Here is a 282,256-nt window from a genome sequence, read left to right on the forward strand (position 1 = left end):
TTTAAGTTTCTGTCTGAAGAAACTATCTTGGAAATGTAACAGTAAGTCAATATCATTATAGTCCCCCAATGGAAAGCTAAGCTTGTCATTTCATCTAAGGTGAAATCAATAGACTTGTCAGTTTCCAGGTACAGAAATCTAGCAGAAACCTACATTACCCAGTATCCACTAGGTTTCCGCAACAGAACCAAGACATTTTTGCTATGAATGTTTCAGCGAACTGAAAGTAAATTGAAACTTATTATGGCAGTTTCAGTTGTAGAAACATGACGGAAACCTAGATTTGTTAGTTTCAGTTTGGTAAACTATACGGAAACTTTCATTGACTGTTTCCGGATACTGAAGCCTAGCGGAAACCTACATTACCCAGTATCCATTAGGTTTCCGCAAGGACGGAAACTAAGTTATTTTTGCTGTGGTAGTATTTGAGAGTACCAGACAGCACAGAATGTAGCCCTCTCTTCAATAATTTGAACATTGCTTCTACATCACAAGCGTTCGGTATGTCTTGGTCCTGGATACGGGGGTGGCAAGAAACAGCTTGAATACGTGATTTTGTTTAAATTGTGTTCGTATCTACAGACTACAATAGTATCTACCTAAATATCAATTTATTACCCTTTCGGGTGGTATTTGAAAGAACGGACATCATTTTTGCCACTGATACGTCAAATTTGGAAATGCCCTTCACATGTCTACAATAACTTGTCATGCGTCAGACATGTGTTACGAAAGAGTATAACCTCCTAACAGCATGCTGTCCTAATATACGGTTCGCATTGTAGACCAAGTGGTTATGTTGAAACAATAACGCGAATACTAAAGACACCTTTGCCTTAAGCTGTTGGAGACCTCAACGCTTTCATCTGGTTCAGTGCATGTTGAATCTGTGGGACGTCAATGGACCTCACTCTGTACGCGTGATACGGGCGTGTCATCGGGTCGCGATGGTCAACAGCTCATCTTTCAACACTGCGTGTCCCCCAAGTGAACCAGTTACATACGCCGTGCCATGTGGCAGAGTTGTAGGTTCAACATGTGCAGAAATAGCACATGGTCTGGTTGACATAGGGGAAAATAACGACAGCAAGAGATAGTGGTTTTGTTTGTACAACATATTTCTGGCACCAACACTACAGCACTGGAGATTTTTACTGTTTCACATGATTTGACTTTTGTTCTGATACAGATGTCTGTCTGAGTGGCCTTAGTCGCATTTATATCTCATGTTGACTTCCGCGAAGAATCACTGGATTCAGTTCACTTGTGAAAAACGTGCCTTCAGAGAGGAAGAGGGTATAGTGATGTCATTTGTGATGTCAGAGATTCTTTGTTAACAGTGATGAAGAAGTAGCTGGGCAGGCAATTACAACCTCCACACACAATGAATATGCGTAAATGAGTTTACAAGCACATTATACAACTGTCAACGGGAATGCCCGAATGCCTGGACCGCCACCGTGTGATGTACAGCGGACAATTGATAACCTTTTCGGCATGATGTTTTTGTAAACATACGAACCCTTCGATGTAAACAGTTTGATTAACTTCCACGGAAACCTGTATACGCTATGATACCACATTAACCCGTGAAGATCCGGGTTAGAATTGTCGTAAGAGGCAACTAACGAGATCGGGTGGTCAGGCTTGCTGACTTGGTTGACACATGTCATCGTATTCCAATTGCTTAGATCGATGCTCATGGTGTTAATCACTGGATTGTCTGGTCCAGACTCTATCATTGGCAGACCGCCGCCATATACTGCTGAGCGCGGCGTTAAACAACAACTATATATAATACCGCGGTGAGGTATACGTCCTTAAATCATACAGGGACATCCGAATCAAATGTGACACACAGATTATTTGTAAGGATTACACACAATGAACAATTATGTTTCAGTATTAATGTATACTTTATTCAACCTTTAGTTCATGGTGAGGGAACTTAATTCACATCGGTTTGTGTAATCTATTGGCATTAAAGCCCAACATTCTTTATCCTCCTACTAAAATTCATCATCGTCAAACAACACGATGAAGTCAACAATATTGTGTAGAAAACAGCACGGTGTAGTCAACAACACCCAAAGCATCAATGAACCCCGACACACGGTAATGGCTCCGAGATATTCGTTCTACACATGCAGTGTTTCTGCGCTGACAACACGAGCTCGACTGTCCGTCATGAACAAAAGAAATAGACTTTCGTCCGACCAGCGGACCTTTCTTCATGACCACAAATTCCAATGACGTCGAGCTTGACACCAAACTAGCTGTGCTGTGGGGATAACAACGGATGTCTGAAAGGTCGCCTGGCTCCATACACGCTCCAATTCGGTCCGTTCTGTTGTACCAGCCACGATGTGGAACCCACTGTATTTTTAACACGCCACTTGAAATAAACGAATGACGTCTTGTGATACTGAGAAGGGGTTAAATCCACCCTGGGAGTTGTCACCAACCAGCACCTTTTGCAATACCACTCAATGGCATGCCACATACCAATAACTTGCCATCTTTTAGCAGTTGTCATTTGAGGAGGCTAATCAACAACGAAGTCAATGGATTTCCTGAGTGAGTGAGTGAGTTTAGTTTAGTTTTACGCTGCACTCAGCAATATTCCAGCTATATGGCGGCAGTCTGTAAATAATCTAGTCTGGACCAGACAATCCAGTAATCAACAGCATGAGCATCGATCTGCGCAATTGGGAACCTATGACATGTGTCAACCAAGTCAGCGAGCCTGACCACCGATCCCGTTAGTGGCCTCTAACGACAAGCATAGTCGCGGATTTTCCTGAGTTAAATAGCTATGAGAACAGTTTACTGCAATGTATTGCATGTGATGCACGCCTTTGATCGTAGCACGTGCATATCTAAAATGTATGTATTCACAAACATGCTTGGACATTGTCATCCCTGATTTACGTGTGTATTCATGTTTGTGTGAAATACCGCTTCAACGTACTTGAAACATAACAATGATGTAACTTGGTATTGTGTCTATTCATATTACTAGCTGTTTTGTTTCAAATCTCACTCTAACATCCGCCATTGTGGTTGTTGTTGCAGTCTGCAAATAATCGAATCTGGACAAGACAATTCAGTGATCAAAGCATGAGCATCGATCTACGCAATTAGGATATGACTACATGTGTCAATCAAGTCAGCGAGCCTGACCACCCGATACTGCAATTCGCCTCTTACGACAAGCATTGCTTGCTGGAGACAAATTCTATAAACCGGATCTTCACAGTGTGTATGTTCTCGTAAACTTAGCCGGAAAGTAGCAATCAGTTGTAAGTACATTTCTCTCAAATCTACCTACATGATTCGGTTAAAACAAATACCTAATAGTACAGCTTAAAGAAGTTTGATGCAACAATCGAACGAAAGTGCCATTTTCTCAGAAATCGTATTTCACTATATCGAGTTATTTCAGTCGGAGCTTTTAATAAATATATACTACAAACAAAACGTATGGGAACACCCTAAAATTTGATAGTCATATATATAAACTTAAACGTACCGAGGTCATTTATACTCTAAGGTAAATGCAACTTTTTGTGTGCTTAAAACGACATGTGGAACATGCACTGAAGCAACTGATTCAATATTAGTTGAGTTTGAGTGAAATGAAACATTGTCAAAAACATCGAAAAGCAAGGGTGCTGAAACACACCAACGCCATGTTTGATTCAAACGCCCAAACACAACAGCCTAGTGCATGTGGAATACAGACTTACCATGCAGCTTGTGACAACTGGGCATTGGCAGTTGTGAATCCGTTCCGAGGGGCTACTTTTTGTTTGTAGTATATTTCATAAAATTTGAAAATTGTGTAATGATTGCTTGCTACAGTTAGAAAACTTTGCTTATGGAACAGCTTGATCAATAACCCTTGAGGCCTCACGCGTCCTGCGGCACAAAATGAAATGAAAACAAATTGCAAACATCGTAATTACATCCCAAGAAGTTATAAATATAATACCGCATAAGCCATTTGTAGAAAAATTAATTGCGTTAGTTTAAAAGCAATTTATAATTTCAATGGTAAAAAGGTGAAAATATATAGACAAAGAGTTCCCCAACACCGTGGCGGCAGCAGTCTTTATTGTTGTGTTTGTTTACTTGAGTCCAGAAGATGGCGTCAAAGTCAGTACTTTGTATGGTCACCATTGGCAACAATTACTGCTCGGCACCGTCTCGGCACAGACTGGATAAGTCGACGAAGTCGCTCTTGTGGATTTCTTCCCCACTGTATGTAAAGTAGCGTTGTCAGTTCCAATTCAATGCTTTGTTGTATGAAAGGCCATGGACCCATAGACAGTCGACTTACATATATTTCAATCTGAAGCAGAACAACAATACAATGTGGTTAGCAAAATGAAGTTTTGCCTGATATTAAAGCATGGTATATAAACAGAGCTATTTTAAATTGGGTAGCAGGATTATTGCATGATAACAGCTCCTTAAAATTATATATAGATATGAAGCTACATAGAGGTAAATACTTAGATCAGAGTTGAGCATAGATTGGGCAGACGTACATGAAATGGTACTCGTTTTCAACCCCATTATGACATATTTCGCAACCTCGGACTGATTTCCCGATGCTGAGGTGTCTTCCTTTGTTCAACTTCCAGTTCGCTGAGACCAAGTCGGAATCGTATAAGAGAATTTCGAAGAGAATTTCGAAGACACTTAGAAGACACTGGCATGGGAATCAGTTTAATCCAGTAGCGTAAGCATCTAGTATAAGATTCGATGTACAACAGCGTCAACACTCACCATACACCGTGTTATTAGGAGTTGAGAGTCCAACATTTAAGAGTTTCTTACAAGCGAATAAGTGTACTTTTTCTATGTAATGAAAACTGTGACATCACCATATTTCGGAGCCGTAGTGTGAAATAGGTTGCATTTGGACGTCGAATATGACTTTGTCATGCTGGAACAACTCCCACTTTTATACGGCCCCTTTTACGCTGAGCCAAGACCCCGACCGCGTCATATCAAAAGACGTTAAAATATGGTACTTGTTGGTCCCTGCCTGGCGTTCGGCATTAATGGGTACAACAAGGACTGGTCGGCTCGGAGTCAGTATAATGTGTCTGAGTGGGGTATCCATGCTTCACTGCGGCATGGTATCTCAGTGGGCTAGCACTATAAAACCAGCTTAAGTCTGGGCTAGTACAAGCAGCCGCACATACATACACACACACATGCATGCACGTCGTCATATGAGCGAAACATTCTCAAGCACGACGTTAAATCCAATTTCACCTCACCTCACCTGCCTTCTTTGTGAGTTCTAAAAATGACCAGGACGCTCAACGGTCGCCAAACTTCAAGAAAAACATGTTTCTGTGTAACTGCTCCGGCGATCATTCTGCCTTCCTTGTACGACCAAAATGCACGTTTCTGGCATTTCCGCAGCGATTCTCGAGCGTCCTGTGCGTACGCGTCCTTTGAGCGACACTTCTGCCTTCCTTCTGCCTTCCCTGTACAACCATACGCAACCAACGGCAACCAACAGCGACCATTCATCGATGCTTCTGTCTTCTCGCCGACCCTTGAGCATTCTTTCAGCAATCTTTGGCGCTCCTTGTGCGTTCTTTTAGCAATCTGTGGCGAATGTTCAGCATCCTGTATTTCCTTGGTATATAGAATAGATACGTGGTTATGTCATTCTATCATCAGTTTTATTCAAGCCGGCGAAGCGAAACCATCTCTTTGCGACACAATTAGGCACGAACAATGAACTTTTTTGCAAGGTCAACAAGCACTGTTTTTAACCAAATAGTCATTGCCATCCTAAAATGAAGGATATAACTACCTTAGAATGGAGAAAGCTCTTTACGACGAACTTCTCGAAAGAGTTGGCCCAAGAATTGCCAAATAGAACACAAATTGGCGAGCAAGTCTAGAGCCTGGTCTGAAGCTCGCTGTCACCCCCCAGGTTTCTTGCTACTGGGGACAAGTGCCTAAGCCTCCAGTACCAGTATCGTGTGTTATAGGTAGCCTGAAATGGCAATGCAGTAAGCCCAACGGTGGCAGAAAGGATGCAGAAGGACGGCAGAGAGGAGGCAGAAGGAAGGCAGAATGAACTCATGGGGAAGGCAGAGCCATTGCCATGGTCGCTCAAGGGTGCCGTTATAGCCGGATGAAGGCACAGTGACTGCTCAACGCACGCTATTAGTTGCTCAAAGAACGCACAAGGAAGGCAGAGGCATCGCCTCGGTTGATGGAACTATTGGTCTCCTAACGCCCACTGTTGGCCGACCGTTGTGCGTTCATTCTGAGACCACGGCGATGCTTCTGCCTCCCTTTTGCCTTGTTCGAATATCTGTTGTGCAACCAAACTCCTCGGCGACCGGTCTGCGTTTGTTTTGAAAATGTCCAATATAGTTGGCGCCACCATGGCGTTCTGTGCCGTCCGTGGTGATGTCTGTGCCTTCTTTGTACCACCTCTGTACGACCTACGCAACCGTTCTGCCTTCTTCGAGCGTTCAGAGGCTTTCTTAATATTTTTAGAACGCACAAAGAAGGCAGAACGGTCGCCGTCCTGTGTAAAAGGGGTATAATCGGAAACATGTGACGTACAAGGACTTCGTAGATATACCAATTTGTAGTCAAATTCCCCTGAACTACCACTAAATCAGATCTTTGTGTGCTTGATATCTCACCCCACACCATGCATGACACTGCCTCCTCCCCCGACGTAAACACGCTGTCATCCATCTCGCCGGTGAAGAAGAAATCGTGATTCATCACTGTACCAGACCCGCCACCAGTTTCTAAGGTTCCAGTTCCAGACCCAAGCGATTGCGCCGATGGAAGTTTCTCAAATCAGGGGCGAGAACTGGTTTTCTTGGTCGAATTCCCACTTTACGCAATCGATTCCGGACAGTTTGGATGAAAACGGCTGTGGCAAGACGATGACGCAACTGAGCAACCCGGATGTAGCGGTCGTGGGCTTGGATGGTAACTCTTGGACGGCCGCTTCTCGGGCGATCTTGGGTGGAATTGGTCCTCAGGAAACGATATCCAAGGCAAGATATGGTGCTCTGGTGAACGTTGAAATGTGGGGCAACTGCAGACTGCGACTCCCCAGCTTCAAGGCGGCCTATGGCGATGTTTCGATTGGCGGCATGATGATTTCCTCTTTTCCAGGCAACGAATGACAAAATTAAACGCAACGTTTGCCTTTTTATGGTGATCGATATCGAATGCTTTTCCACTTACCTGCACGTGCATTTTGTTTTTCATGTTTTCTTGGCGACGTTTTGGCGAATATTTCTTCAAAACAAGGGGGAAAGTTAAAATTGCTGCGTTTTGGCGCTGAAGCTGTTTACAATCACACAACGATGACGTTTTGGAAAGAAATAGTATATTTGTATTGTTTTTGCCGCAGCTACAAGAGTCCAATATTGTCAAAATCACCTCCGCTTTTCTTTTCTTTTTTGAAGAGTGTATCGGGAAGTTACCTTGTTCGAGGAAAATATTTCCATTAATATTTACACATAGTAGCAATATCCTATGATACATCTAAAGCTGTACAAAGAAACTTGTTCGATGGCAAATGTCTTTCTGACAACATAACAACAATGAACAATCAATCAACACATTATCGACTAATCCTTGGAACATGGTATCTTGTTTTTACACAGGCGACTGTGGGTGTATTCCCGTCTGCTTGATGAGGTTAACGTGCGCTTTAGTAAACCTACTCATATAAACCCTTTTGGCAAATCCACTGCACGACATAACAGTGATAAATCCTTTAATGGAAGGTTTGAACATTGAATAATTACGCCATTCTTGAGAATTGCCGTATGCGAACCACTGATATCTACATATCACGTGTGCATTCTGAAGAAACTAACAAGCCATACCTTAAGTGAGGTGAACTGAAATTGGGTTTAACGTCGTGCTTGAGAATATTTCGCTCATATGACGACGTGCATGCGTGTGTATGTGTATGTGCGGCTGCTTGTACTAGCCCAGACTTAAGCTGGTTTCATAGTGCTAGCCCACTGAGATACCATGCCGCAGTGAAGCATGGATACCCCACTCAGACACATTATACTGACTCCGAGCCGACCAGTCCTTGTTGTACCCATTAATGCCGAGCGCCAGACAGGGAGCAACAGGTACCATATTTTAACGTCTTTTGATATGACGCGGTCGGGGATTTAACCCGCGACCTTCCGCTCTCCGGGCGGACGCTCTAACCACTACACCACGGAGGCGGTCGGCATACCTTAACATGAGGTAATTGTACATCATTGACATACAAGCGTGATATGTATCAGTTTTCTCGTGAGAGCGTGATATCGGCCATACAAGTGTGAGGTGTATCGATTTTCTCGTGAGAGCGTCATATGGGCCATACAAGCGTGAGATGTGTTAGTTTTCTCGCGACAAAGTGATATGGGCCTTATACACGTGAGATATATTCGTTTTCTCTTGAGAGCGTGATATGGGCAATACAAGCGTGAGATGTACAGTCTTCTCGTGAGAGCGTGATATGAGCCATACAAACGAGAGATGTATCCATTTTCTCGTGAGAGCGTGATATGGACAATACAAACGTGAGATGTATCAGTCTTCTCGTGAGAGCGTGATATGGGCAATACAAGCTTGAGATGTATCAGTCTTCTTGTGAGAGCGTGATATGGGCAATACAAGTGTGAGATGTACCAGTCTTCTCGTGAGAGCGTGATATGGGCCGTACAAGTGAGAGATGCATCAGTTTTCTCCTGAGACAGTGATATGAGCCATACAAGTGTGAGATGTATCAGTTTTCTTGTAAGAGCATGATATGGGCAATACAAGTGTCAGATGAATCAGTTTTCTCGTGAGAGCGTGATATGGACAATACAAGCGTGAGATGTATCAGTCTTCTCGTGAGAGCGTAACATGCGCCATACAAGTGTGAGATGTATCAGTTTTCTTGTGAGAGCGTGATATGGGCAATACAAGCCTGAGATGTATCAGTTTTCGTGTGAGAGCATGATATGGGCAATACAAGCATAAGATGTATCACTTTTCTCGTGAGAGCGTCATATGGACAATACAAGCGTGAGATGTATCAGTCTTCTCGCGAGAGCGTCATATCGCCCAAACAAGTGTGAGATGTATCAGTTTTCTCGTGAGAGCGTCATGTATGGGCAATACAAGCCAGAGATGTATCAGTTTTCTTGTGAGAGCGTGATATGGGCCATAAAAGCGTGAGATGTATCAGTTTTCTCGTGAGAGCGTGATATGGACCATACAAGTGTGAGATGTATCAGTTTTATCACGACAGAGTGATATGGGCCTTACAAACGTGAGATGTATCAGTTTTCTCATGAGAGAGTGATATCGGCAATTCAAGTGTGAGATGTATGTTTTCTCGTGAGAGCGTGAAATGAGCCATACAAGTGTGAAATATATCAGTTTTCGTGTGAGAGCGGGATAAGGGCCATACAAGTGTGAGATGTATCGGTCTTCTCGTGAGAGCGTCATATGGGCCATGCAAGTGTCAGGTGTATTAGTTTTCACGTGAGAGCGGGATAAGGGCCATACAAGTGTGAGATGTATCAGTCTTCTCTCGAGAGCGTGATATGAGCAATACCAGTGGGAGATATATGAGTTTTCTCGTGAGTGCGTGAAGTGGGCAATACTAGTGTGAGATGTATCAGTTTTCTCGTGAGAGCGTGACATCAGGAATACAAGTGTAAGATGTATCGGTTTTCTCGTGAGAGCATGATATGGGCAATACAAGTGTGAGATGTATGAGTTTCCCCGTGAGAGCGAGATATGAGCAACACAAGTGTGAGATTATCAGTTTTCAGTTGGAGCGTGATATGGGCCATACAAGTGTGAGATGTCTGAGGTTCCTCGTGAGAGCGTGAAATGAGCCATACAAGTGTGAAATATATCAGTTTTCGTCTGAGAGCGTGATATGGGCAATACAAGCGTGGGATGTATCAGTCTTCTCGTGAGAGCTCGATATGAGCAATACTAGTGTGAGATGTATGAGTTTCCTCGTGAGCCCGTGATGTGGGCAATACTAGTGTGAGATGTATCAGTTTTCTCGTGAGAGCGTGACATCGGCAATACAAGTGTGAGATGTATCAGTTTTCTCGTGAGGGCATGATATGGGCAATACAACTGTGAGATGTATGAATTTTCCCGTGAGCGCGTGACATGGACCATACAAGTGTGAGATGTATCAGTCTTCTCGTGAGAGCGTGTCATAGGCAAAACAAGCGTGAGAAGTATCAGTTTTCTCGTGAGAGCATGATATGAACAATACAAGCGTGAGATGTATCAGTTTTCAGTGGGAGCGTGATATGAGCCATACAAGTGTGAGATGTATCAGTTTTCTTGTAAGAGCATGATATGGGCAATACAAGTGTCAGATGTATCAGTTTTCTCGTGAGAGCGTGATATGGACAATACAAGCGTGAGATGTATCAGTCTTCTCGTGAGAGCGTAACATGCGCCATACAAGTGTGAGATGTATCAGTTTTCTTGTGAGAGCGTGATATGGGCAATACAAGCCTGAGATGTATCAGTTTTCGTGTGAGAGCATGATATGGGCAATACAAGCATAAGATGTATCACTTTTCTCGTGAGAGCGTCATATGGACAATACAAGCGTGAGATGTATCAGTCTTCTCGCGAGAGCGTCATATCGCCCAAACAAGTGTGAGATGTATCAGTTTTCTCGTGAGAGCGTCATGTATGGGCAATACAAGCCAGAGATGTATCAGTTTTCTTGTGAGAGCGTGATATGGGCCATAAAAGCGTGAGATGTATCAGTTTTCAGCGGGAGCGTGATATGGGCAATACAAGTGTGAGATGTATGTGTTTCCTCGTGAGAGCTTGATATGAGCAATACTAGTGTGAGATGTATGAGTTTCCTCGTGAGCGCGTGATGTGGGCAATACTAGTGTGAGATGTATCAGTTTTCTCGAGAGAGCGTGACATGAGCAATACAAGTGTGAGATGTATCAGTCTTCTCTCGAGAGCGTGATATGGGCAATACAAACGTGAGATGTACAGTCTTCTCGTGAGAGCGTGATATGGACAATACAAACGTGAGATGTATCAGTCTTCTCGTGAGAGCGTGATATGGGCAATACAAGTGAGAGATGCATCAGTTTTCTCCTGAGACAGTGATATGAGCAATACAAGTGTGAGATGTATCAGTTTTCTCGTGAGAGCGTGATATGGACCATACAAGCCTGAGATCTATCAGTTTTCTCGTGAGAGTGTTACATGAGCATTACAAGTGTGAGATTTATCAGTTTTCTCGTGAGAGCGTGATATGAGCAATACAAGTGTGAGATGTATCAGTTTTCTCGTGAGAGCATGATATGGGCCATACAAGTGTGAGATGTATGAGTCTTCTCGTGAGAGCGTGATATGAGCAATACAAGTGTGAGATGTATCAGTTTTCTCGTGAGAGCTTGATATGAGCAATACAAGTGTGAGATGTATGAGTCTTCCCGTGAGAGCGTGATATGGGCAATACTAGTGTGAGATGTATCAGTTTTCTCGTGAGAGCTTGATATGAGCAATACAAGTGTGAGATGTATCAGTTTTCTCGTGAGAGCTTGATATGAGCAATACTAGTGTGAGATGTATCAGTTTTCTCGTGAGAGCATGATATGAGCAATACAAGTGTGAGATGTATCAGTTTTCTCGTGAGAGCTTGATATGAGCAATACAAGCCAGAGATGTATCAGTTTTCTCGTGAGAGCATGATCTGAGCAATACAAGTGTGAGATGTATCAGTTTTCTCGTGAGAGCTTGATATGAGCAATACTAGTGTGAGATGTATGAGTTTCCACGTGAGCGCGTGATGTGGGCAATACTAGTGTGAGATGTATCAGTTTTCTCGAGAGAGCGTGATATGAGCAATACAAGTGTGAGATGTATCAGTTTTCTCGAGAGAGCGTGATATGAGCAATACAAGTGTGAGATGTATCAGTTTTCTTGTGAGAGCGTGATATGGGCAGTACAAGCCTGAGATGTATCAGTTTTCGTGTGAGAGCATGATATAGGCAATACAAACATAAGATGTATCAGTTTTCTCGTGAGAGCGTCATATGGACAATACAAGCGCGAGATGTATCAGTCTTCTCGCGAGAGCGTCATATCGCCCAGAAAAGTGTGAGATGTATCAGTTTTCTCGTGAGAGCGTGATATGGACCATACAAGCCTGAGATCTATCAGTTTTCTCGTGAGAGCGTTACATGAGCATTACAAGTGTGAGATTTATCAGTCTTCTCGTGAGAGCGTGATATGAGCAATACAAGTGTGAGATGTATGAGTTTCCTCGTGAGTTCGTGATATGAGCAATACTAGTGTGAGATGTATGAGTCTTCTCGTGAGAGCGTGATATGAGCAATACTAGTGTGAGATGTATGAGTTTCCTCGTGAGCGCGTGATGTGGGCAATACTAGAGTGAGATGTATCAGTTTTCTCGTGAGCGCGTGATGTGGGCAATACTAGTGTGAGATGTATGAGTTTTCTAGTGAGAGCGTGATATGAGCAATACTAGTGTGAGAGGTATGAGTTTCCTCGTGAGCGCGTGATGTGGGCAATACTAGAGTGAGATGTATCAGTTTTCTCGTGAGATCATGATATGGGCATTACAAGTTTGAAATGTATAAGTTTGCTCGTGAGAGCATGATATGGGCAATACAGGTGTGAGATGTATGAATTTCCTCGAGAGCGCGTTACATAGACCATACAAGCGTGAGATGTATCAGTCTTCTCGTGAGAGCGTGACATAGGCAAAACAAGCTTCAGAAGTATCAGTTTTCTCGTGAGAGCATGATATCAGCAATACAAGCGTGAGATCTATCAGTTTTCAGTGGGAGCGTGATATGGGCAATACAAGTGTGAGATGTATCAGTCTTATCGTGAGTGCTTGATATGAGCAATACAAATGTGAGATGTATGAGTTTTCAGTGGGAGCGTGATATGGGCCAAACAAGTGTGAGATGTATCAGTCTTATCGTGAGTGCTTGATATGAGCAATACAAATGTGAGATGTATCAGTTTTCCCGTGAGAACATGATATGGGCAATACCAGCGTGACATGTATGAGTTTCCTCGTGAGCGCGTGACATGAGCAATACAAACGTGAGATGTATCAGTTTTCTCGTGAGATCGTGACATATGCAAAACAAGCGTGAGAAGTATCAGTCTTCTCGTGAGAGCATGATATCAGCAATACAAGCGTGAGATCTATCAGTTTTCAGTGGGAGCGTGATATGGGCAATACAAGTGTGAAATGCATGAGTTTCCTCGTGAGAGCGTGATATGGGTAATACAAGTGTGAGATGTATCAGTCTTCTCGTGAGAGCTTGATCTGAGCAATACAAGTGAGAGATGTATCAGTTTCCTCGTGAGAGCGTGACATGAGCAATACAAGTGTGAGATGTATCAGTTTTCTCGTGAGAGCATGATATGGGCAATACTAGTGTGAGATGTATCAGTTTCCTCGTGAGCGCGTGACATGGGCAATACAAGCGTGAGATGTATCAGTTTTCTCGTGAGAGCGTGACATGAGCAATGCAAGTGTGAGATGTATCAGTTTTCTCGTGAGAGCATGACGTATGGACCATACAATCTTGAGATGTATCAGTTTTCTCACGACAGAGTGATATGGGCCTTACAAATGTGAGATGTATCACTTTTCTCATGAGAGGGTGATATGGGCAATTCAAGTGTGAGATGTATGAGTCATCTCGTGAGAGCGTGATATGGGCAATACTAGTGTGAGATGTATCAGTTTTCTCGTGAGAGCTTGATATGAGCAATACAAGTGTGAGATGTATCAGTTTTCTCGTGAGAGCTTGATATGAGCAATACTAGTGTGAGATGTATCAGTTTTCTCGTGAGAGCATGATATGAGCAGTACAAGTGTGAGATGTATGAGTTTCCTCGTGAAAGCGTGATATGGGCAATACAAGTGTGAGATGTATCAGTCTTCTCGTGAGAGCTTGATATGAGCAATACAAGTGAGAGATGTATCAGTTTCCTCGTGAGAGCGTGACATGAGCAATACAAGTGTGAGATGTATCAGTTTTCTCGTGAGAGCATGATATGGGCAATACTAGTGTGAGATGTATCAGTTTCCTCGTGAGCGCGTGACATGGGCAATACAAGCGTGAGATGTATCAGTTTTCTCGTGAGAGCGTGACATGAGCAATACAAGTGTCAGGTGTATCAGTTTTCTCGTGAGAGCGTGATATGGACCATACAAGCTTGAGATGTATCACTTTTCTCATGAGAGCGTGATATGAGCAATACAAGTGTGAGATGTATCAGTTTTCTCGTGAGAGCGTGATATGAGCAGTACAAGTGTGAGATGAATCAGTCTTCTCGTTAGGGCGTTACATGAGCAATACAAGAGTGAGATGTATCAGTCTTCTCGTGAGAGCGTGATATAAGCATCACAAGCGTGAGATGTATCAGTTTTCTCGTGAGAGCATGATATGGGCAATACAAGTGTGAGATGTATGAGTTTCCTCTTGAGACCGTGACATGAGCAATACAAGCGTGAGATGTATAAGTTTTCTCGTGAGAGCATGATATTGGCAATACAAGTGTGAGATGTATGAGTTTCCTCTTGAGAGCGTGACATGAGCAATGCAAGTTTGAGATGTATCAGTTTTCGTGTGAGAGGGTGATCAGGGCTATACAAGTGTGAGATGTATCGGTCTTCTCGTGAGAGCGTCATATGGGCAATAAAACAGTCAGGTGTATTAGTTTTCACGTGAGAGCGTGACATGAGCAATGCAAGTTTGAGATGTATCAGTTTTCTCGTTAGAGCGTGATATGGACCATACAAGCTTGCGATGTATCAGTTTTCTCACGACAGAGTGATATGGGCCTTACAAACGTGAGATGTATCAGTTTTCTAGTGAGAGCGTGACATGAGCAATACTAGTGTGAGATGTATCAGTTTTCTCGTGAGAGCATGATATGGGCAATACAAGTGTGAGATGTATGAGTTTCCTCGTGAGAGCGTGATATCAGCAATACAAGTGTGAGATGTATCAGTTTTCTCGTGAGAGCGTGATATGAGCAATACTAGTGTGAGATGTATCAGTTTTCTCGTGAGAGCATGACGTATCGGCCATACAAGTGTGAGATATATCAGTCTTCTCGTGAGAGCGTGATATGGGCAATACAAGTGTGAGTTGAATCAGTTTTCTCGTGAGAGCGTGACATGGGCAATACAACTATGAGATGTATCAGTCTTCTCGTGAGAGCGTGATATGAGCAATACAAGTGTGAGATGTATCAGTTTTCTAGTGAGAGCATTATATGGGCAATACTAGTGTGAGATGTATCAGTTTCCTCGTGAGCGCGTGACATGGGCAATACAAGCGTGAGGAGTATCAGTTTTCTCGTGAGAGCATGATATGGGCAATACAAGTGTGAGATGTATGAGTTTCCTCGTGAGAGCGTGATATCAGCAATACAAGTGTGAGATGTATCAGTTTTCTCGTGAGAGCGTGATATGAGCAATACTAGTGTGAGATGTATCAGTTTTCTCGTGAGAGCATGACGTATCGGCCATACAAGTGTGAGATATATCAGTCTTCTCGTTAGAGCGTGATATGGGCAATACAAGTGTGAGTTGAATCAGTTTTCTCGTGAGAGCGTGACATGGGCAATACAACCATGAGATGTATCAGTCTTCTCGTGAGAGCGTGATATGAGCCATACAAGTGTGAGATGTATCAGTTTTCTAGTGAGAGCATTATATGGGCAATACTAGTGTGAGATGTATCAGTTTCCTCGTGAGCGCGTGACATGGGCAATACAAGCGTGAGGAGTATCAGTCTTCTCATGAGAGCGTGATATGGGCAATACAAGTGTGAGATGTATCAGTTTTTTCGTGAGAGCATGATATGGGCAATACAAGTGTGAGATGTATGAGTTTCCTCGTGAGAGCGTGATATCAGCAATACAAGTGTGAGATGTATCAGTTTTCTCGTGAGAGCGTGATATGAGCAATACTAGTGGTGAGATGTATCAGTTTTCTCGTGAGAGCATGACGTATCGGCCATACAAGTGTGAGATATATCAGTCTTCTCGTTAGAGCGTGATATGGGCAATACAAGTGTGAGATGTATCAGTTTTCTTGTGAGAGCGTGATATGGACAATACAAGTGTGAGATGTATCAGTCTTCTCGTTAGAGCGTGATGTGGGCAAAACAAGCCTGAGTTGAATCAGTTTTCTCGTGAGAGCGTGACATGGGCAATACAACTATGAGATGTATCAGTCTTCTCGTGAGAGCGTGATATGAGCCATACAAGTGTGAGATGTATCAGTTTTCTCGTGAGAGCGTGACATATGCAAAACAAGCGTGAGAAGTATCAGTCTTCTCGTGAGAGCTTGACATCAGCAATACAAGCGTGAGATGAATCAGTTTTCAGTGGGAGCGTGATATGGGCAATACAAGTGTGAGATGTAGAGTTTCCTCGTGAGATCGTGATATGGGCAATACAAGTGTGAGATGTATCAGTCTTCTCGTGAGAGCGTGATATGAGCAATACAAGTGAGAGATGTATCAGTTTCCTCGTGAGAGCGTGACATGAGCAATACAAGTGTGAGATGTATCAGTTTTCTCGTGAGAGCGTGACATGAGCAATGCAAGTGTGAGATGCATCAGTTTTCTCGTGAGAGCGTGATATGGACCATACAAGCTTGAGATGTATCAGTTTTCTCACGACAGAGTGATATGGGCCTTACAAATGTGAGATGTATCACTTTTCTCATGAGAGCGTGATATGGGCAATTCAAGTGTGAGATGTATGTTTTCTCGTGAGAGCGTGAAATGAGCCATACAAGTGTGAGATATATCAGCTTTCGTGTGAGAGCGGGATAAGGGCCATACAAGTGTGAGATGTATCGGTCTTCTCGTGAGAGCGTGATATGGGCAATACAAGTGTCAGGTGTATCAGTTTTCTCGTGAGAGCGTGATATGGACCATACAAGCTTGAGATGTATCACTTTTCTCATGAGAGAGTGATATCGGCAATTCAAGTGTGAGATGTATCAGTTTTCTCGTGAGAGCGTGAAATGAGCCATACAAGTGTGAGATATATCAGTTTTCGTGTGAGAGCGTGATAAGGGCCATACAAGTGTGAGATGTATCGGTCTTCTCGTGAGAGCGTCATATGGGCAATAAAAGAGTCAGGTGTATTAGTTTTCACGTGAGAGCGTGATATGGGCAATACAAGCTTGAGAAGTATCAGTCTTCTCGTGAGAGCGTGATATGGGCAATACAAGTGTGAGATGTATCAGTTTTCCCGTGAGAGCATGATATGGGCCATACAAGTGTGAGATGTATGACTTTCCTCGTGAGAGCGTGATATGAGCAATACAAGTGTGAGATGTATCAGTTTTCTCGTGAGAGCGTGATATGGACAATACAAGCTTGCGATGTATCAGTTTTCTCACTACAGAGTGATATGGGCCTTACAAACGTGAGATGTATCAGTTTTCTAGTGAGAGCGTGACATGAGCAATACAAGTGTGAGATGTATCAGTTTTCTCGTGAGAGCATGATATGGGCAATACTAGTGTGAGATGTATCAGTTTTCTCGTGAGAGCATGATATGGGCAATACTAGTGTGAGATGTATGAGTTTCCTCGTGAGCGCGTGACATGGGCAATACAAGCGTGAGGAGTATCAGTCTTCTCATGAGAGCATGATATGGGCAATACAAGTGTGAGATGTATGAGTTTCCTCGTGAGAGCGTGATATCAGCAATACAAGTGTGAGATGTATCAGTTTTCTCGTGAGAGCGTGATATGAGCAATACTAGTGTGAGATGTATCAGTTTTCTCGTGAGAGCATGATATGGGCAATACTAGTGTGAGATGTATCAGTTTTCTAGTGAGAGCATGATATGGGCAATACTAGTGTGAGATGTATGAGTTTCCTCGTGAGCGCGTGACATGGGCAATACAAGCGTGAGGAGTATCAGTCTTCTCATGAGAGCATGATATGGGCAATACAAGTGTGAGATGTATGAGTTTCCTCGTGAGAGCGTGATATCAGCAATACAAGTGTGAGATGTATCAGTTTTCTCGTGAGAGCGTGATATGAGCAATACTAGTGTGAGATGTATCAGTTTTCTCGTGAGAGCATGACGTATCGGCCATACAAGTGTGAGATATATCAGTCTTCTCGTTAGAGCGTGATATGGGCAATACAAGTGTGAGATGTATCAGTTTTCGTGTGAGAGCGTGATAAGGGCCATACAAGTGTGAGATGTATCGGTCTTCTCGTGAGAGCGTCATATGGGCAATAAAAGAGTCAGGTGTATTAGTTTTCACGTGAGAGCGTGATATGGGCAATACAAGCTTGAGAAGTATCAGTCTTCTCGTGAGAGCGTGATATGGGCAATACAAGTGTGAGATGTATCAGTTTTCCCGTGAGAGCATGATATGGGCCATACAAGTGTGAGATGTATGACTTTCCTCGTGAGAGCGTGATATGAGCAATACAAGTGTGAGATGTATCAGTTTTCTCGTGAGAGCGTGATATGGACAATACAAGCTTGCGATGTATCAGTTTTCTCACGACAGAGTGATATGGGCCTTACAAACGTGAGATGTATCAGTTTTCTAGTGAGAGCGTGACATGAGCAATACAAGTGTGAGATGTATCAGTTTTCTCGTGAGAGCATGATATGGGCAATACTAGTGTGAGATGTATCAGTTTTCTCGTGAGAGCATGATATGGGCAATACTAGTGTGAGATGTATGAGTTTCCTCGTGAGCGTGACATGGGCAATACAAGCGTGAGGAGTATCAGTCTTCTCATGAGAGCATGATATGGGCAATACAAGTGTGAGATGTATGAGTTTCCTCGTGAGAGCGTGATATCAGCAATACAAGTGTGAGATGTATCAGTTTTCTCGTGAGAGCGTGATATGAGCAATACTAGTGTGAGATGTATCAGTTTTCTCGTGAGAGCATGATATGGGCAATACTAGTGTGAGATGTATCAGTTTTCTAGTGAGAGCATGATATGGGCAATACTAGTGTGAGATGTATGAGTTTCCTCGTGAGCGCGTGACATGGGCAATACAAGCGTGAGGAGTATCAGTCTTCTCATGAGAGCATGATATGGGCAATACAAGTGTGAGATGTATGAGTTTCCTCGTGAGAGCGTGATATCAGCAATACAAGTGTGAGATGTATCAGTTTTCTCGTGAGAGCGTGATATGAGCAATACTAGTGTGAGATGTATCAGTTTTCTCGTGAGAGCATGACGTATCGGCCATACAAGTGTGAGATATATCAGTCTTCTCGTTAGAGCGTGATATGGGCAATACAAGTGTGAGATGTATCAGTTTTCTTGTGAGAGCGTGATATGGACAATACAAGTGTGAGATGTATCAGTCTTTTCGTTAGAGCGTGATGTGGGCAATACAAGCCTGAGTTGAATCAGTTTTCTCGTGAGAGCGTGACATGGGCAATACAACTATGAGATGTATCAGTCTTCTCGCGAGAGCGTGATATGAGCCATACAAGTGTGAGATGTATCAGTTTTCTCGTGAGAGCGTGACATATGCAAAACAAGCGTGAGAAGTATCAGTCTTCTCGTGAGAGCTTGATATCAGCAATACAAGCGTGAGATGAATCAGTTTTCAGTGGGAGCGTGATATGGGCAATACAAGTGTGAGATGTATGAGTTTCCTCGTGAGATCGTGATATGGGCAATACAAGTGTGAGATGTATCAGTCTTCTCGTGAGAGCGTGATATGGGCAATACAAGTGAGAGATGTATCAGTTTCCTCGTGAGAGCGTGACATGAGCAATACAAGTGTGAGATGTATCAGTTTTCTCGTGAGAGCATGATATGGGCAATACTAGTGTGAGATGTATCAGTTTCCTCGTGTGCGCGTGACATGGGCAATACAAGCGTTAGATGTATCATTTTTCTCGTGAGAGCGTGACATGAGCAATGCAAGTGTGAGATGTATCAGTTTTCTCGTGAGAGCGTGATATGGACCATACAAGCTTGAGATGTATCAGTTTTCTCACGACAGAGTGATATGGGCCTTACAAATGTGAGATGTATCACTTTTCTCATGAGAGAGTGATATGGGCAATTCAAGTGTGAGATGTATGTTTTCTCGTGAGAGCGTGAAATGAGCCATACAAGTGTGAGATATATCAGCTTTCGTGTGAGAGCGGGATAAGGGCCATACAAGTGTGAGATGTATCGGTCTTCTCGTGAGAGCGTGATATGGGCAATACAAGTGTCAGGTGTATCAGTTTTCTCGTGAGAGCGTGATATGGACCATACAAGCTTGAGATGTATCACTTTTCTCATGAGAGAGTGATATCGGCAATTCAAGTGTGAGATGTATCAGTTTTCTCGTGAGAGCGTGAAATGAGCCATACAAGTGTGAGATATATCAGCTTTCGTGTGAGAGCGGGATAAGGGCCATACAAGTGTGAGATGTATCGGTCTTCTCGTGAGAGCGTGATATGGGCAATACAAGTGTCAGGTGTATCAGTTTTCTCGTGAGAGCGTGATATGGACCATACAAGCTTGAGATGTATCACTTTTCTCATGAGAGATTGATATCGGCAATTCAAGTGTGAGATGTATGTTTTCTCGTGAGAGCGTGAAATGAGCCATACAAGTGTGAGATATATCAGTTTTCGTGTGAGAGCGTGATAAGGGCCATACAAGTGTGAGATGTATCGGTCTTCTCGTGAGAGCGTCATATGGGCAATAAAAGAGTCAGGTGTATTAGTTTTCACGTGAGAGCGTGATATGGGCAATACAAGCTTGAGAAGTATCAGTCTTCTCGTGAGAGCGTGATATGGGCAATACAAGTGTGAGATGTATCAGTTTTCCCGTGAGAGCATGATATGGGCCATACAAGTGTGAGATGTATGACTTTCCTCGTGAGAGCGTGATATGAGCAATACAAGTGTGAGATGTATCAGTTTTCTCGTGAGAGAGTGATATGAGCAATACAAGTGTGAGATGTATCAGTTTTGTCGTGAGAGCGTTACATGAGCAATACTAGTGTGAGATGTATCAGTCTTCTCGTGAGAGCGTGATATGAGCAACACAAGCGTGAGATGTATCAGTTTTCTCGTGAGAGCATGATATGGGCAATACAAGAGTGAGATGTATGAGTTTCCTCTTGAGAGCGTGACATGAGCAATACAAGCGTGAGATGTATAAGTTTTTCTCGTGAGAGCATGATATTGGCAATACAAGTGTGAGATGTATGAGTTTCCTCTTGAGAGCGTGACATGAACAATACAAGTTTGAGATGTATCAGTTTTCTCGTGAGAGCGTGATATGGACCATACAAGCTTGCGATGTATCAGTTTTCTCACGACAGAGTGATATGGGCCTTACAAACGTGAGATGTATCAGTTTTCTAGTGAGAGCGTGACATGAGCAATACAAGTGTGAGATGTATCAGTTTTCTCGTGAGAGCATGATATGGGCAATACCAGTGTGAGATGTATCAGTTTTCTAGTGAGAGCATGATATGGGCAATACTAGTGTGAGATGTATCAGTTTTCTAGTGAGAGCATGATATCGGCAATACTAGTGTGAGATGTATGAGTTTCCTCGTGTGCGCGTGACATGGGCAATACAAGCGTGAGAAGTATCAGTCTTCTCATGAGAGGCGTGATATGGGCAATACAAGTGTGAGATGTATCAGTTTTTCGTGAGAGCATGATATGGGCAATACAAGTGTGAGATGTATGAGTTTCCTCGTGAGAGCGTGATATCAGCAATACAAGTGTGAGATGTATCAGTTTTCTCGTGAGAGCGTGATATGAGCAATACTAGTGTGAGATGTATCAGTTTTCTCGTGAGAGCATGACGTATGGGCCATACAAGTGTGAGATATATCAGTCTTCTCGTGAGAGCGTGATATGGGCAATACAAGTGTGAGATGTATCAGTTTTCTTGTGAGAGCGTGATATGGACAATACAAGTGTGAGATGTATCAGTCTTCTCGTTAGAGCGTGATGTGGGCAATACAAGCCTGAGTTGAATCAGTTTTCTCGTGAGAGCGTGACATGGGCAATACAACTATGAGATGTATCAGTTTTCTCGTGAGAGCGTGACATATGCAAAACAAGCGTGAGAAGTATCAGCCTTCTCGTGAGAGCTTGATATCAGCAATACAAGCGTGAGATGTATCAGTTTTCAGTGGAGCGTGATATGGGCAATACAAGTGTGAGATGTATCAGTCTTCTCGTGAGAGCTTGATATGAGCAATACAAGTGAGAGATGTATCAGTTTCCTCGTGAGAGCGTGACATGAGCAATACAAGTGTGAGATGTATCAGTCTTCTCGTGAGAGCATGATATGGGCAATACTAGTGTGAGATGTATGAGTTTCCTCGTGAGCGCGTGACATGGGCAATACAAGCGTGAGATGTATCATTTTTCTCGTGAGAGCGTGACATGAGCAATGCAAGTGTGAGATGTATCAGTTTTCTCGTGAGAGCGTGATATGGACAATACAAGTGTGAGATGTATCAGTCTTCTCGTTAGAGCGTGATGTGGGCAATACAGGCCTGAGTTGAATCAGTTTTCTCGTGAGAGCGTGACATGTGCAATACAACTATGAGATGTATCAGTCTTCTCGTGAGAGCGTGATATGAGCAATTCAAGTGTGAGATGTATCAGTTTTCTCGTGAGAGCTTGACATATGCAAAACAAGCGTGAGAAGTATCAGTCTTCTCGTGAGAGCTTCATATCAGCAATACAAGCGTGAGATGTATCAGTTTTCAGTGGGAGCGTGATATGGGCAATACAAGTGAAAGATGTATCAGTCTTCTCGTGAGAGCTTGATATGAGCAATACTAGTGTGAGATGTATCAGTTTTCTCGTGAGAGCATGACGTATCGGCCATACAAGTGTGAGATATATCAGTCTTCTCGTTAGAGCGTGATATGGGCTATACAAGTGTGAGATGTATCAGTTTTCTTGTGAGAGCGTGATATGGACAATACAAGTGTGAGATGTATCAGTCTTCTCGTTAGAGCGTGATGTGGGCAATACAAGCCTGAGTTGAATCAGTTTTCTCGTGAGAGCGTGACATGGGCAATACAACTATGAGATGTATCAGTCTTCTCGTGAGAGCGTGAAATGAGCCATACAAGTGTGAGATGTATCAGTTTTCTCGTGAGAGCGTGACATGTGCAAAACAAGCGTGAGAAGTATCAGTCTTCTCGTGAGAGCTTGATATCAGCAATACAAGCGTGAGATGAATCAGTTTTCAGTGGCAGCGTGATATCGGCAATACAAGTGTGAGATGTATCAGTTTTCTCGTGAGAGCGTGAAATGAGCCATACAAGTGTGAGATATATCAGCTTTCGTGTGAGAGCGGGATAAGGGCCATACAAGTGTGAGATGTATCGGTCTTCTCGTGAGAGCGTGATATGGGCAATACAAGTGTCAGGTGTATCAGTTTTCTCGTGAGAGCGTGATATGGACCATACAAGCTTGAGATGTATCACTTTTCTCATGAGAGATTGATATCGGCAATTCAAGTGTGAGATGTATGTTTTCTCGTGAGAGCGTGAAATGAGCCATACAAGTGTGAGATATATCAGTTTTCGTGTGAGAGCGTGATAAGGGCCATACAAGTGTGAGATGTATCGGTCTTCTCGTGAGAGCGTCATATGGGCAATAAAAGAGTCAGGTGTATTAGTTTTCACGTGAGAGCGTGATATGGGCAATACAAGCTTGAGAAGTATCAGTCTTCTCGTGAGAGCGTGATATGGGCAATACAAGTGTGAGATGTATCAGTTTTCCCGTGAGAGCATGATATGGGCCATACAAGTGTGAGATGTATGACTTTCCTCGTGAGAGCGTGATATGAGCAATACAAGTGTGAGATGTATCAGTTTTCTCGTGAGAGAGTGATATGAGCAATACAAGTGTGAGATGTATCAGTTTTGTCGTGAGAGCGTTACATGAGCAATACTAGTGTGAGATGTATCAGTCTTCTCGTGAGAGCGTGATATGAGCAACACAAGCGTGAGATGTATCAGTTTTCTCGTGAGAGCATGATATGGGCAATACAAGAGTGAGATGTATGAGTTTCCTCTTGAGAGCGTGACATGAGCAATACAAGCGTGAGATGTATAAGTTTTCTCGTGAGAGCATGATATTGGCAATACAAGTGTGAGATGTATGAGTTTCCTCTTGAGAGCGTGACATGAACAATACAAGCTTGCGATGTATCAGTTTTCTCACGACAGAGTGATATGGGCCTTACAAACGTGAGATGTATCAGTTTTCTAGTGAGAGCGTGACATGAGCAATACAAGTGTGAGATGTATCAGTTTTCTCGTGAGAGCATGATATGGGCAATACCAGTGTGAGATGTATCAGTTTTCTAGTGAGAGCATGATATGGGCAATACTAGTGTGAGATGTATCAGTTTTCTAGTGAGAGCATGATATCGGCAATACTAGTGTGAGATGTATGAGTTTCCTCGTGAGCGCGTGACATGGGCAATACAAGCGTGAGAAGTATCAGTCTTCTCATGAGAGCGTGATATGGGCAATACAAGTGTGAGATGTATCAGTTTTTTCGTGAGAGCATGATATGGGCAATACAAGTGTGAGATGTATGAGTTTCCTCGTGAGAGCGTGATATCAGCAATACAAGTGTGAGATGTATCAGTTTTCTCGTGAGAGCGTGATGTGAGCAATACTAGTGTGAGATGTATCAGTTTTCTCGTGAGAGCATGACGTATGGGCCATACAAGTGTGAGATATATCAGTCTTCTCGTGAGAGCGTGATATGGGCAATACAAGTGTGAGATGTATCAGTTTTCTTGTGAGAGCGTGATATGGACAATACAAGTGTGAGATGTATCAGTCTTCTCGTTAGAGCGTGATGTGGGCAATACAAGCCTGAGTTGAATCAGTTTTCTCGTGAGAGCGTGACATGGGCAATACAACTATGAGATGTATCAGTTTTCTCGTGAGAGCGTGACATATGCAAAACAAGCGTGAGAAGTATCAGCCTTCTCGTGAGAGCTTGATATCAGCAATACAAGCGTGAGATGTATCAGTTTTCAGTGGGAGCGTGATATGGGCAATACAAGTGTGAGATGTATCAGTCTTCTCGTGAGAGCTTGATATGAGCAATACAAGTGAGAGATGTATCAGTTTCCTCGTGAGAGCGTGACATGAGCAATACAAGTGTGAGATGTATCAGTCTTCTCGTGAGAGCATGATATGGGCAATACTAGTGTGAGATGTATGAGTTTCCTCGTGAGCGCGTGACATGGGCAATACAAGCGTGAGATGTATCATTTTTCTCGTGAGAGCGTGACATGAGCAATGCAAGTGTGAGATGTATCAGTTTTCTCGTGAGAGCGTGATATGGACAATACAAGTGTGAGATGTATCAGTCTTCTCGTTAGAGCGTGATGTGGGCAATACAGGCCTGAGTTGAATCAGTTTTCTCGTGAGAGCGTGACATGTGCAATACAACTATGAGATGTATCAGTCTTCTCGTGAGAGCGTGATATGAGCAATTCAAGTGTGAGATGTATCAGTTTTCTCGTGAGAGCTTGACATATGCAAAACAAGCGTGAGAAGTATCAGTCTTCTCGTGAGAGCTTCATATCAGCAATACAAGCGTGAGATGTATCAGTTTTCAGTGGGAGCGTGATATGGGCAATACAAGTGAAAGATGTATCAGTCTTCTCGTGAGAGCTTGATATGAGCAATACTAGTGTGAGATGTATCAGTTTTCTCGTGAGAGCATGACGTATCGGCCATACAAGTGTGAGATATATCAGTCTTCTCGTTAGAGCGTGATATGGGCTATACAAGTGTGAGATGTATCAGTTTTCTTGTGAGAGCGTGATATGGACAATACAAGTGTGAGATGTATCAGTCTTCTCGTTAGAGCGTGATGTGGGCAATACAAGCCTGAGTTGAATCAGTTTTCTCGTGAGAGCGTGACATGGGCAATACAACTATGAGATGTATCAGTCTTCTCGTGAGAGCGTGAAATGAGCCATACAAGTGTGAGATGTATCAGTTTTCTCGTGAGAGCGTGACATGTGCAAAACAAGCGTGAGAAGTATCAGTCTTCTCGTGAGAGCTTGATATCAGCAATACAAGCGTGAGATGAATCAGTTTTCAGTGGCAGCGTGATATGGGCAATACAAGTGTGAGATGTAGGAGTTTCCTCGTGAGATCGTGATATGGGCAATACAAGTGTGAGATGTATCAGTTTTCTCGTGAGAGCGTGATATGAGCAATACAAGTGAGAGATGTATCAGTTTCCTCGTGAGAGCGTGACATGAGCAATACAAGCGTGAGATGTATCATTTTTCTCGTGAGAGCATGATATGGGCAATACTAGTGTGAGATGTATCAGTTTCCTCGTGAGAGCGTGATATGGACCATACAAGCTTGAGATGTATCAGTTTTCTCACGACAGAGTGATATGGGCCTTACAAATGTGAGATGTATCACTTTTCTCATGAGAGAGTGATATGGGCAATTCAAGTGTGAGATGTATCAGTTTTCTCGTGAGAGCGTGAAATGAGCCATACAAGTGTGAGATATATCAGCTTTCGTGTGAGAGCGGGATAAGGGCCATACAAGTGTGAGATGTATCGGTCTTCTCGGGAGAGCGTGATATTGGCAATACAAGTGTCAGGTGTATCAGTTTTCTCGTGAGAGCGTGATATGGACCATACAAGCTTGAGATGTATCACTTTTCTCATGAGAGAGTGATATCGGCAATTCAAGTGTGAGATGTATGTTTTCTCGTGAGAGCGTGAAATGAGCCATACAAGTGTGAGATATATCAGTTTTCGTGTGAGAGCGTGATAAGGGCCATACAAGTGTGAGATGTATCGGTCTTCTCGTGAGAGCGTCATATGGGCAATAAAAGAGTCAGGTGTATTAGTTTTCACGTGAGAGCGTGATATGGGCAATACAAGCTTGAGAAGTATCAGTCTTCTCGTGAGAGCGTGATATGGCCAATACAAGTGTGAGATGTTTCAGTTTTCCCGTGAGAGCATGATATGGGCCATACAAGTGTGAGATGTATGACTTTCCTCGTGAGAGCGTTACATGAGCAATACAAGTGTGAGATGTATCAGTCTTCTCGTGAGAGCGTGATATGAGCAACACAAGCGTGAGATGTATCAGTTTTCTCGTGAGAGCATGATATGGGCAATACAAGTGTGAGATGTATGAGTTTCCTCTTGAGAGCTTGACAAGAGCAATGCAAGTTTGAGATGCATCAGTTTTCTCGTGAGAGCGTGATATGGACCTTACAAACGTGAGATGTATCAGTTTTCTAGTGAGAGCGTGACATGAGCAATACAAGTGTGAGATGTATCAGTTTTCTCGTGAGAGCATGATATGGGCAATACTAGTGTGAGATGTATCAGTTTTTTCGTGAGAGCATGATATGGGCAATACAAGTGTGAGATGTATGAGTTTCCTCGTGAGAGCGTGATATCAGCAATACAAGTGTGAGATGTATCAGTTTTCTCGTGAGAGCGTGATATGAGCAATACTAGTGTGAGATGTATCAGTTTTCTCGTGAGAGCATGACGTATGGGCCATACAAGTGTGAGATATATCAGTCTTCTCGTGAGAGCGTGATATGGGCAATACAAGTGTGTGTTATATCAGTTTTCTTGTGAGAGCGTGATATGGACAATACAAGTGTGAGATGTATCAGTCTTCTCGTTAGAGCGTAATGTGGGCAATACAAGCCTGAGTTGAATCAGTTTTCTCGTGAGAGCGTGACATGGGCAATACAACTATGAGATGTATCAGTCTTCTCGTGAGAGCGTGATATGAGCAATTCAAGTGTGAGATGTAACAGTTTTCTCGTGAGAGCGTGACATATGCAAAACAAGCGTGAGAAGTATCAGCCTTCTCGTGAGAGCTTGATATCAGCAATACAAGCGTGAGATGTATCAGTTTTCAGTGGGAGCGTGATATGGGCAATACAAGTGTGAGATGTATCAGTCTTCTCGTGAGAGCTTGATATGAGCAATACAAGTGAGAGATGTATCAGTTTCCTCGTGAGAGCGTGACATGAGCAATACAAGTGTGAGATGTATCAGTTTTCTCGTGAGAGCGTGATATGGGCAATACTAGTGTGAGATGTATCAGTTTCCTCGTGAGCGCGTGACATGGGCAATACAAGCGTGAGATGTATCATTTTTCTCGTGAGAGCGTGACATGAGCAATGCAAGTGTGAGATGTATCAGTTTTCTTGTGAGAGCGTGATATGGACAATACAAGTGTGAGATGTATCAGTCTTCTCGTTAGAGCGTGATGTGGGCAATACAAGCCTGAGTTGAATCAGTTTTCTCGTGAGAGCGTGACATGGGCAATACAACTATGAGATGTATCAGTTTTCTCGTGAGAGCGTGACATATGCAAAACAAGCGTGAGAAGTATCATTTTTCTCGTGAGAGCTTGATATCAGCAATACAAGCGTGAGATGTATCAGTTTTCAGTGGGAGCGTGATATGGGCAATACAAGTGTGAGATGTATCAGTCTTCTCGTGAGAGCTTGATATGAGCAATACAAGTGAGAGATGTATCAGTTTCCTCGTGAGAGCGTGACATGAGCAATACAAGTGTGAGATGTATCAGTTTTCTCGTGAGAGCATGATATGGGCAATACTAGTGTGAGATGTATCAGTTTCCTCGTGAGCGCGTGACATGGGCAATACAAGCGTGAGATGTATCATTTTTCTCGTGAGAGCGTGACATGAGCAATGCAAGTGTGAGATGTATCAGTTTTCTCGTGAGAGCGTCATATGGACAATACAAGTGTGAGATGTATCAGTCTTCTCGTTAGAGCGTGATGTGGGCAATACAAGCCTGAGTTGAATCAGTTTTCTCGTGAGAGCGTGACATGTGCAATACAACTATTAGATGTATCAGTCTTCTCGTGAGAGCGTGATATGAGCAATTCAAGTGTGAGATGTATCAGTTTTCTCGTGAGAGCGTGACATATGCAAAACAAGCGTGAGAAGTATCAGTCTTCTCGTGAGAGCTTCATATCAGCAATACAAGCGTGAGATGTATCAGTTTTCAGTGGGAGCGTGATATGGGCAATACAAGTGAAAGATGTATCAGTCTTCTCGTGAGAGCTTGATATGAGCAATACTAGTGTGAGATGTATCGGTTTTCTCGTGAGAGCATGACGTATCGGCCATACAAGTGTGAGATATATCAGTCTTCTCGTTAGAGCGTGATATGGGCTATACAAGTGTGAGATGTATCAGTTTTCTTGTGAGAGCGTGATATGGACAATACAAGTGTGAGATGTATCAGTCTTCTCGTTAGAGCGTGATGTGGGCAATACAAGCCTGAGTTGAATCAGTTTTCTCGTGAGAGCGTGACATGGGCAATACAACTATGAGATGTATCAGTCTTCTCGCGAGAGCGTGACATGAGCAATACAAGTGTGAGATGTATCAGTTTTCTCGTGAGAGCATGATATGGGCAATACTAGTGTGAGATGTATCAGTTTCCTCATGAGCGCGTGACATGGGCAATACAAGCGTGAGATGTATCATTTTTCTCGTGAGAGCGTGACATGAGCAATGCAAGTGTGAGATGTATCAGTTTTCTTGTGAGAGCGTGATATGGACCATACAAGCTTGAGATGTATCAGTTTTCTCACGACAGAGTGATATGGGCCTTACAAATGTGAGATGTATCAGTTTTCTCATGAGAGCGTGACAAGAGCAATGCAAGTTTGAGATGTATCAGTTTTCTCACGACAGAGTGATATGGGCAATACAAGTGTGAGATGTATGAGTTTCCTCTTGAGAGCGTGACAAGAGCAATGCAAGTTTGAGATGTATCAGTTTTCTCGTGAGAGCGTGATATGGACCTTACAAACGTGAGATGTATCAGTTTTCTAGTGAGAGCGTGACATGAGCAATACAAGCGTGAGATGTATCAGTTTTCTCGTGAGAGCATGATATGGACAATACTAGTGTGAGATGTATCATTTTTTTCGTGAGAGCATGATATGGGCAATACAAGTGTGAGATGTATGAGTTTCCTCGTGAGAGCGTGATATCAGCAATACAAATGTGAGATGTATCACTTTTCTCATGAGAGAGTGATATGGGCAATTCAAGTGTGAGATGTATGTTTTCTCGTGAGAGCGTGAAATGAGCCATACAAGTGTGAGATATATCAGCTTTCGTGTGAGAGCGGGATAAGGGCCATACAAGTGTGAGATGTATCGGTCTTCTCGGGAGAGCGTGATATTGGCAATACAAGTGTCAGGTGTATCAGTTTTCTCGTGAGAGCGTGATATGGACCATACAAGCTTGAGATGTATCACTTTTCTCATGAGAGAGTGATATCGGCAATTCAAGTGTGAGATGTATGTTTTCTCGTGAGAGCGTGAAATGAGCCATACAAGTGTGAGATATATCAGTTTTCGTGTGAGAGCGTGATAAGGGCCATACAAGTGTGAGATGTATCGGTCTTCTCGTGAGAGCGTCATATGGACAATGAAAGAGTCAGGTGTATTAGTTTTCACGTGAGAGCGTCATATGGGCAATACAAGCTTGAGAAGTATCAGTCTTCTCGTGAGAGCGTGATATGGGCAATACAAGTGTGAGATGTATCAGTTTTCCCGTGAGAGCATGATATGGGCCATACAAGTGTGAGATGTATGACTTTCCTCGTGAGAGCGTGATATGAGCAATACAAGTGTGAGATGTATCAGTTTTCTAGTGAGAGCGTGATATGAGCAATACAAGTGTGAGATGTATCAGTTTTGTCGTGAGAGCGTTACATGAGCAATACAAGTGTGAGATGTATCAGTCTTCTCGTGAGAGCGTGATATGAGCAACACAAGCGTGAGATGTATCAGTTTTCTCGTGAGAGCATGATATGGGCAATACAAGTGTGAGATGTATGAGTTTCCTCTTGAGAGCGTGACAAGAGCAATGCAAGTTTGAGATGTATCAGTTTTCTCGTGAGAGCATGATATGGACCGTACAAACGTGAGATGTATCAGTTTTCTAGTGAGAGCGTGACATGAGCAATACAAGCGTGAGATGTATCAGTTTTCTCGTGAGAGCATGATATGGGCAATACTAGTGTGAGATGTATCAGTTTTTTCGTGAGAGCATGATATGGGCAATACAAGTGTGAGATGTATGAGTTTCCTCGTGAGAGCGTGATATCAGCAATACAAGTGTGAGATGTATCAGTTTTCTCGTGAGAGCGTGATATCAGCAATACAAGTGTGAGATGTATCAGTTTTCTCGTGAGAGCATGATATGGGCAATACTAGAGTGAGATGTATCAGTTTCCTCGTGAGCGCGTGACATGGGCAATACAAGCGTGAGATGTATCATTTTTCTCGTGAGAGCGTGACATGAGCAATGCAAGTGTGAGATGTATCAGTTTTCTCGTGAGAGCGTGATATGGACAATACAAGTGTGACATGTATCAGTCTTCTCGTTAGAGCGTGATGTGGGCAATACAAGCCTGAGTTGAATCAGTTTTCTCGTGAGAGCGTGACATGTGCAATACAACTATGAGATGTATCAGTCTTCTCGTGAGAGCGTGATATGAGCAATTCAAGTGTGAGATGTATCAGTTTTCTCGTGAGAGCGTGACATATGCAAAACAAGCGTGAGAAGTATCAGTCTTCTCGTGAGAGCTTCATATCAGCAATACAAGCGTGAGATGTATCAGTTTTCAGTGGGAGCGTGATATGGGCAATACAAGTGAAAGATGTATCAGTCTTCTCGTGAGAGCGTGATATGAGCAATACTAGTGTGAGATGTATCAGTTTTCTCGTGAGAGCATGACGTATCGGCCATACAAGTGTGAGATATATCAGTCTTCTCGTTAGAGCGTGATATGGGCTATACAAGTGTGAGATGTATCAGTCTTCTCGTTAGAGCGTGATGTGGGCAATACAAGCCTGAGTTGAATCAGTTTTCTCGTGAGAGCGTGACATGGGCAATACAACTATGAGATGTATCAGTTTTCTCGTGAGAGCGTGATATGGACCATACAAGCTTGAGATGTATCAGTTTTCTCACGACAGAGTGATATGGGCCTTACAAATGTGAGATGTATCACTTTTCTCATGAGAGAGTGATATGGGCAATTCAAGTGTGAGATGTATGTTTTCTCGTGAGAGCGTGAAATGAGCCATACAAGTGTGAGATATATCAGCTTTCGTGTGAGAGCGGGATAAGGGCCATACAAGTGTGAGATGTATCGGTCTTCTCGTGAGAGCGTGATATTGGCAATACAAGTGTCAGGTGTATCAGTTTTCTCGTGAGAGCGTGATATGGACCATACAAGCTTGAGATGTATCACTTTTCTCATGAGAGAGTGATATCGGCAATTCAAGTGTGAGATGTATGTTTTCTCGTGAGAGCGTGAAATGAGCCATACAAGTGTGAGATATATCAGTTTTCGTGTGAGAGCGTGATAAGGGCCATACAAGTGTGAGATGTATCGGTCTTCTCGTGAGAGCGTCATATGGGCAATAAAAGAGTCAGGTGTATTAGTTTTCACGTGAGAGCGTCATATGGGCAATACAAGCTTGAGAAGTATCAGTCTTCTCGTGAGAGCGTGATATGGGCAATACAAGTGTGAGATGTTTCAGTTTTCCCGTGAGAGCATGATATGGGCCATACAAGTGTGAGATGTATGACTTTCCTCGTGAGAGCGTGATATGAGCAATACAAGTGTGAGATGTATCAGTTTTCTCGTGAGAGCTTGATATGAGCAATACAAGTGTGAGATGTATCAGTTTTGTCGTGAGAGCGTTACATGAGCAATACAAGTGTGAGATGTATCAGTCTTCTCGTGAGAGCGTGATATGAGCAACACAAGCGTGAGATGTATCAGTTTTCTCGTGAGAGCATGATATGGGCAATACAAGTGTGAGATGTATGAGTTTCCTCTTGAGAGCGTGACATGAGCAATACAAGCGTGAGATGTATAAGTTTTCTCGTGAGAGCATGATATTGGCAATACAAGTGTGAGATGTATGAGTTTCCTCTTGAGAGCGTGACAAGAGCAATGCAAGTTTGAGATGTATCAGTTTTCTCGTGAGAGCGTGATATGGACCTTACAAACGTGAGATGTATCAGTTTTCTAGTGAGAGCGTGACATGAGCAATACAAGTGTGAGATGTATCAGTTTTCTCGTGAGAGCATGATATGGGCAATACTAGTGTGAGATGTATCAGTTTTCTAGTGAGAGCATGATATGGGCAATACTAGTGTGAGATGTATGAGTTTCCTCGTGAGCGCGTGATATGGGCAATACAAGCGTGAGAAGTATCAGTCTTCTCATCAGAGCGTGATATGGGCAATACAAGTGTGAGATGTATCAGTTTTCTCGTGAGAGCGTGATATGAGCAATACTAGTGTGAGATGTATCAGTTTTCTCGTGAGAGCATGACGTATGGGCCATACAAGTGTGAGATATATCAGTCTTCTCGTGAGAGCGTGATATGGGCAATACAAGTGTGTGATGTATCAGTTTTCTTGTGAGAGCGTGATATGGACAATACAAGTGTGAGATGTATCAGTCTTCTCGTTAGAGCGTGATGTGGGCAATACAAGCCTGAGTTGAATCAGTTTTCTCGTGAGAGCGTGACATGGGCAATACAAGTATGAGATGTATCAGTCTTCTCGTGAGAGCGTGATATGAGCAATTCAAGTGTGAGATGTAACAGTTTTCTCGTGAGAGCGTGACATATGCAAAACAAGCGTGAGAAGTATCAGCCTTCTCGTGAGAGCTTGATATCAGCAATACAAGCGTGAGATGTATCAGTTTTCAGTGGGAGCGTGATATGGGCAATACAAGTGTGAGATGTATCAGTCTTCTCGTGAGAGCTTGGTATGAGCAATACAAGTGAGAGATGTATCAGTTTCCTCGTGAGAGCGTGACATGAGCAATACAAGTGTGAGATGTATCAGTCTTCTCGTGAGAGCTTGGTATGAGCAATACAAGTGTGAGATGTATCATTTTTCTCGTGAGAGCGTGACATGAGCAATGCAAGTGTGAGATGTATCAGTTTTCTCGTGAGAGCGTGATATGGACAATACAAATGTGAGATGTATCAGTCTTCTCGTTAGAGCGTGATGTGGGCAATACAAGCCTGAGTTGAATCAATTTTCTCGTGAGAGCGTGACATGGGCAATACAACTATGAGATGTATCAGTCTTCTCGTGAGAGCGTGATATGAGCAATTCAAGTGAGAGATGTATCAGTTTCCTCGTGAGAGCGTGACATGAGCAATACAAGTGTGAGAAGTATCAGTCTTCTCGTTAGAGCTTGATATCAGCAATACAAGCGTGAGATGTATCAGTTTTCAGTGGGAGCGTGATATGGGCAATACAAGTGTGAGATGTATCAGTCTTCTCGTGAGAGCATGATATGAGCAATACAAGTGAGAGATGTATCAGTTTCCTCGTGAAAGCGTGACATGAGCAATACAAGTGTGAGATGTATCAGTTTTCTCGTGAGAGCATGATATAGGCAATACTAGTGTGAGATGTGTCAGTTTCCTCGTGAGCGCGTGACATGGGCAATACAAGCGTTAGATGTATCATTTTTCTCGTGAGAGCGTGACATGAGCAATGCAAGTGTGAGATGTATCAGTTTTCTCGTGAGAGCGTGATATGGACCATACAAGCTTGAGATGTATCAGTTTTCTCACGACAGAGTGATATGGGCCTTACAAATGTGAGATGTATCACTTTTCTCATGAGAGAGTGATATGGGCAATTCAAGTGTGAGATGTATGTTTTCTCGTGAGAGCGTGAAATGAGCCATACAAGTGTGAGATATATCAGCTTTCGTGTGAGAGCGGGATAAGGGCCATACAAGTGTGAGATGTATCGGTCTTCTCGCGAGAGCGTGATATGGGCAATACAAGTGTCAGGTGTATCAGTTTTCTCGTGAGAGCGTGATATGGACCATACAAGCTTGAGATGTATCACTTTTCTCATGAGAGAGTGATATCGGCAATTCAAGTGTGAGATGTATATTTTCTCGTGAGAGCGTGAAATGAGCCATACAAGTGTGAGATATATCAGTTTTCGTGTGAGAGCGTGATAAGGGCCATAGAAGTGTGAGATGTATCGGTCTTCTTGTGAGAGCGTCACATGGGCAATAAAAGAGTCAGGTGTATTAGTTTTCACGTGAGAGCGTGATATGGGCAAAACAAGCTTGAGAAGTATCAGTCTTCTCGTGAGAGCGTGATATGGGCAATACAAGCGTGAGATGTATCAGTTTTCCCGTGAGAGCATGATATGGGCCATACAAGTGTGAGATGTATGACTTTCCTCGTGAGAGCGTGATATGAGCAATACAAGTGTGAGATGTATCAGTTTTCTCGTGAGAGCGTGATATGAGCAATACTAGTGTGAGATGTATCAGTTTTCTCGTGAGAGCATGACGTATGGGCTATACAAGTGTGAGATATATCAGTCTTCTCGTGAGAGCGTGATATGGGCAATACAAGTGTGAGATGTATCAGTTTTCTTGTGAGAGCGTGATATGGACAATACAAGTGTGAGATGTATCATTCTTCTCGTTAGAGCATGATATGAGCAATACTAGTGTGAGATGTATAAGTTTTCTCGTGAGAGCGTTACATGAGCAATACAAGTGTGAGATGTATCAGTCTTCTCGTGAGAGCGTGATATGAGCAATACAAGCGTGAGATGTATCAGTTTTCTCGTGAGAGCATGATATGGGCAATACAAGTGTGAGATGTATGAGTTTCCTCTTGAGAGCGTGACATGAGCAATACAAGCGTGAGATGTATAAGTTTTCTCGTGAGAGCATGATATTGGCAATACAAGTGTGAGATGTATGAGTTTCCTCTTGAGAGCGTGACATGAGCAATGCAAGTGTGAGATGTATCAGTTTTCTCGTGAGAGCATGATATGGGCAATAGAAGTGTGAGATGTATCAGTCTTCTAGTGAGAGCATGATATGGGCAATACTAGTGTGAGATGTATGAGTGTCCTCGTGAGCGCGTGACATGGGCAATACAAGCGTGAGAAGTATCAGTCTTCTCATCAGAGCGTGACATGGGCAATACAATTGTGAGATGTATCAGTTTTTTCGTGAGAGTATGGTATGGGCAATACAAGTGTGAGATGTATGAGTTTCCTCGTGAGAGCGTGATATCAGCAATACAAGTGTGAGATGTATCAGTTTTCTCGTTAGAGCGTGATATGAGCAATACTAGTGTGAGATGTATCAGTTTTCTCGTGAGAGCATGACGTATGGGCCATACAAGTGTGAGATATATCAGTCTTCTCGTGAGAGCGTGATATGGGCAATACAAGTGTGAGATGTATCAGTTTTCTTGTGAGAGCGTGATATGGACAATACAACTATGAGATGTATCAGTCTTCTCGTGAGAGCGTGATATGAGCAATACAAGTGTGAGATGTATCAGTTTTCTCGTGAGAGCATGATATGGGCAATACAAGTGTGAGATGTATCAGTTTTCTCGTGAGAGCATGATATGGGCAATACAAGTGTGAGATGCATGAATTTCCTCGTGAGCGCGTGACATGGACCATACAAGCGTGAGATGTATCACTTTTCTCGTGAGAGCGTGACATTAGCAATGCAAGTTTGAGATGTATCAGTTTTCTCGTGAGAGCGTGATATGGACCATACAAGCTTGAGATGTATCAGTTTTCTCACGACAGAGTGATATGGGCCTTACAAATGTGAGATGTATCACTTTTCTCATGAGAGAGTGATATGGGCAATTCAAGTGTGAGATGTATGTTTTCTCGTGAGAGCGTGAAATGAGCCATACAAGTGTGAGATATATCAGCTTTCGTGTGAGAGCGGGATAAGGGCCATACAAGTGTGAGATGTATCGGTCTTCTCGTGAGAGCGTGATATGGGCAATACAAGTGTCAGGTGTATCAGTTTTCTCGTGAGAGCGTGATATGGACCATACAAGCCTGATATGTATCAGTCTTCTCATCAGAGCGTGGTATGAGCAATACAAGTGTGAGATGTATCAGTTTTCTCGTGAGAGCATGATATGGGCAATACAAGTGTGAGATGTATGAGTTTCCTCTTGAGAGCGTGATATGAGCAATACAAGTGTGAGATGTATCAGTTTTCTCGTGAGAGCGAGATATGAGCAATACTAGTGTGAGATGTATCAGTTTTCTCGTGAGAGCGTTACATGAGCAATACAAGTGTGAGATGTATAAGTCTTCTCGTGAAGCGTGATATGAGCAATACAAGTGTGAGATGTATAAGTTTTCTCGCGAGAGCATGAAATGGGCAATACAAGTGTGAGATGTATGAGTTTCCTCTTGAGAGCGTGATATGAGCAATACAAGCGTGAGATGTATCAGTTTTCTCGTGAGAGCATGATAAGAGCAATACAAGTGTGAGATGCACAAGTTTCCTCGTGTGCGCTTGACATGGACCATACAAGCGTGAGATGTATCACTTTTCTCGAGAGAGCGTGACATGAGCAATGCAAGTTTGAGATGTATCAGTTTTCTCGTGAGAGCGTGATATGCACCATACAAGCTTGAGATGTATCAGTTTTCTCACGACAGAGTGATATGGGCCTTACAAATGTGAGATGTATCACTTTTCTCATGAGAGAGTGATATGGGCAATTCAAGTGTGAGATGTATGTTTTCTCGTGAGAGCGTGATATGAGCTATACAAGTGTGAGATATATCAGTTTTCGTGTGAGAGCGGGATAAGGGCCATACAAGTGTGAGATGTATCGGTCTTCTCGTTAGAGCGTGATATGGACAATACAAGTGTCAGGTGTATTAGTTTTCACGTGAGAGCGTGATATGGGCAATACAAGTGTGAGATGTATCAGTCTTCTCGTGAGAGCGTGATATGAGCAATACCAGCCTGAGATGTATCAGTTTTCTCGTGAGAGCATGGTATGGGCAATACAAGTGTGAGATGTATCAGTTTCCTCTTGAGAGCACGATATGAGCAATACAAGTGTGAGATGTATCAGTTTTCTCGTGAGAGCATGATATGGGCCATACAAGTGTGAGATGTATGAGTTTCCTCGTGAGAGCGTGATATGAGCAATACAAGCGTGATATGTATAAGTTTTCTCGTGAGAGCGTGATATGAGCAATACTAGTGTGAGATGTATCAGTTTTCTCGTGAGAGCGTTACATGAGCAATACAAGTGTGAGATGTATAAGTCTTCTCGTGAGAGCGTGATATGAGCAATACAAGCGTGAGATGTATCAGTTTTCTCGTGAGAGGATGATATGGGCAATACAAGTCAGAGATGTATGAGTTTCCTCTTGAGAGCGTGACATGAGGAATACAAGTGTGAGATGTATCAGTTTTCTCGTGAGAGCGTGATATGAGCAATACAAGTGTGAGATGTAAAAGTTTTCTCGTGAGAGCATGATATGGGCAATACAAGTGTGAGATGTATGAGTTTCCTCGTGAGAGCGTGATATGGGCAATACAAGCGTGATATGTATCAGTTTTCTCGTGAGAGCGTGATATGAGCAATACTAGTGTGAGATGTATCAGTTTTCTCGTGAGAGCGTTACATGAGCAATACAAGTGTGAGATGTATAAGTCTTCTCGTGAGAGCATGATATGAGCAATACAAGCGTGAGATGTATCAGTTTTCTCGTGAGAGGATGATATGGGCAATACAAGTCAGAGATGTATGAGTTTCCTCTTGAGAGCGTGACATGAGGAATACAAGTGTGAGATGTATCAGTTTTCTCGTGAGAGCGTGATATGAGCAATACAAGTGTGAGATGTATCAGTTTTCAGTGCGAGCGTGATATGGGCCATAGTAGTATAGGGAATGGGGGTTTTGGACCAAGTCCAACAAAAGCCTCTGCAAAGCCTTATTTGGGAAATAAGGCTTTTGTTCAGGCCCTTAGATCTCGCCCCATTACCCCTACTATAAAAAAGTTTGAGACGCCAGCGGTATACGAACTCCACATGTATACCTCACAGCCGCGCCACTCAACTACCGGGGATATGGATGATGTATGTCGGTTTAATGGGTCTATCCTGGGATTGCATCATCGCTCCATGTGCCGCTATGACACTATTGTGCCGCTATGTCGCGTTGACCTCGATGAAACAGTTTAATGTGAATCGCCTATAATCTCTTTGGTGTTTGTAATAAAGGCTTGCTGGGCTTTTTTCACCCCTTGTTCTATGTACTTTTTTTTCTCGTCTTCGCTGATAGCAGACTTACGAGACTTGGATCGAATCCCTTGTTTCATTTTGTTATATTTTTCGAGTTCAGAGAGGATTGAACGAAACTCCTCCTCCGAGATCTTGTTGTCAGTGAGTGCCGCGGATATACGCTCACTTACCGTGTTCAGCTTTGCTTCGGCCAGAACCCTGATCTCGTCGTGTTTCAATGCCTTACGATGCAGTCTACGTGATGTAAACTTAAGCACCAACCCTAACACCCCTGTCACCCCAGCTGTTATTTCAATGCCTAGCACTACGGGGGTAGCCACGATGGAAGCTAACAACCCAACACCTGCCGCCCCCAGCCCCATGCTGGTTGTCATAAGGGCAGTATCAACCCCGTCCACGATATTGAAAGCTCTATGGTACTTCTTACATAGTGCTTTACGCGTGTCGCGGTCTTGTTCTAGTTGGCATTTTACATCACATAACTGTCTCAAACGGAACCCGTCTACAGTTTCCAGGGTCTTCGCTACTTCCTCTACGACTGGGTATAGACCCATCCTATAATATATATTACAAAAGATATTTTAATTGGGTTTCATTTAACTTTCGATTAATGTACTTAAAGCCGATAATACTTAGATTAATTTGCACGTAAAAAAGCGGGGTCTTAGCTCTACTTCCATTAAGGAGGCGAACCCCATCAAGGCTTGCTAAAGGTTCGTTTCCCGATACCTTAGTAATACGGCAACGTTTGTTATTACACCTGGCTTCCCAACCTATTATCATATCGTCTATAATGTGAATAAAATTATTAGTCAAACTTATATCTCCGAGAAAGACGTCTATGATGAATGTGAAGTCTCCCAAGACAGTTCTAAGATTCTCTTGGTAACTGAGTAATTTGATCTCTGTCTTCACCTTCCCATTGGAAGTTAACATGTTGCCTGCGCGGCTGTCTGGTATTGGTAAGATATGTACACTAGATTCCGGAACGAACGATCCTATAATCATGCCGTTGTTCTTAATCTCGGAGATAGCATCATTTTGTTTCAAGGAGATGTAAGGTGAGGTGAGGGTTAAGTTGACTAACCATTCAGGCTCTTTAAAATCTGATAACGGCACCCGCCTATACACGTTGTTTTTGAAGTGCAGGATGTATAAGGTGTCTTCCTCACCAGGCTGGTCGAATCCCTCCGTGTCCCCTAGGTCGTTAAGCGTGGCATTGGGTCGATGACTGGTCATTGCTATAATACTATTACAATATAGTTTCCAACTGGTTTTCTGATAATAGTTCAGGGGTGCACTTCACCCCCATGAAGTGTATGTTGTCGGGTAGGAAGATCTTGGTTAGTGATATCGTGTTTTCCACGATCACGGTGACACCCTGCAGACTGGTTTTGGAGTCGACACCCACCCACACGTAAATTGTGCAAACGTGATACTGGTGTCGTTTCTCCCACCCGAGTTTGATCCCCTTCACGATCTCGACATCACCCCCGCGATGGTTCCCCTAGGTAGACTTTGATGATCAGTGTTGAGTTCACCGGTAGACTCTCCAGGATGGTGACCACGCCTTCGAATTCAGACACCAACTGCAATACCACGTTTTGCATTCCCAGTTTACTCGATAGCATGTGGGCTGCCATACTGGCGACTGGGCTGATGACTACGCTACGTCTCTGAGCCGGGACATAAGCCACTAGCAGGGTTCCGTTGTTCACGACTTTGTTTAGGTAGTTGTCTTTGTTATCCGTGAACACGTAGGGGGAGCCGAGCCTAATATTGAGAAACCAGTCGGTTTTATCGGGTTACAACACCCACTTGTCATCTTCAGTGAAGACGAGCGTATATGGCTTGTTTCGGGAGACGGTAGTGCTCTCAACATCGTCTAAGTCGAACAGTTCGCCCCCCGAACGATGGGTATATTATCCATTTATCAACACCGGTGTTGACTAGGGTGTACTTAGTGTTGACGACCGCTCTTGAGGTATCTACTATATCACCTAGGGCTCCACCGGAGGGGACTTCGACGTGTTTGTAAATGTTGTTTTTCAGTTGCAAGGCGTACAATTTACCATCTACTCCGGGAGCGTCAAAACCGCGTGTGTCCCCAAGGTCGGAGATCCCCACATTGATGCATTTTTTCACCCCGGGCCCTTGTGCGCTGGTCATTTTATGTGAAGCGTTAAGCTGAGGTATCCTATATTGACGGGATTATGATTTATATCTAACACCGATATTATCAGCTCAGGTATGTTGCCCTGAGCCAACCTCTTATACTGCCGCGGTGAAAACGACTCGGTTCTACCGTCGTTGTATTTCTCCGTTTTAACCGGCACTGCTCTCAGTATCGTGGAAGGGTGACCCCCTTGAATGTTGTACGTTGTGCTCACCTGGCCGAGATGAATGTACAGCTCTCGGTACGGTACTAGGTCGGGTAACTTCATGCCTGTGACGGTAGTTGTTGGTTTTATCTCGTCAGGCGACATACCGAGTGTCCTCGCCAATGGCAGGCCGAGCCTCAAGGAGTTTCTTCCGTTGTTGATTAACACCACTGTACCGTTTGAGTCGTTCATCTTGAGTTCGGCTCCCAGGGGCTTGAAGACCTCGTCGCTAAGTGAGCACACGCTGTAGTAGCCGTCAGTTATCTGGCTGCGAGCTCCACTAACGAACAGCTTATTGTTGCTGGCCTTGATGTTAGTCCATTGCGGTAGGTAGGTGATATCGCAGAGTGCGACTTTTAGTTGACCCGGCGTGTTATCGATCGCATGCGTCAGCTGAACGGCCTCACCGCTCGTTATTCCTGGAAGTGTTATGTACATGTTAGAGTATATATGCTCATTATATAATAGTTTTAAAATGTACTCCCAAGGAGTGTCTTACTCCCCTGGAGTGTTTTACCCTAAACTGGACGTAGATTTCTCACCCATGAAGATCGTAGTCGCTGATGGGGTGCATTTCGACTCCCAGCTTTTTAGAGGCAGTCCACGCTTGGTTCAACAACCCGATGCAGTTCTGGCAGAATCAACTCAACTTCGCCGTGTGGTGCGCCTCAACGGGGTGTGGTGTGACATTGACCGACACAGAGTCAGTCTGTATTCACGTTCCACGTGTACTACCAGGTCAGGCGTATCCTTAAAGAGATCAGCGCTCCGCTCCCACAGGAAAAGGCGTGGAACGCAGTAAACAACCAGTACGATAGACGGGCCTACGAACGTATTTGCAACGAATTCGAACTAAACACGAAGACGGATTGGCGTTTGCCTGGGCCGAACCATGGATTGGGTATTCCATATGATGGGGGGGCGACCCGTGAAAGAAGTCAGTGATGATTTACTGAAACGAGATGTACTACGCCAGGACTTTGCTTTGTCGAGTAATGAATGGCGAGATGACCGTATGAACTTTAAAGGTGGTGTTGCTTTCACCGTCCAGAAAGTGGAGCAGTCAACCGCAGACTGTTGGAAAAAGTTCATGCTGGACACGTCGAAAGGGTTTATTCGTGCTGGCACCGAACGCTTGAACTACTCGATTGAGCGACGTGTGTAGCTGTTGGGTGCGCAGAGCGCCAAATGCGTTCCAACATCCGGTAAAGGGGACTGCTACGGCGCTCAGAAACAGTTCGTTGTTAACGTTGAGGATGCTATCAATTCTCCAGTTGATCTCCCGAGTGCCATCAAACGCTACCAAGACGTGTTGGAATATGCCAGGTCGAAAGTCGACTACGTCTTCGACGTGGGGCTGTACATGGTTCCGAGTGATATGCAACTGAGAGTAAAAAAAGTTGTGGGCTACAACAACGAAATAGTCATAGCAACGGCGGACCAAAAGTTGGGAGTCAATTTTGATGTCAACGTCCCCCACGTCCCACCACCCATGACCCGTGAAACGGGTATAGTGGCGCCACCCCCGGAGCCTAGGGTTCAACCAACACCCCCTGTGGGATCACCCCCACAGCCTGCACAGCAGCACATCGACCGTAAAACAGCCCTGGTGGTTGGTGGGGTAGCTTTGGGGCTTATTTGGTTAAAAATTCCTTAGCGCTCACGTACACCAAACCCGCATGCGGCGACGATGGCTGCCCACAGGTTTTGACTGAGCCGCGTAGCAGTTTTAGCCAGAAGCTCAGCAGCCACGAGACGATGCTACCCAGGATGCCGGGCAGGGCTTCGGCGGCCTTACCAGCGAGTTTAGCCAGGGCCTCCCCGATTTTTTTTATCCAGGCTTTGACGCCCCCGCCACCAGTGGGGGTACGCCCACTTGGTGTGCCACTGCCGCCAGCAGTGCCCCCTGTCAATGACACGACCAGGGTTGATATGATGAAGCCCAATGCAGTCAGAATGCTAGCGATGGTGATCCCTTGCTCCCGGAACAGGATCCGAATCCTGTCAGCTAACGTGGTGTCTTGATAGAGGACTGGATCAACGGTTTCCCGCGCACAGCTGACCTGGGATCGAAACTGGTCTCGGAAGGAGGATGCCGTTTCCAGCCAGGTCTTCCTTTCCTCTTCCAAATTACGTATTCGTTCCTCGATGGTGGCTTTCAGAGACTCGTCCTCCGTTTCACCGAGTTTGACCTTTTCATGGGCGATGTGGTCGTCTATCGCGTCCAGTTTGGCTGTGTTGTTCACGAGATGTCCACAAATGGTTTGCATGGCCTTGTCCAGCCCCCGCAGTTCCCGAAAGGTAAATTCGAACCCGGGTAAGGGTTTGTTATGGTAGGTGGGCAACAGCTTTTCAATGTTATCTGTCATGTCTTGATCCGATGTGGCGCCCCTGACGTCTTGCAGATCTTGAACGGCCTCCTGGGGAAGGGCTTTACGCCGCGCGCCACCGTAATCTATGAAACCTAGTTCATCGCGGATAAAGCCACCCCAATGGCGACTGCCGAGTGTTGATAAGGCAAGCGGTTCTCTCGTGCGCTTATTCATGAGATCGATCTCTGGGCGACCCCTCAGTCGCAGCGTGCCCTTGCTATCGACAAAAAACTTGGAATAGTCTCGCCCCCACGGCTCGACGTAATTTTTATCCCCTTTTAAGCCATCGGAAAACCCGTTGACGGCCTGCTTCACGAGTTCGTTGCCTTGCGAGAATGAGGCTTCATCCCCCCTCGAATGCCTGGGCACTATCATCCCACATATCATCAATAGGTATGTATTCAGCCATTATTTAGTATTAAAACTTATATATTTCATTTATATAACAATGTATGGTAGAAAACTAGATCCTTTCAGAAGATCAAGAGAGCCTCTAGGCGTCAGAGCCGTGCGCCAGTCGGTGACCATCACCAACAATCCCAGCAAGGTAGACCAAAACCAAACGCTGCTGGTTAGATTCCCAAACCTTGGCGAGAATGACCTCATTGTACCAGGCACGGTTCGACTGGCGTTCAACCTCATGTTGACCTCCACCAACGACAAACGCGAGCTAGTGCGGAACGTAGGTCGAGCCATCATCAAGAAAACCACCATCAAGATCAGCGGTAACGAGGTGCTGAGCATCGACGACAGCGACGTGTTTCATTGCTACGGGGACCTCTGGAAGCGAGGGAAACTGGCGTCAATGGCGTGTACCAAGGTATCAGCAAATCGACTCGGTTGCGCATAGGGTATGGCTTCACGCAAGACCAGTTAGACAAGATCACAGACGGCGAAAAGGCCATCGCCCAAGCGTACGGGAACAGGTTCTGCGTGCCGCTCGACTTCGAGTTGCTCACGGAACATGCACCGTTTTACCAGGCCGCGCTTGGGGATAGGTTTGAATACGAGCTAACGTTTAACGACTACAGCAAAGTAGTGCTTACGCCGAACGGTGATGAGGCCAGTTATGCCATAGACAACATCTCTCTGGAGTTCGACATGGTCACTAGCCCGGAGCTGGCCAGGCAGGTTCGAAGCCAGTACTCGGGGAAGGTGGCCATCCTGTACGATCACATACTGAGGAATAGATCAGTCGTGCGAGATAAGAGCGACACTGTGTGGAATATCAACCTGAATGTGCCGGCGCGATCGATGAAAGGCATCCTGGTCGTCCCCGTGGAGGATTACGAGCGTTCGGAGGGACAGCGAAGTTTTCAACCCGAGATTGAAAGGTGGAAGTGACCATAGAGGGCGTGCCCAACCAGCTGTTCAGTCATGGTATGAGGGCATACCAGCAGTGGGATGAGATAAATAAGCTACCGGCCATCAAACAACACCCATACATAACCAAAGACTTGGGGCTATCCTCCGTGAAGATCGGCGTACCTGACCACCAAGTACGCGCTGTGGTTGGACATGCGATCCACGGATGACGATAAACTACTGCGGTAGCGGTCGCCGCGATCGACAACGGCAGCGAGGGATAACAATCCAGATTACCAAGAAGGCTCAACCCGCGGGCAAGTTGAAATTATATCTGTACGTGATTATGGACGCGCAACTTAATATAGACAATGGGAGATTCGTGCAAGCCATCTACTGATGGCGACAAGCCATCTAGTAGGCAGTTGCCTACTGATTTGCCCCGCGACCCACACTGCGCCATAGTGTGCGGGCAGACTGGTTGTGGGAAGACCGTTTTCGTGCTGGATATGTTGGAGGGTTACTACAAGGATGTGTTCGACAACATCGTTATCATGTGCCCTACTCTGAGCATGAATAAAACGTACACGGAAAGACCTTGGGTGATGATGGACCCGGACGTACACAGAGTCGACCCGGGAACACGTCTGCAGGACTGGTTGAAAGCTCTTCACGGGAAATTTAAAGGGGAGTCGACGCTGTTCATACTGGACGACTGCAGCGCTAATCGCGAGATAACAAAAAAGAGAGATATGCTATCGTACCTGGCCTTCTCTGGCCGGCACGCAAATCACAGCGTCTGGGTGCTAACGCAGAAGTTCAACTCGGTGTTGAAAGACCTCAGGGAGCAGACGCGATGGGTGGCCTTATTCCACTGCAAGGACAGGGATTCATTCGAGGAGTGTTTGAGAGAGAACGATGTGATGAGCAAACATGATAGGGAACGTGTGAAGAAACAGCTCGCTGAAACTAAACATGCTAAGCTCGTGCTCAAGACCGACCAACCAGTGGCCTATAGGGTGTTTTAGCTAAGCAAAGCTTAGCAAAGCTTAGCAAAGCTTAGCAAATGCTTAGCAAAGCTTAGCTCTTAGCGTTTAGCACTTATCAGTTATAGTTATAGTTATGGTTGTTTTTGAAGTGTTCGTCGTGTGCAACTTAACCTTCATTTCTCTGTGTTTCGTCTATACCGTATATTATATAGTTAAAACTAAAACTTGCTTGTTACATTATGAGATGGAGTGTGATGAACTACTCGAACAACTGTTGGTGCCACAATCACCACAGGTGAGTGACGACAAGCGAGAGGGACTGGTGGCGTTGGCTGTTGGTGGCAAAGCCAAACATTACTTTGGGGAATACACTCCCGATAAAATTCACAAAATGTCAGCCGAAGAAATCGATAAGCTGCACAAGCGAGAGGGACTGGTGGCGTTGGCTGTTGGTGGCAAAGCCAAACATTACTTTGGGGAATACACTCCCGATAAAATTCACAAAATGTCAGCCGAAGAAATCGATAAGCTGCACGCTAGATACGAGTCTAGACTCGGGGCAGAAATGACAAAGACTATAGGATCGGCTATGACCCAGATATACACTGGTATTGCGTCATACTTCCTTCCCATCCCCCCGGAGCGCCGACTTTACCTGTGGGAGGACCTTGAGAAAGACCCTTTTATCGAACACGCCTTGAGCTCTATCAGCTGCGAGCTGTACCACAAATATGGTATGTTGTTAGCCCCGGTGACGGCGGCGATTATCACGGCAAAGCATTGTCAATTTGAGAGGAAAAATAATAATAATAGTATAGATGGATGCTGCACAGGAGGAGACACCACACCTGGGGGAAACCCCCAGGGGGGAGACCCCACCTCATTCAGAGGAGACCCCACAACTGGAGGTGAACCCTCCCGAGGTGAACCCACCCACAGTCACCAGGCAGAAGAATCCTAAGAGAGTAGCTGCCGGTAAACATAAAATTATCACGGTGACTCACCCGTCTCGACTCTTGTTAGTTGTAGGTGTAACTGCTGCCGTGGCTATCTCATGGTTATATACACGACACAGGGAGGGAAACCCTCCCCCGGAGAAACCCCCACAATTAGAGGTCAACCCACATATCATGTTATAATTTAATATTTTACATCATATACATAATGTCTGAGGGGAAAACGTTCATCAACGACGCATACCACGCCACCGTGGTCGCCAGTCTAGCCGTAGGATACGCTCGGTTGACCAAAATGGTGCTTAAACAACCGACTATCAAGCTAGATTTCAACCTGCAGGATATGGGTATGCTCATAATGAACCTTGGTATGGCGATGGTCACCAAGGACATCCTAGTAAAACAAGGGATACTACCGGAAAATATTATGAAGTAAATATAGGATGGCTACGATTGCCATGATGGTCGGTGGGGCATTAGTAAATGCCCTAGCATTTTCCAGGAGTAATTTCCTCTTCTCGAAACTACGAGAGTCACACGCGGCTGAAATACAGGCAGAAAGGAAGCGACATAACCTCGCTATTGAAAAATTACAGACGGCACAGACCGAGTACGCTAAAAAACGTCTCCAGAGGATCGATTACATTAACGAACAACTCAGGCGTGAGAGCCATGCCGTTAAAACATTCCACGATGTCGACGACGCAGCGAGAGAATACTACCTACTAACAGGTGAACAGCTGAAACCCCTACAGAAGCCCACAATCGCTCAGTACTACACACCATCCCCGGGGCAAATGGACCGGGAACTGGTCTTCATCGCGCTGGGTATAGCAGCGACTGCGTTGGTTGCAAAACAATTAGACTAAATACTCGTATAAGTATACCAAAAGATGAGGCCTGCTCCATACCGATGCGAATACATACTTATGGGGAAGAAAGAAGCCTGTGGTAGGAGATGCAGGACTAAGGGGTACTGTTGTTTCCACATGGGAAGCCCTAACTACTCGTGTTCTGTGTGTGGTATAGGGGTTAAAGGGCACTACTGCCTATGTAAAGCTCACGGGGCGAACGTAGTCAGACATCACCTCATCTACGAGAATAAAAAGGCCTACATAAAAGAACGTAGGCGACTCCTCAAGATAAACCCCCAATTAGAGACTGTAAACACCTAGGTATAACTATGTTTGTGGAAATTGACCCCAGGGAAAGTATACCCGTCATCGAATCTCTGGTTAAAAACATACTCAAAGATGAACTGAACTTATGGGGACGTTTTACATTTCAGGTCATATTGGAAGTGGTATGGATTAAGGAGGGTGTTAAGTATACTCACTCCTTCACATGTGGGCGGGACATCACGACTCAATACCAGGTAAATTGTTTTACAAGTATACAGGAATACATGTACAACTTCAAGGAATACTATATCCAACAGTGTAAGTACTGGATTGAAACGGCCCATCTAGTGATTTTATGAGCGCTTCACTATTTTTTACCTTTATGGCAGCCCAATTAGAGATTGATATTCTTAGGTGTGTGCAACTATGACTTCTGTTCGTGAGCTTAAGCAGATCACGAGACAGAGAGGTGTCATTGGTTATTCTCGAATGAGGAAGCCAGCCTTGTTGAGATTACTTAACATACAAACCCCTCCTACAGTAAAACAATTAAAAGCTCAAGCAAAACAGCTTGGGCTCACGGGTTATTCAAACCTGGGGAGAGCCGGGTTAATCGCATTGTTATCACATGCCCCCGTAGCGCAACCTCCCACTGTAAAACAATTAAAAGCCGATGTACGCAATTTGGGTTTAGGGGGATATTCCCGTATGAGGAAACCACAGCTTGTAGAACTATTACGGCAGAATAGAGCTATTGACCTACAGTTCATACCCACTGAGCGCGCTGTAGGTAACTATTTGAGAGGCTGGCGTATGCATGTTGATAGGAACATAGACATCACAGATATCAAGCCTCTGATAGCTGATAAAATAAACCAGGAACTAAACAATCTGGGAAGTATAAAATTTCAGATCACAGTGAAAATGTCACTCGATAATAACGTGGGGGGAGGGGTCACTGAGTACGTTCAGCCTTACTTCCGTGGTAAACAAGAAATCGTGACCCATATAGAGCCCATAGACGCATCAATCGATACTAGTTTTCAGCAGATACGAGAATACCTAGAACGCTACACACACTTGGGGTCTGGGTGGGCTGTAGATAAAATCGATAATGTCTATCTAGACATAGCTAACTACGTGCCGTTCAGAGGCGGGTCATACCTAGACTTGCCTCCCTACTATAGGAAAAAACATGCCATGGTCAACGTCAAGAATAGAGGAGACGATTGCCTGAGGGTAGCTATCAGGTCAGCCTTGTTTCCAGCTGGCACTCATTCGGACAGGCTTTCTAGCTATCCCCAAGACGATGGGCTCAACTGGGATGGTATAGATGAACCCACCCCCATATCCCAGATAACTAAAATAGAAAAACAGAATAATCTAGCTATAAATGTCTTTGGGCATGAAGGTAACACAACAATAGTGCACAGAGTCAGCCCAGCGTTGGGGGAACCCCAACTGGGGGGACAGGGGGGGAACCCCCTCGCGTTATTAATATATTCATGATCCAGCGAGGTGACAAGTACCACTACACATGGATAAAACACTTTAGCAGGCTGTTGTATGACCAATCGGCACACAGAGAAAAGAGCCACTTCTGCGAACGGTGCCTACATGGCTTCACACGAGCTGATTTATTAGAATCCCACCGGGAGGATTGCCAAGGTGTGGGGCAGACGGCCATACGAGTTGACATGCCTAAGGAAGGTGACAATATCCTAAAATTCGGCAACCACAAGAACCAAATGTCTGTGCCTTATATCATATACGCCGACTTTGAAGCCTTGGTCAAACCTGTTGAGGCTGCTGGGGGTATCCCCACAGGTGAGAGCTTCACACAGAAAACACAAGAGCATGAAGCCTGTGGGTTTGGATACGTGGTCGTCCGATGTGATGGGAAAACGAAAGCTCCGGTGGTGTATAGGGGCCCCAACGCGGCTGAAAGGTTTCTAAAGTGTTTGCAGGAGGAAGAAAAAAATTATTAGGAATGCACTGTATACAGTCGCTCCCATGCGTATGACCAAAGCCGACCGGCTAGCTCACGCCTGTAGCACTAATTGTCACGTGTGTGACTCACCACTGAACGGCGATTCGGTGAGAGATCACTGCCACGTAACCGGTAAGTATAGAGGCGCCGCTCACAGCGCGTGCAACCTCAAGCTTGGAATCAACCCCAAGATAATAAACATCTCCGTGGTCTTTCACAACTTGAGAGGGTACGACTCTCAATTAATCATGCAGGCCATCGCGAAAATCGATGGCAATATAACGTGCATCCCCAACAACATGGAGAGATACATCTCCTTCAGCTTAAACGGCCTTAGGTTCATCGACTCGGTTCAGTTCCTACTGTTGTCACTCGACAGTCTGGTCAAGGCCAACGATACCTTCCCTATCACCGATCGATACACCGACGCCGAGACTAGACCCCTGCTGATGAGGAAGGGTGTGTACCCCTATGAGTACATGGATGGTTGGGTCAAGTTCGCCGAGACCAGACTACCCCCCATCAGAGAATTTTACAGCAATCTTACAGACTCGGCAATATCCCAAGACGATTACTCACACGCTATTAACGTATGGAATAAACTGGGTTGTAAGAATCTGGGTGACTATCACGACCTGTACTTGAGGACAGATGTACTGCTGTTAGCCGACGTGTTTGAGACGTTTAGGCGGACGTGTTTCAAGCAGTATAAACTCGACCCCGCATGGTATTACACCAGCCCAGGTCTGTCGTGGGATGCCTTGCTGAAAAAGACCAAAGTTAAGTTGGAATTGCTCACAGATTACGACATGCACCTATTCATTGAGAAAGGCTTGCGAGGTGGGATTTCCATGGCAACCAAACGATACGCGAAAGCAAATAATCAATACGTGAAGGGCTACGACCCGAGCAAGCCAACCAATCACATTCTCTACCTCGATGCCATGAGCCAGTATCTACCCACAGGGGGATTCGAATGGGAATCGCACGAGGTCGATGTTATGAGCATCGCACCAGATTCGAACAAAGGTTATATCCTCGAGGTTGACTTAGAATACCCCAAGGCATTACACACATCACACAACAGCTACCCCCTGGCCCCCGAACGTATGAGGGTTAACCCAGACTGGATGTCTGAGTACCAACATAACTTGTTAGGTGGGCGGGTGGCAGACGTTGAAAAACTCGTGCCCAACTTAATGAATAAGACCAAGTACATCGTTCACTATCGCAACCTACAGCTGTACCTGTCGTTGGGTATGAGGCTGACCAAAATACACAGGGTGCTCGTGTTCAACCAGAGCCCCTGGATGGAGCCTTACATCAAAATGAACACAGACCTCCGAAAGCTGGCCACCAGTGACTTTGAGAAAAATCTCTACAAGCTCATGAACAACTCGGTGTTTGGTAAGACTATGGAGAACCTTAGGAAACGCGTGACCGTGAAGCTGGTTCGGTCGAATGAGGAAGACAAGCTCAGGAGACTGATAGCCAGCCCGGCATTCAACCATAGCAAAATATTCACCGATGACCTGGTTGCCCTACACATGAAGAAAAGCCACATCAAATTCAACCGGCCTGTTTATGTGGGGATGAGCATCCTCGATTTATCCAAACACCTGATGTACGACTTTTACTACAACGAGCTGAAGAAACAGTACGGCGACAGATGTGAAGTGCTGTACACTGACACGGATTCCCTGTTGATGGAGATTCGAACCGAGGACGTGTACGAGGACATGAAGAAACGCCTCGATTTGTATGACACCAGCGACTACCCCAAGGACCATGCCATACACAGCACGGTAAATAAAAAGGTCCTAGGTAAGATGAAGGACGAGTGTGCTGGCACGCCCATAGCCGAGTACATAGGTTTGAGGCCTAAGATGTACTCCATCCTGAAGGCCGACAATGGTGAGATCCGTAGGCGAAGGGTGTTAAGAAGTACGTGGTGAAACAACACATCAAAAACGCCAGATTCAAGGAAGCCCTGTTCAAGACCCGTACCTTCAGGCATAAAATGAACACGCTTAGAAGTGATGGGCATAGGATATACGGACTGACGATAAACAAGACGTCCCTGTCGCCGATGGACACTAAACGTTGGATAGCTATTGATGGGATAAACACGTACGCGTACGGGCATGAGAAAATTGAACCAAGAACATAGATATATATATGACATGTCACGGAACCAGAGAAAGTTTGAGGCTATTTACTACAGCCCACGTGGGTACTGGAAAGGAGCTAGCGCCGTACATAAGCTGGCTAAAATGGCGCGAGTACCCCCGGAGGAGGCCAAAGCGTGGCTTGAAAAACAAGCCCTGTGGCAGATCTATTTACCGGCACCACGCTACGTGCCTAGAAGGAAATTCGGTATTAACATACCCAATAGCGTTCACCAGGCTGACCTCCTATTCCTACCCCACGACAAGAGGTACAAGTATGCCTTAACCGTAGTGGACGTAGCCAGTCGCTACAAGGAAGCCGAACCCTTGACTGCGAAAGATTCAGCCCAGGTAGCCAGAGGATTCGAACGCATATACAAGCGCAGTCCGCTGACGTGGCCAACAGAGCTGCAAGTTGACCCCGGGCGGGAGTTCATGGGTGTCATGTCACACCTGTTAGACAAACACGATACAAAGGTCAGGCGTGGCACGGCCGGAGCCCATCGCAGCCAAGCCATAGTTGAGAGATTCAATAGGACTTTGGCTGAGCGCTTATTCGGGCATCAGTATGCGAGGGAGATGGCCAACCCGGGCAAGCGATCGACTGAATGGGTCACGAGGTTACCTAAGGTGGTGTCGGCAATCAACCATGAAGCCACCCGTCTCACCGGCAAGAAACCGGCAGACGCTATCAAACTAAAATCAATAGTGGCAGAGTCGGCTGCTCCATTGTGTGGGAAAGAGAAACAGATACCAGATAGGGCCCTAGTGAGGTATCTATACCAGCCGGGGGAACACGAGGGTGATAGCCGTAAGCGAGCCACCGATCCTATATGGTCAGTCAAAACTTACAACATAGATAAAGTGGACCTGAAAGCCGACGAGCCGAACTTGTACTACTTGAGAGATGGGCCAGGGAGAGGGTTTGTTAGACAGGAATTATTAGTCATACCGTATGGCACAATGTTACCCCCAAAGCAAAATACCAAGTAATCCCAATATAGTATCCTGTCAACACGACATGTCACATGATCAGGAAAGTGCTAGTTCGCTATCCCAGGATAGACCCGTTCGTATCCCGCTGGCGTTTCAAAGTAGGGGGAATGGGGCGAGATCTAAGGGCCTGAACAAAAGACTTATTTGGGAAATAAGGCTTTGCAGAGGCTTTTCTTGGACTTGGTCCAAAACCCCCATTCCCTATACTACTGCCATAGAAGTGTGAGATGTATGAGTTTCCTCGTTAGAGCATGATATGGGCAATACAAGCGTGAGATGTATCAGTCCTCTCGTGAGTGCGTGATATGAGCAATTCTAGTGGGAGATATATGAGTTTTCTCGTGAGTGCGTGAAGTGGGCAATACTAGTGTGAGATGTATCAGTTTTCTCGTGAGAGCGTGATATGAGGAATCCAAGTGTAAGATGTATCAGTTTTCTCGTGAGAGCGTGATATGAGCAATACAAGTGTGAGATGTATCAGTTTTGTCGTGAGAGCGTGATATGAGCAATACTAGTGTGAGATGTATCAGTTTTCTCGTGAGAGCGTGATATGAGCAATACAAGCGTGAGATGTATCAGTTTTCTCGTGAGAGCATGATATGGGAAATACAAGCGTTAGAAGCATCAGTCTTCTCATGAGAGCGTGATATGGGCAATACAAGTTTGAGATGTATGAGTTTTCTCGTGAGAGCGTGATATGGTCAATACAAGTGTGAGATGTATGAGTTTCCTCGTGAGAGCGTGATATGAGCAATACAAGTGTGAGATGTATCAGTTTTCTCGTGAGAGCGTGATATGAGCAATACTAGTGTGAGATGTATCAGTTTTCTCGTGAGAGCGTTACATGAGCAATACAAGTGTGAGATGTATCAGTCTTCTCGTGAGAGCGTGATATGGGCAATACAAGCGTGAGATGTATCAGTTTTCTCGTGAGAGCATGATATGGGTAATACAAGTGTGAGATGTATGAGTTTCCTCTTGAGAGCGTGATATGAGCAATACAAGCGTGTGATGTATCAGTTATCTCGTGAGAGCATGATATGAGCAATACAAGTGTGAGATGTATCAGTTTTCTCGTGAGAGCATGATATGGGTAATACAAGTGTGAGATGTATGAGTTTCCTCTTGAGAGCGTGATATGAGCAATACAAGCGTGTGATGTATCAGTTATCTCGTGAGAGCATGATATGAGCAATACAAGTGTGAGATGTATCAGTTTTCTCGTGAGAGCGTGATATGAGCAATACTAGTGTGAGATGTATCAGTTTTCTCGTGAGAGCGTTACATGAGCAATACAAGTGTGAGATGTATCAGTCTTCTCGTGAGAGCGTGATATGAGCAATTCAAGCGTGAGATGTATCAGTTTTCTCGTGAGAGTATGCTATGGGCAATACAAGTGTGAGATGTATGAGTTTCCTCGTGAGAGCGTGATATGAGCAATACAAGCGTGTGATGTATCGGTTTTCTCGTGAGAGCATGATATGGGCAATACAAGTGTGAGATGTATCAGTTTTCAGTGGGAGCGTGATATGGGCCATACAAGTGTGAGATGTATGAGTTTCCCGCGAGTGCGTGATATGAGCAATACAAGTTTGAGATGTATCAGTTTTCTCGTGAGAGCATGATATGAGCAATAAAAGCGTGAGATGTATCAGTTTTCAGTGCGAGCGTGATAATGGCCATACAAGTGTGAGATGTATGAGTTTCCTCGTGAGAGCGTGATATGAGCAATACAAGCGTGTGATGTATCGGTTTTCTCGTGAGAGCATGATATGGGCAATACAAGTGTGAGATGTATCAGTTTTCAGTGGGAGCGTGATATGGGCCATACAAGTGTGAGATGTATGAATTTCCCGCGAGTGCGTGATATGAGCAATACAAGTTTGAGATGTATCAGTTTTCTCGTGAGAGCATGATATGAGCAATAAAAGCGTGAGATGTATCAGTTTTCAGTGCGAGCGTGATAATGGCCATACAAGTGTGAGATGTATGAGTTTCCTCGTGAGAGCTTGATATGAGCAATACTAGTGTGAGATGTATGAGTTTTCTCGTGAGCGCGTGAAGTGGGCAATACTAGTGTGAGATGTATCAGTTTTCTCGTGAGAGCGTGACATGAGGAATACAAGTTTGAGATGTATCAGTTTTCTCGTGAGAGCATGATATGGGCAATACAAGTGTGAGATGTATGAGTTTCCTCGTGAGCGCGTGACATGAGCAATACAAGTGTGAGATGTATCAGTTTTCTCTTGAGAGCGTGACATGAGCAATACAAGTGTGAGATGTACCAGTCTTCTCGTGAGAGCGTGATATGGGCAATACAAGTGTGGGATGCATCAGTTTTCTTGTAAGAGCATGATATGGGCAATACTAGTGTGAGATGTATGAGTTTTTTCGTGAGAGCGTGACATGGGCAATACAAGTGGGAGATGTATCAGTTTTCTCGTGAGAGCGTGACATGAGCAATGCAAGTGTGAGATGTATGAGTTTTCTCGTGAGACCATGATATGGGCAATACAAGTGTGAGATGTATCAGTTTTTCGCGACAGCGAGATATGGGCCCTTGATGCAGATTTTCAGGGCATTGTTTTCTTTTAAGTGGGAGAGAACGACGTGTCGTCGTTAACTGATCCGCAGAACCTGGTTGAAGACTCGCTGGATCTTCTGGACTATCTTCGGTGGAAACGGACAGACTCCAGAGCAGTGATAGGAAGTCTGTTCCCGAGGGTAAAACCAAGGCACATGACGGTCTCTGCCTACAAACGGAAGGTGGAGGAGGCGAACCGGCGCTTGAAGAGGATGTTGCGACGCCGTCTGGATGCCGACTTTTGGAACCACAGCCAGCACATGAGGATGGGACCTGCACTGGATGGCGTCCACTTGAAGTCAAAAGCCAATGCCCAGTTCTGGCTTTCCATTCGTAAGTGTATGTGTAGGTATGTTTAAACGCCCATGCCCTGTCCGGTAGATAGTCGTAATTCCAAAACTCAATAATTGTGGTTTCGGCCCATTGTGTTTATACAGCAATGGCAAAAGGGTTCCGTGTGTGAGACGGGGCGCACAGATCAGACCTGGGTATTATCAAATCTGAGCTGTTTGGGCTCCCGTCACACGCATGGGGCTTAGCTTCGGGGGCTTTAAGGGTAGGAAAACGTGACGACATCCGCACGTGTTGCACATGACGTGAAAGCCAAGACACAGGGCTTTCGATCCATAGTAACAACAAAACCCCGTGGTCGATATACGAAACATGACAGGTACCTGCAGTGTGAAATACTGTCGTAAATCGGGTCAAATCGGGCTTAAAAGCGCCCCGGCGTCCTACCTGTTAAAGACAGGTAACTTCTGATGATAACAACAGTTAGCCCTGGGAACCAGCTTCACGTCGATGTGCAACATGTCAATGGGTTGTGTATATTCAACGTCCAACGCGACGTTTAAACAACGGCACCCACCGTTTCTGGCCCCTGAAATAGGGCACATCTGGAAGAGCAAGGGTTAGGTTTTATGTCAACCATGATGCCGACACAGATATATAACAAACCTTTGCAGACGTATCAGTTCACCAAGATGCAGTTTGTCCACATCTGGAAGAGCTAGGGTTAGGTTTATGTCAATGCTGATGCCGACACAGATATATAACAACCCTATGCAGACGTATCAGTTCACCAAGATGCAGTTTGTCCACATCTGGAAGAGCTAGGGTTAGGTTTATGTCAATGCTGATGCCGACACAGATATATAACAACCCTATGCAGACGTATCAGTTCACCAAGATGCAGTTTGTCCACATCTGGAAGAGCTAGGGTTAGGTTACATGTCAATGCTGATGCCGACACAGATATATAACAGCCCTATGCAGACATGAAGAACGGCCAAAAGCCCCACTGGACAAAACCACTTGGTATAAAAGCCCCTCGAACAAAGGCCCCTCTGGACAATATCCCCTCCCTACTTTGAGCACCCCTGTCAGAAGCCCCTCTATTCATGTATTTCATCATAAAACACTTGTTTCAAATAATTCCTCATAATAATTGACAAACAAACATTTCTCACAGCCAAACTCAGGCTTTCACAAGGAGGAAATGCATATAATGCAACACAAACACATGATACCTAGAGCGTGATATGGGCAATACTAGTGTGAGATGTATCAGTTTTCTCGTGAGATCGTGATATGGACAATACAAGAGTGAGATGTATCAGCTTTCTCGTGAGAGCGTGACATGGGCAATACAAGCCTGATATGTATCAGTTTTCTCGTGAGAGCATGACGTATGGGCCATACAAGTGTGAGATGTATCAGTCTTCTCGTGAGAGCGTGATATGGACAATACAAGTGTGAGATGTATTAGTTTTCTTGTGAGAGCGTGATATTGACAATACAAGTGTGAGATGTATCAGTCTTCTCGTGAGAGCGTGATATGGGCAATACAAGCCTGAGATGCATCAGTTTTCTCGTGAGAGTGTGACATGGGCAATACAAGTATGAGATGTATTAGTTTTCTCGTGAGAGCGTGATATGGACAATACAAGCCTGAGATGTATCAGTTTTCTCGTGAGAGCGTGACATGAGCAATACAAGTGTGAGATATATCAGTTTTCTCGTGAGAGCATGACGTATGGGCCATACAAGTGTGAGATGTATCAGTCTTCTCGTGAGAGCGTGATATGGGCAATACAAGTGTGAGATGTATCAGTCTTCTCGTTAGAGCGTGATATGGGCAATACAAGCCTGAGATGAATCAGTTTTCTCGTGAGAGCGTGACATGTGCAATACAACTATGAGATGTATCAGTTCGTGACAGCGTGACATTGGCTATGGAAGCGTGAGATGTATCATTTTGCTCGTGAGAGGGTGACATGGGCAATACAAGTTTGAGATGTATCAGTTTTCTCGTGAGAGCGTGATATGGGCCATACAAGCGTGAGATGTATCAGATTTTTCGCGAGAGCGTCATATGGGCCATACAAGTATGAGATGTATCAGTTGTCTCGTGAGAGCGTGACATGAGCAATACAAGCGGGAGGTTCAAGCCAAAGGCGTCAGAGTTGCCAGGTATGCCGTGGGGACTGGGCGTGGTTATTCTGGTATTGTACGCCAAGTGTGATGTAAAGTTATGTTTGCTTTGACTACATTAGGCGAACTTCATTGTTGCAAAAATAACACGTACACGTAGATTCTCTCCAATTTATATGAGAATTCACGCCCGTACTCCCTTGCTAGTCTGTTGGGTGGTTGACCGGCTGACGCTGATGACGTGTTCTAATTAAAATGGCGCCGACTGGAAGACTAAAACCTGGAGTTTTGTCTTCTTAAGCATTTGATACTATATATAGAAAACGTTTGCTTATATTACTAAATAAGATGTGGTTATCAGGAAACATTTCGAGTGCCTAACGGGCTATTTACGAAAGAGTTAAAAATAAAGTATTGTCTAATGATTCTTTCTCAGAGGTATTTGAATCGTCCATGGGACTACGCCAAGGGTGTGTCTTGAGCCCTTTGCTGTTTTCGTTACATATAAACGAATTGATGTATACTCTTGAGATTACTGGTCACAGAGGGATACAGCTATTTTCGGAATATATAGAACTTCTCATTTTCATTTTTGCGATGGATATAATGCTCTTTTCAGGTACAGTTATTGGTCTACAAAGACACCTCGATACGTTGCATGAATGCTTATTGTATAAAATGGAAATTGCAAGTTAACTTACAAAAAAACTAATATTGTCGTGTTTAGAAAACATGGTGGTCTACGAAAATGTGAAAAATGGTACTTTGGAATTGATTTAGTTAAAATAATTCCACAATATAAATATCTTGGGGTTTTGTTTACACATAATCTATAAGTATGCACAAATCTGTCCAAAGTGTTTGTATTAAGGGTAAAGCTGCACTACATGGGTTACTGAGGTCAATGAAACCCTTGGGCAATCTATTTTATGAGTTGCACTTTAAAATAGTCAATACGAAGATAAAACCTATTTGTATGTACGGCCCAGAATTGTGGGGATATCAAAGTTTGAAGTCTTAGAACGAATAGAAACAACAGCCTGTAAAAGATTCTTAGGAGTACCGAGTAATACACCAACTGTAATGGCTACTGGGGAATGTGGCAGATTCTCAATTTATGTAGAAACATTTATCAGATGCATTAGCTATTGGTTATCATTACTACACATGACAGATAATAGACTTCCCCCAAAAAGCTTATAATATGATATTTTGTTTAGACATACAAAAAAAGGACTTAGCTAGGTATCATTTATTGGAGAATCATTATTTAAGCTTGGGCTTGTATACGCATGGAAATATCAAGAAGTTGGACATTGTCAATTACTTTTGAACGAGATAAAGATGAGACTTAAAGATGTTTCTGTACAAGAGTGGCATTCAATTATAACTGAGAGTACTAGATACGACAATTATTCTTTATATAAACACAATATTTTTCCAGAAAAATATGTAACAAATTTCGAACTTTCAAATTTGAGACGGTACTTAGCTTTACTAAGAACTGGAGGCGCCCAATTACAGGTAGATATCGGACGTAGAAATAATATACCCAAAGAAGATAAGATTTGTAAATTTTGCAACTTAAATGTAAAAGAAGATGAATTCCATGTTATTTTAAAGGGTACATTGTATTATGAAATTAGACAACAATATATTCCACAGAAATACATTAAGAATTGTAATTGTGTAGTGTTTTGCATACATATGTCTGATAGGAATAACGAAACTGTGTGGAACTTATGTAAATTTTGTAAACACGCCATTTCTATAAGATACGAAAAGATGAAACACAAAATGTAAACTGAAAATGCCAAATATGTTAAATTTCCATTACCGATGTATATATGTATGCCATTATGTTTATTTGCATATGGGCCTAAGGCCGCGAATGCAATAAACTGAATTGAATTGAATTAAAATGGCGCCGACTGGAAGACTAAAATTGGAGTTTTGTCTCCTTAATATGGAAGTGAGGATAATCATCGGAACGGGCCTGTTACGTATCTCAACGTAAAGCCAGTTGAAATATCCATAAGTCAACAAGTCAAAAACGTTCACGCGAGGCGTTTTACGGTGCCAGAATGCTGTATGCTGAAAAAACGAGATTGTGTTCCAAATGGAGATTTAGAATCTACTGTTTCAAAATGCCGAGCCATAAACTGATGCAATTATGTGCACCCATTTGTTTCGTCAGTGTATTTATGCAATCTGGTTTCATCATTTTGTTATCAAACTGAAAAGTAGTAACACTACATACATATCCATGTAGGTTTTGAGAATGAAAATAAATTACGAACAAATATGTCACTCGGGTTAACAAAGTATACTTTCTAAATATGCAGAAACAGTATGACTTTATGAAACCTAGATTCTTTTCGTTTTTTTACTGATATATCTTTCGCATCAAACTTGTCCGGCTATTTTAGGATGACTCCTTACAGCGCTTGAGCGGTTGTTACTCCTAGAGCGTCGACTATAATTAAGTAGAAACTATGTTGTGTGCAGAGTTGTCTGATTACAAAGGCGCAAGAAGTTGGCGGGATAGGTCGACGAAAAAGGTTCGTCAGTGACTGTTAAAATATCTACTCGTGAGATAAAGTTGGGGGTTTTCGTTTATGTTAGTAAGTACATACATTCAAGATAGTTTTATCCTTCAGATGCAGAAATATTTACTGTGGGTTTAGGGAGAGAGGAACCCCTATCTTCACTAAAGCTGAAGGGGGACGTTGTCGGCACGGGTACTGCAGGAATACCCTAGTCAAAATCAGAAGACAGAAACGTACCCTAGGACAATTACATTGCGCACTGTGTCGCTTTTGCCTTGATCGGAACTGTCATACTGTTGTAGTACATTTGATTGCGTTATATAAGAAACGACCAAGTTCAGCCAGCTAAACGTCGTTTAGCTGGCTGAACTAGGGTTCGGTTAGGGTAAAGATTCTATGCCTAAGAATAGATGGTTTTCATAGAAAGCCTATCCTAACACTAGCCCTATACCTAACCCTAAACCTCACATAATGCTAAATCTAAACCTAAACCATAACTCCTAGAAATAATCATAATAAATAGAATACATTTCAAGCGGTGGGTATGAGCGGAACTCTTACCAGTTTGGGGATCCGTACAGTGCAGGTGACCCTCAAAACTCGGTAACAACTTCTGTAGAAACTCAACAGACAATAGGAAGAGTGTGTATGGGGAAAAAAATTGTACACAAGTTCTTGAAAATTTTGAGATAGCGGAAGGTCATTGGTTCAATCCCAGGCAGCGTCATACCAAAAGACGTTAAAATATGGTACTTGTTGGTCTCTGCATGGCGCTTGGGATTAATGGGTACAAGAAGGACTGGTCAGATCAGAGTCGGTATAATATATATGTGTCTGAGTGGGGTATTCATGCTTAACTGCGGCATAGTATCTCATTCGTTGGTTTCACATTACTTTTCAATTACGCTGTGCGCATGCGCAGAGCGTGTGAAAAATATCCACTGACATGCTTCCGGTTTGGTAGTGTGTTTATCTATAGTGTAAACGCTCCAAAGAAAACAAAAATCAAAACAAATATATAGTTTTATGTCGAATACAACTGGTCACAAATGATTTATGAAACAGAGGCCGGGATTAGTTAAATAAATAGCTTAAGTTATGTTAACAAGCTCTTGTATAAAGACGTCTCACCACTACCATCCTTCCTGCACACCCACTTCTCACAACTAAACAAACACATCTCTGATGGAATTGCAACCAAAATAGGACATCCAGGGTTCGAAATACCCCATATATTAGTGAGCCATGGCACCGTAAATACTGATATGGCACAGTAAAAAATGTTCTTGGTGCCCTTATGGCATGCCTAATTTCTTGGAAACATAACTCACCTTTAATCATTTAATCCCCCAAACAATAATGCCATACATATCTAAATGCTCATAAACCCATTTCTTTATTTAACAATAAATTCAAAATGATCATCATCATTGTCATTTATTCTAAGAACAAGTGGGCACACTTGATATCTGAAAGGCACGCTTAAAATATTTGTCTGGTGCCCTAAGGCACATTTACAACAAAAAATATTCCTATCCCTGACATCAATTATTGAAAAGCATAGGCAAATGGAAGTATGTACTGAGCTATGAACAGTTGTCACAACGTAACTAATTTTCATAACAGCTTTTATTTAGAGTGCATTTACACTATCGATAAACATACGACCAAACCGGAAGCATGTCAGTGGATATTTTTCACACGCTCTGCGCATGTGCACAGCGAGTTGAAAAGTAATGTGAAACCAACGAATTCTCTTTGAGCTAGCACTATTAAACCAGCTGAAGTCTGGGCTAGTACAAGCAGCCAAACATACACACTCATGTACGTCGTCATATGAGCGAAATATTCTTAAGTACGACATTACACCCCATTTCACCTCACCTTGACAATTTTGAATATTTTACGCTAACAAATCAGATTTCTTGAGTACAATTCACAATATTTTTACTGCTTTTTGCAAAGGAGATATCAAGGGCAGATTCCCTGACGAACATTTCCCCCTAACCTTTGTACTTCACTATTTATGTGGGCGTCCACCCTTTTCCAAAATCCTGGACCTGCCCCTGGATATCAACAGTGAAGTGCTAAATTTTCATTTACCCTACCAAGTGATAATTTTTGTGTGCCTGAACCGGATGGACTTTTTTCTAGCCCACATGAGCCAAGTATACCGGTATATGCAATCTGTCAATATTCTACCTCATCTCATTTCCTAACATCTGCAATAGGATTATATGCAATTGTTTTTCGTTTATAAAGTCATATTCTAAAGAAACATGACGAAGCTGTGAAGAATGTGCTGATTGAAATAGGCTGGCAGTAACATACTGTTGGCATAAAACAGGCAACAGCATGTTAATCAAACTGTAGTTCCTTCACACTATTTTGATTTAAAGGTCACATGCAACGTAAAACACAACTTTGCAGATTCTGATACCTTTTCGGTATGGACTTACCGAAACAAATCGTCAAAAATGCAAATTCAACTTATAAAGTTGAAAAATAACGCGATGAAAAAAACCGCGCGAAATCAGAGTTAAAACGTTTCACTAATTTTCCCCAGACTTTTCTGGGGAATACGGGTTTCAACAGCTGGGCTGCGCTCGTAGCACGTGCGCAGTGAAATAGGTTCGCGCAACTTGGAAGCGGGCTGTCTGGTGAATACTCGGTGAAGGCTTTGGTGTGAGCTATTTTCATAATGTTTTGTTGATATCTCACAGGCGCGAGCTTTTTATATGTTATGACAGTAAATAAACTGTTTATATAATTTCATTTGTCTATTTCACCACACGTTCTCCTTACCGAGTCACTTTCTCAGTTTGATACTTAAAAGCAATGTCATTATTTAGCGTTGACACAATTTCTAACTGTGATATAGATATGTCGCTGTCACAGACAAAACTCAATGTCTTGTTTTATTGACACCTGTGTGTCTGTCTGCCTGTCTGCTAATGACAATATTCAATACACAACTGCGATCACTGACCACATGCAATTTGAACTTAACACCAATCAGGCTATACACCATAAACAAAACGCATTGATTTATGGCCCGAGTTCGGTCTCTGTCACATTATGTAATTACACAGACAGGCAGGTGTGATACTTGAACACATGACATGTTATGATGTCTGTTGATTGCAAAATGTTATACATAAAAAATGAGCATGTATTTACAAAACCCAACATCTCTATATATACACACACAATGAGCCGTGAAGACGGCATCTGCTAATGAACCAGCCGTTACACTTGAGTGCACACCCACCCGCTCTGACTGGGTTCGGTATCCCGGCTGCTTCGTTTCGAGGGAGGTAAACCCAAGTACAAAATATTGCACTTTTGATTTGCGATTATACGCTTATAATTTTGTTTATTTGTTTTTTCATAATCAGCAATGCATATTATATGTCATGAAGAAGTGATAATTGTGTTTTAATTATGTTTGATTTTTTGGTTGCATGTGACCTTTAACAAAATTCGACCTGTGTGTTTCTACCTGGAAGTAAATCCATTTTCTCAGTTTAATTTAAAAAAATGTCTTTATGAACTGAGTGGGAGATAGGACCAACAACATCAGATTATTGCTAATAATGCCTTTAAATGACCTATAATATCCCCCGCAACGTGTTTGGGGGGGAAAATTTAAAATGGACTCCGGGGCATTTTTGGCGTTTCCATGGCAACAATTTCGACTTAGACTGAAATTAGTGGTAGTGCTCTTTTCCGGAGTAGAACTCTAAAACCGTTCACTATTTCTTCACCAAACTTAGCACGTAGATATATCTAGTGTTGTACTGGTGCCTTTCGGTAGTTTTGGAATTCTGAATAAAATATTTTGGCGTTTCCATGGCAACAAGTTTCACTTTGACGGAAATTGGTGATAGTGCTATTTTCTGGAGCAGAACTTTAAGAACCTTTCAATACTCTCCTTCCACTTTTCTATATACACACCTAAATATTTGACATAATCATAACTCGTAGATATAATCATGAAGAGTATTTTGCCATTGCGGGGGATATTTATGACTTTGTCTTCTTCTTGTTATATCATGAAGAAATATACCATAATGCCATGAGTAAACTGAGGAGTCAGTTCAAAATTGAATATAGCATAAAATTTTATATATTTTCCTTTAGTGCTGAGGGGTTGGTGGGGTAGCCTTGTGGTTAAGGCATTCACTCATCAAGTCAAAGACTCCGGTTTGATTCCCCTCATAGGCACAATGTGTGAAGCCCATTTCTGGTGTTCCCCACTGTGATATTGCTGGAATAAAGCTAAAAGAGGCGTAAAACTTCACTTCACCTCTCTCTCTCTCTCGCTCTCTTGCTCTCCAGCTGAAGATGCTTTCGTTTCAAACATGTCAGATTGACGGATTTTACATTTGATTGTTGAAAATAGTGAAATTAATGCAAGTGTTACGGCTGCCTGCAGAAACAAATTACATGCTATGCCAAGACTGTTGATTTAGAATTTTATGATATTGTATGGAATGATATCATTGCACTGGAATAAGACTATTTGCTCTATTCACAATGTATAATCTTGACATTGCATCTAACTTCCATGAAATATACAGCATGAAATTCCAACTAACAAAATTTCAAATGAGATAGTTCAATCACCGACGAATATCCTACAGGTTTCAGTTGTTTTTGCACAAGTTAGCGCAGTTAGTGTCTGACTGGTAAAGAATGTGTTGATGGTTTCATTCCTTGAACTCGTCATACCAAAAGACATTAAAAGTGACATTAAGAGGGTACACTAGTCAGTATACCGTCTCTGAGTTCAGGATCTGTGTTAAACTGTAACATGATATCTGTTTACCTAGCTCGTTTTCCGTGCCGCGGCAGGGGGAGTAGTATATACAATGGGGGTAAGAATACGCAAAGCAAAACATAATGATAAAATAAGAAGTAAAAGAAAAAAATGAAGAGGTATATTTGTGCATTTGAGTATATATAGAGACACTTTTTGTCTTCCTTGTTCTCCTCCCCCAGTAGTTGACCCAACACCAAGACAGGTATACGGAAAACAAAATGGAGTCCAGCGCAGAAAAACAACAACAGTTGGACCACTCCCCTAGATCATGCTGTCTCTATACCTCCAAACAGGGGCTTCCCCCCCAAGGAAAACCACCGGCGAAGGTGCACTCAAATTAGAGATATACAGGTACATAGGTATAGAACACAACAATGCCAGGAACCAAGCTATCGTGTGAAGCCTATGCCGAGATCCAATCGGGTCATTTTTCCTTTCGGGAAGCGAAGAGGAAGTACCACATATCGCAAGCTAGATATACGCGAATCCGTGGCAGCTCCGAGAGAACTTCCGACATGGCAGAAGTCTTTGAGACCCTACTAGAAAAGTGTCCCAACATCTTGCTTTCCGACAGAGAGAAACAAATCCTGGAGTGATTGGGACACACCTTCTATGAGTGATACCAAATCCCTCGACATTTTCTCGAGCTCTATTTGTTGTGCCAATTCGTAGAAGCAGGCAAGTACAGTCGATTTTGTCTGCATCTACCCACCCAACCAATTTCGACCTGCAGCAGACAAACTCCAAATCGTTCTCATCGACGACTACTGCCTGGAACCCAAGGACAGACACAACCGATGCACCGACTGCCTCGCCGCTATATTGGAAATCCCCACTGTCTTCGGACCAGACAACCGGACTTGCAAGTGTGGGACCATGGACCACTGCGTTGGCAGCAAGAAATGAGTTCTCTGGAAAAACAAAGCGATAGAGTATACACCCCAGGAATGACTCCCACTCGAGGTTCCCAAAGAAATCGCGATCGGCGGCTGTTTCTCGAATATAGAGAACCTGTACGACAACGACAGCCTTCTGTGGTGCCTGCGATACCAACGCCTCATCAACAAATTGGTGGACAATTGTCCATGCGAGAATGATTCTTGTACCTTCCGGCAGCTAGCAGGGAAAGCAGACCCACCACGGTGCAACAATATTTGGCATACCCCTTTGCCCAACTACGGCGGGCCCAAGGCTATGGAAGTGGCCGCCCCTCTGTGCAAAGAACACCGAAAAGCAGCAGATGTTCCGGAAGGAATCTACACATGCAAAAAGTTTGCCATAGCGAAATACAAAGGGAAGAACCGACTGTTGCTACTACTCGATTCGCCGACTGGCTACAAGATACGAGAAACAGTTCGTGTCACTGGCGGAATAGGCCTCCGGTTGGTGGGTGAACCGTTTCTGTGTAGACTTGGCAAAATCTGCCACTCGCCCATTTCGAAAAGGAAAGACGATCTAGAAGTTGAGTTGCTGCTCCCAGAGACTGAGCGGGAATAGCTTCTATTGAACCCCACCCCACACACACACACACACAATGCTCTTCGAAACATGTACAATAGATATTTTTTTTCTACTCCATATAGTGGGGGTCCCCGGGGTTGACCATGGAAACTGGTTTGGGCGTTGCTGTCTTCGTCTCGTCGGCCTGTCTGTCGACAGGTATGTGGGCCGGTGTGCTGTGCTTCCAGGTCTTGTAGACGACCTTCCAGACAAAAAAGGCGGCTATCGAAAGGTAAGTCCACTTTTGCATCGAATCTCTCATCTGCCGCACTTTCTCGATATCCAGACAGGTCACTTCTTGTTCCTCCTCGACACTTTCTATTTCCTCATGGATTTCTTCAAGAGGGGAATCATTGTCGTTGTCCAGCCTAGACAAGATGTTGACCAACAAATTCATGGTTTGCTCCACACGAGCCGACAACATAGTCGTGTTTTGCTCCGCACGAGCCTCGAGCTTCCCCAGGCAATCATAAAAGTCCTGGACGGTCGGATTTGGAGCTGTCTCGCTAGCGTGCAAGATTGTCAACGGTTCTGCAGCAGGCAATACGACTGTGCTGGAGGGCGACTTCGAAGCTATCTCGCCGGCGGGCAAGAGGGTCGAAGGTTCTGCAGCAGGCTCTCACCATAGCTCGTACAGCCTTGTGGACCCTTTCGATAGCCGCCTTGTTTGTCTGACCTGGAAGCACAGCACACCGGCCCAGACAGGCCGACAAGACGAAGACAGCAACGTCCAAACCAGTTTCCACAGTCCACCCCGGCAGGAATGGAAATAACCCATTGCCCGACGTCTGAGTCCAGTGTTTTTTTCTGTCGGTCAAGCAAATTTGTATATCACGCTGTACCGGTGTCCAGTTGACTTTCCAATGTTAATTATGTTGTTTACTTAAAAAATCAACAAAGAAATTGGGACGGTATAGTGGGAAAATTATCAGGGCAAGTAATCATACATGTGCCACTGTACCAAAGTACACTTGCAATTTTAAAGTTATTTCCACCCTGCCCGGGACCCCCACTATATGGAGTAGAAAAAATATCTATTGTACATCTGTTTGAAGAGCATCATGTGTGTGTGTTTTTCGATAGAAGCTATTCCTGCTCGGTCTCTGGGAGCAGCAACTCGACTTCTAGATCGTCTTTCCTTTTTTCGAAATGGGCGAGTGGCAGATTTTGCCAAGTCTACACAGAAACGGTTCACCCACCAACCGGAGGCCTTCTATTCCGCCAGTGTCACGAACTGTTTCTCGTATCTTGTAGCCAGTCGGCGAATCGAGTAGTAGCAACAGTCGGTTCTTCCCTTTGTATTTCGCTATGGCAAACTTTTTGCATGTGCAGATTCCTTCCGGAACGTCTGCTGCTTTTCGGTGTTCTTTGCAGGGAGGGGCTGCCACTTCCATAGCCTTGGGCCCGCCGTAGTTGGGCAAAGGGGTATGCCAAATATTGTTGCACCGTGGTGGGTCTGCTTTCCCTGATAGCCGCCGGAAGGTACAAGAATCATTCTCGCTTGGACAACTGTCCACCAATTTGTTGGTATCGCAGGCACCACAGGAGGCAGTCGTTGTCGTACAGGTTCTCTATTTTCGAGAAACAGCCGCCGATCGCGAACCTTGAGTGGGAGTCGTTCCTGGGGTGTATACTCTATCGCTTTGTTTTTCCAGAAAACGCATTTCTTGCTGCCGACGCAGTGGTCTATGGTGCCAAACTTGCAAGTGGAGTTGTCTGGTCCGAAGACAGTGGGGATTTCCGATATAGCGGGCGAGGCAGTCAGTGCATCGGTTGTGTCTGTCCTTGGGTTCCAGGTAGTAGTCGTCGGTGAGAACGATTTGGAGTTTGCCTGCTGCAGGTCGAAATTGGTTGGGTGGGTAGATGTAGACAATTTTTTCGACTATTTTTGCCTGCTTCTACGAATTTGGCGACAGCACAACTAATAGAGCTCGAGAAACTGTTGAGGGATCTGGTATCACTCATAGAAGGTGTGTCCCAATCACTCCAGGATTTGTTTCTCTCTGTCGGAAAGCAAGATGTTGGGACACTTCTCTAGCAGGGTCTCGAAGACTTCTGCCATGTCTGAAGTTCTCTCGGAGCTGCCACGGATTCGCGTATATCTAGCTTGCGATATGTGGTACTTCCTCTTTGCTTCCCGATTGGATCTCGGCATAGGCTTCACACGATAGCTTGGTTCCTGGCATTGTTGTGTTCTATACCTATGTACCTGTATATCTCTAATTAGAGTGCACCTTCGCCGGTGGTTTTCCTTGGGGGGGGGAGCCCCTGTTTGGAGGTATAGAGACAGCATGATCTAGGGGAGTGGTCCAACTGTTGTTGTTTTTCTGCGCTGGACTCCATTTTGTTTTCCGTATACCTGTCTTGGTGTTGGGTCAACTACTGGGGGAGGAGAACAAGGAAGACAAAATGTGTCTCTATATATACTCAAATGCATGAATGTACCTATTCGTTTTTTCTTTTCCTTCTTATTTTATCATTATTATTTCCTTTGCGTATTCTTACCACCATTATATATACCGGTACTACTGGGGGCAGCCATACGATTATCACACGATTCTACGTGCGCCATAGCCTCTACTGTTTTTTCAAACAGTGAAGACAAATTTGAAAAAATTGTAAGCCCGTAGTCCATAGGGGCACCGCACGGGCACTGCACGGGCACTGCACAGGCACCGCACAGGCACTGCATGGAGGCCGCAACATGATCATGTGGTAAAAGCATGATGTGTTGGAACTAAAGGATCATGGGATATCCGCACAGCTATCGCACAATCACCTCCGTAAGATGTCCATATGATTTCTGTGCAGCCTCCATGCAGGTTTGCCTTGGCCTGTCCCCAAGGAAATTGCAGGATGCCTGTAGACAATGTGAACACAAACATCGTATCCCGCAGTCACTCATGATGACTGAAAAAAATGTATTGAAAATCGTAGACTACTTATGGTACATTGCCCATGGCAAATGTGATCCAGGCCTATGCGCTAGGACTATAACTGCCATTAGCCTGGACCTGACAGAAGACAAACACACATACAAGCACATCACTACGTAAGTGTAATACCCTTGAACACAGCATTAACCTGCCTGAAATATGAAAAAATGTTGTGAAATTTCTACATTTATATCTGATGTAAGTGATGGTCAGAGACTGGCCAGAATTGAAGCTACAGTTTTTGATTGTCCTGCAAGCTGGAAACCAAATACTAGTCAACAAAATATGCGCATGATAACGCTGTAACTATTCTTGATTAGTTTCTACCAAATGAAGAGCAGTGGTATAGGTGAGTGGTCAGTGTTTTTGTATATCAGGCTGAAGACCTGGGTCTTCTTCAGTAAAATAGGTGAAACCCAGTTTTGGTGTTTCCACCGTGATGCTGGTATAATTGATTTGAAACCTCACTCATACACTTTTCCCACTGCTTTGTTTTTAGGTGATTGGTGTCAGCCGAAGTCATGTCAGCCATGACAACGGTTGCCGAGGTAACGTGTACACGCAGTGCCAGCCAGAAACAGCCAGTACCAGAAAAGGAGAGAGAAGTCATTGCAACAGATCACACAGTCTCAGGCAAACAAGAGCCTATTGACTGGAGAAAGAGAGTGAAAGCTGAATATATGCGCTTATGTCACATGAAGCGATTAAAGAGGGCTGATGAAGTGAAGGTTTGTGAGAGTTTTGTCTGTTGTATGATGGTGAACAAAATGAAGTGTTCAAGGACCACTGAAGATGAGCCATACTTTGGGCATGTATGTGTATGCTATTTCAAGTATTGACCACATTTGATACTGTAGGCTTTCAAGTCAGGATACACATGGAAATAGTTCTCAGTACCCCATGCTTGTTAAGAGCCAGTTAAGATGGGAGGCCAGGCTTGTACTCTGTTAATGTGCTTCCTTGCTTGCAGTCAGTGGTTTGCATGGTCCACACTGTTGGGTTCAGGCTTCTGTGATATTGCAAACATTTCCTGAAACAACATTAAAACCTGATCCACACCATTCTGCATAACTTTGTTCAAGCGTATGGAACCATAAGCTACCGAGTGCTATCAAGTACTGGTCCTAGTACAGTAGCTATACCATTGTACTTTGGGCATGGTGGGGGGCATCTGCAGCCAAGTAGTCGATGACAAGAACATCTGATGCCATAATTGTTTACATCGTTTCCTGAATGCTTTTATATGCATGCATTGTCTCAATAAAGCATTCACCTTTTCTGCCCTTTACTGTTGTATGATGGTACCAGTAGCTACACCATTGCATAACTATACAGGAAAAAATGTCCTACATTAAGTTCATAGTTTATTTAGATCATGTTACTTTAGTCTCTAGCATTTGAGTATTGCAAAGTGGTTGTGAAAATACTGTTTGCCTTTGGCTGGTAATGCTATTGTGCTTGATTTCTAACAGTGTCTAGTCAGGCTAGGGAGATACCACTGCTCTCTTTCTAATTTTGATGTAAAAATTTGGTGAACAAGCAATATACAGAAATATTGGTTTTGTTATTTGCTGTTACATGTACTATGTGTTTGTATCCGGGGTAGAATAGGTCTTCAGCAACCCATGCTTGCCACAAAAGGCGATTATGCTTGTCGTAAGAGGCGACTAACGGGATCGGGTGGTCAGGCTCGCTGACTTGTTTGACACATGTCATCGGTTCCCAATTGCGCAGATCGATGCTCATGCTGTTGATCACTTGATTGTCTGGTCCAGACTAGATTATTTACAGACTGCCGCCATATAGCTGGAATATTGCTGAGTGCTGCGTAAAACTAATGTCACTCACTCACTATGTGTTTGTTTTCAGACATCGTTTTCTGCAAACAGAAAGCATATTTCTGATGAAATTGAAAAACAGAATATATGGATGAAACAACAGCCCTTTCAGCCATTACTTGCACCAGAGACCTTCAGCCATGTTCCCGTTACCAGGAGGGTAAGCATTGTAAAGCAGTGCCTTGTAAATGTATTTTGTTACCTCTTCCACTACTCCAATGATGGGTTGTACTTTTTCACCTGATGTACAGATCATTTAGTCTGCAGCTTGAGTACTTGTATGAAGCTGGAGTTAATGTAACATTTTTTTGGCCTTGTAAGCTTGTATTGTAGGCTGATGATAAGGTGTAAATGATGTCTTATCCTCTCGCATCACATTGCAATTTCCTTCTTCATTTTGACTGGAACACAGTACCCAAAATGGGCCTCTTCATCTGGGTGGCTCCTCACTCACTCGCTCACTCACTCACTCACTCTATCTCAGAGGTTGAATCTCAAGTGGAGGAGTGAAAAAAACTGAAAAGAGATTCTCATTTAGATAACATTTTATGGATGGCAGAGGTCCTCTTGTTGAGTGAGTTTAGTTTTACGCCACACTCAGCAATATTCCAGCTATATGGTGGCGGTCTATAAATAATCGAGTCTGGACCAGACAATCCTGTGATCAACAGCATGAGCATCAACCTGCACAATTGGGAACCGATGACATGTGTCAACCAAGCCAGCGAGCCTAACCACTCAATCCCGTTAATCGCCTCTTACGACAAGTATGGGTTTACTGAAGGTTCATTCTAACCCGGACCTTCACAGGTATCCTCATGTTGAAGCCATCTAAACCAAAGAAATGTAACTTTTCAATAAGCCGATTACTGTGTAGTTTGCAGTTATCCCATGAACTATCAGTATGGAAGTCAACTCTTAGCAGAAACACCATAACCCTTAGATGGTTGCTATGACATCTAGCTGGCAGCAGCATTCTCCATTTAATGACCAATGGGGGCTGCTTTGGTTGTTATAATCAGCCACCACATGACCCTCCCAACTGTTGATGTACAAAGCCTTTGTCACTCACACTTTGTTCCAATGACTTCTACACCCTCCACAGCTATCTGGATACACAACACCTAGTTGCATCTTTTGACGTCTGCACCAGTGTTCCACAATATTCCACAGGTACCACTGTGCTCTCCAGATTCAGAGGAGAGATGGCAACCCAACCCCAAACCCCTAACCACTGGATAATGAAGGTCTAAAAGATCTTGTTTACTCACTTTTTTGCATGTTTACCATTAGAATTTGACAACATTTAGTGTATATCTGATACTGTAATTGTAGTTATTTTTGCATGGGATTAATTTTTGCGCTTTTAGCGCAAAACGATTCTGCGCTAATAATCATACCAAGCAAAATATTCATTGTGAAGTCATTACAAATACTCAAGTAGGTACAAAATGCAATTTGTTTATTCTCTCAGATAACAAAGTTAAAACGATTTATAAAGGAATTGCGAAGCGATTCATGGCGTTTTTCATGATTTCTGTGTTTAATTATCGTAAGTACTAGTATACACTCTTCTTTAATTCGTTGTCAGTTGATCTCGCATATGGGACAGGTGTTGTCATGTTGACACAAGTCTAATCCCACCTCTCTCTCTTATTGTTTTAGCAAACACGATTCAATTATGGCGGCTAGCTTTGATCATTGCATGTCTGTCGGTTGTGAAAACTTTGTGACGGATACCATCACTTAGGTGTTTGAAATGCGCGAAAAAACAATTGCGCTAACAGGTCTTTTGTAAACTTTCTGCGGAAATTGCTCCCTGTGAAAACATATATATGATTACAGTATATCATTGTACATAGACCTATTACTGGGTTTGCTTTCTTATTCATCATGTCCATTTTGTTTTTTATGCAGCATACAGAAAAAGAATTCAATCAAAATTTATATTTTACCTTATCCTCACTCATACTTATTGCTTATCTCATCTCATTTTCGGATGGTAGTGGAAACTCCAGTGAATAAAGTTAAAGTTTCAAGCACCACTGCTCCTGTTCTCGGACGATTCTGTGGCTTGCTAAAAGCATGCTGCATGACCTCCGGTTGACCAAATGACTACCTTGTCTTATCATTCTCTTTCCTGTCGCACTGGAATGTAAACAGTTTAACTTTGGATACCATGGGCAAGGATAAACCATCCAAGAAACATGAAGTTTGCGACAAATGTTGGAAGAATGTTTCTGCAGCTGACCCTCACCTGCTGTGTATAGACTTCCCACCTTAAAGATGATGATTTCGCAGCATACCATAGGGTTGGTTCACTGCGAGTTGCAGAAAGAGATAGAAAGAGAGGGGACGAACATGGTCCATCCGCCCACAAGAAATCCCGGTACGACAGACCATTTAAGAAGGCGCATAGACCGTCACATTCGTCTGATAAAGATGACTCTTTGGACACTGTCGGATTCCTCTCTGTCAGAGAAAATATGTTGACTTATTTTTCAGTGTGACCCTACATCAGGTCCTCAAGAGACTAGATCACCGGCTACTACGCGAATATCATGAGAAGATCGGCTGGCATCATGAGAAGATAGGCGATTGTGCTTCCCATCATCGTCATCTTGGATGCGACAGCGTTTCCCAAGCTACGATCTTACCCGGGTCAGGATCGGACTTTCTTCGGTGATTCTTCCGTGATCCGGGATCTCCTCCTTCAACGGCTTTTCCCACACAGTTACAGCTTTGTCATCTATGGGGTCTACCAGTTTGGGCGGCCCTCCAGTTATTAGTGGAATTTTCATCGCTCCTTCTTCTTCGGCAATTCGTCTGCAGTAATGCAGACTTTGGTTTCCATGATTTCTTCTACATCAGCGATTCCCAGAGGTTCGGTGATTACTTCTCACCCGACGCCAGGAATTTACCTTGAGTCCTGTATTTGAGGGTCCCTGGGACTCATGCTTATAATTTTCAGGGGTCCTGGACAACAAAATCGGGGTCCCAGACACTTAAATATTATTATTAGGGCTCCTTTGCCTTTAGGCAGGAGACCTATTGTAATCGTTAATGTTTTTATTATTATTATTTATTTTTCCGCCGTATTTTGTTCCAGCCCTACAAAGAGCACCGCTGGACAGATTCGCTTGAAAAAATTCACCAAGATGCCTACCAAGGTGTAGATATTCCCCATTAAAATCTCTAGGCTGTAGGCCCAATAGCAAAGGCCAGATAATTCAAAATTAATTCAAAAATTTCAAATGCAAATGCAAATATCTCCAAAACTAATGCTCCAATGTTTGCCGAGGTTCTTGAGCAGATGCGCCAATCAAAATGCCTACAATTTAAGCCTCTGGACGGCTCAAAGTCGGCTCAAATACACCGTTTGACGCTATTTGGGATTGAAGTTTTTGGTGATGTTTTAAGCAAAATGCTGACTGCATACCTCCCAAAATGTGCTGCACTAAAACTACAAGGGACTACGGCTTTCAAGCGTTGCATACTTTGTGTCTATGCATGTTTCTACACCGTAGCATCGTCAAATGTGCCTATGTTTATATGATGGCAGCCATATTGGACGCTACTTTTGGGCAAAGTTGTCTTCAAAACTTTCACGGGCTACTTTGCTATTTTGTGCCAAAGCGAAACTTAGCACATACAACACTTTAAACGCTTGTTCTGAAGTTGCCTTTGGTTGTTGAACATTTTCTGTTCTTGGTCCTATGTCAAAAGTCACGTGATGATGCGGCCATATTGGATTGAAGATGTTTATCGGAAATGTGCAGATTTGTAGGGTAGGCATATTTCTAATCCATAACTCTGAATGTATGAACTGCAGAACGCTGTAAATGCGCAGATATACAGTATATACCTCAAATATTAATGCCCATAAGCTATGTTGCGATATCTTGATTAGTTACGGATATCTAGATGTTTGCTTCTGTTGTTTATTTTGTACTAAAATGTATTTTCAAAAAATCGCAGCGTCATAACTATTTCAACTATGCAGCTAGAATCTGGCAGTACGTAGTAACTAAGTGTGTTGAACATTTTTTGTTCTTGGGTGCATGTCAAAATGTGTATTGCTTGGCGTCCATATTGGATTTCGTCAGATTCTGATGATACTACATTATAAACAGCATAGCTGCTCAAGTTCTGCACACAAGGCAGTAAAACTTGGCAGTATGCATCAACATAAGATGCTTAACATTTCGTGTTCTTACATGCATATCAAAAGTTTGATCGTTTGTCGGCCATATGGCATTGAAAATTGCACAAATGCATTATGTGTCCAAAACGGCATAAAACAGCATATAACTCCACCACTATTGTCCCAATCGCTTCCATATTTGGCATGTGACTTGGTCAAGAGATTCTGATTATTTTTGTCTGGTTGTCCCAGAGCGATATCTCTAGCCGTTTGGCCGCCATCTTGGATTGAAGTTTTTCAATTTTCAGGTTGCCATGGGAACAGAAGTTGATATTCAAATGACCTGATTTTTACGGCATCATTAGGCACAGTCAAGGGAATGCTATGTGCAAAATCTCAACTCTGTACGTTCCATAGTTCCGGAAATACTAATTATACAGTATTTTAACGGACAGACATGCGGACAGACGGCGGACATATTTGTCACTAAATCTGACCAGCGCATATGATACATCGGGTCTGGGCAAAGCAGAAACACTAATCCCTTTCACCCTAGAGGTAATAACAACGGCGTCTTAGCTCGCCAAAAAACATGTTTTTGTTTTGTCACGGACCGGTCAAATGACCTTGACCCCCGTGACCTTGGTGACCTTGACCATTAGAAAGCATTTTTGACATACTATCAAGTTCGGGGTCAAAACCCGAAAAACTCAAATATCGCGATTTTAATTAGGGCTCCTTTGCCTTTAGGCAGGAGACCTATTGTAATCGTTAATGTTTTTATTATTATTATTTATTTTTCCGCCGTATTTTGTTCCAGCCCTACAAAGAGCACCGCTGGACAGATTCACTTGAAAAAATTCACCCAGATGCCTACCAAGGTGTAGATATTCCCCATTAAAATCTCTAGGCTGTAGGCCCAATAGCAAAGGCCAGATAATTCAAAATTAATTCAAAAATTTCAAATGCAAATGCAAATATCTCCAAAACTAATGCTCCAATGTTTGCCGAAGTTCTTGAGCAGATGCGTAATCAAAATGCCTACAATTTCGCCTGGACGGCTCAAGTCGCTCAAATACACCGTTTGGACGCTATTTGGGATTGAAGTTTTTGGTGATGTTTTTAAGCAAAATGCTGACTGCATACCTCCCAAAATGTGCTGCACTAAAACTACAAGGGCTACGGCTTTCAAACGTTGCATACTTTGTGTCTATGCATGTTTCTACACCGTAGCATCGTCAAATGTGCCTATGTTTATATGATGGCCGCCATATTGGACGCTACTTTTGGGCAAAAGTTGTCTTCAAAAACTTTCACGGGCTACTTTGCTATTTTGTGCCAAACGAAACTTAGCACATACAACACTTTAAACGCTTGTTCTGAAGTTGCCTTTGGTTGTTGAACATTTTCTGTTCTTGGTCCTATGTCAAAAGTCACTGCAAGCGCTACGGCGTTCAACATTATCCGTGTGAATACAACGTATGGGAGCTAAAAGGAAAAAATACTATTTGAGACGACCCCAAATGAAAGAAAAAGAGTGCCAAACAAACTGACCCTCAACTCCAGGCAGAACACGCCAAACGTCACGCAGAAAAACTTCCAACAACGTACCAGTGATCATAAATAATGCTTACATTCAGAAACCCAAAGTTTGGACAGATTTGATAAAATACGGACTTCTTTTTATCACCGACGGCCCAGGGATACATTGCCGAATGTATCATAAGTTTCATCGACATTTACAGCACGGCAGATTACCCGTGGAAAGCATGCGACAGTCTGAAGGAAAGCGCAACGACGATATCTCCTATAGAGAGACTACTACTGCAAAGCGTGGTCCACGTGCAGATATGGGAGACGATGTAAATTTCAATTGACAATGACGAGAGCTAGCGCTAAACAAAATTAAAATACACTGCAGTAGAGGTGCTATTCCTTCATTGTAATTCAATCTTTTGTAAGGGGTATGTCTTTAGGCAGCTTTTAAAGATTGTCAATGATTGAGCGTTCCGGGTCAGGGTAAAAGTTGTAGCTGTGGTCTAAGGGGGGTAACTCTGGTCTAGCTGAAGTAAGCGCTAGTAAAATCGTTCAACACCGACCAGGCGCCGGCTTTACAATGCCCGAAGAGTAATACGCTTTTGGTAACAATTCGGTGCTGTTTGCATGGATTTTAAAACTTCATAGGTGACCTGTATCGCGGTGTTACGTGTATTTCCAGTATATATACCTGCTCTCGATTCACAAATTCAGTTGCAACAGCCCCAGTGTAACAGTGGAATGGATACTGATACAAAACTACTGAAATACCTTAACTGCTGTGTAATCACAAGTTCACTTGCGTGAGCGTGAGTGTGACTGACTGATTGAGTTTAGTTTTACGCCGCAGTCAGAAATATTCAAGCTATATGGCAGTACTTAATATCACCGACAGCCAAGGCTTATATTACCAAATGTGTCATAGGTTTCTCCCACATTAACTATACAGCAGGTTACCCGTGCGAAACCTGCGACAGTCTGAAGAAAAGCGCGCGGGGACGATTATGGCCGCTTGCAAAGCATGCGACAGTCTGTAGGAAAGCGCGAGGACGATTATGGCCGCTTGCAAAGCGTGCGACAGTCTGTAGGAAAGCGCGAGGACGATTATGTCTGCTCCTTCAAACACGAACTCAAGCTGTTTTTTTTTTATCGACTCCCCACAGACGCAAGCAGGTTGTACACGTTTATTCACCGTGTCAGCATGGATAGTTATGGAAAACTAATAGGTAAGTATGCAGTCACAACATCTACATCTATATTTACATATGAACATGTGCATGGGATGCCTTGGTGACTCTTTGTCGGAGTAATATTCCTCTCATGAAATGTCCTATAAAGAAACTACCACTGCAAAGTGTGGTCCACGTGCAGATATGGGAGACGATGTCAATTTCAATTGACAATGACGAGAGAAGTGTGTTGTGCGAAAGCTATGTAAGAATGCAAATACCGCTTCACGGCAATGACGATTTATCTCCTTTAGACAATGAAAATCTTATAAAATCCGTACAGAATTATATAACTGAAACTAACCGCTTTACGGAATTCAAGTAACAACGTATAAACATAAAATGCACTTGGTATCTTGTTCTTTATTTTCTTTTCTTTATTTTTATTTTGTTTTGTCTATTGTCTAGGGTTAATTAGCTAAGTAACCCAAAGTGGACACATTTTTCTTGACTTTGTTTTTACACGACTTAGGATGTCCACGTCACGAGTATACCCCTACTGGAGTACCTTAGTTGCTGTAAAAGCACATGTTCACTTGTGTCAGCGTGAGAGGAACAGCGTTATGGATATTGATAAACGCTACAGAAATACAGAGCACGAGTGCTTCGTGTCGACATGTCTATTTGGTTGCTGTTGATATTTAGATGGAAATGGTGTCTACCAACAGTGCAGAAAAAAATCTGCACTAAACTCGCCAGGTACCTCTATCAGTAGGCAATGCACCATAATAAAGAGCATGAGAATGTCATTCTTTCGGTAAAATGACACATGAGTTGTGTTGACTGACCGTTAAATGTGAATCAAGACTTGTCAGCTACATGTGACGTACATTTACATTCACATAATGTCAGTCACAGTGAACCTTTCAAATTATTTAGTTCAGGCCACAAAATTTTCTGTTTCTCTGACTGTTTGAACAAAGGGTTCTTCTGTTTTGATATTTATGATACCTAAGTGATATTATTTAATGTACGAAAATAGGTTTTGTGATGAGTTTCTCGAAACTTAATGACCTCCCAGTACTTCCAGTCGAAGAGCATTTGACTAGCAGTGATATGATTCATATTAACTAATACCTCTCTTACATTCATGAGATATGTGAGAGATGCAAAAGGCTCCAAAGAAGTAAAGCCAAGGAGCCCTACATCGCTGCTCGCAGCTATATTTAATACTGTTATTGTATTGTGTATCATGATCAACACAGTAATTGTTACAGTAATTAAATTGCAAATAATACCATAACCCAGCTAGTAGCAAACTCAGTGATAACTTATTGTTACTTGATTGGAATTTTACAAAAGTATTTGGACTTTTCTTCATCCCTGTTGATGTGCTAATAAATTTTGTTGTGTCCATTGTCAATTTTTATGTGTATAGGATGCAGGAATTCGCGTCCTGTAAATCCCTGCGACGCTCGCTACTAGTTCAACACAGCCGATTCTACCGGGACCACACTCGAGATGCACAAGTTCCTCAGAACTTTGACTTTAAGATATGTCTACCCCAGAAGGGAGAGTCGAGCTCGTCAATTCTCCCCATGTACTAGCTTGGATCGCAGATCATCTGCAACTTCCTAAGAGCAAGTCACAGGGGGATATCCTTTCCTCCTTCATCATGAAACCTGGGACTTCTCTTCCATCATCTTTCCTCCGACACTGTGCATCACCCACACGACGGCGTCCCTTGGGAGTCTAAAGTGGATTTAAGACGTGTCCTCCGCTCCAAGGTTCATCTTGGCTGATACCCATGCCCATGGGTTTTGCTCTTGAATCTCTTCTCCCTAGTTTATGACAACAATTATACGCTCTGCAAGCGTGCCAGCTCACCCTTCCTTGTCAAGAACTATTACATCTAGCTACTACTGTTCGGAAGATATTTTCTTCTGTCAGTATGATCCTAACTACCACAGAAGCTGTTGCCATGGTTACAGCACATGCATTCATGCAATGGGGCGCTATGACGGTGATCCTCGACCAATTCCAGATGGTTCTTGATCTACTTGCTCACTTCTTTGCATACATCACGGCTGTTAAAAGATGTGGTCCTCTCAATCTCTCTTCCTGGGAGGATCGCTTCAAGATTGACTTATTTTGGCAACCCTGGTCCGGGTCCTCCCTGATCAATGGTGCTATCAGAGAGGTCACGACTGAAGTTGGGAAAGAAACAGAGTTTTGGGTTTCCATTTAGCTCCTCAAGCTTCAGAAAATCCAAGTTGAGGACCCCTTACGACAGAGAAGAGCGGCTCAATACACCCCTGTGAACCCTGATCTACGTGAGCCCTTTCGGGGCAGGCCATCATTTCAGCAGCGACCAAGGAGAGGTTCCCAGCCTTCCCAAGGCAGCCGTGGTGGACACAAGCCAGACTCAGCTTGCAGGGGTGAACCTGGCAAGCAGCGACTTCCTGACATCATCGTGCGATTGGGACCTTCCGCCCCTAGTCTTCCCGATAGTCGACTCTCCAGAAGGTGGAAGACACCTATGCAAGGAACTGGATCATCTTAGAGGACCCGTTCATGTTGACACTCAGCTTCCCATCATCGGTACACCACCACTGACATCCACCTCACATACTTGCAGTGTCTATTCTAGAACTAAAAATCTCGGAGGGATTTGTCCCCTCATCACGTAAAAAGGAGGGGGGATTTGGAAAAGGTAGGTGGGAATACCACTATTACTGTCCCTCTAAATAATGTACCTGTAACCTCATGTGAATAAAGAATAACAAACAATATGAAGTTTGTTTTTTACCAAGGAGTGTTCTAATTTTTGCTGTAATGATTGAAATGAGTATGAACCACTTATTCCAAAAATTGAACTAGATTCCTTGAAATTCACAGCATTTAAAAATGCTTAGAAATAATTTGAAATTGGTCCACATCCTGTCCACTCAAAGTCAAGTTCATAACTTCTGATTCAGATTGTTACATATTGAAAGAAAATCTTTGAAAGATCCTCATTTGCTTTTTTGGTTTTGAATTCCTCAAGAGTCTTGCTGGCATCAAAGGTTGAAACAGGTGGGCCCTCAATACTTATTATCATCAACTCTCTGAGTGCCTTCTCACTCAGTCTGTTTCTATGTCATGTTTTTATAATATTTTGACTTGAGACCACGTTCACAAATTGCTGTCTGGACTGGCAAAGTTAATCCAATACAGGCAAGCTTCAGTAGGTTTGGGGGTCCTTGTTGTTAAGTATGACTCGTGGTAATAAAACACCGAGGCGAAGTTGCCAGGACATGTACTTTATTCCTCTCGCTTGAGTGAACATCAACACAACCACGCCGGCCGGCACATGGTTCTTCACTGACCTCCCTGACACACCTTGCGCATGCACATGCCTCTCACGCAAAGCTACTCTCCTTTTCTCCAGCCACCCATACGTACACATACGTTAACACACTCCCAATATTCTATTTTTGTTATGAAACTGGAATACATATATACATGCACATTTATAAAAGTTCAACCAAATTATTATTATTTTTGTTTGTTGTTGTTGTCCTAAAGAAAACATTAACAGTCCTGGCAATTATATAGTGACACAGAAAACTATCAACAGTCCTGGCAATGATACAGTGATCAGATGCAATTCATCAGGAAAACTTCAGATGTTAACAAATGTCTGATTGGTTCTTTTTCAGTCACATACATGACATTCTCCCAGATCTGAAGCACTCAAGGAGCTGAGCGGCACTTGCTCCCTTCTTCGTCATACAGTCCGGCAATTGTTGCTTTGTATCCACCCAGTGAACATTGGATATCACATTCTGCTGCAACATTTGCTTGATGCTAGCGATGTCAACCCGTAAACGTTTCTCATTTACAAGTTTTGTTGAATGTATGTTTTCAAACAGTGATTTGTTGTCTGTAAAACAGTCAATAGGGATCGCGTTAGTGTTTCTCCTAAGCAGAACTTCGCTGAGGAGATGTCCAAGGTAGCAGGCAGTATCTAGCCCATCTACCATAGATAATGTCTCGGCTGCCAGCGTACCTCTCACTACCCTGTGTATCTTGTTGGCTTTCCAGGCAAGTGGAGAACTTTGACATCGTTCATCTGTCAGCAGAATGATAAATCCACAAGCACTTGAAACTCCATCATTTAGATTGGCATACAAGGCATCACAGAATAACTTGATTCTCAAATCTAAACTTTCAAACTTTGGAAAATAAAGAGGAAAGTTTTCATATTTTAATTTTCTTAATGTCTTATTAGCCCTGAGAATGTCCATGACTCGAGGATGCTTCATCGCTGTGCTTAGCTCAAGAACATCGAAACAGATATCAGGCCTAGTCTGGTTTCCTACCCAACTTAGCTGTCCGATCAAACTTCTCAGATGACCTACTTCTTCTTTGTTGAGATCATCATCTTTTTGTGCCGAACGACTTGTTGATAAAGGTATCGGCTGTATTCCGCTGATATAGGACCATTGATCAAGGATAATTCCTTTCGTCTGTTTGATTTCCATTCCAATGTATTTAAACATCATTCTCCCCTCCTTTCCAATCTTGAACGAAGATCTAATCTTATCAATGACAATTCTTTCAAATGGGAGTGCTCCGGACCAAATGAAATCATCTACATGCATTAGGAAAAAGACCTAACTTGTCACTATACCAGTAAAATAGAGCTGGGTCTATTGTAGATTGCAAACATCCTGCTTTCAGCAACTCTTCCCTAACACTGAAATACCATTTTCTTGATGCATCATTGAGACCATACACACATTTCCTTAGTTTCCATAATTTTCCATCAGTATCAGCCTCAACAGGTGGCTTGAGGTATACATCACGATCTATGTCATGTCCTTGTAAAAATGCTGCCTTAATATCCAAAGGCTGATGATAGAGACAACAGAATTTTAAGAGTATCTTTACCTGCAGTCGGTGAATCACTTTGTATTTCTGCCGTTTCTTCGAAACCGCGAACAACTAACCTGGCTTTATTTATCAGCTTTCCATCCTGTTGTTTTTCAGTCAACACCCATCTGGCAGACATTTGAGGCTGTCCATCGTCAGTAACCTCTCCATAGACATTAAAGTTTTTCCAGTTGTCTAATTCTGCTTGGTTAGCATCATCAATGCTATTAGAAGAGGCAAGAAAAACATGACTATCACCAGTCTTTTCTTCGACTAAGTCACTGTTATCCTGTGGTGAAGATGGAACTAATTCCCATGATGTTACCCCTGTCTCAAAATTAAGTGATTTGATTTCTTCACTATCACTGTCCTTGATATTAAACCAAGCTTTGTTCCTTCCATGCACCTTTCCCCCTCTACTGATCACGGTAGCGGAAACCCATATGTCACCACCCATAGGTAGGTATCTTATTTCCGTGTGTGGTTTCGGTAAGGCAGACTGAGACACTGTCCTTGAGTGATCAATTGTTTGTGATGTTTTTTCTTGACTGTCATCTTCAAAGAATTGTTCTGCATCTTGTTTTTCTACTATGGTTTCTGTACATCCATTTCCTTCCTCAATGGTACCTGTATTTTCCACTTCAGGGTTAAGAAACTCTTCACCCACTCTGTTAAGTCTGCATGGATGGACTCTAACGTACACACTGCCGTGTCTGACAAACAATATTTTTCCGTCTTGTCCTATCACCTTTCCAGGTCCTCGCCATGTTCCGTTGCGTTGATAATATACAGTTTCTCCTGGTTGGAAGGGAACACCTGATGCCCTCACTTGATGTCTCAAAGCACGTCTTATTCTCTCGGATGATTCAGCCTCAACAAAAGCTTTCCGACTACTGTGTATGCTATTCAGATGTTTGGCAAATATCTCACTCACAGTTTTCCCTTCCTATGCTGGGGGGCGGTCAATGAGTACTGACGGCAAGTTGGGATTGCATCCGAAGACGAGCTGGTAGGGGCTGTATCCATGAACCATTTGAAGGGAGTTCTTTGCATTGGTGGCCCATACAATTGCAGTTTCAAGATCAAGTCTTGGATTGTCAGCTAACGTCTTCTGTACACAATCATCAAGGACGGCATGATTCCTTTCGCAAATTCCATTTTGCCAAGGGCTCTGAGCTGCAGTTGTACAAACTTGAATGTTTAGATTTTCCGCCATGTCTCTCACAATATCATTAGCAAACTCACCACCATTGTCCGTCAAAATTTTTCCCGGAACACCAAAACCCCGTCGATCCACAGACCAAGGATTTTATTCACAATTGTCTCTGGCAATTTGTTGTAGATAACTGTTGCCAAACTAAATCGAGTAGCAAGATCCACCATATGTAGAAAGTATTTCCCAGCTTTCCACTCCTTCAGGTCAAGTGCAACTACTTCATTGAATCTTGTCGCCAATGGCAAGGAAACAACAGGTTTGGTTTTCTTAAATTTCTTGCAGACATCACAGGTAGCAGTTACATCCTCCACGAGATTATTCATGCTTTCTTCATAAGAGCCTGCATCTTGTAGAAGAAGTGTTAATCTGTGGCTTGATGGATGTCCGAACTGTTTGTGGAGCTTGGTTACAATCTTCTTCTTTTCTTGTTCTGACTTTTCTGATACTTTGAAGAAGACCTCCGACACTGCTACTGATGTGGTATTGTCAGTTAGCGAAACACAATAATGTCCTGAAGAGGTACACTGCTATTGTATTTCTTGTCCTAGAATATTTGCCCTATCATTTTCAAGGTCCAGTACAACACGGGCCTCTTTCATGGCTGGTTTTCCAAGTAAAAGGGGAATGTCACTGCTCACAACATCAGTCGTTATCGAACAGTTCTGTCCTGCGATTTTACATGGGAAGGTAACTTTCTTGATTGATTTCAATTTCTCTCCCCCGCCGAATTTGAAAATTGTATCACTTTCACAAACAGTCACTTTCTTGAGTTGATCCTTGTCTAAACTATTTACAAAGTCATCCAACCAAATCTCACCTGCAACTGTTGATGTACAGCCGCTATCCAAAACTGCAGCATTCATGGCTTCACACATCAATACTTTGCATTTCAGTTTGTTTATTGCCTGTATAAAGTACAGCCTCTTCATTAGCCTTCATGTTTTCATAGGAATCTGGACAATCTCTTGCAAAATGGTAAATTGATTCACATATCACACACCTTTGTGGACCATCGTCTCCCATTGGATTAAGAATTCTATGTCCTCTACCCCTTTGTCTAGTATTTTGGGAAGACAAACCCAACTCTGGTGGATAATAAGCTCTCCTCCCACACCGACCATTCCTGTTACGACGTGGTCCATATGCACGACCCCGTGTATGATATGCTGTGGCCTGTGTTTCATCTGTCAAATACACTGGTTCAACTTTAATGATGGGACAAGAAAAATTTGTGTTTGGCATTGTCTGCTTCCCAAAGAATTTTCTTAAAGATAATGACATCTGTTTGAAGAGAGTTGATGATTCATTGTAATCAACACCAGTGAGAACCAATTGTCGATCTTTGTGTTCTAACCCTGACCCGTCAAGCAGACGGAAAGCTAGCACTGATTCTGGAAGTATCATATTAAACTTCTTAGTTTTGTCATAATCTTTTTCAAATTCTGAAACATACGTTTCCATACTCATATTTTGTGTTCTTTTAAATCTATCAAAGTCACCATATACCTCCATACGCTGCCGTGATTTCATCCTTCTTGTAGATTCCATCCATAAACGCAAGAAGTAATTTCGCCCCATCCTTGTCACCAAGTTTCGCCGCTCCCAGTTCATTAAACACTTTGTCCTGAATGTTATCTGTTTCTGGCAGTGAAAGAGCTATTTCCGCACCCTGTTTATCTTCTGCCAAGTCTGTGACTGCTTGCCACACTTTCACTTCTTCCACCCATCGACTGTAAGGCTTGTCGTCGAGAAACGCTGGGGGAATTCTGTAATTTCCAGACGCCATTTTCTTTCGGTAGACACTTCGCTTCGCTATTTCACTGTAATTGCCCTGTCACTGGCCTGGGAACTATCAACCACGCTCTGCTACCATGTTAAGTATGACTCGTGGTAATAAAACACCGAGGCGAAGTTGCCAGGACATGTACTTTATTCCTCTCGCTTGAGTTAACATCAACACAACCACGCCGGCCGGCACATGGTTCTTCACTGACCTCCCTGACACACCTTGCGCATGCACATGCCTCTCACGCAAAATTACTCTCCTTTTCTCCAGCCACCCATACGTACAAATACGTTAACAGTTGTGACAGCCATCAATGAATCTCCATAATTCATGGAATTTGTCTCTTGGATACTTCTGCTGAATCCGGAGGCGTTTGAACAGATCAAATTCTTGTTTAGCTGACCCTGCATTGATGAGGGCGGGCACATCACCCTTAGGGCTACCATATTGAGAGATCAACACATCTAGTTTCCCTTACCATGACTTTGAAGAGTTGTTTCAGGAACAAATGACAAGTCCCTGAATGCCAACACATCAAAAGATGAAATCACTGTAACACTTTCAGGGGGGAATCTTGTGTTAAGATTTTCTATCAGTTTCCCAATAAAGGTTGTCATGGTTGACTTCACAACTATCTCCTGCTGTTTCTTGTATTTCAGTTCGTGCCCATAGAGGTGATTGTCATCTGTCAACAGAGACTGGAACTCTTGTCTGTAATGTCCATCATTTTCTTCCAGGTACTGAAGTTTATCAACTGTACTGGCAACCACTGGCTTCAGTGATGCAACATCCAAACTGTCTTTTTGCAACACCAAATTAAGCTCAGTTTTCATTGGTATTACATCCATAAGGTTCCAGGTCAGTGCAGCAAACTTGAAGTTAGTGATTGGCTTCAAAAGACCTGTAGCTTTTGGATCCCTTGATAGTTCAGTTGATTGAAAATATATAACCAGGCTGTTCCAGGATTTGTAGATAGCTTCCAACACATTATAGAAGCTGAACCATGTTATATCATGCATTTCTCTTACTTTGATATGAGGCTTTATTGAGCAGTTCCTGTAGCCTAGCTAGTCTGCTGCTTCTAACTGATGATCCCTTGAAATAATAGTACAGGTTTGTGAGAGTAGTTTTGTACTGTTGCATAACGTCAATATTGGCAGCAGACTGGCTTGTACATAATGCAAGTCTATGTGCAACGCAATGGATGTTGATAAGAAATGGGGATGATCTTCTAAGCTGTGCTGCTACACCATTTATAGATCCAGTCATAACACTGGCACCATTAGATCCAAAACACAGAATCTGTTTCACATCAACACAATGTCATTGAAAATTGCAAGGAGTTTCTGCTCCCTTTTCACCTAAGTCACAATTTCCCTGTTCTGTCGAGCTAGGGGTGGGGGTGGGGGGTCAGCACTTATGTACACATGTACTAGGGGGGTCAGCAATTTTGTACATGAAAATATGTTTAAACATATGCTTAGAAATTATGGGAAGGGAGGGGGGGTCTTTAACTTTGTACATGCTTCTCCATAAAAATCATCATCATCCCCCCCAAGCCATAAATTATGAACGGTCCCTAAGCATCCTTTAAATCTCCAATTATTTGAGCCATGATTGTATTCGCAATTGCTTCCTGAATGTCTTCAGCAAGAGACCGTGACCTGTATGTGGCATTACCCCCAACAGTAAGATTTTTAACATTGGTGCAGCCTTCCTTCTCCAACAATCCTAACAGAGAACCATACTTTTCAATAGCAATGTTTTCCTTGCAAAGCCAATATACTGTGTCAATAGCAGACTTAACACTAATTCCTCATTGGATACTAAATTAGACACAGAAGCCTCTATTGTGGTTTGCGACTTCGTCATAGCTATTAGGGAAAGCTGGTGGTCACTGGTTTGTGCATGTCTAGATAGTGTGGATGTACGAAAGTTATTGCAGCCATCACCAGTAAAACTATTGCTCATTTTATTTTTGCTACAATAGTCACATAACATCGCACCAAGCTCGTTTTGAGAGAGCCATGGCCATTCTTTCAACCATTTCATCTTTTTAGAGTCGGAGGGATCGGGCTCGGTCTCAGGGTTTTGCTCGCCCTTCGATTCACACGTCCCTGTAACAGACGTATCGGTCTGGGAAGACGTGGTTGTCACTTTCTCAATGGTACTTTGTGCAAAAAAATCCGTTATTTTCATTCTTTTGCGCGACATTATTCATGCCAAATTACCACAAACTGTTGTAAATACAAAAATTCATCTACATTTGTCATCTGCATTACTTCAAGTGATAATATTATTTGATTTCGAAAATGAAACTAAAACGAACTGATTTTCTTAAAAAGATCGAGGAAACTGTGTCTTGAAAGCAATATACAATATGCAATGTGTTTAGAGATTTTAGTCTAAGGTTTTCAATCAGTTATTAATCAAATCATAATTTTATTGAAAAGTTTTATCTATTTTCATACTGAAGTGAATGGGATTTCGTTTCATCAGTTCCGGTAGTGGATTTAACCAAGGGAGGTTACTCTGCCGTGTGTATTCCTGTTGCTATCGATCGAACTAGACTCTGTGGCTGACTCCGATTTAAAAATCATTCTCTGTCAATATAAAGCTTTTTACGTATGGTTTTTGAAAGGTAGGTAAGGATAAAATTACTATGCGCGACAGTTCGCGCTGTGCTGTTTTTATGAGGGGCGATTTGATAAATATCAGCGCAAATCCCGCGTCCTAGAATAGACACTGTACTCGTCAACGCAGATAGAAGTTCTTCACTCCACCATAGGAAGTCAGCTATAGAGTCTCTAGGCCCCTTGCCTGAAACTCCCGGCTTCTACTCCCCGATCTTCCTTGGTCCCCAGAGAGATTCAGACAAACTCTGGTTGATCTTTAACATAAAACGCTTCAACGCCACTGAACTTCAACCACCCCCCCTCACTTCAGGATGATATCTGTCGCTCTTCTCCAGTGAATCATCAGACCAGGGGATTTTATGATCGGTTTTCGACCTCTAGGATGATTATCTACACATTATGATATACCCCAACCATCACAAGTATCTTCGGTTTGTATTCCAAGGCATCCATTACCAGTGGAAAGTCCTCCTGTTTGGCATTTCCCTGGCTCCATGGCTGTTTACCTGTATTATGAAGTCCATCACTCAGTACCTACATCAACAGGGCATTTTCTTCGAGGCCTACATCGACGACTGCATACAAGCCCAGAACGCCGGGATTTTCTTCTTCGGCACCTTCAGTTTGTCACCAAGCTACTTCACCGATTAGGTTTGATTGTCAACCCAAAGAAGTCTGAACTGATCTCAACTTAGAGTCTACAGTTTAAAGGGGCTGTGTCAGACACCAGACTGGGGAAGATGTTTGTGCCCCAAAATCGGTGGTCCAAGATACACTGCCTAACCCCGTTGGTGTTAACGCAACCGAGGACTCTGCATCAATTGCAGGAGGTGATGCTCCTTCTCACATCAGCGCAAGCCTTCACCCTCACAGACCAACTTCAACTTCGGCCATTACAGCAGTTTCCTCGTCCGTTTCTGATAACCGGCGATCTCAGAGCACTGATCACTCTACCCTCATTGCTCTATCATCACCTACGCTGGTGGCTTGATGAGGCGAAGTCTCTTTAATGCCGTGCACTCTAAGTCATCACCTTTATGTAGAGGCTTCACTACGCGGATGGGTAGCTCATCTTCTTGATCATCAGGTGGCAAGGCTATGGTCCCCTGTAGAATAGACATGTCACATTGAGTTTCAAGGTAGTGCTAGTGAATTCAAGACGGTTATTCTGGCTATCACACATTGGGGTCTATGATCAACTAACCTTCTTGTGCGATCGGACAACGCACTGTGGTGTGGTACATCAATTGTCGGGGGTCGACAGGGTCTTCTCACCTGTCAGACTGGACACTCAAGTTCTGATCGACTTTGAGCATCACAGCAAGAGCAGCTCTCACATCTTGGGGGTGAAGAACCATCCATCCTCGACAGAATGGAAACTTGACCCTCAGATCTTCCAGGCAATCTGCCTTCAGATCACCAACCCAGACATAGACCTGTTTGCCACCAGGTTCAACAACAACATCCACTTCTACTGGCTTCAAGATATCCCCATAGTGCCTGAACTTCAGTTTCTGTTGTGCTCCTTCAAGTTGGCCGATCAGACCAAGAAATTGCGGCCTCTAGCTTGGGATTTATCAGTCGTTTTCTGACATCTCATCTCAGATGACTATGAACTGTTAGCGTATCACATTTAAGGCTGGGCTGTGTTTGGGTGAGATGTTTTTTCTGTTCTTGCCTGTGTCCCCCAAGAACAGAAAAACATCTCACCCAAACACAGCCCACCCAGCCTTGGTCGTGCCCACCGGAAGCATGTGACCAGCTGGTGACATTCGGAAATGACAAGAGATAAACAAGAAGCAATTGACATTTGGAAATGAGAAGAGCTAAGCAATAAGTCAGGATGAGTATAAATGATATTTTTATCCCCTACTGTACATGTTTAATGATGAACTGGTCATGTTAAATCAGTTAGTGTATATAACTGCTGTGTTTCAGTGCGAAGTAATCAGTGGTGTCAACTTTCCTCCCCAAACATGTTCACTGCGGATGATGAAAGACCTAAAGCCAATTCCTTGCATGTACTGTTGGGCTCCTCTTCAACAAAATTTTATGGTGAGTTAACTCAATGTGCTGGGATAAGATGATATTAAGTTGTCAGCAGAATAGCAGAATTTCTTCCAAACTGTTTTGACTCATCTGACCAAAGGTAAAGTTGGTTAAGTTTGGCAGAAAAAGGGACCAAATCTCTTGACTTCATGGGTCTCTTGCACACTGAACTGCGAAATGATTCACTATCAGGACCAAGAAAAAATCTACAACAAATACTTGGTTGGTGGTCTCGGCATATACTGAATCTACTGGATCGATATCTATTTCCTATTCAGGTTTCTGATTCTATGTAACAGCAACACAACCACATCACAGAGGGGAAAATCATCTATTATTTCTTGCATAACAGCCTTGGGTAAAGATATAATCACGGCAACAGTGCTTTGATGGTTTAAGACTGTGTTCTCAATGTTACTTTGGTTTTTGTGCGATATTCTGGCTGTGTTATTATATAGAGATTTTTGTCTTATTATAATCAAACAATAGTTACCAATTAATTTGAAAACTACTACGTCTATTACTTTATGAGTAGTCCACCCACTTCCTTGTTTTTTCTGCTACTTCTGGAAAATATTGGAAAGAAGAGGGTTTATCCCACCTTTGTAAGAGGCGTGCTAATGAGGTACTGTTAGTGTCACAATTATTTATGGATAGTTGAGAGGAAGGATAATTTATGTTTAAAACCTTAAGTCTTATAGCGTGATGATGGGCAAAATTCAGAATCTATGGCAATAATTTAATGAAGAAACTATTCTTTGAATTATTAACAATGATAGCTATTGTTGATTTGTGGTGATATTTTAAATGTAGATATGGAGGTAAGCTAAAGTGCAGGGGCTCTAGTTTTTGTGTTGGGTGTTGCAGGTGGAAGATGAAACTGTGTTGCACAATATACCCTACATGGGAGATGACATTCTAGAACAAGATGGATCCTTTATTGAGGAACTTCTGAGAAACTATGATGGAAAGGTGCATGGAGACCGGGACAGTAACTTCATCAGTGATGCTCTGTTTGTGGAACTGGTGAAGGCCCTTGCTGTAGCCTACCCTGATGTTGATGAATTGGATCCTAGTTCCAGCCTATACCACCCAGGTAAGCATTGCTCCAGTATACCATGCAGGGATATGATGAAGCTAGACTTCGTTATATGCCAATGCATATATTGTTAAATCACATATGTCTCGTATTGTCTTTATTTCACATGAATAAGTACTTTTACATTGTCACTAAAATTTGTGATCATGGAAATGTTTCATTATTAAAACACTTTTTATTGTGTTGTGTTTTAACACAACACAATAAAAAGTGTTATTTTTCCTTATCCAGACTCATGCTAAATGCTTATCTCCCTCTCCTTGCAAATGATAGTGGAACACTTGAAATCCCTTGAAGTTCCCTTCTTAAAAGCGGACGTAAAATCACTATTCACCCACGAGTTACCTCCCTTGCCCCTTTTGCGCCCTTTTGGTAACCTGACCGGCCATGTTTTGTCACTCTCTCCTTCTTCCCCTTGAGGACGGTTGTGAGAGCACCTGGGTCCCTATACGGCACATATCCTTTTCTATTTTGGACCTTACATCAAAAGTATTGCTGTATACGGCTTTTAGGATTGTATTCTACTGGTGTCCCCCGGGGTGATGTAGCTGGAATATTGATAAAAGCGGCGTAAAACCAAACTCAGTCAGTCAGTCAGTATTCTACTATATGGTTTGAAATTTGATCTAAATTATACGTTGTTTGACATGTTTTTTCTTCGTGTTTACATTTGATGAAAACTTGTGTTTGTTGTAGGTACCGACTGTCTGCGGCTGGCCCACATTTATTATGTCCTGATTGCACTACTTCATGTTCTTTCAGCTCTCGCTGTAAACATTGTCTGGATTTAACCACTTTTGAATTTAATAAATACCTTTTTTCCATTCATAGACGTGCAAAGGACTGGGTAAGAAGCTATTCACAAGTCATGTCTAAATCGAGTGATTGCGCTGATAACTCTGTGTTAACTACTGCTGCCGATGTTCATAATTCCAGTGAATTGCCGAGCGTTTTACTGGGCAGGTCGCTGTGCCAGTGATGAACCCTGGAGCTAATAAGAGATCATCGTCAACGGAGCTGACCTCTTCGCAGACGAAGAAGACTAGATTTTCAACGCAGAAGAAGAAGGCTACTACCCCTAAGACTTCGTCGAAACCTCTATACAGCTCTACGCAGAAGACGAGATCTTTTTCTGCTGAGATTGTACCTCCGGAAGAAGCAGACGTGTATGATGATCCCCCCATCCTCATACCTGAAGTCACAGTCGTCAGCAAGAAGACGAAGCCTGCTTCTACATCTACATCGGCAACTTTATCAGCACAGACATTGACAGAAGACCTTCTATCAACGCAGACATCGGGTACCAGAGACAGCAGCAGCGTCAACTCTTCCCAAGTGCAGTGTGCCTTAGAAGACGCCTCATCGTTGTCAGAAGCATCATCATTCCTGCAGCAGTCTCTTTAGACATCGCAGAACTTCAACCCGGGACTGTTCATGCAACAGTTTACAGACCAGATGATGTCGATGATGGAACGTCGCTTTGCGCAAGAGAAAGCTGCTATGAAGACCACTATGATGACTACTAGCCTGCGTGAAGATTCAGCAGTCTCTCCAACGCACTTGGAAGAAGAGGGAAGCCTGTGTGAAGGCTCACGCACCCGACGATCTTCCCCATCTGAAGTTAGGGGCCTGGACACCAACGTCAGCTCAGCCTTAGACGTCCCTGAAGGATTCTCCACACAGAAGCAGTTCGAAGCGTTCTCCTGAACCCTACAGACGTAGATACGGGTCGTCATCACCATCGGACTCAGACGCACATCGGGAACCTGCGCGCAGGCACTCCACATCTTACAGAGGGGAGACTACGTCTAAGAATCAACCTTCATGAAGGCCTAGAGAAACGTCGCAAAACTCCAGGAAGGATACACGGTCACATCGGGATCGGGAACCTGCGCGCAGTTCAACATACAGATCTTCACACAGAGACTCACGTTGTCGTGGATCATCAGAGCAGGACATGTCTAAATCAGAGGAAGAAGGTGAAGTCATATTCTCCGATACAGAAGTAACCTCATGGATTGCTAATGGCCTGGACCTAGCATAACCTTCCAAGGACACAGACGAAGCGTTTACATACAAGATGTCCAACGTTGATTTCGACACACTCACCTTTCCGCCTATCGACCCGATCTCCCAAGTACAGGACAGGTTCAGCTCAGCCTTTATAAGGCTACCAAGTTCCAGAACCAGCATATTCCGACGTTCAACACCAGGAAATTCCCCTTACATCACATGGAACCCTTCCTGAAGGCACCAGAGATTGATGAAGACTACAAGATCATCAACGACTCCCGCTATAGGAATTACAAGATAGACGACAAAAAGTTGTCCCAACTGGATACGACTACTAGACGTACCTTGTTCGGACTAGCCAGATCTAGGGCTGTCAACGAAACACTCATCTCAAAGTTTAAGAACTTCACCGACGAAGAGGACCAGATGATATATTATACGCTACTGATCCAGAAAAAGGACCACCAATTTATGCCGGAGCATCTAGCATCCACATCAGCGGGCCTGAATCTCCTGAGGAGACAAGGATTATTGTCATCGTGCACCTGGAGTGAGCGGTTCACCAAGTCCTTATACAGAGCCCCATGGTCAGCATCATCCATCTTCGGAGGAGGGATTGAAGAAGTCGCCAAAGACACGAATCAAGGGAGGTCATGATGATAAAGTCCATAGATAACTTGGCAAATGTGATTCGCCAGACGTCCCAGCGCTAATCCAACAAATCCAAGTTTGCAGGAGTCCAGAGAGCCAGAGAAAAGAAGTATTTCAGCTCAAGAGGAGGAAGAGGTTCTTTTCGTTGCCCAACCGGAGTCCCCAGAAAACCCCCCGGAAGAGGCCAAGCACCCAGGGGTGCCAGGAGAACCAAGCGCTGAAGGACAGGTTTGAAACGACTGGAGTCTTCCACCCCCAGCCGTTCCTGTACAATCTTCGACAGTGGGTGGACGTCTTCAACGGTACTGGGAGAATTGGGGAATACTACAGGACAACTACGTATCCCAGATACTACGCAGGGGGTACAAGATACAGTTGGAAGCCACTCTGCTGCTTACAAGCAACCCGATGGCTTTCAGATACGCAGCCGCAATCAAGACTCTACTCGACAAAGATGGAGTAGAAGAGATATATCAAGGTCTCATCACGCCCGGTTTTTACTCCCCAATTTTCCTGGTACCGAAGAAGAATTCCAAGGAGAAGTTTCGGCTCATCTACAACATGAGGAAGTTCAACCAGGAGTACCTTTGCAGACCAGCAAAATTCAAAATGATACATCTTCCTCAGCTCCGACATCTCGTTCGTCCATCAGACTACCTCGCCAGCATAGATCTACAAGATGCGTACCTACACATCCCGATACATCAAGACTCAAGGAAATACCTAAGATTCCTTTTCAACGGACATCATTTCCAGTGGAAGGTTCTACTGTTTGGAATATCGTCGGCCCCCTGGTTGTTAACTCGAGTGATCAAGCCCATCGTCACATATCTACATCGTCGAGGTCTACGCAGTGCGTTCTACCTGGACGACAGAATTCAAGTTCATCAAGATCCCAGTCAACTCAGACTGCAACTAGACTTCACCATCAGGCTTCTCACTCAGTTAGGATGGCTGGTAAATCTCCTCAAGTCGGAACTGGAGCCGAAACAGGATCTTCAATTTCTGGGAATACGACTCATCACGCTGGTGAATCGCATAGTCGTCCCAGAGGATCGTTGGGTCAACATACAACATATGATATCTCAAGCAATGCTCTCTCCGTTGACACTACGTGCTTGGCAAAGCATGCGCGGTCTACTCACCTCAGCTCAAGACATGACTCGCAGAAGGAGACTTCAACTGCGCCCACTACAAATATTGTGAACCCCATTTCGACAGTCTGGATCCGCTGATTCTACCTGACAGCCTGAAACCATAGCTCCTATGGTGGACTCGGAAGTCGAATGTTTGCGGAGGAACCTTTTTGTCAGAGCCGGTTTGCAGCACTCATCTCTACGTAGATCCATCGACTAAAGGATGGGGTGCCCACCTGGACAACGAAGTGGCAGCAGGGAAGTGGTCGAGTCAGGATCAGAGTCTGCACATCAAACTGTTGGAGATGAAAGCAGTGATCAACGCTTTACAACACTGGTCCAGCGTACTAAAGAACGCAAGGCTCATGGTCCACACGGACAACTCCACAGTAGCGTTCTACATCAACAAACCAGGATCAACAAGTTCAACAAGACTGGTACAACTCAGCTTTCTCCTGTTCAGCATCGTCGACGACCTGAACATCTACATGAAGGCATGCCACATTCCAGGAGCAAAGAATGTCATAGCAGACGCCCTATCTCGTCCACTTCAACCATCCCCGACAGAGTGGATGTTACACCCAGAAGCATTCCGGTTCATCATATAGACAACAGGATCTCCACTGATAGACCTGTTTGCAGCAAAGTTCAACAAGCACCTACCAACATTCGTCTCTCCGATTCCGGATCCTCAGGCATGGGCAACAGACGCTTTAAGCATCTCAAGGCTAAACACTTATGCGTTTCCACCTCCAGCACTACTATCACAAGTAATACAGAAAATCAAGCAGACGACAACGCTGCAACTGATTTTGGTCGCGCCCTATTGGCCAGCAAGGTTATTGTTTCCCGTCCTCATACAAGAACTCGGAAGTCCAACCCTGAAACTACCAGAGTGGTCAAACCTGCTCGTCCATCCACACACCAAGCAAGCTCACGGGAATCCGGCATTTTTCCAGCTACACACGTGGAGCGTATCAAAGCTTGCCTGAAGACTAGAGGGTACTCCGCCAGAGCAGCGAAAGCAGTGACACTAGCTCTACGCAGATCAACTCGCAACTTGTACGACGCTAGTGGCAGAGATTTGAACAGTATGCAACGAGGAAAGGCTTTACAGCGGTAAAAGCAACCCATCCTCAAGTGGCGGAATACCTGTGTCATCTGCGACAGACGAGACACTTAAAAGGTTCAACACTCTCAACGTACCTGGCTGCTCTCAGCACAGTTATCACCATGAAGAAGGGTGTCAAGCTGACCAAAGTACCAGAGATACTGGCACTACTACGCTCATTCAAGTTGGAAGACCAACAAAAGAAATTCAAGGCTCCTGCCAGAGATCTCAACATAGTTCTACATCTCACCAGTGATGCCTACGAGCCTCTAGAACGGACATCCTTTGAACTACTGACTCAGAAAACGCTGTTCCTGATCGCCCTAGCAACAGCAGCACAGATGTCTGAAATACATGCCCTGGACTTTGAACGAACACGATTTGAATCAAGACATCGTGACATCGTACATCTAGGACTGAGATGGGATTTTATTGCCAAGAACCAACTGCCGGCCAGCCTGACAGACAGTTCCACATCCCAGCACTCTCTACAGTCCTTGGGCCACAGGATACACAAGATCTATCCTTATGCCCTGTCAGAGAACTAAAAGTCTACCTACAAAGGACAAAAACAAGGAGACGAAAATTCAAGAGCCTATTCATCCCCTTATCTACTGAGACGCCCACGGAAGTCTCACGGACAACGATATCGATATGGATGAGAGCCGTTATACTAAGGGCCTACAAAGCAGCAGGACTTGAGCCTCCACGAGCCTCCAGTCCCCACGAAGTCAGAGCCCTGGTGTCTACTATTGCTCTGCATGGAAAATGCTCGATCACAACAATAATGGAGGGCTGCTTTTGGAAATCAGACACAGTGTTTGCCAACCACTACCTCAGAGACATTGCCACTGAAGACGTCTCAGGCATTCACCAGTTTGGGCCACTTGTTGTAGCACAACAAGTAACGGTTCCTCAAAGGCGCTGAGAAAAATCTCTAGCATGAGTGATAGACCCTGTACTTGTATAGGACATACTAGTACATGAAGAAGGGTCGCATCTCCACTTGAGATGGAGTTACAATAGATAACTAATGGAACATTAGTATATCTAAAATCCACACGAAAATGTCAGGAGAAGTTTCGGAAGAAATCTGACAAGTTGTAGTTTGAGTCAGGATATGGAAAAATATGTAATTTTCTGACTAAAATTGATATTTTAAACTTATCCTGACTCATGAGGTCAGCCCCCCCAACCTCCCCTCTTATGGCACTCTGGATTTCCCTGTAAATCCGGGTGTCGGGCATACATACGGAGAGAGTGACAAAACATGGCCAGTCAGGTGACCAAAAGGGCGCCAAAGGGGCAAGGGAGGTAACTCGTGGGTGAGTAGTGATTTTACGTCTGCTTTTTAGAAGGGAACTTCAAGGGATTTCAAGTGTTCCACTATCATTCGCAAGAAGGAGACAAGCATTTAGCATGAGTCAGGATAAGTATAAAATATCAATTTTAGTCATTACATTTAATAATGAAACATTTCTGAAAGTAAAATAACAAAATAAATGGCATTTTGGAATACTGTCTTGGAATATTTTTAAAACTGATCAATCAAGGCCTTTAATTTACTTTAATATCACAATACACTTGACTCTATAAATGCATATACAAAAGACTTCAATTGAACAATTGAAAAAAAGGATTCTTTTTCAGAAGGGGTCCCCCTTGGGGTACTTATTAGCATTATCATGTCCATTAAAACAATGTTTTGAATAAAATATTTGCTAAACAACAAACTAGGTCTTCACTATGTGAACGACAGCATTGAAAGTGATGAGCGAGGTTAGAGTTAGTTACCTTCTCTTGGCTGTAGACAAGGTGAGGCTCTGCAAGGGTGGTCGAGCAAGGCAAAAAAAGAATTTGTTTTGTAAATATTTTATCCAAAATATTGTTACAACTGTCATATGAATTTTTAATGGACATAAAAATGCTAATAAGTACCCCAAGGAGGACTCTTCAAAGAATCAGCAACCTCTACAGGTTGTTGAGAATCTTTATGAGCGAACATATTTGAAAGAACCATTTATTACCAAAGTTATCAGCAAATTGTAAAAAATCAAACATATATCAACAGTACTGCCCACTTATTTACATATCATGTTATACGACCATAATATTTGGTGTAACTAACATTCATAGTTTGTGCATAATGAGCCAAAAGTTTCTTGAAAAAAACTAGGAACCTCTCATTTCACCTGGCCTACACAACTTGATGTTATTTCATCTTTGAAATACTGATGCAAACATGTCGATGTTGTACATTCAATATCATAAATCACCTGTTCAACAAACATCTGATGTTATGAACATCATGTACAGTAGTTCTGAGATTCTATCATCTGTTCTCTTATACCTCCTTAGACAAAATGAAAACTAATTATGTCATTAGAATAAATGTAACTAAAGTGCTTTGAACACACAATCAAATCAAGGATCTGTTATGATCACCACAACTGCTGTTCACTGCTACCAGTTGACCATGTTGACTGCAGACATAATGATATTCCTGTGTATAAATGTCAGGACAATTTCCAGACCTGAAATATTGTACTTCAATTTCATTCTCATGCTAGAGTCATCCAGCTGAGAGTTCCTTCAGAACCTCATGCACAGTAGTGGTTTCATCAGCCTCTGCAATACTCATACAACTCAAGAACTTGTCACCTTGAGCCACCAACTTTCTTCTCACAGTAAAGAACACCATTGCAAGCTCCAGTGTTCATACATTTTGACCGTCACTCTATGAAGGTTCACTCTCCAATAAAGACACACATAGTGAAAGTCAATTTATAGATGGAAAGGGGGCATGTCCATCTGGTGTCATGTGGAAAACATACAGCATATATCTTTTTGTAGATGAGACACCAAAGGACTCCCCACTCACCGCTGGCTCAGCATCCACCACTGACAACACACACCCACCAGATATCATATTTGAAGCTATTTCAATCACCTTTCCGGAGAAGGGATCCAAGAATGACCTGAAAGATAAGTAAGTCAGTGCTTTAGTGGTGCAACAGCCTTGTACTGAGAAACATGGAAAGAGGTGGAAGATTGCAAATTCTGCCTTCCCTTCAAAGAATAACCTTCACTTCTTCAGAAATTTGTGCTTTCTTTCTCCAGACACTCATGCTGGAAAGCATTTGACAATTGCTACTTTGTTTTCAGATAATTCAGGAATTTCATTGGTCACCTCATAAACAACAATTGCTGCATCGAGAACTTAATCTTCATATACTACCCATCAGAAGTTCAGAATCACTTAAAGCACTCACTATATGTTATGTATATATGTGTAGGAAAACTAGGTTAAATTGCAGTGCAAGCAGGGGGCAGGGGCTTCATAACAGGAGATTCAAACAATACGTACCACTTATAGATTAACTGTGTACCAGTTAGTCTTGTAGTACATTGTTTCACTTGCTCTACTACGGGACAACTTTTTGACCAGGGTTACCGTTCATCGTGGCGCTAGATACATTGGGTTGGCCACATCGTTGGTGCTAAATATGTTGGGTAGGCTCTGATTGACGGAGACGTCTGTCATCAGTACAATGCCGTCTGGTAATTCTGTGCACCTAAGCACATCGATCGCAACACGGCAACTAACGTCAGTAGTATATATAATGATAGTCCGGGATCAAGTCCAACAAAAGCCTCTGCAAAGCCTTATTTCACAAATAAAGCTTTTGTTAGGCCCTTAGATCTCGCCACCATTGTATCTACTACTTTTGAATCCCCAGTTAACTCCCCGGCTCCACGTGGCACTATTGTGCCGCTATGATGTGTTGACCTCGATGAAACAGTTTAATGTGAATTGCCTATGATCTCTTTGGTGTTCGTAATAAAGGCTTGCTGGGCTTTTCGTACCCCCTGTTCTATGTACTTTTTTTTCTCGTCTTCGCTGATAGCAGACTTACGAGACTTGGATCGAATCTCTTGTTTCATTTTGTTATATTTTGTGAGTTCAGAGAGGATTGAGCGAAACTCCTCCTCCGAGATCTTACTGTCAGTGAGTGCTGCTGAAATACGCTCACTTACCGTGTTCAGTTTTGCTTCAGCCAGAACCCTGATCTCGTCGTGTTTCAATGCCTTACGATGCAGTCTGCGTGATGCAAACTTAAGCACCAACCCTAACACCCCTGTCACCCCAGCTGTTGTTTCAATGCCTAGCACTATAGGTGCAGCCACGATGGTAGCTAACAACCCAACACCTGCCGCCCCTATTCCCATGCTGGTTGCCATAAGGGCAGTATCAGTCCCGTCCACGGCATTGAAAGCCCTATGGTACTTCTTATATAGTGCTTTCCGAGTGTCACGGTCTTGTTCTAGTTGGCGTTTTACATCACATAACTGTCTCAAGCGGAACCCGTCTATGGTTTCCAGTGTCTTCGCGACTTCCTCCACGACTGGGTACAGCCCCATCCTGTGTGCATATAATATATTCTAAAAAAGATCTTTAAATCGTACGACATTTAATTCTTGCACAGTGTATTTGAGGCTTATAAGGTTTAGATCATCGTACAGGGAAATAGGCGAGAGGCTAATAGGTAACTCTGTGTCTACATGAACATCATGGGGGCATCTTACTGAGGGGACTATAGAACCCGTTGAGGGGTCCGGTCGTATGATGATACGGCAACGTTGGTGCCTGCCTGTGACGCCCCAGCGTATTGTCACCCCGGGTAAAAGTTGCCGTTCTGTATTATTACGAACCGATCCGAGGTAGACTTCTATGGTGAGTGTGGAGCCTGTTTCCACAGTCATAACGGCCAATTGGGTATCGGGGACGTCAAACCTTAACTCATCCTCCCAACCTGAAACAACTAACATGTTACTCATGTGATCCCATGTTAGCTGAGTACTTATCCTATAGTTCGGAACGAAAACCCCAAGCAAGATGCCGTTGTTCCTAATTTCGGAGACCTCCCTATCTTTGTTTAACGAGATATAAGGTGCGGTGAGGGTCATGTTGATCAACCATTTGGGCTTTATAAAGTCGTCTGGCAGACGCTGCCGCACGTACACGCCTTTTCTTAAGGACAGAGACGTACGAGGTGCCGTCCTCACCAGGCTGATCGAACCCCCTTCTGCCTCCTAGGTCCCCGAGTGTGATTTTGGGTAGATGATCGGCCATTGCCGCCCGCCTATACACGTTGTCTTTGAAGTGTATGACGTATGAGCCACCTTCCTCACCAGGCTGATCGAATCCCTCCGTGTCCCCTAGATCGTTAAGTGTGGCGTTTGGGTGATGACTGGTCATTGCTATAATGCTATTACGAGATAATTTCCAACTGTTTTTCTGATAATAGTTCAGGGGTGCACTTCACCCCCATGAAGTGTATGTTGTCGGGTAGGAAGATCTTGGTTAGTGATATCGTGTCTTCCACAATCACGGTGACTCCCTGCAGACTGGTTTTGGAGTCGGCACCCACCCGCACGCAAATGGTGCAAACGTGATACTGGTGTCGTTTCGCCCTCCCGAGTTTGATCCCTTTCACGATTTCGACCTCATCCCGCGATGGTTCCCCTAGGTAGACTTTGATGATCAGAGTGGCGTTCTCCGGTAGGCTCGCCAGGACGTTGACCACGCCAGCAAATTCAGACACCAACTGCAATGTCACGTCTGGCACTCCCGGTTTACTCAATAGCATGTGGGCTGCCATACTGGCGACTGGGCTGATGACTACGCTACGCCTCTGAACCGGGACTTAAGCCGCGAGCAGGGTTCCGTTGTTCACGACTTTGTTTAGGTAGTTGTCTTTGTTATCCGTGAACACGTAAGGGGAGCCGAGATTAATATTGAGAAACCAGTCGCCTTTAGCGGGTAAGAACACCCACTTGTCATCTTCGGTGAAGACGAGCGTATATGGCTTGTTTCGGGCGACGGTAGTGCTCTCAACATCTTCTAAGTCGAACAGTTTGCCCCGAACGATGGGTATATTATCCATTTATCATCACCGGTGTTGACTAGGGCGTACCGAGTGTTGACGGCCGCTCTTTAGGTATCTACTATATCACCTAGGGCTCCACCGGAGGGGACTTAAACGCGTTTGTAAATGTTGTTTTTCAGTTGCAAGGCGCATAATTTACCATCTATTCCGGGTCGTCGAGACCGCGTGTGTCCCCGAGGTCGGAGATCCCCGCATTGATGCATTCTTTCAACCTCATCCCGGGGCCTTGTGCGCTGGTGATTTTATGTGAAGCGTTATGCTGAGGTATCCTATGTTCACGGGATTATGATTTATATCTAACACCCGATATTATCAGCTCAGGGATGTTGCCCCGGTTAACCTCTTATACTGCCGTCAGCTGTGAAAACGACTTCGGTTCTACCGTCGTTGCATTTCTCCGCTTTCACGGGTACTGCTCTCAGTATCGTGGAAGGGTGACCCCCTTGAATGTTGTCCGTTGTGCTCACCTGGCCGAGATGAATGCACAGCTCTCGGTACGGTACTAGGTCGGGTAACTTCGTGCCTGTGACGGTAGTTGTGGGTTTTACCTCGTCGGGCGGCATACCTAGTGTCCTAGCCAATGGCCGACCGAGCCTCAAGGAGTTTCTTCCGTTGTTGATTAACACCACTGTGCCGTTTGAGTCGTTCATCTTGAGTTCGGCTCCCAGGGGCTTGAATACCTCGTCGCTTAGCGAGCACACGCTGTAGTAGCCGTCAGTTATCTGGCTGCGAGCTCCACTGACGAACAGCTTATTGTTGCTGGTGTTGATGTTAGTCCATCGCGGTAGGTAGGTGATATCGCAGAGTGCGACTTCGAGTTGACCCGACGTGTTATCGATCGCGTGCATCAGCTGAACAGCCTCGCCGCTCGTTATTCCTGGAAGTGTTATGTGCATGTTAGAGTATATATGCTCATTATATAATAGTTTTAAAATGTACTCCCCTGGAGTGTTTTACCCTAAATTGGATATAGATTTCCCACACAAGATCGTGGTCGCTGATGGGCTGTATTTCGACGCCCAGTTCATAGATGTGTTCGATCAGTATAGGTTTTCGGCGACTAACGCTAAGGTAGTTCATGCTTGGTTCAACAACCCGATGCAGTTCTGGCAGAATCAACTCAACTTCGCCGTGTGGTGCGCTACAACGGGGTGTGGTGTGACATTGACCGACACTCGGCGTGGACCGCTGAGTCAGTCTGTGTTCACGTTCCACGTGTACTACCAGATCAGACGTATCCTCAATGAGATCAGCGCCCCGCTCCCACAGGACAAGGTGTGAAACACAGTAAACAACCAGTACGATAGACGGGCCTACTTAACGATTTGCAACGAATTCGAACTAAACCCGAAGACGGATTGGCGTTTGCCGGGGCCGAACCACGGGGTGGGTATCCCCATCGTTCACAACATGCCCCTCGTGGATGCCAGCGAGAAGATGAAAGAATGGGGTTACAAGTCGTATCATCACCTCACAACAAACGAGTTGGATGACCGTTACATGGCTTTCGACAACAGCAAGGATTACCGAGTCTGGAGGTTCGAGCAGGGTGCAGCGGATGACTGGAAAAAAATCATGTTGGACACGTCGAGAGGGTTCACTCGTGCCCGTGTAATCAGGTTGAACGACTCGATTCGAACGTACGTGTGGGCGCTGTTGGGTGCGCAGACGCAAACGCGTTCCAACATCCTCGGTAAGGGGACTGCTTACGACGCTCAGAAACAGATGATATGGTGATAGGTTGGGAAGACAGGTGTAATAACCAACGTTGTCGTATTACTAAGGTATCGGGAAACGAACCTTTAGCAAGCCTTGATGGGGTTCGTCTCCTTAATGGACTTAGAGCTAAGACCCCGCTTTTTTACACGCACGTTAATCTAAGTATTATCAATTTGAAGTACATTAATCGAAGGTTAAATGAAACCCAATTAAAATATCTTTTGTAATATATATTATAGGATGGGGCTATACCCAGTCGTAGAGGAAGTCGTGAAGACCCTGGAAACCGTAGACGGGTTCCGCTTGAGACAGTTATGTGATGTAAAACGCCAACTAGAACAAGACCGCGACACGCGGAAAGCACTATATAAGAAGTACCATAGAGCTTTCAATGCCGTGGACGGACTGATACTGCCCTTATGGCAACCAGCATGGGACTAGGGCTGCAGGTGTTGGGTTGTTAGCTACCATCGTGGCTGCACCTATAGTGCTAGGCATTGAAATAACAGCTGGGGTGACAGGGGTGTTAGGGTTGGTGCTTAAGTTTGCATCACGCAGACTGCATCGTAAGGCGTTGAAACATGACGAGATCAGGGTTCTGGCTGAAGCAAAGCTGAACACAGTAAGTGAGCGTATTTCCACGGCACTCACTGACAGTAAGATCTCAGAGGAGGAGTTTCGTTCAATCCTCTCTGAACTCACAAAATATAACAAAATGAAACAAGAGATTCGATCCAAGTCTCGTAAGTCTGCTATCAGCGAAGACGAGAAAAAAAAGTACATAGAACAGGGGATACAAAAAGCCCAGCAAGCCTTTATTACGAACACCAAAGAGATCATAGGCGATTCACATTAAACTGTTTCATCGATGTCAACGTGACATAGTGCCACGTGTGGGCGGGAAATTAACGGGGGCTCAAAAGTAGTAGATACAATGGTAGCAAGATCTAAGGGCCTAACAAAAGCCTTATTTGTGAAATAAGGCTTTGCAGAGGCTTTTGTTGGACTTGGTCCAGGACTATCATTGTATATACTACTCCACTCTTGTTGATTGCAGGCGCAACTGCTGCCGTGGCTATCTCATGGTTATATACACGACCCAGGGATCCCCGGGAGGAACCCCCGCAATTAGAGGTCAACCCACATATCATGTTATAAAATATATATTTTTATATCATATACATAATGTCTGAGGGGAAAACGTTCGTCAACGACGCATACCACGCCACCGTGGTCGCCAGTCTAGCTGTAGGGTACGCTCGGTTGACCAAAATGGTGCTTAAACAACCGACTATCAAGCTAGATTTCAACCTGCAGGATATGGGTATGCTCATAATGAACCTTGGTATGGCGATGGTCACCAAGGACATCCTAGTAAAACAAGGGATACTACCGGAAAATATTATGAAGTAAATGCCATTATATATAGGATGGCTACGATGCGCATGATGGTCGGTGGGGCGTTAGTAAATGCCCTGGCATTTTCTCGGGAGTAATTTCCTCTTCTCGAAACTCACGAGTCACACGCTGCTGAGATTCAGGCAGAGCGTAAGCGCACGACCTTGCTGTGGAACGATTACAAGCTGCACAATCCGAAAGCACGCCAAAAACGTGTTCAGAGGATCGATTACATTAACGAACAACTCAGGCGCGTGAGAGCCATGCCGTTAAAACATTCCACGTATGTCGACGACGCTTGGCGAGAGAATACTACCTACTAACAGGTAAACAGCTAAAACCACTCCATAAGCCCACACTCGCTCAGTACTACACACCATCCCCGGGGCAAATGGACCGGGAACTGGTCTTTATCGCGCTGGGTCTAGCAGCGACTTGGTTGGTTGCAAAACAATTAGACCAAGTACTCATATAAGTATGCCAAAGATGAGACCTGCTCCATACCGATGCGAATACATACTTATGGGGAAGAAAGAAGCCTGTGGTAGGAGATGCAGGACTGAGGGGTACTGTTGTTTCCACATGGGAAGCCCTAACTACACGTGTTCTGTGTGTGGTATAGGGGTGAAAGGGCACTACTGCCTATGCCTACTCATCTACGAGAATAAAAAGGCCTACATAAAAGAACGTAGGCGCCTTCTCAGGATAAGTCCCCAATTAGAGACTGTGCACACCTAGGTATAACTATGTTTGTGGAAATTGAGCCCAGGGAAAGTTGCCTGAGAAGCTGGCAGATAGATGTGGGGGAAAGTATAGATATCAGTGTCCTCAAACCCATAATTGTTAGCGAACTATATAAGGGGTGCTCGTTTACAATCATGGTGAAAGTAGGGTTTGATGTGCCGTGGGCTGGGCACACTTGGAATTACTTTGATGGGGGGCGAGTAGATGTGCATGGGGAGATAGATATACTTGTTGACGACTCGTTGCAAGTAATACAAAACACCCTACTATGCTGCGCATGTTCCGGGTGGGTCGAGGGTATAATCGATAAGGTCTATCTGGATATTTACTAGAGGATTTTATGGGCGCCTCACTTTTTTATCAAGGTTGGAGGAGTTACCTCCCTTGCCGGCGGCCCAATTAGAGATTGATATGCTTAGGTGTGTACGCAACTATGACTACTATTCGTGAGCTCAAGCAGATCGCGAGACAGCGGGGTGTAATTGGTTACTGTAGAATGAGGAAGCCAGCCTTGTTGCGGTTACAAGGCCTGCAAGCCCCTCCCACGTTAAAACAACTAAAACTCCAAGCAAAAGAGCTTGGGTTGACGGGTTATTCCAACCTGGGGAGAGCCGGGTTAGTCGCATTGTTATCACATGACCCCGTAGCAAAACCTCCCACTGTAAAACAACTAAAAGCCGAGGTACGCGATTTGGGGTTAGGTGGTTATTCCCGTATGAGGAAACCACAGCTTGTAGAACTATTACGGCAGAATAGAGCTATTGACCTACAGTTCATACCCACTGAGCGCGCTGTAGGTAACTATTTGAGAGGCTGGCGCATGCATGTTGATAGGAACATAGACATCGCCGATATCAAGCCTCTAATCGCTGATAAAGTCAACCAGGAACTAAACAATCTGGGAAGTATAGAGTGACAATGTGAAACAGTGAAAATGTCACTCGATAAACAGGCGGGGAATGGGGTCACTGAGTACGTTCAGCCTTACTTCCGAGGTAAACAGGAGGTCGTGACTCATACAGAGACTATAGACACATCAATCGATACCAGTTTCAGCAGATACGAGAATACCTAGAACGCTACACACACATGGGGTCCGGGTGGGTTGTTGATAAAATCGATAATGTCTATCTAGACATAGCTAACTACGTGCCATTCAGAGGCGGGTCATACCTAGAGTTGCCTCCCTTCTATAAGAAAAAACAGGCCATGGTCAACGTCAAGAATAGAGGAGACGATTGCCTGAGGGTAGCTATCAGGTCAGCCTTGTTTCCAGCTGACACTAATTCGAACAGGCTTTCTAGCTATCCCCAAGACGATGGGCTCAACTGGGATGGTATAGATGAACTCACCCCCATATCCCAGATAACTAAAATAGAAAAACAGAATGATATAGCCATAAACGTCTTAGGGCACGAAGGCAACACAACAATAGTACACAGGGTCAGCCCAGTGTTGGGTCGCCGCGTTATCAATATATTCATGATCCAGCGAGGTGAAAAGTATCACTACACGTGGATAAAACATCTCAGTAGGCTGTTGCACGACCAGTCGAAACACATTGGGAAAAAACACTTTTGTGCACGATGCCTGCAAGGTTTCAGCCGAGCTGATTTATTAGAATCCCACCGTGAGGATTGCCAAGGCGTGGGGCAGACAGCCATACGAGTTGACATGCCCAAGGAAGGTGACAATATCCTAAAATTCGGCAACCACAAGAACCAAATGTCAGTGCCTTATGTCATCTACGCCGACTTCGAAGCCTTGGTCAAACCCGTTGAGGCTGTTGGGGGTACCAACCACACAGAAAACACAGGAGCATGAGGCCTGTGGGTTTGGATACGTTGTCGTCCGTTGTGATGGGAAAACGAAAGCTCTGGTAGTGTATAGGGGTCCCGACGCGGCTGAAAAGTTTCTGAAGTGTTTGCAGGAGGAAGAAAAAACTATCAGGAATGCACTGTATACAATCGCTCCCATGCGTATGACCCAAGCCGACCGGCTAGCTCACGCCTGTAGCACTAACTGCCACGTGTGTGACTCAACCACTAAACGGTGATTCGGTGAGAGATCACTGCCACGTCACCGGTAAGTATAGAGGCGCCGCTCACAGCGCGTGTAACCTCAAGCTTAGAATCACCCCCAAGACAATAAACATCCCCGTGGTCTTCCACAACTTGAGAGGGTACGACTCTCACTTAATCATGCAGGCCATCGCGAAAGTCGACGGCAACCTGACGTGCATCCTCAACAACATGGAGAGTTACATCTCCTTCAGCTTGAATGGCCTGAGGTTCATCGACTCGATTCAGTTCCTCCTGACGTCACTCGACAGTCTGGTCAAGGCCAACGATACCTTCCCCATCACCGATCGATACACCGACGCCGAGTGACGACCCCTGCTGATGAGGAAGGGTGTGTACCCCCACGAAAGTACATAGATGGCTGGGCCAAGTTCGCCGAGACCCGACTACCCCCATTAGAGAATTTTACAGCAACCTGACCGACTCGACGACAATATCCCAAGACGATTACTACACGCGATTAGCGTATGGAATAAACTGGGCTGTAAGAATCTGGGTGACTATCACGACCTGTACTTGAGGACAGATGTACTGCTGCTAGCCGACGTGTTTGAGACGTTTAGGCGGACGTGTTTCAAGCAGTATGAACTCGACCCCGCATGGTACTACACCAGCCCAGGTCTGTCGTGGGATGCATTGCTGAAAAAGACCGGAATTAAGTTGGAATTGCTCACCAATTACGACATGCACCTATTCATTGAGAAAGGCTTGCGAGGTGGGATTTCCATGGCAACCAAACGATACGCGAAAGCAAATAATCAATACGTGAAGGGTTACGACCTGAGCAAGCCAACCAATCACATTCTCTACCTCGACGCCAACAATCTGTACGGCTGGGCCATGAGCCAGTATCTACCCACAGGGGGATTCGAATGGGCATCGCACGAGGTCGATGTTATGAGCATCGCGGACGATTCGAGTAAAGGCTATATCCTCGAGGTTGACTTGGAATACCCCAAGGCATTACACACATCACACAACAGCTACCCCCTGGCCCCCGAACGTATGAGGGTTAACCCAGACTGGATGTCTTAGTACCAACATAACTTGTTAGGTGGGCGGGTGGCAGACGTTGAAAAACTCGTGCCCAACTTAATGAATAAGACCAAGTACATCGTTCACTATCGCAACCTACAGCTGTACCTGTCGTTGGGTATGAGGCTGACCAAAATACACAGGGTGCTCGTGTTCAACCAGAGCCCCTGGATGGAGCCATACATCAGAATGAACACAGACCTGCGAAGCTTGCCACCAGTGACTGAGAAAAATCTCTACAAGCTCATGAACAACTCGGTGTTTGGTAAGACTATGGAGATCCTTAGGAAACGCGTGACCGTGAAGCTGGTTAGGTCGAATGAGGAAGACAAGCTCAGGAGACTGATAGCCAGCCCGGGCATTCAACCGGAGCAAGATATTCACCGACGACCAGGCCCCAATTTCTCGAAACAAACTTAAGTTTTTACTCAAATCTCAAACTGAGGTCACATTTTGGAACAGCTGAATTTTTAACTTTACTGCATTTTTAAAATATAAAAGCCCAAACAACTTAAGTAATCTATCCACCAAACTCAAATTATCTTCTATAGTTCGAGTTTAATACCGATTTCAGTTCATTCTGTGAAATGCATTTCCTGTGTTTTCTCAAATTTGAGTAAAAACTCGAACTTAAGTCAAAACTCAGACTTAAGTTTGTTTCGAGAAATCGGGGCCTGGTTGCCCTACACATGAAGAAAAGCCACATAAAATTCAACCGGCCTGTTTATGTGGGGATGAGCATCCTCGATTTATCCAAACACCTGATGTACGACTTTTACTACAACGAACTGAAGAAACAGTACGGCGACAGGTGCGAAGTGCTGTACACTGACACGGATTCCCTGCTGATGGAGATTCGAACCGAGGACATGTACGAGGACATGAAAAAACGCCTCGATTTGTATGACACCAGCGACTACCCCAAGGACCATGCCATACACAGCACGGTAAATAAAAAGGTCCTAGGTAAGATGAAGGACGAGTGTGCTGCTGGCACTTCCATAGCTGAGTACATAGGTTTGAGACCCAAGATGTACTCCATCCTGAAGGCCGACAATGGTGAGATCCGGAAGGCGAAGGGTGTTAAGAAGTACGTGGTGAAACAACACATCAAACACGCCAGATTCAAGGAAGCCCTGTTCAAGACCTGTACCTTCAGACATAAAATGAACACGCTTAGAAGTGATGGGCATAGGATATACGGACTGACTATAAACAAGACGTCCCTGTCGCCGATGGACACTAAGCGTTGGATAGCTATTGATGGGATAAACACGTACGCGTACGGGTATGAGAAAATTGAACCAAGAACATAGGTGTATATATTGGGGCAACATGTCACGGAACCAAAGAAAGTTTGAGGCTATTTACTACAGCCCACGTGGGTACTGGAAAGGAGCTAGCGCTGTACATAAGCTGGCTAAAATGGCGCAAGTACCCCCAAACGAGGCCAAAGCGTGGCTTGAAAAACAAGCCCTGTGGCAGATCTATTTACCAGCACCACGCTACGTGCCTAGAAGGAAGTTCGGTATTAACATACCCAATAGCGTTCACCAGGCCGACCTCCTATTCCTACCCCACAACAAGAGGTACAAGTATGCCTTAACCGTCGTGGACGTGGCCAATCGCTACAAGGAAGCCGAATCCTTAACCGCGAAAGACTCGGCCCAGGTAGCCCTTGGATTCGAACGCATATACAAACGCAGTCCACTGACGTGGCCAACAGAGCTGCAAGTCGACCCCGGGCGAGAGTTCATGGGTGCCATGTCACACCTGCTAGACAAACACGATACCAAGGTCAGGCGTAGTGCTGCCGGGGCTCGTCGCAGCCAAGCCATAGTTGAGAGATTCAATCGGACTTTAGCAGAGCGCTTATTTGGGCATCAGTATGCGAGAGAGATGGCCAACCCGGGGAAACGATCGACTGAATGGGTAGCGTGGCTACCTCAGGTGGTGTCAGCCATCAACCATGAAATCACCCGTCTCACCTGCAAGAAACCAGCCGACGCTATCAAACTAAAATCAATAGTGGCAGAGTCGGCTGCACCATTGCGTGGGAAGGAGAAACAGATACCAGATAGGGCCCTCGTGAGGTACCTCTACCAGCCGGGGGAGCACGAGGGTGATAGCCGTAAGCGAGCCACTGATCCGATATGGTCAGTCAAAACTTACAACATAGATAAAGTGGACATCAAAGCCGACGAGCCGAACTTGTACTACTTGAGAGATGGGCCAGGGAGAGGGTTCGTTAGACAGGAATTATTGATCATACCGTACGGTACAATGTTACCCCCTGTCAACACATCATAGCGGCACAATAGTGCCACGTGGAGCCGGGGAGTCAACTGGGGATTCAAAAGTAGTAGATACAATGGTGGCGAGATCTAAGGGCCTAACAAAAGCTTTATTTGTGAAATAAGGCTTTGCAGAGGCTTTTGTTGGACTTGATCCCGGACTATCATTATATATACTGCTAATTGTCTTATTTTTTTGCGGTTTATGTGACTAAACATGCTGGTATGCATCATATTTATCTGGAAACATAAGTTTTATTGACAACTATAAGATTCTAACGTTGCATTATGCCATACGGTTGACCTTACCAGTGCTCTGACGACATTGCTTGCTGTCCGGTAATTCTGCGCAGCAACTGATGCGCATAACATCCAGCTGGAGATCGGAAGTATGGAGCGTATTAGGGCCAGATTATTTTCAAAATCACTTCATCAATGGAAGAGTGTTTCATATTAAATCCAATTATGAATAATGAAGAAAAAGATTTAAAAGTCTGAAGAAAACAAATTTTCATAAAACTGTCAATTTATCTGTCAATTACTATTATTTGATTACCTTTAGTGATTAAAAGCCAGTCCCTTATAGAAATGTCCCGATTTCAAGCGTAAATGTGGTAGCAGACGATGTTTACCTTCGATACAGAAGTACACTATTGCAGCTGAGCAGAATTATTACCGGACTCGCTTGTAGATGAACTTTGACCCATGTCAAAGGTCGTTCTAGAGCGCTACATAAGTGACCTGGCTGTCTGGATTCATTGTCTAGCTTTCGGTCATCCGAGCAACATCAGGTATTATCTCTGTTCCAAGGTTCTGTTTCAGGATCATTCCCTCCCCGTTTACAGAGTGGAATGTTAGGTTTTATGTAGGGGGATGCTGGGTTCCTAATATTGGTGTTAGGCCGGGTTGGGGGCAAAGTAGCAGTAGGAAACGGATTAGGGAATTAGGCTATAGACTTTGGGTAATGTTCAGTTAATACAGGGTTGGTTTAGGTGGTTTTCAGAAGAAGTGTACAGGTATTCATATAGCTAGATTGTTAATCAGCTATGTGAGTGAGAGAAATGTGTCATTTATAAGCTGTTAAGTTTTTGTTTGTATTTTTCTACCAATTTTTTGGTAATAAACTATTGTTGTCGTTCTTTTTTGTCTCTGTTATTTCCCAATAGGCTTTATGCCCGATTCACGAACTGGTCACTGAGTTTTGAGTAGAGAGCAAGTCAACCTGAACGCACACCTATAAAATAAAAGTACTCAACGCAAAGTCCAAACAAGGTTGATTCAACATCATGTTCCTACATGCTACTTAACTTAACTAAGCTGTCACTGGGCAATGGTAGTCTACTGAGAACCACGCCTATTACATATGTATGGTTACATCGAAGATGAATTTCTCCACTAACATGGGGGAACCAACTGAAAACCTTATGCAGATGAATTGCACGAGGATCATGTATCAAATTGCTGTAAAGCATGTGCAAATATCATGCATGTGAACAGCTGCGTTTTGGTGTAAAGTTTTGTTACTAATTTTCACTGAGTTTCATCATTTATTGAACTCTTTTCAACGTTACAAATGTGTTTTACAATACATCAGTTCATGTGTAAACAGTACCTTTAAACAGTATGGAAAGTTTTGCATCTGCATCTAGTTTATACTCATCAGGGTATTGGTTGTCAGGTGAGTGAGTTTAGGTTTACGCCAGACTCAGCAATATTCCAGCTATATAGCGGTGGTCTGTAAATACATTGATCTGTCCTTCATTATATAAAAACACTACTACAAACTTTGTTTTCAACACATGCAATGTTGATTTAGAAAACCCTGATTCTGACTTACCTTTTCATCAAAGTCCTTCGTACCCATAGAAGGTAAGAAGTAATCTAATCAACAACAGACTGTTATCAAAAGCATGTACCGTTTGCAAGGAGATGAGAGATGTGTGAGATGAATATCTTGACATTAGAATGTGCAGGTGCTCCGTGTGTTAACTTGTGAACTGGCTGATTTTCCAGGTATAAGGAGCTGTGTGAAGCAAGTGACCCCAACAGTCTACCCCCAGAGTGTACACCTAACATTGATGGCGTGAATGCTGAGTCAGTGCCAAGGGAACAGACCATGCATTCATTTCACACACTGTTCTGTCGCAGGTGTTTCAAATACGATTGCTTCCTTCATCGTAAGTTCTGGATTTCTATTCAATCTTAATTAACATTGAGCAAAGTTACTGGACACAGATTATGAAATGATTTATATGCCACCTTTAATTCATGCTTCTTCATCCATCCTGTGTGTCACAGTACGTCACCAGTAAATCTATCTTCTCTCATCCTCCCTCTGTCACAGTACGTCACCAGTAAATCTATCTTCTCTCATCCTCTCTCTGTCACAATACGTCACCAGTAAATCTATCTTCTCTCATCCTCTCTCTGTCACAGTACGTCACCAGTAAATCTATCTTCTCTCATCCTCTCTCTGTCACAGTACGTCACCAGTAAATCTATCTTCTCTCATCCTCTCTGTCTGTCTTCTCATCCTCTCTCGTCACCAGTAAATCTATCTTCTCATCCTCTCTGTCACAGTACGTCACCAGTAAATCTTTCTTCTCTCATCCTCTCTCTGTCACAATACGTCACCAGTAAATCTATCTTCTCATCCTCTCTCTGTCACCAGTAAATCTATCTTCTCATCCTCTCTCTGTCACAGTACGTCACCAGTAAATCTATCTTCTCATCCTCTCTCTGTCACAGTACGTCACCAGTAAATCTATCTTCTCTCATCCTCCCTCTGTCACAGTACGTCACCAGTAAATCTATCTTCTCATCCTCTCTCTGTCACAATACGTCACCAGTAAATCTATCTTCTCTCATCCTCTCTCTGTCACTCATCCTCTCGTCACCAGTAAATCTATCTTCTCTCATCCTCTCTCTGTCACAATACGTCACCAGTAAATCTATCTTCTCTCATCCTCTCTCTGTCACAGTACGTCACCAGTAAATCTATCTTCTCTCATCCTCTCTCTGTCACAATACGTCACCAGTAAATCTATCTTCTCTCATCCTCTCTCTGTCAGTATCGTCACCAGTAAATCTATCTTCTCTCATCTCTCTCTCTGTCTGGTCAGTAAATCTATCTTCTCTCATCCTCTCTCTGTCACAGTCGTCACCAGTAAATCTATCTTCTCTCATCCTCTCTCTGTCACACAGTCGTCACCAGTAAATCTATCTTCTCATCATCCTCTCTCTCACAGATCGTCACCAGTAAATCTATCTTCTCATCCTCTCTGTCACAATGTCGTCACCAGTAAATCTATCTTCTCTCATCCTCTCTCTGTCACAGTCGTCACCAGTAAATCTATCTTCTCTCATCCTCTCTCTGTCTGTCGTCCTGAGTAAATCTATCTTCTCATCCTCTCTCTCTGTCTGTCGTCCTTGTAAATCTATCTTCTCTCATCCTCTCTCTGTCTGTCGTCACCAGTAAATCTATCTTCTCTCATCCTCTCTCTGTCACTGTCGTCCACCAGTAAATCTATCTTCTCTCATCCCTCTCTGTCAGTCGTCACCAGTAAATCTATCTTCTCTCATCCTCTCTCTGTCTGTCGTCCTTGAGTAAATCTATCTTCTCTCATCCTCTCTGTCTGTCGTCCTTGTCTCAAATCTATCTTCTCTCATCCTCTCTCTGTCAGTCGTCCTGATAAATCTATCTTCTCTCATCCTCTCTCTGTCTGTCGTGTCCTGACAAATCTATCTTCTCTCTGTCCTCTGTCTGTCACTATCTTCTCTGTCCTCTCTCTGTAAATCTATCTTTCTCTCATCCTCTCTCTCTGTCTGTCGTCCTTGATAAATCTATCTTCTCTCATCCTCTCTCTGTCACAATCGTCCTTGAGTCAAATCTATCTTCTCTCATCCTCTCTCTGTCTGTCGTCACCAGTAAATCTATCTTCTCATCCTCTCTCTGTCTGTCGTCCTGATAAATCTATCTTCTCTCATCCTCTCTGTCTGGTCGTCACCAGTAAATCTATCTTCTCTCATCCTCTCTGTCTCTCTGTTGAGTGGAATCTATCTTCTCTCATCCTCTCTCTGTCTGTCGTCAAATGGAATCTATCTTCTCTCATCCTCTCTCTGTCTGTCGTCCTGATAAATCTATCTTCTCTCATCCTCTCTCTGTCTGTCGTCCCAGTGGAATCTATCTTTCTCATCTCTCTCTCTGTCTGTCGTCCTGGTCGTCTATCTTCTCTCATCCTCTCTCTGTCTGTCGTCCTTGTAAATCTATCTTCTCTCATCCTCTCTCTGTCACAGTCGTCGTCACTGGTAAATCTATCTTCTCTCATCCTCTCTCTCTGTCACAGTCGTCTGTGTAAATCTATCTTCTCTCATCCTCTCTCTGTCTGTCGTCACCAGTAAATCTATCTTCTCTCATCCTCTCTGTCTGATCGTCACCAGTGGAATCTATCTTCTCATCCTCTCTCTGTCACAATCGTCACCAGTAAATCTATCTTCTCTCATCCTCTCTGTCTGTCTGATCGTCCTGTAAATCTATCTTCTCATCCTCTCTCTGTCTGTCGTCTGAGTAAATCTATCTTCTCTCATCCTCTCTGTCTGTCGTCACCAGTAAATCTATCTTTCTCATCCTCTCTCTGTCTGTCGTCACCCAGTAAATCTATCTTCTCTCATCCTCTCTCTGTCTGGTCGTCTTCCTGTAAATCTATCTTCTCTCCTCTCTCTCTCTCTGTCGTCATCATGGTAAATCTATCTTCTCTCATCCTCTCTCTGTCTGATCGTCTGATAAATCTATCTTCTCTCATCCTCTCTCTGTCTGGTCGTCACCAGTAAATCTATCTTCTCTCATCCTCCTCTCTGTCTGATCGTCACCTGTGATCTATCTTCTCTCATCTCTCTCTGTCTGAGTCGTCCTGATGAAATCTATCTTCTCTCATCCTCTCTGTCTGTCGTCTTGGTCCATCTATCTCTCTCATCCTCTCTCTGTCTGTCGTCTGATGGAATCTATCTTCTCTCATCCTCTCTCTGTCTGATCGTCTTGATGTGATCTATCTTCTCTCATCCTCTCTGTCTGGTCGTCCTTGAGTAAATCTATCTTCTCATCTCTCTCTGTGTCAGTCGTCTGATAAATCTATCTTCTCTCATCCTCTCTCTGTCTGATCGTCTGATCAAATCTATCTTCTCTCATCCTCTCTCTGTCTGTCGTCCTGAGTAAATCTATCTTCTCTCATCCTCTCTCTGTCACAGTCGTCTGATCAAATCTATCTTCTCTCATCCTCTCTCTGTCTGATCGTCATGATGTAAATCTATCTTCTCTCATCCTCTCTCTGTCACATCGTCACCAGTAAATCTATCTTCTCTCATCCTCTCTCTGTCTGTCGTCACCAGTAAATCTATCTTCTCTCATCCTCTCTCTGTCTGATCAGTCGTCACTGATAAATCTATCTTCTCTCATCCTCTCTCTGTCTGTCGTCCTTGATGGAATCTATCTTCTCTCATCTCTCTCTGTCTGTCGTCCTAAATCTATCTTCTCTCATCCTCTCTCTGTCTGTCGTCCTTGATGGAGTCTATCTCTCATCCTCTATCTTCTCATCCTATCTCTCTCTCTCTCGTCGTCCAGTGGAATCTCTCTCATCTCTCTCTCTGTCTGATCGTCCACCAGTAAATCTTCTCTATCCTCTCTCTGTCTCATCCCTCTATCTCTCTCATCCTCTCTCTGTCTGGTCTGTGATGAAATCTCTTCTTCTCTCTCTCCTCGTCTGAATCTATCTCTCTCATCCTCTCCTCTGTCTCGTCCTTGGTAAATCTATCTTCTCTCATCCTCTCTCTGTCTCGTCATGATGGAATCTATCTTCTCTCATCCTCATCTGTCTGTCGTCCAGTAAATCTATCTTCTCTCGTCTCTCTCTGTCTGGTCGTCACCAGTAAATCTATCTTCTCTCATCTCTCTCTGTCTGGTCGTCCTTGGTGATCTATCTTTCTCTCATCTCTCTCTGTCTGTGTCGTAAATCTTTCTTCTCTCATCCTCTCTCTGTCTGTCGTCACCAGTAAATCTATCTTCTCTCATCTCTCTCTGTCACAGTCGTCACCAGTAAATCTATCTTCTCATCTCTCTCTCTCTGTCTGATAACGTCACCAGTGGAAATCTATCTTCTCTATCCTTCTCTGTCTCATCTATCTTCTCTCTCCTCTCTCTCTGTCTGTCTTGAGTAAATCTATCTTCTCTCATCCTCTCTCTGTCTGTCGTCACTTGTAAATCTATCTTCTCTCATCCTCTCTCTGTCTGTCGTCTTCATGTAAATCTATCTTCTCATCCTCCTCTCTCTGTCTGGTCGTCCAGTAAATCTATCTTCTCTCATCCTCTCTGTCTGTCGTCACCAGTAAATCTATCTTCTCTCATCCTCTCTCTGTGATCGTCTGTCCCATAAAATCTATCTTCTCTCATCCTCTCTCTGTCACAGTCGTCACCAGTCAAGTCTATCTTCTCTCATCCCTCTCTGTCTGTCGTCTTGAGTAAATCTATCTTCTCTCATCCTCTCTCTGTCTGATCACCCATTAAATCTATCTTCTCTCATCCTCTCTCTGTCTGTCGTCCCAGTAAATCTATCTTCTCTCATCCTCTCTCTGTCTGTCGTCCTGAGTAAATCTATCTTCTCTCATCTCTCTCTGTCAGTCGTCCTGATCCTAAATCTATCTTCTCTCATCCTCTCTCTGTCTCTGTCGTCCTGGTAAATCTATCTTCTCTCTCCTCCTCTCTCTCTTCGTCCCTGAGTAAATCTATCTTCTCTCATCCTCTCTCTGTCATCTATCTTCTCTCATCCTCTCTCTGTCTGGTCGTTCCTGTTAAATCTATCTTCTCTCATCCTCTCTTTCAAGTCGTCCTTGCATAAATCTATCTTCTCTCATCCTCTCTCTTTCCTTGGTCACTCATTAAATCTATCTTCTCATCCTCTCTCTTTCTGGTGTCATGGTAAATCTATCTTCTCTCATCCTCTCTCTGTCTGATACCTCATCAAGTCTATCTTCTCTCATCTCTCATCCTCTCTCTGTGGTCAGATCTGTCGTCCTAGTAAATCTATCTTCTCTCATCTTCTCTCTCTGTCTGTGGGTCCTCCAGTAAATCTATCTTCTCTCATCCTCTCTTTCTGTCAAATCTATCTTCTCATCCTCTCTCTGTCTGATCGTCCTGATTAAATCTATCTTCTCATCCTCTCTCTCTGTCGTCTGTCATGTCTAAATCTATCCTTCTCTCATCTCTCTCTCTCTGTCTGTCGTCACTGGTAAATCTATCTTCTCTCATCCTCTCTGTCTGGTCGTCTGTAAATCTATCTTCTCTCATCCTCTCTCTGTCTGATCGTCTGGTTAAATCTATCTTCTCTCATCCTCTCTCTGTCACAATGTCACCAGTAAATCTATCTTCTCTCATCCTCTCTCTGTCTGTCGTCACCAGTAAATCTATCTTCTCATCCTCTCTCTGTCTGTCGTCACCAGTAAATCTATCTTCTCTCATCCTCTCTCTGTCACAGTCGTCACCAGTAAATCTATCTTCTCTCCTCTCTCTGTGTCTGATCGTCACCAGTAAATCTATCTTCTCTCATCCTCTCTCTGTCTGTCGTCCACCAGTAAATCTATCTTCTCTCATCCTCTCTCTGTCTGTCGTCACCAGTAAATCTATCTTCTCTCATCCTCTCTCTGTCACAGTCGTCACCAGTAAATCTATCTTCTCTCATCCTCTCTCTGTCTGATGCGTCCAGTAAATCTATCTTCTCTCATCCTCTCTCTGTCACAGTACGTCACCAGTAAATCTATCTTCTCTCATCCTCTCTCTGTCACAGTACGTCACCAGTAAATCTATCTTCTCTCATCCTCTCTCTGTCACAGTACGTCACCAGTAAATCTATCTTCTCTCATCCTCTCTGTCTGTCGTCACCAGTAAATCTATCTTCTCTCATCCTCTCTCTGTCACAGTACGTCACCAGTAAATCTATCTTCTCTCATCCTCTCTCTGTCACAGTTCGTCACCAGTAAATCTATCTTCTCTAATCCTCTCTCTTTCACAGTACGTCACCAGTAAATCTATCTTCTCTCATCCTCTCTTTCACCAGTAAATCTATCTTCTCTCATCCTCTCTTTCCCAGTAAGTCTATCTTCTCTCATCCTCTCTTTCACCAGTAAATCTATCTTCTCTCATCCTCTCTCTTTCACCAGTAAATCTATCTTCTCTCATCCTCTCTCTTTCACCAGTAAATCTATCTTCTCATCCTCTCTCTGTCACAATACGTCACCAGTAAATCTATCTTCTCTCATCCTCTCTCTGTCACAGTACGTCACCAGTAAATCTATCTTCTCTCATCCTCTCTCTGTCACAATAGGTCACCAGTAAATCTATCTTCTCTCATCCTCTCTTTCACCAGTAAATCTATCTTCTCATCCTCTCTCTGTCATTCGTCACCAGTAAATCTATCTTCTCTCATCCTCTCTCTGTCAATGTCGTCACCAGTAAATCTATCTTCTCTCATCCTCTCTCTGTCACAATACGTCACCAGTAAATCTATCTTCTCTCATCCTCTCTCTGTCACAGTACGTAACCAGTAAATCTATCTTTTCTCATCCTCTCTCTGTCACAGTACGTCACCAGTAAATCTATCTTCTCTCATCCTCTCTGTCACAGTACGTCACCAGTAAATCTATCTTCTCTCACCCTCTCTCTGTCACTGGTGTCGTCCACCAGTAAATCTATCTTCTCTCATCCTCTCTCTGTCACATTACGTCACCAGTAAATCTATCTTCTCTCATCCTCTCTCTGTCACAGTACGTCACCAGTAAATCTATCTTCTCATCATCTCTCTGTCACAGTACGTCACCAGTAAATCTATCTTCCCATCCTCTCTCTCTGTCACAGACGTCACCAGTAAATCTATCTTCTCTCATCCTCTCTCTGTCACAGTACGTCACCAGTAAATCTGTCTTCTCACCCTCTCTCTCTGTCACAGTACGTCACCAGTAAATCTATCTTCTCATCCTCTCCCTCTGTCACAGTATGTCACCAGTAAATCTATCTTCTCATCCTCTCCCTCTGTCCGAGTATGTCACCAGTAAATCTATCTTCTCTCATCCTCTCTCTGTCAAAGTACGTCACCAGTAAATCTGTCTTCTCATCCTCTCTCTCTGTCACAGTACGTCACCAGTAAATCTATCTTCTCATTCTCTCCCTCTGTCACAGTATGTCACCAGTAAATCTATCTTCTCTCATCCTCCCTGTCACAGTATGTCACCAGTAAATCTATCTTCTCTCATCCTCTCTCTGTCACAATACGTCACCAGTAAATCTCTTCTCATCTTCTCTCTCTGTCACAGTACGTCACCAGTAAATCTATCTTCTCTCATCCTCCCTCTGTCACAGTATGTCACCAGTAAATCTATCTTCTCTCATCCTCCCTCTGTCACAGTATGTCACCAGTAAATCCATCTTATCATCCTGTCTTTGTCTCAATATGTCACCAGTATCTCATGCTTCTTTCACTCTCCTCCTCTCCTCTTAAAAGTATCAACTAATATGAAGAGTAAAGTGTATTTGCTACAGTCTTAAGTGCAGTCGTTCAGAGCAGTCTGCCCTTCATCTCTGGTAATCTGCTGTGGCTCATAACATTTGTCACATTGACAGTATTTAGCAAAATTAGATCTCAGCTTTGACATATTTTCAGCTAACATAACTAATGTACTATATATCACTCATGTACTGTGAAAGAGAAAGTATCATTTGTATGTTGTTATGTCATGATGTCACTGATTGTATGAATGTGGCGAAGGGACTATTTGAAACATCAGGTCGCTAAGTACAATGGTGATTCTTTAAGAGTTTTGAGGAAATGACAGGATGCTTCTATGTTTGCAGAGTACCGTATATGACCGTCTATAAGACGACCCCATGGATAAGACGACCCCCAAACTTGACCCTTAAAATCAGTGTCAAAATGGTATGTTTCGTGCATAAGTCGATCCCCCGCGATGGGGTCCTGATGGGGTCCTAATCGCGGCAAACACAGACCACAGACAACTGGCAGTTACCAATAATTATAACTTTGGTCCACATTATTCAAAGAATTCACTGTCATATATATTGTGTCTACTCACGGATCGAAACGAAGTGTAGTTGACAGAAAATGCATAATATATTTTGCTTCTCTAAATATCATATTTATTGTAGCAACAAACTGGCTTGCCTATTTTACCCCATTCAACAATCACGAACTGATTACCGCCTCGTTTTCCATTGAGTGCTAGTTTACAGTAACATCGGTAAAAATGTGTGAATTTAAATGACGTCCGTATTTTACCCCATTCCATGTGCTTACCACGTTCATGAGGGTCCGTATAACCTTAGTGTTGATTATATATATTTTACATAAAACTGTAAATAAAATTACACAATGCTAGGATATATTTCTTTGGGTTAAATAATAGTATTCTGTATTATATTTTACTGGCGACTCGTCAGAATTCATCCCGTTATATTATTGTGCATGTTTGAACTTGTTCAGCGAGGCGTGTGCAAAAATGCAGCTGATTGCTATTTCCGGCTCAAATACACGCGGTAATCTTAATTAATTTATAGAGCAAAAACTGTAACTAAAATTACACAATGCTAGGATATATTTCTTTGGGTTAAATACTGGTATTCTGTATTATATTTTACTGATGACTGCGTCAGAATTCGTCCCGTTATATTATTGTGCATGTTTGAACTTGTTCGCCGGGAAACGTGTGCACAGCTGATTGCTATTTCCGGCTTTGTGTACGAGACAAATACGCACGGTAAATAATCTTGTCTAGTGATGTTTAATTGCAAATTTGACGTCTCTACTGACAAAGTCGTCTTCTGTTGTTTGTTCACAGGAAGTGATACGATGTTGTTTTCTTACCCCTGGAAAAAAGTTTGACGAAAGCGTAACCCATGGATAAGACAACCCCCTTCTACAGACTGCCTTTTTTGGTCCTCAAAATTCGGCTTATAGACGGTCATATACGGTACATGCAAATGCTGCAAGTTCACCCTTAGTTTGCTTTTGCATGTGTGATCAGCAGAATTATATGGCATGTTTCTTTTCCTTCTTTGAGTTTTGACGTTCACATCAGGCTAATTGTAATGTTTTCCATTTTCTACAGCATATCACCCAACTCCAAGTATGTTGAGTAGAAAGACTGCAGATCGAAAACATGGAAGTGAGCCCTGTGGAGGTGACTGCTTTATGCACATTGATGGAGTGGTGAGTACAGCATCTCCTCTCATTATCCAACCAGTGCCCTTTCAGCAAATGAAAGAAGAAAGGTGCAACGATTGTGAGAGTGTCCTGCAGTGAACATTGTAACGACAAATACTGGAGGTAGGAATGATGTTTATTGTATTGTGTATGTGCATCGATTGTGAGATTGTCCTGCAGTGAACATTGTAACGACAAATACTGGAGGTAGGAATGATGTTTATTGTATTGTGTATGTGCATCGATTGTGAAAGTGTCCTGCAGTGAACATTGTAACAACAAATACTGGAGGTAGGAATGATGTTTATTGTATTGTGTATGTGCACCGATTGTGAAAGTGTCCTGCAGTGAACATTGTAACAAATACTGGAGGTAGGAATGATGTTTATTGTAAATCTCGCAAACAATCTTCAGTCATGGCTAATAGATCGGAAGCTAATATACCCTGTCAACTGTTGACTGACGACCCGCCACCGGCTGGTGGCCTGCCTGAGTTTCCCTCGGGGATAAGCGTGGGACGCAGTCCGCTATGTCCAAGAAGCGACCTGCATCTCAAGACATTCCGTCTTCACAGTCTAAGACTAGGAAAGCGTCCACATCATCTCAACGTACGCTTCGAACCCCCAGGTCCACAGCTTCGTCAAAAGGGAAATCTACGAAAACTACAAATAATTTTGCCTCCGATATTCTACCTGTCTCAGAATTATGTTTATATGATGATGACATTCCGATTATCATTCCAGAATAAGAAACGTCATAAGAAACGTCCAGTATCTGCTACCGTCACTACAGCGCAGATCAACACGCAACCAGAGATGCTTACGCTGACGCCAGAGTTTATGATTGAGGGTCCCGTCACTTTCACAGAGAGGCCACCCTCAACGCCAGCGCAGACCGTCCTAGACGACCTGGTCAACCAAATCATGAGACTGATGGAGGACCGTTACGGTTTACAGAGGCCCCAGAGCCCAACCCATAATAAGTCATACAGGGCCCCAGAGCCCGCCTTGGCTTCGCGTAGGGCCCCAGAGCCCACAAACGCGCCTCCGCGAAGGGCAACCCAGCCCGTAGCGATCACTTCGCAAAGGAAGTCCCAGGCCGCCTCCGCGAAGGAGCTAGAGCCTCTGCAGTTGCGAGGGACATCACGGAGAAGGAGCGCTTCGCCGAGCCCACACCCTGTAGAACACAGAGGTCGTTCTCGAAGCAAGCGCTCATATGTCGATTCGGACACTGACTCGATACATTCGCGAAGGCTAAGTGGCTCCAAATCTACCTCGCCCAGAAGATCTAGAAGAGCTTCGCGAAGTCCCCAGCGTTCGCCGAGGATGTCTCCTCCAAGGTCTCCTTACACTAGCCACTCGTCAGTCTGTTCACCACAGTCCTCTCATAGATCTTCCTACAGATCTAGGACTCCGACATGTGACCCTACGTCAGAAGAGGAAGAAGGTATCATTTTCTCAGATGCTGAGATTAGATACTGGATGGTGAATGAGTTACAACTTGCTTCCCCATCGAAGAACGAGAATTCAACTCAGACTTACCTGATGAAGGATGATGATGTAGACAATATCACCTTACCTCCTATTGACCCGATTGCAGCGGTACCAGCTAATCTGGATACAGCCTGTTCCAAAGCTTCGAAAGTCCAATCTACACATTTCCCGGTCTTCAATGCCGAGAAATTTGCTGGACACAATATGGACCCCTTTTTCAAGGCCCAGGATATTGATGACAACTTTAAATTAATCAGTGATGCCAAGTCCATAAGTTACAGAGTAGACGATCGCAAATTGGCCCAATTAGATACCATCTCCAGGAGAATGTTCTTTGGATTGAATAGATCTAGAACTATTAATGAAACTCTCATCACCAAGTTCAAGAATTCTACAGAGTAAGAAGATAGAATGATCTACTCAGCTCTACTCATGCAGAAAAGAGACCACCAATTTCTTACAGAGCACCTGTCAGCGCTTACTGAAACTACTACCATGGCTCGTCAGGAAGGCTTACTAGCCTCCTGCTCTTGGGATAAGCAATTCACAGAATCTCTATACTCAGCTCCATGGTCATCGCCCTTACTGTTTGGTAGCAACATAGACAAGGTCTCCAAAGAAGTATCTAAAGACTCCAGAGAGGTACTTATGATCAGATCCATGGATACCTTAGCGAACGTCATTAAACAGTCAGCAAAGAGATACTCTGGCAAGTCTAAGTTTTCGGGGCTACAGAAAGCACGGGACAAGAAATTAGCTGCAGCTAAAGATCCCAAGGATTCTTTTCGTCGCCCATACAGCAAATTTAGGGGAGGATCAGCTAGAGGCAGATCATCCAGAGGTGGCCGTGGATTTAGACGATGAAATTAAGGTTCGGAACAACTGGAGTCTTCCACCCCCAGCCGTTCCAGTACAACCTTCTCAAGTGGGTGGACGCCTTCAGCTGCACTGGGAAAACTGGGGAATACTACAAGATCCATATGTATCCAACATCCTACAGCACGGATATCTAATACAACTCAAGGCCAAGCCTCCGTTAACAGTTACCCCCACAGGGTTCAACGTTCAACCGGCTCAACTACCTATGTTAAGAGAAACAGTAGCTACTCTGCTAAACAAACAGGCCTTAGAAGTTCTGGATCAACGAAACATCGTACCAGGTTTCTACTCCCCAGTTTTCCTAGTGCCGAAGAAAAATTCCAAGGAGAAGTTTCGTCTCATATACAACATGAGCATTTTCAACAGAGAATATCTATGACAACAACCAACGTTTCGCATGATACACTTACCGCAACTCCGGCATTTAATTCGTCCCAAAGATTACATGGCCAGCATAGATTTGCAAGACGCATATCTACACATTCCGATTCATCCCAACTCAAGGAAATATCTAAGATTTATCCAATGGAAGGTTCTTCCATTCGGAATCACATCGGCCCCTTGGGTATTCACAAGAGTGACCAAGCCTATTGTCTCATACCTACATCGTCAAGGGCTTCGCAGCGCTTTTTACCTAGACGACGGTATACAAGTGGATCCAGATCCACAGCGTCTCAGACTACAGCTGAACTTTATAATCAAGCTACTAACTCAATTAGGATGGTTAGTAAATCTACTCAAGTCGGACCTAGAACCAACGCAGGATCTGCAATTTCTAGGTATACGATTTCTAACAGCTCAGAATCGTATTGTCCCGGAGGACAGATGGATCAAGATCCAACAACTTATTCATCAAGCCCTACTCTCTCCGTTACCACTACGACAGTGGCAGAGCCTATTGGGACTACTCACATCAGCTCAAGACTTGACAGTCAGAGGCAGGCTTCAATTACGTCCGTTACAAGTCCTCATCAATGCTCATCTCGAGGACCCTCTACCATTCAGTCTACCAGATTATGTCAAACCACATCTACTCTGGTGGACCAAGAGATTGAATGTTTATGCAGGCGTCTCCTTAGTAGAGGCGAATCGAAAACACATCTCTCGTGAGGCAGCGTCACTACAAGGTTGGGGAGCCCACCTTGCCCGGCAGGACAGCGTCAGGCCTATGGAGCAATCAAGAGAGCAAATGTCACATAAATCTGCTAGAGATGCAAGCAGTCATAAGCGCCATAAGTCACTGGAGCAACCTACTACAGAGCGCTCAGTTGATGGTTCACACAGACAACTCAACAGTGGCGTTTTATGTGAACAAACAAGGTTCAACAAGGTCACAGAACCTACTGACTCGATGTTTCAGACTGTTCGATCTAATCGACAATCTAAACATACGCGTCAGAGCTTGCCACATTCAGGAGCAAAGAATGTATTAGCAGGCGGCTCTCTCTCGGCCACACCAACCGTCGCCGACAGAATGGATGCTCCACACAGAGATATTCAATCAAATAATCATGGAAATAGGATCTCCTCTGATACACCTATTAAGCCACTCGATTCAACAAGCAACTGACAACATTAAGTATCGCCAGTCCCAGACCCACTAGCATGGGCAGCGGACGCACTAAGCATATTGTGGGAGGGACTCAGCGTGCGCTTTCCCGCCTCCAGCGTTAATCCCACAAGTCTTACAGAAAATCAGTCAAGCGCAGAGCCTCCATCTGATTTTGGTGGCCCTACTGGCCAGCGAGAACTTGGTTTCAGATCTCATTCAAGAAATCGGAAAACCAATTCTTCAGCTCCCACAACGCGCCAATCTATTGATACATCCGCACACCAAACAAGTGCACATAACACCAGAAGCATTCCAACTTCACGTATGGATTGTATCAAGGCATGTCTGAATAAGAGAGGTTATTCTGCCAGAGCGGCTAAAGTGGTCAACGCTTGCACTACGTAACTCAACTCGTAACTTATACGATGACAAATGGCACAGTTTTGTCAATTACGCTGCTAAGAAAGGATTTACAGCCAGATATGCTACACATCCTCAAGTGGCAGATTTCTTATGTTATCTACGTCAAACTAGGAATCTAAAAGGCTCAACCTTGTCCACTTATCTTGCAGCTATAAGTTCTGTCATAACTATGAGAACGGGCGTCAAGTTAACAAAAACACCAGAGTTACTCGCTTTGTTTCACGCTCCAGCCTGGGATCTAAATATAGTGCTCCAACACCTCACTAGTGAGGCTTATGAACCATTGCTATCCACATCGTTTGAATCACTGACCCACAAAACCTTGTTCCTGTTAGCACTAGCTACGGCCGCCAGGATGTCAGAGATTCACGCACTGGATTACAAGAGAACACGCTTTGATGATATTCATAACATCGCTCATCTGGGACTTCGCTGGGATTTTATAGCGAAAAACCAACTGCCAGGTCAACCAGACAGATTATTCCACGTCCCAGCTCTCTCATCCATACTTGGACCGCATGATACGATGGATCTATCACTATGCCCAGTAAGAGCACTGAAAATATATCTCCAACGATCCAAACAGAGGAGAGGGAAATTCAAGAGATTATTTATCCCTATATCTACAGCTACGCAGACAGAAGTCTCACGTACTACTATCTCTATCTGGATCAGAACTGTCATACTACGTGCCTACAAGGCTGCAGGACTCGACCCTCCAAGAGCTTCTAATCCTCAGGAAATTAGAGCGCTAGCCTCAACTCTCGCTCTACATGGGAATTGCTCGTTGAATACCATAATGGAAGGATGTTTCTGGAGATCTGATATGGTGTTTGCCAACCACTATCTGAGAGATATCACCACCGAGGACGTCTCAGGTATCCACCATTTCGGTCCCATGGTCCTCGCTCAACAGTTGACAGTTCCACGGAGAAGATAAGTCTATCTTACAGATTTTATACTTATCTGATAACAGTGCTAATAGCTACATGCTATCTATATATTTTGCTTAAGTTTAATTTATTTTCTTAAGCTCAGTACTATGGTTTTTATATCATACTATATATAAGCTTACAACTCCTAGGAGTTTTGCTATTATATATATGTTCACCTTAAGTTTCATCAATCCTTAAGCTCAGTCATATGGTCATATTCATAAATGTATTAGCTAACAAACTCTAAGGAGTTGGTTACTATTATACAGCTTAAGTTATAATTATATCTTAAGCACAGTACTATACTATTATAGCTTAAATATATGCATATCTTAAGCTTAATACTTTGGTTCATTTATAAAAGTATCCACTATAAACTCACAGAAGTTTATACTATCACATTAATAGCTTCAGCTTACATTAATGTTGTATATACTTTTATCATATTCAGTAAATTGTAATAACCTTTATATGGCAGCTGATAAGTTAAGCAGCAGGAATTCATCAGTCCAGTGCCTTTATAAAGTTCCCATAGGGTTATTACAATCATCACAGTTCAAATCACTAATTATTAAAATCCAAAGTATATATATTCCCACCTCCTTTTCCGTCGGATTCTACAAGCAATAAGCATAAGTCAGGAAAAGGAAAAATGTGAAATTTTTAGAGTAAAATTAATATTTTATACTTATCCTGACTCATGAGGTAAGCCCTCCCGTCCTCCCCACTTAACACTTTGGATTTCTTCGGAAAAATAAAGTGTCGGGCTCAAAACAAAAGGAGAGAGTGAGGCACATGGGTTGAGGTGGCGCCCTCGTTCCCGTGCTTGTGGAAGGGAGGTAACTCGTGGTGAGTACTAATTAGTGATTTTTTATTGAAGGGAACTTCAATTGGGAGATACACGTGTTCCACTATGTTGGCAAGAAGAAGAAGACAAGCAATAAGCATGAGTCAGGATAAGTATAAAATATTAATTTTACTCTAAAAATTTCATTTCTGGAATATTGCTAAAAGAGGCGTAAAACTAAACTCACTCACCCACTCACTCAGGCTGCCTCTGCAGCAGTACCTCAGTATTACAACACGATGACATAGCCATAGACACTCACCAACTGCTTAATTATCTGATGTAATATCTTTCCAGGTTGAGGGTAATAAGATACCATGTACCTTTCATACATGGAATGTATCTGTTTGTTGTCGGTTCTTATGGAAGCCATGAATCAATCTAAGATTCTTCACAAATCAGACTTAGTCCCTTCACAGACATCACTGTTTATATTGTGTCGGTTGACACAAGACAGATCACACTGTTCTGTGACACCAATCTTAGACTATCAGGTCTAATCTCATTGGTTGATTTTGTACCTACTCATTACCTATTTGTAGATTTTGTGCTACAGGGATGGGGAGCTCATATGAATCATCTCTTGATGATTCGTTTTGTCATGAGTGTAAAACAATCTGCACATCAACAGTCTTGAATTACTGACTCAGTGTTGGATAGACTGACTTGTCTGTGCCAGTTATTTTTTCTCACAGACAACTCAATAGTGTCTGATCACATTAACCACCAGATTCAGTCCCCAGCTTCCCATGTTTGTGTCTGTTATTCTAGAATCTCCTGCCATCTCCTGTCCTACCCAGATTTCCACAGAAACTCAGGCAGACTCAGAAAATCTGTCTGGTGTTGGTCATGCCATATTGTCCCAGTTTAAGTTGCTTGCCAGGACTAAGAAAGATCATAGGAGACCCTGTTCTGGAGTTTCTTCGGAAATTCACCTACCAAGCAGGTACTTCCCGCACCCATATCACAGGTTCTTCATAAGTGGTGAGTCTCCAAAAGGTGCTAGTGACCCAAGGTTTCCCTTTGAGTGCAGCATCAATGGTAGTGAAGGTGCAGTGTAGATCCTCTTGGGGTCTTTATACCTCTGAGCGGATTTCCTTTGCAAGAAATGACTCCTATGAAGGCTTAAGCTCAGTTTATTGCTGATTATTTGTTGTAGTTGTGTTAGACAAAGAAGCTATGTGAATGTTCTTCTGGTATACATGTGGCAACATATGTAACATATGTAACATTTGACCATCTTCTAAATGGCATTGTGTAATCATAGCTTTTGGCCGTGGGAGCCGTGCCAAGTAACACTTATCAAGGCTACCAGTTGTCCGACTATGCGATTAGGTGTCTGACTCTGAGGTGTGGGTTCGAATCCCAGATGGGACTCAACCCAACCAAAGTACAAGAATCTGTACTGTACTGAGAAAGTGTAATCCCAAATAAAACATGTTACATTTGACCACTTTTGTAAATGGCATTGTGTAATCATACATGTGGCAGTCATTAACTAGTCACAGCATTGCCTAGAATAAGATGGAAATGCTGGTTGTTTAGGTTACTCATTGATACATGAATAACTTACAAGTGCAGTATCATTGCCATGGAACTGTTAGCAGTGGTACATTATGAAAAAATGCAATATTTCTCCACAATTTCTTGGGCCATAACAGACATTTCCATAAGTGATGGTTGGAGGAGAAATCTGTTTGAATCTGACTCTTGTGAATAGGCACCTTTTCTGTATCCCCAAGCACCATCTCCTGACTACGGGACTGATATCAGCAGCTGGGGTCTACAATTGCCTGACCCAGATGTGATACACACCGCCCACGACCACTACATACAAGTGCGCCACTTGCGTGAAAGAACAACTATGGCAACATTGGCAACAGCAATACCAGGCATGCAGAGAATATCAAAACAGACAGTGCAGAACCACCTACATGCGGCAGCCTTTCATGTTAGAGGTCCAGTTAGAGGTGTAAAGATGACACCTCAATATCGTTAGCATCAACTTGAATGATGGCCCCACAAGGTTGGCGACAGTTCTGGTTCATCAATGAGTTTTGCTGCGTCATGATGGTAAAGGGCATCCAGGAAGGAGACAGGTTTGGTTGTGAAAGTTTGATGATGTGGGCTACCATCTCCCACAAACCTGGTCCATTGTCATGGCAACCTACATCATTCATACCCTGTGATGTGACATCATCATTGTCATGGCCAACCCCAATTCAAGACAAAGCCTGGAATCAACAGCATGTGTAACAGCTGCATACCTTCACTTATGTCTACACTTGGCTCTCCAACTTGCCGTATTTGAACCCAATAGAACATTTGTGTAATTAGTGGGATAGAAAGCTATGACAGTTATCATTGCAAGATTTGTGGGCCGTCATTCACCATGCAGTAATTCAATCTTTGATTGCATCCTTGGGCAGAAGGTGCCAGGTAGTTCTCAATGCTCAGAGCAGACATGCCTGTTATTGACTGCTGGTGACCTTGACCTTGTACCCTTGACCTGCCACGTTGTGAAAAGGTGCTTGGTTCAATTGAGGACCACAGTGCACTACTTGAACATTCTCTCTGTTGTCATTCCAGAATCTTATTCTAGTATCACCAAAATATGATTGTGAATTTCTTTTTCTTTTCTTTTTTTAAGAATATGTATTGTTGTATGCTAGAAATTAGCTTAACCAAAAGGTGTTTATTCTCACAAGAAAACTTGCTTGAACTTCTGACTCTATCAAAATACCAAACAAAATCCTGTTTTGAGATTATAAGTTTTAAACATATTTTGTTTCTTTATACATGTTCATACAGAACTCTTTTCAAACACTGTTCTTACCGCCAGAAAGTAGGTTAAATTTCAATACTTTAATACATTGTCCTTGCATTATGTTTTCAAAGGTCCACAAATGCAAATATAAACATGTGTTTCAATCTTTCAATATTTACCATGCATCATATGATTTTTTATTTATAACTTATGGAAACAAACATGTATGTTCTTAGTTATGCTGGTATAACAAATTTTGACTGGCTTGATGGATATGTAAACCAAGAAATTACATGATGGAGGCTTTGTTTTGTAGATACCTCCAAAAGACAAAGATAATGCTGCCTCAGACTCTGAAAAATCTGACAAATCTGATAGAAGTGAACTTTATGAAACGGGGAGAAAATCATCACCTCCACAATTTATTGGCCGCAAAGCGGAAGATGAATGGAGGAATCAGCAGTGGTGAAGACAGTGAGAAGAGTAATGATGCAACAGGTACGTTTCTACTGATGATGTGTTCTTACAGGTGTTATACCTTAGACCTTATTACATCAAATGCTAGATACTATACAAGCTACATATAACCCAATGTCCTGCATGATCTCCCATGAATATAAAGCCCAACAGATACAACACTTCATCTTGAGCATTTCTCCCACGAACATATTTTGGAGTCTTTCCTGGCCTTGTACTTGAGTTTTATAATTGGTCATGGTATGTGACCCTGTTGGTCTCCACCACTGAACATATCCAGGGACCTGCTTCATGTATTTCATTGACTTTGACCGACATAGCTTTCATACATTTTAAGCAGTGTTGCCGGGCAAACTAAGATAAATAATACTTTCTTCAAGGATACAAATTCACAGCATTTCAACTTACATGCAATGAAATGAATCAAGCAGCCAATCAGAAAGTAGTGAAAGTCATGATTTCGTTATTCAGCCAACTCTCAGACCTTTCCTGTATTTGAAACCTGAATGGCCCGAACGTATTCAGCAAGCATTTTCCAGTTATGATATGAATTGCTTTTGAACATTGTAGACTGCCTCAGTCATTTCTGCAGCTTCCTTCTTTTACTGAGTGATACAATATATTATGTGCAATCGTCATGGAAGGCTCTTGCTGTTGCCATCATTGCATCACAATATTACGACCCAGATGTGTGTGGAAAGTTAAGTATGGCAGAAACGGAAAGTTAAACACATTATAAACCGGACACGAGTGTGTCTGGTAGGTAGTGCACATAACGTTGAAACTTGCTTCAGTGTCCATTCCCTTGACAAAACACCTGCATGTCCCTTTGAACATTGTAAATGTTTCTCAATCCAATGTTGACATCTGTGAAATGTTATTTATCATGGAACACAGTTTGCATAACGATGAAGCATCAACCTTTTCTGTTCACAAACATTGCAATCAATGGGCACAATAATTTTACCATCAATAAATATCAAACAGATCACCAATAACCTTGCTCAAGGTCTCACAATTGAGAAATCTGACCATTTCCTTGAACCCTCCTTGTATATATATGGCTTCACAGACATCATTGATTCAGACACTCTGTTGACTTGGCTATTCCCATAAAAGTTCCACAATGAAACTGGAATATTGTTGAGTGTGGTGTTAAGCAACAAACAAATCCCGAAAGAAGTTAACGATAGTTCAGTACTCCACTGTTGTAGGACTGTTGCACACAGCTACTGTAACGTTCAGTGGTCAGGGCTTGTCTCTAGTGCTGGTTATCGCTTCCAATAGGCAAAACAATAATCGGAGGACAGTAATCGATTGGAATCGTAAAACCCATGTGTGGGCTATAATGGGACACAACCATGACATTTTGCAAAAGAAAATGGCACCAAATAATACCACAATCCAGACAAGTGAGGATGCTTCCTGCATGCAAGTATGTTGTTTACGTTGCAGTTTGACCAGTCAGGAAACTGGACCAGTTGTTCAATTTGATGTTTCATACACATCTGATAAAAGGTGGAAATGTAACTCAAATTATAGGCAGATATTTGAAATACAGCTTGACACATCATGAAATTTGCATGCCATTGATCATTTTCAAATATTTCTGTCAAAACATATCATTCCACTAATTTCTGACTCTTTGTCTCATCCAGGTTAATCGTTCCCTTAGAAAGGACCTATTGCCAGAGCAAATACTCGTAGATTTCTCCTTCTGCTAGCACTACCTCCAGTCCTGTCTATTAACTTGACACAAATGAACTAAACTGACTGAACTTTAATTAACTACTCCATTGCATGTAGCCACAACTTCTTAATAAATTGTCTTCCACAAAATATATAGACTGTTGATTTGCCTTTCAGAAATTTGTAGGTTGCAGTAAAGGCAACACATGTTTCTTTATGATGGTGCAACATTTCTATAAGCTTCCACTCCGAAATATAGCACCATCACAGGACGAACAAGTTATCCTTTATAAAATGTCTTGCTTTACTGCTGCAAGTAATACATTGGTTTTAAGATTATTTTTTGTAATATTCTATGGGTGAGTGTCAATTTAAAAACAGAATCTCAGGTCCAACTCCCACTAGCATATCAAACGGTCAGCCCCTTATTAGCTGTTTAAACTGCATTTTGTACCCTGCAGTGTAAACTCTTATCAAGACATGAAAGACAGCTTGGATCAGTTCTATATCTGTTACTTTCAGATATTGAGATCAAGTTTCCATTTCGAGAAGATGCGATTACCCCCAACTGGAATGGAGCTGAAGAATCCCTGTTCAGAGTTCTTAATGACATGTACAGAAATAACTATTGTGCCATCTCAAAGCTGATAGGAACAAAATCATGTAAACAGGTAGTTACTTTATTAACAAACAGTAATTGTATTTCAGATATGTTAATCTAATTTGATCATTCCATTATAATGATGAGCCCTTTAAACAGTCTTTGTACTGGCGCACAGTTAGATTTAACACCAAGGCTGTAACTAAACCTGGGAAGTGTTTTGGACAGATGTGTGCATGTGTTGTGTGTAGTTTCAAGGTCACAGCCTTGGAAATTTTTTGTTTATTTCATTATAATTTGGTACGTCTTTATGCTAGGTTCACACTGGAAAGATTTATTAGTTCATTATAATTTGGTGTCTTTATGCTAGGTTCACACTGGAAAGATTTATTAGTTCATTATAATTTGGTGTCTTTATGCTAGGTTCACACTGGAAAGATTTATTAGTTCATTATAATTTGGTGTCTTTATGCTATGTTCACACTGTCTTGCGATCCGTTACGAACGCCACGATTGGCCACTTGTAGCTGATCGTGGAACTTCTCTGAAATTTCAGACTTGGATACGAGGTGATGCAAGTCAATACATTCTGATACAGTTTGTTGCACTTGGATGTGATATTGTCACGATTGGTCAATTGAAAGTCACTTGATCTGTCACGTTCTGGTCTCCCGTTTAGTTACGATCATATATGTTGTGATAGGATTGTCTCAATTGAGTGCATGATTGGGTCGCGATCTGATACGTTCATCATGAAGCGATGCGCTCTGTTGTGATAGGATATGGTTGTGGTCGCGATGTTTTTCATGTGGAGCGCAATAGTGCATTGGTAAGGTGTCTCCTATCATGCTGAAGGCCCAGGTTCGATCCTAGGTGAAGGCACCTGGGTTTGGGTCCCGAGGCAGGTACATTTGAGTAGTATCCTTGGTAGGATACTTATATCCACATTGTCTCAGTTCAGGATGTGCTGGCAATGTGAGTGTTTAGTTCACTGTGCCTAACAGGCAACATGGCTGTATGTTCGCCTGGGAGTTGAAAAAGTATTGGAAAGTACGATAGTGTCCTATGACCAGGGATAGTAAATGTACGTAGCATCATGAGCAGGCAATGTGCTTGGACATGAGCGCCATGTAAGCAGACTATTACTACAATCACCATCAAGGGTGATCGTGATTTGAGCTACGATTGGACCCCAACGGGTATTTATATACAGCCAGATTGACCATGGACTTCATTGTTTCTTGAACTTTTACAGAGTAAACACTACAACCCATAAGCGTTGATGATGGCAGGATGATAACATGATGATGCAGTATTCCTGTATGCTTACATTATTGTCAGAGAGGAGGAAGACGAACAGCAGCCAGACCAGCTACAACTCCAACCACAAAGGGCCAGGAGAGCTGCAGTCTGACACTTCTGGGTGCGACAATGGCTCACAAGAGAGGAGACAACAGTTTGGTCAGTTCTCCAGCCTCCTAGACGCCCATTTGAAGCTGGGGGATCCAGTAGCGTTCCAAAACTACACAAGGTTAACACCACAGCTCTTCAATGAAGTCTTGGAGAGGTTGGCCCCGGTAATCGAGACTGAAGTCACCAGTTTCAGGCAACCCCTCTCACCTGGACTGAAACTGGCAGTGACACTGACCCACCTTGCCACTAGAGACAACTATCGGTCCCTTGCGTATGCCTTCAGGTGTGGAGTGTCCACCATCTCAGAGATGGTTCCAGAAGTGTGCCAGGAAATTTTGCAGGCCTACAAAGATGAGGTGTTTAGCCTACCTGTGACCCTTGAAGCATGGACAGCCATAGCTAACCAGTTTGAGCAGAGATGGAATATCCCCGACGCCATTGGGACCCTGAATGGCAAACACATTGCTGTCAAGAAGCCACTCCAAACTGGCAACCTCTACTTCAGTAACAAGGGCTTCTTTTCTATACCACTCCCAGCTCTGGTGGATGCAGATTAGAGCTGTGTATCGTTGCCTAAGTGGCGAGACGATATATCCCGATACTAATTTAATGAGGCGAGACGATATATCATGAAAGTATTGGCAAGGAACCTGCGAGACGATTATCATCACGATACAGTGATGGCGATACGATACTTATCCCGATACTTTACAATCCTAAAAACAGGACATATATGATAGATAAAATGACCGAATCTTTATTTGTTATTCAGCAGAGCATGTGTTACATTCACACACACTTAAAAGGCTGTTCGTGTAATAAAGTTTCAGCATTTAATGCTTAAGAAAGTACAATCAAACATATTCAGTATACCTTGCTCTAGGTTTCCCTTGGAAAGTTGTGTTTCTGCACCAATGCTTGCACAGGCAATGTATGCAGTAATTTATACCAGAATCACTGCAAAAAAAACTCATAAGTATGCTTTCTAAATTTTGTCTTCTCTTTCTTAACAAAGCTAAGACATCGTTCATTGTTGTTAATAAATGGTGTTATTTGTCAAACAACTAAAACATGTTTCATTTACTTAAAGACAAGTCTTTACAGTTCACAGAGATTGTTCACATGCTTTCACTGATACACTAACTCCTTTGTTCATGTAACAAAGATGGCAGACACAAACGAATTCCTTTTAGGTTCAGTTTGTTTTTAAAATTCAGAAAAATTTCAAAGAGACTCCCTTCCTATTACTTATGCAAATCTCCCTACAACTTTAAGTAATATTTAAGTAGTATCGGGATATATCGTCTCTTGTGGCGATACATCGATGTATCATGGACCCTCGCAATATAAATATCCTGATATATTGCCTAAACGTGTTTTGTATCGATGCACTCGTATCGCGTAGTTGACGATGCAAACATCGATACTATCGATGAATCGTTACACCACTAATGCAGATGCAAGTTTGTGAGAATCAAGCTTGGTGGAAAAGGACATGTCAGATGCTCAGATATAGTATGACCAGAAATTATTGAGAATTTTAGGAATATGTTTAATTGGATTTCTAGCATAAACAACCTTGACCAGCTATCAAGTGCTTGGTTTCATTCAAGAGAGACAACTCCGTTAATCCTTTTTCATTCGTTTGTGAAGAGTTATCTCCCTTTGTATACTTGCTAGCAGACGACATTTTCAGTGATCTTCAGTATGGATGATTTAGAGAAGAGGAAGTTGATTTTAGAGTATTATAACAAGGACATCAGATCAGCTAAAGTGATTTCAAGTAGAACAGGCATGCCTTTGTCCACTGTTTATCGTGTTTTGAAAAATATTGCAAATGGAGGGCTCCAGTTAAGGGCCGTATCGGCGTATGTACGGATATAGAATATGCACGATACGGAAGGAAAATATTAAGAAAACGTAGCAGATACGCACCACAGCAATGGTGTACGGCCTTAGAATCATTATCAGACGTAAATTCATCTGAAAAGGTATTGTTTTATTGTTTATTGACCTGTTTACACAAGAGTAACAATGTTGTGGTGCATATATATAATGAAACACGAGATTACTGATACACCATTAAATTCCAATCAGTGCTCTAAATGTACTTTTAGGTTTTTCCAGTACTACTATATTGAAAAAATATGGAGTATGTACTCTTGATGTTGAAAAGTTATCTGGAGCCCTGCAAATGGATATGGCATTGAGCACCAGGAGGCGCAGGTAGGTCCAGAAAATTGACTGTCAGTGACAGGAAGCGGCTTGGTATTCTTGTTTCTAAAAACAAACGAAGGAGTTTAGAAAACTTAAGGCTGGATATGATTGATAGAGGAACTGTGGCTGTCTGTAAGGAGACAATAAGAACTGAGCTGCATGCAATGGGTTGGCAGAAAAGTCGAGGAATTCCATCACCGATCATGAAACCTGAACTAAAGGAGCGAAGGTTTAACTGGTGCTTACAGCATAGAAATTTTAACTGGGACAATGAGATTTTCTCAGATGAAAGTTCTGTTTGGCTGTTTCCTAATATACTGAAATTCTGGACCAAACTGAAAAACCTTTGTATGAGCGCCCAAAGTACAGTCCGAAATTTAATGTGTGGGGTGGCATATCTGTGTTAGGGGCAACGCCCCTCTGTGTATTTGAAGGGAATATGACCAGTGAGCGGTACACAGATATTTTCGAGGGACATTTACTTCCACGACTTTCTAACTTCTTTGATCACTAGTATGCCCCGCCGCATTGAAGCCTGCTTTGCTGCCCATGGTGACTTGACAAAATACTAACTGTTCACCTGTCTTTGAATCTGGAGTTATGTTCTGCTAATATTCACATTTAATACCTGAGTAATGAGTGAAAAAAAAAAAAATTACAATCTTTAAATTCTCAATAATTTCTGGTTGTACTGTATTTGGCAACAACTTGGAGCTGTTCAACAGCCTGAAAGAGGAAGCTCTAGGACTCCCCCCACCCTGCCCGCTGACGGCAAGCCCTGATGACCACCAAGAGATGCCCTTTGTCATCCTGGGGGATGACGCCTTGGTACACAACAACTACCTCATGAAGCCATACAGCAGAAGAATGGTGTCCATGAAGGAGAGGATTTTCAACTACAGACACTCAAGGGGAGGAGAGTGATGGAAAATGCCTTTTGGATCCTGGCCAGTAGATTCAGGTGTCTTCTCAGGACTCTAGAGCAGAAGCCCAACACATACACATATATATATGGGCGCAAGAACAGATCGTGAGCGTCCGTGAAAAGGCGCCATCTACTCGCATTTACTTGTTTAAACTCGTATCTGCTCGTGAGTCACTGGTGTCAGGTCATGAGCAATGCGACCCGACAGAGCGTCACAGGTCATTACAAATGGTCAGATATCGCAACAGAGCGTGGTGATTAGATACGATACGTTGCGCTTTGTTACGATGCAAGGCAGAATAACAATGTGATGATAACAAATAAAGAGATAACAGAGGATTACAGGGATATCCCTTTATTTGTTATCATCACATTATTATTCCGCCTTGCCTTGTTAATTAGTCTTGTTGTATATATATCACCTGTTCTCTCCCTGTACCATTCTCACTTGAAAACGATACAAGAACCTGTATCGAAACATCATGCTCTAGAATAAAAGAAGTTGTCATCCATATATACTTCTTCTATCTGCAGCATTTATGTTTGTTAAGTCTTATGCATGTGTTCTGTGTTACTTAAGTACTTTATGTTTGGTCACACATTGACTTAACTGTCAATCCTTACCCAGATTGTGGTCAAACCATGATGATGTTTCTCACATGCTAAAGTGGATATTTCATACAAATTTGTTGGTGATTGTAGGTATATGAGTTTGCTATCAAAGAAGAAGCTCACATTCCTGACCTTAATGAAGAAAGAATACAAACACCACCCAGAAAAAAGAAGAAGAAACAGAAGTAAGCTTTTTGTGAAGTTTACTTTGCCTCATCAGCATGACATTGGCTGATCATATTTAACTCAGAAAGTCTGAATTCATAAAAGTATCATCAATAACAGTACCATAAACAATATTTAAGCAGCCAACTTTGAGGGAACAGCTGAATGTGTTTGTTGAAATTTGAGCCACAAGTATTGGACTTCCCTACCACATGAGTGTTTAGGGAGATCTCGGATTTGAATGCCATAAAAAAACATAAACAAAATGTCAAGCTTTCACAGCTACCTGTCAGTACTGGACAAGTAATGCTAGATTGTGCCTGCTTAACTACACACTTAGCATGTCACTGGTCTTGGTTAAAACTAACAGACACTTATTAACCATACAAGCATTGTACTGTGATTTGGGTTTTCACTGAAGCTCATATATTGAAGGACAAGCTCATAAACCAAAAGAAGGGACAAAAAGGAGGTTACAGAGGGATAGCCATCACTTGATGTCCAGCCAGTAATTATTTCAAAGAATCCTATCATCATTAGTTTGTGTAGGGAGTCATGGATCGAGTATCGTAGGGCCATCTGACACCTATGCCAGGACTGGTAGGGAAGATACTAACCTAGTCAAAATTGAAAGTACTTCACAACTTATCCATGGGTTTTCTTCCAGCCTTTCTGCAGTGGATATTTAGCGAGCATACCATATGATAGATAACCCTGGCTGACTTCTATGTCCTGCACATGTATTTATGTTATGGAGGATGTCTGGCAGCCTCACCTTTGGAAGTTAACTTTGAAGCTACTTGTGTTCTGTGGACAACCCTCTACGTGCGCTGCAGGGCTGTGACAGTAATTATATAGATTTCATATCTTATGTTTCTTTTCTTTTCTTTACATACTAAGTCATCAGGAGACAGAAGCAGTTAGAATACAGATTATAAAGACTTAATTGCTGACATAGTTTACATACTGTTGTTCATTCAGATTGTGGTCAATGCATTGTCGGAAGATCCAGCTGAAAAAGGATGGATCACCAAACCCGGTTTACAACTACCAGCCCTGTGATCACCCAGGCCAGCGGTGTGACGAAACATGTCCATGTATCATGGCACAGAATTTTTGTGAGAAATTCTGTCAGTGCAGCAATGATTGTAAGTCTCATGATGATTTGTTTCCTAAAGTTCCCATGTGCAATCATTCAACATGTATTATGAAGTATTTGGCACTTAACTACCTTGCAGAGTTGATATGACATATGAATCATAAGAGGGAAATGGGTACAAATGGAGTGTTCAATTGTCAAGTTGCCACCGCTCTAAATTGAATGTAGCATGTATTTTGCTTGCCCCATATTGATTTTGCAAGGCCCCTCATTTCTCAAGTCCCAGGTTGATGGCAGGAGAGAGAAGATTTAACAATCTTGTTCAGGTCTTGTTTTCACTTTGTAGGTCAAAATCGGTTTCCTGGATGTCGCTGCAAGGCACAGTGTAATACAAAACAATGTCCATGCTTCCTGGCAGTGAGGGAGTGTGATCCTGATCTCTGTCAGACATGTGGAGCAGGTAGGTGGTCATCATCACTACAACCTGTGGAATCTGAAGACTTAATGTCTAGAATCACCCACCTTTCTTTCATTATATTTCTCTGATCCAAAGGCTCAAATGATCACATATCTATCATGTTACCCATTAAGAATACTTTGATATGATTAAGTAAATAAAGCATGTTCCGACTTGTGGTTTGCTCAAGGCTCAACTTAGGAAGTGCCTGGCATCTTCTACAATGTAACAGAATGGACTATTGGTTTATTGGTTGTGCCTTGTGAAGGACAGGTTTCATTCAAAACCCAGTGAAATTAATCAGCATTTAGTAGTGGTTGGAGACGAATCCATATCTGAGCACAAATCTGAAAGGATTCCTGGTTCAGAAGGCTCATGTTGTATTAGATATAGGTAACATTTATTTAGTGACTACAAGTGTATAACAAGGTATTTTCAGGGGCGGTGACAAGTGGCTCAGCATTGAGTCTTCAAACTATTGCATGATGCACAAGTCTTACTCCCACCATCTGCATTACATAGGTATCATGTGGCATAACTCTAGGTATCATGTGGCATAACTCTAGGTATCATGTGGCATAACTCTAGGTATCATGTGGCATAACTCTAGGTATCATGTGGCATAACTCTAGGTATCATGTGGCATAACTCCAGATATCATGTGGCATAACTATAGGTATTATGTGGCATAACTAGGGGTATCATGTGGCATAACTATAGGTATCATGTGGCATAACTAGGGTATCATGTAGCATAACTCTAGGTATCATGTGGCATAACTCTAGGTATCATGTGGCATAACTCTAGGTATCATGTGGCATAACTCTAGGTATCATAACTCTAGGTATCATGTGACATAACTCAAGGTATCATGTGGCATAACTAGGGGTGGCATAACTAGGGGTATCATGTGGCATAACTAGGGGTATCATGTGGCATAACTAGGGTATCATGTGGCATAACTCTAGGTATCATGTGGCATAACTAGGGGTATCATGTGGCATAACTAGGGTATCGTGTGGCATAACTCTACATGCTGTTGGATACGCCTTGTTGTGTGTGTGAGTAGCACTTGGCTCTGCCTAAAGTTGGAACTAGGACAGACTGAACTAGCAATCACAGGTATAGGTCTTGCGTAATTAGTATCACCCCAAGGAGTTGTATTTGGAGAAAGTGAACTGTTGAGAATATAGGAAAATTTGCTGGTCTATGTTACGGTGTTACGTATCCACATGGGGTGGCATTACATGCTGGTGAGAATACAAATGTTATATTCCTGTCATCATCTTAGTTGAGACTGAAGGTGGTGTTTCCTCATTATGAACAGTAAACAAAACAGATTGTAACACCAATACCTTAATTATGGTGGTATATCGCTCAACTTGTTTAGCACCTTTGTATGGCTCAGCTTTCTAATGGGTTGGGTCAAGATTGTAAAGTGAAGGTGATGAAATAAAATGATGGACTAACACATGGAGTTTAAGGAAGGATATAAAGATATATGTCATTACACAACAAGTTCTCACAACACTCTTAACAAGATAGACACTTTGGACTTTCTGTTTTGAAATCTGTCTACAATGAGCAGAAATACTGTCATAACACATGACCTGCATGAAACTGATATTTCAGCTCGAAGCATGCCTATGATACCAAGATATACCATAGGTTTTTGTGCATCTGGGGGAAAAGACAAAATGTTTTATCATGATCATAATAGTACAAACTACTTCTTTCCATATTTGCAGATCAGTTTGACAGCAATAAGATCTCCTGTAAGAACGTCAGTGTACAAAGGGGGCAAGGAAAGGTATGTCATGTGCCACACGTTGATTCTGTGAAATCTTTTACTGCACAATCAGTGTATTAGAGTGAAAAAAATAAGGACATTGCAGGGTGAGATTTACAACCATTTACGGTGCATGTTAAAAGTATCTGGTGCAAGTTACCTTCAGTAACAGGTTGAACCCATCAAAGATAATAGATATATCCTCCAATACCCTATAGCTGTCTTCGTGGGGTTTAATTGGGAAGTAAGTGACTGGAAGTAAAACGTTTCTCTCTACCTGACTTGTAACAGCATGAACATTTGTGTACTCATAAATCAGTTACATAGCAGCAATCATATAATTGAGATTTATTAATAAAGGTGAGGCAAAATTGAATCATTCATCATCATGGGATCAGGTTCAATTGAATGTATCTGATACTGAATTTTTGTTATGAAAATTGCTAAACAAGTGTTTATGTTACTTTTTAGAACCAATGACATTATTTTTTGGTGCAACTAAACTTGTGATGGTGCATCCAAACCTGTAAGCCAGGCTGCACCCAGTGCAGGTACTGAATATCACCGAAATCGCACCCTGCATTGTAATTCTGATTGTGTAATGTAGCTAGCTAGATTGTCCTATTTCTATCATCTACGCATGCATTGATAGATCCTCAGTGGGATGTACGACTGCAAATTTTGACTCCCCTATATGAATTCAAATGGACTCATGGAATGTCCTGCATGTCCAGCATATGTTATCAGAACCTCAGAAACATCCATCAGATCTGTGAGACTGATGCCAACTCCAACCAACGATGGTGAAGATGTTCGAAATATTTCCCAGTATGTCCAGCCCAGCAGTCGTATTGAAATAACACCCCAGTTATAGCTGCTAATTTGTCATCTTTGTTCACACTATGATAATGCTATTAGAAGAACTGTGTTGCAAATACCCACTAACTATAGTCATCTGACAAAAAACATGTTGTGTTACTTCTTTCAGGTGCATATGTGTGTTCATATTATTTGTATGTTTGATTATTTTTCCTTATCCTGACTCATGTATTATTGCTTGTCTCCTTCCTTCCCCGAACGTTAGTGGAACACTTGTATCTCCTTTTTGAAGCTCCCTTCAAAAAAGCAGACGTAAAATCACTACTCACCACGAGTTGTCTCCCTCTCGGTTTTGGCGAGAAAATGGCGCCACCCGTCTGCCCACTCTTCACTCTCTCCTTCTTCGCCCTAGTGGACGGTTGGGAGAGCACCTGTGTCTCCAACACGGCACTATATCCTTTGATAACTTAGTTATTACCCTATAAGTTACCTTTATAAGGTTTCAGGGAGTATCCTTCTACAATATGGTTTGAAATTTATTAGCAAATTTGACTGTTTATTCACGGTTTCACGTGATTGTTCAGTTTGTTTACATTTCATGAAAACCTGTTTTCGTTGTAGGTTTAGGTTCTCTGCTGTAGACCCGCATTTATTGTGCCCTAGTTGCACAACAATATGTACTTCCAGCTCTCGCTGTAAATTATGTCAGCAACTAACAAAAATTGAATTTAATAATTATTATTTCTCTGTACTTAGACGTACTAAGGATAAATCCAGGCGGCTGTTACAAATCATGGCTAAACCGGCTGAGTCCCTAAGGCCGTTTTTTTTTTATTAATTGGTTTACGGATCCGCCGACCCTAATTTTTGGCAATGGCAAATAAAAATAAAATTTCAATGAGAAGTGTTTTTTATTACCGCCGAGTCCTGGGTATTAAAAAAAAAGATCGACTGACATACCCGATATTAAAATCAGTCATCTATCTGCACTGGTTCAGAAATAAATATTTCAATTGTAGAAAAATCGCGGGCACAACTACGAATCAATAACAATGTCTGAAAACACTTATAACATTTCAAATGACCATATATTATCGACAGAATTAGAAATATAAGATATTTTTCGCAATGTGATTGAAAAAACGATTCTCGGACACATGCTTCAGCAAACGGGTCCACATCCAAGTTGTCAAAGAACAAAGTAACGATGTTTCGAGATAATAATTAAACAAATTGTATAAACTGAAGAATATATTCAATAACAGTACTCATAAAAGTTGTCAAACGTACATTATAACTTACTATTTCCATCTTATTATGCGATCGTGTAATGTAATTCAAGTGACCATCTTGGCTTTCATCGGACACGATGTTTAATGCTAAAATATATGCATTACCCATTTTTGTCACAGGTCATAACCCAGCACGATACGTCCATTAAGGTCCATAATATACGCATAGGTAGTGATCTTGTGCGTAACACGTTCAGAATAGCATGATTTTACCCAAAACTTTCATCTGAATCTAAAAGTTTTCCTTTACGAGGACAGTATCCATTGCTGTAGTATGATTGGCTGCCTTAGGTCACGTGTGTGATTTTGACCAATCACGAACCTCGTAGCAGACTATGACAGAAATGCGTCATTAGAAACCAATCTTTATCCAATAAATTCGCTTCTTACAACTGTGAAAATACTCTTGGCAAGGGTACAGTGATATTGTTGATGTTCAGAGCTTCGAACGATACCGCCATCAAACTTAATCGCCTCACATGTTTTAATACAAGCTTCAAAACTGAGGTATTTCCCACTGTTGTATCACGTTACCGAGCGGAAAGCCACTGGTATCGGGAAATAGACTTCCATACATATTATTTGAGAAATCTCTTTGTAATAGTTTTCCGATGACGTAAACATGAAAATATAAAAAACGTAAGGGGATAATTATGACATGTTACAAATGGAAAAAATCGCCGCATTTTTTGCTCCCTTCGTGGTTTATCTGGACCTTATAAATGTGTAAGCTTGCATTTTCATTAAATATTAACTTATTTACGTTGCAGTTGTATTATTTAAATAATATGATCATATCCATCTGTCATGACTAAATTAAATTATGCCAAAACGTATTGTGTGTTTGTTTGTTATGATACCACACCTCTGTCAAATTAATTTTTTGGTTTATTAACGATTGAAATTTGAGGACTACCAAACTTGTTACTGTGGCGACGATGATGCGGCCATTATGTGAAACATGTCTGCAGACTGGAAAGCAGTGCGAAATGCCCTAAAAGTGGGACCAAAGAAGAAATAGTCATTGATTTCTGCATTTTGTAAACAAATAAGCAACAAGTCAAAGACGACTGGGCAGTATTAAAGTCAGTAGTGAATATGTCCCTTGTTTGTACTTTCATTTTATTAAATATAGAGGATATTTCATGTTTCCTGTGCAATAACAGTTACCTCTCATCTCATAATGGAGAAAGGCTGATATTTGCAGAGATATTACACTGAAAACATGACTAATCATATATATTCGATGCTTCAAAGATGGAAAAGAGGCATGTCCAGACTGTCCATACCATTGTTGCACTGTCACCAAGCAACGACTATTAAATGATGTCAGGTTGATTGTAATAGTGTGGTACAGGTACAGGTACAGGTGATGTCAACATATTTTTGACATTATTACAGAGTTTGAAAACTCAGTCATTCACTCTTATGATTCACAATAATTATTCTTCTCTTACAATATCAAAATTTGGATTATTTTTTTTAATTCCTACCGACTCGAATGTTGAGACAAACACTTAAAAATTTGAAGACTATGAATTTTATTTTTATTTTTATTTCGACCACCGACCCTAGTTATTTTGGAAAAAAATCCATAATCCAATTAATAAAAAAAAAAACGGCCTAAAGAGCTGTCTGTCGTTGTTAGACGACATACTTCCATCCAGTGACCTGCCGGAGGCGTCTTCAGAAGATGGGCGTGGGATGAAGTCCGCCATTACCTCGAAGAAAAGATCTTCTACGTCGGACAACTCCTCAACCCATACATACATACATACATACATACATACATACATACATACATACATACATACATACATACATACATACATACATACATACATACATACATACATACATACATACATACATACATACATACATACATACATACATACATACATACATACATACATACATACATACATACATACATACATACATACATACATACATACATACATACATACATACTAACATTTGTATAGGCGCCGATATCCAGCTCAGCTCAGCTGCTCAAAGGCGCTTTGTTTTCCCCTCGTTCACTGGATGTCAATCTCAACGGCACATCGTATTGTCAATCTCAACTCCCTTAGGAGCATACAACTCTTGCAGCCACTAGGCGCACCGAGTTAAGAAGCCTTACACCCCTAAGGCTTCAACGAGATCTACTGGGAGCTCTTCACAGACTACAAGGACCTTCTCTGCCGAGATCGTCCCGATGGAAGAAATAGGCTTGTACGAAGAACCGCCTATCCTCATCCCAGAGATACTGCATAAGAAGAAGACGCAGGCCTCAGCAACGGTAACATCAGCAACACAGTCTGAGTTACCTTCTACACTGGCAGCAGGGACCCATGAGGTACAGCAATCCCTGGACCATATCGCTACCCTCTCAGATGCGTCATCTCTACAGTCGTCGCAGACATTCAACCCCGGGACCTTCATGCAGCAATTCTCCCAACAGATGATGGACCTGATGGAGAAGCGCTTCGTGCAGGAAAGGACCTTGCATGATGGTCAGGCAGCCGCCAGTGCTCAACCAGTGCTGCACGAAGGACCCCGCACCGGTGGTGCATCTGAGATATCTACAAGAGGTTCTAGCTCTAGGACTAAGAGCAGACCTACCTTGCACGACGTCAACGAACCTGCGCGAAGGAAAGGACATTCATCCGACCAAAATAGATCGTCATCTGATGATGAAGCTAATGAAGAGCCTTCGCGCAGGCTACCTATATCACAGAGAGGCTTACACCTCCAAGAAGATACAGAGAGACGTCTCAGGACTCAGACCCTCAACAAAATCTCTCACCTGCGCGAAGGTCGTCAGATAGATCATCAAGAATGTCACCATCACCATGCAGGTCGTCACGGGATTCACCACATAGGAATATATTGCCTTCGCGAAGGCAACCCCGGACACGTAGACGCTCACCTCCACGCAGGTCGCCATACAGATCGATCTCCTCTTAGAACTACACATAGTTCTACGTACTCATCTCCACACAGATTGCCACGCAGATCTCCATGCAGGGAGGATACTCAACGATCATATCCCACTGGACATGATACAGAGGATGATGGCGGAATCATATTTTCGGACTCAGAAATAAAATATTGGATGGCTAATGGACTGGATCTAGCGTCACCCGCTAAAGAAGAGAATGAAGCATTCACGTACCTAATGAAGGACGATGATGTAGACACAATCACCCTACCTCCAATTGACCCGGTCTCGCATGTACCTGAGGACTTTGACGCAGCCTTCAGGAAGGCAACAAAGTTCCAGTCTCCAAATATCCCACAACACAAAAAGCCGCAACACTACATGCGTCACTACTTCTGCAGTCGTCGCATACCTTCAACACGGGTATTTTTATGCAGCAAATGATGGACCTAATGAACGGTTCGCACAAGCCTAAAGGACGAAGCTGCGGGAGGTAATCGGCATGAAGAAATGTGTGAAGGATCACGCACTTGACAGTCATGCTCTGCAGTTTCGACGATTAATATAGACGTCCTTGGCCATCCCACTTCACCCTCAGACCTTGATCTTCGTTGTGAGCCTATACGAAAGGAACTCTTCAGCATGGAGGAAGAAATCTTCGCCTGCGCAAAGACAGAGGGACACGTGTTGAAGTTCAAGAGGGGTACTCTTGTCCGAATTCATCACCTGCGCAGATCTTCAGACTGAATCCAGGACGGGATTCACATCGTTGAGATTTTTTAGATGGATATATCTACATCAGAAGATAATAACGGGACTAACTGCACTCCTTGGTGCTAACAACCTACACCTTCTCAAAGGTTAGAGATGTATCTGAAGAATCCAGGAGGGACTCATGTCCATATAGAGATCTTCACTTGCGTACAGATCGTCAGGTATTCACATTGGCGTGGTTCAGCACAGCCTTGCTAAGGCTATGAAGTTACGAAGTCAACATATTCCCAACGTCCAAGCTTGGGAATTCCCGCTACTTTACATGGGACCCTGCATAAAGGCTCCAGAGATTGATGTAAACTACAAAATCAGCAACGACTCCCTTTGTAGAACTTACAACAAAGTTGAGCATCAACTCTACAAGGACCTGTGTGTTTCAACACAAAGAGGTGAGGTGAGGTGAAATTGGGTTTATCGTTGTGCTTGAGAATATTTCGCTCATATGACGACGTGCATGCGTGTGTATGTGGATGTGCGGCTGCTTGTACTAGCCCAGACTGAAGCTGGTTTTATACTGCTAGCCCACTGAGATACCATGTGGCAGTGAAGCATGAATACCCCACTCAGACACATTATACTGACTCCGAGCCGACCAGTCCTTGTTGTACCCATTAATGCCGAGCGCCAGGCAGGGACCAACAAGTACCATATTTTAACGTCTTTTGGTATGACGCGGTCGGGGATCGAGCCCGCGACCTTCCGCTCTCCGGGCGGACGCTCTAACCACTACACCACGGAGGCGGTCTTCAACACAAAGAGGTTATTTTACGACGCTTCATTGAGATCGATGAATGCAGTCTACAGGTGGCAGCGCTGAGGAGGGGTGGACTTCAGCTGATCATCTGTATATAAGGACGACTGCATTATCTTCAGGACTGAAGTAACAGTCACAGCAGCCAGGAAAACAGCCTACCTACATCGGTATTACGCAGCGAAATCTTTCGCGCGTTTACCATTCAACCCTCTATACACGTGGTCACTCGTGTAACTCCGGAAGGCTACGGACAAGACTGAGTGTTGATAAGATATCAACGACTGCACAAGATTGTACAAGGACCTTTTTTCAGCTACACCAGTGACGTCACATCGTGGGAAGCTAAAAGAATCAAAATGCTTCATTTTGATTGGTCCATGAGAGACAACGCCCTGCGCAGAAGTCGGATGTAGTTCACATGTCAGGGAATTGTTTACAAGTGACAACAACCTTTCAACGTGGGAGGAAGGCCTCTATTACAGTCCAGTTAGACGGTAACTACGTGATGCGGCTGTCTTCACAGGGTTAGAGACCTTCCCGGTCAGCATTAAAGACGGTTCATCAGGCGAATTGCAGCAACGTACGTTTAACGGACTTTTGGTTACGGCAGCCAGTCTACTTTATATAGACTTCACAACGATGGCAGTCACAGAGTCGGAAATTGCTTCGTTTCCCTTACGGACATGGCAAGGGTTTCACGATCGTTGAATATAGATACAAGCCATTGTATCTCAAGCACTACTCTCTCCGTTATTACTACAAAGTTGGCAGAGCCTACTCAGTCCTCAAGTCGGAACTAGAGCCTACACAGGACCTGCAGTTCCTAGCAATTCGGCTCATCACAACAGAAAACCGCATAACATTACCAGAGGACCGTTGGCTAAAGATACAACAGATGGTATCGCAAGCTCTACTCTCTCCGTGGCCACTCCGACAGTGGCAGAGTTTGTTGGGTCTCCTCACGTCAGCACAAGATATGAGGCGCAGAGGGAGATTACAACTACGCCCACTACAGGTCTTCGTAATTGCACATCTTGATGATCCGGACCCCTTCGGACTCCTTGACAGACTACCACCATATCTACTATGGTGGACTCAGAGATCGAATGTTTGCGGAGGCACCTACTTAGCAGAGCCGGAGTGCAAAACGCATCTCTATTTGGACGCATCTCTCCAAGGATAGGGAGCACACCTCGACAACGAAGTGTCAGCTGGGAAATGGACGTTACAAGAGAAAGATCTGCATATCAACATGCTAGAAATGAAAGCAGTGATAAACGCCATACTTCACTGGACCAGCATTCTAAAAAATGCTCATCTAACGGTACACACGGACAACTCCACAGTGGCGTTCTACATAAACAAACAAGGATCAACAAGGTCGGCGAACCTTCTGAACCTGTGCTTTCATCGGTTCAGCATAACAGACAATCTGAACATCCACATAAAAGCATGCCACATTCCAGGAGCCAAGAATGTGATAGCAGACGCACTATCTCGTCCAACTCAGCCATCCCCAACAGAATGGATGCTACATCCAGAAATCTTCAAACAGATCATACAAGAGATAGGAGCGCCACTAATAGACTTGTTTGCCGCAAGATTCAACAATCAACTGGTAACATTCGTCTCTCCAATACCAGATCCACGAGCATGGGCAACAGATACTCTAAGCATCTCTTGGGAAGGACTAAACGCTTACGCGTTCCCGCCACCAGCTCTAATACTGAAAGTGTTGCAGAAAATCATGCAGACAAGGAACCTGCAACTGATTTTGATCGCGCCTTACTGGCCAGCGAGAATATGGTTCCCCATTCTCATACAAAAACTAGGACCGCCTCAACTGCAACTACCAGAGTGGACGAACTTGCTAGTACATTCACACACAAAGCAAGTACACGGCAACCCCAAAGTGTTCCGCCTACACGCATGGACCGTATCAAGGCGTGCTTGAATAAGAGAGGATATTCCGCAAGGGCAGCTAAAGTGGTCACGCTAGCTTTACGCAAATCAACACGCAACTTGTACGACGACAAGTGGCGAAGCTTTGAGACCTACGCTTTGAAAACAGGCTTCACAGCCATGAAAGCAACACACCCTCAAGTGGCGGACTATCTTTGTCACCTAAGACAAACGAAGTGGTTAAAAGGGTCAACACTCTGAACATACCTAGCGACATTGAGCTCAGTTAGCACTATGAGGACGAGTGTAAAACTGACTAAGGTACCAGAGTTACTGGCCTTACTACGCTCTTTTAAACTGGAGGACCAACAACAGAGATTTAAAGCTCCGGCTTGGGACCTCAATATAGTTCTGCGGCATCTCACCAGTGACGCTTATGAACCATTAGATAGGACTTTGAAAGGACACGATTTGATGAAAATCGAAACATCGTACATATGGGACTGAGATGGGACTTTATAGCAAAGAATCAACTGCCAGGTCTACCGGACAGACAATTCCACATCCCATCATTATCATCAGTCCTTGGGCCACAGGATACACAGGACCTATCCTTGTGCCCAGTAAGAGCATTAAAAGTCTACCTACAAAGGTCTAGGACCAGGAGACGAAAATTCAAGCGTCTTTTCATCCCGATATCGGCAGAGACACAGACAGAGATCTCTCGCACTACGATATCAATATGGATGAGAACTGTCATTCTACGGGCCTACAAAGCAGCAGGACTTGATCCTCCAAACCACATGAAATTAGAGCTCTGGCGTCAACACTCGCTCTACATGGAAACTGCTCTATCAAGACGATAATGGAGGGCTGCTTCTGGAAATCGGACATGGTGTTTGCCAACCACTACCTGAGAGACATCGCCACTGAGGACGTCTCTGGCATTCACCATTTCGGGCCCATTTGTTGTAGCACAACAACTGACAGTTCCACAGAGGCGCTGAGACAGTGTCTCGCCCTTTTATCACATGACTTGCAAAAGCCTACACTCAGGAGAGTTACAGCTTTAGAGTCTATATGCACGTCTAAGACAGACTAGCATGAGTGATAAGACCCAGTACTTGTAAGGACGTACTCGTACATAAGAAGGGTCGCTTCTCCACTTGATGCATGCATCAAGAGATGGAGTTGTTAAAATCCACATATAATGTTAACAGAAGCAAGGACCAAAAGTTAACAATTGTGGTCCCCCCATCAGAGATAGCTGGAAGTAAGGGTTACAGCAGCAGCAGGGCCTAGCAGTAAATTGAAGTGCTACCAGGAAGTTCCCATAGGGAGGTATGCAAGATGTAAATCACCAAATTGGAATCCAGAAGTGGCTTGACCCACCACCAAATCCGTAGGATTCTACAAGCAATAATACATGAGTCAGGATAAGGAAAAATATGTAATTTATTTTTTAGTAAAATTGATATTTTATACTTATCCTGACTCATGAGGTAAGCCCTCCCAACCTCCCCGCTAGGCACTTTGGATTTCCCAGCAAATCTAAGTGTCGGGCTTGCATTTCGGAGAGAGTGAAGAGTGGGAAGACGGGTGGCGCCGTTTTCCCGCCAAAACGGAGAGGGAGACAACTCGTGGTGAGTAGTGATTTTACGTCTGCTTTTTTTAAGGGAGCTTCAAAAAGGAGATACAAGTGTTCCACTAACATTTTGGGAAGGAAGGAGACAAGCAATAATACATGAGTCAGGATAAGTATAAAATATCAATTTTACTCAGAAAATTACATTTTTGCAATGTTTATATACTTTAACCTTGATTTGACCTTAGGGGGCGCGGTGAGCGAGCTGGCTAAGGCGCCAGGCTAGTGATCCAGCGAGGTTGAGGTGTCGGGATCGAGCCCACCTGTGACCGGGTGTAAAAACCTTTGAGTCAACTTTATGTGCAGACTCTTTCAATGTTGTCACAACCCCTAGTGTACAGTACACAACCCTGTGCACTTAAAAGAACCCACGAATCCGTTGGTATATGATACCACATGAATGGTGGCCACATGAATGCGTGCAAACACCTGGTTGCAGGGTACAGCAACGTGCAGTGAACTGACAAAGTACTGTGACTATGTGTTCTAGTCTACCCAGCTGTGAACGGGTATGAAAGGATGAGAAAGCCACAATTACTCGGTGAGCCTAGTGGCTGCAAGAGTTGTATACTCCCCAGGGAGTTGAGATTGATAATACGATGTGCTGTTGAGGTTGACATCCAATAATCGAGGGACAAAAATACCGGGGCCTTGAGCATGCACTAGTTGCCTGGATATGTGCGCTATATAAATATCCTATAATAATAATGATAAATAATAATAATTTCCACCCTATTTAGCTTAAGGCTCTGATAACATCAACTTCTCAGAAAACATTGGAACACTGGAGTTGATATTTCGCATACTTGTTCTTATCAGTTATAACATCAAGCCAGTGTCAAGTGATTCAAATCATATTTTATGTGTGGCCACCACAACATTTCTTTGGAAAGCAAAAGGCATATGCTGGATAACTTCATGTAATCTTTAATTACTTTTTCAGCACTTACTGCTGGCTCCATCAGATGTTGCTGGATGGGGAATTTTTCTGAAGGTACCAGCAGAGAAGAATGAATTTATATCAGAATACTGTGGAGAGGTGAGGTTTTCATATTCATTGTGATTTTCGTTGTAAAGATAAGATAAGCCGATCCAGATACTATTCCAGGCCAAAGCATCAAGGTATCACTACAGGTATTCATTGTCCCCCCAGGAAGTACCATTTCAGGGTAAATCTCCCAGATCAATAGGAGACATGGTATCACTAGAGGTATTCATGCCTGCCATTGTCCACCCATATAGTACCATTTCAGGATAAATCTCCCAGATCAATAGGAGACATGGTATCACTAGAGGTATTCATGCCTGCCATTGTCCACCCATATAGTACCATTTCAGGATAAATCATCCAGATCAATAGGAGACATGGTATCACTAGAGGTATTCATGCCTGCCATTGTCCACCCATATAGTACCATTTCAGGATAAATCATCCAGATCAATAGGAGACATGGTATCACTAGAGGTATTCATGCCTGCCATTGTCCACCCATATAGTACCATTTCAGGATAAATCATCCAGATCAATAGGAGACATGGTATCACTAGAGGTATTCATGCCTGCCATTGTACCCCCAGGAAGTACCATTTCAGGATAAATCTCCCAGATCAATAGGAGACATGGTATCACTAGAGGTATTCATGCCTGCCATTGTCCACCCATATAGTATCATTTCAGGATAAATCATCCAGATCAATAGGAGACATGGTATCACTAGAGGTATTCATGCCTGCCATTGTCCACCCATATAGTACCATTTCAGGATAAATCATCCAGGGTGCCGTTCCACTAACCGATCTTAGCCCTACGCCAATCGTAAACGCCTAAAATCCCAATCTTAGCGTGACGTTACGATCGGCATACCGTTCCACTAACCAATCTTACCCATGTCAATCGTAAAGTTAAGATTCAAAGTCAAAGTTGCTCATGACCAACTTAGAATAGCTAAAATCAATCGTAGAGAAATCAAAATGGTGGCTTTCTTATTCTATGTGAAAAATAAGAGCGAGCATTTCACCGTGAGCGTCCCCTAAAATCCCCCATGAAATGAATTTGTATATTTCTGTGATGTAAACAAACACTGCACTGAAGCCTTACAAATGTCAGGCCAGTCTGACCACTGTCGTCATGGGAACACAACCGAGCGAGTCGGTGTGACACATTTGTACAACAATATTGCAACGTCATGGTTAAGAATAACGACAGCCGTGAAGTGAACAATGTTCTGAAACAAAAAGATACAAATATGTTTGATTTCACGTGCGCTTATTTGGTGGGGGATTCTAAATACAGACCGCGTGTTATTCAAGACCACTGAGAGATTCTACATACGTTATAGAGGATGCCTCCTCACGCCTTGTTTATTCCTTTTTTTTTTTTAGTTTTTTATTTTGTTGCATTTTTCAATATTTTATACAAACAAATAACAGTGATATTCCAGTATACATGATGAAAAATCAAATAGTTTTAGCAGAATAAATCATGGCATGACGACCAGAACGTGTAGAAAGCATTGATATTACAACTAATTATTGACGAACACTTTGTTAACATATAATATTCAAACAGTTTATGTTGAAAAACTTGAAAAGATGGCATAATGTTGTTAAACTTATTTCGAAAAATTAGTTCCTTGAAGAGAATTAAGATGATATTTATTGGATCATTGTTTTTATTTGGGTAACCAAGCATTACATGTTTCTTTTCAATTTTGAGTTTTATTTGTGCTTTAGCATGTAGCCAGTTCTCAAGTTTTTTCCATATATGGTTTACCTTGCTGCAAGACCAGAATAAGTGGATAGTTCTTTCTATATCTTCGAGACAAAACCTACAATTATTAGTGTCTTTATATCCTATCTTTTCTAAAAAAAATGTTTGTTGGCAAGATATGGTGTAAAAGTCTGTATTGGAACCATTGTAATCAAGTATCTTTCGTACATCTAAAGGGAATAGTATTGTAAAGTGGCCAATCATTAGATATAATGTCGTCGTATAAAATGTTAAGTTCCCATTTCGATGCATGTTGGTTTTTTAAACCTAGACCTGAAATTAGAGTTTTGTACAAGTATTGCGTCCCTTTTACATTCTTACAGAGATGTTGCATATATCGGGGTAGAACAGGGTTTGGTTTGCGTTGTATTGTTTTTAAATCTGTATTGATCTTTTGAAGATATTGTTTAACGGAGCAAATAAGACCATGATATTTCAGAAAATTTGTTTTTATGTCAAATTGTTTTAGAAACGTTTCAAATTGAAAGAAATTACCATTATTATCAATCAAGTCAATAATCCAGCGAACCCCGTGTTGTTTATTCTGATTGACAAGGTTCAGGCACATATTAAAAGCTCTGACACAACTGACATTTTTAAAGTCCAGACTTAAACCCTGTTCTCAGTATATTACTTATAATCTCGGCTGTAAATACTCTCGTGTAAATTGTCTGTACATATCGCTTTGAGCATGCCCCAGGATGTGGAATAGGCGCACTATAAATACGCATTTATTATTATTATATTATGCCTGATACCCAGCGTTCACATGCACTTGCACCTGAAACCAAGGTGCTCACTACCCTAATATTTTGCTCTTGGCTTTTTCTCCACGTTTACACTTGGTTGGAAAAATACCCATGAAGGCCCGGGTTAGAATATTGAACTTCAATAACCCATGCTTGTCGTAAGAGGCCACTAACGGGATCGGGTGGTCAGGCTCACTGACTTGGTTGACACATGTCATCGGTTCCCAACTGCGCAGATCGATGCTGATGCTGTTGATCACTGGATTGCCTGGTCCAGACTCGATTATTTATAGCTAAGATACATAGCGTTCACTAACATGAACGCTCATGTTAGTGAACGCTATGCATCTTAGCTAGATTATTTACAGACCGCCGCCATATAGCTGGACTATTGCTGACTGCGGCGTAAATCTAAACTCACTCACTCACTCAGTTGGTTCGTAAACTACTTCCATCATTTGCTAGACTATGCAAAGGGCGATAACTCGTGCCTCGCATTCCTCTATCTCTCGCACGAAAGAGTCTCGATCTAAGCTTGGATCGGATCGTAAGATCGGGACCGGCTACGATCGGCCTAAGATCGGGTAGTGGAACGGGTGTAACTTTTAGCAAAGACGATTGTAAAATTGGCGTAACTTGCTAAGATTGGTCTTAGATAAGATCGGTTAGTGGAACGGCACCCAGATCAATAGGAGACATGGTATCACTAGAGGTATTCATGCCTGCCATTGTCCACCCATATAGTACCATTTCAGGATAAATCTCCCAGATCAATAGGAGACATGGTATCACTAGAGGTATTCATGCCTGCCATTGTCCACCCATATAGTACCATTTCAGGATAAATCATCCAGATCAATAGGAGACATGGTATCACTAGAGGTATTCATGCCTGCCATTGTCCACCCATATAGTACCATTTCAGGATAAATCATCCAGATCAATAGGAGACATGGTATCATTAGAGGTATTCATGCCTGCCATTGTCCACCCATATAGTACCATTTCAGGATAAATCTCCCAGATCAATAGGAGACATGGTATCACTAGAGGTATTCATGCCTGCCATTGTCCACCCATATAGTACCATTTCAGGATAAATCATCCAGATCAATAGGAGACATGGTATCACTAGAGGTATTCATGCCTGCCATTGTCCACCCATATAGTACCATTTCAGGATAAATCATCCAGATCAATAGGAGACATGCAATCACTAGAGGTATTCATGCCTGCCATTGTCCACCCATATAGTACCATTTCAGGATAAATCTCCCAGATCAATAGGAGACATGGTATCACTAGAGGTATTCATGCCTGCCATTATCCACCCAGGAAGTACCATTTCAGGATAAATCGTCCAGATCGATAGGAGACATGCAATCACTAAAGGTATTCATGCCTGCCATTGTCCACCCATATAGTACCATTTCAGGATAAATCATCCAGATCAATATTGAGTAAATGAGTTTAGTTTTGCACTGCTATAATTCATGCCTTGAAAATGCATTAAAAAGATCTTAAAATTATTGACTGAAAATCTTTAAAAAAAAACCCATGTTGAATATCACTACATTTACACACTATTTTTACAGATAATATCACAAGATGAAGCTGACAGAAGAGGAAAAGTGTATGACAAATACATGTGTAGCTTTCTCTTCAATCTCAACAATGGTAAGTTTTACTTTGGCCAATACCACTCTCATCCATCAATAGTGAGTATCACTCTGATTGATCAAACTCCCAAACTGATAGATCAATTCTATGTGATATATGTAGCATATGCATCACTGAGTGTTTCTGTTGATGACATGCTAACCACAGGCCCTCGTGTCTTTGCGAGGATTAAAGATTTTATAAAATATAAGAAAAAACTTGAGATGACCCCCAACTCGAAATGCTTCACAGTATATGACATTAAGGCCACACCCCTGTTTTGTGCGGATATATCATCAGCCATTTGTGTCAAGATCGTTTATTTGAGGGTCAAAATCGGGTTTCAGTCGACTTGCAGAAATAACAATAAAGAATTGGTAGGTGTCATGAGTGGTGATCGATAGGCCAATCATCCATGATTATGTTTATATTAAGTTTTAATCGATTGCATGCGATGGTAGTGTAGCGATCGGGCAAAGCAGTCGGGTAGGGTGCACCGAAGTGTCCGGCCTTGTCATGATGTATTGTACTGTGAAGCATTTTGAGTCGGGGGTCATCTCAAAAACAATATTTTTTAAATCATTAATCCTCGCAAAGACACGAGGGCCTGTGATACTAACTGTATTATAGAACATGACAGTCATCAGAATATGACATTATGTTTGTAATTTGATACAAAGAGACTGATTAATTTGGAAATACTGTTTATACTGCTGTTTTGAACATGTAACACCCAGGTACAATATAACTTTGGATTGTCAGAAGAACTGTATTTGAGAAGACCTCCTGACTTTAATGAATTTGTTTGACTCTAGATTTCGTGGTGGATGCTACAAGAAAGGGAAACAAGATCCGATTTGCCAACCATTCCATCAATCCAAATTGCTATGCCAAGGTGATGATGGTTAATGGTGACCATCGTATTGGCATATTTGCCAAGCGTCCAATACAGGCTGGTGAAGAACTCTTCTTTGATTACAGGTGTGTGTCAGGGTTATCATGTTAGTTCCCTGAAGAATGCTTTGTCCCTAACTATCTGTTCCTCAAACCCTTATATCTGTGATTGTATGTTGTTAAAACATCTCACAGTATTATTCGCGTCGTATGATTGTGACTTGTAAACGATGGTTGGGACCAGAATATCCAGTGATTGATAAGCCATGATTCGGAGCTATCGGGTTATAATGACATACAATCGCCCAAATGGCCAATGGGACATAATAGCATTGAACATTGGTGTAAGACTGCCTGTCGGATGACCCTGAAACTGCAGGAAGGTGTCACACGATGACAGAACTTTCAATAGGTTAGAATGAAATTGTTATCAGTCTTCATGCTCTCCTGCTCTACTCTGTTTGATATTAGCATTTTATAAATATTGTGAAAATGTGTTTGTTTGACTTTCAAATTAGCATGCTTACTGCTTGTAACAAAAATTCCTGGAGTGTTTGTGATTGGATATTCATGATAGTCCAAAAAGGTCATTTTCATACATATTTGTTTATCTGTGTGTATCACCTTTATGAAAGTTTTCATGTGCCTTGGTTAATGAATGTCATCGATTGGTCCATAATAATGTTGGGTGCTGCATTATACAACAAACAAAATCTTATGAAGAAAACACAAATTAACATGCTGGAATCACTCTTATGAGTGTGTTATGTAATCAGATATGTTTTCAATGTATCGATAAATTATCAGTCTATCAACTACCATAAATTGATAAAGCCTGATGTGCATTACATGTTTTTGATGATGCCATCACTCTCTGTGAGTTCAGTAACAGGCTATTTGTTCCTGTCTTCGTTATCTCGATGTTCACTTAAGTTGTAGTTCAGTTTGTGTAGCATTCAACAATCATACATAATTCTCCTTCAGCATTTAGATGTTTTTGAATATTGGGTAGGAGTTTACAATGTTATATCTGTGTGTGTGCAGAAGGGGATGGAGGAGACACACATGTGATCTCAGAAGTGTATACACACCCTTTAAACATGTAATACATAGTAGAGGGAGATATATTTTGTAGTGTTTATGGTAGGCAAAGAAATATTGAAAATCGGTATCATATATTGCACATTTCTCTTTCAGATATGGACCAACAGAACAGCTGAAATTCGTTGGAATTGAAAGGGACACAGAAATCGTTTGACTTTTCTGTAGGTTGTAGTGAGTGGTGACAAATGAAATTGGAAACATTGATTTGCATTAATTTTTGGACTCATGTACCAATGAAATATTTACCATAGTAATTGTCCTATCCCTTACTGTTGTTAGCAGACGAATGAAATAGAAATGTTATAAAACTGTGTCTAAACAGCAACAGGGCATTTTAATAAAATTAGGATTAATATTAAATGTTTCTACAGCTCCAAGGAATTCTCTCACTACAAAAGTTCAAAGGTATAGGTTAGTAGAAATGCTCATAACTCTTTCAAAAACACTCATGCTTTTAACACTGAATTATACATGTATTTTGTCTGCTTTGTTAAGGTCATGGCAACTAACTGAAATAGGGTTTTGTGAGTTTGCCAGAGATCAGTAGCCATCTGTCAAAGGCTGAAGTAACTAAAAGTATTTATATTATTGTCAAATACTGTGGGGTACTTTTGTGCAAAGGTTATAGAAAGCTCCAAGTAAAAGTCTTTAAGAATTTACAGTGTAATTAAGGAGAGTGATAATGATGTCATAGGCAATGAAATTTAACATGTGATTATTGGAAAATGATATGGAATGGTGCTTTTCATATATTATGGAACCTAAACTTGACTCCAAACAGAAAACATTTCGAAGTTTTAGGAGAGCTTGTTAAGCAAAGTTTCACCAACACCTTGTGGTACAGGAGCAGTAAATACTAGTTAATGGACTATAGAATGCTCCCCAAGATATTTGTCGCAGATTATTATTTTAATGACATGAACTTCCATTTTCAACTGTCACGAAGAAATATTTAATCATGTCAGTAACATTTCAGTTTACGTATGGCCATGGCCTTGTAATGTTTACAATAAAACTATGTTCAGTGATATTGTTTCAAGTATTTTTATTTCAACTGGACTGAAAAGCAAAGAGAACTTAGGGACCGTTCATAATTTATGGCTGGGGGGTGATGATGATTTTTATGGAGAAGCATGTACAATGTTAATGCACCCCCATAAAATTTATGTACAAAATAAGTGACCCCCTGCATGTCATGTACAAAATCAATGACCCCCCTTCCCTTCCCATAATTTCTAAGCATAATTTTAAACATATTTTTATGTACAAAATTGCTGACCCCCCTAGGATGTGTGTACAAAATCGATGACTCCCCCTCCTAGCTCCCCAACCGCCTCCGTGGTGTAGTGGTTAGAGAGTCCGCCCAGAGAGCGGAAGGTCGTGGGTTCGGCCCCGACCGCGTTATACCAAAAGACTTTAAATATGGTACTTGTTGGTCCCTGCCTGGCGCTTGGCAAATGGGTACAACAACGACTGGTCGTCTCGGAGTCAGTATAATGTGTCTGAGTGGGGTATTAATGCTTCACTGCGGCGTGGTATCTCAGTGAGCTAGCACTATAAAACCAGCTTCAGTCTGGGCTAGTACAAGCAGCCGCACATACACATACACACGCATGCACGTCGTCATATGAGCGAAATATTCTCAAGCACAACGTTAAACCCAATTTCACCGCACCCTAGCTCCCCAGAACAAAATGGGTGACCCATATGTTACAACCTTCAAGGCCTGGGTAAAGCTTCCCAAAAGTTTCATTGTAGATGTGGAGGAAATTACCAAATTTGTGCCAGCAGTGACTAACATTGTGTTCAAAGCATTTACCTACTTTTTCTGTTAGACCTAGTATAGGGTGCTTAGTTGTTGGATTCAACACATGCTCTGTTTATCAAACATTTAAAAGCTTCACTTTGATTGTCCCGCTTATCACATGTCAATAACATTATCATGGGTAGCATGGTGTCTGCTGCATGGAAAACCACTTGTTTACATCATGTTCTTTGTGCTTGTATTACCTTTCTGAATTAAAACATAAAGACCACATCAGTAGTCTAATGGATGGAGCGTCTGCCTGATGAGTGTTAAGTTTGTGGTTCACTTCCTGGTCTAGTCTCCATGTTAATGCGTGGTGTGGCATCTAACTATAAAACCAACTTTGTCTATAATAGCACGAGCAGCCACACATTGATACTGCAGAAATATCATGTCCTTCCAAAATTGTATATATACTCAAATCCACATGAAATTAAAAGGTTTTAGGAAATTTAGCTATTTATATTTACCATGTATGAGTACTGTGATCTGTAGGTTTCACACACAGTTATGATGTAGAACGGGATTGAGATGTATCTTCTACAGGATAATGTACTGTGGCCCGATGGTGTACGCAATACCAGGGGGAAAAAAGGAACCGTGCCTTATTTAAAGTGGTGTCAGTGTCATGTTGAAAATACCACATCATATTTCTCATTCTTCTCACAAGTGTTTTAATCGTAACAAATTCATGGACAAAACCCCCATTCCTGGAGACAAGAGTCTGAATGACATGCCCTAAAGGAGCAGCCATAAAACCACTCAATTCACAATGTCAATGTCGGGTGGAACCACCACGCCTTCATACAGATAAGGCAGCAGAGTCCTCTAGAATATAACATCTCCGTGTTGCAACATGTGGGAAGGCATTATCCTGCTGCACAAAGGGTAGATCTCGAATGATTAATCATTCAATTGTCAGTAACTTTGATTTTTTGCCTCCACCCATCAGTGATGCCCATGTTGAATTTCGGAAATTGTTCAGGATGCCTGTACACCCTTGCAAGATCACCTGAACAGTCCACATGAAAATACTCCAGATTCATCCACACCAACCTGGGCGTGCCCGGCAGAAGCAAAGCTGAATGTATCATGGATGCCAGGACCAGGCGATTGTTCGGTTTTGCCACTGATTTCTACCCAGTAATTGTCAGAGCTGTTCATGTTCCAGGTATTGGTTCTGAAGACTAACCATCTAAGTACAGTTTTCTTGTTGACAAATATACTCAAAGAAACGAATAAGGGTACACCTGAAAGTAAAAGTGTTCCTTTATTCTTTTCCAGGTTTCTTCACAAGGCACTGTGAGTGGAATTCTGGAATTAATACTCGCATAATGCTTAAAATTATCCATCTGTTAGGAAACGTATCCTGGTAGGTATTTATAAAATATATGCGAATGAATAATGTATTGAACTTAAATATTACTGCAAAGTGTTAAATCACTATTTATCTATGGATACTTTTTTAATAGAGAAAAACATTCCAACAGCTATTTCTGTTGAAACAGTGTTCAACCTTGATTCTTCCACTCCAATCAAATCATACTCATCTTATCGAGACAAGTTTAGCAGAAATACAAAGCCTTCCCTGGTCACTCTCTTGTCCACAAACAGCGAAACAAAACAGTTTTATCTCATTCTTTCTACAACAAAGTCAACCCACTATCTCACAGTTTCTCGTCCTAAAAACCACTCCCTAGATGACCTATCACCCTCAGTACCGGTTGAATTTCGCTATAAATCAGGTCCACCTCCTTATGGGTGTTTCTTTTCATGATTTTTATATTGCTACTGTCCCATGACGTAATATTTTACCTTTTACTCTCAGTGGATCTGGACTTGTTACCCAGCAGACAAGACAATGTTAAAGCAATGTTTACTCAAGTTCATGCTTTTGAAATGACTGATTTTAATTCGATCTGGATGACGTTGAAATGTCGACTTAGAATAAACACCAGATGCCATTGTTTTTTCCTATTGGAGACCTGTTCTTTCCGTGTTTAGTTAAAAGTGAGAGAGTGAAGTGGCGTTTTAGCCATCCCTTGAGTGGAGTTAGCTGCCCTTAATAGTTTCAGTTCTCTCAAAGTCAAAACATGTCATCATTTCCCTTTCCTTGACAAGTGGAAAAGAATTAAAACCTTTAACTTACAACTTAACATGGGAAAATCCAATTTTGTAACTTTTAGCCGAAGCATTCCTCTATTAAGACAGTCCAATTCACTTGACAGGTATATTTTGAGAAAATAATATGTGATGACCATCCTTAAAGCCATAGTTTTTGGCACTTCCATGACTTCGCACAATGTAGTCCCTTAGCTAATTCCTCAAACGGTCTCAAACGGTCAACTATCCAAAGTCAGTTCTGAACACACCAAATGAAGAATTTTATCTTCCAACAAAATGAGGTTTGCATCATAGGTGCTGCATTATCTCGCTCTATTCATTAAACATGTATATATACTCATAGTCCTGTGGACAACTGAAAGGAAAGGAATATTTTATCAGCCTAGTGCTGGCTAGTCTCGCCTAAGGCCCGGGTTCGATTTCCCACATGGGTACAATATGTGAAGCTCATTTCTGGTGTCCCTCGCCGTGATATTGCTGGAATATTGCTAAAAAAACCTACTCACCCACTCTCTTTAAAGTGGGAATCGCTCACAGACAGTGCGCATGCCTCATTCATTCCTCATCACTCGTTCAGTGGAGGAATTTTCCGAGGTCACAATGCCTAAGTACTGAATTTTCAAGTTAAATGTGAGTTATCCTTGCAGTTTCGTTAAGATGTATTACTGAACCTAAATGTTAATGCATGTAGTTAAGAGTATAAAAACAAGCATCAGATACAGTTGGGTACAAGGTATTCGTTGTGTAGAGTATTGGACTGTGATTGTTTTTTAGTTATTTTGCCATTCATGGTTCTCAATGGAGCCAAATGGACATAACTTAACGTATATTTTTGTTGTTAAAGAATAAGGCTATCTAAGCGCTAAAGAACCACTAAGAGCATTGGTAATTTCTTTTCTGACTGACCAAACACGGGAAAATACCAATGTACATCCATTAATGTGAACCTTGATAGGGCAGTACGAGGGGGGTTCCTGGGAGAAGCTGTCTCGTATAATATTTCGACTATTTGTGTACCCGTGATAACTCATGACTCATTAACGAATGGCCCAATTTTGTGTGTGTGTACGAAGTTCTGTCGAGTACGAGGTACCACAAGTCCTAAGTCCCCATGCTCAAATACAGATGGAAGTTTATTGAAACATCAATCAGACATTAAGACCTATTCTGTCCGCAGCCACTCCTCCAAATATACGTCAAACTTTACACCGAAGCTCGTATATGAATCAATCGATCGTATTTAACGCTCTTGTCTATATACACCGCCTCAACAGCCCATCTCCAAAATTTCAAAGCATATTTCCTGTTCTATACATGAATATTATAGACAGAGTGTTTTAGTTTCCACCACGATTTACATCGAGCGAACTATCGACCTGATCGTGCTTAGGCCGAGCGACCGAACAGAAACATTTTCGAGGGATAGCATGATAACAAAGAAATCACCAATAATATATTTTCCTTTGAACAGGATAATTAATTTTTGTTTTTAGTTCACAACAGAGGACCTCGTATTCTCTGCTCGTCTGTTATATAGTATATAGTTCCCGACTATATACACACGAGAATTAATCAAGCATCCACCACTTCATTTTATAGAAAATTTATGAAAATATAACACATTCCACCCTGATTAAAAGAAAAACAAAACTTAAATCAAAATAATTGTAATAATGTATTGCAATCTTAGCTAATGCCGGAACATTAACATGCCGGAAAGTATGGCGGCCATGACTACGTTAATCTGGTTTTCACACAGTTCTCAAAGAAAGATTCTTGTGAATGTATGAACCACCACTGGCGACAACATCCGCACCTGGTATAGTCACCCCTCGTATGGATACACTCTGCCAGTCTCCTCAATCAGCACCGGAATCCTCTGCCATCGCTCATGGAGTGCCTGTCAATTTCTGCAAAATGTGTACCTTTTTGCAGCTAGCTTTGAATATTACTAAAAGCGAGGTAAACCCATACTCACTCACTCACTTTAACTAAGACTCTGCAATATATGAGGATGCTAAACAATTATAGTCAACAAACACATAAACATTTTAGCAAAAACAGGACCACTGGTTTCTGAGTTACATGCGATTTAAAATCAGAATTTCAGACATAGAACTACTGTTTGACACAACAGTTCGGGCGGGTTCTCCTCCAGGAACGCAGTGTTGGCATGCAGAAGGCTGCAGTGTTGGGGAGTGTCCATATCCTCCAAGTTAATTCCAGGTGGGTTCGACGGGGCAGGGCTTCCCGGGAGAAGTCCCATTTGCTGTGTGAGCTGAATGTAGATGGGAAGATGATGAGCTTCACCAGCCTGACTGTGCCACCCGACCTCTCTCTGCTGCAGTTTATTTCCATCTGTAAAACATAATAATGAGGGTGTCCAGTTTATGGCCAGTGGACGCCCAGCATTGGTACAAACACATTAGATTAATCGAAATGATGGCGTGGCTCATTCCGTTCAATATCGTCTTCGACATGGTTGTCGTTTTGACTCAGAGGTCCATCCATGACCAGAATATATAGCTGGCGTCATAGAAAATGACAATCATACATTTCTCTGAAGTAAGATTCTGTTCAGCCTCAGATGTATACAAGCACACAACCATGGCTTGTTGAAACTATTTATATCACTGAATCCCCCCCCAGACACACACAAACACACCATATTTGACGGGAAAGTGATTGACCTAATTTGGTTGGTTGATTGGTTGATGTTCCAGCTGTATGGCGGCCGTCTGTAAATAGTCTGGAGCAGACAATTCAGTGATCAACAGCATGAGCATCAGTCTATGCAATTGGGATACGATGACATGTGTCAACCAAGTCAGCGAGCCTGACCATCCGATCCCGTTAGTGGCCTCTTACGACAAGCATGGGTTACTGAAGACCAATCGAACCCGGATCTTCACAGGTGGACCTCGCCTACGAAATGTCACGTTAGCGTCCAAGGAACCAAGTCGCCCGACTCCAAATTGTTATTGTTGTCAATGTTACCTTCCAATTCCTACTGACATTGGGATAGTACCCGGGTAGTACCCAGCAACACAGCCCTTCTGGCACTGATTAGGATACAGAATGCTGCAGTATTGAGGAGTCTTCACATCCTACGGAATGCCCTTGGTTGGTTCCACTATATATTAGAGAACTCCCATTCCCTGCCTGGGCGGCGTGTAGGGGGCCAGGGCTCATGAGCCTAACCAAGCTGACTGTAATACGGTCAGCCGAATCCTCTTGACTGCAGTTATTTATCATAATCTGTAAATAATAATAAACGGAACAGCTACTGTAAATCCCGGTAGGCTTGGACGCATAATAAAAATATTCGACAATTTCGATATGGCCCTAATATTTATTCTGGATTGGAGCCCCAAATATTTGAATGTGAAAGTATTCATTATTGTTTATGACGTCATAAACCACATAAGATATTACCAAAGCGAATGCGTATTTTCCTATATTTTCTCACAGTAAGAGAGAGGCTATGTGAAATATAAAGAATAACCAACTTGTAACGTAGAATTACGGATTACATGCATATCCCCACGAGCACGAATTAAGACATCCTGTTCCACACAGATAATACAGTAATTGATTGTATACCCAAAGCAGTTACTTCCCTTTGCCGACAAACATACTGGCCACACCAACAGATGCTTATTCGGGACTCTCTGTAACTCCCCTACCGCCCCCAGCGCCTGCCTCTAACGGGAAATCAATAAGCGTCACAACTATTTTTAGAAGATGACAACCCCCCCCCTTCAAAAAAAGGTCGATTCGACCACAACACAACTCTCCTCAACACGATGAGGACATAGGTGCTAAACATTTATGTTCGTTGCTATATTAGATATAAATGTTGTTTCTTAGTGCGTCAAAAAACGATTTCAAAATACTGCATTAGATATTCTAAATATTTGAGGTATGTTCACACTTTTCGTTGGCAATAATATTGTTGTTTTTGTTGCAAGTACAACATGGTGGTGTTGACACGGCTATCTAAACTTTATTTTGACTTCAAACTTTAACTCAGTAATTAAGCTGCTATCCTAAACTTATGTAATATCGGTGTTTTGCACCGATCTGTAATCCCCTCTTGCTATCATATTTGTCAATGACATACATAATACATACACATACATACATACATACATACATACATGTGTCGTGAATACAAATTAGTATTCTTCTTCTGCATATTATTCATATTAAGATATGGTTTGAGAATCCAAACTGTTCAGAAAATATTCGAATCTTGAACCCTACATGCGTATCACGACCCAAGGGTTATCTTCGAACGGGCACGGCACTACTGTGGGCTGGCCTGTCAATCAAACTAAGCCTGCTGCTTCACGCACTGTGCTTATAATTTGTGTATGCGCGACATAATATAGTGCACGGCGTATGGCTTCTCTCTGTGTTAATGCTCGATTGATTTATGTTTAGTCAAACATTTCTTTCACTATAATAACCGTAGTTGTGCAACAATAACAGTCTAACTAACAGTCATGTTGATCTTTTTCTAAGGATACAGATTTCAAGACAGGTGCCTGTGTAGTAACACACATTGTTCACGGCCCCTTCGAGGCGATACATATACACGATATGGGAAAGTAAATTGCCGATATTTTGTGTCAGTGGACCTACGATGTCCACATTAACTGTTCGAAATTCAAATCAAGAGTATGTAGTGCCGGCAAGCTCATCACAGGTAAGTCAAGATTTCGTTGGTTTTAAATCTCCTTTATAACAACGTGTATTCGTATTAACCATTACCATCATACGTTGTGTGTGACCGCCATGTTGATAACCACCCACTCTCTGGCTCCGCCTTTCAGGATGTCCAGCCGTCCCCTTTAGCCCTTCTGGCTGCGACTTGCAGTAAGATCGGAGCCCCTCCAGAAGCTGACGCCTACAATCAGGGAGGGGCCCAAACAGTTCGCGTGTTAGGGGCCGGACAATCGAGTACAGCGCCAGGGGAAATCGTTGCTCCTAGTTGGGTGCAACTTCCAACAGGTGCAGTCGTGGACGCCAACGCTAGTAATGGAGGAAAACAGACGGGGAGTGTCACGAATCTTGCGGCGGCAGGACAGCTTATTCAACAAAGTCCGCAAGTCGTGGCAACGGTTGGACCTGGTGGCAGTATCACGTACAATGTTATCCCCTCCTTCCAAACAGTTTCAGTGGATGGTCAGGAAGCAATTATTATCCCAGCAGGGTCAACAGGCCAAGCTTTTTTTGCAGCAGGAGGGATGGGTAATCAAACTATGGTTACCCCAACAGGTCAGATTGTTAGAGCACAAGGTCTCTCTGGTGCCAATGTGATATCAAATGTGGGTTTTCCAAACCTTACAGGAAATGTTGTGAACCTTGGAGGTAATGTGCTGAATCTGGCAGCTGCAGGTATGCAGTCTGCAGTGCGTGCATCAAATCCAGGTGTGGTGCAGACGATGCAGCTACCACTTAATCAGGTACAACAAGTTCCCAACATGATTCAAATTCCAGTATCTGTAGGTGGACAAACAGCAATTCAAACTATCCAGTTGCCTGTTCAGACATTCCCTACGGGGTTACAGACTGCTTTACCCCAGGGTGTTGTGGCAGCTCCTGGGGCTGTGGGATCTTTTTGGGACTACCGCACAGACATTATCACAGACTCAGATGACTTCTACCCAGGTGCCACACTCTGTTTCCACTCCCACATGTGTATCTGCTCAAACTTCACCTGAAGAGGTTCAAGCCAAGTCTGAAAAGGTGGTTGATGAAATAAAAATATCAGCAGGACAAACAGTGTCGTCAGTTAATCAGCAGCAGTTATCAGCAGCTCAGCAAACTGCCAATAATATTCAAACTGCAATTGCAAATCAGGCAATGGCAAATGGGAACTTTGCAAATATAGCCATTGGTCCTAATGGGCTACCTGCTTTAATTCCATTAGGAGCAAATATGCTGAATACTGGTACCACTCAATTGGTGCTACCCGCTTCACAACCAGGTGCAGTTTCGCAAAATCCTGTATCGTATGCTGTAGCTTCTTATCCCCAGAGTGGGACGGCAACCACAACCACTACAACCACATCAAGTTCTAATGGTAGCCAAAATTTGAATTCAAATGTTGTTACAAACATTCTTAGCCCACAGCAGATCATGCAAGGTGTAGGGCAAAATATTAATGTAGCTAACCTTCAACTGGCAGGACAAAGTCAAGTAATCTCTCAGAATATATGGCAGCAGGCACTCAATGTAGCTAATGTTAGACCAACTAACCCACAGACTGTTCAAGTCCAGAATCTTCAAAGTCTTCAGAACATACAAAGTTTCCAGACAATACAAAACCTTCAAAATATGCAAGGTCTACAGACTGTCACCCCACAAGGACAAATCATCAATGGATCTTCTGTACAGAATCTTGGTGCAGTGACTCTCTCATCTACTGGTGCTATCACTGGTATAACTCAAACCCCAGCTCTGCAGCAGTTGACTCCACAGGTACAGGCCATCCAGAGCATCGGTAATCAGCAGATGGCTGCAACACAGTCAACAAATGGAACACAAATAATTGGTGAGATAAGTGTACAGTTGGCATCTGGCTTAGAAATTCTTCGAATAAGGGAGCCTCTGAAATAGTTATGACCATAATAACTTGTTTAAAATGTGTTCATGGTGCCTAAGATTCACACAATGTTTTTACAGCAAGGCTTGTAAATGATATATGATGCCAGATTACCATACTTCCACAAATATGTAAATTCATGTCCTCCCATAGTGAAGGTAGTAGGATTCATTGGTTTTCAGAAATTGTAATGGGTGTATTCATTCATGGTTGTGTCGTTGGAGACATGATCACCTCTACATGCCGTCATTTACTGACAAACAAGGATAAGTTGAGCATAGACCTGACAATCGACCCGTATTGGCATGTATGAGCGCCCACTGGCGCTTGCCATTGTTAGCGAAGGGGCCCCAGGTTGTCCGCGATCAAGTGTAGTGTGACGTGCTACACTGACAATTTCATCGTCAGTCAATGCACGTGCACTAGCCAACATCTGCTCAACCTTTCACAAACAAAATGGGTTTGCTCATTGCCATGCACCGCCTGCTTCTTGTAAATACGTTCTCTGCACTGGTCCAACTTATCCTTATTTGCCAGTAGATTATGTGTATTCTTGAAGGTTATTGTTAAATATAGTTGTGTAATTCATTGACTCTTGTTGTTTAAGTCTGCTGTTGAACCCCAGAATATTTATCTAAATTCTAATAACAGTTTCAAACACATTCCACTCTTTTTTCAGCTTCAGCTCTTTAGCCTGAATTGTTGTATTGTGAATTTTTAGAAAGATGCTTTCAGATACTAGGCGTAATGGGTCTGTTTTAGCAAGACCCTTTAAACAACTAATTTTTACGATGGTCCAAACATTTCTGTGTTGATGTACATTACCCTAAGCTTGTCTCTTGGTTCCCAGTTAATGACAACTGAGTGTTTTCTGCAGCCACCACAGCTACCGGACAACAGGTTCCTTTCCAGCAGGATCCAAATGATCCAACAAAATGGCAAGTTGTAGCCACTTCACCAGGAACACCTATCAGCGCTCTCAGTCCAACACAAGTTACATCACAGTCTGTGCCCACTGACACACCCACTCCAGGTCGCAGACTGCGTCGTGTTGCATGCACATGTCCAAATTGTCAGTCGGATGGAAGGTTGGTTGTTTTTTTGTGTGACTTGTCATTTTCCAAAGTTGCATGGAAACAGATCATCGTCATCACTGCAAAAATTTAGATAAATTTGGAACCATTTCATCTGTCACTGCTTGAATTTACACAAAAGACAGACATATCTTTTGTTGAAATATAGATTATCCTTTGTAACATTGAATGTGAAGATATGATTTCTTTTTTTGTTTGTTTCCAATGTAACACATCATTGATTTTTATTGACCAACCTCCACAGTGGGTGCCAAATGGGTGTGACAAGTTATTTATCGAAATACATTTATTTTTACCTGATATGATCAACCGCCTCCGTGGTGTAGTGTTTAGAGCGTCCGCCCAGAGAGTGGAAGGTCGCGGGTTCGATCCCCAACCGCGTCATACCAAAAGACGTTAAAATATGGTACTTGTTGGTTCCTGCCTGGCCCTCTGCATTAGGCCTAAAAAAAAAAGCTTGTGGTTCCGATTTCCCAACCGACCCTAAATATTCCCACTGAGCCTAACAATTTTACTCACCAGATAATAAATTAAATTTATTTTCTGACACATGAGTAATGTAAAAATATTTTGCAAAAAAAACCCACACCCTACCTACCCTAGTTCTGAAATGTAGGAAATCGGAACCACAACATTATTTTTGGGGGCCTTAATGGGTATAACAAGGACTGGTCGTCTCGGAGTCAGTATAATGTGTCTGAGTGGGGTATTCATGCTTCACTGCGGCGTAGTATCTCAGTGGGCTAGCACTATAAAACCAGCTTCAGTCTGGGCTAGTACAAGCAGCCGCACATTCACATACACACGCATGCACATCGTCATATGAGCGAAATATTCTCAAACACGACGTTAAACCCAATTTCACCTCACCTCACCTGATGTGATCAGATCTTTGCAGCTGCATGGTGCATGTGTAGATACAATGCTCACTAAATTTTTCAGATTTAGGTTGAGATCTTTTGTTCTCACATCACATTGGCTTTTAGAACAAAATATCTTTTCTTTTTTATCCTTTTAACATGTTAAATATATGAAAGTACCTCCTTGTGTATTGATGATAGATTTGGTCATTCTTAATTATTTGCAGCTTTTTACAGCCATTAACATTTTCTGTTATATTTTTTGTATGAAGGTCAGACCAGTTTGAACTTTCACCTCTTGTATACATACCACGTAAATTGTTTCCATAATTTAGAAAGAAATATGATGAAAAATGACCATTTCTTTTCCAAAATATTATTGCAACAACACCTGAATGATTTCTCAATAGGAGGGAAGCAACTCTTGTGTGAGCACATAAAGGGCAAGTGTACACGAAAATATCACATTTTTTCTTATGTGAACCAAAATGGAATTTTGTAATTACTTAATATCATTGTTTGAAAATGTACACTAATTTTTCTTACTATGAAAGTTTAACTCGCACTACAAGTGCTGAAATGTTATGATATTGGGAGGCCTCTGTTTGCCGAGCTAAACAGGCCAGAGTTACAGAGTTACCGCCCTTTGATTATGACGTAATTGGTGCCAGTTTATTTAGTTAGACTGGTCTCCTGCCTAGTCCCAAAGCAAAATATGTAAATACTGACATTAATGACGTGAAAATAAGTATGTAAAAGTACGAAAAATGCATTAGAACTGAAAATGTAAACAGCAAGATTGCATGATCGTGTGTATTTTCATTCATGACCTCAATGAAAATATGAAATATGTATACCAATGTTGACGTACGTATGACATCACTATCGGGATGCGACTTTTTCAAAATGACTTGTTAATAGACACGAGTATGCAGGGTATTTGGAAGGAAACGTTCGTTGTTTTAAGCAACGTATATGCATAAATGTGAATGTAAGTAGTCCGACACATTCTGGTAATCTGCTGGTTCTTGTCTTTTTGTTTTCATTGTGACCAAGGGTAATAGTCAGAAATGAGGATAAGTACCGTCAACATTGTTTGTGAGTTTGCGTTAGTAATGGCATCGCGCTTTTGGAAACGATAATATGTTGTGTTGAATCTTTGAAATAAATGGAATACACCTATTTTTATTTAATTATCTCTTGCTATGATGCTCTTCCCATGCATGTTCTAAAACTTATGCAACGAGTAGGCTAACGGATCTCAATGTAAGAAAACGATACACAGTGTATCTGAGATGGGCTTTGTTTACATTTCAAACAAGTGGTCCTTTCCCAGCGCGGCATCTGATTTATTCAGAAAGATTTCAGTGAGACACTTGATATTGGTGACAAAGACCATTTGTCATTTTATTTTGAAGTGTATGAGGAATTCAAGGATTCGCGTAAGGAAGATGGGTTTGAACTATAGTTGTGATGTAATGGGCAAAGCATAACTGACATATTTTATCATGTTTATAAAAGTTCACTTCGATTTTCGTGTTTTCCAAAACATTCTCAGCGATTCTTGGTTCATCGACGATATTTCAGAACGAGCATTTGTGATTCCATCAAACAACAACAGATAACGGCGATCACTATGATCGGATTGCCAGCACACTCACCGATATGTGTAGTGCATATGCACGTTTTAGTTTTGATGAAAGAAGATACTGTTGGAAAGGCGACTGACTCAGGTTAAATGTTGTACAATTTGGTTATGAGGTAACAAGTTTTGTACAATGTATACGCTTTTTCAAACTGCAGCGTCATCACAGTGTCGAACTGACCACATAGCCAGCTGACAGCCAGGCAACAGCTGGGCCCACTTGCACAGAGCAATCTTGGCATCACAACTGTTGTAAATCATTAAGATCACGATTTTAGGCTTTGGCTACAATCGCCATCCACTTGCATAGAGCAATCTTAGCGCCACAACTGTTGTAAATCCTTAGGCTTCGGCTACTGTTGCCATCCACTTGAACAAAGCAATTGTAAGTTACAATCGAAACTTACAATTGGTCCGGGACCAATTGTAAGGAGCTATGATCATTGTAGTCTCTGACAAAATGGTGTTCAAGTTTGTGTCTGTTTCACGCAAATAATCAGCTTTACGTTTGGAGATTGCTTTATATTGTATAAAACTGTAAGATTCGCCTTGACACTTCAACAACACGGAGAATGCACCACCGTCAGAAACATAGTTATTTGCAGTAGTGAACCACATAACTATCGAGTCGATATCACAAAGTACTATTCCCACCCGGTTCAGTGTTGGACAAATGTGACACAACATACCTGTTTGAAAATCAAGGAAAGGATAGTAACGAAAGGTGTCTGCATGCAGTTAGCAATGGCCGTGACCTTTTCAATAACTCAAGGGCAGCTAATCTTAGTTTATACGCAAGATGGGAGTGGTTTCCCTTGGCATATGATGCCGTTGCCGTAGAGTCTGCCATGCCTATATGTTTTTAATGTTGTAGCATCGCAGAGCTCCACATATATTTCTTTCTTCTAAGATTTTATCTTAATTTATCATTAAAATGATCTACAATTAGAAATACTGTTGCTGAGGCATTTGAAATTTGTGTTACAAAAGAATTTCACAATTAGAAATTCACAACACTCCCGTAGCCATATCACATTTTCTTATAGTAACAAAACCAATACTTCTGGGATACAGTTTAGATTTCTCCCCAAGAACCACACCTTTACCTGCACCACGTGAAATGGGTCTAATAAGGTCTAACAACGTCATTCGTGTATCAGTCAGGCACCATTGACATCATTTCCAAGGGACATAAGCCGTGGTGTGTTTATTACTGACATAGAACTTTCGGTTAATGTGGAAAATATGAATCCATATAACACAAAAAATAGATTAGTAAGTTCGGATATCTGTACTGTTTTGGCTATAAAACTACTTGACAAACACTTTTATGATGAAAAAGTGCCAAGACAAAAAGGTTAATTTTCATGTAACTTGCCCTTTAATAATGTGCACCACCCATTCTTGGGTAGAAGCTTTTGGAAAATTACATTTTGGTATTGTGCACAGACAAGACCTACATTGTATCACATTTGGATTAATTAACCATAGATAACTTGGTTAATGAAAGTTTAGGAAGTAACATGACAAGTTACGGTTTCAATCAGATATACCTGTAGTACTGTCAAAGTACTCGTCAAATTACAGATATAAAATATCAATAGTTCTGACACCTTTTTTGAATGTCCCCTACTTTTTGATTAGTATATATGAAAAAAAACCATGGGAAAGTCTCTCTCTCTCTATGTGGTGCCAAGTCTCTGTTTAAATCTTATAAAGGGAGCACCATGAAGCTAGACTGAGACAAACTTAGAAAGTATGTATCTCGTCCACAGCTGGCTAGTTGAAATCTGCCGCTGAACATTTGTACATTCCTTTGTCTGTCAATAGTGCAGATGATGGCCACCTGCACCTGCAAACTTTTACTAACTTTTATGTTTGAAAACATGTTTGTAAGTAAGCAGTTTTTCTTATAATTAAATTTTCTCATCTTTAGAAATACTGGAGAAAACAAGAAGAAACAGCATATATGTCACATGCCTGGATGTGGAAAAGTATATGGGAAGACTTCACATCTACGAGCACACTTAAGGTAATCTTTTGACAATCTGATTTCATTCGGAATAACATTAACAAGTAGGTGTGTATGCTCAAATGTGAGCACCACTGGTTTATTGAGCAATGCCTTAATTGCAGTTGTTAGAGACTTTGGTCCTGATAAGTCTTCGCTGCTGGCAGAGACTTAGGGATGATAAAATGGCAATGCAATTTAGATGATTCCGTAGGGACCATATGTCAAAACATTTTGTGTACATGACAGAGGGAGTTATTGGAATTTTTATGTAACATGATATACTATATAATATGATATCTTAAGTCGCTTTAAGATAAACATTAAGGGGAGGGTTCATTGATCTCTATTGTTTCCAGAATATGTTCACATTATTAGTTGCTTGGTATATTGGATGATTTCAAATAGTGATTTTTCTTATGCGTTTAATGTTACACACTAGCCTTCGAGTACACACACCTTCAAGATGTTTCCATAATTCCAAAATGCAATTCCACGAAGGTAAGCAGTTAATTCCCAGTTGCATGCACACTCCTAGACTTCTGCCAACAACATCCAGGTCTCAAAGATGGTGTTACCAATCCGAAAGGCATTGGAGCTGTGGAAACACTTCATCTCTTCCTGCCAGCCAATGATTACCTACCTCCTTGTTGAGGGCAGAGGGGGGATACTTGCACCTACTGCTTTTAAAGGATATTTAACGTTTCAATCAATTTTGTCTATTAAGAGTAGAGCAGATCATAGGTTAGCAGCTGGAATCATGATGGAGGAGTCGGGAATCATGTCAGGGACATCACTGGCATTTAGAAGACAATCGGAAAGGGTCATGCAAATATCATGTTCATCAGTGGAACTTCATCTCATATTTGCATATTTCCGACATTTTTCTGATATTGGTCAGAGGTACAGATAACTTTTTGTGTCATTGAGTTATGACACACTCGCTTGTGTTCATCTCAATTCGGTATCCTAATTTTCCTTTGAGTAAGGGGCGGTGGGGTAGCCTAGTGGTTAAAGCTTTGGCTTGTCACGCCAATGACCCAGGTTTCGATTCCCCACGTGGGTACAATGTGTGAAGCCCATTTCTGGTGTCCCCCGTCGTGATATTGCTGGAATATTCCTAAAAGCGGTGTAAAACCATAATCATTCATTCCTTTGAGGAACCAAATAAATTGTACCCACCGCAATTGGGTATTTTGCCTCTTTCCATTAATTATAAAAGTATAATAAAGTTTAAATGTTGGTTTACGTGTTTGTTATTTATATTTGATCCGTAATACGAGAAACGATAACAAAGACTGCAGTTCATAAACACCTGGCCTTCTTTGTCGGAAAACTCAAGCCATGGGAATTTGCTTTTCCATTCGGCCACTGTCATTTTTGATACAGTATCCCCGCTGTGTCTTCTATTCCTGTCAGGTTCCTCACAGTGTACATTTTCAATAATTTCCAGACCATGTATATACATAAATAAAGTGTTTGTTTGAACTTTGGGGCTAATGAATTCCTGCCCCTTTTTCGGACGCCATATTTCAACAAATAGTCACATGGTAATGTACTAATGTGTGCTTCAGTCACTGAACTAAGGGCGGTAACAACATTCACTCAGCTTGTGAAACCATCCAAGGACAGTTGATATATCGGTTTTCAGACTTTAATTACAGCAACTAATTCACCGGTACGCATACTGAGATTTGACATTTTTGTGTGAACACATGTAAGATGAAATTTATTGAGTATTTACAAAAATTCAAGCGTTCTTGTGCACAATAGACTCAATAGGAATTGGGTTTTCACATAAATGTATGCGTAATTTACGCAGATATGCAGCTTATCTATACCTCTGTTAGTACTTTCAATTCACAATGTGTAGGTAATTGTAGCCTATTTCCAGTTTGAGGGACTTTGGATTTATTAGGTACGCAGGAACAATTGTCAACTATCCGGGGGGTTAACTAGATGTCAGAACCCTGCTAGTCAAAAAGATATTAGGTAGAAAATATTGTGCATGAAATGTAGATGTATGTCCGTGAAACACACATTTTTTTGCATTAACACGAACACTGGCTACATATCCAGGTGGGCCTGCTTTCGTGAGAATCCCAGCTATTCAGTTGTTGGATGTGTCAAATATTAATGCCTATCATAGATGATAAAAAGATGTCATTTTATCCGCAGGTGGCATACGGGAGAGCGACCATTTGTATGTAACTGGTTGTTTTGTGGCAAGAGATTCACACGTTCTGATGAATTGCAGAGACATAAACGAACACATACAGGTGAGTGATAAATCCAGCAACCAGTTATAATAATTCCTCATATAGTAGTTTATCTTTTGGAAATTGTGATTTGGAATAAATGTTCTGCTTAACAACATGTTTCCAGCACAGCCAACTGATAGGCTAGTAGCCTTGTGTCATCACATGTCTGTATTCTGTTCATCATTACCTGGGACGGTGGGGTAGCCTAGTGGTTAAAGTGTTTGCTTGTCATGCTGAAGATCCAGGTTCGATTCCCCACATGGGTACAATGTGTGAAGCCCATTGGTGGTGTCTCCTGCTGTGATATTGCTAGAATATTGCTAAAAGCTACTAAACTCACTCACTCACTCATTATCTTTCACATTGTCTTCATATCTTGTCATATGCTCACAACTAAATAGGTTGCATTTGAATTTTTCAACTGGGGGATAAAGCAATGGGCTTGTCCATTGCCTGTTTTCCATTTCCAGAGCATATCTCCCAAACTGTTGAATATGTTAGGGTTTATTTTTCCTTATCCTGACTCATGTATTATTGCTTGTCTCCTTCCTTTCCCGAACGTTAGTGGAACACTTGTATCTCCTTTTTGAAGCTCCCTTAAAAAAAGCAGACGTAAAATCACTACTCACCACGAGTTGTCTCCCTCTCGGTTTTGGCGGAAAAATGGCGCCACCCGTCTTCCCACTCTTCACTCTCTCCTTCTTCGCCCTAGTGGACGGTTGGGAGAGCACCTGTGTCTCCAACACGGCACTATATCCTTTGATAACTTAGTTATTTCCCTATAAGTTACCTTTATAAGGTTTCAGGGAGTATCCTTCTACAATATGGTTTGAAATTTATTAGTAATTTGACTGTTTATTGACGGTTTTTACGTGATTGTTCAGTTTGTTTACATTTCATTAAAACCTATTTTCGTTGTAGGTTTAGGTTATCTGCTGCAGACCCGCATTTATTGTGCCCCAGTTGCACAACAATATGTACTTCCAGCTCTCGCTGTAAATTATGTCAGCAATTAACACAAATTGAATTTAATAATTATTATTTCTCTGTACTTAGGCGTGCTAAGGATAAATCCAGACGACTTTTGCAAGTCATGGCTAAACCGGCTGAGTCCCTAAAGAGCTGTCTATCGTCAGACGACATACTTCCATCCAGTGACCTGCCGGAGGCGTCCTCAGAAGATGAGCGTGGGATGAGGTCCGCCATTACGTCGAAGAAAAGATCTTCTACGTCGGACAACTCCTCAACCCATATGAAGAAAAAGAGGCCATCTTCAACGCAGAAGAAGCCTTACAACCCGAAGGCTTCAACCAACTCTACGGGGAGTTCTTCACAGACTACGAGGACTTTTCGGCCGAAATCGTCCCGATGGAAGAGAGAGGCTTATATGATGAGCCGTTGTTGATCATCCCAGAGATACAGCATAAGGAAAAGCAGGCCTCAGCAACGGTAACGTCAGCAGCCATCTCTACACAGTAGGAGTTACCTTCTACACTGACAGCAGAGATCCATGAGGCACAGCGATCCCTGGACCATATCGCTACCATCTCAGATACGACATCACTACAGTCATCGCAGACATACAACCCCGGGGCCTTTATGCAGCAATTCTCTCAACATATGATGGAGATGATGGAGAAGCGCTTCGCACAAGAAAGAACCTCGCATGATGGACAGCCAGGCGGCTCTCATGCTCAAGTCATCAACCTCAGAGAGGATCCAGTGCTGCACGAAGGACCCCACACTGATGATACATCTGAGAGGCCTACCAGAGAATCTAGCTCTAGGACTAAGAGCAGATCTACGCTACATGACGTCAGCAAACCTGCGTGCAGGACGGCACGCTCTTCAGAACCAAATAGATCGTCATCAGATGATGAGGCAGAAAAAGGACCACCAATTGATGTCAGAGCATTTATCATCCATATCAGCAAGACTCTGTACAGAGCTCCATGGTCTACAACATCCATCTTTGCAGGGGAGATTGACAAGGTTGCCAAGGAAGTCACAAAGGAATCCAGGGAAGTCATGATGATTAAGTGTTAATAAGTCCATTGATACACTAGCCAGTGTCATCAGGCAGACGTCCCAACGCTACTCTGGAGAGCGTACAGATCTTCAGGTATTTACATTGGCGGGGTTCAGCACAGCCTTGCTAAGGCTATGAAGTTACAAAGTCAACATATTCCCAACATTCAAGCTTGGGAATTCCCGCTACTTTACATGGGACCCTGCATAAAGACTCCAGAGATTGATGTAAACTACAAAATCAGCAACGACTCCCTTTGTAGAACTTACAACAGAGTTGACCATCAACTCTACAAGGACCTGTGTGTTTCAACACAAAGAGGGTATTTACGACGCTTCATTGAGATCGATGAATGCAGTCTACAAGTGGCAGCGCTGAGGAGGTGTAGACTTCAGCTGATCATCTGTATATAAGGACGACGGCATTATCTTCAGTCTGAAGTAACAGTCACAGCAGCCAGGAAAACAGCCTACCTACATCGGTATTACGCGGCGAAATCTTTCTCGCGTTTACCATGCAACCCTCTATACACGTGGTCACTCGTATAACTCGTATAACGGACAAGACCGAGTGTTGATAAGATCTCAACGACTGCACAAGATTGTACAAGGACCTTTTTTCAGCTACACCGGTGACGTCACATCACGGGAAGTTAAAGGAATCAAAATGCTGCATTTTGATTGGTCCATGAGAGACAACGCCCTGCGCAGAAGTCGGACGTAGTTCACATGTCAGGGAATTGTTTACAAGTGACAACAACCTTTCAACGTGGGAGGAAGGCCTCTATTACAGTCCAGTTAGACGGAACTACATTGATGCGGCTGTCTTCACAGGGTTAGAGACCTTCCCTGTCAGCATTAAAGACGGTTCATCAGGCGAATTGCAGCAACGTACGTTTAACGGACTTTTGGTTACGGCAGCCAGTCTACTTTATATAGACTTCACAACGATGGTAGTCACAGAGTTGGACATTGCTTCGTTTCCCTTACGGACATGGCTAGGGTTTCACGATTGTTGGATCTAGATACAAGCCATTGTATCTCAAGCACTACTCTCTCCGTTATTACTACAAAGTTGGCAGAGCCTACTCAGTCCTCAAGTCGGAACTAGAGCCTACACAGGACCTGCAGTTCCTAGCAATTCGGCTCATCACAACAGAAAACCGCATAACATTACCAGAGGACCGTTGGCTAAAGATACAACAGATGGTATCGCAAGCTCTACTCTCTCCGTGGCCACTCCGACAGTGGCAGAGTTTGTTGGGTCTCCTCACGTCAGCACAAGATATGAGGCGCAGAGGGAGATTACAACTACGCCCACTACAGGTCTTCGTAATTGCACATCTGGACGATTCGGACTCCCGGACAGACTAAAACCATATCTACTATGGTGGACTCAGAGATCGAATGTTTGCGGAGGCACCTACTTAGCAGAGCCGGAGTGCATACGCATCTCTATGTGGACGCATCTCTCCAAGGATGGGGAGCACACCTCGACAACAAAGTGTCAGCTGGGAAATGGACGTTACAAGAGAAAGATCTGCATATCAACATGCTAGAAATGAAAGCAGTGATAAACGCCATACTCCACTGGACCAGCATTCTAAAAAATGCTCATCTAACGGTACACACGGACAACTCCACAGTGGTGTTCTACATAAGCAAACAAGGATCAACAAGGTTGGCGAACCTTCTGAACCTGTGCTTTCATCGGTTCAGCATAACAGACAATCTGAACATCCACATAAGGCATGCCACATTCCAGGAGCCAAGAATGTGATAGCAGACGCACTATCTCGTCCAACTCAGTCATCCCCAACAGAATGGATGCTACATCCAGAAATCTTCAAACAGATCATACAAGAGATAGGAGCGCCACCAATAGACTTGTTTGCCGCAAGATTCAACAATCAACTGGTAACATTCGTCTCTCCAATACCAGATCCACGAGCATGGGCAACAGATACTCTAAGCATCTCTTGGGAAGGACTAAACGCTTACGCGTTCCCGCCACCAGCTCTAATACCGAAAGTGTTGCAGAAAATCATGCAGACAAGGAACCTGCAACTGATTTTGATTGCGCCTTATTGGCCAGCGAAAATATGGTTCCCCATTCTCATACAAGAACTAGGACTGCCTCAACTGCAACTACCAGAGTGGACGAACTTGCTAAAGTACTGTCGGAAATGCTAGAAAAATGCTTTTTTGACTTTTATTTAAAATTCAGAGGTATTACAGTTACTTAAATAACAAATATCACTTCAAGAAACATCTACCTAATGTAGACCGAGGGAATAAATTTTGAGACATGCTCTAAAATGTGATTTTACTGATGAAAATACCAAAAACTTAGAAAAATAAGGTGTAGTGGGATGTTATTTGATACAAACATTAACTGCCTGTGTTATGTCATCAGCATGCATGGTATCGACAGGTGAAATTGACACCTGAGCACACGCTCGGGGGAGGGGTCATCTCAATAGATGTTTTCTGCAAAATGTTGAATATGTGTGCACGATAGTATAATATTGGTTATGTAAGGGATCATTTGTGTATGTGTATTTGTTTTGAAATAAACATACGAATTACTGTACATTGGAAAGATTCCTATCACTTGTGTTATCTTATCGATTGATTGTAGAAATGTGCAACGTTTTAATAAATGTTTTGCATGTCAACAGTATATTTCATTGAAAAAATATGGATATAATTTGGTCTGTTTAATCTAGTTGTGAACATTGGCCAAAGATTTAACGAAGTCACTGGTGTAACTTCTTTAGAATATATATATTTTTCTTCTCGTAAAGTTTGTAGACAACCCGTTTAAGCACTCCCTTGTCAAAGTTGTCAAGGATGGTTTTACGTCCCGGTTTTGCATTTGAGACGGTCCCTCTCTTGTCTGATTTATTTACAATATTGTGAACTTGTTGGTAAGACATGCCAACAGCTCTACAAGTTCTGTAATAAACCCTTTCTAAACTAATGAAAGGTTTACCTCTGTCTTTTTTAAAGCAGAAAAAAACTATAAACCTTTGCAACAATCGATTGCAAATCGTTGGCCACAGTGGATGCTGTGATAAAGATGTGCATGCATGACGGGAAACGTATTTATCAAGACTTAACATTTATATTAATATTTCTTCAATAAAGAAACGATAATTAAGTAAAGTAACACAAACATTCAACATTTATTTGTTTAGGAAAAATGTTAATTCATATTTTTACACCACCTGTATTATTAGCATAAATGTAAAGACTATTTCAGATTTCTGTTGTTGAACTCTGAAAAAAATCTTAAGTTGCTGTTTTGGTACCAAATTCTCTCCTGTAAACTGCCCTTTAAATGCATGGGAATGTTAAATCGGTTGAAATAAAAATTAGGTAGACAATAGACGAGTTGATTTATTGACAACATAGTACATTTATCACCTTTATAAAGATATGGTGTTTGCCAACCACTACCTGAGAGACATCGCCACTGAGGACGTCTCTGGCATTCACCATTTCGGGCCCACTTGTTGTAGCACAACAATTGACAGTTCCACAGAGGCGCTGAGACAGAGTCTCGCCCTTTTATCACATGACTTGCAAAAGCCTACACTCAGGAGAGTTACAGCTTTAGAGTCCATATGCCATAGTCCATATAAGACAGACTAGCATGAGTGATAAGACCCAGTACTTGTAAGGACGTACTCGTACATAAGAAGGGTCGCTTCTCCACTTCATGCATGCATCAAGAGATGGAGTTGTTAAAATCCACATATAATGTTAACAGAAGCAAGGACCAAAAGTTAACAATTGTGGTCCCCCCATCAGAGATAGCTGGAAGTAAGGGTTACAGCAGCAGCAGGGCCTAGCAGTAAATTGAAGTGCTACCAGGAAGTTCCCATAGGGGGTATGCAAGACGTAAATCACCAATTGGAATCCAGAAGTGGCTTGACCCACCACCAAATCCGTAGGATTCTACAAGCTATAATACATGAGTCAGGATAAGGAAAAATATGTAATTTTCTGAGTAAACTTGACATTTTATACTTATCCTGACTCATGAGGTAAGCCCTCCCAACCTCCCCACTAGGCACTTTGTATTTCCCTGTAAATCAAAGTGTCGGGCTAGCAATTCGGAGAGTGGGAAGATGGGTGGCGCCGTTTTCCCGCCAAAACCGAGAGGGAGACAACTCGTGGTGAGTAGTGATTTTACGTCTGCTTTTTTTAAGGGAGCTTCAAAAAGGAGATACAAGTGTTCCACTAACGTTCGGGAAAGGAAGGAGACAAGCAATAATACATGAGTCAGGATAAGTATAAAATATCAATTTTACTCAGAAAATTACATTTTTAAACTTGCTATACATATCAATCAAGTTGCCCTTTTCTAGGCTGGTGAATAGTTCTGGATAGAACTTACTTACTTGCTTATCAGATCAGTTAAGTGGTGCCTTTTGATGATTTGGTCTGAAAATGAGGTTAGTGCTTGTTTCTTGATAAGAAATTCTTATTGAAACTGGCCTTACAGATCAGTAGTGGCGAAGTGATGCCTTTTGATGGTTTGAGATGTTAAAGTACTCTGAACAGCATTATTTTCTTTCCTGAACTGTACAGGTTGAAGGTATGCATTCCAATGTTTGGGTTAGCGAAACTCCTTTTCCTAATTCACCAGACAGGGGGATTGTGTCATCTGTTAAATCTTGTTCAAAATGTTTAGAATTGGGTAGTGCAACTAATGTTGGGGCTAACAGCTATGTTCAATTGTTATATATTTACAGCATATAATGAAAATGCTAATGGGCAATCAAAGTAGATGCAAACTTGGAAAACCATATCTTAGCAAACATTAGGTTTTTGCATGTGGTTGCCATGGAAACCAAACTTGACATTAAATAGAAATTATTACAGCAACATTAGGGCTACTGTTAGTAATATGGTCCAGGAAATGGTTGATCATCCTACAATAATTTCATTATGGCTCAAACTGTCCATTGAGAGCATGCATGTTTGCTTTAGAATAAGTTACCCTTAGAGAACAAATAAACTTTGGTTTTTTTTACTCTTTTAACTATTACATATGAAAGATTTGTGGTTAGAACACCAAATTCATTCTTAAAATACTTGTGGTTAATTAATACCGAGCGATTAAAAGTTGCCAAAAAGTCGCCTGCTTCACTCTCGCCCGCCAACGAAACCACAGACAGGTTACGTAACTCTGTCGCCAGAGCACTGCAGTGACGTCATATGAGGAACGATTTTCAGTTAGTTGTATATAAAGTGTGTAGCACTCTCATCATGTTGATGATTTCTCGACGTCAACGACGACATGCCGAATCGTTGCTTTGTCGTCAATTGCTCCTAGGGGTCGGGCGATGGTGTCACCTTGCACAGATTTCCACAGGACCCCGCAGTTCATGCTAAATGGGTTATGTTTGTGAGTGCGAAGCGAGCGTTGTGGAAGCCTGAAACGATATCTTACTTGTTTCAGATCGCTTCACGGAAGTTAAAGAATCAAAACTACTAGTTGTAGTAAAATATGTATATGATTGATGACCATAAAGATTTTCAACCAATAACTTCAAAACTAGTGATTAAGTTATTTTCAAATTCAAAATTACTTGTTTGCAAGATAACGTCAATTATTGGAATTTGAGGGTAGTTAGTATACTTGATCTCTGATCAGTCCGAGGGAGAGTCTCATTGTTTCAATACTTGAGTGAACACAATGTAAGTTCATGATCACTCAAGGTCAAATCATTAAACTTAGTAAACATTGATAGTCAATTGATATTTTTTCAACTGTTCCAACATGAAAGCTGCGTACATCTAGTTAGACACATCCTCACTATTGTCTGGTCCAGGCTCAATTATTTACAGGCCGTCGCCTTATATCTGGAATATTGCTGAGTGCCATGTTAAAAAGCAAACAAACCACATCCTCACTTACCAAATTTTTTGTCACCTCTGTATATCATGGTATATAATCAGGGGTGGAAATAAATTTAAAATCGCTAGTGTACTCCGGTACAGTGGCACATGTAAAATCACTTGCCCTGATAATTTTTCCACTTTTCCGTCCGTGTTCTTGTTGATTTTTTAAATAAACAACATAATTAACATTGGAAAGTCAACTGGACACCGGTACAGTGTGATATACAAATTTGCTTGCCCGACAGAAAAAAACACTGGACTCGGACGTCGGGCAATGGGTTATTTCCACCCCTGATAATGGTCTTTCGTATTTTGCATTTTAGGTGAGAAAAAATTCCAGTGTTCAGAGTGCAACAAACGCTTTATGCGGAGTGATCACTTGTCAAAACACATAAAGACACATAACAACCGCCGCAGTGGGCAGCAGAACGCAGTGTCCAGTACTCAAGGTAAATACTTCTAACTTTCAAGTTCACTTGTGGAACTGGCTAGTAGTACAAATATCTATTAACACTTATGCCATCATGATGATGAACAGAGCATAGTGCCTTTCATAGTTCCATGAATTCCACATCACAATGTCTTTATGTGTCTAAGGTGAAGTAGGAAATCAATAAATGGTAATGGTAATGTTGCCTTACCATGATCTGGTTCTCCTGCTGAATACAACTGGCAGAATGTCTTCCATCTTAGCTTTCAAGTGTGTGAGTTGAAGTAATGGATCTTACCTTAAGCTATGTTTAATTTGGACTGAGTCAGAGATTGTGACATATCGATGGCATGATAATGGAAATAATCTTGGGCACCAAGCCCTGTCTCTATGCTAGTGTTAACAGAATGATGACAAAATCTGTATCTTCTACTTTCTTGATAACTCTGAGGTCAAGGAGGTAATTCGTAAGCAAATGGACCCTTCCACATCATTGTTAGAGCATCCGCTTGTAGAGCTTGTATTTACTGTAAATTTGCTGATGTATGCTGTTGTCTGAGGCTGCATGTCTTGAGAGCTGGAGAAAATGCAGGAAATCATAGTCAAGAGGTGTTTATCCTATACTGTGAATGGTGTAACTGGAGTTCAAGAGTAAATGGGTGTTTTTATATCAGGTCCTACTATAAAGGAAGATAATTGGCTCATGGATATAAGTTTTTTGAGCTGATTTATTCTTTGCGTCGAAAATTTTCAGGCCAAAAGATCTTTTTTCTCGCATAGTTTCATGATAGTTTTTTATCAACTGCTTCTGTGATTGTTAATCGAAGATAAACAGGTGGAGTCAAGTTTGCCTGGCCAGTGACTAGGCTTCCAGCAACTACAACCTTCATCTTGTGACAAGCATTAAACTTGTTCATCCGAGTACATTGATAATCATATCTGCACTAGTGATGTTCCAATGATAGATTATAATCAATAATTGATTCATTACCCTTTTCCGATGCGACAGTCGATTGCAAAATTTAATAATCGATTGTCGCTAATAATTCTTAGAAAAACAGTAATGAATACCCAGCTCAGAACAACTCAGTATTGATTATACATATTTTACATATTATATAGACCAAAACCTGTAATTCAAATTACACAATGCTAGGCTATATTTCTCTTAGTTTTAGATATTATATAGTACCAAACTACCATTCACTGCAGCATCCTGTTATATAATTGGGTATGTTTTAACTAGATCACCGGGAAATGTGTGCACGACTGATTGCTATTACATGGCAAATACACACAGAATCTTAATCCCTGCATATAATACAATGCCTAGCAAATCAAATTAGAACTGAAAGGGGAAATAATCTTGTCTAGTGATGTTTAATTGCAAATTTGACGTCTTTACTGACAAAGTCATCTTCTCTTGCCTGTCTGTTCATGAAAAGAGATACAAGGTCATTTTCTTATCCCCTGAAAAAAGTTTGACGAAAGTGTAACCCATAGATAAGCCGACCCTCTTCTACAGACTGCTATTTTAGGCCTCAAAATTCAGCTTATCTACGGTGATATACGGTACATTAGTGTAAAAAGTGGGTTTTAATGTGATTGTGTAAAATCTGCAAATGAGTGAATTGAACAGTCATCTTTTATATATCTTGGTAGTCTGTCAATATATATTTTTGTACTCATTGTTTTGTTGATCAATGTAGACTTGGTTTGTTTGTAATTTTGTACAGTCTTGCCTCAAATGACAATTAAAACTTATGGAAAATATTATATTCAGGAGTTTTTAAGTTCTTGTAGATGCACCCTAAAGTCACGTTTTTCACCGAAACCAAACACAAAAGCTGACATATTTCATTTAATGCTCACTGTTATCACATAATTTTAAAAAATGACAAATGTACGGGTCATTTTCAAAATTGGTAGGATTTTAAATTCTTTATTACAGTAAAATCAAATTCCTGAAATTTGATTTAGTTTTAATTCAAATGAAATCTCAAATATTAGTCTCCAAGAAATATACATTTTTCATTCACTCGGATACCTTTAGTTTTTGTTAATCGTCAGATGGTAACACATATTTATCAAATACAATGGTTTGGCCAACATATTAGCACCTAGCAAATATTCAAAGTAAATGGTAGCCTTACATATCTCACAGTTAAAGTTAAAACAGTTTACACCCAAAAAATCTTTAAAGGTTGGAATACTGAAAGTTGTTTACCGTTACTACATTTTGTCCAAACTGATACCATAGATGTTCTAACTGTTACCTTTAATTTATTAAGACTATAGATCTTATAGAAAATAGGAACTTAACATATTAAATTCGTTTTGGTTTTTATTATTTAAAGCAGATAGATAAGTAAACAGAAAATTATTATCACACCATGGAACATATTCTTTAAAATAGAAATTTATTAAAGATATGTCCAGACCGTTACTATTATTTGTCCAAACCGTTACTAGAGACTGTGTTTTTTATGCTACTACATCAAAACTCCTTTGAACAGTAAAATCCCATGCTTAAACTTATCTTAACCCTAAAAGTAATTATAAATTTGTTATATTTCAAATATTAATGAACAACTTTTTGAAATACAAATCATTTTGTCCAGACTGTTACAAGGACTGTCCAAACCGTTACTTTGCAGAATGGTAACGGTTTGGACAGTAACGGTCAAGACAATTTGTAAGTAAATCTAAAATAAAAAAATGAATGATCCCTAAAAGATTTCAAAGGACATGCCTTCCACCTTTTCCATTTCTGGGCAACATATCCATTGAAATTTAAAAAAACAAAGAGATATATTTGACACAAAATACATTGGTAACGGTCTGGACAATTAAGGTTGACACATAACATTTATACTTATTTGATGGTGTAAATTTTCTGCAAAATGTGTTGAATTTCATTATTTCATTTGCTGTCACATGCACAGGGGCTAGCTCAAGCAGACACAGAAAGTTGAATTACAATCCAGCTCCAGGGGGAAGTTATTGCAGGAATTTCATACACTGGTAACGGTCAGGACACAGAATCACAGGACAAGCATGTTACAATTTGTAGAAAAAAACTTTTTTAAGTTAAAACAAAATTAAATGCAGTTTGACTATGCTTGATCAATCCTAATTGGCATAATATGAATTAGTTTGTTTATTTGCATTTATATTTACATTATTTGTGAACATTGATATTAGGACCGTCACCTCCGGACAGAGCAAATCTGCCAATTTTGACCCTAAAATGTGGCTAAATATAAATTTCAAAATGACAAGACTATTGATATACCACATTTACTGACTAGTAAACATCTAAATATGTTTTCTAGCACAAAAGAATCCTTTTAAGTTAACAGAGTTTTTTTTATTTGGAACGGACAGAAAATCCTACCAATTTTGAAAATGACCACTAATCTGCACTCCACTGTACACAACACCTCTGTGGTTATAACAAGACAAGTGACAATCCCTGAGGCAACCACAGTCTTTGCTAAATTGGGATGGATCCGTTCACAACACAGTCACAAACTCTCTACTTACGTAAATCCATTACATGTAAGATAATATATAATAAAATATAAAGATAACTAATCAATTAATTTGGAAAATCTTAAAGAAATTGCGAAGGGAAGGTGAACAGATTGTGTGATAATTCATTGCTAGGTCAACTTTTCCCTGTCAGTTGAAGCTAACATGGAAAAGAAGTTACATTATTTCTCTCTCTAAGCTTTCGTTTATTCCTGGCCCTGACAGACCATGGCCTTCTGATAGAGAAAGTCAACATCATGGCCACAAGTGTGCGATCTGAAACTTGATTCAATAAACTATTACACATTGATAAATGTTCTGTCAGTTCATACTTTGGGGGGGGGGGTGGGGTGCAATTTTTCTTCTTCTTTTTTTTAATCCTACCTACAATGCCTTCCGGTAATTTCGCGCACCTAAGGACATCGATCGCAACACGGCAACTATCGTCTCTTATTTTTTTGTGGTTTATGTGACTAAACATGCTGGTATGCATCATGTTTACCTAGAAATATAAGTTTTATTGACGACTATAAGATTCTAACGATGCATTATGCCATACGGTTGATCTTACCGGTGTTCTGACGACATCGCTTGCTGTCCGGTAATTCTGCGCAGCAACTGATGTGCATAACATCCAGCTGGAGATCCGAAGTATGGAAGCGTATTAGGGCCAGATTATTTTCAAAAGTCACTTCATCAATGTAAGGAAGAGTGTTTCATATTAAATCCAATTATGAATAATGAAGAAAAAGGTTTTAAAGTCTGAAGAAAACAAATTTTCATAAAACTGTCAATTACTATTATTTACTTACCTTTAGTGATTAAAAGCCAGTCCCTTATAGAAATGTCCCGATTTCAAGCGTAAATGCAGTAGCAGACGATGTTTACCTTCGATACAGAAGTACGCTATTGCAGCTGCAGAATTACCAGACACGCGGAATTACCGGACTTGCTTGTATATACACTAAATTTTAAAGAGGTGTAATTTGAACCACAACATTTTCTTTATTGGCCACATTAGTACTGGGGCTCATAAAGTAAGTTTTTTAAATGAGCACTTTGACCATGCTTGAAGTTTGACTGAAAACACATTTATTGCGACAGTATCTCAGAAACCATTAGACGAATAAAGCTGAAAATTCAGGTCCTGGATCCCACCAATGTTTTCAAGAATTTGTAATTTGATTTTCAATATGGCTGCAACTATGCACTTATATTCTCTCAAAATGCATATTTATTCTAATCTCATGCTTATCATGGCATAGTGTTTTCAGGTTAAGGTGGCTGTCTTTGTTGACATTGTAAATTATTCCCAATATTCAGCTGTTAAAGCATATCTACTGAGCTGGTGCTGTTGCATTATTGTTTTATTTATGTTAATCACAGATTTGTAGCATCACAGTGAAGTGTTGGAACTATCAAAATTTATCATATCTTACATCAAATACTATCAAAATTTACATTTAATGTGCTCAAGTATATCTGTACTCATGGGTTCAGAAGAGGACCAATACTTGATTACATTAGGAAAAGGCTTCTCTCTTTGCATCAAATGTCTGTCAAAATGCATCCATGCCAATCAGATTCAAATATTCCAAATTTGGTTAATGATTTTTGTCATGGAGTTGTGCTCTTCATACTATTATTTGGATTGTACATATTGAGCAACTGTTGACTTTTGATTTAGTTGATTCTAGATTATATTTATGAGAGACTTACCAGAATCTTTCTACACACAGTAGCAGTGACACCCGTGAAGATCCGGGTTAGAATATTGATCTTCAGTAACCCATGCTTGGCGTAAGAGGCGACTAACGGGATCGGGTGGTCAGGCTCCCTGACTTGATTGACACATGTATTCGGTGCCCAGTTGTGCAGATCAATGCTCATGCTGTTGATCACTGGATTGTCTGGTCCAGACTCGATTATTTACAGACCGCCGCCATATAGCTGGAATATTGCTGAGTGCGGTGTAAAACTATGCTCACTCACTCACTCACTCACTCAGTAGCAGTGACAAATAATGAAAAGTTGTATACCTATTACTTATTAGCATTATTTTGTGTTTGTATTGTTTAAAATTGTTGGTTATAAAATTGACCCTGAGCTATTTCTATGCTGCATTCCAGTGAGTCTTCAATGTTCTAGGGGTATACTGTAAATCATGAAATTAATGCAAGCATTTCATTAATGCGAAAACCCCACATGGGTACAATGTGTGAAGCCCATTTCTGGTGTCCCCCGCCGTGATGTTGCTGGAATATTGCTAAAAGCGGCGTAAAACCAAACTCAGTCAGTCAGTCAGTCATTAATGCGAAAAATGCGTCTTTACTCGTCTCGCATTATTGTAATGAAGCATTTCAGTCTGACCATGTCTACTTTTGAGAACTTACAGAATACAGAATATAACAACAATTTAATCATCTATCATAAACTTACTGTAAACGTACTTATTTTCGCGTGGTGCAATTTTCGCGGAATTGACAATTTAGACTACATCGCGCGGTCAATTATTCGCGCAATCAGTAATTGCCGGAACTGCCAACTGTCTCTTTGGCCGCCACTAATAGCAGTGAAAACAAACAGAGTGGCTTAACCTGTCAGGCGGCATTTATTGCTTACTCACAGGAAATCCCTATCTGTGCGATATACTAGTACACAGTAATCCGTTTACTCCCGGAAGAGATGAAAAACACATCAGTCTTATGTTCGAATTCTGACGATTTGACTAATTAACTTATACTGTATATGAAGCTCTTTTGTGATTTCAAACAAGCCGGGTTGTTGTGAATGAGATGATTGAGTGTTAGTGACTATTCGCTTCATGATGTACTGGTGAATAAAATCTTAATGAATAAATAAAATACTGCTGTATTATTTCTTTCCAAGTCGTTTCACGGTAATCTGTTTTGTATCAAACCATGTCATGTGACCAATTTCCATGGCGGCCACAACACACATTGCTGTTTTGCTAATTGGCAATGGGATTTGGCTCATTATTTAATTATGTTTTGGGAAATCCATTACAGCGACAGTTAAGTATGATCAGTCGTCATTTTAAGATTCCCGTTGATTTCTGTCTTCAAACGTGATGTGTTATGGTAACAACTCAGGGGCGAGGGTGGCTAGACTGAATGAATGACAGGTTTATTCGCGGTGTATAAATTTTCGCGCTAAAATGTTTTGCTCGAAAAGCGCAAAAATAAAACCTGCGCGAAATATAATACGTTTACAGTAATTGACAAGTGAGCACTAATTACTATGACACTGATTGGTATCCATTGAACTTATACATCAGCAAATTATGTAACAATAGCAGAAGTGTACACCCTCACACTCGCATTAAATTCGTGACGCATTAGTGTCATGATTTACAGTAGTCATCTACTGCTCTCCATTATAGTGCAAACTCTTTATGTTTTCCCATTGATTTTCAGTGACGACAGAGGAGGAACCCGACATTGAATACAATGAAGAACATGATACCATCCAAACCAGTCATCAAGTGGAAAATGCAGATGATGATGATGACGACGACGATGATGATGATGATGACGGCAGTGACTCTGCAAGCATGAAGTTGATGGTTGAAGATGTTACACAACAGCTTTAGAGTCAATACAGATTCAGTTCACCATGTGTGATCCAGCCGTAACAGTTACAGTGCTTAAATTAGGCCACTAGTCAAAAGCCAAGGTCTAAAAGTCAGACTGAAGTGTTCTGCACAGAGACTGCAGATTGCTCAGCATTGTGTATTAATTATATCTCATGAACATGAGAATAACTCACAAGTCTTCACTTACTTCTTGAATCACTGTATGCATATTGAGCAGTTGTTTTACACATAATTCAAACATTGTCATTACAGATGACTTTGTCTTGTTACATAGAGGGCAAGTTTGGCCCATCGGTGTGACTATTATTCACTAACATAGTCATCCTGAGTGACTACAGGAGTGAACTCAGAATGTTTATATGTTCCTCACAATCAAGTTATTCACAACAATATTAACAAGTGACCAGTATGATTGACTAGTCTCCTGTGGCATACTGAGTGTATGACAGTAGACGGACCGGATGCCATGTGGACTTACGATGCATACTGCCAGTCTAGGTAACTATCACAGGAGTATTTCAAAGACTCATTCCGTGGACGTTTACAGCAGATTATTTTTCTGGCTCACTGGTCCTTTAAAGGGCTCCATCGGTGTTGTAGTGGTTGCCTTTGAACTTTTTTATGTTTTCCAAAATGGTTGAGTGGATCAGCTGCAGTTTTTTTGTGGATGTTTACTAAAAGGAGGTTAAAATTTTGTCAAAGCATAAAATTGGATTTGTATTAAGGTCACCAGGTTTATCTGAGAGAAGACTATTTTTTTTAAATCTAATAAAAAAACTTTGTGTTTGAAGGGTCCATATTGGAAAATACAAAAAAGTCATTCATCATCCAATGTAGACATCATTCTTTGAGAAACAACTTCACATGCTTGTTCTCACCAATAATTATACCAGAATTGGTTCATCCAGTTCATATCTCACATCAAGTAACGACACCACACCTTGACCATTTCTGCTAAAAATGTAATGCTATTACATTGTTTCCAAACTCATTCACCATATACTCTGAAATTGCCTGATGGGGAAGCGGAACTTGGCTTGCTGTTTCTCCTCATGATGACATATTATATTGTTCAGTTCATTTGTGTTTACAATGTTGGAATCCATGTTGGGACAGTGCCCACCACAGAAGTTTCACACTTAATGCAACATTTTATTTTTTGGCATTGATAAGACCTTTGCACTTTTCACCATGCTATTTAAGCCTTTCAGAATGCCTCTCCAACAACTGTAAACACTGCAGAAGCTAAGGGTACATATAAGTATTAATACATGTTAGTATCAATAGATTCTTAATGTAAGTGCTGCAATGGCAGTACATTGATATCAAGATAATGTTGATGTTAGCAACAGCTATTAATAACATTGTGTTAATACCATACAATTGTGTAAAAGAATGTGTTTATAGTATAGACCAAAATGTTGAAATGTCTCTTCCCCAGCACAAATATGTAAGCATGAGCAGTTATTACCAGCAGCATACTGAAATCAGCTACTTGATCGAGTCAGAATAAGTCAATATAATCTATTTTAAAAACTTTTCACATGTTCAAGGAAAATGTGTTAAGAGGTCACCAACCCTCCATTATTCACATCAGCAACAATCACATTGCCGCTTTTGAATGAACCTGAGTTGACAGAGAATGGACATTTACAACATGTATCCATTAACTCATTAACAACTATATTTCCAGTACTTTTGAGCATTTTATGTCAACATATTCACAGCCTAAGTACTTCACTTAAGGTTATTAGTGTGTTATATAAATACATAATGTAAAGGCTGCTACTATTTCGCACAATATTAGAATATGTACACCTGGAAATACATTAAGCACATCCCATATTGTCACCTATACGCGTTCGGTTTTTAAATTACATTTAGCGGTCTTAAATCAACAATAAAGGACCGCAAAATTGAAAACAGAGTAGCTTTTTCTTCTAATTGTAATGAATGAGTCAAGTTTTTTTGCAGGCAAAATGTGTTCGAGATAACAGTGACCAATGATATTTACTGCCTACCACACTCATCCATAATGAAGAGCATAAGGGCTTAATTGTGGGCTTTTTAAAGAAAGAAAGTTGAATACTATTTAGTTCTTGTCAATACTACACATAGATGACTGCAGGCAGAAGTTTCCTATATTCCATGAATCACACATTGCACTTGTTGAGGAGATATTTCTACCCATGCCCATACACAGCAGCAACAAGTCCATGTAAAGTTTAGACAGGTCGATCTCTGTCAGACTTGACAGTCTAAAATGTTCCACACATGTTCTCTTGGATCTAGACATCTTGAAGGAAGAGTCACAATATCATGTGATTTAAGTGTTCCAGAACAGCCTATGATCTCTGAGTGCTAGCATCATTCATAAATACAGGTCTTGTGGCCAACACATGATTCTCCAAATGGGGATAACTACTGTGTCCAGGATGTCAGGCTGATATCAAGGTATGTTCAGATTATGTTTATAGTGATCAAGTCAAGTCAATTGAATGAAACACATCTCCATACCATTACCACAGTCCTCTTCCATCAAATGGATGGATGTCTAGAATGATGTGTGCAGCCATGGCTGTATTTGCTCCAGAACTCCAAACATGCATGGCTGACTACCATGGGTAACAGACAACTATGGGAAAATGGACTCTTTACTAGTGCTGGAGCAATTGATAGAATAATGGGTCAATCCGTCAATATCGCATCCATCAGCAATTATCAATGTGCTCAGGAGACTAATTGATATTCATTAAAAAAATGAAACATCAAATATAACTTTAGAAAATAGGTTTCTTATTGTAATATTTGTTAAATCAAGACATAAACACCCAACACGTAAAACTGCAATGTAAACAACATGCCCGTGTGCATGTCTCAACAGGAAGTATTCTCGATTCTTGATCGTAGTATTTACCATGCAGGTTTCGGTCGCACAATGTGATATAGTGTCCCGTTATGACCCAAGTGAATTTGTAGTGGGCTCTATGATTACAAATGATCATTGATTGATATCTCAGCTCCAATTATCGAATTGCAGTATTCTAGTTTAGACATACCAAATGAGATATCATCTGCAACAGAGTTTTCCGTATCTGTATCAGACCATTTCTGATACTTCTGGTTGAAATCACTTTGCCTGTTAGGCACTGTGTCTTTAAACTCAACTGTTGTGAAATGGATGTTCCTTATCAAGCGTTCCCCTCTGCATCTTCTCTCCTGGGTGTGAGGCTGAACTGGTGATGGCCTGTCCTTCATTTGTTATTCAGTGTTTCTAAGCTTTAAATAAATTTCAGTTTGTTGACATCCTCCTTGATATCCAGTCTCAGTGCAAGACATTCCTGCATTTCTCACTCCATAATCTGCCATCTTCACGCTTTAGACAGTATGTGAGGTGTCATGATATTGCCTTGTAATTAGCATGCAACCCTTGTTGAGACATTTGTACCTGTAATGTTGATGACCAGTATGTTGTAGACTTGTAACAGTTATTGTGTTGAAGGCACAGTGTGCTACATCGTACATTAACTGTGCTGCTGTCAATGGTGTGGGGGGAAACATCTATCATAGATTGATAAATGATAAATATTTAGTAACCTTTTCATTCTGTGTAATTTTGATTTTTGCTGTGCTTAATTAAGTTCCATGTGTATATTATTCTGAATGGAATAATAGTTTTAGATACGATGCTGCAATCTAATCATTGCATCCATATTGTTTGAAGTTCACATGCATTTTCTTACAGGAAATAGTTTAATACAAATTTCAAATGATTATCTTATTTCAGTGCTTCTGTAATAACAGAGGCCAATAGTTTTCTTACATGTGAAGTAAGTATTGCAGTAGTAGTAAACAAAAGCTGTTTCACAGGCAATATTTCTCTTTGCCCCTGTAATGACCCCTACCAAAAGCAACTTATCCAGTGAAGCTTAAAACGTCACATGCATGTTTGTTCTATAGATGCCAAGAAACCGATACTTTGTAAAGCGTCTGTCTTTATTGACACTTTAGACTATATTACATAGTCAGGTGAGCAGTGCTATGTAACTCTTATGTTCTAATGAAATTTGTTATCTTTCAAGAAAGAGATACAATATGTGTACAAATATTTAAAATAGAACATAAGTTAAAGCATGTACATTTTGCTTGGCAAGAAATTGTATATCTTTTTAAGTACCTTTGATTGTAAAACCTTTGTTAGTTTATTTTGTTATGTGCATGTATGTTATAAGTACTGGTATATTATTAATACATAGTAAAAATGGAAATTCTATACATGAATAAACATTGATAAAATTCACATATGGTCATATATCTGTACTAGTTTCTACATGGAGCTGGATACTTATATGTGCTCAACCTTATGATAGAGACTCAGTTATGGCAATTTAATTAATGCATGCCGACATTGTTTTACTCTTCTTTCAACTCAAGTGGTCCATTTTCAGCTGGTCCATTTTGAAGTGCCAATGGCAAATGTTATCTTATTTCTTTTGGAAATTGTTTCCATAAATCTGTTTTTTAAACCAACATGTCTGTCAGCACCATAATGTTGCTCTTAGCTTTTATGAAGTTGGTAACCACCTCCTTGGTGTAGTGGTTAGAGTGTCTGCCCAGATATATGTGAGTGTTTAGTGTGTGTTTCAGTGTTTTGGACCGTTTTCTAAATCACAATTCAACTGAGTTCAGATCTCAATCCAGGCTTTAGCAGAAGCTGCTGGCGTGACAGGTGGAGCAGGAGGATCAACTTGGTCATAATTTTAAAGACCATACAATCTCTGTATTTTGAAGCCCAAAGGAATTTTGCCGTGAGGTCTCATATTCCACCATCCTCGATTATCTCCAGGGTATACGTTCTGGATGCATATACGGCTCGGCCCGATAAGTCTATTAAATTCCCTCCCTCTGCTGGATATGTATCCAATTAGAAAGAATGCCAGCGTGTCATGCTCTTCCATCATCTCTATTTTGATATACACGTCAATTTCAAGATTATCGATTAGAGTTGAGAAAAATACATCTCTCTCTGAAAGTAGAGATCCACAGTTTAGGATAACATGGTGATAGAAATCGTTAGCGAAGGTATTACATTTTTTACATTCTTTTGATAGTTTGCTTCCGGATCCAATCCTTATTACATATTGCAATTCTTCTCTCAGTTCTGGATATAACAATGCCATGCTGTATAACACATGAGGTGAAAGTGCTGTATAGATTTTAGAATATCTAGACAAGTCAGCTCTGCATGATAGTTTATATTTCCAAACTTCTTCCTCGTGGTTACTTATTTCATTTACTACAATCTTTCTCCACTTATGTTTCGCCGGGAATTCTCCTGTGCAGATGTAGTCTAATACATAATGAAGTAAGTTATACATGTATTTCTTAGCTGTTGAAAGCAGTACTCCACATAAACTGTCTAAGTTCTTGGTATGAGAATAATAGAGTGAGGTAGATGCACAAAAGATTGTTTTACAGATTGGGACACATGATAAGTTACAGAGACGCCCAAGCAGCTGTAGTCTGCATTTATCTATATAGCCGACCATGCGCCAGAGTCCTAGATCAGCAATGGTGGCGTCAGTAGGAGAGCGTTTATCAAAACCTTGTACAATCCTGGCAAAGTAGCGCTGAGTGCTTTCAGTTAGTTCAAGGTCTTTACCATGGAGAATGGGTAGTAATTCACAGCCATAAAAACTCGTTGTTAATATCATTCTTTTCCATATCTTAATACATGTACTTGAATACTGATGTAAATCCCTACTGTTTAGACCAACAGAGAGGAGGGAATTAACAGTGCGCCTTGCTTTAGTACAGCTCTCCTCAATATATAGTTTAAAAGAAAGATTACTTTGGAGAAGAACACCCGCGTACTTTACACTATCAGACAGGGGTATGTCTAAAGCTAGTTGTAGACTTTTAGGGCTGTAACTAATAAGTGTAGTATCATCAGCAAGTAGTACACATGGCAATCGAACGTTATATATACATATTCCAGTGTCTACCTGCCGGAGCTCAGTTATGAGGTCATTTATGTACACGAGAAATAACCAAGCTGAGATAACTCTACCCTGACCGATGCCTTGTTTGACAGCAAAGGTATCAGACTGTTCACCCTTATACTGGACGCAAGCATACATGGAAGTGTAGCAGTGACGTAGCAGAGACCACATTTTACCTCTTATACCAAGATGATAAAGTTTAACGAAGAGACCCGATTGCCATATTCGGTCAAAGGCCTTCTCGTTATCTAGGAATGCTGTGTAGATACATGACCCCCTATTAAGATAGGTTTGCACACATTCAATAAGGGTAAATAGCGACATGACAGCGCCATGTTCTTTCCTAAATCCAAATTGTAGCACATCGGGAAAATTGCAAGCATTTTGGGAGGTCCACGTTTCTAGTCTTTCTAGGAGAATTTTCTCAAAAAGTTTACTTAAACAAGATGTGAGCGTAATACCTCTATAATTGGCCGGGTTTGATTTATCCTTTTTATCCTTGTAGATGGGTATAATCACCCCGTGTCTATACGCAGCAGGTGTGTACTGAAGTCTGAGAATAGCATTAAATAATAGTGCTAACTTCCCTACCAAAAGCTCACCACCAAACATCACATGCTCATGATTAATTTTGTCAGGGCCAGGCGATTTGTTTCTACTCAGTTTCTGTATATATCTTGTGATTTCGTGAACGGATATGTCTGCACAGAGTATATTATCAACCCATGAATTAGTTTCATTGCTGGAGTCTAATTTGACAATTTCACTGTCAATTCGATGTTTGAAATCTTGATCAAATTGGTCACAATCGTACGGTTTTGCTAAATCTGCATAGTATCTACCCCAGAGCTGACAGATGTCAGTGGGAGATGTTGCACTGAAGTTATCATACGCAAGTTTAACAACTCCGATTTAAAACGTAATCACATCGGTCTCACAGGTAGTTTCTAGGTCCGAGTACAGATTCTTAGTATAGGCCCGCTTTGACTGTCTATGGCGGCGTCGGAATTCTCGCTTGGCCTGCTTATATGATTAAATTTCTTTTCTTCCCTCTCCCCCCCCTTTGGCTTATCCTCGCACAACCATCGCCTCCTAGCAACGCCCATGTTAAAATGATCGTTATGCAGCCCATCCTGCTTCCAGTAAGGTTTTAAATGCGCTTTAAAATTACCTACTGGTAGAGACTGACTACTGGCTTTAATCATACATTCGCTTATTACTGTACTGAATGATTCAATAGCATCACGTGTATGGACTGATGAACAAGTCTTGGCATTGTTAAGCAGGTTATCAAGACAGTTCTTGTATGAAGAGATCTCAATACTGGAAGCTTTGTCCCATTTAACAAAATGAGTTTCTTTAACCTTTGCCTTTGTATTATCATTTATTTGTATGGAAGCTACGTATGGAAAGTGATCAGATGTATCATAATTAGTGAACAACACTTTACTTGATGTGACATTATTAAGTAAATGTGAGGGAATCAGGATGTAATCAATGAGAGATTTGTTCATGTTATCCTTGCTTCTGAAAGTATGTGAATTGGTATATTAAATAACATTCACTAAGTAACGAGTACTAACAAAGTGAGACAGAAGTTTGCCACGTGGTGACATAAATCGCTTACATATATCCGAGTTGACCACGCGCTTCACCATGTCATAGCGCAGACCGTTAAGCGCCCACGACAGAAGCAGGACCACTGCATGGTTACAGGATGGTGAATCCAGAAGAAGTGTTGCTCGCAGTCTTCAGGTGTCTCCCTCTGTCATTCACAGACTGAGGGACAGGTTCCAGGCCACTGGTAGAGTACAGGACAGGCCTCGTTCTGGAAGACCCAGAAAAACATCAAGGGCAGATGACCGATATGTTGTGGTCCAAGCCCCTCGGAAAGGATTCACATTGCCAAATCCCAGTTGCCACAAGCTGCAAGGGAAGTCTGTCTTCCACATGCATTAGGCTGTTGTGTTTGAGCGTTTGAATCAAACATCGTGCTGGTGTGTTTCAGCACCCTTGTTTTTCGCTGTTTTTGTTCCAAGTTCCTTGAGATTAGCAGGTCCAGGGCGCCGTGCACGAACTCTCCTACCATACCACACACATGTTCAATGGGCGACATGTCTGGAGATTTAGCAGGCCACGGAAGTTTCAAAATGCCTTGTTGTCTGACAAAGTCAACAGCAACACGAGCCCTATGTGGTCTTGCGTTATAATCTTGAAAGATGAAGTTACGTCCTTCCCGATGGGCCATCGGAGCAACAAAGGGGCGCAAGATTTCGTTGACGTAACGCTGTCCTGTCAGATTACCGGGAGCAAGAAGAAGATCCGTCCTCCTATCGTAGGAAACACCTCCCCAGCCCATAACACACTCCACCGAAGAAATCATGCTCAATGATAGTGTTACGTCTGTATCTCTCCCCACGTCGTCGCCATACACGTTGCGGCCATCAGTGAATCATAAACAGAACCTGGACTCGTCAGAGTACATGACGTGACGCCATCGACGTATAGGCCAGCCCTGACGTTGTTGACACCTCTGTAGATGAGTCCGTCTGTGGGCCTGTGACATGTTAACGCCACGATAAGGACGCCTTGCTTTCGGCCCAGCCTCACGGAGTCCGTGACGTACTGTGCTGTAGGAAAGATGTATCCCAGTTGCAGCGTGAAACTATCGCGGTCTTCTCTGGTTGTAGTCTTCCGATGTCGTCCACGATCCATCCACATTTTGACGTCACCAGACGGTGTGGAGCAGCAAGACGAGAGATAACGCTCTTCGACTTCCCAAAAAATCTGGCTACTCAATCCGTGTTTCTCCGGACTGCAACATTCCTATGCATTGCCATTTTTGAGCTGGTGTTAAATACTGTCGCGGTGGCATATTGTGTGTTGTCACACTCACCTGCATATCATGCCTTAAGTAGCCTTCCATGCATGCAGTGCTCGTGTGCTCGTGATTTGAAAGCATTTCGGAAGACAGTAGTCAGTGTATTTAATTGCTTGGAGTTCAGGTTTTAGAACAGTTGAGATGTAAACTCACACTGTCATATCAGTCTCAATATCTGTGTTGAGGTTCCCTTATTTTTTTAGGCCACGTATACATGGAGTTCTATGATTCTTCAACGCGAATTTCACAATGATGAAACTGTCTGGGGAACGGGAACATTAAGGGTCCACTTGTACAAAGCTATCTTATACCCCGTTTACATGGACACATTTGCATACATGAGTAAGTATATTTACTCACGTATGCAAATGTGTCCATGTAAACGCAATTATTCATGTGTGCAAATTTACACTATGAGTAAATTTGCACTACCTCTAGAAGAAGTGCAAAAGTATTTTTGCATATATGTAAATTTGTACCCTATGTAAATGTGTCCATGTAAACGCAGCACCGTTTTGCATACCTATATAAATATGACAGAAAGAGATAATTGTTCCAAATGAGTTCTCAATTGTCATCCTGGCACGACTCAATCTCAAAGTTGACATCTTTCTGTGAAGATGATAAGGTTGCGTGATTGATTTATGGTTTTAAAAAACATGTCTTCAGCGGGTAAGCAGCATCTACAATAAGGACAGTTGGCATTGTGACTGCTTTGCCCTGGTATGTAAGAGTCTTGTTCCATTCTGGTAAGAGATTCCTTGTTTCACCTCAATAGAAAAGTTCTGAACTCGAGCATCGAGCATCGAGCATCATGTACGTGGCCAGGCCAACCAACTGATATCTGTGAACAGGTATCTGTAGTCACATACACCTTGCAAAATAATGGAATACCATTCCCTGTCGCCATGGGCTGCAATCAGGATCATGCCACTACAGTATTACATAGATAAAAGAGCACTCTACCTATTAGGAAAGTTTTGTAATGCAAAGTATAACTGTGTTTTTAAAGTAATGTTTCCAGTTCAGCTCGGTCAATTTATGTGTACAGATAGTTTTACGTACAACGTATGTAGTTGAAAATCCCCGATATATAATATGCTTCAACTTGTACATAAGTATAACCTAAACGATATCCTTGCTAACTATGCCAATAATTGTAAATTTATTCGAATCCCCACATGGGTAAAATGTGTGAAGCCCATTTCTGGTGTCCCCCGCCGTGATGTTGCTGGAATATTGCTAAAAGCGGCGTAAAACCAAACTCAGTGAGTGAGTAAGTGAGTAAATTTATTAATTAAAAAATGCTGGTCCAAGGCCGTAAATGATGCTATTAAATCTCATTGAGACAATCTATTTTATGTTTATCTTAATTCAAGACTTGGTCTGTCAAGATATGTCAGTATAAGATCCAGTAATGAACACTATCTCTGGATGCTAGCCGCAGAGTGGAATGGCCAGTTAACTGATATTGCAAGACTTGTTTTCTATGGATCAAGAGAATGTCACCAATGATATTGTAAAGCACGTGTTTATGTCATGTACGATCAATATGAATGACCGAAATGAACACCTTACGCGATATTCTGGATGTGGATACTTTTGTTATGATCTGGGTTCAAGACGGTGATGTTATTCTTACTTGGTGAATGTCCAATAGAATGTATTATGGAACTAGAAAGAGATGTGTGGGCAAAGGTAATAATTAATGTAAGCCATTTTATAAGGAAATGGCGATACCTGCTGAAAATGTATGTATATGAACATTCTTGACTATATCACTAATCCATCTTAATCATTTGACGTAAAATATGTTATCACTGCATATTGTAATCTTCATTCAATTGGAGGAAATAAAGAATATATACCTATCTATCATACTTGGGCAGGAGATGCTCCACCAAGGTGGTGCTCACATCTTTGACACAAATGTATACAGTGGCTTTGGATACTCCAAACAAATTACTGACTGTTCTGTGGTCCGTCGAAGTTGCCAGTCAGTATACAACTATGGCAACTTTGTGGTCAACATCAAGGCGCTACCTCACTGGAGTTGAGTCTTTAATATGCAGAAAGGGCTGACGTTCTTCTCAGAGAAGGTCAAATGTAGCCTTAGACATATAAAATTTTCAACCCATTAAAAAAAAAATCTGAAAATGTCATTTGACAGTGTTTTGCCACCAATGACCTGATCTCTCTTTTTTTCAAACACGTCTCTGTTTTGTTAAAGCCAAAATAAGTGCAGAGTTCAGAAGCATAGGAAATTCTTAATACTTTCAGTTCAACATATATCTCTCCATCATGTATGATGCTTGCCTCAGATGTGAAAAACTCAAAATGAGACAAAAATACACGACCATATCATAAAATACATATAGGTTCTAATTCTTCATGTAAACGCAAAGTAAATACAGTGAGACCTCGGATACTCGGACCCCAGATTTCCGGAAACCTCACCTTCCGGTCAATTTTTAGAAAAAACCAATCTCTTACGTTATAAAAGTGACTGTCTATAACGGATATTCGGTTTCCGTTTCCGGACGGTACATTTTACACACAAACCGGCTAAATCAACACAAAATTGACTCACCTATCCGCACCAAGCTTTGATCCACCGCTAACCGTGTGAAGGGAAGCGCGAGAGTCCCGCGTGTTTTGACACGAGACATCGTCTGCTAATCCGGATCAAGGTATTGGTGGTGATTAGAAGGCCTAGCTGACACTGAGTTAACCATTGAGTTCTAACTGTTAAGTTGTTTATTCAGTCAAAGCAATAAAAGTGCAGTGTGTCGATATTCAAGTCAGTTGGTTTTTCAATTGATCACAAATGGCTAGTCAACCTACTAAAACGCAAGCGCTACGCAGTGACAGCCAAGGAAAAGAAAGAGATATGTCTGTACAAAGAACAAAATCCCAAAGTAAGCTTAGATAACATAAGCAAACATTTTGGACCAGTATTTGGACATGTGATTGGAAAGTCGACGATCGGCGACATAATCAAGCAAAAAGATAAATGGCTCGGCACACCAGACAATTCTTCGGACCTGACCCGATCAAGAAATGCCAAACACCAGAAACTCGAAGAAGCTGTTTATCTGTGGCTCAGCGATGTTGCAAGTCGAAATGTGCCGGTAAATGATCAGATGCTGACAGAAAAGGCAAGAGAAATCGGGGAAAAGTTAAATGTTGTGGACTTTGCATATTCCCGGGGATGGCTTTCACGCTTCAAGTCACGTTATCACATTTCAAAAAAGATCTATCAAGGGGAGGCTGCTAGTGCTGATAAAGATGCAGTTGTGAAAGTATACTTTTACCTCCGTATGCAAATATACACCATCTGCAAATATACACACGTGAGTAAAAAGTGTCCATGTAAACGGGGTATTTAGAGCTAAGCTGATCGTAACTCCCATACCTTAATATAGGCTTACGATCATCGTCGCACTAAAATCGCTTTGTGCAAGTGGACCCAGGACTGCAGAATGGGCCGTAGCGTTGTCATGTTGCAATGTCAGTACAGGACCATGGCAGAAGGACTGAGGTCAACATTTGGCACCGACACTGTATGGCAGTAAGATTACCACGGTCAATAGAGACTGACCGTTGGAAAAAAAGCTCCCCAAAGGCAGCCAGCTCCAAATCGGTCAACCTCACGACCACAACACCGTGTGTATTGTCGTCTCCCGCGTATATCTGCGATATGTAGTCGATTCCTGATGGCATGTGCTAAAGCTGTACTTCTCAACAACTGCCTGCTGGTGGAGGTTTCAGTTACAAATATGTTACGGAGACAACGTAGCCTGATTTGTGACGTCATGCGAGGCGCCCCAGGCCTTAGGTAACAGCTCCTGTCGGTAACACACGGGAACGTGAAGCTCTTGCAATTGAATGTCCACTAATTATGCCTAACCATGGCCGTTGCTGTCAGTAGTGGCACTCTCGCTTTTTTAAATAAACTTGCAATTTTGATGCATTTCCTGTTAAGCAATGTCTGGTTGCTTGCATACTAGTTAGCAAGTGCGATCGCTTCCCCAAGGTGTCACAGCAGAAACAAATGTATTAGAAGGTCTCCGGGCAGAGCCATGTGCATGGCACAAGAAAAGAAAACGAAATACATCTAACACTACCCGCCTCCATAATGTGGTTGTCAACTTTCTAAGTTTTTAGCATTGTGTTTTTTTAAATAACACAGTCACACTTTGTGAAGGATATCAAGGCTAATTTTACTAGGTGTTCCGTAGATTTGACAGTACTATGCAATACAGTCTGGAAGGAAGGGTATTTCCCCCAGTTTGGACCCTTAGCCAATGTTATGTTGCATATATAAGAATGAATGATAGAAATACATATGAAAGGAGGGCCTAAAAAGTGCCACCAGTTGTCAGTGACTGCTTTCGAATCACTCTTTCGCCCAGGAAGACAGAGTTTCAGCTACGACATTACTGGCAATAGATTTGTCTTGGGTGAGTGTAGGAAATTTCCTCATTAGGACAATTCCCCACTTGGACAATTCTCCACATGACATTTCCCCATCTTGACATTTCCCAACACCTGTTTTGTAACCAGTAGGACAATTCCCCACACATCATAAAATTGTAGTACAATAGATGCGTTGGGATTAATTAATCTTGAGAGCATCTGCATCAGTGTTTTGTGCTCACAATTCCCTGAAAGGATGTTTCTATACTCATCAGCAAAAAAAACGTTAATACGAATTCAAAATTAGATAGGCACTCTTATCAAATCATTACAGAAATGGGACATATATGCGGATCAAAAACCTTTTTTGTGTACAATATCTTGACACATCAATAAATAACTCAGCACAATTTCAAGACATTACGTGAACGTTTGCAGTCCATTCAGACCCTTGACTTCAGTATCTAGTGTGACCACCAAGAGCGGCAATAACTGCAGCACAGCGTCTATGCATGGAGTGCACCAATCGATTGATCAAGGCCACTGGCACCTTGATCTACACTCTGAGAAAGGCCTGGCGCAATAAATCGACTGTGTTCGGCCTTGGTATGACATTATTCAGTTTCCTTTGGAAAATCATACCACAGATGTTCAACTGGGTTTAAATCGGGACTAAGGGCTGGCCATTGCATAATGTTGACGCCGTTCTGCTGTAGGAAGTCCCGTGTAGCTCTGGCAGTATGGGCCCGGGCGTTATCATGCTGGAAAATGTTGTTCCGGTGACGTGTGACATGTGGTATGACGTGGGGTCTGAGAGCTTGGTCGATGTAGCGCACCACTGTGATGCCGCCTCCTCTCCCTGGACCAAGGTTCTGGAACACCACATGACCCACTCTCTGGTTCAGGCCTATTCCACCCCATACCATGATGCTTGCACCTCCCCGTGAGTCTCTTTCCATAACACATTTGTGTGAGTTACGCTGGCCACGTCATCGCCATATTCTTGTTCTGCCATCTGCAGTTAATACGCAGTACCGACTCTCATCCGTGAACAGAACAGTTCTCCATTGCCTGTATCGCCAGCTTTGGTGTTGTAGGGCAAACTGTAGACGTTCACGCCGATGACGAGGGGTGAGGATAGGTCAACGGTAAGGTCTACGGCAATAGAGGTTCCCGCTGTTAAGACGTCGGCGTACTGTATCAGTACTGATTGGTCTTCCGTGTGTTCCCACTGTCTGGCGTGCTGTTTCGGATGCCTGCATGAAGGGATTCTGTACATGCTGTCTCATAACATAGCGGTCTTGTCGTCTTGTGGCCACCCTTGGTTTGCCAGTACGGGGGCGATCATTTGTGGTGATGGTGCCCCGGAAACGTTGCTGCAGCCTGTAATGGTCAAAATGTTGATTTCCATTTATTTCAGTTAAAATGGCTCAATTGGTTAAGGAAGTAAACAATTTAGTTAATAATATTTCCACTACTTTACCTTTTCATATTGTACCAGTATTCTGCAATATTAATTAGTTGTAATGGTTGAAAGGTTTATTTCTATTTCATAGTTTTGAATGCTGCATTTCATTTTTGAAGAGGTGCTAATTTTATGTCACCATCACCATGTGGTTCGTGCTGCATGCACATGTTAGACATGGGCAGGAGTCATGAAAGGTCTAAAGTAATGGTAAGCCAAATTTATTCACTTATTTGACAATGCATTAAGAGGAATTTGTTTGAAAATGCATTTTCTTAACTTGTACGATATATGATAAGATAATTTTTCATAATTTAGGTTTTATAGCTGTTTTGCACTTGACTTGTGGAAATTGGCTTCGACTTCAAATTTTGTTCACAAGTATTCTTTTGCTTTAAAGTTGTATGAAAGATATTTGAAATATTAAGATTCCTGTTTTTTCAGTGCAGTTGAGATATTAGTTTCACACATTGTATTTGTGTAAGTTTCAAGTTTGTGCTGTAATTTACATTGTCCAATATACTAGTATATGTCATTATGTAGTAGATGTGCAAATGTAGGGAATACGATAGCCATGTACTTAATTAAGTGTTTTTTTTATTTGTTACAGTCAATCTAATGTTTGAAACTTAAGACTCAGGAATAAAATGAAGAATCAAGAATTTCATGTTGTTATTAACACAGCCTGTAGATCGTGCGAACGTTGACCTGGAAGTGATTGGCAACGGCTTGTGCAGTGTGGCCAGCTTCAAGTCTTCCTAGCGCCTGGTTCCTCTGAGCTGTCGTAAGAAGGGGCATCCTGCTGATGTTGTAATGTAAATGTTTCAACCAGGTTTGGGGGTGCATTTTATAGGGCTGGTCCTTGTGAACAGCATCATGAGCTGTATGAAAAACACGGAGAACAGCGTACCATCTCCAAGATCAGGTTGCCTTTTTGAAACCATTTCCTGGGTTCCATTCTGAGTTTGGGAAGGAATGTCTTTGCTCAGGTAAAGTTGGAGAAAAATATACAATCAAAACATTCAATGTGTTTACAGTTATCCGTTTCTGCGAAGGAAAATTCCAAACTGACGTTTCTTTTGCTGCTTAGTATATCATCTGACCCAGAACACTTGGAGAAAAGTGCAGAATCTTGGGTTGTCTGAACTCTACAAAGCAGATGAAAACATTAGAACCTACTGTTCCATTTTGGATGCTCTTGCTTTTCTACCTGTCAGTGACGTACCAGCTGCTTTGGACTTCATTAAAGAAAGTGCTCCAGAACAACTTGCATTGCTGAACTGGGCCCACTTACACAAAAACGATCGTAGCTACAATCAATTGTAGGCATTTGCAATCGAAATTACAATCGCGATCGTAACTCTTACAACTCTTGCACAAAAGCGATTGTAGCACAGTTGTAACTCATGTCATTTTACAATTGCGATTGTAAGTTACAATCGTAATCTTCTGTGGTGAAGATAAGATTATCCATAGCAACATAGACAACAATTTAGAGTTACGTCCCTTAAGTGGATTCGTAACCAAATTGAAGAGTGAATTCGTGGCCACTTTCTAGTCTGGGAATATCAGCAAACTATTATGAAAGTTAAAACTTTTGTAGGCTAGCCGCGCTGTGATGTCACCGGTGTAGCAGGAAAAAGATCCTTGTAGAATCTAGTGCCGTCGTTGATATCTGATCAATCGTCGGTCTTGTCCGTAGTTTTCCGAAGTTACACGAGTGACCACGTGTGTCGAGGGTTAAATGGTAAACACGCGAATATTTCGGCGCGTAATATCGATGCTGGGTAGGTTGTTTTCCTGGCTGCTGTGACTCTTACTTCAGTCTTGAAGATAATGCCGTCGTCCTTATACATAGGCTCAATTAAACTTTTACGTTGTCAGCTTGTAGACTGCATACATCAATGAAGCGTCGTAATTGTAGAATTAATGCTGAACTTGTTGTAAATTTTTTCTCAGGGAATCGTTGACGATTATGTATTTTTCTCGCTGTAGCAAGGCTGCTGTTGAATTCCGTCATTGAGAATGTCTGCAGATCTGTATGAAGGTGAAGAGCTCTATAAGGCCATGAATCTTCTAATGTAGATATATCAATCTATGTGAATCCCGTCCTGGATTCCGTCTGAAGGTCCGAGCTAGTGATGAATTCTGACAAGAGTATCTCTCTTGTACTGTATTACCTATCTTCAGTCTGTGTACCGATGAAGATTTTTTCCCTCTAGGATGACGCTACTTCGTGTCCTAGTTGAATAACCTTGACGATCTGCGTAGTGATCTGCGTAGTGGTCGACTTTGTGTGACTGTATGGCGTCTTGCATGTAGATAATCGTCTCGTAGTCCGGAATTGCCTACCTGGCAATATATACGGAAATGGTGATTCCCGTGATGATCTGCGAAGCGTCGTTGATGCCCTTGATGTAGGTAGTCAGCCTGAAGATCCTTTATTAGGCTCTTCATCTGTTGACAGTCTCTGAAGATAGCACCGTCCTTCGCGTAACTTGTAGACTATAAGTAGCGTTCTGTTAAGAAGTTAAGTACTGCGACGTCTCTGCCTGTGCGAATGCCTTCGCGCAGGCTCGGTGATGACATGTAGCGTTCTGTTGATAATGTAAGTACTGCGGCATTTCTGCGTTGTAGATGGCTTGTAGACAGCATGTGGCGTACAGTTGATAGACGAAGTACTGCGATGTCTCTGCTTCGCTGGAGACCTGTGTGACGACCTGCGTGTAAATCGGCGAGGAGATCGACGTGGTGAATAGCCCGACGAACTGTGCCTGTAGGGTGACCTGTAGCTTCGCGAAGGTCCTAGTGAATCCCTCGACGATCTATAGGACGAAGATCTTGTAAACTGTAGCTGACGTCCCTCGCGAAGGCTCATCTGAATCCGTACTTGGGGAGTGGCGACTGGTCCTTCGCAAACGCCTTCGCGAAGGCTGGTCGTCTGATTCTGTATCCGGGGATGGAAGAATTCTCCTTCGCGAATGCCTTCGCGAACGCTGATTCCGCATCTGGGGGATGGCGACTTGTCCTTCGCGAACGCCTTCGCGAACGCTGGTCATCTGATTCTGTATCCGGGGATGGAAGAATTCTCCTTCGCAAATGCCTTCGTGAACGCTGATTCCACATCTGGGGGATGGCGACTGGTCCTTCGCGAATGCTGGTTGTCCGATTCTGTATCCAGGGATGGCGATTCCTCCTTCGCGAACGCCTTCGCGAATGCTGATCGTCCGTGTCCGCCGCAGGGGATGGTTGAGTCGACCTTCGCGAAGGCTGGCCTGTAGTGTAGATCTGCTTCCAGATGTCACGTCGATGAAGGGTCCCTCAGAGACGACGTCTGCGTTGGAACCTTCGCGAAGGCTCGGGACCTCGTTGTGGGCTGTGACTTCTTCTCCAGGCCGTAACGTTGATCATCTCCTGCATAACGTCCCCCGGTTTGAAGGTCTGCGGTGGTAGTAGCGCTGCCCTTTCTGCGTTGATAGCGACGTGGTCCACAGGCCGCTCATCTGTTGTCATCGTATATACCTCGGGTACCGTGGAGATCTGCGCTGAAGTCACCGAAGATGACTTGTCGTTACTTGTGATGAACCTCTGGGAAGATGATCGGTTGATCATCGGAGAGTCCCTGTACCGTCAACGGAACAATCTCGGCAGAGAAAGTTCTTGTAGTCTGCGCAGACGTCCCCGTAGAGTTGTCGTCATCTAAGGGGTGTGTAGCCTTCTCTGGGTAGAGGATGGTGTCTATACATCGTCTGCGAAGTTGTAGACGCTGCCCTATCTGCGTTGGTGGTGACGGGACCCATGGGAAGATCATCAGTCATCAGCGTTGATACATCGGGCTGATTGTGGATCTGCGCTGACATCACTGTAGCTGATACCGGTCGTCTCTTGTGATGAACCTCGGGAATGATGAGCGGCTGCTCATCATACAGGCCCTGTTCTGCGACGGGAACAATCTCGGCCGAGAAAGTTCGTGCATCTGAAAGTAAATATTTGTTAAATGCAGAATTATATAAATTATTGCAAAAACTGCAACCTGAACTGAAAGAACATGGTACAGTACGGCTAGGGCATATTAAATGCGGATCAGCAGCAGAAAAATGTAACTTGCAAACAGTACAGAATTTTCATGAACGTAACCTACTGAACAAACACGGAATACACCGCGAATAAACAGCAGTATATACAAATAATTATCAAACATATTGTTGAAGGATACTAGGTAAACCTCTATAAGGGACTTGTAGAGGTAATTAAGTAAAAATAATCAAAGGATATAGTGCCGTAGGGAGACACAGGCGCTCTCACATCCTGCTCACTGGGCGAAGAAGGAGAGAGTGAAGCATGTGGGGAACGGTGGCGCCGTCTTTCCCGCCAAAAGGCAAAGAGGGGCAACTCTTGGTGAGTACTAATTAGTGATTTTAAATTGAAGGGAGCTTCAATTAGGGAGATACAAGTGTTCCACTATGTTCGCAAGAAGAAGACAAGCAAAAAGAGCATGAGTCAGGATAAAGAAAAATAGTATTTTGATATTTCTTTGAAATTCTTGCAAAATCACCAGCTCCAATGTGCTTTGTTATCAATATTTGATAATTATTTGATGTGATTTTACACGTGTGTGTATGTGTGTTATTTCTTTATCTATCTAAATTATGTGCTTAAATTTGAATACATCTTTAATACAAAGGCATAAAGAATTATTGTTTATTTGGGTACGAGTTCGTTTTGGGTACGAATTCGGGGTGGAGACGAGTACCTATTAGGTACAAATATTCACCTACAGTCGTTTTCGCTTTGACTCTATTATTCCCACTTATTTTTTGTATATATGAAACTTTATTCTTTCCCATATATCTCATAATAACGAAACTGGTTTTTACAATTCTTTTATATCGTAACTTTTCAGTGTTATGTGATCAAATCGGATTCAGATTCAGATTCAGATTCATTTTTATTCAGTATTTCGGGCCTAAAGGCCTATAGTACAAATACACTTGCTACAATTATATGCACGTGGTGGTTGTGGTGACATTTCTTGCATTGAAGACATGTTTTAAATAAATAGCAATAGATTTGATAATATCAATATTTTTAGAATTTAACAGACTGGACAATATTTGTTCATCTCTTACAGGTGTTGGTACAAATTATAAATACTTACTTCTTAAATCTAAATACTTGGTACACACAAATAATACATGAAATTCACTTTCAATATTACCTGTATTACAATTTTTACAGATGGATTCATTTACATCACTGAAAGCTCTATTGGGTTTGCGTAAATAGTGAATTCTAAAATCATGAAAGCCAATTCTAAATTTACACAACGCCCGTATTAACGATTTGTCTTGTAGGTTCATAATATAAAACTCCGGTTCTAACAAAGATTTATGAGAAGAATAGTGTTCTAAGAAACTTGAATTATATATAGACATAGACCATTATTGGAAGAAAATGTCCTGAAGACGTTGCTTAAAAACATACAAAAAATTACATTCATTTCCAACCATTTGTGAAATCCACACATGAGAAAATCCAGTCGAAAAAAGTAACTGTCTAACCTTTGATGCCCAATTAAGCTTGCCAATATCATCTTGTAGCTTTAGGAAAATATAACTTTGCCTTGGGTACCTATAAGAATCCATTTTTAATAATTTCAGCCAAAATTTTATTACTCGTAATCTGGTGAGTACAAATATATTGCAACGACCAGTTTCCCCTAATACAGCCTTATTTGAAGCATACTTTCCCAAATTTAGGAAGCATTTAAAATATGATGCATGAACCTTTTCTATACAATGAAAATATTTAGTTCCCCAGATTTCGGACCCATATAAAAGAATCGGTAAAATCTTACAATCAAAGATGGTACAGGCAGTTTTGAAAGAAATAAAAGAATTCTTTTTGAATAACTGATATACAGATTGCATAGCCTTTGATGCTTGAACAGATAAATGTTTACAGGCTGTTGACTAATTTAGTCTGGATGAGAATATTACACCCAAATATTTATAATACGAAACACATTTCAGTCTTGTATTACTATAATACCATACCTCATCCTTTTTTAACACACCTCAATTCCTAAACACAATAATATTAGTTTTCTCAATATTAACACTCAAACCCCAAGTAATACAAAATTGATGGAAAACTTTAAGTTGTTGCTGTAAACCATTAACTGTATAGGAAAACATATTTACATCATCAGCAAAAAGTAACATCATAATATCATCAATGTCTTGAGATATAAACACACCATGTTTACAGGATTTATATATTTCTGCAACAAGTTCATTTATAAAAAAGATGAAAAGAATTGGGCTTAAAATGCAGCCTTGACGTACTCCAGAACTTGTTGAGAACATATCAGTTTTACAATTACCAGTCTTTACACAAGATTTTACAGATGAATACATATTATGAAGAAGATTGTATAATTTACCATGGCAACCTGACTTAAGTAACAAATATAGAAGTTTGGCTCTATCAACATAGTCGAAGGCCTTTTTAAAATCGATAAAAGCACAGAAGAATCGCCCCTTAGGCTTAGAAAGATATTTGGAACATAAAGTCTGAAGGGTAAATATATTATCTGTAGTAGCATATCCGGGCCTGAAACCAGCTTGTGCTTCTGTTAAAATATCATTCAAGTCTATCCACAGACGGAGGCGTTTATCTAGTATTGATGTAAATATTTTCCCTGAAACATTTAGGAGTGATATACCCCTGTAGTTGTTTGGGTCGGTTGCACAACCTGACTTAAATAGAGGTATGGTTAGTGCAGAGTTCCAGGCATCTGGAAATATTCCAGAGTCTAATACTGAGTTAAATAGTGGCTTAAGGAAAGCAAGTAACGTCGATTGTCCCATCTTAAAAAATTCTGGAGGAATTCCATCTTCACCAGGGGATTTACCATTTTTCAGTTTCCTAATAGCCCCAGTGATTTCAAGTTCAGAAATATTATCAGACAACAATTGATCTATACCTGAGGAGTTCACAGACTCATCACAATAATGGTTAGTTATAAAATCAGAAACATGTTGATCAAAGTCGTCATCTGTTTGAAGTTTAGATGGGTTTAAGAGATCCTTAAAATATAACTGTAGAGTATCTGGTGTTATTGGACATCCTTTGTTTTTATTCCGTAGAGAGCTTTTTAAACTGTTCCAAAATGTTTTACAGTCACCATATTTAGCAACTCGACATAGATCGTCTGCTAAACGTTTTTCCAAATTGTCCCTTTTCATAGCACATATTTGTTTAAATTGAGCCTTAGATTCCACTTACTTATCAAGGTTTTTCTTACACTCACATCTTCGGAATAAATTCAAGCTTCTGTATTTCTCTTTTTTAAGTTCCGCACATTCACTATCAAACCATAATGATCAAATCGTTACAACATTAACGCCCTTATTCTATATTTAGATACACCGGAAGCTACTCTGAAATTAAAGTTTACCTCAAGTTGGCGCCACATACGGCTTGAACATTTATAGCGTGGAAGCCTTTCCGACAAACGTAGGCCACTTCTTCATCTGCAGGTGGTCGTTTAATGGGAATAAGTGTATCATCAATTGCCCCAATAACGCTGGGGAATTCAGCTATTTTGTAGAAGTCTTGCATTCTAACTTTATTTGCGTCAGGATTGAACTTGATGTCCAAAACGTTGTTTATGGCACGGATTGTCCGATGGACGGCGCGAGACACAGAGGACTCGTGAACGCCATGTAGATCACCTATTTCCATTAAAAAAACTTCCTTTACTCAGGTAACGAAGTGTACCCAGCAACTGAGTTTCAGGGGAAATGGCATGTGAATGCTTGGTTCCATGTTCGATGTGTGGCCGATTTCTCCAAAAGTGAGAATATGGCATGCCGAGGCAACCTATACCTTGAAAGGAGTTAACCTTCCGTCAATAACTCCAAATGTGATGTTTTATCTCTAGAAAAAATTTTCATTTTTTCTGAGACTTCATCGGCAGCCATGCACGACGCCATTTTTAGCATCGATTGTAGGCACTTACAATAGGTAGTGGGCCATTGTAGGTTTCAATTGTAACTTACAACTATTGTAGGCTTACGATCGCTTTGTGCAAGAGGCGGGTGACCCTACAATTACCTTACAATCAGAGTTACGACTATTGTAGAGATACAATCGTTTTGTGCAAGTGGGCCCTGATTGCCTACTGATGAACTGATGACCATGAACTCATTAAACTGAGTGAACTGATTATATAGAGCTTTGGCCTCGGCAGTGAAAATGGAACTGTTGTCGGGAATCCTAGAAGAGACAGTCTTGCATCCAATGACTGTAGCACTGGCAACTTAGCCCTCATCCTTGGATCCGTCTGTGAAAATGGATCTATGGGTGTCATACTTGGAACGTAACTGGTTGTATTCCTGCTGGAACACCAAAGGATTTGTTTCTGACTTTTTGAGTTTAGTGAGGGTAAGCAGGGATACTCTACAAAGTCTCCCTGGGGTAAGATCGACCCGTGGTTTCACCATCTGCCAGGGTGGTGCAGGCAGGAGTCGGTAAGGTGCTATGATATTGAGATCAATTTTAGCTATAGGTAGAACTTCAATTTGTCATTTACTGTAACAGATGGTAAATTCAGTTTTACATATTTCAAAAAGAAATTGTGCACTTTTTTAGGTGTGAATAAATTGTGCTTTTTTGGTTTTAAGTGTAAGCAATCCAAGGTATGCTCTTGACTGAGTGCCCTCTGTGGCAAAGGTGAATGTTAATCAAGTGAATGATGACAAATACACAGGTGTAAGGTTTACACCATAAAACATGGAGTAGTAGAACAGAAATTGTTGTATTACATGAAATATGCATGAAATTGTGAGTAGTATATACAATGATTGTCTGAGACTAAGTCCAACAAAAGCCTCTGTAAAGCTTTATTTCATAAATAAAGCTTTTATCAGGCCCTTAGATCTCGCCGTATATACTACTTTTGAATCCCCAGTTAACTTCCCGGTCACTTTGACCGCGAACTAGCACTTTCCTGATTATGTGATAGCACTATGTCGTGTTGACAGGATACCATTAAGATTACCCGACAAGGTAAGTGTTAAATATTTTGCTTGGGTGGCAACATTGTGCCGTACGGTATGACTAATAATTCCTCTCTAACGAAACCTCTCCCTGGCCCATCTCTCAAGTAGTACAAGTTCGGCTTGTCAGCTTTGATGTCTACTTTATCTATGTTGTAAGTTTTGACTGACCATATCGGATCGGTGGCTCGTTTCCGAGTGTCCCCTTCGTGTTCCCCCGGCTGGTAGAGGTACCTCACGAGGGCCCTATCGGGTATCTGTTTCTCCTTCCCACGCGATGGTGCAGCCGGTTCAGCTATCACTGATTTCAGTTTGATAGCGTCGGCTGGTTTCTTGCCGGTGAGACGGGTGGTTTCGTGGTTAATAGCCGACACCACCTGAGGTAGCCGCACTACCCATTCCGTCGATCGTTTCCCCGGGTTGACCATCTCTCTCGCATACTGGTACCCGAATAAGCGCTCGGCCAAAGTCCGATTGAATCTCTCGACTATGGCTTGGCTGCGATGGGCTCCGACCGCGCCACGCCTGACCTTGGTATTGTGTTCGGCTAGCAGTTGTGACACGGTACCCATGAACTGCTGCCCGGGGTCGACTTGCAGCTCTGTGGGCCATGTCAGCGGACTGCATTTGTATATGCGTTCGAATCCGCGGCCTACTTGGGCTGCATCCTTCGCGGTCAAGGGTTGTAGCGGCTGGCAACGTCAACGACGGTTAGGACATACTTGTACCTCCTGTCATGGGGTAGGAACAGGAGGTCGGCCTGGTGGACGCTATTGGGTACGGTAATGCCGAACTTTCTTCGGTTCACGTAGCGTGGTGCCAGTAAATAGATCTGCCACAGGGCTTGTTTTTCAAGCCACGCTTTGGCCTCGTCCGGGGGTACTCGCGCCATTTTGGCCAGCTTATGTACGGCGCTAGCTCCTTTCCAGTACCCACGCGGGCTGTAGTAAATAGCCTCAAATTTCCTCTGGTTCTGTGACATCGTTGTCGCCTCGACAGGGTATTTATATATACACTTATGTTCTTGGTTCAATTTTCTCATGCCCGTACGCGTACGTGTTGATCCCGTCAATGGCTATCCAACGCTTCGTGTCCATCGGCGATAGGGACGTCTTGTTTATCGTCAGTCCATATATCCTGTGCCCGTCGCTTCTCAGCATGTTTATTTGATGTCTGAAGGTGCGGGTCTTGACCAGGGCTTCCTTGAATCTGGCGTGTTTGATGTGTTGTTTCACCACGTACTTCTTGACACCCTTCGCCTTCCGGATCTCGGTATTGTCGGCTTTCAGGATTGAGTACATCTTGGGCCTCAAGCCTATGTACTCTGCTATGGGCGTGCCAGCACACTCGTCCTTCATCTTACCGAGGACCTTTTTGTTAACCGTGCTGTGCATGGTATGGCCCTTGGGGTAGTCACTGGTGTCGTATAAATGGATGTGTTTTACACGTCCTCGGTTCGAATCTCCATCAGCAGGGAATCCGTGTCCGTGTACAGCACTTCGCACCTGTCGCCGTACTGTTTCTTCAGTTCGTTGTAGTAAAAGTCGTACATCAGGTGTTTGGATAAATTGAGGATGCTCATCCCCACATAAACAGGCCGGTTGAATTTGATGTGGCTTTTCTTCATGTGCAGGGCCACCAGGTCGTCGGTGAATATCTTGCTCCGGTTGAATGCCAGGCTGGCTATCAGTTTCCTGAGCTTATCTTCCTCTTTCGACCGGACCAGCTTCACGGTCACGCGTTTCCTCAGGTTCTCTCGTCTTACCGAACACCGAGTTGTTCATAAGTTCGTAGAGGTTTTTCTCGAAGTCACTGGTGGCCAGCTTTCGCAGGTCCATGTTCATTCTGGTGTAGGGCTCCATTCAGGGGCTCTGGTTGAACACGAGCACCCTGTGTATTTTGGTCAGCCTCATACCCAACGACAGGTATAGCTGCAGGTTGCGATAGTGAACGATGTACTTGGTCTTATTCATTAAGTTGGGCACGAGTTTTTCAACGTCTGCCACCCGCCCACCCAGCAAGTTATGTTGGTACTCGGACATCCAGTCCGGGTTAACCCTGAAACGTTCGGGGGCCAGGGGGTAGCTGTTGTGCGATGTGTGCAATGCCTTGGGGTATTCCAAGTCCACTTCGAGGATATAGCCTTTTTTCGAATCCGGAGCGATACTCATAACATCGATCTCGGGTGATGCCCATTCGAACCCCCCTGTGGGTAGATACTGGCTCATGGCCCAGCCGTACAGGTTGTTGGCATCGAGGTAGAGGATGTGAGTGGTTGGCTTGCTCGAGTCGTAGCCCTTCACGTACTCATTGTTGGCTTTCGCATAGCGTTTAGAGGCCATGGAAATCCCACCTCGCAAGCCTTTCTCAATGAACAGGTGCATGTCGTAATCGGTGAGCAATTCCAGCTTAACTCCGGTTTTCTTCAGCAAGGCATCCCAAGATAGACCTGGGCTGGTGTAGTACCATCGCGGGTCGAGTTGATACTGCTTAAAACACGTCCTCCTAAACGTCTCAACACGCCGGCTAGCAGGAGTATCGCCTGTTCTCAAGTACAGGTCGTGGTAGTCACCCAGATTCTTCCAGCCCAGTTTATTCCATAGGTTAATCGCGTCGCAGTAATCGTCTTGGTTGATTGTCGAGTCGGTCAGGTTACTGTAAAATCGGCTGATGGGAGGCAGTCGGTCTCGGCGAACTTGGCCCAGCCATCCATGTACTGTAGGGGTACACACCCTTCATCATCAGCAGGGTCGAGCCTCAGCGTCGTGTATCGATCAGTGATGGAGAAGGTATCGTTGGCCTTGACCAGACTGTCGAGTGACAACAGGAGGAACTGAACCGAGTCGATGAACCTCAGGCCGTTCAGGGAGAAGGAGATGTATCTCTCCATGTTGTTGGGGATGCACGTCAGGTTGATTCTGAGCTTGAGGTTGCACGCGCTGTGAGCGGCACCTCTATACTTACCGGTGACATGGCAGTGATCTCTCACCGAATCGCCGTTCAGCGGTTTATCGCACACGTGACAGTGAGTGCTGCAGCCGTGAGTTCGCCGGTTGGCTTGAGTCATACGCATGGGAGCGACAGTGTACAGTGCATTCCTGATAGTTTTCTCTTCCTCCTGCAAGCACTTTAGAAACTTTTCAGCCGCGTCGGGACCCCTGTACACTACGGGAGCTTTCGTTTCCCCATCACATCGGACGACCACGTATCCAAACCCACAGGCCTCTTGCTCCTGTGTTTTGTGTGTGTTGGGGGTTGGCCCGATGTCAACGTTTTTAATCAAGGCTTCGAAGTTGGCGTAGATGATGTAAGGCACAGGCATCTGATTCTTGTGGTTGGCGAATTTTATTGTCGCCTTCCTTGGGCATGTTGATTCGTATGGCCGTCTGCCCCACACCTTCGCAATCCTCCCGGTGGGATTCTAATAAATCAGCTCGTGTGAAGCCGTGTAGGCATCGTACGCAAAAGTGTTTTTTCCCAACGTGTTTCGACTGGTCGTGCAACAGCCTGCTGAGGTGTTTTATCCACGTGTAGTGATACTTATCACCTCGCTGGATCATGAATATATTGATCACGCGGCGACCCTTTATTGGACTGACCCTGTGCACGACCGTTGTGTTGCCTTTGTGTCCTAAGACGTTAATAGCTATATCATTCTGTTTTTCTATTTTAGTGATCTGGGATATGGGGGTGGGTTCGTCTATACCATCCCAGTTGAGCCCATCGTCTTGGGGATAGCTAGAAGGCCTGTTCGAATTAGTGTCAGCTGGAAACAAGGCTGACCTGATAGCTAACCTCATGCAATCGTCTCCTCTTTTCTTGATGTTGACTATGGCCTGTTTTTTCTTATAGTAGGGGGGTAAGTCTAGGTACGGTACGTAGTTAGCTATGTCTAGATAGACCTTATCGATTTTATCCACGACCCACCCGGAACCCATGTGCGTGTAGCGTTCTAGGTATTCTCGTATCTGCTGAAAACTGATATCGATTGACTCGTCTATAGTCTCGGTATGAGTCACGACTTCATGTTTACCTCGGAAGTAAGGCAGAACGTACTCAATGGCCCCATTCTGCTGTTTATCGAGTGACATTTTCACTGTGATTTGAAACTTTATACTTCCCAAATCGTTTAGTTCCTCATTAACTTTATCAGCGATTAGAGGCTTGATGTCGGCGATGTCTATGTTCTTATCAACATGCATGCGCCAGCCTCTCAGGTATTTACCTACAGAGCGTTCAGTGCGCATGAACTGTAGATCAACAGCTCTATGATGATGCAATAGTTTGACTAGCTCTGGCTTCCTCATACGAGAATAACCTACTAACCCCAGCTCTCGGGCTTTCTGCTTGAGTTGTTTGACAGTGTGGGGACGTACAGGGTCGTTCAGTCGTTCGATTAGGTCGGCTTTCCTCATACGAGAATAACCCGTCAGCCCCAGCTCTTTCGCTCGGAGTTTTAGTTGTTTTACTGTGGGAGGGGGTTGTATGTTGAGCAATCTCGACAACTCTGGTTTCCTCATTCGGGAGTAACCCACTACACCTCGTTCTCTCGCAATCTGCTTGAGCTCTCGGATAGTAGGCATTGTTATACTCATGTGTTACAATCTCTAATTGGTTGCCAACAAGGGAGGTAACTCCTCCAACCTTAATCAACCAGCTATATTTAGAATAACCGTGATTTCGATTCTGGGTTCAGGATAGCTTTCCGTTTTATTATTTCCAGAACGTTGGGGATACATTATATATATTAGCTGATTCAGTCAATACTTGTTCTCTGAAGACATCCAGCTTTGTAGTATCAATCATTTGAAAGTTGATGTGTCCCAATTCGTTTATTTCCTCTTCGAGTTTGCTAATGACCAGAGGTCTGATGTTATCAATACTACATTTACCGGAAACATCAACCAGCTTCTCAGGCCAAAGGCCGGGGATGGAATTGCATGAACGCAGGCATTATTATACCTAGGTGTACACAGTTTCTAATTGGGTAACCATTAAAAAATTACACCTCCATACTAAGGGAGGCACCTCACATTCATTTATGTAGTTCCATCATTTCCTGCGACAGGTCTGGTCTTCCCTGGACGGCATTGGTCGGAACGTTCCTGGTAATGCTCGCTCCGGGACCGATGCAAACCAGCGGGTGGCGCTTCGGTTCCGTGGAAGTTCGATTCAGGTTCTTTGCTTTCGAGGATGGACGTAATGATGATAAGTTCGTGATGCGATCAGGGGATCCGACAAAAGCCTGCGAAAATCGAAACGATAAGGCCTCCGGATCATGATGCCGACCGTTCGTATTACTGCGTAGCGGTTCATCGCGTATTTTCCGGAGCAAAACCGGACCGGTTATTTGCCGCTGAATACGACCGGTTAAAGGCAGCATTTCCGGACATTCGGTACGGGGATGAACATATCATTACCGACATCAACCGACGACAGAACTTCGAAAGCATAAACAGACTGGAGCGGTTACTTCTACCATATCTGGAAATCACGTGAGGGCTTTGATCTTCCTACGGGTTTGTGAACTCCTCGATGGGCTTATCTGGTAAAATGAAACCTCAACCACTTTCGGAAACACCACCACATTTTGTAGAACGATATCCCTCCTTTGCGTATATCATGGGCAAAAGACGATATGATATGCATGGAGAAAAGGGTCATGCTCAATAAGGTTTCTGCAATATAGGAATCACCGTCCGTGAGATGCTGCGACAAGAGGAAACCGCGTGCAAACCGAAATCGTACATACTACAATACCGCCAGATGAAATCATCAAATGAATCAGAAAACAATAATGAGTACAATGAGATCCCTACCGAAAAGTGGGGCGGGCTAGCTCATGAATGGTACAAGAATGGAGGATCGCCGGACTACCGAACGAAGCCCACAAACCATTCGACAGACTGTTGGTATCACGATAACGTACCATTCCTGTTCGAGGGTTTCGACGCCTTCGAACAAGAAGTGTAAAATAAAATGCTCCAAAGATCACCGTACCCCAGGGCTTCCGGGATTCTACCGGCATACGGACTTCAAGAAGGGTTACCAAATCCAGATACGATGCTACCCCCGAGCAAACTTGTTGCTTCGAATGGCGAAAAAAGACCAAAAACGCCATCGGCATAGAAACTTCGAAAATACGAGATAGAGGAGGTTCCGGAAATCGTGGTCGATCGTACTATACTGTGCGGGTCGACGAGAGATCGCGAAAGACGATTGGAAGAGATTTTGCATGCTGCCAATGCAGAAGAATGGCGTAGAGATGCATGGCATCGTCTAGAGTCGATGCGAGAGGAATACAAACAGAACGAAGAAAAACGAATGGAGGAAGTCCATCGCCTCGAAGAGATCTTCGCTGCCAAAAGACGCTATGCAGAGATTTCGAAAAAAGCACAGGAAATGGTCGAAAACGGTCTCTCTCTCCCTAGCACAATCGAAAGGCAAGACGCAGTACCTGCGGCCATCTCGCCCGCTAGCACATGGTCTACCAGCAGCGTATTGCCTGCGGCCATCTTGCCCCCCAGCGAACCGTCTACCAGCAGCATATTGCCTGCTGCAGAGTCGACTGCGCCCACCGTCCAGGACTTCTACGGCCGCTTGGGGAGGCTAGAGGTTCGAGTGGAGCAAACAGCGGCGATGTCAGCTCGTGTGGAGCAAACCACGAATACGTTGCTGGCTCGTGTGGAGCAAACCACGAATTTGTTGGGCGACATCTTGTCGATGCTGCACAAGGACGACGAGGAAGAACTCCGGGAGGAAATAGAAAACGTTGAGGAGGAACAAGAAGAGACCCGTCTGGATATCCAGAAGCTGCGGCAGATGCTAGAAACAGCCCAAAGGTGGACCTACCTTTCGCTAGCCGCTGTTTTTCTCTGGAAGGTCGCCCACAAGACCTGGAAGCACAGCACACCACCACCGCCGGTCCACAAGCAGGCCCACGAGACAACAACAGCAACGCCAAAACATAGGGACCCCTTCCACATGGACTAGAAAAAAATATATTGTGCCCAATTCGAAGTATATACTGTACTGTGTATACATCTCGAGCATGCATATTGTATACAAAAGAGGGAATCCACCCCGCTTCCCATTCGAGGAGTTCCGAAATGCCCTAGCAAACAAACCCAGTGTGGAATACAATTCCTTGCAAGATCATTGCCGAGAAAATAGAAACTCCTGCCATACTTGGGCATATTTCTCCCGAAATGGCCAAGGAGTGGAAGAACTGGTCTCTCGGTAGTTTGTATCCAGTAGCCCATCGTGGGAAGATTTTGTTCTGCATTTCTACTGGCCATGTTGTCTTGTAGACCTTGCAATTTCTAGCGTGCAGAGTCTATGGTTCTTTTTTGGGGGGGTTCTCTTCGGTTTGCCGATGGAGCAGAGAATTGGAGTTTCGCTGTTTCAAAGAGCATCGTGTCCTCCGAGCCGTTCGATTTCTTTTTCTAGATAGAATCCACACACGGGTACATGTACGTCTGTTGTCTCCACTCCATCTGCAGTCGGAACCAGCCACAGTATGGTTCTCTGGTTTCCGCGATAGGTTGTAGAAGCAAGTTTCCAACAAATGTATTCCCCAGGAAGCATACCGAAAATACGCGTTGTTTCATTGGCTTTGGTTGGATTCGTTTCTTCTATTGCCTTTTGGTGTAGTCTTTCGAGATCTTGCACTGCAGATTCGGCAGCAAGTGCTCGACGAACAGATCCTTCCATAGCATCTGGCAACGATACGACAGACACTGGATTCCAATAGATCGGAACACCATTTTCTGTTTCGAAATTCCTGCTAGGCTCTATGTGGAAAGAAATTGTCCCATTGGGATGTGTAGTTCGCCCCCACCTATCGCATTTCTCTTACGCAAACTTTCGTTCTAGGCCTTTGTTTGCCCAAATTGCTATTGGTTCGTCGTTGTTTTCCACAAGCACTCTGTAGGAAGTCTTGCTGGACCTATTTTGATTTCTGTATGCGCCATCTGAGAACGGAATAGTTTTTTCCCCCCGAAAGGCAAGACAGGCGGATTGTGCTAGGGAGGGAGAGACCGTTTTCGACCATTTCCTGTGCTTTTTTCGAAATCTCTGCATAGCGTCTTTTGGCAGCGACGATCTCTTCGAGGCGATGGACTTCCTCCATTCGTTTTTCTTCGTTCTGTTTGTATTCCTCTCGCATCGACTCTAGACGATGCCATGCAACTCTACGCCATTCTTCTGCATTGGCAGCATGCAAAATCTCTTCCAATCGTCTTTCGCGATCTCTCGACCCGCACAGTATAGTACGATCGACCACGATTTCCAGTACCTCCTCTATCTCGTATTTCGAAGTTTCTATGCCGATGGCGTTTTTGGTCTTTTTTTCGCGCCATTCGAAAGCAACAAGTTTGCTTGGGGGTAGCATCGTATCTGGATTTGGGCCTTGGGGATGTAGCTGTGTCGGCCCACGACTTCGAGATAGTATAGTTCGCGTATGGGGAGCTTTTGTGTAGCATCGTAGTGCTCCTATTTCTACTCATGTAGCTGTGGCAGCCAAAATGTCTACTCGGAATAGAGGACACGCTCGGAATCCAAAATCGGCTGTAGCCCATTCTACAGCGTGGTTCCATCTAGCATCGTCTTCCACGTTGGCTTTGGTTGGTTGTACTTGGATTCCGGATACTCTTCCCGTGCCCGTGTGCGCATACCAACCAACGAAGATGGTCCCCTGGGGTCTGTCCGCAAGCACCATGCAACGGTCTAGACATTTCGATAGATTCTCCCACTGTTTTGCCGGTGGTTGTACTACGAATAGGTTTTCCCCCGAGAACAACTCTAGTGCTTCGTCCACCAAATCGTTGGCCATTGCGGTGTTGGTTCTATGCGCGTACAAAGAGACCTCTATGCCAGTACAACCTCTAGCCTGGACATCTGGATGGAGAAAGGTTTTCCGCAGGTGTTCGTTGGAACAATCCGCATAGTCGGCCAAATGGCCACCGATGTGTTCTCGTACTTCTCCCGCTTCGAAATTGGAAACTACTTTGTTGTAGATTTTTGTTCGCATGGTATAGCCATTCCAGGTTCCAACCCAAGTACAGACGTGGTTGCCTACACTTCTTGTATTGTCCAGGATGGTGGGTCCCTCGCAGTCCATGGCAGTTGCAAGATCTCTTTGGTTTCGAAAGGCGTGTATCCTTTGGAGGTATTCCACGAGACACTTTCTATCTAGGGTGCTGGAGAAATCCCTCGTATAGTCGATAGAATACAGGCCATAGCCATGTACCAACAGAAATCATTCGAATCTGGAAATATTGGCTTGTATTTGCTCTATGGGTATTTCCGAGACATCCACTTTTGCTACGAATATTCCGAATATTGGGTCGTCCACGTGTAGAGATTCCCATTGTGTCTTTGCTGCACAGTTGGTTTCTTTCTCGATCCTTCGTACAGTGCTCCGTATTGCAGAGAGCGCATCTATGGCATATTGTAGCGTATGTACGATTTTGGTTTGCACATAGCCTTCCTCTTGCTCAAAAGATTCACGTACTGCATTCGCTATATTGGAAACTACAATAGATGCTGTTCCTTTTTCTCCGATGGTACAATACACGGCTCCTTTTCTATAGACACAGTCTTTTTGTCGAAGATAGCCAAATAGTAGATATCGTCCACAAACATAGGTAGGCCTTCCAGTGGTTGGAGGTTTGTTTTGCCGAGATGGCCATCGAGATAGTCTACACGGGCAATGTCCGGTAGAAGATTGCTTCCCACGGTATTTTCCAGTAGGAGGTGGTATGCAACCGCTTTTTCGGCTCGCAAGCCCATATTTTCGAAAGTTGCTTCGGTTGCCATATTTCTGGAAATAAAGATAGGTTGCTGTATACCTACTTCGGCACCAAATGTCTAAATGGAAAATCTTGAAATGTTGGGCTTTTTGGTTCCATTGCATTGGGGTTGCCGAACTCATGGTGTCCTACAGATTTTAAGGCTCTAGTAAACACGTCATAGCGGCACAGTAGTGCCACATGGGGTCGGGAAGTTAACTGGGGGTTCAAAAGTAGTAGATATACTGGGGTGAGATCTAAGGGCCTGACAAAAGCTTTATTTGTGAAATAAAGCTTTGCAGAGGCTTTTGTTGGACTTGGTCTCGGACTATCATTATATCTACTACTCAGTACTACACACCATCCCCAGGGCAAAAGGACCGGGAATTGATCTTCATCACGCTGGGTCTAGCAGCGACTGCGTTGGTTGTAAAGCAATTAGACTAAGTCCCCATATGAGTATACCAAAGATGAGACCTGCCCCGTACCGATGCCAGTACATACTTAGGGGGAAGACCGAGACCTGCGGTAGGAAATGTAGGATGGAGGGGTACTGCTGTTTTCATAGGAGGTGTTTCATAAACTACACGTGTTCCGTGTGCGGTATTGGAGTGAAATGTCACTACTGTTTATGTAAAGCCCACTGGGCAAACGTAGTCAGGCACCAGCTTATCTACGAGAAGAAAAAGGACTACATAAATGAATGCAGGTGCCTCCTTAGTATGGAGGTGTAATTTTTTAATGGTTACCCAATTAGAAACTGTGTACACCTAGGTATAATAATGCCTACGTTCATATGAATTCCACCCCCGGCCTTTGGCCTGAGAAGCTGGTTGATGTTTCCGGGTAAATGTAGTATTGATAACATCAGACCTCTGGTCATTAACAAACTCGAAGAGGAAATAAACGAATTGGGACACATCAACTTTCAAATGATTGTTACTACAAAGCTGGATGTCTTCAGAGAACAAGTATTGACTGAATCAGCTAATATATATACGTGTATCCCCAACGTTCTGGAAATAATAAAACGGGAAAGCTATCCTGAACCCAGAATCGATACGGTTATTCTAAATATAGCGCTGGTTGATTAAGGTTGGAGGAGTTACCTCCCTTGTTGGCAACCAATTAGAGATTGTAACACATGAGTATAACAATGCCTACTATCCGAGAGCTCAAGCAGATTGCGAGAGAACGAGGTGTAGTGGGTTACTCCCGAATGAGGAATCCCTCCCACAGTAAAACAACTAAAACTCCGAGCGAAAGAGCTGGGGCTGACGGGTTATTCTCGTATGAGGAAAGCCGACCTAATCGAATGACTGAACGACCCCGTACGTCCCCACACTGTCAAACAACTCAAACAGAAAGCCCGAGAGCTGGGGTTAGTAGGTTATTCTCGTATGAGGAAGCCAGAGCTAGTCAAACTATTGCATCATCATAGAGCTGTTGATCTACAGTTCATGCGCACTGAGCGCGCTGTAGGTAAATACCTGAGAGGCTGGCGCATGCTTGTTGATAAGAACATAGACATCACCGACATCAAGCCTATAATCACTGATAAAGTTAATGAGGAACTAAACGATTTGGGAAGTATAAAGTTTCAAATCACAGTGAAAATGTCACTCGATAAACAGCAGAATGGGGCCATTGAGTACGTTCAGCCTTACTTCCGAGGTAAACATGAAGTCGTGACTCATACCGAGACTATAGACGAGTCAATCGATATCAGTTTTCAGCAGATACGAGAATACCTAGAACGCTACACGCACATGGGTTCCGGGTGGGTCGTGGATAAAATCGATAAGGTCTATCTAGACATAGCTAACTACGTACCGTACCTAGACTTACCCCCCTACTATAAGAAAAAACAGGCCATAGTCAACATCAAGAAAAGAGGAGACGATTGCATGAGGTTAGCTATCAGGTCAGCCTTGTTTCCAGCTGACACTAATTCGAACAGGCCTTCTAGCTATCCCCAAGACGATGGGCTCAACTGGGATGGTATAGACGAACCCACCCCCATATCCCAGATCACTAAAATAGAAAAACAGAATGATATAGCTATTAACGTCTTAGGACACAAAGGCAACACAATGGTCGTGCACAGGGTCAGTCCAATAAAGGGTCGCCGCGTGATCAATATATTCATGATCCAGCGAGGTGATAAGCATCACTACGTGGATAAAACACCTCAGCAGGCTGTTGCACGACCAGTCGAAAACACGTTGGGAAAAACACTTTTGCGCATCACGATGCCTACACGGCTTCACACGAGCTGATTTATTAGAATCCCACCGGGAGGATTGCGAAGGTGTGGGGCAGACGGCCATACGAATCAACATGCCCAAGGAAGGCGACAATATCCTAAAATTCGCCAACCACAAGAATCAGATGCCCGTGCCTTACATCATCTACGCCAACTTCGAAGCCTTGATTAAAAACGTTGACATCGGGCCGACCCCCAACACACACAAAACACAGGAGCAAGAGGCCTTTGGGTTTGGATACGTGGTTGTCCGATGTGATGGGGAAACGAAAGCTCCCGTAGTGTACAGGGGTCCCGACGCGGCTGAAAAGTTTCTAAAGTGCTTGCAGGAGGAAGAGAAAACTATCAGGAATGCACTGTACACTGTCGCTCCCATGCGTATGACTCAAGCCGACCGGCGAGCTCACGGCTGCAGCACTCACTGTCACGTCTGCGATAAACCACTGAACGGCAATTCGGTGAGAGATCACTGCCATGTCACCGGTAAGTTAAGAGGCGCCGCTCACAGCGCGTGCAACCTCAAGCTCAGAATCAACCTGACGTGCATCCCCAACAACATGGAGAGATACATCTCCTTCTCCCTGAACGGCCTGAGGTTCATCGACTCGGTTCAGTTCCTCCTGTTGTCACTCGACAGTCTGGTCAAGGCCAACGATACCTTCTCCATCACTGATCGATACACCGACGCTGAGGCTCGACCCCTGCTGATGATGAAGGGTGTGTACCCCTACGAGTACATGGATGGCTGGGCCAAGTTCGCCGAGACCCGACTGCCTCCCATCAGCCGATTTTACAGCAACCTGACCGACTCGACAATCACCCAAGACGATTACTCGCACGCGATTAACCTATGGAATAAACTGGGCTGGAAGAATCTGGGTGACTACCACGACCTGTACTTGAGAACAGACGTACTCCTGCTAGCCGACGTGTTCGAGACGTTTAGGAGGACGTGTTTTAAGCAGTATCAACTCGACCCCGCATGGTACTACACCAGCCCAGGTCTATCTTGGGATGCCTTGCTGAAGAAAACCGGAGTTAAGCTGGAATTGCTCACCGATTACGACATGCACCTGTTCATTGAGAAAGGCTTGCGAGGTGGGATTTCCATGGCCTCTAAACGCTATGCGAAAGCCAACAATGAGTACGTGAAGGGCTACGACTCGAGCAAGCCAACCACTCACATCCTCTACCTCGATGCCAACAACCTGTACGGCTGGGCCATGAGCCAGTATCTACCCACAGGGGGGTTCGAATGGGCATCACCCGAGATCGATGTTATGAGTATCTACGGATTGAAAAAAAAGGCTATATCCTCGGCGTGGACTTGAATACCCCAAGGCATTGCACATCGCGACAACAGCTACCCCTGGCCCCGAACGTTTCAGGGTTAACCCGACTGGATGTCCGAGAGTACCAACATAACTTGCTGGGTGGGCGGGTGGCAGACGTTGAAAAACTCGTGCCCAACTTAATGAATAAGACCAAGTACATCGTTCACTATCGCAACCTGCAGCTATACCTGTCGTTGGGTATGAGGCTGACCAAAATACACAGGGTGCTCGTGTTCAACCAGAGCCCCTGGATGGAGCCCTACACCAGAATGAACATGGACCTGCGAAAGCTGGCCACCAGTGACTTCGAGAAAAACCTCTACGAATTCATGAACAACTCGGTGTTCGGTAAGACGATGGAGAACCTGAGGAAACGCGTGACCGTGAAGCTAGTCCGGTCGAAAGAGGAAGATAAGCTCAGGAAACTGATAGCCAGCCCGGCATTCAACCGGAGCAAGATATTCACCGACGACCTGGTGGCCCTGCACATGAAGAAAAGCCACATCAAATTCAACCGGCCTGTTTATGTGGGGATGAGCATCCTCGATTTATCCAAACACCTGATGTATGACTTTTACTACAACGACTTGAAGAAACAGTACGGCGACAGGTGCGAAGTGCTGTACACGGACACGGATTCCCTGCTGATGGAGATTCGAACCGAGGACGTGTACGAGGACATGGTAAAACACATCCATTTATACGACACCAGTGACTACCCCAAGGGCCATACCATGCACAGCACGGTTAACAAAAAGGTCCTCGGTAAGATGAAGGACGAGTGTGCTGGCACGCCCATAGCAGAGTACATAGGCTTGAGGCCCAAGATGTACTCCATCCTGAAAGCCGACAATAGCGAGATCCGGAAGGCGAAGGGTGTCAAGAAGTACGTGGTGAAACAACACATCAAACACGCAAGTACCGTGTCACAACTGCTAGCCAAACACAATACCAAGGTCAGGCGTGGTCCATCGCAGCCAAGCCATAGTCGAGAGATTCAATCGGACTTTGGCCGAGCGCTTATTCGGGTACCAGTATGCGAGAGAGATGGTCAACCCGGGGAAACGATCGATGGAATGGGTAGTGCGGCTACCTCAGGTGGTGTCAGCTATCAACCACGAAACCACCCGTCTCACCGGCAAGAAACCAGCCGACGCTATCAAACTGAAATCAGTGATAGCTGAACCGGCTGCACCATCGCGTGGGAAGGAGAAACAGATACCCGATAGGGCCCTCGTAAGGTACCTCTACCAGCCGGGGGAACACGAAGGGGACACTCGGAAACGAGCCACCGATCCGATATGGTCAGTCAAAACTTACAACATAGATAAAGTAGACATCAAAGCTGACAAGCCGAACTTGTACTACTTGAGAGATGGGCCAGGGAGAGGTTTCGTTAGAGAGGAATTATTAGTCATACCGTACAGCACAATGTTGCCACCCAAGCAAAATATTTAACACTTACCTTGTCGGGTAATCTTAATGGTATCCTGTCAACACGACATAGTGCTATCACATAATCAGGAAAGTGCTAGTTCGCGGCCAAAGTGACCAGGAAGTTAACTGGGGATTCAAAAGTAGTATATACGGCGAGATCTAAGGGCCTGATAAAAGCTTTATTTATGAAATAAAGCTTTACAGAGGCTTTTGTTGGACTTGGTCTCGGACAATCATTTTATATACTACTGTTTGCTTTACCCAGTCAGTAGTGCTGGAACACCAAAGGATTTGTTTCGGACTTTTTGAGTTTAGTGAGGGTAAGCAGGGATACTCTACAAAGTCTCCCTGGGGTAAGATCGACCCGTGGTTTCACCATCTTCCAGGGTGGTGAAGACAGGAGTCGGTAAGGTGCTATGATATTGAGATCAATTTTAGCTATAGGTAGAACTTCAATTTGTCATTTACTGTAACAGATGGTAAATTCAGTTTTACATATTTCAAAAAGAAATTGTGCACTTTTTTAGGTGTGAACAAATTGTGCTTTTTTGGTTTTAAGTGTAAGCAATCCAAGGTATGCTCTTGACTGAGTGCCCTCTGTGGCAAAGGTGAATGTTAATCAAGTGAATGATGACAAATACACAGGTGTAAGGTTTACACCATAAAACATGGAGTAGTAGAACAGAAATTGTTGTATTACATGAAATATGCATGAAATTTTGCTTTACCCAGTCAGTAGTGATGACTTAAGAGGATTCCCTTCTTGTCAACCAGGTCCTACCCCACTGGTCCAGAGCCCAGTTTGTTGGGTTGCTGATGATGACTGACATCTTGTGATTACCGGGGATAACTGACATGGTGCTGGCTAGATAACTTGGAATTTCAGTGTTGTGTCTCTGTAAATTTGGACTCAAAGCTGCCCTAGACCCAACTTACTTATTATAATGATTTCTAACTCTCAAAGCATAATATTGGATATCAATAAACAACAAACAACATGTTACATATGTCAACAAATTTATATCTTTGATGGTTTTAACATACTCAATGCAGTACTAACAAATCTGTACATTGGATGATGTCCAATCCTTAACACTTCATAAAATAGTCATATGAAAGCTAAAGAGTACATTATCAACAGGTATACTGCATAATTGTACTATACACAAAGTATATACATGATAAAGGTAATCGTGCCTGTTTCAATAGATTCTCACTCTAGGCATATGTCACTCGTTCCCTTATACACTCTATCTTAGCATACAGAAACAGAGCCATGTTGACATGATTATATGACATGTATTTATAATGCAAGTCAACAGTTACCAACAGTTGAAGTAGACAAACAAAATACTGTGCCAGGAGCCAGTGTGTGCTACTTTACTCCACAAATATATTCATAATCAATAGTTTCATGAGTATGAAACTGACTATAAGGATGCTCATTTGAAGTTCAGTGAATACCATAGGTCTTCATACTTACTGAATACATAATGAGATTTTAATGGCCTGTAGGGTAAATATAAGCGACTGAAAATCCTTTGACCATAAAAGCAACCCCATGAAGTTCATCCTTTGTACCCAGTCACATCTCTTGCTATTATTCACTATTCAGTAGGCTCGATGTACAGTCCCTTATTATATCATAAACAACTCTGTCTATTCCAACACTCTTTCCTAGCCCATGTACAAATCCACTATATATGGTCATTACAGCAACAGTCACCTTCTTTCTTTCCTAGGAACACAACAGAGAAGAAGCTGCACATAATGTACGCCCCTCCTCACCACAGTAAGTATATACACATGATGATAGATTAACCACAAGCGTTTATCATGCTTGAGTCACATTTAGTGGAACTTCCTGCCTAAATCAGAGTAACATGATTGTCCAAACAAGTTATACTGTGTACAAGAAATGATATTCGAGAATATTTCTCAAAATATTATGTGATCCTTTTTCAATATACTTGTTGCATATGCTGTTAAGATATTGACTACTGAGACACATCTTAAGGATATCTATGATTTCTGTCAAGTTCATGTACACACTTGGAACATTTGCTTTTCTTATTGACAGACAAACTTGATTGACAGTTACTATTTGCCTGCTTTATCAACCTTTCTCATAACCAGATACATGCCAAGTTCTTTATTATTGTTCTATAAATGGCAAATAAAGATTAAAGCAAACAAACAACAGAAACATACTAGGCAATATATAATTACATCAGAATAATTGAATATCAGTTTGTTTTTAAGCACAAGCAAGTATCATAAGAAAGCTTTCAGAATATATCAATTGGTTGCAGAAATTAGCTTGATTTCAGTATTACCTTAAACAAGATACCTTCTGTTGTATAAATACCGGTAAACACAACTGTTCTTGCATCTCATACTACTATCAGCAAGTTTAAGACAACAGTTTAAATATAACGATGTTTCAAGGTGTTTATTGATCATTTCTCACAAAACCTGAACTAAAACCCCTTCATGAAAACTGTCTGCTAAGTGAGCATAACAGTCGGGTTCAAACATGCAAAAACAACCACTCCTGCATGAGTGCCAAATTTCATATATTTTCATTTTAATAATGTTGCACAATCTAACAAGTGAAAGGTCCAGTTTAAAAACTTACATATGTTTAACAAACACTTTATCACAGTTTATACTCTATCAGTTCTATTTCATGTACACAGAGGTTCAAAAACTTCTAAATCGAAGCATGTCATGCACATAAATGCAAACATTTAAAAGAATTTTCTAATAATCTGTAACTGTTCATTGCTTGATAGGAATATGAAAAATAAATATTTTTGTCAATTTGGATCTGAGCCACTGGTCAGTTTTTTCTGAGGAAATGATATTTTTGATGTGGGGAAATACTTGCTAGGAGGTAAAGGGAAACCAATAAATAAGAAAGGTCAAATAAATTTTAAAATCTAAAATATCACAAGAAGTGAAACATATGACACTAAGTACATGTCTTAATTTTACAGCAACAAATTGGTAGGTAATTCCAACTAAAAACAGCGATCAGCTTCATCTCTGCAATGGTTTCAAAGAAGAAATTGATGCAGAAATGGGTGCAGAATGGGTGGAGACAACCAACAAATTACACATATGACAAATTCAATTACAGTTTGAGTGAGTGAGTGAGTATGGTTTTACGCCGCTTTTAGCAATATTCCAGCAATATCACGACGGGGTACACCAGAAATGGGCTTCAAACATTGTGCCGATGTGGGGAATCGAACTCGGGTCTTCGACATGACTAGCCATCGCTTTAACCATTAGGCTACCCCACCGCCCCTCAGTTACAGTTTGAACAAACAGACATTGTTTCTTAATAAGGCTACCATGTTGGCCATATAAAAATCAGATTTGAATCTTGACAGAAGATGTGAAATGGATGAACAGGCTACAACATAAATATTTGACAGGTACAGTTGATTGATTGATTGATGTGATTCAAACAGAACTATGAACATATGACATACTCCACCATGTAGCGAAAGTATACAGCAAAAATCTTCCTCTCAATAACATGCCATGGACTGGCAGGGATGTAAACAAAATAATTTGTATAGCCTTAAACAAACTTCGCTCACTAATAGAATATTGTGGGGGAAAATATAATCTTGTGTGTGATGCATTCATGCTTCAGCCATTACATTTGCCCACTATTTATACTTTCTGTGAGTCAGAGATTGTTACAATATCATTTGGCAATGTATCTCCAGTAAATGTTATGTACATTATATTTACTATTCAACACATGAGAAACAGTTTCATTTTTTCCTTCATATTTGGCTTCCAAAGGATAGAAACTCAAGTATTGTTGCCATTTGTGGCTGGTGGCTAAGTGCAATACGCTGAAGTTTTGCCCATACTAATAATTGAACGAACAGTATATTGACTAAGTATCTTTGTCAAGATGAGCTGAACAGAGCAACAAGTAATGACTAGCATAGCACTATGAAATGGCCATAACTGGAAATGTTTGCCAAAGCTTATGAATTTCTATATATTGAATTTGACTAATGTCTTACCAGTCTGATAAAAAATACACATATTATATTAAGTATAAAATAGTCACATCTTCATGGGCTGCTTATAATAGACAATCAACAAATACTAATATTGGCACTGTTGACATAAATTCTAAACTTATGACAATAGCATACCATCTTGAAATTGTGTGAAGATGATTTCCATCTTACATTGATAATGACTAAACAATGGTGTTGTAATTTATGTGTTGCTTTATTGTCTAGTGGTAGCAGGCTGGAATCAGTGTAGGTCATCCTGATGACCTGTGTCCAGAGGGGGAGGGGCATCTGGCATTGTCATCTTGGTTCCTGCCGTCAAGTAGCCAGCCACACTGGGGCCAGTAGGTCCTGGAACAGAAATAACTTAGCATTTCAAACACTGTATCCATCATTAACATAAGACACATTATAAAGTTACGTACTTCAAAAGCAGGATTGCACACCTTGACAAGGTAGTAACTGATGTCACATGTAACACTTGAGTAGTTGACCAGCACACCTTCACAAGGTAGTAACTGATGTCACATGTAACACTTGAGTAGTTGATCAGCACACCTTGACAGGGTAGTAACTGATGTCACATGTAACACTTGAGTAGTTGATCAGCACACCTTCACAAGGTAGTAACTGATGTCACATGTAACACTTGACTAGCTGACCAGCACACCTTGACAGGGTAGTAACTGATGTCATATGTAACACTTGAGTAGCTGACCAGCACACCTTCACAGGGTAGTAACTGATGTCACATGTAACACTTGAGTAGCTGACCAGCACACCTTCACAGGGTAGTAACTGATGTCATATGTAACACTTGAGTAGTTGACCAGCACACCTTGACAGGGTAGTAACTGATGTCACATGTAACACTTGAGTAGCTGACCAGCACACCTTGACAGGGTAGTAACTGATGTCACATGTAACACTTGAGTAGTTGACCAGCACACCTCCACAGGGTAGTAACTGATGTCACATGTAACACTTGACTAGCTGACCAGCACACCTTCACAGGGTAGTAACTGATGTCACATGTAACACTTGAGTAACTGAGCTGACTAGCTGACCAGCACACCTTCACAGGGTAGTAACTGATGTCATATGTAACACTTGAGTAGTTGACCAGCACACCTTCACAGGGTAGTAACTGATGTCACATGTAACACTTGAGTAGCTGACCAGCACACCTTCACAGGGTAGTAACTGATGTCATATGTAACACTTGAGTAGCTGACCAGCACACCTTCACAGGGTAGTAACTGATGTCACATGTAACACTTGAGTAGCTGACCAGCACACCTTCACAGGGTAGTAACTGATGTCACATGTAACACTTGGGTAGCTGACCAGCACACCATGACAGGGTAGTAACTGATGTCACATGTAACACTTGACTAGCTGACCAGCACACCTTGACAGGGTAGTAACTGATGTCACATGTAACACTTGAGTAGCTGACCAGCACACCTTGACAGGGTAGTAACTGATGTCATATGTAACACTTGAGTAGCTGACCAGCACACCATGACAGGGTAGTAACTGATGTCATATGTAACACTTGACTAGCTGACCAGCACACCTTCACAGGGTAGTAACTGATGTCACATGTAACACTTGAGTAGCTGACCAGCACACCTTCACAGGGTAGTAACTGATGTCACATGTAACACTTGAGTAGCTGACCAGTGACAGGGTAGTAACTGATGTCACATGTAACACTTGACTAGCTGACCAGCACACCTTCACAGGGTAGTAACTGATGTCACATGTAACACTTGAGTAGTTGACCAGCACACCTCACAGGGTAGTAACTGATGTCACATGTAACACTTGACTAGCTGACCAGCACACCTTCACAGGGTAGTAACTGATGTCACATGTAACACTTGAGTAGCTGACCAGCACACCTTGACAGGGTAGTAACTGATGTCACATGTAACACTTGAGTAGCTGACCAGCACACCTTCACAGGGTAGTAACTGATGTCACATGTAACACTTGAGTAGCTGACCAGCACACCTTGACAGGGTAGTAACTGATGTCATATGTAACACTTGAGTAGCTGACCAGCACACCTTGACAGGGTAGTAACTGATGTCATATGTAACACTTGAGTAGCTGACCAGCACACCTTGACAGGGTAGTAACTGATGTCACATGTAACACTTGAGTAGCTGACCAGCACACCTTGACAGGGTAGTAACTGATGTCATATGTAACACTTGGGTAGCTGACCAGCACACCTTGACAGGGTAGTAACTGATGTCACATGTAACACTTGAGTAGTTGACCAGCACACCATGACAGGGTAGTAACTGATGTCACATGTAACACTTGAGTAGCTGACCAGCACACCTTCACAGGGTAGTAACTGATGTCACATGTAACACTTGAGTAGTTGACCAGCACACCTTGACAGGGTAGTAACTGATGTCATATGTAACACTTGAGTAGTTGACCAGCACACCTTGACAGGGTAGTAACTGATGTCATATGTAACACTTGAGTAGCTGACCAGCACACCTTGACAGGGTAGTAACTGATGTCACATGTAACACTTGAGTAGCTGACCAGCACACCTTGACAGGGTAGTAACTGATGTCATATGTAACACTTGAGTAGCTGACCAGCACACCTTGACAGGGTAGTAACTGATGTCACATGTAACACTTGAGTAGCTGACCAGCACACCTTGACAGGGTAGTAACTGATGTCATATGTAACACTTGAGTAGCTGACCAGCACACCTTGACAGGGTAGTAACTGATGTCATATGTAACACTTGAGTAGCTGACCAGCACACCTTCACAGGGTAGTAACTGATGTCACATGTAACACTTGAGTAGTTGACCAGCACACCTTGACAGGGTAGTAACTGATGTCATATGTAACACTTGAGCTGACCAGCACAGCTGACCAGCACACCTTCACAGGGTAGTAACTGATGTCATATGTAACACTTGAGTAGCTGACCAGCACACCATGACAGGGTAGTAACTGATGTCATATGTAACACTTGAGTAGTTGACCAGCACACCTCCACAGGGTAGTAACTGATGTCACATGTAACACTTGAGTAGCTGACCAGCACACCATGACAGGGTAGTAACTGATGTCATATGTAACACTTGGGTAGCTGACCAGCACACCTTGACAGGGTAGTAACTGATGTCACATGTAACACTTGGGTAGCTGACCAGCACACCTTGACAGGGTAGTAACTGATGTCACATGTAACACTTGAGTAGCTGACCAGCACACCTTGACAGGGTAGTAACTGATGTCACATGTAACACTTGAGTAGCTGACCAGCACACCTTCACAGGGTAGTAACTGATGTCACATGTAACACTTGAGTAGCTGACCAGCACACCTTCACAGGGTAGTAACTGATGTCATATGTAACACTTGAGTAGCTGACCAGCACACACAGGGTAGTAACTGATGTCACTTGACCAGCACACCTTGACAGGGTAGTAACTGATGTCACTTGAGTATGTAACACTTTAGTAACTGATGTCATAGTAACACTGACCAGCACACCTCCACAGGGTAGTAACTGATGTCACATGTAACACTTGAGTAGCTGACCAGCACACCTTGACAGGGTAGTAACTGATGTCATATGTAACACTTGAGTAGCTGACCAGCACACCTTCACAGGGTAGTAACTGATGTCATATGTAACACTTGTAGCTGACCAGCACACCTTCACAGGGTAGTAACTGATGTCACATGTAACACTTGAGTAGCTGACCAGCACACCTTGACAGGGTAGTAACTGATGTCATATGTAACACTTGAGTAGTTGACCAGCACACCTTCACAGGGTAGTAACTGATGTCATATGTAACACTTGAGTAGTTGACCAGCACACCTTGACAGGGTAGTAACTGATGTCATATGTAACACTTGAGTAGCTGACCAGCACACCTTGACAGGGTAGTAACTGATGTCACATGTAACACTTGGAGTAGCTGACCAGCTGACAGGGTAGTAACTGATGTCACATGTAACACTTGAGTAGCTGACCAGCACACCTTGACAGGGTAGTAACTGATGTCACATGTAACACTTGAGTAGTTGACCAGCACACCTTGACAGGGTAGTAACTGATGTCATATGTAACACTTGGGTAGCTGACCAGCACACCTTGACAGGGTAGTAACTGATGTCATATGTAACACTTGAGTAGCTGACCAGCACACCTCCACAGGGTAGTAACTGATGTCACATGTAACACTTGAGTAGCTGACCAGCACACCTTGACAGGGTAGTAACTGATGTCATATGTAACACTTGAGTAGCTGACCAGCACACCTTGACAGGGTAGTAACTGATGTCACATGTAACACTTGAGTAGCTGACCAGCACACCTTGACAGGGTAGTAACTGATGTCATATGTAACACTTGAGTAGCTGACCAGCACACCTTGACAGGGTAGTAACTGATGTCACATGTAACACTTGAGTAGTTGACCAGCACACCTTGACAGGGTAGTAACTGATGTCATATGTAACACTTGAGTAGCTGACCAGCACACCTTGACAGGGTAGTAACTGATGTCATATGTAACACTTGAGTAGCTGACCAGCACACCTTGACAGGGTAGTAACTGATGTCACATGTAACACTTGAGTAGCTGACCAGCACACCTTGACAGGGTAGTAACTGATGTCACATGTAACACTTGAGTAGCTGACCAGCACACCATGACAGGGTAGTAACTGATGTCATATGTAACACTTGAGTAGCTGACCAGCACACCTTGACAGGGTAGTAACTGATGTCATATGTAACACTTGAGTAGTTGACCAGCACACCTTGACAGGGTAGTAACTGATGTCATATGTAACACTTGAGTAGCTGACCAGCACACCTCCACAGGGTAGTAACTGATGTCACATGTAACACTTGAGTAGCTGACCAGCACACCTTGACAGGGTAGTAACTGATGTCATATGTAACACTTGAGTAGCTGACCAGCACACCTTGACAGGGTAGTAACTGATGTCATATGTAACACTTGGGTAGCTGACCAGCACACCTTGACAGGGTAGTAACTGATGTCATATGTAACACTTGAGTAGTTGACCAGCACACCTCCACAGGGTAGTAACTGATGTCACATGTAACACTTGAGTAGTTGACCAGCACACTTTGACAGGGTAGTAACTGATGTCATATGTAACACTTGAGTAGTTGACCAGCACACCTTCACAGGGTAGTAACTGATGTCACATGTAACACTTGAGTAGTTGACCAGCACACCTTGACAGGGTAGTAACTGATGTCACATGTAACACTTGAGTAGCTGACCAGCACACCTTGACAGGGTAGTAACTGATGTCATATGTAACACTTGGGTAGCTGACCAGCACACCTTGACAGGGTAGTAACTGATGTCACATGTAACACTTGAGTAGCTGACCAGCACACCTCCACAGGGTAGTAACTGATGTCACATGTAACACTTGAGTAGCTGACCAGCACACCTTGACAGGGTAGTAACTGATGTCATATGTAACACTTGACTAGCTGACCAGCACACCTCCACAGGGTAGTAACTGATGTCACATGTAACACTTGAGTAGCTGACCAGCACACCATGACAGGGTAGTAACTGATGTCACATGTAACACTTGAGTAGTTGACCAGCACACCTTGACAGGGTAGTAACTGATGTCATATGTAACACTTGGGTAGCTGACCAGCACACCTTGACAGGGTAGTAACTGATGTCATATGTAACACTTGAGTAGTTGACCAGCACACCTCCACAGGGTAGTAACTGATGTCACATGTAACACTTGAGTAGCTGACCAGCACACCTTGACAGGGTAGTAACTGATGTCATATGTAACACTTGAGTAGCTGACCAGCACACCTTGACAGGGTAGTAACTGATGTCACATGTAACACTTGAGTAGTTGACCAGCACACCTCCACAGGGTAGTAACTGATGTCATATGTAACACTTGAGTAGCTGACCAGCACACCTTCACAGGGTAGTAACTGATGTCATATGTAACACTTGAGTAGTTGACCAGCACACCTTGACAGGGTAGTAACTGATGTCATATGTAACACTTGAGTAGTTGACCAGCACACCTTGACAGGGTAGTAACTGATGTCACATGTAACACTTGAGTAGTTGACCAGCACACCTCCACAGGGTAGTAACTGATGTCATATGTAACACTTGAGTAGCTGACCAGCACACCTTCACAGGGTAGTAACTGATGTCACATGTAACACTTGAGTAGTTGACCAGCACACCTTGACAGGGTAGTAACTGATGTCACATGTAACACTTGAGTAGTTGACCAGCACACCTCCACAGGGTAGTAACTGATGTCACATGTAACACTTGAGTAGCTGACCAGCACACCTTGACAGGGTAGTAACTGATGTCATATGTAACACTTGGGTAGTTGACCAGCACACCTTGACAGGGTAGTAACTGATGTCATATGTAACACTTGGGTAGCTGACCAGCACACCTTCACAGGGTAGTAACTGATGTCATATGTAACACTTGAGTAGCTGACCAGCACACCTTCACAGGGTAGTAACTGATGTCATATGTAACACTTGAGTAGCTGACCAGCACACCTCCACAGGGTAGTAACTGATGTCATATGTAACACTTGAGTAGCTGACCAGCACACCTTCACAGGGTAGTAACTGATGTCATATGTAACACTTGAGTAGCTGACCAGCACACCTTCACAGGGTAGTAACTGATGTCATATGTAACACTTGGGTAGTTGACCAGCACACCTTGACAGGGTAGTAACTGATGTCATATGTAACACTTGGGTAGCTGACCAGCACACCTCCACAGGGTAGTAACTGATGTCATATGTAACACTTGGGTAGCTGACCAGCACACCTTCACAGGGTAGTAACTGATGTCACCTGTAACACTTGTGTAGCTGACCAGCAGACCGTGACAGGGTAGTAACTGATGTCACATGTAACACTTGAGTAGTTGACCAGCACACCTTGACAGGGTAGTAACTGATGTCATCTGTAACACTTGAGTAGCTGACCAGCACACCTTGACAGGGTAGTAACTGATGTCATATGCATCAGTTGTGTCAGGTTTCTCAGTAGTACTTGGTAGTAATGTTTCAGCTTGAGATGGTCAGATTTAATTGAAAACCAGAACTCTTCAAAAGTTGGAACCAAGTGTTTGTTCATTTTACTGATGTACAAGGCATCAAGCATGCAACTTCTTTGAGTGTCATTTTTAGAAGTTGGATATGTCTTACAGTATGTTCAGATACAATCAAAGAAACATGTTAAAACTCATCCTTATCAGATGAAGAATATATATATTGATACTCAGTCTTTTGAGTGTATGGAATTCACTGTTACGCATGATCAGACAGCAACACTTGCTTGTGTTATTTATCGTCCCCTCCCTCAAGAAAAAAATAAGTTAACACCTGCTATGTTTCTTGATGAATTCTCGTCACTGCTTGACCATATATCAGTTGCAAAAGGGAGACTACTGGTTATGGGAGACCTGAACTTTCATTACGATGATCAGAGTGATCCAGACACGTAAAAAATGATGACTCTTCTGCGATCCTATGGACTGGTCCAGCATGTCAGTGAGCCAACCCATAAGTGTCAACATATTCTTGACTGGGTCCTCAGCTCAGAGACGGAGCCTCTTATTCAGTCTACTACAGTGACTGATATGCAACTTTCTGACCATCACTTGATAACGATGTGTTTGGATACCAGCCGACCTAAACCTCCTATCAAAGTCATAAAATGCAAAAAAAAATTGAAGAAAATCAACACGCAAGCATTTAGAAATGACCTTTCACACTCTCCCCTTCTGTTACAACCAGCATCTAATGTTGAAGACCTTGTTGACATGTATAACAAGGTGCTCAGTGAACTGTTAGACAAACATGCGCCTGAAGTGACAAAGAGTGTTCCATACAGACCAGATACACCTTGGCTATATATGGATGATGTGAAGACTGCAAAATCTGCAAGTAGGAAAGCTGAGCGCAAGTGGAGAAAAACTAAACTTGAAGTCTATCACCAGATATATGTCTCTGCCAGGAATGCTTCCAATAAGACAGTTAGACAAGCAAAACGCACATATATGAATGCTAAAATCGAGGAAAGTACATCTGATCCCAAGGCACTGTATAAACTTATGTTCTCCCTGATGGGTAGAAAGACTGATCCATCCTTGCCTTCTGGTGACGTAACCTTGGGAATAGCAGAACAATTTTCAACCTATTTCTGCGACAAGATCGAGGCGATGCGTCAACAGTTTGATGACGTCACCGAGGACAATGATCCTGTCATGTTTCAGAATAATCGTTTATCTGTTTTTCAACTGAAGCCGAAACTCTGAAGTTGATTAGAAGATCTAAACCAACTACTTGTCCCTTAGATCCCCTTCCTCCGACGCTGATTATCGACAACATTGACATCCTCCTTCCAGTTGTGACATCATTGGTCAACCTCAGTTTAGCCAATGGAATCATGCCAAACTCTTTGAAAACTGCACTTGTCAAAACCTGGCCTAGACTGTGATGTATTAAAGAACTATCGTCCGGTTTCCAACCTTCCATACATTTCAAAACTCATTAGGCTGTGTGCCAACGTCTATCAGGACACCTGTCTTTGTATGATCTTCATGAGCCCTACCAATCTGCGTACCGACCAAATCACAGCACTGAGACGGCCCTGCTCTATGTCATGAATGAACTGCAATCTGGAATTGACAAAGGCAATGTAGCCCTCCTGGTTTTGCTAGATCTTAGCGCAGCCTTTGACACCATCGACCACAGCAGTCTCCTGTCCCGTCTTCAAGTTGAGATCGGTATCGATGGAACTGCACTTGCTTGGTTCAAATCATATCTGGAAAATAGGCATCAATCAATCCATCTCAACGGGGTATCTTCATCAGCACTTAAGCTTAGATGGGGCGTTCCACAAGGTTCAGTGCTCGGACCGGTGTTATTTACCCTCTACATTCGACAATTGGGTGAAATCATTGGAAACTATGATCTTCCGAAGCACTTCTATGCTGACAATTCCCAGATCATCAACATCTTCAGACCGGATCCTTCCTCAGCATCAGTAGCTCACACTAAGATCAGTCAGTGCTACTCAAGACATTAAACATTGGATGACCGCAAATAAACTGAAGTTGAATGACGAGAAAACAGAGGCACTCCTAACCGGACCTGTGAGTCGAACACAAAAAAACACAGCTTGACAGCATCACAGTTGGAACAACGCCGATTCCTCTTGCCAGCTCAGCCAGGAACCTTGGCTGACTGACTGACTGAGTTTGGTTTTACGCCGCTTTTACACATTGTACCCATGTGGGGATTCGAACCCGGGTCTTCGGCGTGACGAGCCAACCTTGGAGTCACATTTGACTCCCAACTAACTATGGAGGCCCACGTCAGCAATATCTCCAGAACTTGCTTTTTCATCCTAAGGAACATCAGTTGTATCAGAAAACACCTTACCACCAGTGCTACTATAACCCTCATTATCTCTCTCGTCATCTCACGTCTTGATTACTGTAACTGCCTCTTGATTAACGCTCCCAAATCTCTGATCAACAGATTTCAGCATGTTCAAAACACAGCCGCAAGAATTGCATCCCTTACCCCCAAACAGGCACACATCACTCAAATCTCTTCATTGGCTTCCTGTTCACTTCCGTATCAAGTTCAAGCTCCTGTCCCTGACCTTCCAATGTATCTCCGGATCAGCTCCAGTCCATCTCTGCAACCTTCTTCAGACACACCACCCTGCTCGAACTCTCAGATCCCAGACCAAGTCTCTCCTTGTTGTCCCAAATACAAACACTGTCCGCTACGGTCACAGATCATTTGCATATGCCGCAGCAACTGAGTGGAATAATCTGCCCCAAGAACTCAAAGATTCTCAAACGTTGTCATCCTTTAAATCCTTACTAAAAACTTTCCTCTTTCGCCAAGCTTTCCCTGACTCTTAATATCAAACCATGTTTGTGAGCTTTAAGCATCCTTATGTTTAGAAATAGCGCTATATAAATGCACTATTATTATTATTATTGTTATCATTATTATTATTATATTCAGGTGGTATGATTTGACTAGAATGGAATTTAAGGGGAAGTCTTTCCACTGTCTTGCCAAAGATGTGTATTGTTATACTTTGTGGATGTGAAACTTGACCATGACATATACAAACACTCTGTGGTATGACTGAATTAACGGAAGTTCACATTCACATTCAACCCTATGCAGCTACACAGATGAAATTACCAGTTATCATGGGCATTCACAAGCATGTTTGTATTTTGTATATAGATTCAGTTCCAGAACAATATTTGATTATTTTCAAGCCTGAACACACCCTGGTATTACATAGAAGATTTGTTACTTCAAGCCTGAACACACCCTGGTATTACATAGAAGATTTGTTACTTCAAGCCTGAACACACCCTGGTATTACATAGAAGATTTGTTACTTCAAGCCTGAACACACCCTGGTATTACATAGAAGATTTGTTACTTCAAGCCTGAACACACCCTGGTATTACATAGAAGATTTGTTACTTCAAGCCTGAACACACCCTGGTATTACATAGAAGATTTGAACACACCCTGGTATTACATAGAAGATTTGTTACTTCAGGCCTGAACACACCCTGGTATTACACAGAAGATTTGTTACTTCAAGCCTGAACACACCCTGGTATTACATAGAAGATTTGTTACTTCAAGCCTGTGCTCTCTTTATCCTTATTGCCGCAAGTGGGCTGTAGTTCGAGCCATATTTAAATTCAGATTCTATAAAAGTCTCTGAACATCATTGGTTTGAATAAACCTGTCAAGTTTCCTCTTGTTTTGTTCTTTGGTTTCTCAGGAAACATACATTGTAAAAAGAAATGCTATCATGACAATCTTGCATCCAAATTTCAGGCTCCTTGTTCTTTTTCTCCGAATCACAAATGCCTGCCTACCTTGCTGCCTTAAAAAAGGCAATTTTGAACATACTTGTACCTCTTGATAGAAAGAGATATCCATACAAGGAATTCAGCAGAATACGGTAAAATGTTTATGATTTACGATAGTTCACTGAGCTGTACACATAACAAGCATAGACTGGGACTTCCATGTGATCCCCTGTAGAGAGAAGTAAGTCCTACCTGTGAGATAGCCTGATATGTTGGAGTCGGTGATGAATAGGTCGTGTCTTTGATCTTTGTAGTCCTTCCATACAGCTGACTTTTCAAGGATCCCTGTAATCTGTGAATACAACATACAGTCAGGTCACAGTACATTCCAACTGAGAACGCCACATCTAAACAAATCAATATAAATTAGAAAAGAGTTTGCATATTATGAAATCAGAGAAGCAGCCTGACCACAACCCTTTGCCACATTTCCTTGAACTGTGCCTCTCACAGTATTCTTCATAACAAAAGCAATCAGTGCTTCCAATTAAGACATTAATAGTTTTGGAAAACAGTATTTCAAATGTGGTACAACTTTGAAACAGAAAGTCTTATGCTTTAATCACAAAGTGGTAGTTATTACATATGAATTAGCCAAACATTATTAGTTGCAATTAGCAATCATGTAAAACAGGTAGATGCAAACTTGATCTCTTGATCACCTGGCTCTACCATTTAATGTTAACGGTTCATCATGAACTTCCAGCCACTAAAAACAACTTGTACCAAGTTAATATTCAGCTGTTGTTTCTTTTCCTAGATTTCGATGACTTTATGTCATCAGCATCATTACTGGAAAGACCACCTGTGCCTCTAGGACCATAGTAACTTGCCATGACACGCAGTTGTTAAAAATCTGTTCAGATTCTTTTTCAGATTGGCTGATTTGAAAATGGGTATACACCAGACATGGGTACAAGAAAAAGAATTCATTCTTATTTGCAGAATTTGAAACATAATGAGAAAAGATTAGGAAGTACTGAAATCACAAAACAATGTCACCATATTGTAGCTCGGTATACAAAATGTGTATAACAATGGTGAAGCTGAGATGATTGGGGGGATGCTGATTTTGCTCACTAAGTGTTTGACATCTTAATTTACAGTTGGAATAAAGACATTATATGTATGGTGGCATGATGGGGTGTGAACAGTGAGGTTATAGATCGTCTGAGGTAGCAGTGAGAGAGTTGAGATAGTTGTTCACAGCAACCAAATGAAGAAACACACCTGCTCTCCATAGAGTAAACTCCTCTGCATGGCCTTCAGTGCCTTCACAATCTGAGCTTTGGTGGCTGCAGGGTTCTCCACAGCCTCAAGGCCTCCTTCCAGTAGTCGAAGAAGGAATGGCAGCAAGTCATTTTTGAGTGCCTGAAGAAGAAAAGGCAGCTTTTTAGTTAACAAAGCAGTATATACTAGTTAACAAAGCAGTATTAGTTAACAAAGCAGTATATAGTTAGCAGTATATTAACAAAGCAGTATATATAGTTAACAAAGCAGTATATACTAGTTAACAAAGCAGTATATACTAGTTAACAAAGCAGTATATACTAGTTAACAAAGCAGTATATACTAGTTAACAAAGCAGTATATACTAGTTAACAAAGCAGTATATACTAGTTAACAAAGCAGTATATACTAGTTAACAAAGCAGTATATACTAGTTAACAAAGCAGTATATACTAGTTAACAAAGCAGTATATACTAGTTAACAAAGCAGTATATACTAGTTAACAAAGCAGTTATATATAGTTAACTAGTTAACTAGTTAAAAGCAGTATATACTAGTTAACAAAGCAGTATATACTAGTTAACAAAGCAGTATATACAGTATATACTAGTTAACAAAGCAGTATATACTAGTTAACAAAGCAGTATATACTAGTTAACAAAGAAGTATATACTAGTTAACAAAGCAGTATATACTAGTTAACAAAGCAGTATATACTAGTTAACAAAGCAGTATATACTAGTTAACAAACAGTATATACTAGTTAACAGTATATACTAGTTAACAAAGCAGTATATAAGCAAAGCAGTATATACTAGTTAACGAAGCAGTATATACTAGTTAACAAAGCAGTATATACTAGTTAACGAAGCAGTATATACTAGTTAACAAAGAAGTATATACTAGTTAACAAAGCAGTATATACTAGTTAACAAAGAAGTATATACTAGTTAACAAAGCAGTATATACTCCCTGTAGTTCAAGAACAGTATATACATTGAATTGCTTTCACAAAGTACCTGCATAATATATTTTTTTATTTCATTAAATAACTACTTTTAATGAAGGGATCTCCTATCACATCAGCGGGAAGATCTCACACGTTCATTCCAGATGTTTCAGAACAAATAATAACTGACCATATGGTATGGAAAGCATTTTTGGATGGCATGCAAACATTGAAAATAATCAAAATATCAAAAGGCACCAGTTAAGCTAATGAGAAATACATATACATGTATACTACATTCCATCAAAAAACACTGAATGTTTTTCAAGTGTAGGCTCAGAATAGGATTGGGGCTGTAGTGTCAATAGCCGCCAGAACCAGGACAATGTTGCTCCCCTCCCTTGGGACATCACTCTGATTCAGTTTCACAGACCACACACTGGCCTCCACAGAATATGAAGAGGATTATCAGACAGCACCAGTTGATGTTGTTGTAGCACTACATGCTAAAAGTGTTTATGGTACACACACGATGGTTGAGGCAAGCGTAAAGGCACATCAAAATATAAATCACCTTGATTGGATGTGTCCAGATCAGGTGAACTGATGAAGGGAAATAAAAAAGAAGTTTAAATCCATAAAAATATCTTGGACATCACTGGAATTGCAGGTGAAAACATTGCTTCTCCATGATATCCAATCGGCCCAAGTCTTCGGTCCCAGTAGGCAATGTCTTCTTAACTTCAAGGTCTTCAGCTCAGTAAGCATTCTGTTTGTGTTCTGACCTGAGTCTAACCAGTAGACCCTCGATATTCCCCCAAAGATAGGCAAGGAACACGGGAGAGGAGCGCCTCTAACTCTGGCATAGATAGTGGAATTCATACACCACGAACATGACTGCTTGCAAGAGTAGGAGATATTGAGTATAGTGTCAATCATACAACAACTTTAATCCAGACAACTCAAACAAAGTGTGTTACTTGCTTTAACTCAACATCAAACATAAGGTAGTCAAACAAACAATAACAACTCTTAGGCTTTCAATCCAGATGAAACCAAAATCAATTCTTGCTTCAAACAGAGCAAACAGCAAAATCTACCTCATACTTAAATGGAATGATCCAAAAGGAGGAAACACATGGCAATATGGCAGCAGCATGCCACTTTTCTAACCTGAACTGACATCAATTACTCAATATCTTGATTATTTTTACTTGTAGATGCAAACTTGTCTTGGGACAGTTGATCAGCCAAACTATGTGAGGGGGGATTACTGTGGAGATGCTGGGCAGGCAACATCAATGGCTACATATGAAAGTCTGTCCCCCTCAAATATCCAATCTGGATTATCCACCAAGGAATTTTATAGACAGGCAAAACTGTGGTAAAAGCAATGCTGTTGTTACTATTATATACCTCCAGTGACATTACTCTGTTGTCTCGCCAGGTTCTCCTGTTACCAAGTAAAGCTCAACAGACAGTTCGCTGGCATTCAAGAAATCCCAGGGATTTTCATCAGAATTGCCAAGGATTTTCTGAGGATAGCCCTTGACTTTGAATTTATATTACTTGTATAAATTTTGAATACGATCGTAAAATATCACATTATTGAAAACTTCCAATATATTGTGCTGATGTCTGTTTTTTTAATCTGCAACCCTTGCTTATTAGCTTGGCGGTATTATCCAATTGGCTACGAAGGATCGCTACGAAGGATCGCTGTGAAGAATGCGACTGTTTGTCTGTATGAACCATGTGTTCCTCACAAGACGGGTTTTGCTGGCAGTGCACATGCAGGACACAGGTAGCGCGTGCAGAGCACATGTATTGCTTGTGCAAGGCAAGATATCGGCTGCCAGTCGCCTCCTAGTTGCTTTTAACAGTAAATACCAAATATTAATATTATATCTAAAGTATATCTTCAGTTGGTTTATAAGTTGGATCAAAACCTCCTCTTTTGTGGAGCCCTTGGCCTTGGGAAATTCTCGTCTGCTGCAGGCTTAATTTATCAAACAAAACCTCAGAGTCGGATTTAATCCTCACATACAATCTCTTTACCTGCAATAAATACATTTTAATGAAGTAATGCTTTTCACGATGTATTTATACAAATAAATATTTCCAGCATGTTAATTTGTGTTCCCGTCATATGAAAGATTTCATCACCTGTATAATACACACAGATGATAACAACAAAAACTGAAGAGGCCAACCTGTGACACCAGTTCCTCTTCTCCCTTGTCAAACATCTTGGACAAAGCTTCTGCAGCCAGTGCAATCATGTCTCGTCTCACTTTCATTGCAAGCTTCATGGCACCAATACATTCTGTGGTGGCCATACTCCGTATGCACAGCTAACAACAAAATACAAGAACAAAGTGAGTAAGTGAGTTTGGTTTTACGCCGGTTTTGGCAAAATTATTCCAATAATATCATAGCTGGGGACACCAGAAAAGGGCTTCACACATTGTATCCATGTGGGGAATCGAACTCGGGTCTTCAGCATGACGAGCAAAAGCTTTAACCACTAGGCTACACCACGCCACAAGAAGAAAGACATTTAATGACACATTAACTTTATATAGACTTCTTATATTATTTCATTAAATAGGAACATAATTGAATTACATGCAAGGATAACATAGCTATAAACACTTTTGGTTAAAGCTCCTATTGTTAATGTCAAACCCATTTGATAGGTGAAGCATTAACTTCATCAACTTCCTAATTTATTATATATAAGAAAGGACCTTCCCAAGGATGTCCACTAGAATACGCAGGGTTTAGTGAGATCTGTTGTTCATATACATGTGCCTTCACGTTGCTGCAACCAACTCATAGTCAGGAGGCAACTACCTGACAGAACCTTCAACCTCAGTGTAAACCAAAGTTAAGTTGGCCTATCTTGTTTACTTGTACTAGCCTTTTTAACATCCCTATATTTACACTACAGGATTAAGCTGCTCATTTTGTAGCTTTTATGGTTTCGGGCTATGACGGATTTTGCAGAAAAATTCATGACGACAAATTGGTGTATATTGTCACTGTTCATAAATTTTCATGTATGAGAAGTGAGTTTAGACAGTTGAGCAGTTAGATGGTCAGAGTGATGCCACGGAAATGTATGTAACAGGTGCTTGTTGTAGGTTATAGCTTGATTCATTTAATCACAATATTTCATGTTTGTTATATATCTATATACCAGTATGTTTAACATTTCTGATAGATACAAGATCCACCAAGTCTTATGTGTCTTATTTTCCCTGCAGGAGCATTTTGCTGTGTTTGTGAGATCTAAAGCCTAAAACTGAAAAATGTGTTGAATGTGCTTACTTTAAGAACCATTTAGTATAAGAGAATTTATTTGTAACTCTTACCTCATTACAAGACAACTGGTAAGCAACCTGGATAGCTGCTTTTGGGATGGCATTATTCCTTGAACTCATCACCTGAAACACCCTTGGCACATAGCCAAGTTGGGGGACTTGATCCAGTAATGTCTGCTGAGTTTGGAAGAGACACACCACTGCAGTTGTCACTGTTTCAAGTACCTCTCCCTGAAAGAGATGTAGCTTTCAATACCTGACTCATGTTGGCCAAACAATGACAACATAACAAGGTTCTATTTACAGGACATTGCAAAATAAACAACACTAATGCCATCTGCCCACTCAGGATAAGTAGTCAGCAGTGTAAAATACCAACAGTAATGCCATGTGCCTACCCAGGATAAGTAGTCAGCAGTGTAAAATACCAACACTAATGCCATGTGCCTACCCAGGATAAGTAGTCAGCAGTGTAAAATACCAACATTAATGCCATGTGCCTACCCAGGATAAGTAGTCAGCAGTGTAAAATACCAACACTAATGCCATGTGCCTACCCAGGATAAGTAGTCAGCAGTGTAAAATACCAACACTAATGCCATGTGCCCACTCAGGATAAGTAGTCAGCAGTGTAAAATACCAACACTAATGCCATGTGCCTACCCAGGATAAGTAGTCAGCAGTGTAAAATACCAACACTGATGCCATGTGCCTACCCAGGATAAGTAGTCAGCAGTGTAAAATACCAACACTAATGCCATGTGCCTACCCAGGATAAGTAGTCAGCAGTGTAAAATACCAACACTAATGCCATGTGCCCACCCAGGATAAGTAGTCAGCAGTGTAAAATACCAACACTAATGTCATGTGCCCACCCAGGATAAGTAGTCAGCAGTGTAAAATACCAACACTAATGCCATGTGCCTACCCAGGATAAGTAGTCAGCAGTGCAAAATACCAACAGTAATGCCATGTGCCTACCCAGGATAAGTAGTCAGCAGTGTAAAATACCAACACTAATGTCATGTGCCTACCCAGGATAAGTAGTCAGCAGTGTAAAATACCAACAGTAATGCCATGTGCCTACCCAGGATAAGTAGTCAGCAGTGTAAAATACCAACACTAATGCCATGTGCCCACCCAGGATAAGTAGTCAGCAGTGTAAAATACCAACACTAATGCCATGTGCCTACCCAGGATAAGTAGTCAGCAGTGTAAAATACCAACAGTAATGCCATGTGCCTACCCAGGATAAGTAGTCAGCAGTGTAAAATACCAACAGTAATGTCATGTGCCTACCCAGGATAAGTAGTCAGCAGTGTAAAATACCAACACTAATGCCATGTGCCTACCCAGGATAAGTAGTCAGCAGTGTAAAATACCAACACTAATGCCATGTGCCCACCCAGGATAAGTAGTCAGCAGTGTAAAATACCAACACTAATGCCATGTGCCTACCCAGGATAAGTAGTCAGCAGTGTAAAATACCAACACTAATGTCATGTGCCTACCCAGGATAAGTAGTCAGCAGTGTAAAATACCAACACTAATGCCATGTGCCTACCCAGGATAAGTAGTCAGCAGTGTAAAGTCAGCATGTGCCCACCCAGGAAATACCAGCAGTGTAAAATGCCAACATGTGCCTACCCAGGATAAGTAGTCAGCAGTGTAAAATACCAACACTAATGCCATGTGCCTACCCAGGATAAGTAGTCAGCAGTGTAAAATACCAACACTAATGCCATGTGCCTACCCAGGATAAGTAGTCAGCAGTGTAAAATACCAACACTAATGCCATGTGCCTACCCAGGATAAGTAGTCAGCAGTGTAAAATACCAACACTAATGCCATGTGCCTACCCAGGATAAGTAGTCAGCAGTGTAAAATACCAACACTAATGCCATGTGCCTACCCAGGATAAGTAGTCAGCAGTGTAAAATACCAACACTAATGCCATGTGCCTACCCAGGATAAGTAGTCAGCAGTGTAAAATACCAACACTAATGCCATGTGCCTACCCAGGATAAGTAGTCAGCAGTGTAAAAAAATACCAACACTAATGCCATGTGCCTACCCAGGATAAGTAGTCAGCAGTGTAAAATACCAACACTAATGCCATGTGCCTACCCAGGATAAGTAGTCAGCAGTGTAAAATACCAACACTAATGCCATGTGCCTACCCAGGATAAGTAGTCAGCAGTGTAAAATACCAACACTAATGCCATGTGCCTACCCAGGATAAGTAGTCAGCAGTGTAAAATACCAACACTAATGCCATGTGCCTACCCAGGATAAGTAGTCAGCAGTGTAAAATACCAACACTAATGCCATGTGCCTACCCAGGATAAGTAGTCAGCAGTGTAAAATACCAACACTAATGCCATGTGCCTACCCAGGATAAGTAGTCAGCAGTGTAAAATACCAACACTAATGCCATGTGCCTACCCAGGATAAGTAGTCAGCAGTGTAAAATACCAACACTAATGCCATGTGCCTACCCAGGATAAGTAGTCAGCAGTGTAAAATACCAACACTAATGCCATGTGCCTACCCAGGATAAGTAGTCAGCAGTGTAAAATACCAACACTAATGCCATGTGCCTACCCAGGATAAGTAGTCAGCAGTGTAAAATACCAACACTAATGCCATGTGCCTACCCAGGATAAGTAGTCAGCAGTGTAAAATACCAACACTAATGCCATGTGCCTACCCAGGATAAGTAGTCAGCAGTGTAAAATACCAACACTAATGCCATGTGCCCACTCAGGATAAGTAGTCAGCAGTGTAAAATACCAACACTAATGCCATGTGCCTACCCAGGATAAGTAGTCAGCAGTGTAAAATACCAACACTAATGCCATGTGCCTACCCAGGATAAGTAGTCAGCAGTGTAAAATACCAACACTAATGCCATGTGCCCACCCAGGATAAGTAGATAAGCAGTCAAAAATACCAACACTAATGCCATGTACCCAGGATAAGTAGTCAGCAGTGTAAAAACCAACACTAATGCCATGTGCCTACCCAGGATAAGTAGTCAGCAGTGTAAAATACCAACACTAATGCCATGTGCCTACCCAGGATAAGTAGTCAGCAGTGTAAAATACCAACACTAATGCCATGTGCCTACCCAGGATAAGTAGTAGTCAGCAGTGTAAAATACCAACACTAATGCCATGTGCCTACCCAGGATAAGTAGTCAGCAGTGTAAAATACCAACACTAATGCCATGTGCCTACCCAGGATAAGTAGTCAGCAGTGTAAAATACCAACACTAATGCCATGTGCCCACCCAGGATAAGTAGTCAGCAGTGTAAAATACCAACACTAATGCCATGTGCCTACCCAGGATAAGTAGTCAGCAGTGTAAAATACCAACACTAATGCCATGTGCCTACCCAGGATAAGTAGTCAGCAGTGTAAAATACCAACACTAATGCCATGTGCCTACCCAGGATAAGTAGTCAGCAGTGTAAAATACCAACACTAATGCCCTACCCAGGATAAGTAGTCAGCAGTGTAAAAACATACCCAGGATAAGTAGTCAACCAACACTAATGCCATGTGCCTACCCAGGATAAGTAGTCAGCAGTGTAAAATACCAACACTAATGCCATGTGCCTACCCAGGATAATACCAACAGTAGTCAGCAGGATGTAAAATACCAACACTAATGCCATGTGCCTACCCAGGATAAGTAGTCAGCAGTGTAAAATACCAACACTAATGCCATGTGCCTACCCAGGATAAGTAGTCAGCAGTGTAAAAATACCAACACTAATGCCATGTGCCTACCCAGGATAAGTAGTCAGCAGTGTAAAATACCAACACTAATGCCATGTGCCTACCCAGGATAAGTAGTCAGCAGTGTAAAATACCAACACTAATGCCATGTGCCTACCCAGGATAAGTAGTCAGCAGTGTAAAATACCAACACTAATGCCAGGATAAGTGTCAGCAGTGTAAAATACCAGGATAAAGTAGTCAGCAGTGTAAAATACCAACACTAATGCCATGTGCCTACCCAGGATAAGTAGTCAGCAGTGTAAAATACCAACACTAATGCCATGTGCCTACCCAGGATAAGTAGTCAGCAGTGTAAAATACCAACACTAATGCCATGTGCCTACCCAGGATAAGTAGTCAGCAGTGTAAAATACCAACACTAATGCCATGTGCCCACCCAGGATAAGTAGTCAGCAGTGTAAAATACCAACACTAATGCCATGTGCCTACCCAGGATAAGTAGTCAGCAGTGTAAAATACCAACACTAATGCCATGTGCCTACCCAGGATAAGTAGTCAGCAGTGTAAAATACCAACACTAATGCCATGTGCCTACCCAGGATAAGTAGTCAGCAGTGTAAAATACCAACACTAATGCCATGTGCCTACCCAGGATAAGTAGTCAACACTGTAACATGTGCCTACCAGGATAAGTAGTCAGCAGTGTAAAATACCAACACTAATGCCATGTGCCTACCCAGGATAAGTAGTCAGCAGTGTAAAATACCAACACTAATGCCATGTGCCTACCCAGGATAAGTAGTCAGCAGTGTAAAATACCAACACTAATGCCATGTGCCTACCCAGGATAAGTAGTCAGCAGTGTAAAATACCAACACTAATGCCATGTGCCCACCCAGGATAAGTAGTCAGCAGTGTAAAATACCAACACTAATGCCATGTGCCTACCCAGGATAAGTAGTCAGCAGTGTAAAATACCAACACTAATGCCATGTGCCTACCCAGGATAAGTAGTCAGCAGTGTAAAATACCAACACTAATGCCATGTGCCTACCCAGGATAAGTAGTCAGCAGTGTAAAATACCAACACTAATGCCATGTGCCTACCCAGGATAAGTAGTCAGCAGTGTAAAATACCAACACTAATGCCATGTGCCTACCCAGGATAAGTAGTCAGCAGTGTAAAATACCAACACTAATGCCATGTGCCTACCCAGGATAAGTAGTCAGCAGTGTAAAATACCAACACTAATGCCATGTGCCTACCCAGGATAAGTAGTCAGCAGTGTAAAATACCAACACTAATGCCATGTGCCTACCCAGGATAAGTAGTCAGCAGTGTAAAATACCAACACTAATGCCATGTGCCTACCCAGGATAAGTAGTCAGCAGTGTAAAATACCAACACTAATGCCATGTGCCTACCCAGGATAAGTAGTCAGCAGTGTAAAATACCAACACTAATGCCATGTGCCTACCCAGGATAAGTAGTCAGCAGTGTAAAATACCAACACTAATGCCATGTGCCTACCCAGGATAAGTAGTCAGCAGTGTAAAATACCAACACTAATGCCATGTGCCTACCCAGGATAAGTAGTCAGCAGTGTAAAATACCAACACTAATGCCATGTGCCTACCCAGGATAAGTAGTCAGCAGTGTAAAAATACCAACACTAATGCCATGTGCCTACCCAGGATAAGTAGTCAGCAGTGTAAAATACCAACACTAATGCCATGTGCCTACCCAGGATAAGTAGTCAGCAGTGTAAAATACCAACACTAATGCCATGTGCCCACCCAGGATAAGTAGTCAGCAGTGTAAAATACCAACACTAATGCCATGTGCCTACCCAGGATAAGTAGTCAGCAGTGTAAAATACCAACACTAATGCCATGTGCCACCCAGGATAAGTAGTCAGCAGTGTAAAATACCAACAGTAATGCCATGTGCCTACCCAGGATAAGTAGTCAGCAGTGTAAAATACCAACACTAATGCCATGTGCCTACCCAGGATAAGTAGTCAGCAGTGTAAAATACCAACACTAATGCCATGTGCCTACCCAGGATAAGTAGTCAGCAGTGTAAAATACCAACACTAATGCCATGTGCCTACCCAGGATAAGTAGTCAGCAGTGTAAAATACCAACACTAATGCCATGTGCCTACCCAGGATAAGTAGTCAGCAGTGTAAAATACCAACACTAATGCCATGTGCCTACCCAGGATAAGTAGTCAGCAGTGTAAAATACCAACACTAATGCCATGTGCCTACCCAGGATAAGTAGTCAGCAGTGTAAAATACCACCACTAATGCCATGTGCCCACCCAGGATAAGTAGTCAGCAGTGTAAAATACCAACACTAATGCCATGTGCCTACCCAGGATAAGTAGTCAGCAGTGTAAAATACCAACACTAATGCCATGTGCCTACCCAGGATAAGTAGTCAGCAGTGTAAAATACCAACACTAATGCCATGTGCCTACCCAGGATAAGTAGTCAGCAGTGTAAAATACCAACACTAATGCCATGTGCCTACCCAGGATAAGTAGTCAGCAGTGTAAAATACCAACACTAATGCCATGTGCCTACCCAGGATAAGTAGTCAGCAGTGTAAAATACCAACACTAATGCCATGTGCCTACCCAGGATAAGTAGTCAGCAGTGTAAAATACCAACACTAATGCCATGTGCCTACCCAGGATAAGTAGTCAGCAGTGTAAAATACCAACACTAATGCCATGTGCCTACCCAGGATAAGTAGTCAGCAGTGTAAAATACCAACACTAATGCCATGTGCCCACTCAGGATAAGTAGTCAGCAGTGTAAAATACCAACACTAATGCCATGTGCCTACCCAGGATAAGTAGTCAGCAGTGTAAAATACCAACACTAATGCCATGTGCCTACCCAGGATAAGTAGTCAGCAGTGTAAAATACCAACACTAATGCCATGTGCCTACCCAGGATAAGTAGTCAGCAGTGTAAAATACCAACACTAATGCCATGTGCCTACCCAGGATAAGTAGTCAGCAGTGTAAAATACCAACACTAATGCCATGTGCCTACCCAGGATAAGTAGTCAGCAGTGTAAAATACCAACACTAATGCCATGTGCCTACCCAGGATAAGTAGTCAGCAGTGTAAAATACCAACACTAATGCCATGTGCCTACCCAGGATAAGTAGTCAGCAGTGTAAAATACCAACACTAATGCCATGTGCCTACCCAGGATAAGTAGTCAGCAGTGTAAAATACCAACACTAATGCCATGTGCCTACCCAGGATAAGTAGTCAGCAGTGTAAAATACCAACACTAATGCCATGTGCCTACCCAGGATAAGTAGTCAGCAGTGTAAAATACCAACACTAATGCCATGTGCCCACCCAGGATAAGTAGTCAGCAGTGTAAAATACCAACACTAATGCCATGTGCCTACCCAGGATAAGTAGTCAGCAGTGTAAAATACCAACACTAATGCCATGTGCCTACCCAGGATAAGTAGTCAGCAGTGTAAAATACCAACACTAATGCCATGTGCCTACCCAGGATAAGTAGTCAGCAGTGTAAAATACCAACACTAATGCCATGTGCCTACCCAGGATAAGTAGTCAGCAGTGTAAAATACCAACACTAATGCCATGTGCCTACCCAGGATAAGTAGTCAGCAGTGTAAAATACCAACACTAATGCCATGTGCCTACCCAGGATAAGTAGTCAGCAGTGTAAAATACCAACACTAATGCCATGTGCCTACCCAGGATAAGTAGTCAGCAGTGTAAAATACCAACACTAATGCCATGTGCCTACCCAGGATAAGTAGTCAGCAGTGTAAAAAAATACCAACACTAATGCCATGTGCCTACCCAGGATAAGTAGTCAGCAGTGTAAAATACCAACACTAATGCCATGTGCCTACCCAGGATAAGTAGTCAGCAGTGTAAAATACCAACACTAATGCCATGTGCCTACCCAGGATAAGTAGTCAGCAGTGTAAAATACCAACACTAATGCCATGTGCCTACCCAGGATAAGTAGTCAGCAGTGTAAAATACCAACACTAATGCCATGTGCCTACCCAGGATAAGTAGTCAGCAGTGTAAAATACCAACACTAATGCCATGTGCCTACCCAGGATAAGTAGTCAGCAGTGTAAAATACCAACACTAATGCCATGTGCCTACCCAGGATAAGTAGTCAGCAGTGTAAAATACCAACACTAATGCCATGTGCCCACTCAGGATAAGTAGTCAGCAGTGCAAAATACCAACAGTAATGCCATGTGCCTACCCAGGATAAGTAGTCAGCAGTGTAAAATACCAACACTAATGCCATGTGCCTACCCAGGATAAGTAGTCAGCAGTGTAAAATACCAACACTAATGCCATGTGCCTACCCAGGATAAGTAGTCAGCAGTGTAAAATACCAACACTAATGCCATGTGCCCACTCAGGATAAGTAGTCAGCAGTGTAAAATACCAACACTAATGCCATGTGCCTACCCAGGATAAGTAGTCAGCAGTGTAAAATACCAACACTAATGTCATGTGCCTACCCAGGATAAGTAGTCAGCAGTGTAAAATACCAACACTAATGCCATGTGCCTACCCAGGATAAGTAGTCAGCAGTGTAAAATACCAACACTAATGCCATGTGCCTACCCAGGATAAGTAGTCAGCAGTGTGTAGTCAAAATACCAACACTAATGCCATGTGCCTACCCAGGATAAGTAGTCAGCAGTGTAAAATACCAACACTAATGCCATGTGCCTACCCAGGATAAGTAGTCAGCAGTGTAAAATACCAACACTAATGCCATGTGCCTACCCAGGATAAGTAGTCAGCAGTGTAAAATACCAACACTAACTAATGTCATGTGCCCACCCAGGATAAGTAGTCAGCAGTGTAAAATACCAACACTAATGCCATGTGCCTACCCAGGATAAGTAGTCAGCAGTGTAAAATACCAACACTAATGCCATGTGCCTACCCAGGATAAGTAGTCAGCAGTGTAAAATACCAACACTAATGCCATGTGCCTACCCAGGATAAGTAGTCAGCAGTGTAAAATACCAACACTAATGCCATGTGCCTACCCAGGATAAGTAGTCAGCAGTGTAAAATACCAACACTAATGCCATGTGCCTACCCAGGATAAGTAGTCAGCAGTGTAAAATACCAACACTAATGCCATGTGCCTACCCAGGATAAGTAGTCAGCAGTGTAAAAAAATACCAACACTAATGCCATGTGCCTACCCAGGATAAGTAGTCAGCAGTGTAAAATACCAACACTAATGCCATGTGCCTACCCAGGATAAGTAGTCAGCAGTGTAAAATACCAACACTAATGCCATGTGCCTACCCAGGATAAGTAGTCAGCAGTGTAAAATACCAACACTAATGCCATGTGCCTACCCAGGATAAGTAGTCAGCAGTGTAAAATACCAACACTAATGCCATGTGCCTACCCAGGATAAGTAGTCAGCAGTGTAAAATACCAACACTAATGCCATGTGCCCTACCCAGGATAAGTAGTCAGCAGTGTAAAATACCAACAGTAGTGCCATGTGCCCACCCAGGATAAGTAGTCAGCAGTGTAAAATACCAACACTAATGCCATGTGCCTACCCAGGATAAGTAGTCAGCAGTGTAAAATACCAACACTAATGCCATGTGCCTACCCAGGATAAGTAGTCAGCAGTGTAAAATACCAACACTAATGCCATGTGCCTACCCAGGATAAGTAGTCAGCAGTGTAAAATACCAACACTAATGCCATGTGCCTACCCAGGATAAGTAGTCAGCAGTGTAAAATACCAACACTAATGCCATGTGCCTACCCAGGATAAGTAGTCAGCAGTGTAAAATACCAACACTAATGCCATGTGCCTACCCAGGATAAGTAGTCAGCAGTGTAAAATACCAACAGTAATGCCATGTGCCCACCCAGGATAAGTAGTCAGCAGTGTAAAATACCAACACTAATGCCATGTGCCTACCCAGGATAAGTAGTCAGCAGTGTAAAATACCAACACTAATGCCATGTGCCTACCCAGGATAAGTAGTCAGCAGTGTAAAATACCAACACTAATGCCATGTGCCTACCCAGGATAAGTAGTCAGCAGTGTAAAATACCAACACTAATGCCATGTGCCTACCCAGGATAAGTAGTCAGCAGTGTAAAATACCAACACTAATGCCATGTGCCTACCCAGGATAAGTAGTCAGCAGTGTAAAATACCAACACTAATGCCATGTGCCTACCCAGGATAAGTAGTCAGCAGTGTAAAATACCAACAGTAATGTCATGTGCCTACCCAGGATAAGTAGTCAGCAGTGTAAAATACCAACACTAATGCCATGTGCCTACCCAGGATAAGTAGTCAGCAGTGTAAAATACCAACACTAATGCCATGTGCCCACCCAGGATAAGTAGTCAGCAGTGTAAAATACCAACACTAATGCCATGTGCCTACCCAGGATAAGTAGTCAGCAGTGTAAAATACCAACACTAATGCCATGTGCCTACCCAGGATAAGTAGTCAGCAGTGTAAAATACCAACAGTAATGCCATGTGCCCACCCAGGATAAGTAGTCAGCAGTGTAAAATACCAACACTAATGCCATGTGCCTACCCAGGATAAGTAGTCAGCAGTGTAAAATACCAACACTAATGCCATGTGCCTACCCAGGATAAGTAGTCAGCAGTGTAAAATACCAACACTAATGCCATGTGCCTACCCAGGATAAGTAGTCAGCAGTGTAAAATACCAACACTAATGCCATGTGCCTACCCAGGATAAGTAGTCAGCAGTGTAAAATACCAACACTAATGCCATGTGCCTACCCAGGATAAGTAGTCAGCAGTGTAAAATACCAACACTAATGTCATGTGCCTACCCAGGATAAGTAGTCAGCAGTGTAAAATACCAACAGTAATGCCATGTGCCTACCCAGGATAAGTAGTCAGCAGTGTAAAATACCAACACTAATGTCATGTGCCTACCCAGGATAAGTAGTCAGCAGTGTAAAATACCAACACTAATGCCATGTGCCTACCCAGGATAAGTAGTCAGCAGTGTAAAATACCAACACTAATGTCATGTGCCTACCCAGGATAAGTAGTCAGCAGTGTAAAATACCAACACTAATGCCATGTGCCTACCCAGGATAAGTAGTCAGCAGTGTAAAATACCAACACTAATGCCATGTGCCCACTCAGGATAAGTAGTCAGCAGTGTAAAATACCAACACTAATGCCATGTGCCTACCCAGGATAAGTAGTCAGCAGTGTAAAATACCAACACTAATGCCATGTGCCTACCCAGGATAAGTAGTCAGCAGTGTAAAATACCAACACTAATGTCATGTGCCTACCCAGGATAAGTAGTCAGCAGTGTAAAATACCAACAGTAATGCCATGTGCCTACCCAGGATAAGTAGTCAGCAGTGTACAATACCAACACTAATGTCATGTGCCTACCCAGGATAAGTAGTCAGCAGTGTAAAATACCAACAGTAATGCCATGTGCCTACCCAGGATAAGTAGTCAGCAGTGTAAAATACCAACACTAATGCCATGTGCCTACCCAGGATAAGTAGTCAGCAGTGTACAATACCAACACTAATGCCATGTGCCTACCCCGCAGGATAAGTAGTCAGCAGTGTAAAATACCAACAGTAATGTCATGTGCCTACCCAGGATAAGTAGTCAGCAGTGTAAAATACCAACACTAATGCCATGTGCCTACCCAGGATAAGTAGTCAGCAGTGTAAAATACCAACACTAATGCCATGTGCCTACCCAGGATAAGTAGTCAGCAGTGTAAAATACCAACACTAATGCCATGTGCCTACCCAGGATAAGTAGTCAGCAGTGTAAAATACCAACACTAATGCCATGTGCCCACTCAGGATAAGTAGTCAGCAGTGTAAAATACCAACACTAATGCCATGTGCCCACTCAGGATAAGTAGTCAGCAGTGTAAAATACCAACACTAATGTCATGTGCCTACCCAGGATAAGTAGTCAGCAGTGTAAAATACCAACAGTAATGCCATGTGCCCACCCAGGATAAGTAGTCAGCAGTGTAAAATACCAACACTAATGCCATGTGCCTACCCAGGATAAGTAGTCAGCAGTGTAAAATACCAACACTAATGCCATGTGCCTACCCAGGATAAGTAGTCAGCAGTGTAAAATACCAACACTAATGTCATGTGCCTACCCAGGATAAGTAGTCAGCAGTGTAAAATACCAACACTAATGCCATGTGCCTACCCAGGATAAGTAGTCAGCAGTGTAAAATACCAACACTAATGCCATGTGCCTACCCAGGATAAGAAGTCAGCAGTGTAAAATACCAACACTAATGTCATGTGCCTACCCAGGATAAGTAGTCAGCAGTGTAAAATACCAACAGTAATGCCATGTGCCTACCCAGGATAAGTAGTCAGCAGTGTACAATACCAACACTAATGTCATGTGCCTACCCAGGATAAGTAGTCAGCAGTGTAAAATACCAACAGTAATGTCATGTGCCTACCCAAGATAAGTAGTCAGCAGTGTAAAATACCAACACTAATGTCATGTGCCTACCCAGGATAAGTAGTCAGCAGTGTAAAATACCAACACTAATGCCATGTGCCTACCCAGGATAAGTAGTCAGCAGTGTAAAATACCAACACTAATGCCATGTGCCCACTCAGGATAAGTAGTCAGCAGTGTAAAATACCAATGCTAATGTCATGTGCCTACCCAGGATAAGTAGTCAGCAGAGTAAAATACCAACACTAATGCCATGTGCCTACCCAGGATAAGTAGTCAGCAGTGTAAAATACCAACAGTAATGTCATGTGCCTACCCAGGATAAGTAGTCAGCAGAGTAAAATCCCTTTTTGGGGGAAAGTCCAAAATAGTGAGTGAGTATGGTTTTACGCCGCTTTTAGCAATATTCTAGCAATATTGCGGCATGGGACACCATGTGGGGAATCAAACCCAGGTCTTTGGTGTGATGAGCGAACGTTTTAATCACTAGGCTACCCCACCGCCCCTGTCCAAAATAGATGTGATCCACATGAGTTGCTCTGGGTGAAGAGATCATTCTCTGGAAAATAAGACTCCTGGAGAGTCAATCTGCTAGGACATTCAATTTCAATGGTACTCATTTATCATTAACTGGTGAAAAACTTTTCAAACCCCCCTGATTGTGACTTGGATACACACTGATACTGCAGCAGCCCTGGTCAACTCACATTAGGGTTAGTCATGTCCGTTAACTGTGTCCACTTTTCCAGGAGTTCTGTCAAGAACTCTTTTGGTCGACGCAATACCCATGCTGGATTGGCGATGAAGAGTCGAAGAATCACTCCACCGACAATGAGCTCCCCCTCAACATCTGTATAAACCACTGCAAAGTCCTCTTTCAAGTTCCATTTTGTGTCTGCATCTTCTCTTTGGGCTTTGTAATGCCTGTTGTTTCAGCAAACAAAAGATGTAACATTAATATGCAAAACGTTTTCACTTCTTTTCTAGGTATAAAGATACTCCTGCGTAACATGAATACCTGAAGGGTACCCCTGCGTAACATGAATACATGAAAGGTGTGATTACACAGACATGATACAAGTATGGCCCCAGTTTCATTCATGTAAGTTTCAGTCACAATTTTTTAAAATCTGTGGTTACATTAGTACGTGTCCTATTTTCTTGTGTATGTATTTTAATGTCATATATTCTCTTTATTCAAATTTTAGTGCTGATCAACTGTGCAATACAAATTTCCTACGGATAATAGTCTTTTCTCATCTCTTATCTTACTATCAAAACACAAACTAATTTGCTGGGTACCATACTTTTATGGGCAACACTTTAAAACTTTCAAGTGTGATATCAGTAGTTTGATGTACTGCATCATACAACTACAAGTACTTTGCTTTTACATGAAACACTGACCACTTCTAATTACTGAATTACTGAAGTTCAGAAAACTTAAACAGAAAATGCCATATGCCTTGTAGTACCTATATAAACTGAACAACATTTGAAACGCACCACCCATATAATACAAAATATCCCCATCAGACTGAAATGTACCATGATATCTGAGCATCGTCGGTGCATTATAGTGTGGTGCGTTTCTAATGTTGTTCAGTATATGTGTGACACACACTTCCCTTTGAATGGTATCACATTGGCTTGGAAACATACACAACATATGCAGAGAAATGTTAAAACAGAAATTCCAAATGTAATGAAACTTTAAAAGTAAGCATCCTGGTTGAGTGAGATTATTTCTATGTGGGTGAAAAGGCATGCCCTATGCAGTGTCACTAAAAGACAAATTTACATCCTCTTTTATTATTCATAACATCCAAATTTGATGAAGTGAGTTGAGATTTAACCTGTATGTGTGTCTGTGCATGGCTGTTTGTACTGGTCTACACTATTGCGGGTCTAATCATGCCATCCCACTGAGATATGATGTCACAGTCTAACATAAATTCACAGTCTGTAGACTCCCAATCCCCAAGATAATTAGTGCTTGTTATATTCCCATTATGATAAAACAAATATGAGTGTTGTAATGGCTCTTGCAGTAAAGCAGCTGATGTTTGAACTCACAGTAATCTACTCTCCTGACATAGGCTCTATCAACTAGACCATGGAAGCAGTGTCTAAAGTAATCTACTCTCCTGACATAGGCTCTATCAACTAGACCATGGAGGCAGTGTCTAAAGTAATCTACTCTCCTGACATAGGCTCTATCAATAGGCCATTGGAGCAGTGTCTAAAGTAATCTACTCTCCTGACATAGGCTCTATCAACTAGACCATGGAGGCAGTGTCTAAAGTAATCTACTCTCCTGACATAGGCTCTATCAACTAGACCATGGAGGCAGTGTCTAAAGTCAGAAAATGCATGATAGATATATATCCTTTATTTTCTCCATTATCATAAAAAGCAGTACACAAAATGAACAACATGAAATACAATATAATCAGTCTCTCATAAAGTTCTGATGAACAAGGACATTGCAGATACATGCATACATACTGTATGTACGTGTTACTGGTAAATTGACTATTGGGGACATATATTTACACTACACAGGTGAACGAAATCAGATAGTTTTAAAATTACTTGAATCTAAATCTGAAAGTCTAAATGATCGAGCTCGACATGTGGAGCTTCCACTTGATGTATACAAAATTTCTGCATATTTTTTTCTTGTCCTTGTTTTACAATGCTTTGTCCAAGCAGAAGAAGTCCAGGTATGTTCACATCAGTCATATTTATACTACACAAAAATATGTACTATCCTGTCATATAGGAATAGAGAATCCTGTACATACCCATCCTTGAGTTTGCGCACTGTATCAGACACTTTCTCCCTTGCCTCATCATTCCAAATCAATTCTGGGTTTTCATGAGAACCTACAGGACAAAACAAAACAGGTCATATATTTGAGCATGAATAGATACAAATGCATTTCCAAAATGCTTCTTCTAGCATATGGATATATGCTCATACTGAGAATGAGTGAGTGAGTTTAGTTTTAAGCTGCATTCAGCAATATTCCAGCTATATGGTGGCGGTCTGTACATAATCGAGTCTGGACCAGACAATCCAGTGATCAACAGCATGAGCAATGATCTGCATAATTGGGAACAGATGATGTGTCAACCAAGTCAGCGAGCCTTACCACCCAATCCCGTTAGTCGCCTCTTACGACAAGCATAGTCGTCTTTTGTGGCTGGGTTGCTGTAGACCTATTCTACCACGGATCTTCAAGGGTCTGCTCATACTGAGAATACACACTGCCACTTGTCAAAGGGGTACACAAAGTACGTGATTTGGAAAAAAAGTTGTCAAACTTCCATTTTCATGACAGTAATGATGGGTAAATTGGGTAATAGTTGACTTTGTGTGCTGGTACTAAGGTGCCTCACTAAGAGAGTGTGGGTTCGAATCCCAGATGGGACTCAACCCCAAAAGTACTATTATCTGTACTAATCCCAAGTATAACACTTGATTTATGTGCTCGTACTGATGACTTTCATCTTGAGTTATGTTGAGCACATATGCATCACTACTGATTTATCTCTTGGTAACATTCCATTTGTATGGCACTCTTTCCATGGGGAATGTCAAGCCATAAAACTTAAAAGCACATCAGCAGCCCAAGCTTACTGTTCGGTGACTGTTAACAGTCATATTGCCATGTCAGTTTAACAGAGGCACATTTAGAATTCTACTGGATTGTGATTGGTTAATTAAAGTCATTCCTAGGTATATAATCACATTATATACCTCTGAATGAGTGACGGTAAATAGTTCATTTTTACAATCTTAATAGCGCGGTTATGGTAGAATGGAGATAAACATACTGTGTTGGAAAATCAGAGGTACAAAATGTATATAACAAAATTAAAATAGCTTTAAAGTTTATTTTTAAATCAAATTTAGAGCTATTATAATTTCATTATATACCTCTGATTTTCCAACACAGAATGTTTATCTCCTAATTAAGTCACTTGTGCATGTAATTGGCCCCATTGTGGCCCCATGTTGCCCCACACAGTAACCCATCCAAGGACTATTATTCACTTGGAATATCCTTATAAAAAATAACCAGATTCTCTTGTGACATCTCAAAGAAAGTCAATTTAACCACCAAGCCATCTCGTTTAAAAAATAGAACATTCATAAAATTAATGGAAGATATTACCTACAACAAAAGTCATTGATATCCACAGCTCTTTTAGTTATGTGCACAAAATCACACACAAATGAAATATGTGCATAAAATCACAAATACTGAAAACAATAGTTAAGCCTTGTGTTAAAATTCAAAGATTAAAACATTATATCAATGAATAAATGCTGTATTTTAGCTGCCATCTCACTAAAAATATTAAGATTTTCAGAAAAAGTGATCACTAACATCAGCAATGTTATAAAAAATAGTGTTTTGCTTGAATAGGTTATTCCCATGGCATAGATCATGTATTGTCATGTTTTTAATGTCCTGGAGCAGTATTCTGATTTTTTATCACAAATTCTGCAAAGGTAATTAGGTGTGTAAGACTAGAGAGATGTCAAGAGACTGGAGAATCTTCCGGAAAAGAAATATGCCAGGTGGATAAAAAGGAATAATGTTTTATAACAGCTAGCTTATACATTAAAGTTCTAGCCTAAAAGTGAAGTTAACATATTGTAGGTCTAAACATGATGCTATGTTCCGCTTAGCTTATTCTGGTTGTAAAATTCATAGGGATAATTAATAATTCAATTCGAACTTCAAAATTACATTTATCAAGAGTGTAGATTGTATGTGATGTAAAGCCAAATTCTGAGAACAATTAGAGAGGTAATGTTATTTTGATGTGTGTTTGTGACAGATGTGTGTAGAACAAATGTTTTTATATGTTGCATGTCATACACTGTCATATTCCAATGTTTGATAAATGTAACATTTGTTTACACGGTTCTCTTCTTCTCCTTCTATTACTACATCCGCTGAATATATGGATTCACACCCCACAGCAAGTCATGTTTTTGGACATTACTCTATGTTCCAGCTGTTACACATAGGCAATGATAATTAATGTTCAATTACCTTAAATTATGAAAATTTTCCTTACCTTCAAACATGTGGACACTAGCTTCAGGTGAATCCCGCATGGCATCCATGAATATTGCAGGAAGGAACTTGTTCAGAATAATACGGACCTTCGGCCCAATCAGTTTGTCTGCTAACATCTTTGCAAACAGCTCTGCAGTTTTTTCACGAATCTGTGGATGTGTGGCATTACAGAAGAGATCAAGAAGATAGATAAGGGCTCCCTTGGTCATGGATTCCTTCACTACCTTTGTGCTTGACATTAGGGCAAACAGGCTCTCCAGGGTCAATAAACGACCTAACAAGAAGAAAGTACTTGATTTACCAACAAGTTGCACATATATTTTAGAAGTAATGATTCCATCAGAACAAATTCCTCTGTTTTAGGCAACCATATCCACTATTTGGATGCTGGATTGGTACCTATGGAATTATGATGATCTTTTCAAGATGGGGAGTTATCCAGACACCGCTTTCTCAACTGATATATTCTTGGTATGGGATTCTTCCTGTTTAAATCTCAAACTTTTCATCCTGAGAATATTTTCTTCCAAGAATAAATCTACTGATAAAGCTGTGTCAAATGTCTGGATAGCTTCCTATTCTTCTACAAAATTCTACTAACTCTGATAGTAAGTCAGAATGTTCTTAGCAACCAGCTTTGAAGGATAAATACTTGCTTGATAAAGGTATTAAAATCTGAACCACTGTGTCTTGTAATATAAGAACCCAATAAAAGTTTAAAACATTAAAGTCACACATGTTTTACAGTTCAATGCCTATTCAAGACTAATAATTATAAGAGTTTAATTGCTAAGACTAAGACTTGCTAAGAAATGCAGCACGTAACTACACTTGGCAACCTGTCGCCTTCTGTTATACTCACACTGCGGTATGCTCTGTAGAGTAAGGAGGAGGTAGGACAGCACCTCTGCTGCTGCAATGTCATTTACACACTCTTGGCAACCAGTCACACAATTGATCACCTAAAAAACAAGTCACAACATCTTATGTTTGTCCATGAACAAAAGAAATCTTGTCACTACAGCTTTGACATGAAACTGGTGCAACCACACTGCTCACATAGAACATTAAATCATGAAGCAATGATTTTATTAGCCTGTTATGGTAACACAAATTAATAGTGAATGAATTCACAAATTTGGGGAAAAAACAAAAATATACCTTTGAAATTTTCAATATCATCTATGTCACTAACACTGCTCTTATAATGAGAATAAATAACAGTAACAACAACATAGATTCAGTCATTGTTTTATACAGGCAAAACATTGATCAGTATTTGAATCGCCTCGCCATTTAAGGATTTGTAAACCTGGCACTGTGTGTAGCATGTTATCCTGGCATGGTGTGTAACATATGTTATCCTGGCATTGTGTGTAACATATGTTATCCTGGCATTGTGTGTAACATGTTATCCTGGCACTGTGTGTAACATATATTATCCTGGCATTGTGTGTAACATATGTTATCCTGGCATTGTGTATTCGTGAGCTTCGCCTCATGGGAGCATGCCAATTTCCAACTTGTTAGGGGATACATAAAGTATGTAGTCTATACCACCAGTTGTCCGACTCCACTTTTTTAGGATACCATAGAGACTGAGGGTTAGATCACTAACTCTGTGCTGCCGATAATGTGTAGGTTGAATGCCAGATGGGACTCAACACAGAAAAGTTGTAGAGTCTGTACTTTTACTTGGAAAGTGTAATTCCAAATATACCATGTGTTATGTTGTAAACCTGGTGTCCATGTACCACATGTACAGTCGCTGAAGTCATTGTGCTGAAGCCCAATATGGGAGTTTCTTACAAAGTAAGGCCAGCCAGTAAGTTGTAAGTGAAGAAGGTCCAAGATTGTGAGTATTCCTCACAGGGTCTATGAATAATGAGTAGTATATACAATGGGGTTCTGGATCACTTTCAACAAAGCCTCTGCAAAGCCTTATTTGGTAAATAAGGCTTTTGTCGGCCCTTAGCTCTTGCTACCATTTCCCTACTATGAAAAAGTTTGGGCCGATAGCGGTTCCTGGATCACTTTCAACCAAAGCCTCTGCAAAGCCTTATTTCACAAGTAAGGCTTTGGTCGGACCCTTAGCTCTTTGCTGCCATTACCCCCTACTACAAAAGTTGGGGACCTCCTAGCCGCGCTACCGGGGCATGGCTGGAGTGTGTTGGTATCCTGGGATTGCATGGGCTGTGTCTAACGCGTCAGCTTATGCCATGCTGTTTACCTCGATGAAACAGTTTAATGTGAATCTATGATCCCTTTGGTGTTTGTAATAAAGGCTTTGCCGGGCTTTTTTCACCCCTTTGTTCTATGTACTTTTTTCTCTCGCCCTCGCTGATAGTAGACTTACGGTGACTTGGATCAATCTCTTGTTTCATTTTGTTATATTTTGTGAGTTCAGAGAGGATTGAACTAAACTCCTCCTCTGAGATCTTACTCGTCAGTGAGTGCCGTGAGAAATACGCCACTTACTGTGTTCAGCTTTGCTTCAGCCAGAATCCTGATCTGGTCGGTTTCAATGCCTTACGATGCAGTCTCGCGGATGCTAACTTAAGCCAACCCTAACACCCCTGCCACCCCAGCTGTTATTTCAATGCTCTAGCACTATAGGTGCAGCCACGATGGTAGCTAACAACCCAACACCTGCCGCACCTAGTCCCATGCTGGTTGTCATAATAAGTAGTGTCAGCCCCGGCCCACTCTATATTGCAAGCTCTATGGTACTTTTTACATAGTGCTTTTTACGGTGTCGCGGTCTTGTTCTAGCTGGCGCTTCACATCACATAACTGTTCTGCGGAACCCGCCACGGTTTCCAGGGTTTTCGCTACGCCCTTCACGACTGGGTACAGACCCATCCTGTGTGCCTATAATATATCTGGGAAAATATTTTTAATTGGGTATCTATTTTCCAACTAGTTCAGGGATATATTTCAACTCCGTGATGTATTTTAATTGGGGTTTATTTAACCTTTGATTAATGTATTTAAAGTCGATAATACTTAGATTAGCTGCGACGTAAAAAGCGGGTCTTATCTCTACGCTCTTCAAAGAGATAAACCCCTCAATACTTGGTATAGGGTATTTTCCCCGATAATCTTTAACAATACGACAACGCTTGGTTACTAGCCCTATCGCTCCACCATCGTTATATCATCTATAATGTTAAGATGCTCAGGATAACAGGCATCTCCTAGATAGACGCCTAGAATGAATGTGTAGTCCTCGAGATATTTCTAAAGACCTCTTGGTGATCAAGTAATTTGAGCCCTATCTTCTCTTCCTGGAAGTTAACATGTTACCCGAAAGTGGTCTGGTATTGGTGTGATATATATATTAGGTGTTGGAAATACAAACTCTCAACTCTGGTCTGGGGGTTCCGAACTAACGATCCTATAATTATGCCATTGTTCTTAAGCTCGAGACAGTACCATCTTGTCTCAAGGTGATATAAGGTGCAGTGATGGTTAAGTTGAGTAACCATTCAGGCTCTTTAAAATCTGATAACGACACCACCTGTACACGCTTGTCTTTGAAGTGCAGGATGTATAAGGTGTCTTGCTCACCAAGCTGATCAAACCCCCTCCGTGGTCCCCTAGGTCGCTAAGCGCGGTGTTGGGGCCATGACTGGTCATTGCTATAATACTATTACGTAGATAATTCCAACTGGTTTTCTGATAATAGTTCAGGGGTGCAACTTCATCCCCATAAAGTGTATGTTGTCGGTAGGAATATATTGGCTAGTGATATCCTGTTTTCCACAACCACTGTGACTCCCTGCAGACTGGTTTTGGAGTCGGCACCCACACCAAGACGTGAACTGTGCAACGCGGATACTGGTGTCGCTTCACCCACCCGAGTTTGATCCCCCACATCCATCTCGACATTATTCCCCGATGGTTCCCTAGGTAGACTTTGATGATCAGTGTTGAGTCTCGGCCAGGTAGACTCTCCAGTATCCTGGCTTTCGCCTTCAATTCAGACACCAACCGCGAATGTCACGCCTTTGCTCTCCGGGTTTACTCGATAGCATATGGGCTCAGCCATACTTGGCGACCGGGCTGATGATTACGCCACGCCCCTGAGCCGGACGAAGCCACGAGCAGGGTTCCGCTTGTTAACGACTTTTGTTTAGGTGGTTGTCTTTGTTATCCGTGAACACGGGGAGCCGAGCCTAATATTGAGAAACCAGTCGCCTTTATCTGGTAACAACACCCACTTGTCTTCATCGGTGAAGACGAAGCAGTGATATGGTTTGTTTCGGCTGACGGTAGTGCTCTCAACATCGCCTAAGTCAACAGTTTACTCCCCTCGAACGATGGGTATATTACCCATTTATCATCACCGTGGTGACTAGGGTGTACTTAGTGTTGACTACCGCCTTTGAGGTATCTACTATATCACCTAGGGCTCCACCGGAGGGGACTTCAACGCTTGTAAATGTTGTTTTTCAGTTGCAAGCATGCATAATTTACCATCTACTCCCGAGCCGCCGAAAACCGCTGCGGTGTCCCCGAGGTCGAGATCCCCACATTGACGATTTTTCACCCCGGCCCTTGTGCGCTTGGTCATTTTATGTGAAGCTGCTAAGCTGAGGTATCCTATATTCACGGATTATGATTTATATCTAACACCGAGCATTATCAGCTCAGGTATGTTGCCCTGAGTCAACCTCTTATACTGTCGCATGTGAAAACGACTCGTTCCCACCGCCGCTGTATTTCTCCGCTTTCACCGCACGCTATCAGTATAGTGGAAAGGTGACCCCTTTGAATGTTGTAATGCTGTGCTCACCTGACCTAGATGAATGTACAGCCTCGCACGGTAATTAGGTCGGGTAACTTCGCGCCTGTGACGTTGTTGTTGGTTTTATCTCGCCAGGTGATATACCGTGCGTCTTCGCCAATGGGTCGCCGAGCCTCTCAAGGAGTTTCTTCCGCTGTTGATTAACACCACTGTGCCGCTTTGAGTCGCTCATATCTTGAGTTCGGCTCCCAGGGGTTTGAAGACCTCATCGCTTAGCGAGCACACGCTGTAGTAGCCGCCAGTTATCTGGCTGCGAAGTTCCACTAATCTAACAGCTTATTGTTGCTGGCGCTGATGTTAGTCCATTGCGTAGGTAGGTGATATCGCGAGAGCGACTTCGAAGTTGACCGACGATATCGATCGCAAGTAAGGCCAGCTGAATGGCCTCACCGCTCGCTATTCCTGGAAGTGTTATGTACATGTTAGAGTATATATGCTCATTATATAATAGTTTTAAAATGTATTCCCAAGGAGGAGCATCCTCGCATACTCCCCTGGAGTGTTTTACCCTAAACTGACATAGATTTCTCACCCATGAAGATCGCGGGTTGCTGATGGATGTATTTCAACGCCCAGCTTTAGGATGTGTTCAGCCTGTATAAATTTTTCGTGACTAACGCTAAGGTAGTTCATGCTTGGTTCAACAACCCGATGCAGTTCTGGCAGAATCAACTCAACTTCGTAGTGGTGCGCTTACAACGGGTGTGGTGTGACATTGACCGACACTCGAAGCTGGGACCGCTGAGTCAGTCTGTGTTCAAGTTCCACGGTACTACCAGGTCAGGCGATCCTTAAAGAAATCAGCGCCCCGGCCCCACAGGACAATGGCATGGAACCCATTAAACAACAAGTACGATAGGCTGTTTCCAAGCCTACGAACGTGATTTTGCAACGACTAACTTAACCCAAGACGGATTGGCGCTGCTTCGGCGCCGAATCCACGGGTTGGGTATCCCCATCGCTCACCAAATGCCCTTGTGGAAGTTTCAGCAAACTGCTGGTGAAAGATTGGGGATACAAGTCAGATCATCTCTTCACAACCAACGAAAGTGGGATGACCGCTACATGGCTTTCAATGCCAACAAGGAGTACAGAGTCTGAGGTTTGATCAGGAGGGGCAGCGGATGACTGGGAAAGTTTATGTTGACACGCCGAAAAGGGTTTACACGCGTCGCAGCACTGAACGCTTTAAACGACTCGATTCGAACGCATCGCGGTGGCTGTTGGTGCGAGACGCTAAACGCCGCTCCAATATCCTTTGGTAAGGGGACTGCTTACGACGCCAGAAACAGTTCGCTGTCAACGCTGAGGATGCTATCAATGCTCCAGTTGATCTCCCTGAGTGCCATCAAACGCTACCAAGACGCAGGTTGAATATGCCAGGTCGAAAAGCTTCCACTCACGGTTCGACGTGGGTTGTACATGGCCCGGTTTATATGCAACTGAGAGTAAAGTAGTGGGCTACAAATAACTAAAATAGTCATAGCCACACGCTGGTCAAAAGTTGGGGCCAACCCTGATGTCAACGTCCCCCACGCCCCACCACCCACCTAATCGTGAAACGGTATAGTAGCCACCCCTCGAGCCTAGGGTTCAACACACACCCCTGTGGGTCACCCACTGTGGGTTCACAGCACATCGATCGTAAAACAGCCCTGGATGGTTGGTGGGGTAAGGCTTTGGGACTTATTTGGTTAAAAAATTCTTAGCCGCCACGCGACACCAGACCCACCACGGCACGATGGCTGCCCACAGGTTTTGGACTGAGCCACGTGGGCAGTTTTAGCCAGAGCCCAACAACCACGACGACGATGCTACCCAGGATGCTGTGGCAGGGCTTCGCAGCCTTACTACCAGCCAGTTTAGCCAGGGCCTCCCGAAGTTTTTTAATCCACTTCTTTGACACCACCTGTGGTGCATGGGGGTACCGCCGCAGTATGGGCTACCCCTGTCAATGACACCACCAGGGTTGATATGATGAAACCCAATGCAGTCAGAATGCTGGCGATGGTGATGCCTTTGTTTCCTCGAACAGTATCCCAATCCTGTCAGCTAGCTGCGTGGTGTCTTCATTTAGGACTCGATCGATCGATGGTTTCCTGCATTCTACTGATCTGTGATCGAGCGCCTCCCGGTTAGAGGAAGCGGATTCCAACCGAAGTCCGGCTCTTCGCCTTCCAAGTTTTTATTCTCTCCTCGACACGACGCTTCATATCACCATCCGCTTCGTGAGTTTTATTTTCTCGAAAGCCATGTGCTCATCGATTTCATTAAGTTTTCCCCATGTTGTTCACGAAGTTCTCCGCTGCATTACGTTTCTGTTGCTTTCGCCTAGGCCTCGCAGTTCCTCATAGGGAAATTCTTCGACCCGCAAGGGTTTGTCATGGTACGTGGTCAATAGTTTTTCGATACTGTCCTGGACGCTTTAGCATCCCCAGTATTGGCCCTGGCTGCTTGCAGATCTTGGACGGCCTTCGGGAAGCTTTTACCGCCACCAGAATCTATGAAGCCTAGTTCATCACGGATCAGTTGGCCCCCATGGCGACTGGTGAGTTGGATGAAAGCAAGCTGTTCTCTGCATGCGCTTTATTCATGATCGACCGGTAAGCCTTCAATCGCGAGCGTCTCTTTATTATCGACTGTAAACTTGGAATAGTCCCTTCCTGTAACGGCTTGATGTTGTTCTATTTTCAACTGCGCTTGTAATAATCGCTGACAGCTGGCTGTATAAGTTCAGTAACTTAAGGGGTAGTGAATGAAGTCTCCTGCTCGTTCAATGCCTGGGCACTATCATCCCACATATCATCCATAGGTATGTCCCTCGGCCATTATTTAGTATTAAAATATATTTCATTTATATAACAATGTAACGGTAGAAAACTAGATCCTTTCAAGATCAAGAGAGCCACTAGGTGCCAGAGTCGCGGCGCCAGTCGGTGACCATCACCAACAATCCCAGCAAGATAGACCAGAATCAAACTCTGCTGGTTAGATTTCCAAACCTTTGGCGAATGACCTCATTGTACCAGGCACGGTTCGACTGGCGCTCAACCTCACGCTGACTTCCACCAACGACAAACGTGGAGCTAGTGCGAACGTAGGTCGAGCCATTATCAAGAAAAACCACCATCAAGATCAGCGTAACGAGGTGCTGAGCATCGCATCGCTACAGCCACGCGGTTTCACTGCTACGGGATCTCTGGAAAAGTTTAGGAGAACGGTCAATGACGGTACCAGGGTATCAGCAATCGACCAGGTCGCGATAGGGTATGCCTTCACGCTAAGAACAGCTAGACAAGATCACGGACGGTGAAAAGGCCATCGCCGCCGCACGGAACCGGCAGGGTTCATGCGGTACGCTTCCGACTTCGAAGTTGCTCAACGGGCACGCCGCTTTACCAGGCCGCTGGGTGATAGGCTTGAATACGAAGCTAACGCTTAACGACTACAGCAAAGTAGCGATCGAACGGTGATGAGGCCAGTTACGCCATAGACAACATCTCTGGAGTTCGACATGGTCACTAGCCCAGAGCTGGCCAGGCAGGTTCGGCCAGTACTCTGGGAAGATGGCTATCCTGTAACGCATCGCGATAATTGAGGCATAGATCAGTCGCGGCGAGATAAGAGCCGGTTACACTGTGCGGAATATCAACCTGAACGCGTCGGCGCCGATCGATGAAAGGCATCCTGGTCGCCCCAGTGGAGGATTATGATACCGCCCGAGGGACAGCTTAGAAGTTTTAATCCCGAAGATTGAAAAGGTGGAAGTGACCATCGAGGGCGCTCTAACCAGCTGTTCAGTCATGGTATGAGGCCATACCAGCAGTGGGATGAGATAAAAAGCTACCGAAAGCAAACTCCCATAATAACCAAAGACCTGGACCTATCCTCCGCGGAAGATCGGGTGAATACCTGACCACCAAGTACGCCACATGGTTGACATGCGATCCACGGATGACGCATAAACTGCACGGTAGCGCCGCCGCGATAGACAATGGCAGCCAGGGATTACTATCCAGATTACCAAGAAGGCTCAACCCGCTGGTAAGTTGAAATTATATCTGTATCGCTATTATGGACGCGAACTTAATATAGACAATGGGAGATTCGCGGCAGGCCATCTACTGATTTGCCTGCCGCAAGCCATCACTGCCTGCCAGCAAGTTATTGTTACCCCTCACGTAATCTACACCGCTTCTATAGTGTGGGCAGACTGGCTGTGGAAGACCGTTGTTGTTGGATATGTTGGAGGGTTACTACAAGGATGTGTTTGATAACATCGCTATCATGTGCCCTACTCTGAGCATGAATAAAACGCATAACGGAAAGACCTTGTGATGACGGACCCGACGCATAATAAAGTCGGTAAATCCGGAACACTTCTTTACAGGACTGTTTGAAAGCTCTTCAATGAAATTTAAAGGGGAGTCTACACTGTTCATACTGGACGACTGCAGCTTAATCGCGGGAGATAACAAAAAGAGAGATTATGCCATCGCATCTGGCCCTCTCCGCCGACACTAAAATCACAGCTTGCATGGGTACTAACGCAGAAGTTCAACTCGGTGTTGAAAGACCTCAGGAGCAGACGCCGATGGGTGGCCTTATTTCACTGCAAGCGACAGGGATTCGCCTCGAGGAGGTTTGAGAGAGAACGATGTGATGAGCAAATTAGAACGGAACGGGTGAAGAAACAGCTCGCTGAAACTAAACATGCTAAGCCTCGTGGCTCAAGACCGCATTCAACCAGTAGCCTATAGGGTGTTTTAGCTTAGCAGCAAATGCTTAGCAAAGCTTAGTAAAGCTTAGCAATGCTTAGCAAATGCTTAGCATTTAGCTATAGCTATATGTATTTGAAGTGTTCGTCGTGGTGTAACTTAACCTTCATTTCCTGTGTTTTGCCTGCATCGGGTATTATATTGTTAAAACTAAAACTTACTTGTTACATTATAAGATGGAGGTGAGGAATTGCTCGAACAACTTTTGGTGCCGGGTGGATGATGACAAGTTTAGAGAAACTGGTGGCGCTATTGCTGGCTGCAAAGCCAAACATTACTTTGGGGAGTACGCCTCCAGATAAAATTCA

General features: G+C 42.5%; 3 protein-coding genes and 1 long non-coding RNA gene across 4 annotated transcripts; 2 read left to right on the forward strand and 2 right to left on the reverse strand.

Annotated features, from left to right (window-relative positions):
• Positions 1–61,087: 61,087 nt before the first annotated feature.
• On the forward strand, positions 61,088–162,836 carry LOC124262532 (histone-lysine N-methyltransferase EZH2-like). The gene is given in 19 exon segments (XM_046697036.1): positions 61,088–61,192; positions 70,878–71,106; positions 72,248–72,376; positions 91,559–91,675; positions 92,537–92,765; positions 100,533–100,668; positions 114,915–115,078; positions 124,065–124,165; positions 133,372–133,488; positions 133,490–133,553; positions 135,744–135,892; positions 141,080–141,174; positions 142,136–142,302; positions 142,600–142,713; positions 144,459–144,520; positions 155,576–155,671; positions 159,747–159,828; positions 160,626–160,791; positions 161,902–162,836. Coding segments are annotated over 18 exon segments (2,256 nt in total). The 5' UTR covers positions 61,088–61,192; positions 70,878–70,899; the 3' UTR covers positions 161,963–162,836.
• Positions 162,837–166,853: 4,017 nt separating this feature from the next.
• Positions 166,854–169,335, reverse strand: LOC124262536. The gene is made up of 2 exons (XR_006894624.1): positions 169,249–169,335; positions 166,854–168,097 (listed from the first exon to the last, which is right to left on the reverse strand). It is a non-coding gene; the product is annotated as an uncharacterized LOC124262536 (long non-coding RNA).
• Positions 169,336–170,296: 961 nt separating this feature from the next.
• On the forward strand, positions 170,297–200,047 carry LOC124262535 (transcription factor Sp4-like). The gene is given in 8 exon segments (XM_046697040.1): positions 170,297–170,450; positions 170,578–171,447; positions 171,449–172,301; positions 173,230–173,440; positions 177,888–177,983; positions 180,141–180,241; positions 188,491–188,616; positions 195,569–200,047. Coding segments are annotated over 8 exon segments (2,496 nt in total). The 5' UTR covers positions 170,297–170,387; the 3' UTR covers positions 195,745–200,047.
• A 35,360-nt stretch (positions 200,048–235,407) lies between these two features.
• On the reverse strand, positions 235,408–273,333 carry LOC124262531 (dnaJ homolog subfamily C member 13-like). The gene is made up of 9 exons (XM_046697035.1): positions 273,223–273,333; positions 272,359–272,634; positions 270,066–270,147; positions 267,966–268,182; positions 255,014–255,193; positions 253,850–253,990; positions 250,687–250,827; positions 249,649–249,748; positions 235,408–238,807 (listed from the first exon to the last, which is right to left on the reverse strand). Exons 2-9 carry the CDS (start codon positions 272,597–272,599, stop codon positions 238,701–238,703), a joined length of 1,209 nt encoding a protein of 402 aa, XP_046552991.1. The 5' UTR covers positions 272,600–272,634; positions 273,223–273,333; the 3' UTR covers positions 235,408–238,700.
• Positions 273,334–282,256: the final 8,923 nt, after the last annotated feature.

This window comes from Haliotis rubra, unplaced genomic scaffold (assembly GCF_003918875.1).
Source record: "Haliotis rubra isolate DU_JTF1 unplaced genomic scaffold, ASM391887v1 Scf843, whole genome shotgun sequence".
NCBI lineage: Eukaryota > Metazoa > Mollusca > Gastropoda > Lepetellida > Haliotidae > Haliotis > Haliotis rubra.

Excerpts from the sequence above, each read along its gene's own strand:
- LOC124262531 (XM_046697035.1), bottom strand. The coding sequence starts at position 272,599 with ATGTCAAGCACAAAGGTAGTGAAGGAATCCATGACCAAGGGAGCCCTT. Across the intron at positions 268,183-270,065 it reads GTGCGCAAACTCAAGGATGG|GCATTACAAAGCCCAAAGAG; the intron begins GTATGTACAGGA and ends CTGAAACAACAG. Across the intron at positions 253,991-255,013 it reads ACCAGTTGTCTTGTAATGAG|CTGTGCATACGGAGTATGGC; the intron begins GTAAGAGTTACA and ends TTTTGTTGTTAG.